The sequence below is a fragment of the Saimiri boliviensis genome, chromosome 21, assembly GCF_048565385.1.
Source record: "Saimiri boliviensis isolate mSaiBol1 chromosome 21, mSaiBol1.pri, whole genome shotgun sequence".
NCBI lineage: Eukaryota > Metazoa > Chordata > Mammalia > Primates > Cebidae > Saimiri > Saimiri boliviensis.
Window position 1 is genome coordinate 23,116,480 of NC_133469.1, and position 245,193 is coordinate 23,361,672.

The window sequence follows — 245,193 nt, forward strand, 5'->3', positions numbered from 1 at the left end:
GACTCCCACCCTCCCCCTTCCTATGGGGCTGCCTCGCTGGCAGTGACCTCCGCCAGGACTTCGATGCCCTCCAGCACCAACGTGATGCATCAGACAGTGCCCTATTCCCTGAAGATGCAGGACTGTGGCTGCCGGTGAAGCAGAATCCTTTCCCTGCTTCCTTGGAGTTCTGCTCTTTGGAAATTGCCCTACATGTGGCTCACCACCTTTCTGCCTTTCCTCCGAGTCTCGGGAACAGGGCCGAATCCACACTGGTTTAAGAGACCTTTGGATGCCAAGCTTGAGGAGCTATTTGTGCCCTGGGTAGCAAATGTTTCTTTCCAAGAAAATCTTTCTAACAGTCCTCGAGGCACTTCGATGGCTCAGCATCCTGAGACCAGCCCCGAGCAAGTTGGAGAGGTGACAGAGGACACCGTGCGCCTATATCCAACGCCACCCAGTTCGCAGGTAACAGGAATCCACAGCACAGAGTCAGAGCACAGAGGTGGCAGCAGAGCCACCAGGCAGCCATGCCCCGTGCCGGCGTGGGGCTGTGGGCAGTCACCGTCATCGGTCTTCACAGCAGCCCTGGGACAGGGACCTGCAGGTGGGAATCTGAGCGGGGGAAGGAGCAGTGTGGGGCTGGAACCCACCTGGGCTAATGAAGGACACCTTGTCCCCACGGGAGAGTCCCACAGGCAAAGCCCCTGCTCTGGAACCACAAACCCATCCAACTCAAAGTCAGGAGGTGCTCCAGGTCTCTGGGGAAGGGATGCCGGGAGCTCCGCGCAGAGGTTTGGATTCCCCCAGGGATGGTGCCTGCCCTGGAGACCCCCCCCCCCCGCCATGGCTCCTGCCCGCCCCAGGCTAGAGCTGGCTCCCTGAGTGACAGCAATTAGGACCACGGCTGGCAGAGCAGCCCACACCCCCAAAGCAGCTGACGTGGCAACAGCTCCCCGGGGGCCGTCGCACTCCGGCTGTGGCTGAGGCGCTTGGAATCGGTTTCTTTCTGCTGTAAAAATGGAAACATCCCCTATGTGAGACACAAGCTGGCAGGGAGAACGCCGCTTCGAAATCACACCCGCGGTGGGGCGGGTGGCGGCCGGGGGCCCCCAGGCCTGCCAGGCAAGAAGGGCTTCGTGCACGGGGGTGGGGAGCCAGGAACCCGGGGGTGCAGGGGCGAGGTGCAGACCCCCCCAGCCAGACAACCCTGCTGGAACATAGGCTGGGCCCTCCCTGCCTTGCGCCTCTCTTTTCCAAAAACAGCAACGGTACCGGCTGCATCCGGCTTCCCGCACTCGCCCAGAGATGCTGGAATAGCTGTGAGGGAGGTGGGCGAGCTGCGCAGTGCAGGGGGGCTATCCGAGTTGGGGAGAATGGCTCCCCTCCCTGGGGCACTTCAGGGGAAAATAGTGAGGTTGGATATGGGGTCTGCGACAGTGTCTGGGCGGCAGAGAGGGTCCCCAAACACACTGCATGTGCCAGGCCTCCCCGGGGACCCTCAGAACCACACGTGCCGGCCAAGCGCGTGCAGGACCTCAGCTGTGGTTCCCCCAGGTGCACTAGGCTGGCACAACCCCGATCATCCCCGCTGGGCACCGCAGCCACCGATGAGAGTGTCTCTACTTTCCTGTCTGGGACCTTCCTCCCCAGCCCTCTCTGGGCACTGCTCAGCTTCAGGCTCTGCACCTTGGGTCTGAAATCCTCACGTAACTGTAAACCAGTCCGCCACACACCCACAGGCGTGAGGACATGTGTCGAATGTGTGAAACGCCCCCACCCACTGAGCTGTTCTCATCTTCAGGTTTTCAAGGACACGGCATAGCACCCACATGCTGTGGCCAATAGTGGACATTGGCGGGCGGAGGCCAGGATCGGCAGGGTAGGGGTAGGGGCTGCGGGTGCAGCACCACCTCTGCACGCCTTTCCCCATGCGGGCTGCAGGTTATCACTGGGTGAGAGGAGGGCCAGGCTCTCCAGGGCTAGGGATGGTAAGGGGTGTCCTCCAGTCCCAGAGCCCATGCCCAGCTCCCAGGCTGGTAATGACGGATCCATCGACACCACATGGCCAATGGAGGGCCCCGGCCTCCTGGGCTGTCACCCCATGTGAGGAGCCAGGGATTCCTGGCCTGAAAACTCTCTCAGGGCCTGGCCGGTCCTTCCAGCCCACTCTGCTATTAAAATGGATTCCTGGGGAGGCAAGGCCATGTGGGTGTAAAATCTGGACTGCTGGCACAGTCACGTGCACATTTCCACACTCATCGTGCGCACATCCATCTGCGCAGTCAGCACATGCTGATACACACACACGTGTGCTCACACATGCTCATCAAACATGCACACACACTCGTGCACACATCCACACATGCATGCACACATGTGTGCTAACACACACGCTCATCACGCATGCATACACATGTATGTGTGCACATACAAACATGTGCACACGTGTGTGCTCAGGCATACATACTCCTCAAACATGCACATATATGCATGCCCACATGTGCATGCTCACACATGCATGCTCATCAAACATGCATACACACTCATGTGTACACTTCCACACACATGCCCACACATGCGTGCCCACACATACATGCTTATCAAACATGCATACATTAATGTGCACACATCCACACACACATGCCCACATGCACATGCTCACACTTACATGCTCATCAAACGCATACACATTCCTGTACGCACACACACACGGATACATACGCATGCTCACAAATACATGGTCATCAAACATGCATACACTTGTGCACACATCCACACACACATGTCCACATGTGTGTGCTCACACGTACATGCTCATCTAACATGCATACACACTCATGTGCACACATCCACGCACCCATGCCCACATGTGCATGCTCACACATACATGCTCATCAAACATGCATGCACACTTGTGTACACATCCACACACACGCATGCCCACACGTGCATGCTCACTCACTTTTGTGCACACACTCTTGCATGCTCACCCACCTGCCCATGCCCACACATGTGCGCTGACTGGCTTGTGCTCACGTATCTCTCCACACTCCCCTGCACGCAGTTCACACAGCCAGCCCCACGTTTTGTCCATGTTGTCTTTTGTTTCTCCCTCAGGCCCTTTACACAGACCCTAGCTGACGTTCGGAGGTGGTGTCCTGCCCATGGCTGCCAAATGCCCCTCTAGTGGGGGTCGTGGGCCCTCCGTGCACCCCAGTGACACAAAGCCTGCCTCACCACCCAGGGAAGCCCGGGGCCGGCCACACGCCAGGAGCAACTTCTGCAGGGCGGGTGCTGGGCTGGCGGCCGGCTGCTTAGTGGCTGCAGAGACTGTGCACTGTAGGGCTGGGCCCTCACTGGGACCCCAGGAGGACATTGGGGGAGCATGGGCCAGGCAGTCACGTGGCAGTGGGAGCCGGGTTGGAGTCCACTGGTGGAAGATAGGACACAGGCTGGAAAGGCAGGGTGCTGGGGGCAGGAGCTTGGGCTGCAAGGGATGGGCACAGAAATAAGGCAGCAGGTTGGGGAGAAGGCCCCTCCCCACATGAAATCATCCCTACGATTCCAAAGACCTGGAACACACCTCGCTGGGAGAAGCTTCATGGAGTAGGCCCAGCACCCAGATGGGTGGCGGCCGAGCAGGGCAGGGCTAGGCCAGCTGGGCCAGTACCACCTGGGAAGCTCCGTCTGCAAAGCCCTTCCCGTGCTCCTCTGGCTCTGGGTTGGCAAGGCTGAGGTGAGCATCTGGGGTCAAGGTTGATTGCTGGGGCCCGGGCACCAGAGGGGCTGTGCTGTGTGGGCCTCCCCAGTGACCGCTGCAGCTCATGGAGTGGGAGCTGCACCCGGAGCCCCCTCCAGGCCACCACGGCAGCCAGCACAGTGGTCCTGGGAGGAGGTTGAGAGCCCTGTGGGGGCGGGGGTGCAGGCTCGGGCCCTGTTCGGAGAGAGGGCTGTTCAGGGAAGGGAACAAGATGGAGCTGCAGGCCATTCCCTCCCGGCGACAATGACAGCTGCAGCCACAGTCCCCTGGGTCCCCTGTGCCACACCTGTAAGGATGATGGCAGCTGAGGGTTCGTCCGGGCCCGGCCCTGTCCCAGGAGGCATGGACTTGCTGAGGCCCAGCCGATCAACTTCCAGGAGGCCCTTACCATGGCCAAGGCCCAGCCATGAAAGTCTCCTCCTCAGCCGGGGGCAGCCGACCCCTTGGGAAAGGCAGGGCTGGGCAGCTCCCACACCCTCCCCACCCCAGGATGAGCCTGCAGAGAAGGGCAGCTGTGTTTTCGGCTAGAACCACTGGCACGAGGGGCCAGGGAAAGGGCTGTGCGGACAGGCCACCTGCAGTGCCCACGGCCCAGCCCCCACGCGGGCTCCAGCCCACTGGCTGCTGGCCAGGCCCGAATGGCAGCTGCTTCAGACTGGACCCCATGCCCTGGGGTGGCCAGGGCTGTATACGGCAGGCGCAGGGTGCAGTGAGAGTGTGGAAGGGCTTCAGTGGGAGACCCGGGTGCTGAGCAGACAGAGCACCGCCTGGTAAACAAGGCCTGTGTGCCAGGCACACCAGTGCATGGGGTCCGGTCTGAAGCAGCTGCTCATGAGGGCTGCCCCATCCCCAGGCTGAAGCCCAGGCCACACCACGCTGAGATGTGCAGGATCTTCCACCAGGAAGCCCCAGCCTTCCAGCGGGAGGACGTGGGGCCCCAGGACCATCGGTGCTCATAGATCAGCAACCGGGAGGAGCCCGCTGGGTTCCCAAGAGCTGCAGGAAGGTAAGGAAGTGACCCAGCTGTGGGGCAGGAGGAGTCTGGCTGGCATGGCCACCTCAGGCCCTGCAGGCTGCCCTCCTCACCTGGGGAACCCAGGATCCTGAGAGTGGGCCAAGGGGCAAGGGGTGACGTCGCCATGATGGCGCTCGCCATAGTGCCCACCACTGTGGGGACAGAGGAAGTGAGCCTGGACAGTGGGACTCAGCCAGCTGGGGTCCCCATGGCAGTGTGGGGACCTGTCTTCGTCTCCTGGTTGTCAGGGGATGTCAGGCCTATCAAGCTGCGGGGAGAGCCTGGCCTGGGGCTGGGGATGGCAGAGCTGAGTGTACCAGCTGCAGCCCGTCCAGCAAGCTGGGCACCACGGACACCAGGCGGAGGTCCCTGCAGGGAGCGTGGCAGGAAGGGGTGTGCAGCCAGGTGCTCCCCTGCTGCTGAGCCCGGACTTCTCGGCTTACTCTGGAGCCTGGCAGGGCTCTGGGGACCAGGGGCCGACACACAGCCCTGGGCCACATCTACTTTGTGTGAGGTAGTGAAGTTTAGTGTTCTCCACGCCAGTCGGTGGCAGTCAGGGCAGGGCGGGGCCCACGTGGCCAACCCTAGCTGCAGACACCTAGAGCTCAGAGCCAGGAGTGGCTGAGGCCTGGGGTCTTGAGTGTGAAAATGTGGCCGGACTGGCAGGGCCTCCGAGGGTGCCTGGCACCGTCCCAGGCCCTGGCCTTGGTGCTGGGTGGACTGCTCCTTCCCGGTGCCGGGTCCTCTTGCAGCTGCTGGGAGCTGACCCGGGAACCCGCCCCTGGGTACCCCTGGCTCTCCCGGCTCGGTGTTGCTCCTACAATCAATCAGGGTCTTTCGAAGAAGAGTCGGGGCTGCCACCTCCCTGGGCCACCCCAGCAGACAGCTGGGAGGGGCTGCCACAGACCACCTGGGTAGGTGGTCTACAGGGGCCCTGTCTCACGCTGGGCCAGGTCTGCAGCCTGTGTTTAGTCTGGGGTGGGGTGGGGGACTTTGCTGTTTCACTGCACCCCTCGTCAGCCCTGCTAGGAGGGCTGCCACACGCAGGAGAAGCGGAGGCTCAGGTCTGCACTGCTCCACCAGCCAGACCCAGAGCTTCCTAGCGGGGACTAGTCTGGGGCTCGAAATCCCAGTCATCACTCAAGGGGTTTCACTTGTGCCAACACGTTTCTTTTAGAGGGGGTGTGTGGGGGGGTCCAGTGACGGCGTTAATTCCCACAGTCCACAAGGCTCCAAAAGGGGTGGTCCCCCTCCAGGCACCCCTGGGCACTGGCCCTGGGTCAGGCTGGACTGGGGCCCATGACCCTGAGGCCGGGTCCGGCGTGGATTCACCTGCTCTTCCTTCAGTGCCTTCTAACGCCATCCAGCCGCCATAGCCAGGCTGAAAGGAGACGACACCCCAGTCACTCAGGAGCCACTTCAGACAGCTCTGTGAGACATGGGGGCTTCAGTCCCGGGGAGCACGCCCATCCAGGCTGCCTCAGCTGCCCGTGGGGCCTCCAACCACAGCCACTGGCTCCAGGCATAGGATGAGGGATGACCACCCTGCCCCACTCCGTCTGCTTGGCCCATCCAGTTGGCCGCAGAGCAGAAGGACCGAGATCAAACCACAGAACAGAGCACGTGGACAGGTGGGCAGCACCACAGAGGGGAGAGCGGGCCTGGAGGGTGTCTGGAAATCCACACACACCAAGACCGGAGCTCACAAGAGGAGGGACGGGCGCTGCTCCATCCAGAAGTCCGATCGTCCCTGGTCTGCCTACGGCTGCTCTCACCTTCCTTTTACTGCAGTGCGTGTCAAATGCGTGAATGAATGAGCAAATGAATGAATGAGTCTCTGCCACCAGCACCCACAGGGTTACATCAAGGCCACCGAGGCTCAACGGGGACAGGACTGACCGGTGTCACACAGTCAGTGGGGGGAGGGCATCACACAGGGCGTCCTTGCCAGAGGCTGGGTGGGGGCTCGACCCCAGGGCCACCTGGCTCACCTCGTCTGTCCCCATAGCCACTTTTCAGTCCCCACCATGGCCACCACTCCCCTGGCCCCCACCTCTGTCCCCATAGCCACCCTGCCCATGGAGTTGATCGCTTGATTAAGAGCAGCATTTAAGTACCCAGGGAGAAAAATCAATCTGCCTGGCTCTACTTTAATCCATCAGTTCCATTTCTGATAAATGTCCCTGTGCTGAAGTCACCATGTAGCTCCAGTGCCCCACAGAGATTAGCTGCCAGGTCAGGCAGCCAGGGTGAGCACCTGGTGGGCTGGGCCAGGCCTGGACCCTCAGCTGGCCATACCTGCCCACCCCGATTCCTGGCACTTTCCTGGACCCCCAGCTCTGGCCCCACCTGCCAGGGCCTTGATGAGCCCAGCTCACGTTCCATGAGCTGGTGACATTGTCGGGCTGGGATTAAACGGGATCTGCGGCTGCCAGGCTGGGCCCCTCAGGAAGGAGCCGACACCAGAGGACGAGCGGATTAGACACGAGGTCAATATTTGTGGAATTGAATTGAATCTGTCACTTGGGGCTGTGTATGTTCCAGGTAATTTTGCAGTTTCTGCTTCTGGCAGGAAAAACCCAACATGATGAGGGCCGCTCACAGGTCAGGTCACAGTCATCCGGCCCAGGAGAGAGGCCCGTGGAGCCCTGTGTCTCAGCAAGCAAGGTTGGGGGATGGGGCAGGGGCAGGGAGGTCCCCGAGTGCTAGGGATGTGTCTGCAGGGGTTGCCGGCTAAGAAGGATCGTCCCTGGCCCCCAGGACATGAAGGCCCCACAGCCAGGCCCTGCCCCCAGCTCCCGGGACCTGCTGGCCCTTTAGGAGCCGGGGGATGCTGGGTCTGAGCTCTCTGCTGCTGGTGTCACTGCAGGGCCATGCGGCACTGTGCTGGTTGTTGTCCAGGGTGGGGGGTGGGCAGATGGACGGATGTGGACAGTGGACGCCAGGGGAAGGGCAGAAGGAGACACTAGACCGCCCCGGGGAAGCCAGATCGGGGCAGGCCCAGCAGGATGGGGGCTGTCCACCTCTGTGGTCAGCATTGCCCGCTGAGTCCCCGCAACTCTGCAGCCAGGAAGCCCTGTAGTGTGAAGAGTGGGGACATCATGACACCATGGCCACGAGCCCACCAGGTGGCCCCAGGGTCCTACCCCTCTTGGCCCTTCCCGCATGGGTCTAGGGTGATGGGGGCTTGTGTGAGGCCCAGTGCTGCCCACCTCAAATCCCCAAACCCCAAATTGGATTAGCTGTGTTTAGAAAGCAGCAAAGCTGCTTATATTTGAGCAAAGGCTCAGCAGATTACCCTGAGCCAAGAGGGTGTCTGCCTGCGTGAGGGGGATTTGAGGAGGGAAGACTGCACTAAGCAAGTGTTAATTGAAAACAAACTCAGGAGCTGATCGGAGCTGACCGGGCCCTCCGCCTGCCGCCTAACGCCTTCTCGAGCAGGGGTTCCTGCTGCCGCTGGGACAACCAGGTGTGGACGGCGTCAGGCCGAAGGCCACTGGGCCCAAGGCCAGGAAAGGGCGCCCAGGACCACCCACGGGAGAAGGGTGTGGTGCCGGCACGAGGTCACAGGGAGTCCCTGAGACTGGGCCTCCACCCTGTGACTCAGTTTCCCCCCAGTGACCCTCTCAGAAGCCCAGGGCGCAGCACGAAGAAAGCTCCGTGAGAGCTCATCGTTCGCTCCAGCGGCTGGGAAAGCCTTGGAGGCCGGGGGCCTACTGGCCAGACCCTGGCCTGGGCCCTGAACACAAGCTGAGCCTGGAAGGGACAGGGAGGTGGGCGGGAGCCCACAACTGCTCAGTGCAGCAAGCCCGGGCACCCGGGGGGTGGGCCCTGCAGCCAGGGAGGCCACAGACCCCAGCCTTCCAGGCCCTGCCCTGGGGACCGTGTTCCACATCACATAGCCCACCCGTGGGACCCTCCTAATCCCAGCCAGGAGGGAGGATGGAGGCGTTTTACTTCAGAGGAGTGCAAATACACAAATCCTTCCCTCCCCCACCGTAAAGAGCCTGGCTGGCTTTAGGAGGGAGGGCAGGATTTTCAGCCTCTCCCTTCCTCGAGGCACTGCAGGCCAAGCGTGTGTCCCTCATGCCCCTTTCACAAGTGAAGAACCCAGCTCTTCGCGGTCAGGTCTGCCCAGTGGAGGGGTTTGCTCTGGGGTGCCAGCTCGCCTACCCGTAGGACCTGGCTCCTAGGGGTCCAGCGGGTCCCGGGCCTCCGGTTGTTACGGAAGGGAAGTGCTGGGAAGGGAACACTGTGGTCCCTTTAAATGATACAGAAGGAGGGAAGAAGAGGGCGTGGTCCCTGGCTAGGACCTAGATGAAGACAGGCATTTCCTGCCCAAATGTTGCATTTCCCAAGGCCACCCTGGCCTGCCATGCCCCCATCCTGTGCCTGTAAAAACCCGAGACCCTCACAAGGCAGAGACAGAAGCCACTGGGCGGCGAGAGGAACACATTGGTGGGAGCAGATAAGCGTCCGGACATCCCAAGGACATCGCCGAGCGGCCCGACTCCAGGGGAAAGCCATCTCCCTCCGGCTCCCCCAACTGCTAAGAGCTGCTTCTACTCAATAAAACCTTGCACTCATGCTCCAAGCCCACGTGATCCCATTTTTCGGTACACCGAGGCAAGAAACCCCGGGATACAGAAATCTCTCTGTCCTTGGGATAAGGCGGGTCTGAGCTGACCCGCACCAGCCGCCTGCTGACAGCTCACCTGAAAGACCACCCTGCAACGCATGTCCGCAGCGGTTCAGGAGCTACAAACCTCCACATCTAGACACTGCCGTGGGGTCCGACCCCCGCAGCCTGCCCCTCTGTGCGCTCCCCTAGAGGTCTGAGGTTTAAGCAGCAGAGCACCGAAGGGAGCCATTCCCCAGCTGCACCCCCTGCCCTACGAGGGAGACAAGGGGGGCTTTTCCTGTTTCCCTGTAGCGGGTAGGTAGGGATCGCCTGGCTGGAAACAGCACATGGGGGAGAGGCCAGAGGCGCCCAGCGGGTGGGGGATTCTCCTGGGGGGAGGCTGAGGCTGTTAGGAAAGGAGGGGCTGAGGGGGCGCCACAGCCCACCCCCCTCCGCCCCCCACCCCCCTCTGCACCCCTCCTGAGGCTCAGGAGACTGAGAGCACAGCTCAGAGGCCCACACCCAGCACACAGGGAGCAGTGGGGGCTGTGGTCAGGGCCAAAGCACACGTAAGGCAGGCGAGTGAGAGGGAAGTGGGGCGAGCCAGCCCAGTGGTCCTCCAGGCCCAGCTTCTGGAGATCCAAGCCCCCTGGAATGGCCCAGGGCAGGAGCCTCCAACACTCGCCCCGAGATGCCTGCGGCCCCACCCCGAGTGGGGTCCTCCCACCGCCAGCCGTGCTAGCTGCTCCACTCCCCGTAGTCGGCACTGTCGGCCCCTCTGCTTTGTGCCCTGTCATTTCAGCGGATCCTGAGCCAGAGAAAGCCATCAATTATTCAGCTCCTGCCTCTCAGCCTCCTCCTTTAGTACCTCGTAAAGCTGGGAGATAAATCTCTCTGCTTGCTCCGTGGCGCCGACAGGGAGCAGGGCGGCACCGGGACCGGGACAGGCCCTGGCTGGGCCCCGGGTCCCCGAGCCAGCACAGGCAGCCTGCAAGGCTTCCCTGCTATTAAACCTATAATTCTGCAGCAGTGCAGCCGGGGCCTGGCATCCAGGGTCCCCAAGAGGAGGAGGGGCTGCCCCTGGCGGAATGCGCGAGAGGGTGCCACCAGGGTGAGTCACAAGGACCACTTTTGTGGATCTGGCAGGTCCCAGGGCCCCCTTTCAATCTGGGCCTGGGGAGTCTCTGATGCTGCTCCGGAGGATGGCGGAGCCCAACACTGCTCACAGGGAGGACCCGAGGAGCTCGCCGGGCAAGCAAGTGACTGGCACGGGGGCTGGGGGGGGCACAGCGAGGTCCTAATGGCTTCAGCCACACCCAGGCTGACTCTGGAGGCCCGCACGGAAGACCCTGGAAGCGACCCTGGCCACCTCTGGTGGAAGAGGCAGCCCCAGCCTCACCTTTCAGGACAGCGCCATCTGCCACCAAGGCAGCTGGGGACAGTGGGACAGCTGTGGGAGGCAGGACCGGCCCAGGCTGCCCTGCTGGGCACTCGCCGCCCCCTTCACCCTCAGCAAGGCTCTTGTCCCTGTGAAAACTGAGCAGTTGGACAGGCTGATGCCTTGGAGGGTCCAGGTGAGCCCCCCACCCGAATGCCCTGCCCTGCATAGGCAGGGAAGTGTTTGTTCTGTGGCTGAGTCCCACGCCTGCTCCAACCTCGGCAGGCCTTGGAGTGTCCCCGGTAGGAGACGGAGGGTGAACATGGGGGTACAAAGTCACAGGACAGCACAGCTGGGTTGGGGCCAGGCTGGGCAAATGGGCCACGAGACCCACTCAGAACCCGCCCTCAGCAGAGCCACGCCCACCCTTGCAAACTCTCTCTGCCCAGGGGTCCACTCTAAACCCACGGGAGCTGTGGCAGGAAGGGTGACTCCAGGCCTGGCCAGGAGGCTCTGGCCGACTCTGCCCCGCTCCTTTTCCCCTCCCCACTTCCCACTCCACAGGCCTCCGCAGGGCAGGGGCTGTGACAGAGGTGACAGAGGTTCGGAGGGGTCACTGAGTCCCTGCAATTAGCAGTAATGAGTTGACACGTGCGGGTGCCGGCCACAGGTCGAGTGCTGCTGGAGGCTGATAATTAACTCCACCGGCTGAGAAGCGTGCAGCCCCTCCTCCCTCTGACCATTAATCCTCAGGACATCAAACAGCCCCGCCCCCGGGCTAATGGGGTCTCATTCTAACCATAATGACAGGGCTGCTGCATAGGAAACGCAGGGCTGGTGCAGGGAACACCCCCATTCCAGGCTGGAGGCCTCCCCCAGCCCCTTCGATGAGGGTCCTGCCCCACCCCTGCTCCTGGGGCCTTCCTGACTTGCCACCTTGCACCCCTCAGGGGCAGTGCGCCTGGCAGCCTGTCCCAGCCTAAGTCAGCATGAGACACCCCTCCAGCCTCCACCTCCCAGCACTGCCTCCGGAACAGGGGCCGTTCAGACTCGCAGCCTGCTATCCTCCCCTGCACCTCACACTGCCCCCCAGCCATGTCCAGTTTTGGGTGCTAGTCACGGTGCTCCACTGACCACCTGGCACCTGCTTCTGCCACAGCTTCAGTGCCCTCCCGGGACCAGCCAGCCCTGGACAAAGCAGCCCCGAGCCCTCCCTCCCTCTGGGCCTTGACCTCTGTTCCTGTGGCCAGCTCTGGTAGCTGAGCCAGCATCCACCCAAATGGGAAAGCAAGATACCCTGTGGCTGCTTCTGTGCCCCTTTCTTCTGGGTGACAAGTCAAGTCTGTGTCTCCATCTCACTCAATCGTCGGGTTTATGCCCCAGGGCGGGGCCATCGTGCTCCACTCATGGGTCAGCCTTGTCTTAGGGGCCGAGGGGCCTGGTCCCCCTCTGTGCCTGGCTTGATGACAGCTCTGTAGTATCCCAGGAATATTCCCTTGCCCATCGCAGCACAGGCGCTCACTCCGAGGGCCTGGCCCTCTTCGAGAACTACCCCGTCTGGCAGCTGGGGGTGAGCACACTGGGTCCTGGTGAGCACATCTCGGGTCCCTGACCCCCGGGCACCCCATAGGCTTCTTGTATTGCTGGGGGGCAGGAATGGGGCCCTCCTGCCTGCTGCCTCCATGTGGCAGGGCCCAGAGCTCCATCTCCCCTGCAGTCCCACAGCCCCTGCCCAGGTCACCTGCTACTGGAAACTCACCACGGTGACCCTGAGCTGCTGGCAGAGATGGGTTACGATGGTACCGCTGCTCAGAGGGCAAGGGGCACCACTCCTGGCCACCACGTCAGGCACCGTCTGCTGGCACAGGAGGCCGGTGAGGGAGGCGAGGAGACGCTGTCGGCAGAACGTCCTCTGCTTGCAGCAGCGAGGTCGCTGCAGCTTCACGGCGAGCAAATGCACATTCCATGGGCTTCATTCTACCGATCTCCAAAGACCGGACGGCCCCTGAGTGGGGACTGTCGTGCCTCAGTGCACATGGAAGGCCTTAAGTGGCAAAGTCCACACAGACCCCTGGCGTGGCCAGGAACCCTCTAGGGTCTGCAGTACTCAGGTCAGAGGCTGGGAGTTCAGAGCCTTACAACCGAACGACTCACGAAGTCCTTGAGAAGACTCACCTCCGACACGTTGCCGGAGCACCTCCCATGCACCCGGCTGGCACTCCATGGGGCACCCACATGCGTTTCCCTGCTCACTGATCATCCCGTTGTACGAGTGACAGAACTGAGGTTCTGAGACGGGCGGAGGCTCAGCCCTCCTCACACGAGTGAGTGCCAGAGCTGGGATTTCCGATTCCCACCCGGGGCCATCCACACCAGAGCCCACCCAGCTGTCTCCAGTGGGTGCAGACGCAGGCGGGGCTGAGAAGCTGGCAGACAGGCGGGGGAACCCGGACCCCTCCCCTGGTGGGGAAGCAATCGCTGGGCGGTGCCCCAGCCCCTGGATCTCAGCAGTTGCTCCCAAACTAGTTCTCACCTTCTCCAGTACTCAGAAGCTGGGACCACAAAGGTCTCGTCCCATGCAGGCCACCGAGCAGGCCACGGCTCTCTGGGCACAGGAGGAGGTCAGCTGCCAGCCAGTCCCATCCAGCTGCTGCCCGGGTGTATGGCCTCCTGCCCTCTTTCTGCTACCTCACCCCTGCTCCTGGTGCTGGAACACGTGACCCAGTGCCAAAATGTGCCTCCCCCGAACAGCCACCCCTGGCACTGCCCACCATCATCAGTCACAGCTGCAAGAGTTTTCCAGGGTCCCCAGCTCACCCTTCCACTCCCTCTCCCAAACCTCCAGCACCCCCCACCCACCCCAGTCCTCAGCCCTGACTCAATTTCTGCTTTCGGTGCTTTGCACATCTGTGCCACCAAATCACTGAGGCCAGGGCCAGGTCTTAGCTGCAGCCTTGAGGCTACTGAGAAAAGTTTATGCAGGCAGGCAGGCAGGAAAGAAGGGAGGGAGGGAGGGAGGGAGGGAGAGAGGGAGGGAGGGAGGGAGGGAAGGAGGGAGGGAGGAGAGAGAGGGAGGGAGGGAGGGAAGGAACGAGGAGGAGGGAGAGGGAAGGAGGGAACGAGGGAGGGAGAGAGGGAGGGAGAGAGGAAGAGAGGGAGGGATGGAGGGAGGGAAGGAGGGAGGGAAGGAGGGAGGGAAGGAGAGAGGAAGAGGGAGGGAAGGAGGGAGGGAGGAAGCGAGGGAGGGAGGAGAGGGAGGGAGGGAGGGAGGGAAGGAGGAGGGAGAGAGGGAGGGAGGGAATGAGGGAGGGAGGGAGGGAGAGAGGAAGAGAGGAAGGGAGGGAGGGAAGGAGGGAGGAAGGGAGGGAGAGAGGAAGAGGGAGGGAAGGAGGGAGGGAGGGAACGAGGGAGAGAGGAAGAGGGAGGGAGGGAGGGAACGAGGGAGGGAGGGAGGGAGAGAGGAAGAGAGGAAGGGAGGGAGGGAAGGAGGGAGAGAGGAAGAGGAGGGAGGGAACGAGGGAGGGAGAGAGAGAGAGGGAGGGAGGGAGGGAGGGAACGAGGGAGGGAGGGAGGGAGGGAGAGAGGAAGAGGGAGGGAGGGAGGGACAGAGGGAGGGAACGAGGGAGGGAATGAGGGCGGGAGGGAGGGAGGAAGAGAGGGAGGGATGGAGGGAGAGGAGGGAGGGAGGGAGGGAGGGAATGAGGGCGGGAGGGAGGGAGGAAGAGAGGGAGGGATGGAGGGAGAGAAGGAGGGAGGGAGGGAGGGAGGGAATGAGGGCGGGAGGGAGGGAGGAAGAGAGGGAGGGAGGGAGGGAGAGAAGGAGGGAGGGAGGGAGGGAGGGAGGGAGAGAGGAAGAGGGAGGGAAGGAGGAAGGAAGGGAGCGAAGGAAGGAGGGAGGGAGGGAGGGAGAGACCCAGGGTATCTTCTTATTGTTTCTTTTTCTTTTTTTTTAGATGGAGCCTCACCCTGTTGCCCAGGCTGGAGAGCAATGGCAAGATCTCAGCTCCCTGCACCCTCCACCTCCGAGGTTCAGTGATTCTCCGGCCTCAGCTTCCAGAGTAGCTGGGATCACAGCTGCACACCACCACGCCTGGCTAATTTTTGTATTTTTAGTAGGGTTTCCCCATGTTGGCCAGACTGGTCTCGAACTCCTGACCTCCAGCGATCCGCCCACCTCGGCCTCCCAGAGTGCTGGGATGACAGGCATGAGCCACCCACACCCGGCCATAGGGCATCCTCTTCATTAGAGTGTGAGAGCTGCGGATGTGGGCTGGGGAATACGTTGATGCCGACAGAAAATAACTTAAACCATTGGAAGGAACCGGAAGTAAACAGAAGCAAATACTTACTGAATCCCTGGTGAGAAGGAACTTGCCAAGAATAAAGGGGAGGATGAGTAGACTTCGTGTGGAAGCTAAACTCTCAGGTGGCTCAAAGGAACACATCAAGCTGAAAGACAAGCAATGAGGCGGGTAAATTTTTGACACTAACATGACAAAAAATTAATAGCATCAACACGGCAGGAACTTATCTGAAGCAGCAACACCGAGGGTGACGTAAGCGGACCGCGGACAAGGCAGCACACGCAGCAACCCGGACGCCAGGGGACGCGCCACAGAGCAGGCTGCCCCACGTGGGAGCCACCAGACACGAAGGAAGCATGCCCCAGCCCCTCCAGCCAGGCACCACAGAAGGCCCTCCCTCCTCCACCGAGGGCAGCGATCACAGGGCCAGGTTTTTATCATTGGACAAGGTGTGTCCCGAGTCATGACCTGCTTAACCCAGGAATGCCCCTCTTTGGAATCTATGCTAATGAAACACTCAGAGGGGCAGATCTCACTCAGCCGGCCAGCTCAGATAATGACCACAGCATATTTATAACTGCAAAAAAGGTGGAAGCAGCTACGCTGTCCAACAGTGGGGCAATGTTTAAGTCGATGCTGGGAGAGTCACGCCACGGGCCGGCCCCTGAAGAGACATCTGTGGTGAGCGACATGCATGCTATACAAGCCCAGGGAGGCTGTGAACTTGGAAGAAAGAATATGTGTACACAATTAAGACTGGGAGGAGGCGAATACACCACCATTTGCCATGAGGGTCTCCTTTGTTACAATAAGCATATGCAGCAGAGGCAGGAGAAAGGGGTTCCCGGGCGTGAGGTGCAGGGCAAGAGGACTCAGGTGTCCTGATCAAGCAATAACGCCAGCACCTTCTGCATCGTGAGATAAGGCATCTCGGCTCTCCCAGGCTCCAGTCATCTCTGTGACTGTAAGGACAGCCCTGGCCCTGGACACGGGGCAGCTTTGAGGGAAAGGAGAGAGGGCCAGGTGGGCAGGGGTGACGGAGGGTAAATGAAGGAGTGAACACACAAGGAGATGGAAAGATAGGTGGGTGAATGCACAGGTGGGTGGACGGATAGTGAGTAGGTAAAAACGGATGGGTGAGCAGATGGGGGAAGAACAGAAGGGAGAGTAGAGAGATGGCTGTGTGGATGAATGATGGGTGGACAGGTGGACAATGGAGGAATGAATGGCGGGAGGGAGGGATGGACGGATAGATGGGTGGATGGACAGATGAGCAGATGGATGGAGAGAGGCATGGATGAGTGGGTGTGTGGACATTATGGGTGGATGGACAGGTGAGTAAACGGATGGATAGGTGGATGGACACATGAATGGATGGGTGAGCAAGTGGATAGGTGGATGGATGGATCAATGAAAGGATGGATGGATGGATGGATGGATCAGTGGCAGGTGGACGAGTGAAACGATAAATGGGTGGAGGGATGGATGGTGAGATAGATGGATGTCTGGGTGAATGGATGGTGAACAGTGGATGAGTGGGCGCTGGGTGAGGGGCTCTGGTGGATAAGGCTTAGCCACTGACCCATGCCCCGGCCTGTGTGTTTGCCCCTCCCTTCCAGGAACTCTGCTGGGCCACCTCTTAGGCAATACACCGTCCTGGGACATCTTGCAGACAAGGAAATAGGCTTCAAGAGGCGACGGTACCTGCACAGGGCACACAGCCACAGGGCCACCTTCTACATAGCTCCCACCTGCAGCCACGTCTCCAGGGCACACAGCCACAGGGCCACCTTCCACATGGCTCCCACCTGCAGCCACGTCTCCAGGGCACACAGCCACAGGGCCACCTTCCACATGGCTCCCACCTACAGCCACGCCTCCACGGAAGCTGGGTTTTGTGGGGTTTTTTTGAGACGGGGTCTCACTCTGTCACCCAGGCTGGAGTGCAGTGGCACAGTCTCAGCTCACTGCAACCTCCGCCTCCTGGGCTCAAGTGATTCTCTTGCCTCAGCCTCCCAAGTAGCTGGGATTACAGGCGCCTGCCACCATGCCTGGCTGATTTTTGTATTTTTAGTAGAGACAGGCTGCACCATGTTGGCCAGGCTGGTCTCGGAACTCCTGACCTTGTGATCTGCCTGCCTCGTCCTCCCAAAGTGCTGGGATTACAGGTGTGAGCCACGACATCGGGCCGAAAGCTGGGTTTTTACAGGGGCAGGTCCTCAAGGTGGATGTCCTTTTGTTAAAGCCTCGGCCCCAGCAACCTGCAAGCAGCCACTCGCCCTGGACTCCAGGCGGCCGCCCTCCCCTTGCTATCCTCTGTACTGTTCAGTATGCAGAAGGACCGGCCCTGCAAGGCCGCCATAAATCCTGGCCCTCTCCTACAGCAGATCAATCGCCAATCGGCTCCAAATCTCCTACATGTCTCGGCTGCTCGGCCCAGCTGTGGGAGCCATGGCCATGGCTGTCTCTAGATGCTGCTGGCTACATATATTGAACCTGAAGCGTCGGATTACATGTTTGTTCAATAGCAATAAACTCCCAAAGTTTTATGGGGTCATAAAACCGCTGCCTGGGCTCCCACTTAGGTGGTATGTGATGTACACAGGCTGGTTTCCCCACTAATGGGGTGGCGCAAGTGATTTGGGGCTATTAGCTGGAAATCCCATCTGCATTTTCCAAATTCTCATAAATAAGGTGGTCCCGCCGGAGCACGCCAGACCCAGCCTTGAAGTTCGAGGAGAGGAAGAAAGGCAGAGTGGGTTGGAGCCGTGAGAAATGATTAGGGAGGAAGGGAGGCCAGGTGAGCTGGGGGGAGGCAGGGGATGTCAGGAGAAAGGAGGGGGCAGGGCTCAGCCCAGACGCCCACCGCCCATGAGCACACCCCTGTCCAGCCTCCAGCTTAGGAGGAGTCAGACAGGTACCTCCTCCCAAGGTCCTGGGCCCCAGCCTCGCCCTCTAAGGAGGGCAGTTCGGGTGCTTGGGGAGCTTGGAGGAAGGGCTACTGTGGATGGTGGACAGAGAGGAGGGAGACGCGTGCACCCAGGCGGGGCCACCGTGGGTGGGTCCCCACAGACCCACGGGCAGTCAGACAGGAAGACAATAGAAATGCGGAGGCCGAGGCAGAGCAGGGAGATGGCCAGGCGACCCTAGGCAGGCTCAGGCTGGTGTGTGCATCTGGGGAGGTGTCCCCTCTGTGGCCCAGGGTCAGGGTGAGGCGCTGCTGGAGGCGGAGGTGGAAGAGGCAGCTTAGGAGTTCCCATCTAGGGGCGGGGGCCACAGGGAGAGCCCGAGGGAGGCGTTGTGCGAGGGCCCTCGGCTCTACCCTGGACCGAAGTCAGGCTCCGGTGCCAAGTGCCCCATAGGAGTGTCTGGGATCCCAGCAGGAAGACGCCTGGACAGGGTGGGGAGACACAGCCGTGCAGCCAGGAGCTGGGCACGGGGCAGGGCCAGGCAGGCGCAGAGGTGGGCGGCCAGACTCTGACGGTCCACCCGGACTCGGCCGTGGCCAGGTGAGAGTGAGGGATCGGCGTCTTCCAAGCCTCCACTCCCCATCCCCTAGGGTGGCCCAGCTGGTGGCACTGGCACCCAGGACATGGCCAGTCGCCTTTCAGCTCTGGCCAGGCTCTTCTCAGCGCTGGAGGTGGGCACGTGGATGACTTTGCCCTGATTTTTGTAACTTTGCTATCGACCTGGGTCCTCGGAAATGCATCGATTTGCCCAAATCAATATTTATTGTGGCTTCAAAGACTAGGGGGTTGGAGAGGGGGGCCTGCGGGCTGATGGATGGAGTCAAGGCAGCCAGACAGCGGTCACCCTACCTCCCTTCCAGCAGTCCTCAGCAGCCTCTGCACCTGCCCTGCCCCCACTCAGCCCCGCCTCTACCCTGAGGGCCCCCAGGAACAGTCCACCCAGGCGTGGACAAAGGATGAGCTGGCAGAGCTCACCAGTGCCCAGGTGACCCCGCCTACTCCTGCGCCTGGGACAACGAGCGTCCTGCCCCGTGGAGCTGTTTCCCGAAGGCTCAAAGGGAGTTCCCAGGAACCAAGCCCATGCAGGGTTCTTTTCCCAGGAAGCCCCTCCCTCAGGGGAGTCTGGAAGTCAGGGGTGTTGGGGAGAGCTCCCCGGCATCTCCACCTTCCAGATCACACAGGGCCTGTAGGTGGGCTCCTGTCTGAGCTCCACAGAGCCCCTCGTGGTGGGCCTGGGGCCAGTAGCAGACACACTGGACAAGGACTCAGGGCATCCACCCAGGGGTCCCTGTGGCCCAGGGCTCAGGGGAAAGACAGGAGATCCCCACACACACCCTAAGGGTCCAAGGCCACAGGACAGAAGGACAGGCAGCTATGGGCCCCGGGGGGCTGGAGGGACGGGTGGCCCCTGGTCCACACAGGACCAGGAAACTCATTTCGGCCTCATGCCAAGGCCTGCAGAAGGCAAAACACGTTCACAGAGAAACACACGTTCACAGGGAGGAATTCTCAAGGCCAAGGACTGACAGCGGCAGCAGACCCCCGAACGCGGCGAGCAAGACCCCGTGGGGAGGCAGCAGCTGGCAGCTGCATTGATGAGCAGACAGAGAGCCTGAGTCGAGGTGAGACGTGGGGCAGACCTGCCCGTCCCCTCGGAAGGCCACTGAGGCCGTGGGCCGCAGCGCTGGCCACAGGCTGCCCTGGGCAAGCCCACCCCTGTGGAGGCTTCTTCCCATCTACTCCTGCCCCATGGCCCCTGCTCTCCCCTGAGGGTCCGCAGGGACCCAGCCACGTGCCCAGAAGTTCACCACTTTCAGAACCTGCCCCTGGAAAATCCCAGCTCCCCTGGAGGCGAGAGGCCGGTGGGAGCCGAGCAGAAGGTGGCCCTTCAAAGACGAGGGAGTTTGGAGAGTTGCTAGCGTACCCTGCGCAAACACCATTGCCTCTCAAAGCCTCGGTTTCCTTCTCTGCAAGATGTCCCGGGGTGTCAGGGAAGTGGTGTGCAGCGGGGTCCCCCCACCCCGAGGCTGGCAGCCCTGCCCCTCAGGCAGAACTCAGGGGCAGAAGACCCCAGGCAGAGTGGGCAGGGGTCTACCACCCAGCGTCCACCTGAAGGCCGGTCACCAGGAAAGCCAGCCTCGACCCACCCAGATCTGTCACCTCCGAAGCATCTGTGGGTCAGTAAACATGGCTGAGCTGAGAGCCCGGGCGGGATTCTCATGCCCAACCCTGCCCCTGGGAAACATGACGGGTCTCTGCCAGCGCTCAGCCCCCCCCCAGAGGACTGCTCAGCGCACAGACACACAGCGAGGCTCCCCAGATACCCCCACAGCCATTGGAAGAGCCCAGCACTTCCAGGATCCCCATTCCCCAACTCCCACCCAGGATACCCGCAGCCTCTTTCACAAATGCCGGGCCCTTGCACACAGTAGGTGTTCAGGAGCTGCGAGGCCTCACACCCCCTAACAGCCCCCTCCAGGACCCAGGAAGGAAGAGGGGGCCCAAGGGTGGAGGGTGGGTCTCCAGGGGCTCTGTGCAGTAAATCCCAGAGCCCAGCATGGCCTCTGGCAGAGCACCGGGGAGGGTCCGGGTCAGGCCTGCCCCCAAGGCTACATGCGGCTGGGCCCTGTGAGGGCGATCAGAGGGAAGGTCGCCGCGGCTTCGTGCCCTGTATGGCAATGCACGCCCTGTTAATCCTTCTGTAGGGCTCACACTAGCACCTGTGTGCCCCACGCTGGCCTTCCCCTCCCCGGCGATGCTGTCCCCCAACCCCACCCGCCCGCCTTCCCACCTCCGCACCTCCAAGGCCTCCAGAGCAGAACTGAGAATGACGGCATCTCGTTGGGCAGCCCTCCCAGCCAGCGCTGGAAGCAGATTAATCCAAGGCAGCATCTATGACCTTCTAGAAAGGTCTCTGCCTGCTGAGGGTGCGCAGGCAGGCAGGCGGGGTCCAAGGCCAGCTCCCTGAGGTCTGCTGCCAGGAACCCACCTGACTTAGCTGGCAGCACCTGCTTGAGCTTGGTGTTTAAGGAGCCGTCCCGGAGTCATCGATGCCATGAAATCCCAGACACACCTGCACGTCCCGCTCCTGGGCTTCATCTGGCAGAGGAAAGAGCAGCCGAGCGAGTGACGGAGTCTCAGGCTCCCGGTACAAGCCGTGGACAGAGCCCAAGCTGTGCTGCCCTCGCAGCTCCTGTGGGCAGGAAAGCTGATGAGGCTGTGAACCGTTCCCCTGAAAGAGGACAAGTTCCTCTGTCCCCTGCAGGGGAGTGGCTCGATTCTTCGGTGCCGTCACTGGACAGCACACGGACAGGCAGGCCGTGGGGCTCCGACCCCACAGCAGCGTCTAGGGGTAGATGTTTACAGCTCCTGAAGCCCCAGCGGGAGTGTTACGGGTGCTTTTGTAGCTTAACCGTCTACAGGCAGCTTGTGTTCCGCTCAGCTAGACTCCTGCCTCATCACAAGGACGGAGGGCTTTCTGTATCCTGGGGTGCTTGCCTTGTGTCCCGGGAGAATCCGATCACACATGGGCTTGGAGAATGAGTGTGAGGTTTTACTGCGTGGAAGCAGCTCTCAGCAGATGGGAGAGCCAAAGGGAGACGGTTTTCCCCTGGGTGGCCTGAGCTCTCCTTGGACTGCGCCGGCCAACTCCACGTCCATCGGCTGCAGCCTGATTCACAAAGCCAGGCCTGCCGGTGCCCGTCCGTGCGTTCCTCCCGACGTCCAGCCACTGGCGCCTTCTTCCACCGACCCACCCCGCTCAGTGTCCACCCGCCTGAGTGTCCGCCTGCTAGGGTGTCGGGTTTTGACAGGCACAGGATGGAGCATGGCCAGCCCGGGTCGTTTTGGGAAATGCAACGTTTGGGCAGGAAATGCCTGTCCTCACCTAGGTCCGTGGGGATGGAGCCCGAGACAGGGACCCTGCCCTCCCCTGCCCAGCGCTTCCCCTCCCCTTTCAAATCGTTCAAAGGGGCCACGCTCTTCCTTTCCCAGCATTACTGTATCACCCCCAGCTTGGGTTCTTGGGGCGTCTGTCTTCCTTAGCGCGTGGGCATTGCACACCTTTTGTGTGAATACCCAGTACTGTCTTTGTCATGGGGTGGCGGGAGGACAGGAAAACACACGCTCTTTTGTGTTTTGGTTTTAGTTCTGTGTTTTTTAGAGAAATGGTCTTGCTCTGTCGCCCACGGTGGAGTGCAGTGGCGTCACCATACCTCACTGTAGCCTCAAACGCCTGGGCTTAGGTAATCCTCCTGCCTCAGCCTCCCAAGTAGCTGGGACTACAGGTGCATGCCACAGTATCCGACTATGATTTTTTGTTTTGTTTGTTTTGGGTAGAGATGGGGGTCTCACTACATCGTCCAGGCTGGTTTTGTGCTGGCCTCAAGCGATCCTCCTGCCTTGGCCTCCCAAGCCCGTGCTGGGATTGTAGGTGTGAGCCACTGTGCCTGGCCCCAGTACGTGCCTTTTCTGTGAGACCATAGCTGGTGGGTGTATTTACGGGGTACATGAGATATGCCCATGCAGGCACACAATGGTTAGTATCACATCAGGGAAATGGGGTGTCCCTTACCTCAAGCATTCATTTCTTTGTGTTACAAACATTCCAGTCATACTGTTTGGTTTTTTTTTTTTTTTTTTTTTTTTGAGACGGAGTTTCGCTCTTGTTACCCAGGCTGGAGTGCAATGGCGCGATCTCGGCTCACCGCAACCTCCGCCTCCTGAGTTCAGGCAATTCTCCTGCCTGCCTCAGCCTCCCGAGTAGCTGGGATTACAGACACACGCCACCATGCCCAGCTAATTTTTTGTATTTTTGGTAGAGACGGGGTTTCACCATGTTGACCAGGATGGTCTCAATCTCTTGACCTCGTGATCCACCCACCTCCCAAAGTGCTGGGATTACAGGCTTGAGCCACCGCGCCCGGCCTCCAGTCATACTCTTTTAGTTATTTTTAAATGCACAGTAAATTATCGTTGACTGCAGTCTCAATACATGATTTTTTTTGAGACAGAGTCTCACTTTGTGGCCCAGGCTGGACTGCAGTGGCACGATCTCGGCTCACTGTGACCTCTGCCTCCCAGGTCCAGGTGATTCTCCTGCCTCAGCCTCCCAAGTAGCTGGGACTTCAGGTGTGAGCCATCACACCCAGCTAATTTTTGTATTTTGAGTAGAGATGGGGTTTTTCCATATTGGCCAGGCTGGTCTTGAACTCCTGACCTCAAATGACCTGCCTGCCTCCGCCTCCCAAAGTGCTGTGATTACAGGCGTGAGCCACCTCACCTAGCCCCAGTACGTGCTTTTCAATGGTCAAGTCCAGCAGGCCACGATGCCTGAAGCAGGCGTGCTGCTGGCACAGCTCAGGCTGGTCCTAGCGTGGAGAGAGGCAGTGGCGGTAGCTTTACTCTCGTCACGGCCCCAGGTGGCAGGAAGAGGGTAGGCGCCTGGGGATCCCTGCATGGGGACAGACAAGCCCAGGGTGGCTCTGGCTGTCACCTGCTCTCTGTGAGGCCCAGGCAGGGGACTTGGGGGGGTCCTCCTCAGTTTCCTCGTCTGCCCGGTGGAGGCAGTGGGCCTGTTCCTGGGCTGAGTGACATCGGGGGCCATGGGCTGTGGGCTCACATCCCACTTTCTGGGAGCATGGCCTGAGCTCTGACAGCCCCTGCCCAGTTGCCGAGGCTGCCCATGCCCCAGGACCAATGCCGCTCCCGTGGAACCCACAGTCTCCCAAGTTCCCACCACTTCCCTCTCACTCTAACCCCCAGCCCTCCGGGGCCTGCTGCCAGCCCCGTGCCAAACCCAGGGTGGAGGTGACAGCTGGGCACACGCTGGACACCAGTGTCCTCGGCCTGTGGCTGTCCTCACCACAGGGTGCCCAGGTCAGGATTCAAACCCAGGCCTGAGCCGCCCCTGTCTGTGCAAGGCTCTGCGCCCCGTCCTTCCAGCCCACGTCGAGTGTCTGACCCCAGAGTGCTCACGCCAGATGCTGGCCACGTAGAAGACACCTCCAGCCACAGACAGGCCCCGCAGCCAGGGCCTGGGGCCCTTACTCACCACAATGCACAGCTCTGTCCAGGAAAGGAAACAAGGCCACCTCCAGATGGCCCCAACACCCGGGCCTCAGGCACAGGGATTGAGATGGAAGGAGGGCCTAGTACCCTGGGGCACCGGCCAGCTCAGCATCCAAACACCTGCCCTGGGTGCCTGAAGAAGCCAAGAGGTCAGAGCCTGTCCCACCCAGCCACGCAGCCTCAGGCAAGAGGCAATGCCCTGGGCCTCGGGTTACCCTCTGGAAAGAGAGCGTTTGTGGGGGGCTGGCTCAATACAGCAGGTCCTTACCGCTGCTCATGTGAGTCTGCGGGGGAAAGACCCCCAGCTGCGCTGGCTTTGGCTGTAGAGTCCTGGGACACAGGCACCAACCAGAGTGGTCTATGACAAGAGTCCCGCTTTCCACCAGCCCCTTACTGCTGAAGGACCCTTCAGACTTCATTCCCTGCCACTTTTGCCACGAATAGGTATGCCGGAAGGTTAACAGGTAAATAAAAACACAGCTGGATGCAGCGTGAGGCCACAGTGGCCATGGACCGGGAGGACGATGGGACCCCAGGGCTGGACAGCATCCGGGCAGCCGATGCCAGCCTTGGCAGATCCCAGGGCACCTGCCCAGAGGCTATGCGCAGGCAGGGCCCTGCATAGCGGGCGGTCACAGCCGCTTCGGGCTCTTTACTGCAATGCATCCCCTCTGTTAATCCGCACCCAGGGCTCAGACAAGCCCCTGTGCGCCCCCACGGGTGGCCTTCCCCCTCCGGTGACGCTGCTCCTCAACCCCTGCTGTGTGCAGACCCCATGGCATCTGGGCAGCCAACACCAGCCTTGGCCACCAGACAGCAGCCCAGGAGGCCCAGCGGGGCCAGGCAGCGACAGAGGCCAGGGCGGGGCTGGGGGTTTCCCAGGGAGGGTCCCCACACCCCTGCTTCGCTTTCCTCCCCACCCATCCCTTCCCGATCCCGAGGCCGCTGCTCCAGCCACCCACCTGTTCCACTATTGTTTACTCCAGCGTTTTCTTCGAATGGGCGTTTTTAACTCAAGTGATTATATTTTGAAAGGAAATCTTACAGAGCTGCTGGAAATGGAAAACAAGCCTCGCAGGTGGCAAAGAGAAGGTGTCCAGGCAAGCGGCATGAAAACAGAGTGCCCGCGAGATCCCGCACAGCTGGGCCTGCCACGAGGCTCCAGCTCCCTCAGTGCCAGGAGGGGATTACTCCGGGCCACACCACGGAGAACGGGGATCTGCCTCCCAGCCCCACTCACCAGGAGAGCGCCCCCACCTGATGGTCAGAAAGTTCACCCTTTCATCAATGCAGCCGTTATTAGGCAACACCTGTCAGCACTGCCTAGTGGGGACATGAAATGACTGAATCTTGGCCCCAGTTCAGAGACAGCATCTGCGGACAGAGACTCCTACTTTCCACGATTTCCCCAGTCCCACCCCCAAGTCCCTCCCTGCACTGGAGTGTGAGCAGAGGACAGAGACAGCAGCCCTAGGCTGGTGGTGTCCACACCCAGGCTACCTGGCCATCTCTTAGACTCCCCTACACCCGCCATGCTAAAGGCACTGAGAAGTCCTGCAGAGGACACGTCAGCCTTGTTTAACTCAGTATTTCCCCAGGACTCCCTCTCCCCAGCTCTACCCTGGATCTGGAGGGTCCTCGGTGAAGGACAGACAATAGGCAGCCTCCTGGGCAGAGCTCATCCATCCACACTGGTGAGCACACTCACAAATCCAGCTTTGCTCAAACAGCAAAATGATTTCCTTACAAATGACATCTGACAGTTCTTGTGCCCAGTAAAGCCATGGGGCATGCAGGACTGCTCAGAACTCCATGTATCCAGGCCAGGAGCTGCAGCCTCACCCAGCACACCCCAACCCCCAGCCTGAGCAGGAGAGGTAGCCCCCACTCCAGGCTCAGCCCCGTACAGGGTGTTCTCTGCAGACTTTGTCAGTGCATTGGCCTATGACTCTCTATGCAGCCATTTCAAGCTCAGCCATAAAAGGAAAACAAACGTGGCCCTCTCCTGCCCGTGGCAAGTGTTCATGCTCCAAAAATCCTCTTGGACAGGATAAAGATGCTCACCCCTACCCTCTGGTCCCTGCAGATGCTGCTGAGAGAGACGCACCCGTCCTCAGGGATTCGTGAGAGGGCACCCTGTGACTGATGCCCAGCACTGGGCATAGGGATCTTAGAAAGGTTTCTGCTGCCTCCCAGTTCAACCTACCCAGGAGGGCCCCGTGACCCATGCAGGCTGAAGCTTCCAGGAAGCTGCCCAGGGAGGCCCAGTCTGTATCTCTGCAGCTGCAGAGCCCACCCAGCTACCTTCTGGGAGGGGCAGCATCTGAAGTGGGGCCTTTAGGATGGGGCAGAGCTTTCGGGAGGGAGACGGCAGGTCGGGGAAGAGCAGGCAGTATTTGGGAACCCCACTGGCCAGGGGACAGGTCCCGTGGTTGTCAAGAAAGTAGGGGGACCTGCTAAGTCTGCAGAAACTGAGGCCAGGGTCAAGTAAGCAGAGGCCAGGATGGTGGCTCACACCCATATTCCCAGGGCTTTGGGAGGCCAAGAAGGGAGGATTGCCTGAGGCCAGGAGTTTGAGACCAGCCTGAAGAACAAAGCGAGACCCCATCTCTACAAAAAAATAATTTTTAAAAAACTGTCTGGGCAGGGTGGCACGCACCTGTGGTCCCAGCTACTCGGAGGCTGAAGCCAAAGGATGACTTGAGCCCAGGAGTTGGAGGCTGCAGTGAGCTATGATTGTGCCACTGCACTCCAGCCTGGGCAACAGAGCGAGACCCCATCTTTTGAAAAGGTGGGGAGGGGGAGGGGCTAAACACAACAGTGGTCGCCGGAGCCTGTGGAGACGGACGGGTGGCCACTCTGACCACTGCCCAGCCTGAGTGGCCCCAGCGGGCCTCTTCCCCTTGGCCTTTAGCCCGCAAGGCGACATCCTCACCTGCCTCACAGAAGGGGGTTGCTCCCCTGGTCACTCAGCCCAGAGGTGGCCCACGGAGGCCCGGGGCGCTGCAAGGAGCTGTGTCCTGGGTGTCAGGCTCCATCTTTGGGCAGGTGCAGTCTGAGCCAACGCCCTAGGCCAGGCCATGGTGGGGACCCTGTGGAGGTGGCTGGGAGGGTACAGGAGTCCCTCAGCCCCAAGTCCAGGGCTGGGGAGACATCCTCGGGAGGGGGCAGCAGCGTCAGCGCTGGCTGTCCAGCCCCCAGCCCTGAGCCCAGAGCTCTGCTGCCTGGGAGCCTCTGCTAATTGGCCCCAGCACCTCCCGGGCTGAGTTCCTCAAACGTGCCAACCTTGCCGCTTGATTGACAGCCTGTCACTGTTTCGTGAGGTTCTGAGGCGCTCCCGGGACTCTGCAACCTTGGAAGTTAGAGGAAGAACTCCAGGAAACTGAGAGGTCAGTCAGGGGCCAGAAGTGAGGCCCTCACATACGGCTGTGGGGGACTGCGGGGCTCCTAAGAGGCCATGGGGCTCATGAGGTGGGTGCCTAGGGGCCTATGGGGCTCATGGGAAACTGTGGGGTGCATGGGATCCTGTGGGGTACATAGGGGACTGTGAGGCACATGGGGGACTATAGGGTTCGTGGGGAACTGTGGGGTTCGTGGGGGACTGTGGGGTGCGTGGGGGACTGCGGGGATCGTGGGGGACTGTGGGGTGCATGGGGGACTGTGGGGATCGTGGGGGACTGTGGGGTGCGTGGGGGACTGTGGGGATCGTGAGGGACTGTGGGGATCGTGGGTGACTGTGGGGTTCGTGGGGGACTGTGGGGATCGTGGGTGACTGTGGGGTTCGTGGGGGACTGTGGGGATCGTGGGGGACTGTGGGGTGCATGGGGGACTGTGGGGATCGTGGGGGACTGTGGGGTTCGTGGGGGACTGTGGGGATCGTGGGGGACTGTGGGGTGCATGGGGGACTGTGGGGATCGTGGGGGACTGTGGGGTTCGTGGGGGACTGTGGGGATCGTGGGGGACTGTGGGGATCGTGGGGGACTGTGGGGTTCGTGGGGGACTGTGGGGATCGTGGGGGACTGTGGGGAGCGTGGGGGACTGTGGGGTGCGTGGGGGACTGTGGGGATCGTGGGGGACTGTGGGGTGCGTGGGGGACTGTGGGGATCGTGGGGGACTGTGGGGTTCGTGGGGGACTGTGGGGATCGTGGGGGACTGTGGGGTTCGTGGGGGACTGTGGGGATCGTGGGGGACTGTGGGGATCGTGGGGGACTGTGGGGATCGTGGGGGACTGCGGGGTGCGTGGGGGACTGCGGGGTGCGTGGGGGACTGTGGGGTGCGTGGGGGACTGTGGGGTGCGTGGGGGACTGTGGGGTGCGTGGGGGGCTGTGGGGTGCGTGGGGGACTGTGGGGATCGTGGGGGACTGTGGGGATCGTGGGGGACTGTGGGGTTCGTGGGGGGCTGTGGGGTGCGTAGGGGACTGTGGGGTGCGTGGGGGACTGTGGGGATCGTGGGGGACTGTGGGGTGCATGGGGGACTGTGGGGATCGTGGGGGACTGTGGGGTGCATGGGGGACTGTGGGGTGCGTGGGGGACTGTGGGGATCGTGGGGGACTGTGGGGATCGTGGGGGACTGTGGGGTGCGTGGGGGACTGCGGGGTGCGTGGGGGACTGTGGGGATCGTGGGGGACTGTGGGGTGCATGGGGGACTGTGGGGATCGTGGGGGACTGTGGGGTGCATGGGGGACTGTGGGGATCGTGGGGGACTGTGGGGATCGTGGGGGACTGTGGGGTGCATGGTGGGGTGCGTGGGGGACTGTGGGGTGCGTGGGGGACTGTGAGGTGTGTGGTGGGGTGTGTGGGGGACTGTGGGGTGTGTGGAGGACTGCAGGGATCATGGGGAACTGCGGGGTGTGTGGGGGACTGTGGGAATCATGGGAGACTGTGGGGTGCATGGTGGGGTGTGTGGGGGACTGTGGGGTGTGTGGGGGACTGTGGGGTGCGTGGGGGACTGTGGGGTGTGTGGAGGACTGCGGGGTGTGTGGGGGACTGTGGGGTGCATGGGGGACTGTGGGGTTCTTTTGAACATGTTTCTTTTGTAATGAGAGGAAACAATGAAAAGTTAAGGCTGGGTCAGGCAGGAGGGGCCCCTAAACCCCTGGGTCCCTGAAGCCATGTGGGGTAAGCGACAGGTCTGGCCATGATAGGGTGGGTAGGCCCAGCCCACTGTGGGCCTGGAGCCCTAACGCAGCGCAGGACACTGCCCGGTCCCCTGGCCCTTCCCACCCTGGTCTCTGAGTCTGCTGGAGGCCTTGCTCCCTGCCCGACCCAAGGCATCGGCCCCGCAGGGTGGGGGCGTGTGTCCTGCTGGGAGCCATCTGTCTCCACTGCGCCCAGCCCCACTGGGGGCTTCACATAGCCACCTGTCCCTGCCTCACTAGCCCTGAGCCATCTTGGGGCCTGGGGATCTCCCAGAGGCCCTGCACAGAGGGTCAAGCTCTGGCTCGGGACCTGGGGCCGTGCCTGGTTGTCAAGGACACACACAGCTGGGCTCTGAGCTGGAGTCACTGCCCTGGGGTATCCTCAGTCTGAGTCTGAGCGGAGCTGGGACCAGCTTGGGAGGTGAGTGGACGTTGCCTGAGACTCTTCAGGCACTGCCAGCCCAGTGGGTGCCCGTCTGCAGACCAGACTTGTGGGAGGGGCTGATGTGCCCAGGGTCACACGGGGCAGATGGGGACACAGCCACGTGCGTCACAGAGTGGCCAGAGCTGAGGGAGCCAAAATGGCTCGGGGGTCACTGGGCCAGCCTCCCCCAACACACAAGGCAGATGGGTAAACTGAGGTACAGCGGGGGCCAAGGTGCACAGGAAGCGTCATGAGCCAGGTCAGCACGGGTGCAGCAGCCACGTGTTCCCATGATCTCACATGGTCCAAAAGCCAGGAAAGGCAGGTCCCACTCTAGGGTGGAGACATGAGGCCAGGGAAGAAAGTGGACATTGTCACACGGGCTGGTAACTCCGTGAGGCAAGGCCCAGGGGAATGAGAGATGGAGATGAGGAGCAGAGAGAAAGAGGCCAGAAGAGGAGGCCAGTGGGAGAGGTGTGGGGCCAGCGGAGGCCGGGAAGAGGACCAGGGCTCGGGGGAGGAGGGCTGGGGAGGAGAGGCCACTCACTGTCCACAGGGCCACACCGAGTGCAAGGCCCGCTCCATCCATCTGGCCCAGGGCCCGCCCACCCCTGCCTCGACTTGCCCTCCAGCCCCGCGTGGCCTGAGGAGCCAACATCCAGCTCCGAGCAGGGGAGCCTCCTTCTGCGGCCACGCTCCTGCTCCCACGGAGCCCTGGGCTCTTCAGAGAGCACGGACAGAGGAGAGCAGCGCGGCCCCTGCGCTGATGCCTGCTGGATTAGCCACTGCTCCTGACGTTAAACGGCACCATGATGAGACCTATTTCAGAGCCTTCCTCATGGAGGGCCAAGGCCTGGGGATGGCGGCTGCGTGGCATCAGGGTCGCAGAGCAGCTAGTAGGGGACCCTCCATGGGGGAGCCCGGAGGAGGCCACAGAGCCCTGAGCTTTACAGCGCGGGCAGGAGGTGCCAGCCAGGGCTGGGCTACAAGGGCTGGTGCTCGCACGGACAGGAAAGACAGACCAGGTTCAGGGCTCAGGCCCCTCCCTCCCACCTGCCTCCCTTCCCTGGGGCCGTAGGTTGGTGTTGCCCCGTGCCCTCTGCTCCATACCCCCCTGCCCTGGGACGTCGTCTCCCGTCTCTCAGGCCTACCTCCCAGCACAGACCCTCCCAGAGGCCTCCTTTGGCTCCCCCAGGGACCCCGCAGCACTATTGCCACAGCCCTCAGTGTGCCCACCTCGGGGCTCCATCCAGGCCCAGCCGGCCGACAGCCAGAGTCCATCCATCATGCTGCCCACCACCCTTCCGGCATGATAGGGTTAGTTCTGGGGAGCATGGTGGTTACTGCCAGCAAGAGGTCCCCAGGGAAATCAGGCGATGCCAATAAACCTCCCTCCGACGCCCCACGGCCCACATGCACCATCACTCTTCCGCATCGACCGGCCCACACCAAGGCCGTGGCTGCAGCAGCGAGAAGGCCCTCGCCCATCAGCCTTGGCTCCTCCGCAGCCCGGGAGCCCCCAGCCAGCTCTCCCTGCTCAGCCGCATCTCCTGGCTCCCGACCTGACTCTGTCACCGGGGCCCCAGCCCGTGTCCAGCATGTTGGGGAGGGAGTGGGGGTGGGGTGCTGGGCAGTGCCGCCACCCTCCAGCCTGACATTTCCGAACAGCCTGGCAGTGCCTCCACCACGGGCAGGACCAGCACTGTCAGCAGCTGCCCAAGCTCCAAATGCCAGCATGCCTACCCGAGCGTGGGAGGGAGAGGCCCAGAGACCCCACTGGGCGTCAGACAGCCTGGCACGGGCACGGGCAGTGGAGGCTGAGGGGCCCTGGGGCTTCTCTGCCAGTCCGAACTGGAGAGAGCAAGCTCAAGGGGCCACCCCCAGCCTCCCTCCCGTATGACAAGTGTCCCACTGCAACTGGGGCAGGGCTGCAAACCGTGCGGCCCTGGGCAGGCCGGGCCATCCGGGCCCTCTCCCTCCCCTGCCCTGGCCCTCCCCACTGCTGTGCGGCTATGGCCCCTCAGCGACCCACGTGCCCTGACAATCCAAGCCATCTTGGCCCCAGAAAGTCTTCCCACAGGCAGCGCTGAGCCCCAGCTGGAAAGTCAGCCCCGTACAGGCACCGGGGACAGACAGTGGTCAGCCCTGCAGGCCCGCTTGTTTCTGTTTAAAGGGTGAACAGGCTGCGTGCAGTGGCTCACACCTGTCATCCCAGCACGTTGGGAGGCCAAGGTGGGAGCACTGCTTGAGCCCAGGAATTTGAGACCAGCCAGGGCAGTATAAAGAAATCCCCTCTCCACGAAAAAAAAAAAAAAAAATTCCCCGCTGTGATGGCACAAGCCTGTAATCCCAGCTATTCAGGAGGCTGAGCAGGACTTCTTGAGTCCAGGAGTCTGAGGTGGCAGTGAGTTATGATCACAGCACCACATTCTAGCCCGGGCAACAGAGCAAGATCCTGTCCAAAAAAAAAAAAAAAAAAGAGTGGTCCCTAGAGCTGGGTGTGAGGAGCTGGGGCCACATACCGCAGGGGACATGCCCAGAGGGTCTTGCCCACCAGTGCTGCATTTGGGGTGAGGCAGCAATGACCAAGTGGCCTCATGGGAATGACTCGTAGGTGTCAGAGCCATGCACGGCCCACTGGGTTCCACTCCATGCCTTGATTTTCAAGCACGGTACCCAGCCAGTTCACCCCAGAAGTGACTGCGCCACAGGGCTGGCCACTGCGTGTCCCTAGAATACGCTTAGGACAGTACCGGTCTATGGTAATAGGGCTCAGAAAACATGGGGCTTTTCCTATTCCGTTTGAAAGATTTCAGTGCTGCTTGTGGGAGGTTCTGCCCACGCCAACGCTGAGGTGGCATGACTTGCCCCGGGTCCCAGAGTACTCAACCTTGGGAGGACCCAACCCTGGGAGGGAGGACCCGACCCTGGCCTAGGAGTCCAGTTTCACTCTGACCCAGGCGGGCAAAGGGCAGGACAAGGCCACCATACCTTCAGGCTCTGTGGTCACCCGACATTCTGGACCCAGTCGCCGCCCTCTATCTGGCTGTCTGACCCTGACGGTCACCCTGGCAGCTCCCAGGCTGGGCTTGGGGGCACTTGGGGCACTGCCGCAGGGCCAGGCGGGGTGGGCCAGGGTCTCTCTAGGGCGGGGTCCCAGAGCCTCGGCAGAGCTGAGGGCCTGAGGACCGTGCCTGGCCCATGAGACCCGGGGCCTTAGGCAGGAGGCCAGGGCCTTTCGGCCCCCAGTCAGCAAGGCCTTGGGGGTCCACACATGACTACACAGCCTTGGGATGAGGGAGTGTGCCCAGGGGTGGCAGGGCAGGCCTGTAGCAGGTCACGGGTGAAGCTGCCAGAGGGAGGGTCCAGAAACGTGGGCTCGCAGCAGGGCAGGAGCAGAGGGAGTCCCAGAGACGGAGGCACACCGTCTGTGCTGGCGGGGGCTGCCCTGCACCAACACACTGGGCACCAGGGTGGGCGTCAGAGCAGCTGGGGCAGCAGGAAGCGGCTGGGCAGTGAGGAGAGTCCTCCACCAGCTCACCCGGACACCAGCCTGACCTGGCACATGCCACAGCCACGAGCAGATCACCCAGGATGAATGCTGGGCAGGGCTGGGACCCGAGTCCCAGAGCAGCTGGGCAGAGGGGCAGAGCAGGGCAGTCTCTGCAGGGAGAGCAGTCAACCCTTGGCCTCGAGGGTCACTGGGGCTGGGAGAGCCCACCTCCCGTCGCTGTCCCATCCAGCCCCCGTCCCCACGAGCAGCCAGCCGGGCATCCAGGAGACCCCTGAGATGGGGAGGCACTCAGGGTTGCTGTGTGCTGGCCTAGCGATGCCCAGGAGGCACAGGCTCTCCCTGGGTGTCGGACCATAGGGCCTGGCTTAGTCACTGACCCGATCGCACCAGGGTCAGGGTGGGACAGGATCCGCTCAGTGGCCCAGGCTCCCCACCCCCACTCCTGAGCTGTTCTGACATCCAGCCTACTCCACCTCCCCTGCCCACCTCCCCTCCCCTGCCCACCTCCCCCCTTCTACCACCTCCCCTGCCCACCTCCCCTCCCCTGCCCACTTCTCCTGCCCTGCCCACCCCCTCTCCCCTGCCCCACCTTGCCCACATCTACAAGACCCGGGTGTCCCCTCTGACAGCCAAGGCTTCCCTCCCAATGAAGTGGGTCACACCTGGTCCCTCCCTCCTGGGGATGGGTGTGCTCAGCAGCCAGGTGACCTTGCCTTTCCCGCTGAGTAACTGTGGCTGGCCATGGCCCCCCAGGCCCCCAGCACATGGGACACACAGCCCTACCCTCTTGATGACACTGTAGCATCTTCCAGCGGGTCACCCTCAGCCCACCTGGCGTCTCACCATCACGTGGGAGGCGGAGGGCTGCAGTTGGGTGTGAATGTGGACCCTGGGTTCCTTTCCTGAGCGGCTGCCTCCCCAGAGAGCTTCGCCCTGCCACGGGCACAGGGCCAACCTGGGGTGAGACCTCCCCAGGCTGCCCTGCCCCGGAAGGCAGTCCTGCACCTCAGGGGTCTTGCTGGGCCGTGGCCGTCCGCTCCCGCTAATGGGGCTGCCAGCCACAGTACGAGCCAGTTGGTGGCTGATTGATGGGTAATTGTTTTACCTCTGAACAGCCCGAGCCCCATAATTTGGAGGCATAAATCCCAGCCTGTCGGGCTTGGCTGACATGGAATGACACCCAGAATTAAATGAAAGCATAACAATTAACAGCCCATAAAAATGTTCTAAGCGAAGCCCCGCACAGGGAAGCGCGTCTCCATCTCTGAGCCGAGCTCCCGAGGGCTCGGAGAGGCCGGCCTTGGGGTGGCGAGATGCCAGGTCTGGCGGGGCCGGCTGCCCTCTCCTAGAGGGACAAAGCTCCTCTCCGGGCCCATGTCACCTCCCCAGGTTCACTATCCACTCACGGGCAAGCACCCCTCACCCCTGGGTCACTTATGAGCAGATGTCGTCACAGGTGGGCACTCAGCTTGGGGCAAACACCCGTCCTCCTGCCCCGCAGTGCCCACAGCAACCACCTCCTGGACCCCATCCTGCTCCGGGCACAATAAGCTGCTACTCCAAGCCCCGTGTCTGGGGCCAGCATGGGGAACCAGCACCAGCGTGGCGCTCAGCAGGCTCTCCCCGGGTGCCTGAGGGCGCCCATGTCCCCAGGCCTGCAAGGGCCCACCCCTCACAGGCAGAGTGCTGTGGCCCCAGGCCCTTGGTGGGGAGCTGGAGGCCTGAGAGCTCTGAGGATCACTGGGAAGTGGCGCGTCTCACCCCAGGGCCTCTCTGGCCCCAGCCTCCTCCCTTGGGGCTGCAGGGATGCTCCACTAGCCTTGGCACTCCGAGTCCTGCACAGATGGGGCAGACGAGTGACATCCTGCCCACGGCTGGACAACAGGACCCCTGAAGGGCTGGGAGGACACCTGAGGATGAGGACACGAGGAACCGGAGGGCCCGAGTCCCCAGACCCAGCTTCCTGCCAGTCCCCATGGACATGACGGTGGCCCGTAAGAGCCACATGCGGACACATGCAGTGGCCTCCAGGCTCCAGCTCCAGCTGGGCAAGGTTCCACCGGCTGTGGAGGGCTGGCACGGGGCCCCAGTGCCTGGCCACAGCCCGAACACTTCCCCCGACTGGTGCACAGCCCACATTAGGGCTCAGTTCCTGAAGAGCCACTGTCCCGGCATTGGGCACCGGTGGGCAGCTGGCTAACTCTGAGCTCTGTTTCACGACTCGGTGACTGTGACTTTGTTTCCTTACCGTCATGGCTTTAAGCCTCCTCTTTGGCGCTCTCTGGGTTCCTCAGGCGGAGTGAGGCCTCGGGGTGCACAGCAGGGCTGGGGTCCCAAAGGCCTTCTTGAAAGAGGCACGTGGACCCAAGGAGAGACTGGCTTGCCGAGAGGGGCCACCCACCCACTACGCTCGCCCACCACACTCGCCGAGGGGGTCCCAGAGGGCAGAGGTGGGGACCTCAGGATCAGCACTGTAGCTGGCAGTGGGGTATGACCTTGACCTTGGAAGTGGCACAGATAATTTGGGGAGTGGCCATTGGTCCCAGGGGAGGACGTCAGCCAAAGAGCGCCAAGGGGCGGTCTGGGGGTAACCTGACAACCAGCACATCCCTGAGAGAGCCAGGCTGCCACATAAAGGTATAAAGGTGGAGGGCTGCCTTGGAGAAAGCAAACTCGGGGCGACCACACGCAGCCCCCGGGCTCCAGGCCCGGCCCCCTCCCCAGACGCTCAGCAGGAGCCGCACCCGCATTGGGAATCCGGGCAGGTCCGGCTGGCACGCTGTGCCGAAGAAATGCAACACAATTAATTAGCCCCTAAAAAAAGCATTTGAAGTGTTTATTGCAGGATGGCGCTCCTGGTTTTATAAGCAGATGGGGAAATAAAGTGGTGGGGATGACAAGCCGGGAACAGCTGCACAGGGACCCGGAACCTAATTCATAATTCAGCAGACTAATCAGAGAACATCTTCTGCAGGCGCCGTCATGAGGGGACGTGCGGCCGCAACTGATGAGCCGCTCCCCGCACCGCCACGCCCCTGCGCCGCCCCACCCTGGGCAGTCCCTGCCTCCAGCCCTGGCCTGACGGAAGCATCCCGGGGCCCCCTCCCTGGTCACAGCGACCTCCTACCAAGCTTTCGGCGGGCGTTTTCTCAGCAGCTCCCTGCGACATTTACAGTCACAAGCCCATTTTTCAGGAGAGGAAACTGAGGTGCAGGGAGGCTGAGCCTGAGGGACCTGCCCTGGTGGGTACGCACCCCCTACAGGCCCTGGATCCCCGATCCACAGCCCAGGGCTGCCACCGAAGAGGTGGGTCTGGCCCTCCTGGACAACCCTGGACCCTCTTGTGCAGGAGGGTCTCCTGGTAGACTACGGAGCTCTCCCTCCCAGCAGGTGAGGTGTGGAGGGAGAAGAAGGGGGGGAATGTTTACCAGCCAGGAGGATGTGGGGTGGGTGTGAGGCTGGACTTTGCTGAGCATGGGCTGGGGGAGGGTTTACATGGGGCAGGACATGGGCCCGAGCAGGGAACCTGAAGTAATTAAACATAAAAATTCACATGCATTTGGCCGGGCGCAGTGGCTCACGCCTTTCATCCCAGCACTTTGGGAGGCCGAGGTGGGAGGATCACTTGAGGTCAAGAGTTTGAGACCAGCCTGGCCAACATGGCGAAACCCCTTCTCTACCAAAAAAAAATAGCCGGCGTGGTGGCGAGCCCCTGTAGTCCCAGCTACTTGGGAGGCTGAGGCAGAACTGCTTGAACCAGAGAGGTAGAGGTTGCAGTGAGCTGAGATGGTGCCACTGCACTCCAGCCTGGGTGACAGAGCAAGAGTCTGTCTCGAAAACAAAATAAAATAAAATAATTCACATGCATTTTATGAATCTTCTAGCTCCGACAGGAGCCCAGCCTTCCCAGCAGTCGTGGACTGTGAAATGCACAAGATGAAATGTTTGTGACAGCCGTAAAGTCCTTGTTTGCTCCCCGACTGTAGTGAAAACAACGAATGGGGGGGGGAGGCGGGCATGGGCGCCAAGCCTCCCCGTCCCCCTGCTGGCCCTGCCCCTCCCCGACATGCTCCTGTGTGTCCTGTGAGTGCCCAGCAAGACATGGGGACCCAGGGAAGAGCCCAGCACACGCCTGCCCTGAGCAGCTGATGGCCTCCTCAGGCAGATATATGGGGTCCATTAAATCCTGCACAAGCCTTTTACTTAAACACATAAAACCACAAATACCATCAGAGTGGTTGATGTCACAGCAGAGGAAGGCGAGGGGGCTGTGGTGCCCTAAGGGGTATTTCAGGGGTCTCGTGGAGTTAGGCTTCAAGGCCTGGGTAGGAGCTTGCCAGCGTGAGTGGCACCCGTCACCCTCCTCTGCGGCACTGGTCCTGGATGGGACTGACACTCGGGTTAGAAAGCCTCGAGTCAGACCCTGACCCCAACCGCCACTGGACCTCACACGCTTCCTCCCACAGGATGTGAGTGACGGCAGGGGAATGCGGGAACACGAGCCCAGCGACCTGCTGCTGCATGACAAAGCCGCCCGGTCTCTCGTGTGCTTGGTCTGTGGGTGTGGAGTCCGGGCGGGGCTCAGCAGGGAGGTGTGGGTGGCTCTTCTGCTGCGTGTGACCTCGAGGGGGCACTCGGGGTACTGCGCTCCACCTGTGCGTCCAGGCCTGGCCGGGCAAGCTGGCTGCAGGGCTGAGCCCCACAGGCCCTCCTGCTCCATGAGCTCTCCCCGCTGCCCAGATCCTTCGAGGCAGCTCAGGGAAGGATCCGGGCCTGGGGAGCAGCGCAGCGCCATGTCCACCCAACACCCACGGTCAAAACCGCCCAGGCTGCCTAGTTCCAGGGAGGGATGAAGACGGACAGACGCAGCCACCTCCAGTGGCCCTGTTGAGCCTCTGCAGGATGGGTTCAGTACAAAGCTGGGTGGGGCAGGGGGCAGAGCCCACCTGGACCTCAGCCAGATGCCCACAGGTGCCAACACCTCCCTGAAACAGGACCAGGGCTCCCAGCTCCTGGGCGGGCAAGGTGTGCAGTAACTTGTGCGAAGCCAAGCTTGGGCCCCCCGCCGAGGCAGGGTCTCGGTGCTGGGCGGCATTTGGACCCACTTCCGCACTCCGACCCCTTTCCCTAAGTCAAGCTCTCCCCAAAACACCCTTGACCAGCACAGCCCTCCTTGGACGCTGCAGGCAGACTCCTTGTTCCGACGCCACCTGCACAAGGTCCCCAGCTCTTGAATGGCAGGGTGAGGACACGAAGCCAGTGTCCGTGACTCCAGGACGGTGTTCTTGGCCCCAGTCAGGTCCTTTGCATGGACCTACATCTGCTGCCTACACATGGTACCTGCCACCCTTCCCCGGCCCCCACTGTCCCACAGTGAGGCAGAAGCCCACTCAGGCGCCCTGCACAGAGGGAAGGGGGGTGCTCCTCCGAACCTCCACCCTCTGCCCACGTGGGGCCCTCCGTAGGCCACTCTGAGCCCCAGGAAGTAGAGTGGAGGGCGGGACGGCACCTGGTGCGGTGGGGGCCCCTGTGCAGGTGGGAGCCGCATGGGACCCGTGGACGCAGCCCCATGGGCTGAGGGCCTAAGCAGGGCAGTCAGAGCCCTCCTCCTGCACCCCCTCCCCACTGGTGTTTGTGCTGTTTGTGCGGGCACAGTGCCCAGTGGACTGTTCCAGCCCTCCAGGCCCGCAGGGCCATCACTTCCAGAGTGGGCCGGCTGTGGACAGAGCCACTCTGGGGGAGGGGGCGTGGTGTTCAATATGCACAGAGCCCCCACCCCCTTGTGCCTGGCCTGTCCCTTGGACCAGGCTCCGGCAGAGGCAATCTCGCTAAACAAACATGCCCGGGATTTGCTCTCTGTGCAAACAGCAGCAACTGCTGTACCACAGACGAGGGGCTCAGAGACCACAGTGAGGGCTTCCGAGCCGTGTCCTGCTAAGCGAGAACACCGGAGGCAGCACCTCGCCCGCCCCCCATACACACCGAGCTGTGGGGCGGCCTTGGGGGATGCAACTGGTGGTGCTGGGACCTGCTGCGATCTGAGATACCCAGCCCCTCACAGGCACCAAGCTGATGTCACAGACATAACAGTGCAGCACGGGGACAAGGTGCATGTGGCCCTGGCCCTAGAGAGGAGGACCCAGACAGCAAACAAGCTTGAGAAAGAGCCGGGGCCAGCAGCCCACGCACCAGAGACCTGCCCTCATCCCGGTGCCCATGCCCACCCCAGTTCCACGACTCCAGGGGAGACCGGCCTCTGCTACCCTGAGCTGGCCTCCAGAGGGAGGCTGCTCCTGCCTCAGACACACCAGGCCCAGCCTGGGACCCCAGTGCAGAGGCTGCCCAGCACCCTCGGAGAGGGGCAGGGAGGCCTGTCCAGGGTGGCCCCCCTCACTGCCTGCTTTGCCACCTTCTCACCCCATTCAAGCCCTATAGGGGATTGAACAAAGAATCTGGGCTGGCCAGGCATGGTGGCCCAGGCCTGTAATCCCAGCATTTTGGGAAGCCAAGGTAGGAGGCTCAAGACCAGCCTAGGCAACACAGTGAAAGCCCATCTCTACAAAAAAAAAAAAAAAAAAAAAAAGTTAGCCAGGTATGGTGGCACGCACCGACAGTCCCAGCTACTTGGGAGGTTGAGGCAGGAGGATCGCTTGAGCCCAGGAGCTCGAGGTTGCAGTGAGCCATGATCACACAACCGCACTCCAGCCTGGGTGACAGAGCAAGACCCTGTCTAAAAACAAACAAAGAAAGAAATCCGTTTTTAAACATTAGCCGGGCGTAGTGGTGCACACCTGGAGTCCCAGTTACTTGGGAGGCTGAGGCAGGAGGATCACTTGAGTCCGGGTGTTCAAGCCCGCAGTGAGCTGTGATGGTGCCACTGCTCTCCAGCCTAGGTGACAGATCAAGACCCTATCTCTAAAAATAAGAATAATTTAATTTAATTTAATTTTAAAAGACTCTGGGGTGACAGAGCAATCAGGAATAACGCCCTTGGCCATTAGCAGAGGGCACCCTGGGGCTGCCCCAGACATAGGACCATCGGGGTGAGAGGCCGGCAGTGGAGACTGGTGGGTGCCAGGTATGGTCCCAGCGTCCCCAGCTGGCCTCGCCCCCGCTGGCTCCCAGCCCTGCCCCATCCTGGAACTTCCGGCTCCTGAGGAACCAATGGCTCGTCACAACGTGGCCTCTGCCCCCCGCCTGCCCAGAACTCCCGCCCCAGTCCCCACCACAGGCCCGGGAGAGCATCATGTGGCCCCTATGGAGCCTGACAGGCAGGCCCATGAAAGGATGGCACGTTTCTGGGGCGGAGGGTCCCTACTTTCCTTTCCCTAATGTTTCTGCATTTTCCAAATGTTGATGTACTGGCGTGAGTTTCTCATGGAGTTGGAACAGCAAACCTCAGCAGGAAGCGACCAGGCTGCCCTCGGGTGTGCAGAGGAGCTGGAGGCCAGGGGCCTGCTCCTCCTGCAGAGGCCGGGAAGGGCCTTGTGGACGTACTGGGTGGGCTGAGGGCTGGCCAGTGCGGGTTCGGTGCCCGGTCAGGCCATGCCGACCTCCAAGATGCGTTCTGCGTCTCTCCCCGGGGGCCGCGCCGGCCTCATTTCATGGCCGCTGCGACAGTTGCATTAACTTGTACCTAATGGGACGCTCAGCTATTGGACATGGAGCAATTCCAGTTTAATTAGGCGTCAGGAAGCTGTGCATTAATTAAAGTAACAAAAGACTCAGCACAATGCAAGCCCAGCCCTGCTGGGAGAGGCTGTGGTCTAGGTGACAAGGGCTGATGAAGCACAGGACCAAGGCCCGGCACTGTCCACATCTCCACCCACCTGGAGGCCACCAAGTCCTCGCACCCCAACCTCCCTGGCCACCACGGCCCAGGCCCAGCCTCTCTGGGCTGGGCTTTGTATGCTGAGCCCCGAGGGGCAGGGGATGGGAACCCTGGAACACCCAGGGCCCTTGTTAAGGCTAAAGACACGCCCCCGGAATGCCCGCAAGGTGGCAGCAGCCGCGGAGACCCGTCACACCCCAGCACCTGGCTTTGGCCAAAGCCCCCTCCAGCCCTCCCTCCACTAGAATTTGGACACCCCTCAATGGACACCGACCCTGGCCACCCTCAGCTTCCTCCTCCCACCCAACCGAGCCAGGAACACACAGGAGGTAGCTGGGGACACACCAAGAACAGAGGTCACAGGAGACGAAACAAGGCCACCAAAGCCAGCAGTGCCACCTGCAGTGGACCCAGGCCACCATGCTGTCCCCTCTGGCCTCTGCCCTTGGCCCTTGCCCACAGCCTGCACCCCTCCCCTCCCTCCTCCTCCCAACCCTGCTGGGCCTTTACCCCTCCAAGGCCGTGAACACAGATCACGTGAGGTCTGCCTCTACTGTATTTATGGAAGACATTTTACGTGACTTTGTGGGGTTTTTTCTGTTTTTGTTTTTGTTTTTGAGATGGGGTCTCACTCTGTCACCCAGGCTGGAGCGCAGTGGTGCGATCTCGGCTCACTGCAGCCTCAAGGATCCTCCCACCTCAGGCCCCCAAGTAGCTGGGGCTACAGGCATGCATCATCATGCCCGGCTAATTTTTGTATTTTTTTGCAGGGAGGGCTTTCCCTCCCTACGTCGCCCAGGCTGGTCTTCAACTCCTGGCTCAAGCGATCCGCTTGCCTCAGCCTCCCAAAGCGTTAGGGTGACAGGCACGGGCCGATGCACCCAGCCTGTGACTTTCTGTTTCAAGGGCAGGTGAATTAGGTGCTTCGTGTTTCTGTTTCCAACGAAAAACAGAAAACTAGATTACGATTGCCAGCCACCGGTCCCCCGCATTAGCTGCCTCCGGTCTCCGCTGCCCGGTGCCTGCACTTAGACCCTCACACCTGCGACGCCTCTTGGCCCCAGACCAGGCTGCAGGCTCCAGGCTGCGAGGCCAGCAGAGAACTCAGGTGCTCTGGTCAAAGGCGCTGCTCCCCAGTCCAGCCCCTGACAGCATCACCTCCTTCCACCTCGATGTTCTGCCTGCTCTCTGTCCTTTCTTCTCTGCAGAGGCTGGACGAAGACGTCCGGCCTCAGCTGCCTCCAAAGAGGTGCTGACATCTGCTGCCCAACAGACCCCCAGGCCTCGACGCCCACGTGAGTGAAGGGCACAGCACCGACCGAAGGGTCCTTCCCTCCTGCACTCACTCACTGGGGGCCAGTGAGACCCAGGGTCCCTGGTGCGACACCAAGAGGACCCCAGCCACATGACGAGGTGGGTGGTCTCCGAGGAGACACGTACCCTCGAGCCTCCCCTTGGCACGGACGGATCCCGGTTCTGAGAGGCCTCTGGGTTCAGCCAGGGGGTGAGAATTCGGGGACACCCAGGCAGCAAGTGGCACACCCTTCCGGAAGGGCCTGGACCAGGGTTCTGGGTGAGGGCGCCGTGGCGCGGCCCAGAGCGGGGGCTCTGTGACTGTGCCGGGTCCAGACCGGCCCTGCGTCCAGGCACTCGGTGCCCTCCTGTCGACGTTTCTCATGGCGGTGATCATATTTTCCCTGTCAGTCGAGACTCAAATCAATGGGCTTTGAGTAAATGGAGATTAATTTTTTTTTTTTTTTTTTTTTTTGAGACGGAGTTTCGCCCTTGTTACCCAGGCTGGAGTGCAATGGCGCAATCTCGGCTCACCGCAACCTCCGCCTCCTGGGCTCAGGCAATTCTCCTGCCTCAGCCTCCCGAGTAGCTGGGATTACAGGCACACGCCACCACGCCCAGCTAATTTTTTTGCACTTTTAGTAGAGACGGGGTTTCACCATGTTGACCAGGATGGTCTCGGTCTCTCGACCTTGTGATCCACCTGCCTCGGCCTCCCAAAGTGCTGGGATGACAGGCGTGAGCCACCGCGCCCGGCCGGATTGATTTTAATTAAGTCTGAGAAGTTTTGTGACTAGGCCTGACGGAGGACTCCTCTCTGCTGGCTACAGAGGGGTCAGGGGACTGGAGCCTGGTCCTCCAGATGAGGCGTGGCCAGGGCTGCCCCCGATGACCTTGGGCCCTGGCCTGGGACTCCCCCTACCTGACCCCAGGACCAACCGTGTCCTCTACCCAGGCTGAGTCTGATGCTCTGCCCATGGGGGAGAAATCCACAGGCAGGGGTGACAGGTGGGGCCCTGAGGAGGGGCAGGGACCAGAGAAAGACCCTGGCTGGCAGGCATGCGGGCAGTGGCTCTTCCAGGCCGCACTCCCCAGCTGGGCCCTCCGACGGTGATTTCCAGGACGTTGCCACATTGCTCTCTTCTGTCACCTCCAGGAGGCATCACCCCACACCTGCCTCCGAGCCCGGTTTTGCACAAACCTTGTCCTGTAACCATCCCTGGGCGCTGCTCCCCAGGTCTGTGGGCCGCTAGCACTGCCCTGCCCTCACTCCCATGCCCACAGCCCAGTGACCACAGGATGAGGAGGGCAGCCCCCGGCCTGGCCCCTGCAGGCTGTTTTCTGCCCTGCCATTCCCCACCCCCGAAGCATCTCATGATGCTGCCCAAAGCCAGAGCCCCTTGTTCCTGTTCCCAGGTGGTGCACAAGCCCTGCCCCTCCTACCCCCAGCCTCCCAGGGTCCCCTCTCTCTTGGGGTCCCAGGCCTCCTCAGCCACTGCCAGCTGCTTCACCACTCAGCAGCAAGAGGATGAGTTTAATGACACACAGCAGAGAAGGTCATTAGTAAGAATGCATTATTAAGGGGGAGGCCCAGTGAGGCAGGTCGCTCAATCATCTGAACCCCTAGGGACCCATGGCGGGCGCTGAGCTCTGAGGAGGGACGGCCAGGTGGCAGGTGCATTGGGAGAGCCTGGGTACTGGGACAGCACCCACCCCAACTCATCCAAGCCCTGCTTTGGCCCTGAGGACCCCAGCTCTACTTCAGACACTGACTGAGCCCAGTGCCCCCAAGAGCATGAACCCCCTCATCCCACAGAGCCTCTGCACTGGCTTTGGGGCGGATGTGGGCAGTGCCCTCTCAGCCCGCAGATCCCTCATGGGGGAGGCATGCAGGGTCTGGGAACAGCCACTCCCCGGGGACCGAAACCAGCCCTCCCACCCTCCCCAGAGGCCTGAACTTCCATCCCTGTCCCAGGTCCCCAGTTGTCTCAGGAGTCCCTCCCAGGCTGATGTCAGGCACCAGGAGCCAGTCGGGGCATAGGAAGGTGGGCTCGGGCAGCAGCTCAGCTGGGCTGATGGGGAGCGATGGTGGGGGCGGGGTAGCAGGGTGGGACACCTACCCCATGGCAGCACCCAGGGGTCAGGGCACAGCACCGACGTTCACATGGGAAGGACGTTTGCAGGCACACAAGGCAGGTGGCAAGGCCCCACTGGAGGATCCTCAGCGCACCCAGGCCCAGAGGACAACCGCCCCAGAGCCCCGACCCCAGAACACAGAGCTGGGCACAGCTAATGTGGAAATGCCCGTCAGGGCACACTCCCAGCACAGTGCCCCGAGGCTGGAGGGCGAGAGGTTCTGGACCTGAGGGCCAGTGGGGGCCGCAGGAGCTTAGCGCTCGGGACCTCCAACACTGGCCTCCAGGACTTCGGACAGCCCTGGCCATCGGGGCCTCAGTTTGCCCATCCAGAACTGACCTTGAAACAGAGGCCACTAGGGAGGCCGAGCTCCCTGAAGGGGGAGACGGGCACCTGAGGCTGGTACCACACCTGCCCAGCCCAGAGCCCACTGGGCTCTCCCCTGGCCCATGGTCACTGCCATCTTTGCCGTCACTGTGGGGCAGGGAGATCTGAACAAGGGAAGCGGTGGCTGCCAACATCCCCCGGGCCTCGGCGTTTCTGCATTTCCTGGTGACTTCGGGAACAGCAGCCACAGCAGGGGCACCACGTGTCCCCCCGCATGGGCTGAGCTCCGAGGGCTCTCCCCCAGGAGGATGCCCGCTTCTCTCTGGAATCAGGACCTTGTGGGGAAGCCGAGCTCAGCCGCAGGCCGTCTGCATCAGCCTCTCGCCCGGCAATTTCTACGCCACCGGTGGTCCTGCCTGAAGCCGTCATTACCCCTGTGGTTAGAACAGAGCTGTGGCCTCCGGAGCCCTCCCGTCCCCGCATGGCCCCAGGGTGATCCGGGAGCCCTTCTTTCTTTTTTCTTTTCTTTTTATTTCTTTTTTTTTTTTTTTTAATTTTGAGACTGGCTCTCGATTTGTCACCTAGACTGGAGTGCAGTGGCACGATCACGACAGTGCAGCCTCCAACTCCTGGGCTCACCTCCTGAGCAGCTGGGACTATGGGCATTTGTCACCATACTCAGCTGCTTGATTTTTCATAGAGACAGGGTCTTCTATGTTGCCCAGGCTGGCCTCCAGCTCCCGGTCGCAAGCAGTCCTCCCATCTCAGCCTCCCAGAGTGCTAGGATTGTAGGGATGGCCACTGTGCCTGGCCCCACCAGGACCGACTTTCTCTTCCCGTTTCCCCTCTAGGGTTTTGTGGGTGAGCACCCAGCATCCCTGGGATGTAAAGTCCCAGGGTCGCTTATCCTTGGTGTCCGGGCCAGCAGGTTCACTCAGGGTCTCATGGCAGGCTATGTCTGGACAGCCTCAGCCTGATAGGGGACCAGGTGGCTTCCAGGGGTCCAGGACCAGCCTGAGGTCCTGTGACAACTCAGGCTGGTCCAGCTCAGAGGATGAGGTGAGGGAACTGAATGGTGGTGTCAGCTGGGAGGCAGGCCAGACAGGGCAGGGAGCCAGGATCAAAGAAACTGGCTTACGGGAGGGGCAGCAGGTGCCCGGGTCCTGCCCCCACCTGGGCTCCTGGCAGCTCCCAGCCACTGCGCAGGGCTACTGAGTCAGTAGACTGAGGGTGGAGGGAGCAGGCCGGCTCTGCCTAGGATCCCACTCTTCATCTCCCTGAAGCTGAAGGTTCACTCGAATAAACACTTGTGGCAGCCAGGATTAGGGGCGCACCAAGCAACCACTCACACTTTAGTGAGAATTGGTGAATGGAGTAGCCCTGGGCTGGATTCCAGGAACTTGGCAGGTCAAGTTGGATGGTGGAGGGGGTTCACCCAAGGCCTGGAGGGGCTGACGCAATAGAAGAACCAGAGCCTAGCCCACGGGGCAGAGGATACCCCCACCCACTAGCCCAGATACCCAGAACTCCTGCAGGCACAAGGTCTAAGCCAACCCCATGACCATCCACAGTCCCAGTGGGACAGCAAAAGACTCAGACTCTACCCACCTGGCCCAGTACTAGGAGAGACCCTTGCATTTGCACATTCGTACAGGGTCCTCACCCCATGTGTGTGTGTGGGGGGGGGTCCTCACACTCCAAGTGTGGGTAATAATGGGGTAATAACACCCCACACGTGGCACCAGGACATGACGGGCCCGGGGGGGGGCCAGTCTCAGCCCAGCTGACGTGGCTACCCCCAGCACCAAGGTGCCCTCGCTGCACAGGGCACAGAGACTTTGATGGGTTTTCATTTAACATTCTCTTTATCACAATTACTTTGAAAACTATTAAGTACAGTTATTAATCATTGGGTCATTATTATCTGCTCTTATCTGGCCATCGGGAATGTCACCAACATTTACAATTTTTAGTTGTTAATATTTTCTGGACATGGGAGCGGTTTCCTGCATCTCCACACATTCTCTCCCTGCTCGGGGTGAGGCTCCTGTAGGGAGCCCCCATCCGTTCATCCTGGGCCCTGAGCGGGGCCCTGGGCAGGCCTGGGTGACTGAACCCTCCCTCTAGCTGCTCCCACTGGGCCCTGGGATGACCACGTTCTCGAGCCCTGTGGCCGGTGCTGGTCCTCAGTGGTCCCCAGGATGGGGCCTACCCTGGCACTGTGGCCTGCTGGGAGGATTGCAGTGGGAGGCTGCAAAGCGCCTGACACGTGAGAGGTGGCACCAGTGGCCTGCTGTGCCAGCTGCAGATCCCAGGCCATGGTGCTCCCACAGGGCCCCCGCCCAGCTGCACAGCCGTCTCCAATGTGCTCATCAGCCCCAGCTTCTGCCCTGTGACCAGCAGCCTCAGGGAGCCACAGGAAACACTCCACTGAGAGGGGCCCGGAGAGGACAGGATGGGCCACACGGATGGCTGGCTGGGGCTGGGGAGCCCAGGGGTGGCACAGCAGGCACGGGAAGGTGGCATTATGTGACCACGGCAACCTGAGACCGTCACTGTGGGCCGAAGCTCATGGCTTGCTTCCCACTATTCTCAGCAAGAGGACAGGGTCAGGCTACCCCTCGAGGCCAGCCCGCAGCTCTCACCAGGCAGCACCTTACGGCCCTTCACTGTGTCCTGTCACTCTGCCCTGTGGCCCGCTGTGCAGCAGGCACTGAGTCTCCCCCTTCACAGATGAGCACACGGAGTCTCGGGGCAGGAGGCCAGTGCACCAGTGCAGCAGGCTCTGACCACCTCATGGGGGCAGGCTCTGCACACTGCATGCTCTCAGGCCCCTGTGGCTGAGTGCCCAGCTCCAACCCCAAGCTGCCCCCTTGGGGCACTGGAGGGGGTCTACAGGAGAGGATGGCTAGGTGCCTCCTCTGGGTGACCCCCGGCCCTAGGGATGCCGGGAGGCTGTGCTCCTACCTGGGTGGAGGGGGCTGCGGCCCCTCTGCCCCTCCTCCCACCCCCGCCTGCTTCCTCTGTTCCAGTTCAGTCAAGCAGAAGCGTGGGTTGCTGCTTAGACAGAGGGGGCCCAAGGAGATGCCCATGACATTAAGTCCCTGAGACTTGCCCTGGCCTTCCCCTGCCCATGCCACAATGCCCACCCCCATAAAGACCCTTGCAACAAGATGGGCCAGGCCCCTCCCTGGAGTCTGCTCAGCAAGGGGCCCATGGGTCCCAGGGCAGGCGCTAGCTGGGTCCCACCCTCAGTCTCCTTCCGGCCTCCTCCCTAGTGTGGCTCAGCTGGGGCTTGTTCATACTCTGGGGGCTCCCTCCTCCCCCTTGCCTAGCCCCCAACTGGGGGAGGGCACATCTCCCAGAACCAGCCCCCCAGGTCTGCTGAGATTAGGTGGCCTGGAGGTAACCCCAGGGACACCTGCCTCTGTGTCCCAGATGGGTGTCCCCCTCCACTGTGGGTGATGAGTGTCGAGGAGCTGCCATTATAATTAGCGTGAAATGTGCCACCTCTGCCAGGGAGGAAAATCCCATCTTGGAAATACACTTCGGATGCAAGTTCAATTTCACCCACGGGGCCATAAAACCCTTTTTCCAATCACCTGGTGCTGTTGGCTGTCGGCAGCATTAATCCTGGAGATGTTATTTAGAGCCAAGACATCACTGGGGGGAAAAATCAGGTCTGCACTCCACAGGGAGCCCCTCTCTATTCCCCAAAGAGGCCTCAGGAGATGGACGAGGCTGCTCAGGCACCAGACAGGGAGAGGCAGGGACATGGCCACCCTCACAGCCCAGGAGCGATGCCTCACTTCACCAGCCGGCAGCCCGGGATGCAGACCCTCCCTGCCACAGATGGGCCGGTCGGCAGTGGGAAGACTGAGGGCTGGAGGAGCTGGGGGGTTGGAGGAGCTGGGGAGGCTGGAGGAGCTGGGAGGCTGGAGGAGCTGAGGGGTTGGAGGAGCTGAGGGGCTGGAGGAGCTGAGGGGGTGGAGGAGCTGGGGGGTTGGAGGAGCTGAGGGGCTGGAGGAGCTGGGGGGTTGGAGGAGCTGAGGGGGTGGAGGAGCTGGGGAGGCTGGAGGAGCTGGGGGGCTGGAGGAGCTGGGGGGTTGGAGGAGCTTAGGGGGTGGAGGAGCTGGGAGGCTGGAGGAGCTGGGGGCCTGGAGGAGCTGGGGGCTGGAGGAACTGAGGGGGTGGAGGAGCTGGGAGGCTGGAGGAGCTGGGGGGCTGGAGGAGCTGGGGGGTTGGAGGAGCTGGGGGGTTGGAGGAGCTGAGGGGGTGGAGGAGCTGGGGGGTTGGAGGAGCTGGGGGGGTGGAGGAGCTGGGGATTGGAGGAGCTGGGGGGTTGGAGGAGCTTAGGGGGTGGAGGAGCTGGGGGGGTGGAGGAGCTGAGGGGGTGGAGGAGCTGAGGGGGTGGAGGAGCTGAGGGGGTGGAGGAGCTGGGGATTGGAGGAGCTGGGGGGCTGGAGGAGCTGGGGGGCTGGAGGAGCTGAGGGGGTGGAGGAGCTGAGGGGGTGGAGGAGCTGGGGGGGTGGAGGAGCTGGGGATTGGAGGAGCTGGGGGACCGGGCAGCTCAGCCCCACTTGCCCTGCCTGTCCCCAGCAGACACTGTCCTCCTCTTCACCCCAAAGCCCCTACCCAGCCCAGATCCTCTCCTGAGATCGATACCATCGCACAGCCTTTTGTGAAAAATCATTTCCTTGATTACTGAGGGTAACAATGAAAACACGTAATTGAATCTCCAAGAAATTACCATTTTTATAACTTTCGCCCAGTTCCCTGGATACATTAAACATCTCCCCTGTATGGGAAACCGCTCACTGCGCATTAGCGAGGGGTTGATACTGCCCTTTATCATCGACTCGGGACTTATTAAGAAGAATGCCTCACACTGCCTCCCGGGAGTCCTGGCACCTCCGGCTCACGGCCCTGAGCGGGCAGAGTTGGCTGGCTGGGGGCGCCGGGTGGGTGGTCGCGGGGGCTCCCTCCTGACCACTCCTGGTCCTGTTGCTGGCTAGCTGGGTGGTGGTGTAGGTTGGCGGTGGGAGGGCCGCTCAGGGTCTCAGCCCAGGCTCCCAAGAAAATCAGGCCTGCACTCCAGTGGGCAGCAACACCTTTCTGAGCAGTGCGACCTGGGGCCAGAGTGGGAAAAAGGCAGGGAAGCTGGGCAGGAGGACGGCAGTGGAAACAGCAGAGAGGGAGGAGGATTTACATCAACTGCCCCCCGCCTGCTGGCCCAAGCTGACCCCACCGACTGCGCCAGCGCCCAGAGGACCCATGACATCACAAGGTCAGGCAGCAGAACGGCTCGAGGGAGGCGAGGCCCCGCTGAGGCAAGGGACTGCCCAGCACAGGGTCCGGGAGCAGGTGGGCAGGGGCGGCCACACCCACCCGAGGAGCTGCCGGCTCGGTCAGCGGAGGGGCGGGGAGGCGGGGCCAGCTGCGGGGCTGGGCTGCCCATCCGTGAGTGGGTTTCCTGCTGGCAGTTGCTAGCAGCTGGGTTCTCGTGGCTGGCTGGCTGGCTGGGGGCCGTTTGGGTTGGGGGGGGAAGCAGAAATTCCCAGCCTACGGATTGAGTTTTCCTAAAAATGTTTGCAGGCTGCGCTCAGCAGGGCCAGCCTCAACCGAAGGACCCAAGAGTGACACCATTCACGTGCAGACCACCCCCCACGCCAGAGTAGCTGCTTGCCTGAGGGCCCAGAGCCGCTCTCTGAGGGACCTCCACCTGTCAGAACCCTGGCAGCGGTGGTGGCTCAGTGAGGAGGGGTCTTTCAGGGAACAGAGGACCTGCTCCCTGGGGACGGGAAAACTGAAGCCCAAAGAGCAGCCTCTCAGTTGATCTAGGCAAACTCAAGGTCAAGGGCAACAGGCTGAGGTCACGCGGAGCCTCAATGGCTGGCTCTGAAGGTGAGACCTTCTTCTAGGGAGGCATTGGCCTGGAGCAGCACCCTGGCAACCGGCCCAGAGGACTGGAGTGGATAGGGGTGGGCTGGGAGGACCACAGTCAGCTCAGGAAGGGGCGGGTGCCCACACCACTCTCCCTTCCCCGCCTGGTCCCCGACTTCCCAGTGTCCCCTCCTCCCCCCACGAGGCCCTGCTGTCCAAGGGCCCACTGGAGGCTGCAGTGGGGCTTGAAACCCCACAGGTGGGCAGCAGAGTGTGACTTCTTGGCTGTGTGCCCTGGGCAGAGGCAAGGGTGGCCTGGGCACCTTTCATCACAGCTCCAACCAACATGAGAACCTGGGGCTGCAGGAGGCTGCCTGCTTGGCAACAGGGCTGGGCTCAGACCCCAAAGCCCAGGGTTGAGAGAGGCCCTCCCCCACCCTCCAGCCATCCCAGGCCCATTCCCCAGAGCCTGAGGCGTCACCCTCCACCTGCTCCCAGCCCCACTCCCGCCCCACACTCCAGATCCCCCATCCCACCAGGATACAGCCCAGCCCCCAGCCTGGCTCCAAGGAGCAGGCTCGTCGGGCCTGAGGGCTTCCAGAACGGCCTGTCTCCAGGCCTGGGGGAAGACAGAGGCCCCAGTCCGGGCCCAGGTCAAAAAGAGGCAGAGAAGACGCAGGGCCCCAGAAGGCCAGCGCTAAGAGCCCTCCCCAGCCCTGGCCCCAGTAACCCTCTCGTGTGTCCCCTTGAGGCCCCCGGGAGAAGAATGAGGCAAGAGGGCAGAAATGTATGGCCACTCCAGAGCAGTGGCCATACCCAGCCTCCTGCCAGCCCTCCACCCCAGACCAAGGCCCAGTGGCATCTCCCAGGGCAGAGCCAGGGCCAGCCCCCCGCCCTTCCCTGATCTGAGGGCCGAGATGGAGCCTCCGTCATCCGCTCTCAGGTGACTCTCCACGCGGTTTGCCTCTTGGAGTCCCTGCAGGGGGCCCTGCTAACCCTGCAGGCTGGGAACCCAGCATCCGTCTGGTTCCTGGTTCTTCCTCCAGATGGACTCTCCTAGCTGAGAGCCATGTCTATACCTGGGTCACTCTCCAGCCGCAGACTCACTGGCCCCGGCCACAGCGGCTGCCACACACTGTTCAGGGGCAGTCGTGACCTTGGACGGGAGATGGGAGCCCTTCCCAGCCCCAGCTGCCCACTGACAGGCGGGTCAACTTGAAGCCGGGCCGTGGCTGCCCGAAGCCTACTATGCCTGGGAAGGCCCCAAAACAGGAGCCCAGTCCCTTGGGAGGGGTAGGCAAGGACCTCAGGACAGTGCCAGGGGAGTCTGGGATAATTCCTCGCCGGTAAAACGTGGGGTAGACACCCTCGACTCAGCAAGGGGACTTCTGGCTACCAGCCAGCCCCTGCCCTAGACCCATAGGAACTCCAGATCCAAGTGGGGAGGGGGTGCCCCCCGCACCGCCCCCGCCCTGCCTGTGCTGCTCCTGGGTGGACGCCCCTGGCTGCAGTGCCAAGAACGCCTGGCCGGCTCTGGGCACTGCGTCTGCAGGGGCATGGCGCCATCTCGTGGTGAGACTGGGAACTGCACCCCTACCTGCACACAAGTCCCGGGAGACCCGGGGTGGGCATGCAGGGATTCTGGAGTGGGGCTGCTGCTCCTCACCCGCCCCTGGTCTCTCCCTCAACCCAGGAGCCGGGTCCTGGGCCACAGAGACAGGTCCCAGGAGCTCACAGCCCAGCACTGTGTTTCCTGCTCCAATGGGCAGCCTAGACCCCAATTGGTGCCGGGCGGGCACAGGGCAGGAGTCCTGGCTCTTGAAAGGATCTGGGAGATGATCTTGGCACTGGCCATCAGGCACGCTGCCACACTGTCTTCCCAGGCTCCACTGTCCGACTAGAAGGGGCAGGGGGACAGGGAGCACCAAAAAGGTGGACTGGCCAAGCTGGTGGGTTCCTCAGGGGCAGGCCGTCACTGGGCCCGGGCAGGGGTGGGCACGTTCAATTCAGCCCTGGCAACCCTGGAGCCAGGGGCCTGGCAGCCCCAGCACGGCCATCTCCCGGGGCCTTGGAGCCCTGGACACCCCGGCGGACAGTCATTTATATGGCTGCATTGTCTGTGAGAGGATTTTCTCTTGACATTCTTATTATCGCTGATTCTTAAATAAAAAATGTGAGAAGCAATGTCCAGAGACTCACTCAGGAGGGAGAGAAAATGGCCTGCCATCCCCCGCACGCTGGGAGTGGCCTGGCCGTGCTGGGGCCTCGCCTCTGACATGGGAAGGTCCCAGGGACAGGGATGTCATTGGCCCGGCATCCCCAGCACTCTGCCCTTCCCCCACACCCCGTTCCCACGACCCAGCCCCCATCTGTACTCTGTCCCCTCGGGGGTGACCCACAGGGTGGGGAGGCAGGGGATGTGTCCACTCACCACCCTGGCCCTGGATAGAGCGGGGCACTCTGCAAGCCACCGCGTCCCTCACACAGCGCCCCTCGGACCCCTCCTCTTAGCTGTGAGTCCAGAGGAACCCAGGAGGCCCTAGACCACCCTTGGAGCCCCCATGGGCCCTGACTGAAGGTCACATGCCCCTCTTACCCTCCTAAAGCAAAGGAGCATCACACCTCAGGCCACAGCCCCGGCTCTGGGTGGACATTAAGGGGCAGTGCCCATGAAGGGCCCACTGCCATTTCTTCCAGGTTTTCTGGGACCCCCCCAACCCTCCATGTAGGATAGCTCTGAGGGCTGGTGAGGGAACAGACCCTGACAGGCAGCCTGGGTGGGTGTGGGCCAGGAGCATAGGGGGCACCAGAGACGGGGTCTTCTGAGGGCTGTGGCTGGTCCAGTGACCCTCAGTTCCATCCACTGAGGGCCTGGGCCTGGCTTTTGAGATATGCTTGGGGGCAGCCTAGCACGGGTGAGGTGGCCCACATCTGTAATACCAGCATTTTGAGAGGCTGAGGCAGGCAAATCACTTGAGCCAGGAGTTCAAGACCAGCCTGGGCAACATAGCGAGACCCAGTCTCTACAAAAATAAATAATAAAGAATTAGCTGGGCAAGGTGGCGCATACCTGTGGTCCCCAGTACATGGGAGGCTGAGGTGGGGGGATCCCCCGTGCCCAGTTGGAAGCTGCAGCGACCCGTGATCACGCCACTGCACTCCAGCCTAGGCAAGGTCTTTATTAAGACCCTGTCTTAATTTTTAAAAAATAGAAAATAATAAACTGGGGGCATGGAACCTCAAGGCCGCAGTGAGGACAGCAGAACACGCCACCTAGCTCCCGCAGGAAGGACTCAGGTCTCCACGCTGGGCGTCCCAGCCTCTGCTCCTGTTTGCCCTCCCAGCCCATTCCTGGGCAGCGGAGGAGGGGCAAGGACACAGGGCAGCCCCTCCGCACCAGGCTCCCCGAGGCCATCTGGATGCTGTGGCAACATGGGCAGGAAGCGGCTTCCATGGCAACTGGCGTACAGGGAGGCGCTGCCTGGCAACGGGGCCACGCCCCCCCCCCCCCCCACCAGCACGCCGCGCTGGCCACACACTTTCCGCCCTCGAGGCCGGGAGTTCCGGCTTTCAGCCAGTGCCCCCGCTGCCGCCACGCCCTGTCCTTCACGACATCCTGGAGCCCGGCCCCGAGGCGAACCCCCATGCACGCTCCAATCCCGGACACTGCTTGGCAGGGCTCTTGGCCTTTGTTAGCGTATCTGACCCCGTGAGTGGGGGACCCCAGGGCTGTGGATCCAGGGCCCCGTCTCTCCAAGAGTCTCCCACCTTCTGGGGCTCCGGTGATTGGCAAGGACCACAGGGAGGGGTGAGGAGGCTGGGGAGGAAAGGCTTCAGGGCTGACTGAGAGAGCAGCAGCCTGCCCGGGCCCAGGCTGGGAGCGGGCGAGGGTGTCAGGGAGCTCGGGTTTCCAGGCTGCGGAGGGTGGTGCCCAGGGTCGAGGGTGACAGGAGGACAAGGGGCCATCGGGCTGTCCCAGGCGCCCCTTCGGGGATGCTGGGGAATCTCAGCCAGGCCTGGGCACCTATGGTGGGACCTAAAGACCCTGCCCTGCTGTCCCCCAGGAAGCCAGTGTCGTCCGGTCATTACAGGAGCCACCTGTCCACACGAAGACCTCTCCCTCCTCAGCATCCTGGGCCCCCTGGGGCACCTAGCAGACTGGGGAAACACAGAGCAGGGGAAAGCTCCCCCTACTCCCTCAGGGACACACAGAGCAGGGGACAGACCCACCCCCCGCCCACTCAGGGACACACAGAGCAGGGGACAGCCCCCCCACTCAGGGACACACAGAGCAGGGGACAGCCCCCCACTCAGGGACACACAGAGCAGGGGACAGCCCCCCAACTCAGGGACACACAGAGCAGGGGACAGCCCCCCCACCCACTCAGGGACACACAGAGCAGGGGACAGCCCCTGCCCCTTCTGGTCACAGCCTCCTCCACCCCACCCCAGGGCCACCTCGCCTCAAGGCTCCTCCAAGAGGCCTTCCTCAGCCCCCATCCCAGGTTGCCCCATGGGGGTCTCTGAGCTCAGCGCATCCTGAGACCCATGACATTGCAGCAAGGAATGAACAGGGCAGAGGCCAGGGAGGGTCCTGGAGCTGCCGCCGCCCTCTGACAGCTAAGCAGACACCTCCGGCAGCCAGGGCCAGGCGTCCGTGCCTCCGCTGTGGAGGCCCACGTGGCACCGGAACAGGAGAGAGGTCATCTGCAGACAAGGTATTTCGAGACACTTCTTGAGGTGGAAGGCGGAGGCTGACGAGGCAGGACAGCCTGGCAGGAGGAAGGCGAGCGGCTGGCAAGCAGTGGCCTCGTCACTGGTGAGGGGACGTGTGCTGTGAACAGACACGGCAGGACAGCAGCGGGAGGCTGGAGGCCTCCCTCCAGGGACCTGGCTGTCCGGCTGTCTCACGTTAACCACGACAGAGGAGCGCCCGGCAGCTCCGCCTGCTTCCCTAGAAACAGGGATCGAAGAGAAGGCAAGTCAGACATTTGAGCCCCGAGTCTCACGGGAAGTTCCAAGACTAAACAAACAGAAAAGAACCACAATCGAGAAAATGCAGAAAGCACAAGATTCACCTCCCCCAAAACCCACTTTGTCCGTAAGAGCAGAACCGAATTCTCTGGAACAAGAAGAGGGGAGCTCAGGAACAATGGGGATGTCTTGGAAATGAAAAGCAGGACTGCTAAAATCCGAACCAACTTCTTCATTTTTATTCATTTATTTATTTCGAGACAGAGTCTGGCTCTGTCGCCCAGGCTGGAGTGCAGTGGCACCATCTCGGCTCACTGTAACCTCCGTCCCTGGGTTCCAGCGATTCTCCTGCCTCAGCCTCTCGAGTAGCTGAAATTACAGGCACACACCCCCATGGCCAGCTAATTTTTGTATTTTTAGTAGAGACAGGTTTCACCACGTTGGCGAGGCTGGTCTGGAACTCCTGACCTCAAGTGATCTGCCCGCCTCAGCCTCCCACTGTGCCGGGATTACAGGAGGGAGCCACCGTGCCTGGCCCCAGAACCAAGTGTTTGAAAAGCAGAGACAGCGTGTGTGTTGGATGCAGGAAAGTCTATCTACAAGCAAAGGTAGAGAAGAAGGGATCACAGCATCAACTCAAAAGGCCCCATATCTGACGGACAGGAGTTCTACGATGAGCAGAAACCGAGAAGCAATCTTATCACAGAAATGTCAGGTATCGAGGCCGAGTGTGCTCACCAAGCACCCGCAGTGGGTGTCACCCCAGAGACACAGGCATCAGAGGGCTTCTTGCAGATAGACAAGGAGTTCAAGACCTGCCTGGGCCACGTAACGAGAGCCCCATCTCTATAAAAAATTTAGAAATTTGCTGGGCATGGTTGCACACACCTGCAGTCCCAGCTACTTGGGAGGCTGAGGGGGGAGGATTGCTTGAGCCCAGGAGTTGGAGGCTGCAATGAGACAGCACTGTGCCACTGCGCTCCAGCCTCGATGACAGAGCAGGACCCTCTCTCACAAGCCCTGCAGGCTTCCAGGAAGAAGACCAGCTCCCAGCACCAAGGACCACGACCGGCCTTCCAGTGCTGGGGGAAACGCCCTCAGCCCTGATTCTTTCCCCGGCCCAGTGTCTAGCAGGTGTGAGGTCAGGGTAAGATGCTTCTAGGCCTGTGAGCCTTCTCAGTATCTCCTCCCACATCACGGCTCACTCCAAAACTCAGTGGCAAAACCACGTGACTGCCTGGGGCTCGGCCGTACGTGGCTGCAACTTGGCTGGCCGTCTGGGCCCGTTCTCTGGGGGTCTCGCTGGGCTTGCCCACCCATCTTCAGGCAGCTGGGGACCAGCTGGGATGACAGAAGCCTCTCCTGTCCCGTGGCCTCTCATCCTGCAGTCCAGCCCAGGCCTCCTGCACAGAGAACAGTCCCCAGAGCCAAGCAAGAGAGGTCCAGGCCCAGCACACGGGGGTCGTGCCAAATAACTGTCCACAGCCGCTTAGGAGCAGCCACTGGCCAAGTGCATCTGAGGCCGGTCCAGAGTCCAGAGGTGGAGAGCGGGCCCCGCCTCTTGATGTAGGAGGTTGAGTCACCTTGCAGCGGGGCCAGGACACTGAGAGAAGAGGGAACTGGGCTGTTCCTCCCACATGAGAACTCCTGGGAGCCAGCTTTCTGAGGGTTCACTGAGGGCTGAGGGGTTCGAGAAGGAGGAAGGCACCGGCACAGGGACTCTGAGGGGCAGTGAGGGGCAGTGAGGGGCAGTGAGGGGCAGTGAGGGGCAGCGGGGCCAGCGGTGTGAGGAGCACCAAGGAGCAGAAGGGAACGGGCCCCTATGTGAATCTGGCCCCCGCCACGCGGTGGCTTGGTTGTAACAGCCGCATGGCCTTCGGCGAGTGACTAAAGGGCTTCCTGCCTCAGTTTCCCCACCTGTAAACCGAGGATAACGATGGCATGTACTGGATCTGGCATAAAGTAAATGTTCAATACGTAGCCAGAAAAGAATGGTTTAAAAACCTCAGAGAGCCGGGCGCGGTGGCTCACGCCTGTAATCCCAGCACTTTGGGGGGCCGAGGTGGGTGGATCACGAGGTCAAGAGATCGAGACCATCCTGGTCAACACGGTGAAACTCCGTCTCTACTAAAAATACAAAACATTAGCTGGGCATGGTGGCGCACGCCTGTAATCCCAGCTACTCAGGAGGCTGAGGCAGGAGAATTGCCTGAACCCAGGAGGCGGAGGTTGCGGTGAACCGAGATCGCGCCATTGCACTCCAGCCTGGGTAACAAGGGCGAAACTCCGTCTCAAAAAAACAAAACAAAACAAAACAAAAAAACCTCAGAGATACATTCGGTGAAAAGAAAGCTGGGCTGCAGGACGACCTCTTCCGTGTGAACAAGGGGCAGGGGACAGCAGCCCATCTCCAGGAAGCGCTTAAAGAGGAGGTTCCTGGCTGCAGGGACAGGAGACGCAGTCGGGAAAGGCTCAGATGGCATTTTTATTGTTCGATATTTTTTGAATACACTCTGTGTGTGTGTGTGTGTGTGTGTGTGTGTGTGTGTGTGTGTGTGTTTCACATTTAAGAAAAATAACTAGGTGGGTGCAGTAGCTCATGTCCATAATCCCAACAATTTCAGAGGCTGAGGCAAGAGGATCACTTGAGGCCAGGAGTTTTAAGACCAGCCCGGGCAACGTATCAAAAACCCAATCTCTATTAAAAAATCTAAAAATTAGCCAGACATGGTTGCACACACCTGTAGTCCCAGCTCCTTAGGAGGCTGAGGTGGGAGGATGGTTTGAGCCCAGGAGTTGGAGAAATGAGATCATCGTGCCACTGCACTCCAGCCTGGATGACACAGCAAGACCCTCTCTCATCAAAAGAAAGAAAAAGAATTCACTGGTGGGTCAGTGGGTCAGAGGCAGTGAGGTCACCAGGCAGAGGAGCTGCAGGACCAGGTGGGAGGGGCCCATTGTGACCTCCCTGGCCTCACCTAGGCCTTTGTGACTGTGGCCTGGGGCTGCTTGGGAGCCACTGGGTCGCCCAGAGTGCCCCTCAATAAGAGGGTGGCAGGTTGGGCCAGGCCAGAGCCTGGACCTGGGGTCAGGAAGGGGTTGCAGGGAGGGATGGAGGGACTGAAGACCCTGGGCCCCTGTGGTCACCCCCACCCCCAGTGTCCCCCAGCCCCAGCCCCAGCCTCCAGCAGCCATGGAGGATGCCTGGGGCATCCCTGCCGGGGGTTTGTAGGGTGGCCCTCCCTGGGCCCCATCTCCTCTGCTCCCTTAATGCAGTCCCAGAGACCTTTCCCAGTCCCAGAGGCAGAGGACAGGGGGCCCAGGGTGGAGGGTGAGACTCCCGGGACCTTTCTGTCTAGCGAGGAGCAGAAAACCAGAGACCCTGAGGGGCCAAGACAAGGAGTCCCAGAGACGGGGCTCCGGTGGGCCTGGCCCCTGCACCCAGGGACAAACCAGGGGGCTTCCAGGCAGGGGGCATCCACTGGCTTGGGGCCCAAACCCCGCCCATGCCCACCCCTGTCGCCGGAGGGAGGGGCCCTGGCCTCGCCCAGGGCAACCCTCTCCCAGCTGCAGTGCGGGCTGCTGGGCTCTGCAGAACAGTCCTTCCTGCAGCTGGAACAGGAGAACCACAGCCTGGTGAGCACCCCACTCACCGCCTGGCACCCCTGCCCCAGCCCCAGGAGTGGCCATGACAGGCAGTTCCATCTCTCGGCACCCCCATTCCCAGAAAAGGCAGAACCAAGACCTTCGGGAGCAGCTGGGGGCCCTCCTGGGGCCAGGGCAGCAGTTCCTGCCCCTGTGTCCCGAACACTCAAGCTGTACCTCCCTGGCCTGGGTAAGTGCAGGGCCTGGGGACCCATGCAGCCAATGCCCCACTAGCCCACGGCCTTGGGGCTGATCTGGGGGCTCTCCCACAGACCCCAGAGCCGGCCAGCACGCAGCCCCTGGGGGACAGGGTGCCTCTACAGCTGTGCCAGCGGCAAGAGGCCTTCGTGCAGCAGTCCCAGGTGGGCCTCGGTTGGGGGGAAGCTGCGGGGGGAGAAACCCGAGCACCGCACTCCAGGTGGGCTGGGGGGGGGTTGGTGGGGAGGGGGTCTTATGCAGCAGGCCAGCGGGCCTGGCAGGGAGGTACCAGCCCCCCGCTGATGCTGCCCAAGCCCACCCTGGGCCCCACCCTCAGAAGGAGCTGCAGCAGATCCGCCTGTGCTTTGAGAGGAAGAAGATGGTCATCACAGAGGTGCCCACCGGGCTGAGGGGGAGGGGTGCTGGGGGTCCACCCGGTGGGTCCTGCTCCTCAGGCGTGACCCCACCTCCCCCCAGGTGTGGGACAGCGTGGCTGAGGTGCACACGGCCCTGAACAACCAGGCCGCCGGGCTCCTGGTAGGTCCCCACAGGGCAGAACCCGGAAGGACGGAGCAGGAGGGTAAGAAGCAGGGAGGGCAGGGCGGGGGGCTGCTGTGCTTACCTCCTCTGGCCCCCAGAACCTCAAGAAGGACATCCGGGGCGTGCTGGACCAGATGGAGGACATCCAGCTGGAGATTCTGGGGTAATGTGGGGGCGGGGGCCGGGCCAGCTGAACAGGGTCTCAGAAGATGTCCTGGTCAGGATGGGGGAGACCCATCCTTGACCCCCCCACCTCCACAGCACCAAGCCAGGGGGTGGTGCCGGGCTGGGGGTGGAGGGCACGGGGTCCTGACAGTAAGGCCCCTGCAGGGAGCGGGCCCAGTGCCGCAGTCAGGCCAGGAAGGAGCAGCAGATGGCAAGCATGGCGGTGAGCCCCCCACACCCCACTCCGGATCTGGAAGCCAGGGCCCTGCCCGCAGGAGTGGGAGAAATGGGCTCCAGCAGGCCAGGCCCAGGGCAGGAGGGCAGCTGAGAAGTGGCTGCAGGAGCCTGTCCGGGAAGGGGCCAGGGCTGTGGTGGGGGACCCCTGTCTAAGAGGGTTTCCCAAAGCCAGGGATTTCCCCCCTCTTCGGTCTGTACCCTTGGGGTGGGCTCTGATCCAGCCCCTCCCCGACAGAAAGGGAGGCCAAAGCTGGAAAGCTCCAAGGGCCTGGCAGGCCAGCTCTGGTAGGTGACTGCGAAGCAGAGCCCAGCCCCCAGGCCCCCTGCGCGCCCCAGCCCCTGACCACCGCCGCCCGCAGGCTGCTGACCCTGAGGCTGCTGCTGGGGGCCCTGCTGGTCTGGACCACCGCCTACGTGTACGTGGTGAACCCCACACCCTTCGAGGGGCTGGTGCCACCCCTGCTGAGCCGCGCCACCGTCTGGAAGCTCCGGGCCCTGCTGGGCCCCTTCCTGCGCCTCGAGGTGGACGGCTTCCTGCCCTTCTAGGCCGGAGGCCAGGTGGCCCCAGTGAGGAGGAGGCCAGGCGGCCAGCACTGTCCCAGATGCCCAGTGGCCGTGCCAGCCCCCTGCCCATGGCACCACTGTGCACCGTCCAAGCCAGGAGCTGCAGAGAAGGATGGAGGCGGGGTCTGTCCTGAGGGCTGGGCCTGCAGCTGGACATAGAGTCATGACATACGTGGCCTGTGAGCATGTCTCTGTGGAAATCTGGGAAGGGACGCCCCGGCGATCCAGCAGCAAGGGTCCCTCGGGGTGGAGACCCCAGCCTCAGGGCTGGCTTCCCACCCACTTCCCACCTGCCCTCCAGAAGGCAGGCCCTCCACATGGGGCTGTGACGCCGCCAGGGCATCTTAAGAGGGTCTCCCCTGAAAGAAAACAGCAGGACTGGGGGGTCCTCAGGTCTCCCCCCCAGGCCAGGCCCTCCTGGAGACCTCGAAGGGCAGGTTTTCAGCGCTGAGCCTGCTGGCCGACTGACCCCATGCCCCTCAGGCCGCTCCCCTCCCCGCCTGGCCTGCACCCGCCCTGCCCAGGCCCTGTTGCCTCCCCGACCCGGGGCCCAGTCCCGTCCCGGGGACCACATCGGTAGACAAAGCTATGGAGATCAACACCAAAAATTTTATTTGGAGAATTGGCAGGGGTACCCTTAAGAACAACAGCTTTGTGGCTTTCTCGTCCCAAAATGGGAGAAATAGAGCCACAGCCCAGGGTGGACCCAGGGACGGGGACCCTGTGCCAGAGCAGGGCTGGCCAGAGTGCCGCCGTGCTGCAGGCCGTGCCAACTGCTGGAGGGCCATGGGCCCTCCCCTCCCAGCAGCATCGTCTCTGGGTGCACACAGCCCCAGTGGGGCCTGGGCAGAGCTGGCCACGACCACAGGACCTCGGTGGCAGGCAGGGGTCAATGGCTCACCAGGCTGGCGGCTCCAGGAAGTTAAGGCATCTGTTCATGTGTCAGGGGAAGGGCAGGAGGAGTGCAGAGACCTTCGGGCACAACCTGAGACCCGCCCCCCCAGCCCAACCCCTGGAGGCCTGGGCTTAGTCTAAAGTGCTTGGTCAGGCAGGGAGGCTGGGCAAAGGTCGTGCTGGTCCCCACAGCGCTGCGGCTGCCCCTTTGGGTGCTGGGCCCCCTGCAGCAGGTGAGGGACTCCCTGAGGTCACATGGACACAGGGTCTCAGGCCCTGGCAGCCTGGGAGTCTGTCAAGCTGTGGCTGGTGGAGAGGAGAGCCCAGCCCACCCCCAGCCCTGCCCCAGGGTCCATGGCAGCCTGACCTCCCGGGTCCCCAGCTAGGCTGTCCCGGGCCCCAGACCCGCCTACTTCTCATCCTGCTAGGGCCCGGAGAGGCTGGGGAAAAGGCTGGAGGCAGCCAAGTGCAGGCGGCACATGGCCCCTCGTGGGGGCGCCCCGGCAGCTGGGCTCCAGGGGGCCCGCAGTGGTGGGCGGTCCTCCGGACGGCCAAGGTGGCACAGGTGCAGCCCAGGGGGCACCCAGGGCTGGCCACGCCGCCCCCATCCACGGGTGCAGGTGCCAATCCGCCCCCTGCGGGCCGCGGCATCCGTGAGAGAGAAGCAGAAAGGTGGAGGTCAGCATGGCGCAGCTTCGGGGCCCTGCAGCCCTCACACCTCCCACGCGGGGACAGCCCCAGCCCAGGCCGCCTCAGCCCCAAACAGCTGTGAATCCCTCACACTCCCTCAGCCCTGCCCCTGGCATTTGGCAGGCAGGAGAGTTCCAGCAGGTTCAGCGGCCCCCACAGGGTCCTGAGCCAGCAGGTGGTCCCTATGCACCCCCATTTCATCTCCCCAAGCTCTTGCGTCCTGGGACCCCCCCTGTAGGGAGCGGCAGACCCAGGTCTTTCCCCCAAACACCTTGTCACTGCCAGAAATGGCACAGATCCAAGGCTAGAGACCCTCACACTTCCCAGCCACGGACCATCGGCCACCCCTTCCTCCCAGGCCCCTGGCTCAGCCCAAGTCGGCAGAAATGTCCCCAAGGACCCCATGACCCCTGCGCACCAGACAGCAGCCACCCTCTTCTGAGGCCCGGCCCCTGCCCTCCCCTGACTCTGGGGGTCCTGCAGCATCAGCCCTGGCCTTGCCCAAGGAAAGAATCAAAGTAACTCTTTTTCTTTTTTTAATAAAATTATAGATATATAGATGTAGATATAAAAACATAAAACAGACACAACGCAAGCGGACGCTGTCGTGTGCTTGCTCTCGGGTCCCTGACGCCAGGGGAAGCGCTGGCCTCCCAGTGTGCTTTCCACAGGGCGCGAGCACCACGGCCAGCCCAGGGCTGGGGACTCCGCATGCCTGGGGGCGGGGATTCTCCAGTTTGGCAGGGAGGGCCTGAGGGCTGGGGAGGGGGCTCTGGGTGTCACCGGCCCCCTGTGGCAGCATCACCCCCATGCCTGCTCCCGCCTGCCCCCCGTCGCCTCCCACAAGAGCATAAAGCAAAGGTTAAGGCTTTGATGAAAGGGACAGCGGCGGCTGAGCACTGACACGTCACACAGCGCGGCCACACGCGCAGCAGCACGGCACACAGACACGGACACGAGCCCGCCTGCCGGGCGACACGGGACACACGGAGCCGGGCCCCGCCACAGCCGGCTGGCTGTCCATCTGTCCCCTATCCACCACCACCCAGAGCAGGCCAGGGCAGAAGCATCGGCCTTGCCAAGCTACAAGCTTCCAGCGGGGTCCGTGAAAGGCAATGCGTTAGGAGTAGCTTGGCGGGGGACCCTTGGTCCGGGAGCCCACAGGGTGTGTCAGAAGGATGGTGGGGGCCCTGGGGGCCTCTGTCCATCTCTGGGACCCGTCTGTAAGGGGATCGTTGGGGGCTGGCCTGGCAATGATCTGGGGTGCATGGGTGATAGGAGTGGGCCCAGTCCTGGCTGAGAGAGGGTGCCTCGAAGAGCCTGACTGGGCCCCCTCAGTGCCCCAGCCATGGGACAGGCCCAGACACAGACCAGCCCAGTGGCCCCTGGCCCAGGGAGCCAACTTCCCCACGGTCAGATGAGTGGATGGACAGGCAGGGCGCTTGGGGCAAGCTGTGGAGGCGTGGCTCTCTCTCCCGCCGAGGGCTCCACCCCCGGCTGGGGTGGCCTCCTGTCCCTGGGGCAGAGAAGTCGGTGGGGAGGGGGCGCGCTGCGGGGTCCTGGTCCCCGTGGCACCACAGCGGATGGGTGGCGGTCAGTCCTCACACCGAGATCTCGTACGTGGTCCCACCCACGCCGGACACCTTCTTAACCAGCGTGTGCCGCGCAGGGCTGGCAGAGGGCCCTGGGGGGCCGGTGGCAGGTCCCAGCCGGGCCGGGCCCGGGGACTGCCCATTAAGCTTACTTGGGGGAGTCTTCAGCTGAGAGTGACCCCTGCATGAAAACAAGCACATACGCGCACACACACGGTGAACACGGGGACACGTGGGGACAGCAGACGGAGGATGCAGCAGGACAGACGACGGATGTGGACTGGTGCAGCAGCGTGGTGGGGCCCCCGGCAGCCCCTGTCCCCTGGGCTCAGAGGGTTCACCCAGAAAGCAGGCAGGGCCCCAGAGGCTGCCGGGGGAGTGGCTGTGCCATCGCAGGACAGACAGATATCGTCACAACTGCCACCACCCTCCCGAGTCCCTGGGTCCCTCTTAACTGGCACTGGCCACAGAGAGCATGGGGCAGCCAGGTGGGCACTAAATGGAGCCCCTGCCCTGTGCTGTGAGCCCGGCCCTTCTGCCAGGCCTTACGCTGGCTCTCTCTCAGGAAAACAAGGGGCTGCCCTCCTGCCCAGCAGCGCTGACTAACAGCATCTCTATCCTTGCTGCTTAAAGCTTCTCCAGGCGAGCGCCCTTTGTCCCCAGCCTGCGGTCCCTGCCTGGCGGCCATGCTGCCCACCTCTAGATCTCAGCTTCTCCATTCCTCACACCCAATGGCAGCCTGCTCCCTGACCCCACAAAAGCTGAGCAGACCCCGAGCCTGTGGAGTAGGGGGCCCTGCTCAGGGCCGACTGCTGGGCCCTCATCCCTCTGTGGCCAGGTGGACGGGGCTGGGCCGGGCTGACGCCCGGGGCCGCGTCTGCCGACGGCAAACCACTGAGCCTGTGCTTGAGGTCTCCAGGCCCGGACAGGGCCACGGGTGCCACGAAGACACTGTGCGTCAGTGGTGTGGGTCCTGGCCCCGGAGGTGTGCAGTTCTCCCAGCTGGGCCTGGGCCTGTGAGGCAGCTGACCCTGCGGTCCCAGTTACCAACCTGCTGGGTGCCTGCAGCCAGCCTGCCTTCCCTAGTCAGTTTCCCCACCTATGAGCAGGGAAGCCCCTGCTTCCTGGAACTATGTGCTATAGGGAGGGCCAGGGCCGGGCCACCCAGGGTCACACGTTCTACTGCTAGGTCATGTCCTCAGCCCCAGCCTCCTAGAGATCCAACAAAGAAGGCCCAGGGAGGGCCCTGGTGGACAGGGACAGTGTGACCCAGGAGGTCAGAGCCACAGCCTAGAGGAGCCCCAGGCTGCCGCATGGCTCCAGCCCCAAGGAGAAAGCCCCACAGCCCTCCCACACGCTGGGTCTGTGCCAGCTCTGGAAGAACGAGTCGTTGGGCTCAGGACACAAATTCTCATACCCTGTCCCCAGGGCGTGCCCAGGACGTCCTCAGAGCTGGGCCACACGGCAGGGTGAGGCGCATCCGCCCTGTCCCGTCCCCAGAGAAAAACACAGGCCCCTGGGATGACCTCTGAGTGCCCAGCCAAGAGGGGCCCTGCAGACGGCTGGACAGCTGCCCTGTAGCAGGAAGCCCACCCGCACCTCCCAGCACCCACCTCTGCATGGCCAGCGAGGGCGGCGGCTCTGGGAGGTCCGTGTGGATGAAGGCGACAGCTTTGGGGCCTGCGTAGGACGGTGAGTGGGGAGTGCCGGGCGGGGAGGGCAGGCCCTGGCGCGCGGGCGACCTGTGTGAGCCACTGCTGGGCCGGGGCCCCGGGGCGCTGCTGCTGGCCTGATCAGCCTGCAGGGAGGACGACGACGTCCGCGGTGCTCGGCTCACGGAGCTGGACAGCGAGGACAGTGACGTCTGCAGGGCAGGGTTGCGGGCACCGCCGAAGCCGGGCCCGGCCACAAGGTCGTCTCTGGAGCCGTAGCGCAGCGCGGGGCCTCGGGGGCCCTCAGACAGCACGCTGGCCTGCTGCAGGCTGTAGGAGCTGGGAGCGTCGTAGACGCCCGAGTCTCCGAAGAGCGAGTCGGCCTGGGAGCGCAGCAGGCGCTCGCGCTCCTCCCTGTCCTTGCGCTCCTGTATGGACGCCATGATGGTCCTGGACAGGTTGTCATACCGCACAGGCGAGGGCTCCCGGGGCCGGGGGCCCAGCACGGGGCTGAAGCTGCGGGGCAGGGGCCGTGGTGGGTCACCTGTTGCCCCGGGGTGCAGGTAGGGTGAGTGGTATGCGGCCACGCCCACGGCTGGGTGGGCGGGGCAGGCGTGGCCACCAGGTGAGCCAGGGTTGAGCAGGCTGTCATAGGACAGGCTGCCATTACGGTTGGGCAGTGCATGGGGGGCAAAGATGCTACGGTGGGGCGTGGGGGGCCCACCCTCGGAGCGCAGGGGCTGCAGGGCCACGTGGTCCCCACCCCGCCGGCTCGAAGCCTTGAGGCTCAGGGAGCGCAAAGCGCCTGAAAAGGCCTCAGAGGCGCTGAGCGGCGGGGACGGCGGGTAGGTGGAGGGCAGGCCCCCAGGCCCGTAGTCGGGGAGGTCCAGGCTCGGCTCGGACACAAAGTCCAGGCTACGGATGCTGTCATCCCCCAGAGTCAGGGAATCAGGGCCTGGAACCTGCATGGAGAGGGCATTCTCACCACTGTGCACCCGCCACCCTGCCTGCAGCTGCCAGTCGGCACCCACAGGGGCCATCCGTGGCACTGTGGCCCCAGGAACTGGGCCTCAAGGAGCCATTAGGAGCCACGCAGTGACCCACAGCCCTGCCCCTGAGTACCCGTGGCTGAGGCGCAAGGGCTCTGCGGTGGGAGGGAGGCCAGAGCTGGCTGTTGCAGACACGCAGGGCTCTGCCCTTGCAGCCCCAGGGGTCCACCACTCAAGGGCAGCCACATGGAGAAAGGGCCTCATCTAGCCTCTGTGACAGGCATGTGGGCATGGGCTTGGGCTGGAAACAAAAGCCTCAGGAACCACAAAGCCAGAAGGGTATCAGGGCAAATGTGGGCTCCATGTGCTTGGCCAACCAGACCCACTCCCCCACTGGACCCAGGAGTCCCAGTAAGTGCCGTCCCGGAGCCCTCATCTCCGAGCAGGGATGACTCCCCCTCGAGGCCAGGCCCTGCATGCCTGCAGACTCCGACCCTTCGCCAAGAAGTCCCAGACTCTGCTCCACCCAGTGACTCTCCAGGAAGGACATCAACCCTGAGGGGAGAGGCCCCAGGGATGGGGCTGGTCTCGCTGCACAGGGCCCAGCCACAGGCCTGCCTCTTGGGTGGCCCAGGAGGAGGGACGGTGCCCTGGGGCTGCTCGGCGTTCCGATCACTGCCCGGACCGCCCGGCGCTGCCCACCACTCCAGTGACCACAGAGCATTCATGCAACTCAGGAAAGAGAAATGTGCTTTCTCAAGCAGGTCTCAAATTCTTCCAGAGTCTTCCCGTGGGCCTTACAGAGCGACTAATGGTGGAATTCCAAGCATCCTGGTACACACTGCTCCTGGGGGTAGCCGCCCACCTGGCCTAGGGCAATGCCAGCCAAGGGACAGATGCCAAGCCTAGACAGCCCACGCCAGCCCCTTCCAGCACACCCTGCTCCCCTCCTTGGGTCCCAGCTCTGGGTGCACACAGGCAGGGTCCTACCAGTCACCCAAGGCCCTTGGTAACCCAGGCAGAGCCCTGAGGGACGTGGCCTCAGGGGATGTGTCCTCCACTGTGTGGGACAGGGCTCTGGGAGTGGGGCCTCCCTTGGATGAAGGCTTGGGGTAGAGCTGCTAGAGGCAGGCCTTGGGGGCAGGGCCTGCAGGAAGGCAGGCCAGGCCTCCTTACCTGCTCGCCTGGTCCACAGAAGGGTGCCTTGGGACCTGTGGGGAAGGCCGGCCTAAACTTGTACATGGCAGGTGTTGGAGGGCTCGTCCTCTGCACCGACAGGGCACTCTCTGGGGGTGCAGACCACCGTCAGACTGAGGTCAGATGAGGGTCAACCCATGTCCCTCCCCAGGTGTGGCTGCCCCCACCTCACCAGCACTGCCTGGGCGAGAGGTCTGCAGGTCACTGCTGAACGTGCCAGCCTCTATCTTGGGGGGCAGCGGCGGCCCCAAGTCCAGCGGCTTCTCATCCAGCCGGTCCAGGCTGCCCTTGGACTGGGAGGGGGTGGGGTCAGTGGTGTGTGGGGCTTGGATGGGGGGCAGGGCTTCCTAGGGATTCAGCCTGGGACCTAGCCCCCTCCCCAGAATCTGCCTGGGGCTCCACCTGCCCCATCCACCTCTTCTAGGCCTCCACCAACCTGCCTGCTTCCCCATCCAAGGGCCTGACTGCCAGCCCGTCCCCCAGTCAGGCCCCCACCTTGCTACGGCCCAGGCCAGCCTTCAGCCCGTTGTCACTAAGCTTGACCTTGAGCGGTGCAGCTCGCTCCAGGAGTTCAGGTCTAAGGAAAGGCGGCTTCAGACTCACCGCAAGCGGCAGCCGGGGTGGCTCCACCACGTACCTGCACCAGGGCACAGGGGTCAGTAGCCAGCTTACCTGCCACGAACACACAAGGGCAGGGCTGGCCACACCTGGCAAGAGCCAAAACGGACCAAGCTGAGGGTGCAAGGCTGCCTGCCCCACGCCCAGCAGAGGCCCCCGCCGCCCTGCCCAGGCCGGGCCTCACCGGGGCGCCAGGGGGCTGCACAGCACATGCTCCACATTCCCACAGCAGCCTCGGGTGAAGGGGTTCACACCCCCGCGGAACTTCCCAGTCACCTGTGGACGAAGAACCCTCAGCCAGCCTGGCCTCCCGAGGTCCAGGCCAGTGTGGGCAGGAGGCTGGGCAGGGAGCCGGGCAGGGGCACTGGGGTTCCTTAGAAGCTGGTACTTATGAGAAGTGGCTTGGGCGGGGTCAGCCCAGGGCTGCCCCTGACATAGGTCACCCAGCCTGTCCCTGCAGAGAGCTGTGGGATTTCTGGGTCACTGGTGGCTGCAGTGCCCACAGGAAGGGTGTGCGCAGGGGACGAGGCAGGCAGGGCCCCACGCAGGGGTCTCAGAGTTGGAACCTCATCTCAACAGAGCCGTACAAGCTACCTCAGGCAGGGTGTCCCGGCCCCCACCCTGTCCCCATGCAGCCCCAACCCTCTCGGCCCTTTGGGGCCACCCATCCCCCATGGGGTCTGCACCTGCTCGTTGGTGGTGCGCCCCCGAGTGACCAGCACCACGTGGAAGCCGGTGAGGCCAATAACAGGAATGAAGAAGAGGCCGGCCACACACATGACAGCCATGCTAGTTCGTTAAGGCCAACGGCGCAGGCCAGGACACTGCGGCAGCACAGAGCAGGCGCCTGCGGACAAACCCCTCCCGACCTAGGGACGGCCACCTGCCCGCCGGGGATCCCTGGGCAGAAACCAAGCCTTCTGAGGCTGCATCTCCCGTGAACGGGCCCCGGGTCCACATCGCCTCTACAGCGAGGCCCGCAGGAACCAAGGATACGTGATGGCGGTGTGCGCGGCTCCCAGCCCCTCGGCGTGGTTCAGCACGTAGACCAGGCCGAAGGCCACGACGCCCACCATGTGTGCGCTGAGCGACAGCAGGAACAGGAAGAAGTAGCGGTAGTTCCGGCGCCCGATGCAGTTGTTCACCCAGGGACAGTGGTGGTCAAAGTCCTGGGCGGGAGCAGCGCGTCAGGGCGTGTGGCAGGCAGGGATGCGGCGCAGGGCTGGGGGAGTGCGGGGCAGCAGGGCGGTCACCTCTACACAGTTGTCACAGACGCTGCAGTGGGAGCAGCGTGGCGGGCGGTAGAAGTGGCACGTGGCGCACCACTTCATGCGGACCTGGATGCCTCGCACATCCACGTTCTTGTACAGGGGGGCCCGGAAGTCGTCCTCCTTGTCCTCATCCTCATCGGCTGCAGACCAGGAGCCAGGCAGGGAGCAGGAAGGTGACTTTCCTGGCAGGCCATTCCCTCCCCCAAGTCCAGCCCACCCACCAGGAACCCCCAAGGCTGTCTCGAGTTAGTCACTGATGCTCTGGTGAAAGTGAGCAGATGGGCCGCCCCCACAGGGCCCTACCTCGGGGGAAAACGCCAGGGTCCATGAAGGTGGCCATGCTGAAGTTGGCCAGGACAAAGAGGAAGATGACGCCATTGTAGACAGGAACAGCTGGGGACACAGCTCGCGTCAACCACGGGCACCTGCAGGAGACAGTGAGGCAGAGAGTGGGGTCCGGGGGTGCAGAGGGGATGCAGGGGCTGGGCTATGTGGCGCAGCAGGCCAGCCTGCGAGGTCACCCTTAAAGCTCAGAGGCAGTGGGGAGGCTGCCACCCACAGGCCTGCCAAGAAACCTCAGCCACATTGCTCCTTCGAGTGACCGCCAGAGGCGGTGCGTGTACAGCATGCGGCCACCTGTGCCCTCACCCAGCGACCTCCCAGGGCAGCCGCCTCAAGAGGCCCACAGGCCTAAGGCCACAACACTGAAGAGGAGTGGTCTAAAGACAGGCCACACACGCCCTCCCACACCACCCAGTGGTCCCTGGGCTCCACTACGTGGGGTAGGGGGGAAGGTGGGGGGGTAGTGCTCAGGCTGGAGGTGGGAGCCCTAGATGGAAAATGTGCCCATGCCGCCTCATCCAGGCCTGTCCCTGGCCCGGATGAGTGGGGCCTCTCACCAAGGAGATTCTGGAGTGCGGGGAGCCCCAGTCCTTGGTCAGTAAATGCATGGGACATGTCTCCCTGGCTCTTCCCAGATGGGCACATCCCCATCCAGACAGCCCCTTCTTTTGAGTTTATCACCTCCCTCCCCAGACAACAGAGTGGAACACTCAGGGACTCTGGAAATGCACAGCAGCCCCCACCACTTCCCGTCTTCCCAGCCCTCAGTGCTTGGCTCCAAGGCCACCCCCTCTTCCGGGAAGCCTTCCAGTACTCCAGGCTGCCCTCCGCAGCTTCCCTGTAAAGTGTGCCCTCAAACATCTTCCTGAAGGACGCCTTCCTCAGCCCTCAAGGGGCCTGGCCCCGGTCCCCTCTGAGGAGACCCGCCTGTCCTCAGACCACACGGCCTGCAGCAGGTCCCTAAATCTACCCAAACAGCTTCCGAGAAGCCCCTCTGGCCTCAGGCTCCTCGTACCTCCCCTGCACACCCTGAGAGGGCTGCTGTGACAAGCAGCAGGGACAGGCACGCAGGGTTTTGCGTCCCTCCCTGCACCTCCGGGCCTTCTGCACAGTCGGGGGGCTGGTGGGGATCCCCAACAGCATTCCTGACCTCCGAGGCCACCAGCAGTGCATAGGGCCCACGCGCTGCCTACCGCCCCAGCGCACGTGGCCACGCTGCTGCACCTACGCCCGCCTGGCCAGGAGCCAGCCCCGCCACCCCAGCAACCACCTCCACGGCAGCAGAGCTTCACTATTTTTAGTGGAAAGCAAGAGGCTATTTAAAGACTCCACTTCCCACGGCAGCCATCCTCGGCGGGGCTGGGAGCCCAAGTTACCCTTCCTCTTGTCCAGGGCCCAGCCGGTGGAGGTAGACACTGGGGTGAGCAACCGCAGCTCCCTCTGCTGGGAGGGCCCTCTCTGTCCCTGCCCAGTGGCCTGGCCCCCCAGCCTTCCTTCGACCCTCCCCAGCCCTGCCTGGCACACAAACAGCACTTAAACATGTGCCTGGCCTCCAGTGCAACACCGTTCAGCAAGGACTGCAGGCCCCTAAGGCGTGGTCAGCCCAGCAGGATGGGCACAGGCAGGTGAGCGATGCCCAGAGAACCAGCCCTCCGGGGAGAGGTGAGGCCTCTGGAGCTCCCCACGGACCTTCTGGGGAGGGCTGGCTACATAATCTGTGCAAAATGAAACCGTTGGCCTCTTATTTTAAAATTATAGAGAATTTCAAGATGTTGACAACAGAGCCTTAAACCCAGCGCAGGCCCTCATGGTGCCTGTGGGGCCAGCGTGCTCTGGGAAGGGATGGGACGACTGCCATTCGTCAACCCCTGGGCAGAGAGGAGGGAGGCAGCCTCTGTCCTCCCAACGCTGAGCTGAGGATGGAGGCCCGGGGCCCCTCTGCACCTGTGCCGGCCGCCAGCCTGCCTCCTGGCCCTAACGGGGCCTCGGGAGTACGTTCGCCCATCAGGCAGGCAGGGCCCGAACCCCAGGCTGACGAGAGCTTCCGACGGCCGGAGCAGGCAGTACTGCCGTGTGCTCCCTGAGCCTGGACTCCCCCCACCAGGCGGCTGGGCAGCAGCTGCACAGCCACGGGGCCACTTGGGAAGCCTGCAGGATGAGCAGGGGCCCCCGCCCAGCACAAGCACTACCGGCCTGCATGCCTGCGAGGGCCCAGCAGTTGCGGAGGCTTGTCGTGGGTTCTCTGACTGGGACCTGAGCTGCCGCCCACCCCTCCAGTCCTGCGGGGTGAGGTTCACTGTTGTCTCTATAGTCCCCAAGGTCGGAGTCTGCCTGACAGGGACCAGCCCACAGGCCAACCCACCAGGGCCCACAGCTCAGGGCTCAGTGCAGGAGGAGATGAGGAGCACGCACAGACACGTGTGAGGACGTGGACACATGCACACACACGCTCCAGGGCACATGGGCACGTGCACACGCACGCCCGTACACAGGCACGCGCAGACACACGTGTGAGGACATGGACACATGCACACACATGCTCCAGGGCACATGGGTACGTGCACACGCACACGGTACACAGGCACATGCAGACACACATGTGAGGACATGGACACACGCACACACATGCTCCAGGGCACATGGGTACGTGCACACGCACGCCCGTACACAGGCACGCGCAGACACACGTGTGAGGACATGGACACATGCACACACATGCTCCAGGGCACATGGGTACGTGCACACGCACACCGGTACACAGGCACGCACAGACACACGTGTGAGGACATGGACACATGCACACACACACAAATACGCTCCAGGGCACATGGGCACGTGCACACACACACGGTACACAGGCACATGCAGACACACGTGTGAGGACATGGACACATGCACACACATGCTCCAGGGCACATGGGCACGTGCACACGCACACGGTACACAGGCACATGCAGACACACGTGTGAGGACATGGACACATGCACACACATGCTCCAGGGCACATGGGTATGTGCACACGCACACGGTACACAGGCACGCGCAAACACACGTGTGAGGACATGGACACATGCGCACACACACAAATACGCTCCAGGGCACATGGGCACGTGCACACACACACGGTACACAGGCACATGCAGACACACGTGTGAGGACATGGACACATGCACACACACGCTCCAGGGCACATGGGCACGTGCACACGCACGCCCGTACACAGGCACGCACAGACACACGTGTGAGGACATGGACACATGTACACACATGCTCCAGGGCACATGGGTACGTGCACACGCACACCGGTACACAGGCACGCGCAGACACACGTGTGAGGACATGGACACACGCACACACATGCTCCAGGGCACATGGGCACGTGCACACGCACACGGTACACAGGCACGCGCAGACACACGTGTGAGGACATGGACACACGCACACACATGCTCCAGGGCACATGGGCACGTGCACACGCACACGGTACACAGGCACGCGCAGACACACGTGTGAGGACATGGACACATGCACACACACGCTCCAGGGCACATGGGTATGTGCACACGCACACGGTACACAGGCACATGCAGACACACGTGTGAGGACATGGACACATGCACACACATGCTCCAGGGCACATGGGCACGTGCACACGCACACCGGTACACAGGTATGTACACACATAAACACAGAGAACCTGCTCTGGTGCACAGAAGCCGCACACGCACCCAGCACTGGCACGAACGCGGGCACGCATGTCTGTGAGGCCACCCTCAGGGCTCAGAGGCAGTGGGGAGGCTGCCGCATCCATGAATGCAGACACGCCCGCACATCATTCACCCACCAAGACCTACGTGTGCGCACGTGAACACAGGCGTGCACACGCACCCTCCTCACACTGTCCCCGGCCCTGCCCAGCTTCAGCTCGGCTGCCCTCACTCTGGGCCTCAGACACGGCCCTCCCGCTCTCTCAGCTTCCCTTTGCACTTCTGCGGGCAGGGCAAAGATGAAGACGCACAGGGCCACACGAGGACGCATGAGGACATGTGGGGACAGGGAGGCCGTGTGTGGATGCTCAGGGACACGCAAGGACACGCAGTCCCACAGGCAGGCCCAGCAGGCGGTGGTCTGGGTCCAGGCTTGGGGAGGCTCCTCCCACCCAGCCTGATGGCACACACCAGCCTCACGTGCCGGAGGGCCAGGCAGAAGCAGGCTCTGGGCCCAGTCGGCAAATGGGGTGTCTGGCCCGGCCTGCAAATGGGGTGTCTGGCCCGGCCTGCAAATGGGGTGTCTGGCCCGGCCTGCAAATGGGGTGTCTGGCCCGGCCTGCAAATGGGGTGTCTGGCCCGGTCTGCAAAAGGGGTGTCTGGCCCGGTCTGCAAATGGGGTGTCTGGCCCGGCCTGCAAATGGGGTGTCTGGCCCAGTCTGCAAATGGGGTGTCTGGCCCTCCGCGTCCAAGTCCCTCCTGGCTGGCTCCACCCAAGCTATGGGGGAGGGCAGGTCCGGGGGGGGCCCAGCGTCGAGATTCCAATCCCTCCTCCAGGGCCACAGGCCACGACCTGCACCACCACCGTGTGCCCCACCCGGGCTGAGGCCCCAAGTCCCGCCAGGGCTGGCAGGGAGACACCGCCCAGCAAGGCGGGGTGGCTTAGGGGCAGAATGTCCGCCACAGCTAAATGTGGAATGGAAAATTTTAACTCAGACGTTTTCATTTAAATCAGGTTCTTCATTAGCACTGTTTGTGCATGAGTGGCACTCGCCCATGGGGCGCCCGGGACCAGAGGGGCAGAAGCCACTGTGCCCTTGTCAGGCCGGACCTTTGTGACTCGAAGTACCTGCACCGACCTGTGCCATCCCTACACACACCTGGGCAGACGGGGAAACTAGACTCAGGGGCCAGGAATACCGCAGGCCACACACAGTGGGTCCCAGCAGGGGCTCACACTGAGTTTTCACCCCCAGGCTCCCCAGACCCATGAGGTCCCATCAGCAGTTCAGTCCCTCTTGGCCACCGAGGCCTGGGCCAGGGCCTGGTCTGACTGCTGTCCTGAGCTGGGCCTCCAGGCAAGGAAAGGGCTCAGGACCATCTGGGGACCAGCCGCACCATCCCAAATGCCCCAGAGATAAGCCAGCCTGGCTCAGCCCCAGGCACTGGCAGCCTGCCAGGCAACCCCAGCCCTCAAACATTCACAGGGTCCCTGTCATTCTGCAGTGTGGCTCTGGAGTGAAGTCTAGGCATCTTCCAACCCTCTGCCAGCCACGGACCCAGCCTAGCATTATACCACAGTGGAAAGGGTTTCTGTACCCCAGGGGGACACAAATCCCATCAGAAGCCTAGGAAGGGGCTGGGAGCAATGACCACACCTGTAATTCCAGTAACTCTGAAAGGCCAAGACTGGCAAATCACCTGAGCTCAGGAGAACAGCCTGGGCCACACAGTGAAACCCCCATCTCTACTACAGAAACAAAAAATCAATAAATTAGCCGGGCGTGAGGGTGCCCACCTGTAATCCCAGCTACTCAGGAGGCTGAGATGGGAGGATCCTTTGAACTCAGGAGGTCAAGGCTGCAGTGAGCCGAAGTGTCACGACTGCACTCCAGCCTGGGGGACAAAGCGAGACCCTGTCTCAAACAACAACAACGACCTCGGAAGCCTCCAGCTTCTCAGAGGCCCTCCTCCTTCAGGAAGCCTTCCTAGTTGTGCCCCATCCTGAGAGGGTGCCCCTCACAATCAGGCATCCTTTTATACCCAGCCCCTCCTGGAGAGATGTGTGAATGTCCTGCTGGTCCCAAGACTCTTGGTGATCTGGCTGAGGGAGGGGTCCCTGGTTGTCAGGCCTCCAGCTCCCCACACACCACATGACACCCAGAACTCCTGCCCTCATGGTGCATGGGTGAAGCTGCGCCCTCCGGCAGCAACGGAGTTCAGGAGCGAAGGGAGGGGCTGGGACCACTCACTGTCTGGTAACCTCCGAGGAGCAAGCAGTGAAGTCGGGAACCCTGGGTAGGCCCTGAGGACAGGGATAGTGGGCACAGGAGGAACCTGCTCCCCTTCCCATGGGCCTAGACCAGATACAGGGCAGGAGGGTGGGCAATGGGTGGACAAGTGGCCTGCCTCAAGAAGGGGGCTGCCTGGAGCCCTGCCTACCCAGAATCAGCACAGCTGCTATGGGTGGCATTGATGGGCCCAGCCTACCCAACAGAACCTTCTCAGGAACTGGGCCACCTTCGAGGAGCCCAGCAGAGTCGGGGCAGGGCGTGGGGAAGAGGCCAGGATCACTGATGGCCATTCAGCCCAGGGGGTGTGGCCTCAGGGTAGGGGTGCAAGGCAGCCCTGCTCTGAGGGGACAAGCGGGGCTTCTTAGCCAGGCTAGGTGGCCAGGGCACATCAAACCCACGTGAGCACCTGGGCCACCATCCTGCTACAGAAACAGACGCCACCTTCTCCGGGTGCAGAGGTCAGCACGCACCAGGCATAGCGTTGGGTGCAGGCATGGCCTGCAGTGCCCCAAGAAGGAACACCATCTCTCAAGAGTGCTGGTGTCACTGAAACCAGAACCCCAGAACAAAGGGAAAAAAAAAAAAAAAAACGTGCTCGGCAGAGTGCTAGCCACCAAGCGCTCCATGCCTAGGCTGGGTCAGGTTCACAGGCATCGTCGTGTAAAGAGCCCTGACATCACGTGCAAGGGAACCAGCAGTCGCAGCCCCCACACAGCCCAAGGCTGCAGATGTGGTTCCAGGAGCAGAAGAGCCTTCCAAGGAGGGCAGGAGACGGGGGGTGTGCGGGGTTGATTTTAATTTCTTAGCTTTTTTCTTTTTCTTTGCATTTCACAAGTTCCTCATAAAGAACACACATTGCATTTTTTTTTTTTTTTTTAAGACACAGTCTTGCTCTGTCTCAGGCTGGAGGGCAGTGGTGCGATTTCAGCTCACTGCAACCTCTGCCTCCCGAGTTCAGGTGATTTTCCTGCCTCAGCCTCCTGCGTAGCTGGGATTACAGGCGCTTGCCACCACAGCCAGCTAGTTCTTGTATTTTCGTAGAGACGGGGCTTCGCCATGTTGGCCAGGCTGGTCCCAAACTCCTGACCTCAGGTGATCTGCCTGCCTCACTCAGCCTCCCAAAGTGCTGGGATTACAGGCATGAGCCATCATCCCCAGCCCACACATTACTTACGAAGTCATGAGAACGGACAACGAATTGCAGGGAGGGAGTAAGGAACTAGGCCAGACCCCCAGACCCACCGAGGCCTTGGGGACCAGCGCTGGGCTGGGCCCACCCCTCCAGAAGCCTTGGTGTGATGTCTCCTTCCCAGCCAGATTCCCCAGGCTGCCCACCACCCACCTCTCTCTGCCCCACACCAGCAACATCTGAATGACAAGAACATGCTGGCTTGCTGGAGCCAGAAATAAGCCCGTCCACACAGGCCTTTTTTAAACACGCTGTTGGCAGCCTCTGGTGCCCACCCAGCCCCAGCCTGCAGGTAACTCTCTCGCCTCCATGGGGACCCGATTCAGCCTCGCCATGCATACGGCAGCCCCCCCATACTCCTGCAAAGGTGACAAGGGCCAGGCAGCCCGTGCCTGCCCCTCTCCAGGCTCACATGCTCAGGGGTGGCCCCACCTTGGAACAGGTGGTCATCATTCGTGCCACCTGGGCTTCGTCTCAATCCCAGATTGGTGGAAGGGGGTGGGTGGTTGAAGATCTGTGCACCCAAAGCCTGGAGCCCCAACACTCCTTGTGCCTGAAGGAGCCCTGGGGTGGCCCCAAGTCCACAGAGGGAGGCCGTGCTGTCCGCATGCCACTCTGGTCCTAAGCCAGCCTGTGTCTTGGCTGAAGAAGTTGAGGCTGGAGGGGCCCAGTGACCTGCAGATGTGGGCTCTCACTCCCAGAAACAGGACCTCAAAGGTGCTGGTGTGCACCATGGTCAGCCCACAGGGGTGCTGTGCTAACATCAGGCCCTGGGTGCGGCCTGGTCTGGGTCCTCCAGCTGTGATGACCACGACCACTGGGTCTTCCTGAGAGGGAGGTCAAGGGCCAGGACCAGGTCACTAGTGGCTGCAGGGTAGGCATGTGGCAACCAGGCCAGGCCACACCTACGTGGGAACAACTTGGCTCTGGCCTGGGGCGGGCAGCCAGAAGAAGACCCGAGAGGCACCCACGGCCACCTGCAGAGAGGGCTCCTGGGTCTGGGTGCCCCACATCCCCTCGGGAGCCCCGTGGAGAGGGAAGAGCTGCAGCCACACCCTGGGCAGCCTGGTCTCCTCCCCTGCCCGGGCCCAGCGCTCCCCGCCAGGGCCTGCCTGGACACTCCTGAGGTGTCCAGCTCGCACTGGTGTCCCCCCCACAAGGGACTCACCCCGGTGCTCGGGACGGCTGCACACGGCTTCAGCCCCCGAGCCCGGGCGGGGGGGAGAGGAACTCCGGTCGCCTGCAGCCGGCGCCCCGCCCGCCCCGTGCCCCGCCAGCCCCCGCGACCGCCGACCCCGGGCCCCGGCTGTGCGGGCCCTGCCCATGGCTGCCCCCGTGCCCCCGGACGCGGCGCCGACTCACGTGAACACGAAGAAGAGGGTGCTGGAGCCGACCAGCAGCGCGGCGGCCGTGGCCACCGGGATGTATTTGGCGGGTTTGAGGCGCGTCCCGGGGCTGCGGGGCATCCTGGGCGCCGCGCCGCCGCATCCCTCCCCGGGGCCGGGCGGGCGGGGCCGGCCGGGGTCGGGCCGGGGTCGGGCGGGCGGGCTGGACGCGGCGCAGGACCCGCGGCGGCGGCGGCGGCGGCGGAGGAAATCCCACCCCACGGGCGGCGGCGGCGGCGCGCTGATGTCAGCGCGCCCCTTAAGGTGGACCGGGCGCCGGGGGCCGCGGTGGGACGGGCCGAGGCGTGGCGAGTCCACGGGGCCCGGGGCCCGCCCACCGGCTCGCGGGACCCTCGGAGGGGGCGGGGCCCCGCAGCCTCGGAGACCCCCGGCCGGCGGGCGTCCGCGGCTCTCGGGGGCCGCGCACCCACGCACCCCTGCGGCCCGGCCGGCCTGTGGGCACCGCGATGAAGGTCAGGCCCCCCTAGTCCCAGGCCGCGGAGGCGCGCAGGTGGCCTCGGGGGCGTCTGTGGGCGCAGTCCTCCGTCTAACGACCCCGCTCGTCTGGAGCCCCCCGGCATTCACGAAGGGGCGCGGGTGTGACGCCGCGGCGCTGCCGTGGCTGCCTGCCCCTGACCGCATCGCAGCCCTCCCGCGGACCACTGGGCTGGAGGAGCCCGGCCAGCGGGCACCCGGCCCTCCGCGTCCTGGCCTGAGCTACAGCCTCGAGAGAGGGTCGCCTGGAGCCCCCATCGTCCCCAAGGCGGGGCCCCTTGGGAAGCCCGGCGCCCCGGCCCTGCCCAATAGGCCCGGCGCGCCCCCTGCTGCAGGAAATCCCACCCGCCCCGCCGCCGCTTAAGGTGGACTGGGCCGGGGCCGTCGGCGCTGTGGGCGGGGCGGGGCGGGGCCTCGGGCGGGTCCCCCTTGGCGGAGCAGGCGACCTCCGCCTGCTCGGTCAAGCTCCGGAGCCTCCCCGGCGAGGGTCATTGTCCTCAGCCACTCCACCATGCCCCCAGCGCCCCCTGTTACGAAACCCAGACCCATTAGACCCCTCCCCAGGTGGAGATCTGTGGGGGTGCCTCACCCATCGCCCCCAGCCCTGTGTCTGCTCCTCTACCACCAGAAGCCCGTGCAGTCCTACACTGCTGCACAAGCACGAGGCTCCTTGGCCTGGAGGCCCCAGCTCCTCAGGGTGGGCAGGCCAGGGCTGTGGGCTGCTTGCTGCTGGAGAAAGGTTCTGGGGCTGGGAGCCAGCGACCCAGCCCTTAATGCAACTAGTGCACAGCAGAAATGGTGATGGGCTTTCTCCCAGGCAGCGCTGGTGGTAAGCGCTGCTCTCAGGGTGCCCTGCTCCACAGGCCCAGCACGAGGCGCTCCCAAGCGCTGCCTAGCTCTGAGGCAGTGGAGGGGTCTCTGCGCACAAGGTGAGCCTGGGTGAGACCCCACAGCAGCAGATGCCTCCTTACCTGGGCTCTGCAGCGGCCACCAGCGAGCCTCTCAGTTGGCAGCACAGCTGCCACCTGGCGCCCATCCCCAGCCTCTCCCTTGCTCCGGCCCTCCTCCAGAAAGTGCCTCCTCTAATGACACACACCATAGAGCCCCTCAGGGTCTCGGTCTGACTCCATGCCCATGCTCTGTGCAGGGTGCCAGGACTATCACCTTCCTCCACCAGCTGAACCCTGGAGACAACTGCCAAATGCTGACCGTGGGAAGCGGAATCAGGCCTACTTGGTGAGATCCCTTTTCTCTTGAATTTTTAACAACAGGGGCTCGCTCTGCTGCTGCCCAGGCTGGAGTGCGGTGGTGCAATCATAGCTCACTGAAATCTCAACCTCCAGGGCTCAAGCAATCCTCCCACCTCAACTTCCTTCCCACCTCAGCTTCCCAAGTAGCTGGGACCACAGATGTGCACCACCATGCCCGGCTTTTTTTTTTTGTAGAGATGGTGTCACATTATATTACCCAAGCTGGTCTTGGACTCCTGACCTGAAGAGATCCTCCCGCCTTCGCCTCCCAAAGCGCTGGAATTACAGGTGTCAACCATTGCATTTAGACTTAGAGTCCCTTTTCCTTAACGCAGAGGTGTCCCGAGTGGTGCAGACCCACTGCTGGAGACAGAACCGAGGGAGGCTGGCACTGGCCTCCCCCACCCACATGGCTGCCAAGCCCATGGCCCAGCTTCCTCCCCAAGAAGAGCTAAGACCCCAGGGAAAAGGAAAATGAAGCAAACAGCAGGAGGCTCCCCAGCCTGCAGCCCAGTGGACAGACCCGGGACGGAAGGCTGAACCGCACTGCATGGCTCACACAATCAATCCCCAGCACCCGCAGGACCCCATTCCGCTCACCACTGCCTGCCAAAGAGGGCCCACTGGAAACACACCGGGCTGGGGGGCTGGCCCAAGCGCCCACATGGACGTCCTTGGGTAGCCTACCCTGTGGTCCCGTGGGGCCGTATGGGGATGCGTTCTCTCCTCCAGCACAGCTCCCTTCCGCAGCACAGCACATCCTGCCGTGTCCACATGCTTCTTCAACCACGCCCTGCAACACAGCCCCAGCACTGGATGGCGCTGTCTCCCAGCCTTTCCAAGGAGCCTTCCCACTGTCGGGGACTCTCCCTTGGAGACATTTCTCCCATCCCCAGAGGAAGGCAGTCAGCATGGGATTTTACTGGAACCCCAAATCAAAGACAGAATACTAACCATCCTTTCTGTGCTGGGGGGGGTCTGTCCCAGCCAAGGGCTTCCCTCCCGGAAGCTCCAGCCCATGCATGGGGCCCTCCCTTTCAGACACCAAAACCCCCAACTGACACAGGGACCTGCCAGCCTGTGGCCCCACGGGTCACCGGGAGTGCAGCACAGCAAGCTGCCACCTGCAGTGGACGGCGCCACCCTCCCAACACAAGCTTGCTCAGCACGGAACAGGCTTCACCTCTTCTTGGGTGCAAAGGGCACCACTGTCCCCCAGCCAACCTGGGGAGGCAAGCAGTCCATGAGCACGATGAGGGCCGGGGCTCACAGGACAGTCAAGATGCCAGTGAGACATCCTCAGTGGGCTTTTTAAACCAAAAGCAAAGACCATACTTTCAGGGATCATTTCCATAGTTCATTACTAAGTTTATCTGAACATATAGGGCACTGGAAAGCACAGGGGCTGGCACAGCCTTCTCTCCTGAGCTGCTCAGAGTTATGTTGCAACCCCCAGGTGCCACTGATGATTGTTCTCTTCCTTCAGGAGGGAGAGACCACAGACCCTCTCTATAAACGGGAACCATTAAGTGGTTCCCATGTATGTAAAAATAAACCAACCTGAGTGCAGTTGTCTCTGGAAGTGCATCCACTGGAGCAGTGGTCCCCCACCTTTTCGGGACCAGGGACCAGGTTGGTGGAAACAATTTCTCCATGAACCAGGGGTCGGGGAGTGGTTTCAGGATGAACTTCCGCCTCAGATCATCAGGCATTAGATTCTCATAAAGAACATGCAACCTGGATTCCTCACATGAGCAGTTCACAATAGGGTTCACACTCCTGTATCTAATCCTCTGCTCATCTGAGGGGGTGCTCAGGCAGTAAAGCTCGCTCACCCACCACTCACCTCCTGCTGTGTGGCCCAGTTCTGAACAGGAAAGACTTGTATCTGTCGGCAGGCCAGGGGTTGGGGACCCCTGCCCAGAGGGACCAAGGACAGGCAGTCACCAGACAGGACACGGCACACAGAGATCAGAGAGAATAGGGCCCAGGCCCAGGTGGAGAGCGGGAAAGAACAGGTGATGGCAGCAGGCAGCCAACCTCACAATGAAGCACCCTGGGCAGGTGTTCATGACAAACAGTGACAGGGCACCTTACGGCAGTTGGGACCACACACTCAAGACATCGTCTGCAGAGACAATCCATGATACATGACGAACCCCAACAGCATCATTGAAGACATCTTATTTGAAGTTACTGCAGATGCCCACAACTGCAACCAATGCCGCCAAGTGTGGACTTCAAGTCCAGGGGGTCAAGAGCCCAGATGTCTTCTCCAAAGCCAGGGTACAAAAGGCTTGCCAACAGAAAGGCTACAGGGCTGGGCCCCACCCAGTACCAGGCTGGCCTTTCTCTCCGCAAGGGCCACTCTGCCACAGGGGCCAACCAAAGTCAGCCTTGGCCGATGCTAGAGACCTACTCAGTTGGCTACAGCCTCCCTGCTCCAAAGCCAAGGTACTCTGGTGGTCTTCCTTTCTCTCTCCAAAACACAGAAAGCCCACCCTTCCTCACCACAGAAAATAGCAGTGGCTGTTCAAACCATAAGGGGCAGTGGAGCCTGCCTCAGCCCTAGCAGCAGCCAGGCCACACCTGGACACGGCAGAGCCCACGCCGCCCAGCCCACAGCCTTGCATCAGCGCCACATCCGGCACCAGACACCCCTGGAAACATTCCCTCCCCAGCACCAGCTCAGACACCTCAGTTTCAAGGCCCACAGCAAGACACATACACAACCTGCCACCAGGGCAGGAACTCCAGGCTGCAGTGAGGCGCAGCACCCACCGTCACCACGCGCAGGCCCGGACACACCCCAGGGGCTCAGGAGAGCAGCGCCCGCGGCGCCCACAGCAGAGGCCCATACACGCGCAGTCCTGCTGTCTGGTCCAGGTTCCAAACGTGTTTTTTATTCACTATTTCTGATGACTATAAATAAGTGTTTCCACTATGGAAAAGAAAGTTAGCACAGTACATTTTCATGACTGGGGAATGGATTTTCTGAAGTCATCTTCAATAGGGCAAAAACTTAGAAAAAAAAAAAAAAACAACCTGAATGTTGAATTCAGTTCTTTATATAACGTCCCTTGTAAAAACGAAACAGAATAAAAACAAACCGAAAAAGAGGGGCAGGGTAAAATGTTTTTAAAAAAAGGAAAGGAAAGAGGAAAAGGAAATAAAATAAGACGATTTATTGCTTCTCCTCCGCATCCTCCTTGGTCTCCTTCACCGAGAGAGTTTCTAGCTTTTCCGCCACTTTTTCAGCATGATCGTTTTTGCCTGATCCTGCGAAACACAAGAAGCACAGTGAGAAAACAGAAGCGCGGTGCATTCCAACGCAGGGCCCTCACCAGGCCAGTCCTGACGCCGCCACCCACCCACAGCAGCTCGCCCGCTCCCAGGACAGACTACTGCCCGGCCAAGCCACCTCCTGGAGTCTGTCTTCCTGAAACCCAGTGACCACAGGAGGTCAAATGGATGCACTGTGAGCACTGCCTAGACCAGGCATCCCCAAACTTTTTACACAGGGGGCCAGTTCACTGTCCCTCAGGCCGTTGGAGGGCTGCCACATACGGTGCTCCTCTCACTGACCACCAATGAAAGAGGTGCCCCTTCCTGAAGTGCAGCGGGGGGGGGGGGGGGGGGCGGCGGATAAATGGCCTCAGGGGGCCGCATGCGGCCCATAGTTTGGGGACGCCTGGCCTAGATCACGGTCAGGCTGCTCAGGGACATCTGGCCACCTGCCACCACAGCCGCAGTCCAGCCTCACGGCAGAGGACCAAGCCCTCTGAGAGACAAACCGAGGACCATCGGAAAGCACCTTCTGCTGAGCTGCAGGCAGTGCCCGGACTCCAGCGCCCGCCCAGGTGGACCTGAGTCCAGGAACACTGATGTGCTCAGGGCTTCCCAGGAAGCACCTGTGTCCCCAGGCAGCTGCATCTCCCTGGATAGGTCAGGTGGCCACTACAGCACCCTGGAATGTTTATCTGGCAGACAGAAAAAGCACCCGCCTGGAAGGGCAGTCAGGTGCAGAGTGGGTCTGCAAGGAAGCCCCCCACCCACGGCACCACAGCACCTTTCTTTTCTCTGTCTTCGATCTCTTTCCTGCATTCTTCAAACTTTGTTTTGAATTTCTGTGCATCTGTGTGGAAGGGAGAGAAAAGACTCTTAAGAGCTGTGAGCAGTGGAAGGGATATGCCCTGGCAGGTCTGAAGAGCCAGGATTCGCAGAAGACCCATTTCATGGTAATTTCTGTCCAAAGAAAGGGCTGGAGCATCTGACACTGGCCCTGGCCTTCTGTCTCCTTCCTCTGACTGTAACCGTTTAGGCAGAGTGGTGGAGCCCGGCCCTCTCTGCCACAGGCTCAGCTCCCCACCATGGGGCGCACTCTGGCTGGTCCTCTTCCTCCTCAACAGCTGCCACTCCTGGAGCAAGGGCAAGGTCACTCAGCACCAGATGGCCAGCTACCAGGTGCCAGGCCACAGCACCCACCGATTCCTCCAGGAGCCACCAGACACAGCTTGGATGATCCGGACATCCACCTTCACACTGTGCGACACCCCCAATCTCACACACACACACACACACACACACCCCCTACCAAACACCACTACACGCACCCAACCACACATCCCAGCCCCTGCTGGCACTCAGGCAACCATGAGGGGCCCCTTGCCCCCGCGAGCAGGAGGATCAGCACTGGGAGGAAGCCCTGGGTCGGGTCTCAGGCTCCACAACACTTGACAGGAACTGGAACTTAAAGAGGAAACCAAAGCATCAGGCACAAGGCGACTGAGCGGACGCCGCTGTTCGGCAGCTACTCGGCAGCTTTGCATTTACGAGGGAAGGCACTGCCTGTGGCTTCAGTAAACAGCAGGGCAGGGCAGCCCACACTGCACACGCCCCAGTTACTACCCCCCTCCCCAAGAGGCAACAGCATTTGTTGCACATAACCGGACGCACTGCCATGCAGGTGATCCCCAAGTCAGGTGGGTCCCCCAGGGTCCCCTGGCTCACTCTCAGCATTCAGGAAGCGGATGGCCAGCAACTCTGGCTTGGGGCACTCATCGGCGAAGTCAGCATGGGTGTTCCAGACCCAGGCACGGTCGCTACCCGCATTGGGCTTCAGCTCCATCATCGGCGTGACTGAGGAGAGAGAAGATGGTGAGGACGGCAGGATGGCTGAAAGGCCAGCACACCCAGCCCTGGCCGCAGAGCACCCTGCGGGGTCTGCTTCAGACAACACTGGGACAGTCCGTCTGGGGTCAGAGAACCAGGCTTCAACAAAGTGCCAGAGGGCCTGAGTTTTATTCAAACCTTTAAAAATGTCCCATAATCACTTAAAACCAGGACCATCCTCATCAGGAACAGGCGGCCCCCTGACCATAAGGCCATCTCCACTCGAGCCATGGGCAGGATCACTTGGCACACAGACCCCCACCTCCAGAAATGCCGAGAAGCAGAGCCGGAAAAGCAGGCCCCAGCTCTAGTTCCAGGGCTGCACTCAAGCCCAACACCGATCCTCTTGGTCCTGATCCCGACCACACAGTCAGAAGTCAGGGCGCAAGGCCCAAGGGGCCCAGCCTTTCCCGAGGGAACCCAACACATGGAGCCAGCCCATCTGAAAGTGGGGGGCAACCGAGGGCTGGAAAGTGGGGCGGTTGCCAGGAAGGAACCCACAGGGGCTGGCTGCAGCCCGCAGCAGTGCACACCCCACCCGCATGACTGGTGCCTGGAGGACACGGGAGACAGAGCCCCGGCCTGCAGCGGACGCCTCCCCGCAACTCCTCAGGCACAGGCAGCCCCAAGGGGAGATGACCCTGCCGGCGACCACTCTTCAGAACGGCTCCCTGAGAACCCAGAGCATCCCAGGTGGTGCCCACACCTAGCCCAGGCCACAAGCACCCCCAGGCTACCCCTACATGTCACCGTCGGAAGTGGGAGCTGGGGGGATCTCGCCTACTGCAGCCCGCCACAGCCAGGCCTCCTGGATGCCCCCTTCACGCCCAGCCCACAGCCTCCCTGACACCCCACCCAGAGGCCAGCCTCTACCCACTGCCACTTTTCCTGTCTACCGAGGGCCCATGATGGGCACAAGACACTACCGAGGGCCCATGATGGCACAAGATGGCTCTGCCCAGATGCCCAGGGGCCCAGGACCAACTCACCATGCACACACAATAACCTGCAACCTGACCGGGCTCTGGGAGCAGCACAGGGCACCAGGGAAGACCCCTGAGGAAACGATTCAAGCTGGGCTTGAGGAGGAAGAGGACCAGCCAGAGTGCAAGCTTCCCCAGGACTAGACATGCTGGGCAGGGAGGGTGGGGAACCCAGGAGCCAGTTCCCAAGGAAGTCTGGCAGGCCAGGCCGTGCACCAAGGTGCCCACAGCACAGGCAGACCCCCGCCCAACCCCCTGCATGGCCCATAAGGGCCGAGCCACTCAGGCTCCTGCCAGCAGTCCTCCTGCACCTGGGATGAGGGCCCTGCCCCACCGGACACGCATGACACTCAACAAACGACACTAGGAAGCTTACCAAAAGACACCCCAAGACAAGTGTACTTCCAGACATGCCACCAAGCCGGGCAGCACAATCTAAGGACAGCTGGCAGCCAGACACACTTGGGACAACCTACTGCCACTTCTTTCCAGGCCACGCTGGGCCCCTCACAGGGTGGCTAGAGCTCTCGGCTGAATCTGCCCAAGGTCGTCTACTTCTGCAGCTGCACAGGTGCTGAAGGCCCGGCCACCTTCTCCCCAGCCCCGTGCCCTCCCCAGGGAAGATCCTGGTGAGGGTGGAACACAGCACAGCTGAGGAGGCTGGCGCCTGGGCACCTCACACATCCACCTTCACACTGCCCGACGTCCCCAATCTCACACACACACACCCCCGGACACCACACCCCTCAAACACCACATGCGTCCAACCACACATCCCAACACCACACATAACCACAATTCCAAACCCCACACACACATCCCAGACACCACACACAGACCCCAACACGACACATCCCCCCAACGCCACACACACAACCACATTTCCAAACACCACACAGACCCCGACACCACACACGTCCAAACACCACACACACCCCAGACGCCACACGCACACCCCGACACCACACACACAACCACACTTCCAAACACCACACGCACACCCCCAGACGCCACACACTTTCAGACACTACATGTACCCCCCAAACACCACCCCTCCAGACACCACACCCAACCACGCACCCCTAGACACGTCCCCAGAGGTATCACACACACCCCCACCACACACACACACACACACACACACACACACACACACACACAGTGCCCCCTCGCCCTGCCCTGCAGCACTCACTCCTCGTCCCGAGCCCAGCCTGGGCGCCGTGTCCTCCCGTCTGGCTGCCTCCACACCCCCGTGTGCTCTAAGCTTCGCTGCGGGCCTGCTCTGAGTTCAGAGGCACGTCTGAAAAACGTATTTCTGGTTTTAAATTCAACAAACACACCACAAACTTGCACGCTCCATGTAATAACACGCTCCCCAGTTCCCAGTCAGCCCTGAAAGAATCTTCCCGAAGGTCCCAGGCCGAGCTGCTGGGACTGCTGGGCCACCTACTATAGTGGTTGGCACAGATCTTCAGGGTCTTGTCCCGCCGCATGAGGAGGCGGATGGTCCCCTTCTCCTTGTGCTTCAGGAGCTTGACATCGCCGGTGCCTCGCTCCTTCCATTCTGGGAGGTCGTTCTCCGAGGCAAACCGGAACAGTTTCGCCCGCCTACAAGAAAAGCCGCCAGGTTAGGAATGCAGGCTGGCAGCCCATAGGCGGCGCCTGCACGAGAGGACACAGGACAACCCCGCGCTCAGGGCCTGACGCCTCCACCAACACCTCTGCCCTTCTTCAGGCTCCGAGAACTGCCCGTCACGACACCATCAGAAAGCACAGCAGCCCAACAAAGTCCAGGTCATCTTGAATTCCAGTTCTACAACCCAGAGAATTAGACGACTGGACACGGAGGCTCACACCTGTAATCCCAGCACTTGGCGAAGCTGAGGCAGGCAGGCCATCTGAGGTTAGGAGTTCAAAATCAGCCTGGCCAACATAGTGAAACCCCGTCTCTACTGAAAACACAAAAATCAGTCAGGTTTAGTGGCGGGTGCCTGTAATCCCAGCTACTCAGGAGGCAGAGGCAGGAGGATCTCTTGAGCCCAGGAGATCAAGGCTGCAGTGAGCCATGATCGCACCACTGCACTCAGCCTGGATGACAGAGAGGGACCGTATTAAAAAAAAGAAAGAAAGAAAGAAAGTAAAAACAGAGGTGTGTGTGTGTGTGTGTGTGTGTGTGTGTGTGTGAGAGAGAGAGAGCGAGAGAGAGACAAAGAGAAAGAGAGAGAGAGAGAGAGAGAGAGAGAGAGAAATGGCCCAATGTAGGAAAAGAAGCCCCCTGGGCTGGGCATCCCACAGTCACTGTGCAAGAGCACCCCAGCCCAGAGATTCGGGGGAACAGTATGGATCAGGTGCAGGACAAGGACCGCCACCCTATACCCAGCATCCCTCAACTATGAGATGGCCTCTGTTCTCCCTGAGACCCCAACCCAGAGAAGAGGCCCAGGCCTCTGCTCAGTCAACAGGCCCTGGCCAACACCCAGCCCTCCTGCCCGGGAGCAGCCCCTCCCACTGGGGACCGGGGTACCCAGAACCCAACAGCCCACTCTCGGGGCTCAGGCTGCGCCCTCCCTCTGCGCCCAGCTCCACTGCCTCTCTCAGACGACTCTGCTCTCTGCCCCCACATGATTCTGGCAAGGGAGACTGTGCCACGAGGCTCCCCAACAGGACACCCCTGGAGCTTTACTGCAGATGCCCAGGCCCACCCTGTGGCCTCATCTCCCTCAGAGAGAGCCCAGGCCCAGGACACCAGGAACACCTCCCACCCAACGTGGGCAGTGAGGGGATAGGGGCAAGCACTTCACCCCAGGAAGGAGCTGCTCCCAAACAGGGGCCACAGCAACACATCAGCAGAGTGAAGACCCAGCCACCCAGGGGCTTCAGGGAGATGTCCATCACCCTCTGTGACCAAAGTGTGAAACAGGTGTCCCTCCCAGTTATCCTTTCCCAGGCCCCCTTCCCTGGAGGAGACTCACAGTAGGAATGACCCTCTCTGCTTCCCTCTCCCACCCCAGAGCAACCCAATCTTAATCTGGACTCTTGAAGCAACTTCAAGGGTGGGGGAGGCTCCATCAACTCGGAACAGGGAAAAACTGCAACCTCATTTTCACTAAGGTATGCAACTAAACACAGTGTTTGGCTGGGCGCGGTCGCTCACGCCTGTAATCCCAGCACTCTGGGAGGTCAAGACGGGTGGATCACAAGATCAAGAGATGGAGACCATCCTGGCCAACACGATGAAACCCTCTCTCTACTAAAAATACAAAAAAAATAGCCGTGGCGCGTATCTGTGGTCCCAGCTACTCAGGAGGCTGAGGCGGAAGAATCGCTTGAACCCAGGAAGCGGAGGTTGCAGTGAGCCGAGACTGCACCACTGCACTCCAGCCTGGCGACAGAGCAAGACTCCGTCTCCAAAAAAAAAAAAGGTGTCTGTTGCAATACTGAGTGTGGGTGACAGGCCACAGTCTCCACAATGCTGTGACGTTGTCACAAGACACAAGGCTGGTACACACCACTGCAGCCAGCTCTTCAGTGAGGGTGTTAAGAAGCACACGTACAGTTTTTTTTTTTAAGTGGCTTTAATAACTAAACCATCACCTTTATTTTTCATGTTATCATTGCAAGCATTATTTTGAGTATTAAAAACACCGGCTGGGGGATTTCTAAGTTTCACAACATCAAAAAAGTCTATGCTGCAAAAAAAAAAAAACCCCTGCTCAACCAAGGGAATCCTTGGATCCTCAGAAGCCAGTGCAAGGAAGGGCAGCAGGGCTGCCATGCCAGTGGACAGAGCAGCAATGATGGACGCCTTCCATGCGACTGGCTGCATGGCAGCAAGGGCACCTGGCAAAGTCATGCAACGAATGGGTTAAATTTCCACATGGATCGGTCACCAAATAACTTTAGGCCCTTCCTTTAAACAGCCTCAGTCTGATGAAAAGTCAGTCCAAGACCTGGATGCCTATAAAAGCTGTAAGTTCGACCTTAACACTTAAGATTCCTATTTCGAGGAGGTCGGCGTACTTACATTTTAAAAAGTTCCTCTTCATCTTCTTCCAGCGTTTTAATTTCTTGCTCGGGAAGAGAAACTATTGGCTCAAACTGAGGATCATGGTTGGACTCGTCTGCATTCTCAGTGGAAGTATCATGGTCCTCATGAGTGTCCTGCGGAGACAGACAGAAGAGGTTACACTGCTGGCCTATGGATCTGGCTTACAGCCAGAGCCCAGCCAGTGCCTGCAGTGGTCAGCCCCACCAGTGAAGGGCCTTCGGATACAAGGATGGACTCCACCCCAAAGCAAGAAGCTAAGCCCACTCTTCCACACTAGGAAAGGTTTTTGCATTTACACCCAGCTCCACAGACTCAGCACGTGAGCCTACAGCAAGACACCAGAGCTTGGGCCCCTCCCCCCGATTCACAGATATCAATCATCTGTGCACAGATTGATGGAGGACCCTACAAGGCAGCCAACACTTGCAGAGAGTGGCCTGGGAGAAACTGCATCTCTTTGAGCATCAGTTTCTTCCTCATCCATAAAATACAGATGATAGCTGCTGTGTGAAGATCAAAGGACACAAAGGTAAGTCGAAATGGATTTTGAAATGTTCCCTTAAAGCAAAATGTAACCCTTTCAGTTTTTACTAATTTGGAAAAAGTTGTGCTCTTGCTTACTAGAATGAAAAAGTTGCTACAGGACTTCCGGGGTTTACAGTGGATTCGCAGCTCTGCCAGCAATTTTTTCACAGTTTAGGAAATTATTAAGTAGAGAAGCTATAACTGGCACAAGTCATGAAATCCTGACCCAATTTAGAGAATAGGAAAGCACCAATAATCATATTTTAGGTTGGAGTCTTCCAGAACACGAGCCGTAGCTACCCAGTAAGAGACCCAAGACTAAAACCCTTAACACAAACTGGAAAAGAAAACATAAGCTTTTCACTGCTCTTCCCTGGTCCCCACAGTACTGCGGCTCCGCAGCGGCCCGCACTCACTCAACCGGACACCGCAGCCAACCAAGCCGCCCCCTAGGTCGGCGCGTCCAGGGCCTGCGCCCCACGCTAGAACGCGACCTTCTGCCAGAGGCCGGTGGCGGTTCGCGACGTGAGAAGCGAATGAATGAAGTGCTGCGTGGGCGGCGGAAGTAATAAATGCACCGTACTAGTGGGAAGCCCCAAGTGGGCCGAGCCGGAGGAAACCTGCCGCCCGCTCCAGTTCCCGGAGGCTAGGGTCGCCTCGCGTGGCAACGGCCACTCCCCAGCCCACCCCAAGGTCACGCGGGCGCCCTGCAGCCCCCAGGCCCAGAGCCTGCACCCCGAGACGCCCCAACTCTACAGGCCTCGAGCCCCCAGGCCCCGCGCGCCCCGACCCCGCGCCACCGAGGCCCTACAGACGGGCGGGGGTTGATGGCTGCGGCGCGGGCCGCCCACGTGGCCGCTGATAGCGGCCCCAGTCCCATCGGCCCCGCACGCCCACCCTGTCCCCGCTTGGGCCCGGCCGCACCTTGGCGGCCGCCATGGGGGCGCGGCGGCGGCGGCGGCTCAGCTGGGTCGGTCGTCGCTGGCTCCGCGGCCTCTCGGCGGCTACTCGTAGCTCTTTCCCTCCGCGTCTGGCGCCGGCGCCTCCTGCCTGCCCGCTCTTCCCTCCGCCCCGCGACCCGAACCTCGACCCCTGACCTCCGCGGCGGGAAACACGCCGCGATTCAAAACCAGTATAGCTTTATTGGCTCATGCGGCGGACATTCTCATTGTCCGACCCGCCCCGCGCTTCCCGCCAAAACGCCCGCGGCGCATGCTCGGCCCGCCCTTCAGCCAGAGGAGGGCGCACTCCCGGCGACCCCCGCGCGCACTTCCGTCCCGGCCACGCGCGCCTCTAGACCTGGCTAAAGTGGTTGGGGGTTGGAGCCGGCGCGTGGCGATGATGTTGCCGGAAGCCAGGATCATAGAGACGCCTGGCCTCCGCGGCACGCTCTGGCGGACTAAGAGTAGCGGGCGAAGCGAGCGGCCAGCGCGGGCCCCTGGCGGGCTGGCGGTACAGCCCCAAGCCTGAGGCCCGGACCCGAGCACCGCAGGTTCGATTCCCGCCCCGCCCAGGGCGAGGCTGGCGGTGGCGGCGACCTCGCGGCGTTGCACGGGCTCTCTGGGCACCCCCTCCTCTGAGCACTTCTCGGGTGACGGGCCTAGGACCAGGTGGCCAGGCGGCCCCCGTGGCGCCCCTGGTCTAGGCGGAGAACGACCTGGGCGATGAGTGAGAACCTCGACAACGAGGTAGAGTGCGGGGAGATGGTGGGTAGAGACGGGGTTGGGGTGGGAGGAGGCAGGGTGAGGCAGGAAATCTGCCAGAGAAGATGCAGGGTAGAGACGGGTGCCTTGGAGTAGGAAAGGATACGGGAATGGGATCAGGAAGGTAGAATGGGGCAGGGGAGGGACAGGGCTGAGTGCAGAGTGCACCGACGGAGGTCTGGGTGTGCCATAGGGGAACCTGGGGGGCCAGAACCCAGGGCCTGGTCCTCCCCCTAGCACCCCATCTGTCCCCACACAGGGCCCAGAGCCCATGGAGAGTTGTGGCCAGGAAAGCAGCAGTGCCCTGATCGGCCCTACAGCCTCGGTGCCCCCTGCAGCCCCAGCAGCCCTGCAGGAGGCAGAGGAAGAGGGGGCTGGGACAGCTACAGGGTCGGGGCCTCAGCCTGGGCTCTACAACTACATCAGGGATGACCTGTTCACCTCTGAGATCTTCAAACTGGAGCTGCAGAATGTACCTCGCCATGCCAGCTTCAGCGATGTCCGTCGCTTCCTGGCCCGGTTTGGCCTGCAGCCCCACAAAACCAAACTCTTTGGACAACCACCCTGCGCCTTCGTGACATTTCGCAGCGCTGCAGAGAGGGACAAGGCCCTGCGCGTTTTGCATGGTGCCCTCTGGAAAGGCCGCCCACTCAGTGTGCGCCTGGCCCGGCCTAAGGCCGACCCCATGGCCAGGAGGAGGCGACAGGAGGGTGAGAGTGAGCCGCTGGCAACACGAGTGGCCGATGTAGTGACCCCTCTCTGGACAGTGCCCTATGCTGAGCAGCTTGAGCGGAAGCGGCTGGAGTGTGAGCAGGTGCTGCAGAAACTCGCCAAGTGAGTGAGGTCGGAGGCACCCCTCCTGGCCGGGGCTCTGGCAGCCCTTTTGGGAGCTAGCCAGTGAGACACCCATGTTACCATGGGCACAATGACATCCCGAAGGAGGGGCAGGAGCCTGGCCATTTGGGGAGTGGCCGGGCATGGGGTGGGGGGGGGGCAGTAGGTGGAGTCCAACCACAGATCTGCTCCTCTAACAGGGAAATCGGGAGCACCAACCGTGCCCTGCTGCCCTGGCTGCTGGAGCAGAGACACAGGCACAACAAAGCCTGCTGCCCACTGGAGGGGGTCAGGCCATCACCCCAGCAGGTCAGGCTCGACTTCAGCGGCCACAGACCCCTCTACTGGGTTTTGAAAAACTTTGCTTTTGCTCACCTTTCCAGTTGCTCTGTGTTTTCTTCTGGTGACTTATCACATACCTTTCGGTTGTCGCTCTTGTGTTTTGACTGCCAGCCCCTGTGGGGAAATGAGGGTTTTCAGGGCACAAGCGCTGGGCAGCCAGGGTAAGGTGCAGCTGTCTCTCCCTGCAGACCGAGTACCGTAATAAGTGTGAGTTTCTGGTTGGCGTCGGGGTGGATGGGGAGGATAACACCGTGGGCTGTCGGCTCGGCAAGTACAAGGGCGGGACGTGTGCCGTGGCAGCCCCGTTTGACACCGTGCACATCCCCGAAGCAACCAAGCAGGTGGTGAAGGCCTTCCAGGAGTACATCCGGTGAGGATCTGTGACAGGGCTCCTGGGAAGTTCTGCGTGGTCCGGAAGCAGAGGGTGGGGATCCCACCCTGGGAATTCTGGGGTACCTGCCATTTCAGCCACATGGAGGAAGGTGTGGCCCAGGGAGAGAGCAGAGGGCTGCTTCCCCAGTCATGGGCACCCAGCCAGCTCGTGATTCCCACAGGTCCACTCCATACTCAGCATATGACCCAGAGACGTACACAGGCCACTGGAAGCAGCTGACTGTGCGTACTAGCCGCCGCCGCCAGGCCATGGCCATTGCCTACTTCCACCCCCAGGTCTCAGGCGGCGGCCCTGTTCGGGGGGGGGGTACATACCTAGCCTGGGTGGGCCTCGCCACAGCCTGATGGGACCTTTTCACCACTTACTCCAGAAACTGAACCCTGAGGAGCTGGCAGAGCTGAAGGCCTCCCTCGCACAGCACTTCATGGCAGGGCCAGGCAGGGCCAGTGGAGTGACCTGCCTCTACTTCGTGGAGGAGGGACAGCGGTGAGGAGCCCGCGTTGCCTGGGACGGGTCCCTGCAGGGGGCTGTGACACTGAAAGACCTGCACTTCTGCCCACAGAAAGACTCCCAGCCAGGAGGGCCTGCCCCTGGAGCACGTGGCAGGGGACCAGTGCATCCACGAGGACCTGCTAGGGCTGACCTTCCGGATCTCTCCACACGCCTTCTTCCAGGTAGCCCCGAGTACCCGGTGTGCATGGGGACATGTGGAGGGAAGCCTGACGGAGCGTTAGGACATGACGGGAGAGAATCGGCAGGGGAGCCACGGGGGAGGGTGAAGTAGGACAGAGGTTGGTCACTTTTTTGATTCGTGACAACCTAGAGGTACACACAGCAGTGGCCCTTCTTGTCATGAGGTGGCTGAGGCGTGGCCCTCAGTGCACTACCAAAGGACACTGCTCTGGGCTTGGCAGGAGGGAGGCCGTGGCGGCCTCTGGGCTGGGGAACACTGTTTCACTGTCCCACTCAACTGCTGCAGGAAGGCTGTGGGGACCAGGAGCAGCGGTTTTTGGAGACAGGCCTGGCAGGAGCTGCTGGAGGGCCAGGTGTGGGGGTGGGAGCTGCAGTTGGGTAACTCCAGGAGCCCTGTTGCGAATTGTGGGAGGCAAAGGCCCCTTGCTGGGCCAGGAAGGGTGCAGCCTGCTGGCCCTCATGAGCCCTCAACCCATCGGGGCAGGGAGGAGGCCATTCTCAGCACAGGCCTGGCTTTTAAAGCTGGGGGCTGCCAGGCAGGGTGGCGCGTGCCTGTAGTCCCAGCTACTCGGGAGGCTGAGGTGGGAGGATCGCTTGAGCCCAGGAGTTCTGGGCTGTAGTGCGCTCTGCTGATCGGGTGTCTGTATTAAATTCAGCATCAATACGATAACCTCCCGGGAGCGGGGTTCCACCAGGTTGCCTAAGGAGGGGTGAACCGGCCCAGGTCAGAAACGGAGCAGGTCAAAACTCCTGTGCTCATCAGTAGTGGGATCGCACCTGTGAATAGCCACTGCACTCCAGCCTGGGCAACATAGCGAGACCCCATCTCTTAATTAAAAAATAAAAATAGGGGCCGGGTGCAGTGGCTCAAGCCTGTAATCCCAGCACTTTGGGAGGCCGAGGCGGGTGGATCACGATGTCGAGAGATCGAGACCATCCTGGTCAACATGGTGAAACCCTGTCTCTACTAAAAATACAAAAAATTAGCTTGGCGTGGTGGCGCGTGCCTGTAATCCCAGCTACTCGGGAGGCTGAGGCAGGAGAATTGCCTGAACCCAGGAGGCGGGGGTTGCGGTGAGCCGAGATCGCGCCATTGCACTCCAGCCTGGGTAACAAGAGCGAAACTCCGTCTCAAAAAAAATAAAAATAAAAATAAAAAAGCTGGGGATAGGGTGAGGGCATTAGCAAGAGTTGGTCAAAGGAGGGGACAGGACAGGGAAGAGGTTGGGCACCAAGGTGGGCAGCAGGATGGAGGAACCCAAGAACGTGGGTCTCAAGGGCACCACAGGAGGGGGGCTGCTGACATCCTGGGCACTGCCTTCCCCCAGGTGAACACACCTGCGGCCGAGGTACTCTACACAGTCATCCGGGACTGGGCCCAGCTGGATACAGAGAGCACAGTGCTGGACGTGTGCTGTGGCACCGGCACCATTGGCCTGGCCCTGGCCCGGGTGAGCCCTCCTGCCCCACGGAGGGCACCTTCTCCCCACCCCGCAAAAGCCCCATGGACCCTAGCTTGAAGGCACCACAGCTGACCCCGTCACCCCATGCACTCCCCTCCGTGAGGTAGCCCGGGGTGGGCTGACATCACGCTTTTCTGTTTCAGAAGGTGAAGAGAGTCATCGGGGTTGAGCTGTGCCCAGAGGCTGTGGAGGACGCCCGGGTGAATGCCCAGGACAATGGTGAGTGGCAAGGCCGTGGACGGGGGCAGGGACAGGCAGCTGTGACCCCTACTGCTAGCCTCGGCAGTGGCTTGGGCTCAGGGGCTGCCTGACAGGTAGAGCAGGCGAGCAGGCTCCTTGGCGAGGGGTTCCCCAGGGCTGGCCCTGTGGGGAAGGTGTGCAGCCCTCTGACAGGCCACGGTGCCGTCTCTTCAGAACTGAGTAACGTGGAGTTCCACTGCGGGAGGGCTGAGGACCTGGTGCCTGCCCTGGTGAGCAGACTGGCCTCCCAGCACCTCGTGGCCATCCTGGACCCACCCCGTGCCGGCCTACGTGAGTGGCTCCTGCTTAAAAAGGTGGCCCGGGAACAAGGACATACGGGGTGGCTCACCACGTTGTGTACACTCTGGCTGTGGGGCCCCAGCTGGTATCTGCCTCCTCAGATTCCAAAGTGATCCTGGCCATCCGCAGAGCCGAGAACCTCAGGCGGCTACTGTACGTCTCCTGCAACCCCCGGGCAGCCATGGGCAACTTTGTGGAGTGAGTGTCAGCAGGGGCCTGGAGGGGGGCAGGCCTGGCACCAAGCTCCCAACTCCCACAAGAGCCCCTGACTAGCCCACTGTTTGACCCTGGCACCCGTTTTTCCCCCACAGCCTCTGCAGAGCCCCATCTAACCGGGTGAAGGGTGCTCCCTTCCGGCCGGTCAAGGCCGTGGCAGTGGACCTGTTCCCGCAGACCCCGCACTGTGAGATGCTCATCCTGTTCGAGAGAGTAGAGCACCCCAATGGCACAGGGGTCTTGGGGCCCCACAGCCCTCCAGCTCAACCCACACCAAGGTCCCCAGATGACAGCCCTCAGAAAACCAGGGCCTTCCCCTCATCTTAGGCCCAGGACCCATCGTGGTAACAGAAGCCAAGGGACTCCCCAGACCCCAGGGGTGGGGAAAGGCACGGCCTGCTGGCAAGGATGTTCCGAAGTGGGCAGCCAAAGGGTGCAGAACCCCGTGCCCCACCAGGACTGGCCTGCTGCTGGGGGTAGGGGCCCTGACCAAGAAGGCAGGGTAGGCTTCGGTGGCCTGTTCCCCACCCACAGGGTCTTTGTAAACTAATCAAGGCTGTGAGGGCCAGAATAAACTGCTCAATGAAGAGTGTTTCTGTGATGAGAGCCAGGGCTCTGAACACAGGGCCTTCCTTTTTGTCCCCATGGGGCCTGGGTGTCAGAGAAAGGGCCTGACTAGGCCTGGGCAGCTCTGTAAGCCCTTCGGCATGGTTGGGAGAGTCAGAGCAAGAGCTTTTTAACAGAATGTTGAATCTGATGCTAAAACTTGAGGAGGTAGAGACTGCATCAGCTAGGTGGATGGGGTGGAGAGCATTGGGCAATGAGCTGGCCCCTCCATGGCCTCAGCCTGGCAGAGAGGGCATCAGCCAAAGAAGGGACCATACTGGGGTGCTGCTCAGCTGTTTCAAAAGTGGGGTCCAGCCTGCAATGGGGCCAGGAGGGTATCTGGCCAGTCAAGGGTCTACAGGGTGCCAGCCTCTCACCCTTGGAATGAAGACACTAGCCATTCCCTTCTGGACAGTTTGCTTTATATGTTCAGACAGACAAGGCTCGCCTTCCAGGCGCAGCCCAGTGCCCTTGATGGCATCAGCACAGGCTCCCCTGCCCCGGCCTTGAAGCACAGCTGTGTGCACATGATTCACACCCACACTTGGCAGACAGGCTGGGGGAACAGGGAGACCATGAGGGTATGGCAGCACCTGCTGTGGCGCTGCCTGGGAACAGCAAGACGCAGTGAGGTTCCCCAGCCTCTAGAGGAACACTTGTGCACAAAGCTCTGGTTCACAGGCGCATCTGGCTGGCTAAGGGCAACAGTCACAGTAAATGACTATTCACAGCTGCAGACAGGAGGCAAGACAGAAGCAGGTATCTAATTACAGCAACTTGAGTTGAGGGTTTCTTTTTGAAAGGTCAACACAGAGGCCAACCTTGGTCACACGGTGGGTGAGGGAGGGGTATGTTGTGGGCGGCCCATGGGCTGACACTGTTCTCTGACAAAAAAGGTGCCATCAGTACCACCTGTGGGGGACTTGGTGGAGCACAGAGGCAGCAGAACACTGGACTCTTGATCTAGATGGTGCACCACAAGCACACACTGCCCTGAACAGTTGCTAGACAGGGCCAATGGCAGCCGCCACCACCAGGCCCTGCCTTTGAGCACACCCTGGTGCCTCAGACTCAGGCAGGAACACATTTCCATCCCACACCCGTCCACAGGGGCCACCAGTAGAGAAGCCAGCTGGGCACTGGGCCTGGCTGCACAGAGCAGCTGCCTTTGACATCCAGAGAAGCCACTGTCACAGGTGACAGCCCTGGATCAAGAATGGGCTACGCTGAAGGCCCCTGCTTCCTGTTTAAACAAGTCCACTTGCTAAAATGCATGATTTCAAATCTACCTTCTACTCTCACTGTTAAAGTCTCTTTCCAAATGCTAAAATATCACAAAAGCTTTAAAAAAAATCAATGGATGGACGTATGGACTCAACTGCAAAAAATCTTTGTAAAAAACTGTTGCCGGAGGCCAGCAAAGGCAGGGCCTCAGTGTATAGGGAGGTGTGTTTAGGGCGTTAAGACTTCATCAGAAAAAGGGGCCCAGGAGGCCAGGGCAACTCTGGGGAGGTGGCAGGACGTTGTCCTCGCTGGCATCATGTCCAGACTGGAGAGAGACCACCTTAATGGTTTGCCTGCAATCCCAGAAAAGTAGTTCTGATGCTAAAATTCTGCTTATTTTAAGCCCAAAAGGTTTAAAATGCTCCTTTCTGTTCTACCTTTACAAAGAAAGGAAAACACAGAAGGCAGGTAGGGGCAGGGCACCATGTGTGCTTCCTGACTGGGTCCCTGCAGCAACCCTGCAGGCGCCCTGGGCACAAGGGCCACCTGGCATCGCGGGCCAGCCACAGGACTCAGCCATCCCCTCATCTGCCATCCAAGCATCATGTGTCATCAGTGCGTATTACGTACTAAAATTCATGAAAGCCTTCATAAAAACAGCCTGCGGCAGGTGCACAGAAGCAGGGCCACCGCTGTCCAGTCACCAGCTGCCACTGGTGCAGTCGCTGAGTCCGTCTATTTAGGCCTGGGGCTTCCCAGGAAGAGCCGCTGCTCCACGTGTGTGCTGTGTGGCCGTGGCTGTCCCCGTACACCAGAGCCTCCACCCTCAGGCTGGGCCCACAAATAGGTTGACCACAGGGGAGGAGCTTGGGTCGGAGGCCTGACACTGTGGTGCACGATGCGTGACTATTGGTCTCCTCAGAAGTGCCGCTGGTGGCCCCCGTGCCCTGGCCCATGCCACCTCCCTCACACATCCACGGTGCACAGGGGCTCGCCGCCGGGTTGGGCGGACGCCACAATGGACATCTTGGGCTTCTTCCGAGTCTCCTCCTGAAAAAACAACAAAGGCCAGGGGTGCCGCTGTAGTGGGCTCGGTAGAGGGTTGGGGGGGCACAGCGGGGAGGGGGAGCCTAGAAGACCCAGGAGGCCCTCCAGCCCCAAGGGCACCAGTGCTTGTGATGCCAGGCTGGGAGGAACAGGGAAGGCCTGGGGCAGGCCATGCTGAGTCTACAACCTGGAGGCCCCTGGATCGCCATCAGAGCATGGCGTGTGCAGCCTCCCTGGTAATCAGGACACGTACCAAGAAGTGAAGAATTTCGGGTGCAGTTACAGTGACAGGCCAGGCCTCCCCACTGGGTGTTTCTCCCTTGCCCAGCCTTTGCTTCCCTCAGGCCCAGCCAGAAGCACTGTGTCCTGTGCCTGCTGCCCTCCAGCCCCACAGCCCCTCTCCCGACTAGGGGCAGACCAGGCAGTCTCACTGGCTCCAGGAGGCCAAGCCCCAGCCCAGGGAGCAGCGAGAGACCTGCTGGACTGGGCGGCGGCAGACACCTCCTAGGGCTCTCACTCAGGTTAGGGGGCTACCACACTTAAGAAAGCTCCCCCCGAGAAGGCCCAGGTGGGCGGGTCATGCTTGTGGCCACACAGATGATACCTAAGGACAGAAGATACCACTACCAGCCTGACAGGCCCCTCTTTGAGTGTAGTTCCCAAAGGTGGCTTTAGGAGGCTTCATTAGGACCAAGCCCTACAGATTCAACCTTGGCAGGCACACTGACCTACCTCCAAAAACCCAGTGTAGACATGGGACCCAGGCAGCCCACCAAGGCTGTGACCTTCATGGTCCACCAGGCTGGCCTGCCAGCTCTCTAACAACAGAACCAAAACTGAAGTGACTTGTGAAACCATCATCCATGTTGAAGCTCAAAACCAAGCCTGTCTGATTTTGGAAAGGGGATTCAAGCATTTCCAAGGTGTCCGCTCAGGCACAGGTCCCAGGGTCTACTCTCCCTCCACAGCTGCCACAGGAATGGCCATGGCCTGGGAGCCCTCCGCTAGGGTGGCACTCACCCTCTCCTCGGCCAGCCTCTTCATCTCCTCCTGGAGCTTGCTGAGGATGTGCAGGTTGGGCTTGTTCTTCTTAGCATACTGCTGCAGCTCAATCACACTCTTGTCTGACGTCTCCTGGGAAGCACAGCACCTCACACTCAGACTGCAGGTCGTAGCTCCATGGCCTGCCCCCGCCCAGCAGCTGTATGCCTGGGACCCTGAAGGCAGGCACTCCAGGGCCTGGCAGACGCGAAACAGCCAGGAGCTGTGGCCACACAACTGCAAGCTGACTGCCCGCCTCAGTGATGCCAGGCCTGCTGACAGCAGCAGAGGACGAGGGGCAGTCCACAGCCACTGGGCTTACTTTCTGCCCACACCACACCACTTATGTGGCCTCCTGCCCTGGGCAGAGCAGGGAGGTGAGGTGCTCATGGTACTCAGAGCCCTCATCAAGGAGGGAAACCAGAGCATGGCCGCAGCCAGTAGGAACAGCACACTGCGGAACAGCCACGGCCCAGCCCGTCAGCCCCAGGCACTGAGCTCGCTCTCTGCACATTCCCCGACTGCAGAGCAGCAGCAGGCTGGCCTCAGCCCCTTCCTGTCTTAGGCCAGCCCCGAGGGTGCTACGGTTCCGAGGGATGCCAGCATTCCCCACAGCTATGGCTGTGCCAGCCTGGGACTTTTCCACTCCTGCTTAGAGAAGTTTCCCACACTGGGACCCGAGTAAAGCTTGCCTTCTCTCCCTCCGTCAGAGCCAAGGACTACGCACAGCAAAGGCAGAAGCAAGCACTACCTACATTTCAACCTGCTTCCCAAAAATGTCTCTCCTCAAGTTGCTTAACATGCCCTGGTGGCCTGCGTAGACCCCCTCACCCTCGGACACAGGGCCCACCCACCACTCAGTCCTAGGGCCACCCCACATGCAGCCCCCACCCCTCCACATCTATTTCCCGTTCCACTGACCAAGATGGCAAGAACCCAGAGAGTTTCTGTAGTCATTTGTGGGAAATGAGGAATGTGAACACTCACCTCCCCATGTTTCCCTCCACCCCTCAGGAGCGAGCGAGCACTGGCCAGAACAGCAGAAACAAAACAGATGGCACACACATGCTCTTAGAGCTGGACCGGCACTGGTACCAGGGACAGCTGCCCTGACACACTCGCTCTCCTTCAAGCAGGAAGGACTGGGCCTGGCTCCCGAGCCTTTGCACACCTCCAGGCTGGGCGTACCTTCATCATCTCCCGCCCAGCCCTGCCTTGCACTTCAGCCATCTCCCTACAACCCACACAGCTGGGCCCAGGCTGCGTTCCCAATCACCTACACTTCATTGACCATTCCCAGCAGGCTGCGGGGGAGATTTAGCTAGGACGACCCCACCCCCTGCCCACAAAACCACACAAGTAGCCCAGGAGAAAGGCAGCTATAAGCAAGAGCAGAACTGCCCAGCCCTGCCCCTCTGAGCGCAGAGCCCCAGTAACACACTCCAGTGTGGCAGCACAGGCTGCCCCGCGACCTGATGAGGGCCAGTTACCTGCTTGACCATCTTGCTGCTCTCACGGCCATACATGCGCAGTAAAGACCCCCAGTTCTTGACATGTGGGTGCAGCAGCTGAAGGATCTTCTGTGAGGCTAACTGCTTTCCAACTCTCTTGTTCTTACCTACACAGAGAAAGAGCAAGCTTGGAGAGAAGGGGTCATGAACACCCAGTGCTCATGGGACACCCTGCTGCCCTTAGCCCTCCTGACCCACCCCCCGATGGCCAGCCAGGGCACATTCTCCAGAAACAGACAGCACTCTGCCACTGCTCTGGGCACCTGAGTCTCACAGCACCCAGCTGCCACCTTGAGAGTAGCCCTCAGGGTCCAGGAGCTGAGAGCACGACCATGCAGAGACACACAGCCAAGAGCTTCACTCCTGCCAAGACCCACACCACTGACACAGGGAGCAGCAGGATTCTGCTGGCTGTTTGAGAAGGGCCTTTCCTCCTGCCGCAGGGACAGGGGCTGGCCAGAGAGAGGGGTGGCAGGAGGGGAAAGGGAGAAGACAGAGAAAGTACAGGCAGGACAGCCGCCAGTACACCTTAGGCTGAATGTGTGGCGGCCAGCACACAGCTGGGCTTAGGGACGATGCCAGAGCAACAGCTGGGAGCAAGCCAGAGAAGCGCTGGGAGCAAGCCAGAGAAGCACAGGGCCACACCAGGGGCAACCCGCCTGGCATCACCCCCGGCAGCCACCAGGCAGCAGGGAAGGAATCCTTACACCACCCTCGCACTGTGTGCTTGCCACACGCCATGACGTATTCACTCTTCTGGTTTTTCCCAGGAACCACTTCAAACTTGATAGATGTGTCACCCATTCCATGGTTTCTTTAAGAAAAAACAGACAACAGGTGGCATCCCCTGAGCAGAGCAGCCAGCAGCCTCTGAGGAGCGCTGCTCTGGGAAGCCCTTAAAGACTGAGGAAAAAAGCAAGCCTCTCCTCAGAATGCTTCTTACCCGAGGAGGGAATTCTCCACACACCCAATTCAGGTCTGCAGGACTGACTGGAGGCCAGGGCCACGGGGCTGCTGTATCCCCACGGAAACCCGGCCATGCCTCCGCCTTGGGACAAACAGCCACGAGGATACAAGATGCCAAAGGGGAGCTCCCCACCCTGACTCGGGAGGGAAGGCACCCCCTACCCTACCTTTTAAGGCACTCATGAAGGATCTGATATGGAGACAACAGCCCGGCCTTGCTGGTCAGCTCGTAGACCCGCGAGTCCTCGATGCTGATGTGGTTAAAATACTACAACACAAAGCAGAGGCTCATGAGTCCCCATCAGCCTTCTCGTGGCTGGGCCTGCAGTTGGCTTCCCCCAGAGGCTTCGTATCTGTTCTTATGAGTTCGCCCAGCACATCAAACCCCCAACTCTGCAAGAAACCTACCAGTTATGGGACACGCTCTGTACCTCACCACCCAGTTGCCCATCTCCAGAGCCCACAGTGCCCCTCTGCCCTCAGCACTGTGAGACAGAGTCTGGCATCCCAAGGGGACCCCAGGTACATGGCTGGCTGGCCAGGCCCACCTCACCTGGATCTGATTCTGATCCACAAGGCAGCCTTCTCAGAACTCTAAAGATAAAACAACTTTGGAGGGAGCCTTTACCATCGCCACAACTGAGACTACAGGAGAGGGAAAGTAAGCCAGACCCAAAAGCTGGCCTTAAAAGGCCCAGCTCCCCAACAGCTGAAGCCCCACACAGCCACACAGAGCCCAGCCCCAGGTGGCCAGCAGGGGCCTGGCCCACTTTAGTTTCCAACAGTGTCATCAGCCTGGCTCTGCAGCAAACCCGAGAACACACACGGGAAGGGCAAGAGAGGTAGACAGGGAAACAAGTCTCCCAAGTTACGCTCGAGGGAACGGGGAGATTCCGCACAACGAGGTGTAGGGAAGCTGCACCAGGCTGAGGTGCAGAGGGAGCGCCCACTGCACGCTCCCCGACAAGGCCTTTGGCTAAAGCTGAGAGCTCCTCCCGGGTGAAAGGCGCTGTCCGGCTCTCCAGAGCGTGGACAACCTCCCTGTTGGAGCTGCTGTGGCAACATGCCACAAATTAAATGGCTTAGGACAAGATGTTTATTCTCTTGCCGTCCTGAAGTCCGAAATCAAGGCCTCAGGAGGGCCATATTTCCTTCAGAAGTCTCCAGGGAGCCTCTGTCAGCTCCTGGTGGCCCTGGCATCCCTTGGCTATGGCAGCATTGCTCCGATTTTCATATGGCCCACTAGCCCTGCCCCTCTTCCCTCTTCTTAGAGAAACACGAGACACACTGGATGAAGGGCCCTACCATGCTGCTTCAGTGTGATCTCATGTTAACCTAACTAATGCTATCTGCAACCATCCTCTTTCCAAAAAAGACCACACTCTGAGGTACCGGAGATTAGGCATCAGCCACACCCACACAGAACTTCCCCCACCAGCCCTATTCTGGAGGGGTCTGCAGGGACCTGGAGCCTGCATGGCCCATAGGCTTCGAGGAAGCCTAGAATTAAATGATTCACACACCTTGCTGTGAGGGCTCCACAGTGTGCCACGTCCACTCCGCAGGGATGCTGGCCCTACAGACAGGGCAGCGGGCGGCTCTTCTGCCCTCACTGCTCCAGCAAGCAGCAAAAAGGCCAACTTGCTTCAAGAGCATGCAAGAGGAAGGCGTTGGCCAGGCACAGTGGCTCACATCTTTAATCACAGCACTTTGCAAGGCTGAGGCAGGTGGATCACCTGAGCTCAGGATTTCGAAAGCAGCCTGGCCAACATGGTGAAACCCCATTTCTACTAAAAACACAAAAATTAGCCAGGCATAGTGGTGCACGCCTGTAGTCCCAGCTACTCAGGAGGCTGAGGCAGGAGAATAACCTGAACTGGAAGGCAGAGGCTAGAGTGAGCCGAGATCGCACCACTGCACTTCAGCCTGGGCAACAGAGCGAGACTACATCTCAAAAAGAAAAAAAAAGAGTAAGACACTAGCCCTGAGGCTGGCAAGCAACAAATCCTCAAAGACGCCGCTCCTCTCAAATGCCCAAATCAACATGGGTCTTTTTCCAGGGAAAGTCACTCACCAAGAAATCAGGCCCTAGAACCTCAAGGTCTGGCCAAGCAGCTGACCAATTAGCAATGTCCAGGGCTCTCGGCCCCCAAGGATCCACATAGCCCACGACTTCGGGACTGGCCCTGGAGAAGCTGAGGCCGTGGCTAGAACACACACAGCTAGAGAGCACGCTCAGAAGTTTCTGGCAAAAGACCTACACCAGGATGCCCTGCGCCAAGCTGCCTTGAGCCACACATGCTACTAAGGGTTAATCCACCAGGGACAGGTGGAGGCTCCAGCTCATAAGAGCAGACGAATGGCAGAAGGGACCTGCAGGCAAATCCCTGCTGCTTCTGACAAACAGCATAGGAGAAACCTGGGCAATCAGTGCCTGGCAGACGCCAAAGGATAGTAACAGACGCCTGACACCTCTACATTCCACTATCTAGATGAAATGGACCAATGCCTGGCAAGACACAAACTATCTCGGTAGTCTCAACAGCCCTATACCCATTCAAGAAACTCAACAGAAGTTCAGAGTAGTCATAGTTATAGTTAGTAGTTCATATAATAGTAGTTTAAAACTTTCACACTAGGAAAACTCCAGGCCCAAATTTTAAGGAAGAAATGATACCAATTCTGTATCTCTCTCTTACCCTTCTGAAAAACTCAGGAGGGCCTCTTCCCACTTCACTAACCACACCATGACATGAACACCAAGTGACAATGGTACAAAAACTACACTCATATCCCTCATGAACACAGACGCAGTAGGGAACTAGCAAATTAAAGCCATTAACACATGAAAAGGAATATACACCATGCCCAAGGAGGACTTATCCCAGGATGGCATTTCTTTAAAAATCGGCATAATTAACTATATTAACAAAGAAAACTGGATAAGAAATATACAGAAAAACTACTAGAATAAATGAACACAAATAAAACAAATTCTAGCTCTAATGCTAGCAATAAACAATCAATCAGAACTAAGGTACTATTCACCACAGTGCCACACATAAAATATTTAAGTCTAAGTCTAGTAGACTATGCACAGGGCCTGTGTGCTGAAAACTGTCGACCACCCATGAAAAGTAGCAAAGACCTGAATAAATAGACAGATGGACTGTGTTTACAATTTGGAAAACTCAATATTGTTAGGATATCCATTCTCCCCAATTTGATCTACAGATTAAATACAATTCCAATCAAAGTGCAGGCAGAATTTTTTTTTCCTGAGACGGAATCTTACTCTGTCGCCCAGGCTGGAGTGCGGTGGTGCCATCTCAGCTCACTGCAACCTCTGCCTCCCAGGTTCAAGCAATTCTCCTGCCTCAGCCTTCCGAGTAGCTGGGCTTACAGGCGTCTGCCACCACACCCAGCTAATTTTTATATTTTAGTAGAGAAAGGGTTTCACCATGTTGGTCAGGCTGGTCTCGAATTCCTGACCGCAGGTGATCCACCCACCTCAGCCTCCCAAAGTGCTGGGATTACAGGCATGAGACACCACACCTGGCCCAGAATTTTTTTATAGAAACTGACAAACTGTTTCTAAAGTCTACATGGAATAGCAAAGGAGCTAGAACAGCCTAAATTTTTTGAGAAAGAATAACAAAGTCAGAGAATTCCCACTCTGATTCCAAGACTTCAAGTTATCAGGAAAGTGTGGCATCAGTGAAAGAACACACAGCTTAAGGGACAGAAGAGAGCCCCGAGGCCAGGCGTGGTGGCTTATGCCTGTAATCCCAGCACTTCCAGAGGCCCAGGCAGGTGGATTACCTGAGGTCAGGAGCTCAAGACCAGTCTGACGAACATGGTGAAACCCCGCCAAAAAAAAAAAAAAGAGAGCCCCGAAACAGACAGTTCCACGGTCACCCAGTGACTGAGAAAAGTGTGAGAGCAATTCAAGGTAAGCATGCACCTGCCACATGGCCCAGAAACCCCATACCAGGGGTTTACCTCAAGGAAATGAATCCACCCATCACACACAGACCTGGAGGCCTTAGAGCAGCCTTACTGCCCATCACCAAAACCCAGAAACTTGCCAGTGTCCCTCAAGGGAGAACGGAGAGACGCCCTGAGGGTCACAGCCACCTGATAGCCAGCACTCAGGAGTACAAATGACCACACTTACGGACCTGTCACACCACGCCACACCAGAGGCTAGGCTCAAAGGCTACCTGCCATGTGACTCCAATGAGAGGACATTCTGGTGCTGGCAAAACTACAGGGGCAGTTCAGTGCCTGCCAGAGGATACAGGTGAGAGAGTTTGGCCAAGAAAGGAGAATGTGGGAGTGTACGGAAATGTTCTGCATCTTGATTGTAGTGTTGGCTACATGACTCTGCATTTGTCAAAACTCAAAGAACTGTACCAAAAAGTGAATTTAACTTTATATAATTTTTTTTTTTTTTTTGAGACGGAGTTTCACTCTTGTTACCCAGGCTGGAGTGCAATGGCGCCATCTCGGCTCACCGCAACCTCCGCCTCCTGGGTTCAAGCAATTCTCCTGCCTCAGCCTCCTGAGTAGCTGGGATTACAGGCACGTGCCACCATGCCCAGCTTATTTTTGTATTTTTAGTAGAGATGGGGTTTCACCATGTTGAACAAGATGGTCTCGATCTCTTGACCTCGTGATCCACCCGCCTCGGCCTCCCAAAGTGCTGGGATTATAGGCATGAGCCACCGCGCCCAGCCAACTTTATATAAATTTTAAAATAAGTTATAAGTTGAAAAAAAAATGAAAACACTTGCTCATTCATACCTAAATTTAATAGCCATGAACCACCAGCCCACAGCTAGCAACAAAATACCAGTAAGAGATCACCACAAATTTTGTGGAAAAAAAAATGATGCCAGTTCTGTTCCTCCTTTTCCCCTTTTTAGTCAAGTAGCACACACGCTTTGCAATGAGCCTCTCCTTCCTGGCAATGGCACAGAGCCCTTGGTGGACTCTGTGGCCACGGCACCTCACAGCCATCAACCCGCTCCTCCTGGATGTATGTCAGCCCCACCTCTGGAGTCCACACAAGGAGGGGATGCTACCCTGTGGCCCAGGCTATCCAGGGGACAATCCAAGGACCTGGTACCTCTGCACAGGGAGCTGGGAGGGGCACGGGGCAGGGACACAACTGGAGAGCCTGCTCAATGGGAGGGGACCAGCAAATAGGAAATTCCCAGAAACAGGAGGCAGCTGCCCTGTCTAAACCCCCACTCTACAACTGAGGGAAAAATCAGCTTTCCCCTCTGACAGATTTTAACATGGGGACATCAGATTGCATATACACAAATCAGAAAGGTCAAAAAGCTTCTCAGAAGGGGCACATAGAAAAGGCACCCTCAACCAAGGCCTAGTATCATAAAAACACTGGGTCCCCAGAACAGACCTAAAACCCTGAGGATTTCCTGAGCTTGTCTTTTGTGATTCAAAACGACCCCACCACAGAGCTTATGCTGAGGAGGTGGCTCAGGGTGGGCTCCCCAGAGAGATCGAGTGTGTGATTAGAAGGAAGAAACTTTCAGCCCTTCATAAAAAATAAGTTTCGTAAGTAAAATGTTTTCCTGAGTTTCCTGAGCCCCAGTAAATTGCCAAGTCCAAGGAGGGGTCCCTTGCTGTCCCTTGGAACTGAGCTCCTTACCTGGGGAGATCTGACACTAGCTCCAGACAGACTGTAGCAAGGGAGGAGCAGAGGGGTGTGGAAAAAGCCCCAGGCAGGGGAATCTACAGCGGAAGCCACCACATGCCCTACCCCCATGTCCTTCTCTACCTGGGGAAACCTCTTCAGGCTACTTGGCAAAGTAGTTTCAAGACAGCCTCTCCATTTCCCTAGAGTGGAAGAGCCCTAGAATGGAGGCTGAGAATCTGACTCCCAGCTGGACCCTCTCTGGCACTAGAACCCAGTGGCTCACAGACATTTCCACCACCCCATAACAAAGGACAGGCAGGGCCTTTACTCAGACAGGAAGGTGGCATAAGACCTATACAACTCAAGCACCATTATCTGCAATAACCCACGCTAAGAGTCGTGGTGAGCTGGGGTCTATGCAAGCGCTTCCCCACAGGGCCTTGGAAGCCCATCTTTTCCACAGTTGGGTGACTCAGAAATAAAGGTCAAATGCGGCCAGGTGTGGTGGCTCACACCTGTAATTCCAGCACTTTGGGAGACCAAGGCAGGCCAATCACAAGGTCAAGAGATCAAGACCATCCTGGCCAACAAGGTGAAACCCCATCTCTACTAAAAATACAAAACGTAGCCAAGCGTGATGGCATGTGCCTATAGTCCCAGCTACTCAGGAAGCTGAGGCAGGAGAATCTCTTGAACCTGGGAGGCAGAGGTTGCAGTGAGCCGAGATTGCACCACTGTACTCCAGCCTGGCGACAGCGCAAGATCCTATCTCAAAAAAAAAAAAAAAAAAAAAAAAAAAAGGCCGGGCGCGGTGGCTCAAGCCTGTAATCCCAGCACTTTGGGAGGCCGAGGTGGGTGGATCACGAGGTCGAGAGATCGAGACCATCCTGGTCAACATGGTGAAACCCCGTCTCTACTAAAAATACAAAAAATTAGCTGGGCATGGTGGCACGTGCCTGTAATCCCAGCTACTCAGGAGGCTGAGGTAGGAGAATTGCCTGAACCCAGGAGGCGGAGGTTGCAGTGAGCCAAGATCGCGCCATTGCACTCCAGCCTGGGTAACAAGAGTGAAACTCTGTCTCAAAAAAAAAAAAAAGGTCAAATGTGACTCTTCCTGGAGCAGCTGGTACTTGGAGACCATGCTTGATCCAACTGCGGTCTGCAATCTGTCTGAAGCCTGTCCACGACGAAGCAGTTACATAAAGCACACAAAACATTCAGAAACTTGAGAGCAAGAGGCCAGGTATGGTGGCTCACACCTGTAATCCCATCACTCTGGGAGGCTGAGGCAGGAAGACTGCTTGAAAGCAGGAGTTTGAGAAACTTAAGAGCAAGTTAGTACTACCATGGACACTTAACCATATTTTATAATGGCACCAGTTCACAAAGATAAGAAAACTTTACAAAACCCATTCTAAAGTAGTTCTGGAATGGCCAAATAAGGACCTACAAAATCTGCTCTCCCCATCAAAGTAACAAGGACACTAAGCAAAAACGGTCAGAACCACTTCTTTCAGAACCCTGGAAACTAAAGAAAGGCTTTCAACAATCTGAGGAGTGCTGACTCAAGAAAGACAAGCAAGTCTTGCTAAGAACAAGGTATTGCCGGCCTCTTAACTCGCCCCATTCCCAGCCCTTCTCCCCAGCTCTGTGGTACCACTCAATGCAGAACGGTCCTCAAGGTGCCAGGCCCAGAGAACTGTCGCTGCTGAGTCTACCCTGGCCACCCTCTGGAAAAGCTTCATGGCAGGACTTGTCTTTATTTGGCCTCACTCACTGAAAACAGCTCAGTTCCTCAGGGCATTTGTCAAAAGCAATCAGTGGCAATTGTTTCTCTCTGCAGCTGCTGGAGGCTGGGGCACTAGTGGGGCAAACAAGAGACTGGCCAAGAACCCAGGAAGTAAAAGCTGGAGAGGTCCATGGGGCTCTGAAAGGCTCTAGCCTACGTCTGGGAATGGCTGGGTGCAGGCCCAGGAAACCTCCCAGCTGACTGGCCTAGGGACTGGGAAAGGCTAAGGCAGCTGGAAGCCACCAGAGCCCCACAGGCCCACAGCTCTCAACATAGGCCGGGACACTTACTGGCTCAGGGAATTTAAGAAAATCCCTGTCCAAGCGTCAGGAGACCACTTAGCTAAAGGGCCGGTGTATTCAGTGGTCATCACAAAGAATAGACACTTCACAAAATTAATCTAGGGAAGTCACTATTATGAGATAAATTTTCACCCCCAAATTTACATGTTGAAGTCCCTCAGAATGCAACAGTATTTGGAGACAAGGTCTTTACAGAGGTCATCAAGTTACAAAGAGGTCATTAGGGTGGGCCCTAATCCCGTGTGACAGGTGTGCTTATCAAATGGGGAATGTGGAGACCAGCATGACCAGCATGCACACAGGAAAAAAGGAATGAAGCCCACCAGCCTCCACCCCGGGGAAAGGCCTTCCCTTAGTCTTCTGACACCTTCGTTTTGGACTTCTGGCTTCCAGAACTTGAAACTCAACATCTCTGTCATGTAAGCTTCCCAGTCTATGATACTTTGTTACAGCATTCCTAGCAGACTGATGCAGTCACAAATAGAGAGCAAGGACATATGACAGAAACTATAAACTTTGGGGAGATGAGGTAATCTAATTTCCAGAACTGCCACATTTTAAATGTCCAATTCTCCACAACAACAAAAAATTCTGGACATGCAAAAAAAAATAGGAAAGTAGTGGCTCATGCCTGTAATCCCAGCACTTTGGGAGGCCGAGGCGGGTGCATCATCTGAGGTCAGCCTGGCCAACATGGCAAAACCCTGTATCTACTAAAAATATAGAAATTATCCAGGTGTGATGGTGCGTGCCTGAAATCCCAGCTACTCGGGAGGCTGAGGCAGAATTGCTTGAACTTGGGAGGCAGAGGTTGCCGTGAACTGAGATTGCGCCACTGCACTCCAGCCTGGGTGACACAGCAAGACTCCTCCTCAAAAAAAAAAAGAAAAGAAAAGAAATAGGAAAGTAGAGACAGCCCATACATGAAGGGAAAGGCAGTTTAATATACACTCTCTCTAAGGACTGGATTTACCAGAAACAGACTTTACATCACCTACAGAAAACATGCTCAAAGGACTAAGTAGTCACGTCTAAAGAAATGAAGTATAATGCCAGCACGGTGGCTCATACCTGTAATCCCAACACTTTGGGAGGCTAAGGTGGACAGATTGCTTGAGCCTGGGAGTTGGAGACCAGCCTCAGCAACATGTCGAAATCTCATCTCCACCCATCCCCAAAAGTACCAAAAAAAAAAAAAAAAATATATATATATATATATATATATATATACACACACACATATATATAATTTAAAAACAGAATTAAAGTATAAAAACAATGCATTGCCCAATCGAGAATTTCAAAAGATATAGAAATTATCAAACATTCACTAGAGGGATTCACCAGCAGAACCTGAGCAGACAGAAGACAGAGGAGCAAACTTGAAGACAGGACAACTGAAATAATCCACTCTGAGAAACAGAAAGAAAAAAGAACAGAGTAAAAAACAGAGCCTCAGAGACCTGTGAGAGATCATCAAGTGTACAATTTACTGACCAAGAAAAAGAAGAAAGCCTCATATTACTGAAATCAGGAATGATAGTAAGGGACCATCACAACCATCCAGAAATAAAAAATGATCATATGGGGATACTAGAAACAAATACATGCTAATCAATTAGATAATCTACATCAAATGGGAAAAAATTCTTAAAAACACACAAATGATCAATACTGGCTCAAGAAAAAATATCTCAATAGACCTGTAACAAGACTGTATTGGCCAGGCGCGGTGGCTCATGCCCGTAATCCCAGCACTTTCGGAGGCCAAGGCGGATGGATCACTTGAGGCCAGGAGTTCGAGACCAGCTTGGCCAACATGGTGAAACCCCATCTCTTTAAAAAAAAAAAAAAAAAAAAGGTAAAAAATGAATACCTGGCGGGGCACGGTGGCTCACACCTGTAATCCCAGCATTCTGGGAGGCCAAGGCGGGTGGATCATGAGGTCAGGAGTTCAAGACCAGCCTGGCCAAGATGGTGAAATCCTGTCTCTACTAAAAATACAAAAATTAGCCAGGTGTGGTGGCAGGTGTCTATAATCCCAGCTACTCAGGAGGCTGAGGCAGGGAACAGCATGAACCTGGAAGGGGAAGGTTGCACTGAGCCAAGATCAAGCCACTGTACTCCAGCCTGGGCGACAAAGCAAGACTCCATCTCCCAAAAAAAAAAAAGGCAGGCCAGGCGTGATGGCTCACGCCTGTTAATCCAAGCACTTTGGAGGCCAAGGCAGGCGGATCACCCGAGGTGAGGAGCTCAAGACCAGCCTGACCAACATGGTGAAATCCCATCTTTAAAATAAAAAAAAATTAAAAATTAAAAAAAAAAAAAAAGACCGGCCGGGCGCGGTGGCTCAGCCTGTAATCCCAGCACTTTGGGAGGCCGAGGCGGGTGGATCACGAGGTCAAGAGATCAAGACCAGCCCGGTCAACATGGTGAAACCCCGTCTCTACTAAAAATACAAAAAATCAGCTGGGTATGGTGGCGTGTGCCTGTAATCCCAGCTACTCAGGAGGCTGAGGCAGGAGAATTGCCTGAACCCAGGAGGCGGAGGTTGCGGTGAGCCGAGATCTCGCCATTGCACTCCAGCCTGGGGTAACAAGAGCGAAACTCCGTCTCAAAAAAAAAAAAAAAGACCAATCCTTCACAACTATTCTGCACAACGGAAGAAAAAAGAACATGTTCCAAACCATTTTATGAGGCCAGTATTATCCTGATACCTGTACCTGTTGTTATACTGGACAAAGATATCACAGGAAAACTACAGATCAATATTGCTTATAACTACAAATATAAAAATCCTTTTTCCGTTTTGTTTTTTTTAGTTCCCAAACCTCAATTCTTGACTTCTGTTCTAAAAATCCTTAACAAAATACCGGCAAAATGAATCCAGCAACATATTAAAGAAATCAATATATGCCATGACCACGTGAGATTTATCCCAGGAATGCAAGGTTGGCTCACCATTCAAAAACCAATATAATACACTGTATTACTAAAATTAAAAAAAAGAAAAAAAGATCATCTGAATAGAAGCAGAAAAACATTTGACAAACTCTAACACCCATTCCTAAGACACTCTCAGCAAACCAGGAATGAAAGGAAATTTCCTTATTCTGATAAAAACCCACAGCTAATATAGCACACTAAGTGAAGGAAGCGAGTCACAAAAGACCACGTATTATATGATTCCACTGATATGAAATGAAATTCCAGAGTTAGCAGATACATAGACAGAAAGCAGATTAGTGGCTTTTGGGGGTTGAAGAGAACTGAGAGTGAATAGTAATGGGTATGGAGCTTCTTTGGGGGTGACAAGACATTCTAAAATTAGGTAGTTAGATTATACAACCCTGAATATACAAAAATCCACTCCGTTTGTATAGTTTAAAAGGTCAAATTTATGGTAACTATCTCAATAAAGTTGCACCCTTCAAAATTTCAGAAGCCCTTGCAACAAATATCCAATTTATCCAAAAAGGTTTACAACTCGTTTTTTTTTTTTTTTTTGAGACGGAGTTTCACTCTTGTTACCCAGGCTGGAGTGCAATGGCGCCATCTCGGCTCACCGCAACCTCCGCCTCCTGGGTTCAGGCAATTCTCCTGCCTCAGCCTCCTCAGTAGCTGGGATTACAGGCACGCACCACCATGCCCAGCTAATTTTTTGTATTTTTAGTAGAGACGGGGTTTCACCATGTTGACCAGGTTGGTCTCGATCTCTCGACCTCGTGATCCACCCGCCTCGGCCTCCCAAAGTGCTGGGATTACAGGCTTGAGCCACCGCGCCCGGCCCTACAACTCGTTTTAAACGGTTCTCCATATGGCTGACCCTTGAACAGCATGGATCTGAACTACATGGGTTGTTCACTTACACAAAGATTTTCTTCTGCCTCTGCCACACCTGAGGCAGCAAGGCCAACTCCTCTTCCCCTTCCTCCTCAGCTATTCAACATGAAGATGAGGAGAATAAAGACCTTTATGATGATGTTTCCATTTCAAAAATAGTAAATAAATTTTCCTTATGATTTTTCTTAATAACATTCTTTTTTTCTGGATTCTAACCAATGGGAAGATAAAAGGAAGAAAAACAATAACATTCTTTTCTGTAACTTAATGTAAGAATACAGTATATATCAGTCCCCAACCCCCAGGCCATGGACTGGTGCCAATCCATGGCCTGTTAGGAACTAGACTGCATAGCAGGACATGATTGGCAGGGGCGCGGGTGAGCAAGCAAAGCTTCATCTGTGTTTACAGCCGCTCCCGATCACCTGCATTACCCCCTGAGCTCCATCTCCTGTCAGATCAGCAATGGCATTAGATTCTCATAGGCGTGTGAACGCTATTGTGAACTGCATTCAAGGGATCTAAGTTGTGCAATCCATACGGGATCTAATGCCCGATGATCTGTCAGTCTCCCATCATCATCAGAGAGAACCATCTAGTTGTAAGAAAACAAGCTCAGGGCACCCTAACATAGAACCCAAATTCTATATTATGGTGAGTTGTGTAATTATTTCATTACGTATTACAATGCAGTAATAATATAAAGTGCACAATAAATGTGATGCGCTTAAATCATCCATTTCTCCGCCCCTCCAACACCATCTGTGGAAAAACCATCTTCCATAAAACTGGTCCCTGATGCCAGAAAGGTTGGGGACCGCTGTAGTAACATGTACATGTAACATACAAAATATGTGTTAACCAAATGTTTATGTTATTGGTACGGCTTCTGGTCAAGAGTAGGCTACCAGTAGCTATGGTTTGGGAGGACTGAAAGTGATGTGTGAATTTTCGACCACTGTGAGAGGCTGGCGCCCCTAACCTCCACGTTGCTCAAGGGTCAGATGTATCTAGAACAATCTAGGGCTAGGCACAGTGGCTCATGCCTGTAATCCCAGCACTTCAGAGGCCAAAGCAGGTGAATCACCTGAGGTCAGGAGTTCAAGACCAGCCTGGCCATCATGGTGAAACTCCATCTCTACTAAAAATACAACAATTAGCCAGACATAGTGGCATACACCTGTAATTCCAGCTACTCAAGAAGCTGACATGGGAGAATCATTTCAACCCGGGAGGTGGAAGTTGCAGTGGGCCAAGATCACACTCCAGCCTGGGTGACAGAGCAAGACTCTGCCTCAAGAAAAAAAAAAAAAAAAAAAAATCTAAATCTTGTAGACTCTGCCTCAACACAAACCTACATGTACCCAACATTTATGGTACACATTCGATGTTGCAAAACAGGACAAAAATCTCTAACAAAAAGGACATTATTTTTCCCTGCCTATACGAAGACAGGCAAGTTTCCTCTTTTATGAAATACAAACAGAAGAACCTGGAGGCTGGATAACTAACCTGCAGGGCATGAAAGGCACAGGCAAAGCCCATGGACAGCCCCAGCTCATACTGACAGGGCAAGGAGCCTCACTGCACCCACGGCTCCCAGCAGAGCAAGACTACAACACTCACCTCGAGTTCTTCACTGTCTTTGGGCTTCTCCTCAGAGGTCTGTTTAACAAAGTCAGGGATGAGGATTTCCAGTGTAGCTCGGGCTGTGAAAAAAAAGAGCCCGAGGATAAGGCTTGGGCACTGCCCTCTTCTCAGGGCTCAGGCAGATGTCCCACCATCCTGCAGAGTGAACTGTGCACTGCTGCCACCCATCCCCACAGCTCAGGGGCTGAGGGAGGGCGCTGAGGAGTGGCAGCACTTCGGAGACAGGGTGAGGAGAAGACAGAAGGAAAAGGCCATCCTAAGGAAAAGAGAGGCGGGGCAGGCTACAGGAAAGCCCCACAGGCCATACTGGGTGTGTGCGCTCTCACCCTAAGGTCCTCGGAGCAGGCAGAAAGGAGCTCGGAGCTGTGTGTTAGGGAACCACTTTGGTGGTACATAAGAAAACGGCTTCGCAGGCCCTGGACCACACAGGGAGGCCTGAGAGCAGGCTGCTGTAGTCACCTAGACCAGGTGGCAGTAGCAGTGGCTGCTATGGGTGGAGAAATACAGCTGGGTCTGAGAGACACTAGAGGGAGCTGCCGGAGCTCTGCCGGCAGAGCAGGGGCATGATCACTGGGGGTTGTGGGTGTCACAGCCAAGGGCTGATGGCTCTGTAGACCCCGCAGAGCTATGAGTGCTGGCAAGACACGGAGCCAAGATGTCTACAGGGCAGCCAGAGTCTGAGCAGGGAAAGTCTGGGCAGGGGAAGTTCCAGCACATGGGGAGGAAAGTGGGTGACCCTGCAGAGGGAAGAGCACACAGTCACATCCAAGACATCTCCACCCCCACACAAGGCTCCACTGCAAGTTATCATCAAAATCTCTACAACACCCACTTTGTTGAGCTGCAAAAGTCTCCTAGGCAGAATCGCTCTAAGATGGGCAGCAGGCCTTCTGGAAAACACACGGCAATGGCAGATACCTCAAGAATTGACCTGTGGGTGCAAGGGCCTGGGGTACACCCAACACCACCCTGCAAGAGGCCAACTAACACTGACACTGGGGCAAATGGCTTTTTGGGAAAGAACCCCAACTACCACGAATGCTAGGCATGAACACAAATGGCAAGGACATGGTCCAAAACCTTCCCAGAACTGTGTTGTTCCAGGTGTTCTGCGTGGCGAGGCCTCAACATGGAGTGGGAGGACTCAGGAAATAGTGCTGGTAAGGGCCAGTGCCACTGGGGGAGGATGCCGAGAGCACGCTGGCCCGCTTCTCCTCTCTCCTGGCATGCCCACATGCTGCTCAGCTTAAAAACAAACTTGCAAAACAGCATGTGCTCAGCACAGCCCAGCTGGCTCTAAGCACACCCCTGAATATGTGCAGGGCCAGGACTAGGGAGGGACACATTGACCCAGCTGTCACTCAGTAGAGAGCCCTTTACTTCTAAGTCTCACATTTTACTCTATTTGAGTCTTTTCCAATGAGCATGTAACTATAAAAATCAAAGTAGATGATTACATAAATAAAATAAACATGCCCCACCACACCCCCACCTGCCACCACTGCTCAGCCCCTCCCTAACCAAATAGCGAGGCCGACACAGCAGGTAGCACGTGTCTTTGACACTCAAGCAAGCACATTACCAGCTTTATTCTTCGCAAGTTTTTTGCTGCTTGCAGTTCCAGATCCATAAGTCACACCATCAATGGTCACCGAGGCACCAAAAGGCTCACTGGGGTTCTCTTAAAATTAAAATTACTTGTTTTAAAACATATTAGTCAAGACATTAAAAGTGTATGCATGATCTGCCCATGCCGACAGACAAGGTGCAGTCAGGGACCGTCCCTGCAGAGAGTGAGCCTATGCTTGACTGCAGAGACCTGGGGCTCCCTGGGACTGGAGATGGGCAGCGGACAGGCAGCAGCAAAGGGCAAGGCTGGGAAAGTGGAGGGAAATGAGCATGTGGGAGATGGTCAGCCAGAGGGGCAGCAGGAGGCTGGGGACAGAGCCGCCCGGGACAGTGACTGAGGTCTATGAAACATGGACACAGGGGTCGGGCGTGGCGGCTCATGCCTGTAACACTAGACTTTGGGAGGCCGAGGCAGGCAGATCACAAGGTCAAGAGATCGAGACCATCCTGGCCAACATGGTGAAACCCTGTCTCTATTAAAAATACAAAAATTAGCTGGGCATGGTGGCGCGCACCTGTAGTCCCAGCTACTCGGGAGACTGAGGGAAATCACTTGAACCCAGGAGGTGGAGGTTGCAGTGAGCCAAGATCGCGCCACTGCTCTCCAGCCTGGCAATAGGGCAAAACTCCATCTCGGAAAAAAAAAAAAAAAAAAAAAAAAAAAGACGGACACCGGACTGTCAGAGTGGGAAAGCACAAGATGTGGCTTGCCAAAAAAACACCGCCCAAAAGGATGAATGATCCCCAGGCTCTGGCTTCCAAGGGGAAAACAGACTGGTCTTCACAAAGGTGTGGTAAAGGTGCCCAAGGAAGACAGAGCTGGTGGGAAATGCATGTCTAACGACCCTTCAGACACCTGTGGGCACCGGGCAATCAGGGAAAGGACACAGGGCACGGCGGGGAGGCCTTGCTCGCAATAAGGCTATCCATTTCCAAGCCACAAGCAAGGCAGATGGGGCAGGAGGAGGAAGGTGGGGAGAGGGGACAGACTGGACGGGGAAAGTAGAGCCACCCACGCAGGTGGGACAACGCTCCAGGAGATAAGCCACCCATCTGCAGCGCACTGCTCTCCACCCTTCCCTTCCCTTCCCTCCTATCCCAGGAGAGTAGGGTTAGCAGTCAGCGCCTGCCTCCCTAGTCCTGACCGAAGTGACACCTTGTGATTCTTCAGGACTGAAATGGAGACGGTCAAACTTACCACATTCAAAGAAATTATAGACAGGGCGGACCTTGAGGACACGCTGCATGTACTCGTGCAGGATGCAGACCTCAGATTTTCCGTTGGGGTTAATTACAAATTCTGTGACAAAAAGGACCATCTCAGCAAGTGTAAAGAAGTGCCACAAGCCAGCACACAGCTTCCTGTTACCATGTTGTTAGGGGCTCACCACCGTGAATGTGGCAGACCCCTGTATTCATGGGACAAACATAAGTTCCGAATGAAATGCAACTCATAAAACATGCCCTCAACACATCACATTAGAAACAACAGCATAACCAATCTGCTGATGTTAAAATACAGAGGCTTATACCTTTCTTTGTAGGTGCGTCTTGCACTGATAAAGTAATGAGCTTCTGATTGGCCGGCAAGATGGGCCTCTCCGACTCTGCCTGCTTCCGCTTCATTTCTCGATTAAATTGCCGCCGCTCGGCCCAAGTCCTGAATTTTTTCACAGTAACTTGCTCAAAGTCAAAACGCTTCTCCAGGTAGCTTCGAAATTCCTCGAGATCTGTCCCAGATTTACCAGAGAACCAAATTACTTAACTTCCAACATAGAAGTCAGGTTCTCAAAAGCCCAGTGCCTGGGGCCCCAGGCCACATGACACTTTCCCTTTCCTGTCCCTTTCAAAGGGAAGCAAAGAACAAAGGCCTCCCTATACCAGCTTAGATGATTCTGGCAGGTCCCTTCTAGATGAATTTCTGAGATGTTCTTTTACTTTATTTGGGGCAAGAACAAGAATATAAAAATGAAAAGGAAAAAAGAAAGCTTAGAAAAGTCAGATGGCGGCCTGGCGCGGTGGCTCACGCCTGTAATCCCAGCACTTTGGGAGGCCGAGGCGGGTGGATCACAAGGTCAAGGGATCGACACCATCCTGGTCAACATGGTGAAACCCCGTCTCTACTAAAAATACAAAAAATTAGCTGGGCATGGTGGCACGTGCCTGTAATCCCAGCTACTCAAGAGGCTGAGGCAAGAGAATCGCCTGAACCCAGGAGGCGGAGGTTGCGGTGAGATTGTGCCATTGCACTCCAGCCTGGGTAACAAGAGCGAAACTCCGTTTCAAAACAAAAAGAAAACCCAGATGGCTGGCCGGGCGTGGTGGCTCAAGCCTGTAATCCCAACATTTTGGGAGGCTGAAGTGGGCAGATCACCTGAGGTCAGGAGTTCAAGACCAGTCTGATCAACATGGAGAAACCCCATCTTTAAAAAAAATTAAAAAATAAAAAATAAAAATAAATTTTAAAAAGGCAGATGGCCTTCAGGACTTCCTCCGTGTATCAAAACAGGTACCTGAATGCCAGCAGCACCCGGGCTCCAGGTACCCGCCACCTCTCTGACAACCTCACTTTTTTCCCTCCGGCCATCCTGGCCACCTCTATACTCAGCAACACAACCCAAGCAGCTCCATGCACAGGGCCTCGCATTTGTCACATTTCCTCCCAGGCCACTGCCCCATCCTCAGCAACAGCCCCCACCACACAGGTCTTCTGGGGCACCCCACATTCCACAGAGTTATGAAGACAGACTGGGTAGTGATGTGCAGACAACCAGAAACCCAGAATATGGAAAGTGCTCTTTGAAAATAATCCAGCAGGCGGGCTCAAAGAGACCTGCCACCACTAAAGACAGAACTAAGACTTGAATGGTGGGACTGGGCTAAAAGACATGAAAGAGAGAATGCAAAACACCAGCACATATTCAGCAAGCAACTGCAGGACTGAAGAGGGAACTGTCCATAGAATGGTGACAGTTTCCCAACACTGAGTCAGGGACTGAAGAGGCTCACTGAGCTCATCTAGATAAATCAAAACAATGCCACATGAGCACATCCTGCTGAAAAAGCAAGACTTCGGGAAAGATCATATAAGCAACCAGTAAGAACAAGGCCCACTGACAATGCCAGCAGCCATCTCCCCAGCAGCCTCAGCCACGTGGGCCCCGCAGAGCACAGGCACAGGAGCCTGGGGTGCTACACCCAAGCAGGTTCATGTAAGGGCAGGAAGACAGGCCTTCACCCACATGAAGAGTGGAGGTGTGCAGCCCCTTGCTCACAAGTACAACTAGGAACTGGCGACAATGATGGACTTCATTAGAAAAATAAGGCTCATGGGTCCCAGAAGGCAAGAAGACAAGAAGACTCCTTAACAAAACTCACCAACAGATTCGTCTTTGCACACCTCGACTTTGGCCTTCACCTGCCCCAGGGCCCCAGGGGCTGCCTCAGCCCCTAGTGGGTCTTTCTCATCCGGGGGCCCCGGGTCAGCACCCATAGAGTCAGGCTCGTCCAGGGGGAACTCCAGCTCTGCAGATCGGCTCAAGGGCTTGACAGGGGACACGTCCCCACTGGGGGTGAGGTCACTGCTTTGCTCCCGTTCCTCGTTGTCCTTCATTTTCTTATAATGCAGACAAGGGATGCTACTCAGAGGAGGGTCGTGTTTCTGTGGATAGTGAAATTGCAACATGGATTACAAGGACAACCCAAGAGTCTAAAACTCTGATGCCTTTCACTGGCCTCTGCTTGGCTGCAGCGCCATGTGTGTGGATGTGCACATTTTGGTCTGAGAACTTACAAGCCTAAAGTCACAACTGATGCCTCCCCTACCCGTATGCTTCCCGTTCCCAAGAAGTATGGCCTGGACCAGGTGACCACCCGAGACTCTCTGTGTAGGTACACCGGGACTCCAGAGTTATGGAATGTCATGATCCACCCGTCCGGCAGCGGCTCTGTAGGTGGGCGGCCACGACCTGCACAGGAAGACGAGAACATCCTATAATCACTTTAAAAACACTTGGAATTATTGCCACAGCAGCTCCTGCAACAAGAAATTGTTGGGTACTGTGTATACGTTTATCTGGGTCTTCACAGAGAATCAAAGTGCCTGTCTGCCTTGCTCACTGCTATGCCTCCAGGCCTAGGACAGAGAGCAAGTGGCCTGAGGTGGGAATTTACACACGTCAAACCAGCACGTGAAGGAGCACAAAACAAGTCTGTGAAAGATACAAGTCCCAACCTCAGCTCCTGCCTCCACATCTGGTAAGCCCTGTGGACACTGGAGACTTCTCTCCTGTCTGCCTGGTTGTGGCCAGAGGCATCCTGGGGCTGGGTGAGCTTTACTAATAAATTGCATGGCTGTGAGCCGCTGCTCCTAGTGACCAGGTGACAAGCCTTTATCGTAACTGCAGTGCACTTTCAGCAGCATACAAAACACTGCTTCAAATTACTCAGTTTCTAAGTCGGTTTTAATACACTACTCCCAACCCCTTCTTCGCTTCATAGGCAGTTGAGAGGAGGAGGTTTATAACTTAGCAACTTGACACTTGCCACCAGGCCTGACTGCTGGGAAGAGTGTAAGGCAAAGATGTAACTAAAACTTAATTTTCTCACAGGTATTAGAAACAAATTAAAACTTTAGAAAGACCAGCCTAGGCAACACAAGACCCTGACTCTACAAAAAAATTGTTTAAATTATCTAGGCATAGTGGCACCTATAGTCCCAGCTACTCAGGAGGCCGAGCTTGGGAGGATCACTTGAGCCTGGGAGGCTGAGGCTGCAATGAGCTATGATCATGCCTCTGCGCTCCAACCTGGATAATAAAGTAAAACCCCACCTCAAAAAAAATTTTTTTTGAAACAAAAGAAAGCAAATGAAATCTTAAAAAATACATGTAAGAGGAAAAAGTGCCAGTGACTCTCAGGGCCAGGTCCCCACCAAGTGGCCCTGACCCTGGACCTGACACCTCCACCCAGGCCACCATCAGGTGATGATACAGAGAGGGAGGGTTAAAGGTCAGGGGTGCATGCACACTGGGGGGCACTCTCCCCACTTGGAATCAGGCCAAGATGGAGCTGCCTCCCACCAATTTTGGGCTAAGTCAGGAGAAGCAGCAAATGGAATACGGAACCAAGCAAGAGACGGGACACGGGTCCGTCGGAGCTGCTCCTTTGTGACAGTGAATGGTCACAAAGCTGACCCAGTCACCTGAGGGGGGGGTCACATGCAGCTGTCCATTTGTAAGCGTTCAGGCATCCAGGCCAGAATGGCTGCTGACCTGTGAGTTGTGCAGGATGAACGTGGGTTTACCTTCTCAATGAGCCTGCTGAAACTGGAAAGCACCAAACCAGCCTCCTAGAGGCCCTGAGGTCAAGACTCCCACCTCCAGCTCCAGAAGGTACAGCCCCAGGCTGACCCTGCCTACGACCCTCCTGCTTAATTGCTACCAATACAACATAGGCAGCAACATGTGGCACCTGGCTGACTTGTCCCCTCAACAGCCCAAGGAGGATGGTCATGTGATACCCCCCTCGCTTTGCTCCCAGTCACACCCTGCCACCTTCTGCACCCTAGCCCTCAGCCTGGGGTCCCACCTATGAGCCTGAGTCCCCGTGTGTCTCTTCAGCCCCTCTAGAGAGCCCCACATCTCCACCAGGACCTTCACAGGTGCCCTCAAGCCACCAACTCCGACTCCTCCAGCACCTGCACCACATCCAGGACAGAGCCTCACAGTGCAACTTTGGCATCTCCCAAGTGCTCTCCCCGCTGCCCTCAACTAAGTTGAGGAAGTGCCACATCTACCAGGGCACTTCCACCCTGCCTACCTGAAATGCATGCACCATGCTGTGGCCCAGGAGCCACATTGTTAAACAAAAATCAGGTTAACACCACTTGCTTCTGGTGGCTTCCTGTGACACTTGGTCCAGAGCCAGAACCTGGACCACAACTATCACCTGCCATCTCACTGTGTACCCACCTCTGGCCTTGGCCTCCACACCCTCCAGCTGATGGTCACGCTGGCTCCTGGCATACACCAACATTCCCTCCTGACCCCCTCAGAAGTCCCCTCCCATTCCTCTACACAGCACCTGCTGCTCTTTGGTTTCCACAGCACACACCAGGATCTGCAGCTGGGTCATGCATCCTGCGTTTATCTCCTCAGACATGACTGTCCTGTCCTCAAACATGCCTCCACCCAGCCTGCTGCCTGGCACCAGAGCTCTCTCAAAGCATTTCTGCTAAGGAAGCAACCGCCCTTCCACTGCCCTGAAACACCTACTGCTTCTGACCCACCCACGTACTTTTGAGTACTGTTTTAATCTTGGTCATCATCGGCTGCACGCTTGTCTCTCCATCGGACGGATGGTCGCTGTCTCCCCCATATTTTTCCTCTGTTCGCCTCTTTTTGGGGGCACAAAGGCCTTCCTCCAGCAGAGCATCCACATCGTTGTCAAAGTCATCCTGCAAAACATGCTGTTGAGACACCAGAGCCCCTCGCGCCCATGCTCCTGCACCAGGAGAACTCAACAGCATTCCTGAGAACAGACACAGAAAGGAGGTGCTCTCAGGGGGCCTAGGTGTGCCCATAGGGTGCAAGATCATCTGAAAAACAAACAGGATGAAGCTACCAGCTGACACCAACACACCTGGTCCAGCGGCACACACCATCAAGGAGCACGTCTCAGCAGCACCTGCCACCTCAGGCACTGGATCAGGGGTGCAAGACCTACCCAGCGGCCAAATTTTTCATTAGGAACCTTTAAAAATCTGGACTTCTTACATCTTTATCTTCTCCACATTAACATTATTCCACGTCAGAGGGGATTTTGGTTTCGTTTTTTTAAATTTCCCAATCAAAAAAATGCCACAATTTCCAAATCTCTTTGGGTTTTGCTAAGAGCCCTCTAGAGAAGGGGCTGCCAACATACCTCATAGGGGAAATTCAAGGCCTCTTCGTCCACTCTGTCTCTCTGAACGATTGCTTTAGCCGTGAACCCGCCTGCTCCTTCTTCATCTAGCTCCAAATTGTCAGTAAAATCTTCTAACTCATCGAGCACTGCATACTCCACTCTCTTTTCCTGATCCAGCTCATTCTCCTCATCCTTCTTATCAGCACTCTCACCCCCTACGCCTACCCCATCACCAACACTCCCGCCAAAGGGACAAGCATGCACGTCCCCACTGACAGGGCTAAGGAGCAGACCGCACTCCGCCCGCACGTCGCGCTCCGCTCCTGTGTACAGCACCTTCCTGTCCTTACTCCTGCAGCTCTCGGTAAAGCTCACGCTAATCTTTACATCCTTAAGCAACTTAAGGTCAGGGGAGAACTTCCGGACCGCAGGTGCGTGCCGAGCGGTGCGCGGGCTGTGGCCACTACAGTTCGGGTCTATGAGGAGGCGGCCCTTAGAGAAGGATCCTTTGGAGAGAAGAGAAGCTCCGTAGAAGTTGAAGGGGTCCTCGGCAGGGAGTTCGGACTGTCCATCACCACCAGAGCCAACGTCCATTACCTCTGCACCACTGGACGTTTGCAGGGGAGGTGGTGGAGACTGCTCACGTGGCAGCGCTTGCAAGGGGCGAGCTCGGCTCTCCATCACCGCTTCTCCTGCGGGCCCACACGGGAGCGGAGAGGGGCTCTCATCTGTCTCCATATTAAAAGCGCTTAAGACTAGTTTACAAGATCAGAGTTTTACAAGCCCTCACATAAATCTACACGGCTAACATGCACAAGTCCGCTGAGACCCGGGCGCATCCTGCCGCGCTGCGCGCTGGCGGCTTAGTCAAGCTGGCCACATTGCTCTTTTCATTAATGTAGACAGCTTTTAGAACCACTGCCTCAATTATTGGAAATCACAATGCACTCAGCTTAAGTGACTGGAGACTAAGCGAGTCTGTCTTCATGCCGGAGTGGCACCTTTCTTCTTCTACCTGCAAAGAAATTTAAAAATGTCGTCACAAAATGACAGAAACCTTCCACTTCCCTGGTACCAAGTTAAAATCCAAGCACTATTAATCGCATAGTAAAGGGCTTAAAAGAATATTCCCTAAGAGGACCTTTTAGGCATCAGAACAAACTAACCTTACTTTTTTTCTTCAGAACCTGAATTATAACTTAAATCCAAAGTTAAATAGTTTGTTTACTGCCCACTTTAATTCCTACTTCAGAAACACAAAAACAATATAATCATTAAGGCTCAAAAAATATTTTTAAAATTTATTCTAAACTCCACCACAGCATTCCTCTAACTCAGATAAGCAAGCATGCGGTGGGAGGCACCCTTTCAGGAACACACAGAAGGCACGTGGCCTCCCTCAGGCCACCAGAGCACAGCAATCCACTCACCTGCAAGGGCTGGGTCAGTCAGAGGGCGAGCGCGAGACCCTCAGCTCAACTCTGCGGCACTAGGGGCCTCAGAGGCATGGCCAGGCGCTCTGCTACCCAGGGACCCCAGGGCTCTCCTGGGCCCACAGGATAGCACGTGGACGGGGACAGTGATGCAGCGTGCTGAGGTCACCAGAGGTGGCAGCATAGTTCTGTTCCAGATGGAGGAGAGGGGTGGGTGGCTGTGGGGATGGGACCTGCCAGGATTTGGGGTAGGGAGCCACAAGAGACAGCTGGAGCCAAGGCACAGAGAGGCCTGGGTGCCATCTGCAGCCCACTCCACCCTGGAGACAATAAGGAGCCACTGAGGGTGAAGCAACTCTCCTGCCACAATTAGGTTCCTACTTGAGAAAGAAGACTGACAGCTGTGCCAGGCAGAAGCACCCAAGGCACAGGGACAGTCCTCCAGGCCAGAGGACAAAGGTGTGAAAGAGGCCCTGGAAATGGGCCAAGAACAGTGTCACAGAACTGACTGCACTTGTTGACCCAATGGAAGTGGACAGCAGAGAAAACAGGGAACTAACGACAAGGAAGGACATCCAAATTCCAGCATGCAGGCAGGAGCCTGGCAAGGAGAACACAGGCAGGCTCCGAAGGTGCTGAGGCTACAGCTCTGGAGCCATGCCTGGCCCAGAAACAGAAGGTCAGGACGAACTGAAGAAGCAGTCACTAAACCCACAGGAGGAAGGCCATCCAGAGATGAGGGTTAAGGGTGCAACTCTAGGAAGCCTCACTACAGAGGAACATGAAGAAAGGGATAACATGAAGCAGGGAAGGTGGGTCTGAGGGGGCAGCCAGAAAACCCAGGGGCCCAGAGGAGTGTCAGCATCAGAGCAGGAGGAGCACATGCAGACACACGCACATGCACACTCCCACAACGTGCACAGGAACACGCATGCATGCACACACGTGCACATCCGTGCAGATGCACACATGCACGCGGCACTGCATGACATACATCCTCCCAAGATTCCCGGAAAGAACAGGAGACGCAGACATCACGCATTTAACAAGGGATAGGGCATGGTGGCTGTACTTCGAAGGGGACACCACATGAAAACGAGAGCCTAGTTTAGGTTTAATCAGTACACTTAACAACTATCCACTGACCATCTACTCCAAGGAACACACTACATGGACAAGAGACAAGGTCGCAGGGCTTGAACACACTGGCAGGGCAATGGCCATCATGCTGTCACTCCATTTCCTGGATTCTAAGATGTCCTAACATTTCTGAATCCAATGGGAATTTCGCACAGTACTTCCCCAAAGATGTGTCCATCAAAGGTGCTGAGGATCAAGGAAACACAGAGCTAATAACCGACCATAAAGTGCCAAAGACGTTCAGGAGGCTGTGGGGAGCAGACAAGCAGGCATGAGAAACATTAAGTTGGGTGAGGCCCATCTCCTGGCAACCAAGAAAGACCATTTCAGAGAACAGACAGAGGGCTCAATGTGCCCAGTGCCACTGACTACAAAGACCAGGACCAGATACCTCAGAATCTGGCAGTCCCACAGAGACCCTGGTGAATCAATCCATGAGTCTGGGACACAAAAAGCCACTTGAAGAAACCACCAGGAGCAGGGAATTAGAGACCAACAATGGGATGAAATGGGGAAGCCTGCTACCACAGAAGGCAAAGAAGCAGCCACAGTAGGCTTTCCAAGCAAGGGTGCTAACAGGGGCTGAGCTGTGGCCCTGAGGGAATGCACACCGGGGAGGCCTGGCGCTGTGCCAACGACTGAGCTCCTTGGGAAAGCAGGAAACCTGCCCAGCCCCAGAGCTCAGCGGTGGGCAGTCCTGGGCAAGTTTCTTAACTCTCCTCTGCAAGTTTTCTCCATTCATGGCGCACACACACCATCCTAGATGCTGCAGACACAGGCAGACAAAACCCTGCTCCACAAAGCTCACATTTTAGCAAGAGAGGTGGACCGCTAACAACTAAAAAGAGCATGTGCCCTGTCACATACCAATAGATGTTCAAGCAAAAACAAAACAAGGAAAGCCCTGAGGAAGGGGAGGCAGTTTTAGAAAAGGGGATCGGAGGTCTCATGGCCTGCATCCACATGAAGGCAGAGGAGTGAGGCAGGTGGGTTAACAGGGCTGGGAGGAGGGGATGTTCCAGGTGACCGCGAGAAGAAAAGCAAAGGGGTGGGGTCAGCAGTGTGGTGTGGCGGAAAGAGGCAGTGTGCTGAGGGGACTTGACAGTGAGCCAGGTTCATGAGGGCAGATGGATCAGGGCTGGTCCTCCAAGGCTGCTGCCAGGACTTTGGCTCTTAGTGAGAGAGATGGACCACTGGACAGGGGGGCCCACACAAGTGGCATCGGCTGATTCCAGTACACTTAACAACTATCCACTGACCATCTACTCCAAGGAACACACTACATGGACAAGAGACAAGGTCGCAGGGCTTGGACACACTGGCAGGGCAATGGGCAATGGCCATCATGCTGTCACTCCATTTCCTGGATTCTAAGATGTCCTAACATTTCTGATAACATGGCTGATAGCAGTGGCGGCGAACCCTCGGCCAGGCCCTGTTCTAAGCACTTTAACCATTTTAAGTCACACAGTTCTCACACAGCACTGTGAAAGAAAGGTTCGCCCATGTGCTGAAGGTCACACAGGTGGGAAGTGGTGGAGCTGCTTTATAAGCAGGCAAGCGGGCTTGCATCTACTGCCTCTGCTTTATACCTGCGTACTGTTTAAAAGAGTCACTCCGTGTCCAGGCACGGTGGATCATGCCTGTAATCCCAGCAGCTTTGGGAGGCTGAGGCAGGCAGATCATCTGAGGTCAGGAGTTCGAGACCAGCCTGGCCAACATGGTGAAACCCCATCTCTACTAAAAATACAAAAATCAGCTGGGTGTGGTGGTGGATGCCTATAGTCCCAGCTACTTGGGAGGCTGAGGCAGGAGAATCGCTTAATCCCAGGAGACAGAGGTTGCAGTGAACCAAGATCATACCACTGCACTCCAATCTGGGCAACAGAGCAAGATTCTGTCTCAAAAAATAAAAAAAATTAAAAAATAAGAATCAGGCCGGGCGCGGTGGCTCAAGCCTGTAATCCCAGCACTTTGGGAGGCCGAGGCGGGTGGATCACAAGGTCGAGAGATCGAGACCAACCTGGTCAACATGGTGAAACCCCGTCTCTACTAAAAATACAAAAAAAAAATTAGCTGGGCATGGTGGCGTGTGCCTATAATCCCAGCTACTCAGGAGGCTGAGGCAGGAGAATTGCCTGAACCCAGGAGGCGGAGGTTGCAGTGAGCCGAGATCGCGCCATTGCACTCCAGCCTGGGTAACAAGAGCGAAACTCCGTCTCAAAAAAAAAAAAAAAATAAGAATCACTCCATGGGCCAGACACAGTGACACACACCCGTAATCCCAGCACTTTGGGAGGCCAAGGGGGGCAGATCACAAAGTCAAGAGATCAAGACCATCCTGGCCAACATGTGAAAGCCCGTCTCTACTAAAAATATTAAAAAAAAAAAAATTAGCCTGGTGTGGTGGCACACACCTGTGGTCCCAGCTACTCAGGAGGCTGAAGCGGAAGAATCGCTTGAACCCAGGAGGCGGAGGTTGCAGTGATCCGAGACTGTGCTACTGCACTCCAGCCTGGCGACAGAGCAAGACTCCGTCCCCAAGAAATAAAAGAATCACTCTGTGTCCAAAAAAATTTTAGGTAGAGGATGGGGAGTGAGGACCAAAGAGAATTAGAGACTCACCAGGCAGCCTAGGCCAGGATATTAACTTGGAGATCGTGAGAAATGGTCTGTGCCTAGAAATAGAAGGTGAGCTAACCGGGCCTCCTTAGGACCACACGACAGTGTAAGAAAGAGGAATCAAAGGGACTTTGGACAGGCACAAAGAATGGTGATTTGAGTTTGGTTTGGATATGGCTACTTGACACCAAAGTAACACATGGAGACGTGGAAGATGTGGCTAGAAACAGCAGATGAGCTCAGAAGGGAGGCCAGGGCTGGAGCTGTGAAGATCTCAAGGAAAGTTGGCATCAAAGCCAGGAGGCTGGATGACATCACAAAGGAGGGGGCTACCACAGGAGAGTCTAAGGCTGGGCAAGGCGGCCAGAGGCCCATTTCCTACCCCAAGGTCACGGTGAAACTACAAAACCACCCCTGGGAGTACTCCACACAGTGCCTGGCCACAAAGGACGCAAAGGGGAGCTCTCCGCCCTCAGGCCTCCCCACGGCTCCGGCTGGCCAAACACCGGATGCAAACCCTGCCTTGCCAACAGGACCACCAGCCAGGAGGGCGCTCAGAGCAAGCTCCCTTCAGCACGGGGAGAAAACCCACACCCTTGGACAGCACCCTTCCTCCTAGTCCACTTGCTGTGCTGGCTCACCGAGGCACTGGCTGTGACCGGCCACCACCCATGCCAGCGCAGTGGATACTGCCTTTTGGTCAAGTCTCTCCCGCTGCAGCCTCCCGCCCAATCCAGCGGCAGGATGACCTCATCCATTCTTTTTGTCACCCTCCAACAGGCCTCACACCCCGCACTCAGGGCAACAGCGGCCCACCCCGGGCTCCCATCCACCCCCTTTTGTGAGGGAAGGCCTGCAGCAGGGTGTGGGGCCAGTCCCACACCTGGGAGTCTAGTCTGGTCCTCGCCTGGTGGTTGGCCTCGAGCAGTCGACAGCCACAGACGGGACTGCCGTGCAGGAACAAGATACATGCAGGCATGCAGAACGGCAAATCAGACTCCTGCCACAAGCAACCCGAGTCCATCGGCCGACACCAGGCAGGCACCACTGTCAACAGGTTGCCCCCTTCCATTTATTTCCGCCATGCTCATTGTTACAACAAAACCGTAGCCCAGTTATCTACGTGACACTCGACCCGTGAGCATTTGGTGGACAAAGATTGAGTCGACTTCTTGGATTTCCCAAACTGTGTTAAAGCTGGCAGGGTCCCAGGCGAGCACCGTCCCTGTCCACACCTTTCCCGCCTGAAAGCGATGCCGGGCTTCGGGCCCGTCGGGCGAGAAGCCGCTGGACCCGGGCGGGCAGCGACGAGCATCGGCGACGCCCGGGCCCGGGGCCGGGGCCCGCTCCCTCCCAGCCCCGTCGGGGTCCCCACCCCGCGCTCTCAGCCGCCCGCGGCCATGTTGCCTCACAAAGGCCGAGCTCCGCGTCCCGTCCCCGCCCCGCGCCGCCCCGCCCCGCGCCCGGACCCGCAGCCTCGGTCCCGGAGGGAGGCGGGAGGGAAAGGCGCGCCCTCGCGCAGGCCGCAGCGCTCGCCCGCCCGCCCGCGGGGCGCCCCTCGCGCCCCGCACCTACCTGAGGCGCCCGCGGCCTGCCCGAGCCGCCCGCAGCCCGACCGCAGCCGGCAGAGCCTCACCGCCGGGCTGCCGCAGCCATCTGGAGAGGCTATCCGGGACCTCCGGTCGCCGGGACCCGCCTGTCGCGCCGGGCGAGCGGAGGGCGGGCCTTCGCCGCGTGTGGCCAATCCCCGCACGCGGCCGCCCCGCATTGGGGGAGCCGCGGAGCGGGCTGCGGAGGCCGCCAATCGTCGGCGCGTAGCGCGCGTGTCCGCGGTGCGCGGCCCAATAGCGCGGCCGCATAGGCGGGACCAGGCGCCCAGGCCGCGGTCGCGCTAACGGTCGCTGCCCGGGCGGGGCTCGCCGGACGGAGGGCGGTGGCCGCGGGGAGCGCCGGGAACGGGTAGCGCGGGGAATGCCGGGAGCGAGGGAGCGCGGGAAACGCGGGGAGCGCCGGGAACAAGGAGCGCAGAGTACGCCGGGATCTGAGCGGCGGACGGGCCGCCTTCCGTAGAGACTGCAGAAGAGGCGTGCACACACGGTCGTTACACAACCCGGTTCAAAGCATCCCTGCGGGCCGGGCGCGGTGGCTCACGCCTGTAATCCGAGCACTCTGGAGGCCAAGGCGGGTGGATCACCTGAGGTCGGGAGTTCAAGACCAACCTGACCAACATGGTGAAACCCCGTCTTTAAAACACACACACACACACACACACACACACACACACACACACACACAAAGAAAAATACATGCATTGCATTATGTATCAATTCTGCCTCGATAGAAACGAAAAAAGCCCCAGTAAGAGGACACACTGTGGTCCTCCTGAGAAGGACACACGTTCACTTGTATTTTTGCCCAAAAGGCAGAATCTGAATGAAGAGCAGACAAACCCCAAATTACGGGCATTCTGCAAAATTACCAGCCAGTGCTTTTCAAGTGTCAGGATCATTCAAGTCATAGACATACTGAGGAGCCATCTTCAATTAAAAGAGGTAACTAAATGCAGTGTGCAATCCAGGCCGTAGATGGGATCCTGGCTCAAAAAAGAGACATTAGTGAGACAATTGATAGAATTCACACAAGACCTGTAGATTCGTTAATAGTATTGTATTGACAAAAGATTATTTGCTTGGCCAAACTTTAGTCAGGCTCCTAAACCTTTGTCTCCTCTCCTAACTGGTTGACTGGGGAATCTGTTAGTGAGTCAAATTCCTGAACCATGGCTGTAGACAAACTTTTATTGTAGCTGGTAAGGACAGATTTCGTTGTTGTTGTTGTTGTTGTTTTGAGACGGAGTTTCGCTCTTGTTACCCAGGCTGGAGTGCAATGGCGCGATCTCGGCTCACCGCAACCTCCGCCTCCTGGGTTCAGGCAATTCTCCTGCCTCAGCCTCCTGAGTAGCTGGGATTACAGGCACGCACCACCACGCCCAGCTAATGTTTTGTATTTTTAGTAGAGACGGGGTTTCACCATGTTGACCAGGTTGGTCTCGATCTCTCGACCTCGTGATCCACCCACCTTGGCCTCCCAAAGTGCTGGGATTACAGGTGTGAGCCACCACGCCCGGCCCTGTTTTTGTTTTTTTTAAAGACGGGGTTTCACCATGTTAGTCAGGCTGGTCTTGAACTCCCGATCTCAGGTGATCCACCTGCCTTGGCTTCCAAAGCGCTTGGATTACAGGTGTGAGCCACCATGCCCTGCCCAGATTTCATTTTTTAAGGTCCCAAGCTTCCTTTGAAAGGTATAATACTTCCTGGGTTGGAAGTTCTTCTTCCTGACTCCTCATTCTGAATGGGGATTCACTCCGTGACTCCTGGGCTAAAAGTCTCTTCTTCCCAGCTCACTGGGAGGCCTCTCTGTTCTCTCTCCTGGATCCTCCTCCCATTGGAATTTCTCAGTCACCTAAATCCCCTCTTCTCAAACCCCTCCAGACTGTATGCTCTGCCAACTTTATGTATTTATTTTTATTTATTTATTTATTTGAGACAGAGACTCGCTGGGTTCTCCAGGCTGGAATGCAGTGGTGTAATCTCAGCTCACTGCAGCCTCCGCCTACTGGGTTCAAGCTATTCTTCTGCCTCAGCCTCCCAGGTAGCTCAAAAAAAAAAAAAGGCCGGGCACGGTGGCTGACACCTATAATCCCAGTACTTTGGGAGCCACGAGCCACTGTGGCCGTCCTAAAGTTTCTATTAAGTTGTCCAGCTTCAGCTTACAGGGCTTCAGGAAATGGGAACCTTTAATTTTTAGTGGTTCCAGGCCAGAAGGGTGGGAAAAAAAACGGAAGTATAAGTTTAGAGAAGTATCAGTTTAGAGAACACCCACCTCAGGTGATCCACCCACCTTAGCCTCCCAAAGTGCTGGGCTTACAGGCATGAGCCACCATACCCAGCCTAGTTTTTGTATTTTTAGTAGAGATGGGGTTTCACCATGTTGGCCAGGATGGTCTCTATCTCCTGACCTCGTGATCTGCCTGCCTCCGCCTCCCAAAGTGCTGGGATTACGGGTGTAAGCCACTGTGCCCGGCCTGAAATCATTTCTAAATGAAAAAGTTTAAAGAAAGTGGGGAGAGGAATGTTGCAGGCAACAAAGTTGGAGGCCTGGACAGGTCTTCCCCACTGCCTCAACACCAGACACCTCACAACGGGCTCCACGCCCTTTAAGGTCTGGGTCTAGAACTCAGCTAGGGGATGCTAGCCTCCCTGTGGCTGGGCCAGTCAGAGCCCAGCACATGGCCATTCAACCATAGCAACCCCTCACACTTGGTTGACTGGTGACTTGGAAGCTCTACTGGCCCCTATCAGATTTGAGACTCCAGACCTGCCCACCACAGCCAGTTTCCCACACAGTCTGGGACCAACTAGGTGACAGACAAGAATCCTTACCATGGAACCTCATCCAGACCCAGCCCCAGGGTTGCACAGGTTGATGACTGGAAGCTGGGACTCCAGCCCAAGCTGGGGAAGGGTCCTTTCCCTCTGGGCTCCTGTGTTTCCACCTAAGCCCAGCTCACCCACGAACCAGTCATATGCTGGCAGATGAGACTAAAAGACATAGTCTCAGAGAGTCTGCAGGCAGACCAGGAGCCCAGGCCTTCCAGGATGAGACCTGAGGCCATGCACATTCCTGGCCTGGCTATGTCTGTTCATAGAACTGCCTCCAGTTGGCCAGCCCTGTCTCCAGACTCATGTCTACACAGCTCAACTCGACCATCTCAGGGCCCGAGGGCAGAAGCAGCTTAAGTTGGGAAGGGGCATCTGAGAAGGAGGTGAGCCCCCCCTCCATCTGCCTGGGAGAAAGGGACCCATGCTGGAGACTCAGGGATCAGGTGCATCTGATGACAAGCACAGAGGACTGGCTGGGCAGTGCCAGGAAGGCCATTGTCCAGGCCCAGGCCTTCCTGGTGTCACATCCAAGGCTCTTCTGGAAGGCACTGGCTTTGGGTCCCTGTACCCTCTCCTAGCACAAGGGCCTTGCATCAAAGGGTTGGCCCAAATAAATGGGAGCTTGGGAAGCACCAGCAGTCATTCTTGGCTCAAATGTCTACCTGACCTGGGCATAGGGTACAGTGGTGGGCAAGAGAAGAAAGGTCCCTGCCTTCCTGAAGCTCCCATTCTGATGGAGAAACAGGCAAGAAACAATCCTAGCACACAGCATGCCAGATGGTGCTCACCGCCATAGAGGAAGAGCCAGACTTCCTTCCTTCCTTCCGTCCGTCCATCCTTCCTTCCTCACTGCCATAAAGAGCCTCCCTCCCTCCCGCTTACCTTCCTTCCCTCCTTCTCTCCCTCCCTCCTTCCTTCCTTTTTTTGAGATGGAGTCTAGCTCTCTTCCTCCCTCCCTCCCTCTCTCTCCTCTCTCTTTCTTTGAGATGGAATCTAGCTCTGTCACCCAGGCTGGAGTGCAGTGGTGCGATCTCAGCTCACTGAAACCTCCTCCTCCCAGGTTCAAGGGATTCTCCTGCCTTAACCTCATGAATAGCTGGGATTACAGGCACCAGGCACCATGCCCAGCTAATTTTTGCATATTTAGTAGAAACAGGGTTTTACCATGTTGGTCAGGCCGGTCTTGAACTCCTGACCTCAAGTGATCCACCCACCTTAGCCTCCCAAATTGCTGGGATTACAGGTGTGAGCCACCGCGGCCAGCCTCCAGATATTTTCTTTCTTTCAAAATGGGGACTTGCTGTGTCACCCAGCTGGAGTGCAGTCGTGCAATCATGGCTCACTGCAGCCTCAAACTCCTGGGCTCAAGCAATCCTCCCACCTCAGCCTCCCAAGTAGCTGGGATTATAGGCGTGTGCCACCATGCTGGGCTAGACTGTTATTTTAAATGAGTTGCCTGCCCGAGACTTTAGTAAAGACCCGAAGGAATCAGGGGAGAGTGTGGTTTGGGTATCTGCAGGGGAGCTGAGTGCAAAGACCCTGGGACAGGAGCTATGCAGAGCGTATAACGCTGAGTTGAGGGTACGCGGGAGGCCTGGGCAAGTAAGGTGAAGTGGGGAGCAGTGCCAGACATTGTGGGGACACCAGCATGGGAGGACCATGGATCTGTAGGGCAGGCACCCCCAGAGATGCCACCTTGTACACATCCTATTCTGTCCTGGCCCATGGTTCTGCCTTTCCACCTGGCTGGGAGCTAGGGGGGCCGTTATGGTGTCTCCCCAAGCCTGTTTCCTCATCTGTAAGGTGAAGATCACAACGGTGTTAGTCTGTTAGGGCCTCCTTAAAAAAGCGCCAAGGGCTGGGCACAGTAGCTCACACCTGTAATCCCAGCACTATGGGAGGCCGAGGTGGATCACTTGAGCCCAGGAGTTTGGGACCAGTTCAGGCAACACAGTAAAACCCATCTCTACAAAAAATACAAAAATTAGCTGGACGTGGTGGTATGCACCTGTAGCCCTATCTACTCAGGAGACTGAGGTGGGAAGATTGCCTGAGCCCAGGAGGCAGAAGCTGCAGTGAGCTGTGATCTTGCCGCTGCACCCTAGGACAGGCAACGGGGTGAGACCTTGTCTCAAAAAAAAAAAAAAAAAAAAAAAGGCATCACAAATGGAACCACTTAAGTAACACATTTATTGTCTCACAGCTCTGGAGGCTGGAAGTCCATGGTCAGAGTGACAGCAGCGCTGCTCCCTCTGAAGCCCCCAGGAGATGCTCTGAAGCAGGCCCCTCTCTCAGCTTCTGGTGAGACCTTGCTCGTGGAGAATTCGTCTTCACACAGTGTTCTCCCTGTGTGCCTACCCATGTCCAAATCTTCCTTTCCTTTTTTCTCCATCATCCAGGCTGAAGTGCAGTGGTACAATCATAGCTCACTGCAGCCTTGACCTCCTGAGCTCAGGTGATCCTCCTACCTCAGCCTCCGGAGTAGCTGGGACGACAGGTGTGCACCACCATGCCTTGATAATTTAATTATTATATTTTTTTCTGAGACAGATTTTCGCTCGTTACCCAGGCTGGAGTGCAATGGCGCGATCTCTGCTCACCGCAACCTCCGCCTCCTGGGTTCAAGCAATTCTCCTGCCTCAGCCTCCCGAGTAGCTGGGATTACAGGCATGTGCCACCATGCCCAGCTAATTTTTGTATTTTTAGTAGAGACGGGGTTTCACCATGTTGACCAGGATGGTCTAGATCTCTTGACCTCGTGATCCACCTGCCTCAGCCCCCCAAAGTGCTGGGATTACAGGCGTGAGCCACTGCAGCTGGCCGAATTTGTTTTTAGAGATGGGGTCTTGCTACATTGCCCAGACTAATCTGGGCTCAAGCAGTCCTCCAGCTTTGGCCTCCCAAAGGGTTGAGATTGCAAGTGTGAGCCACTGCACCCAGCCCAAATCTTCCTTTTTTGTTTTTTTAGATAGAGTCTCCCTCTGCTGCCCCGGCTGGAGTGCATAGTGCGATCTTGGCTCATTGCAACCTCTGCCTCCCGGGTTCAAGCGATTCTTCCACATCAGCCTTGCACTACAGGTGTGAGCCACCACGCCCAGCTAATTTTTTTGTTGTTGTTGTTTTGTTTTGTTTTTTTGGTAGAGACAGGGTTTCGACATGTTGCCCCATGCTGGTCTCGAACTGCTGAGCTCAAGCAATACTTCTGCCTCAGACTCCCAGTGCTGGGATTACAGGCATGAGCCACTGCACCCAGCCTAAATCTTCCTCTTTTTTTTCTTTTAGAGATCGTGTTTCGCTCCTGTTGACCAGGCTTGGAGTGTAATGGCACAATCTTGACTTACCACAACCTCTGTCTCCAAGGTTTAAGTGATTCTCCTGCCTCCCTCCAGAGCAGGGGATTACAAGCATGTGCCACCACACCCAGCTAACTTTGTATTTTTATTTTTAAAATTTAATTAATTCATTTATTATTATTATTTTTTAAAGATGGGGTTTCACCATGATGGCCAGGCTGGTCTTGAATTCCTGACCTCAGGTGATCCACCCACCTTGGCCTCCCAAAGTGCTAGGTTTACAGGCGTGAGCCACCATGCCCGGCCAAATTTTGTATTTTTAGTAGAGATGGGGCTTCACCATGTTGGTTGGGCTTGTCTCAAACTGCCAACCTCAGGTGAACCGCCCACCTCGGCCTCCCAAAGTGCTGGAATTAAAGGCTTAAGCCACTTTGCCCAGCCCAAGTCTTCTTTTATAAGGATAGTGTGATACTGGATTAGAGCCCACACTGATGACCTCACTCTACTTTGGTTTCCCCTGGAAAAACCCTATCCCCAAATACAGTCACAATTTGAGGTACTGTGGGTCAGGACACTGATACACCTTTTTAGGGGGATGCGACTCATAACACCAGTAGAATCACCATTGAGGGCTGTGCTTCCTTAGGGGGCTCAGGCTGCTGGGGAGCCCTGGGCAGGATGCGGGCAGAGGGACTCATGCAAGAGCAGGGACTGCTCTTCCTGGGCAGGCCGGGCCTCTGGGCAGAGGTGAACACCCGGGGGGGCTCTTCATGAGGGCTGGGCACTATCCAGGTTGGGTGCTAGCGAGGGACATGGTGACTGCTGGAGCAGATGAACCTGTTGGCAGCAAGGGCAGTGCCCCCAGCTGGGAGCCTTTTGTCCTGACATAGGGGACTTGGGGCCTTCGTTTCTCCTCGGGCCTGGGGGTACAACCTGGATCACAGCTGGGAACCTCTTCTGAGTTCAAAGTGAGCCATGGAAGGCTCTGAGCCCAGCAGAGTGGTCTGGGCAGGAAGGAGGAGGGACAGGGAGGCCCCTGCTCCTCCCTAGGTGGACCCGCATCAGGTCACACTCAGGCTGGGAAGCCCTGGTGCAGGTCCACACCCACCCTGCACTCACGGATCCGAAAAAGACAAGTTAGGGGTTGGGTGCAGAGGCTTAGAAAGGCTTGGGTCTCAGCATTGGATATCCGGGACCCCCTTATACTCGGCCAGGCCCAGGGATGCAAACTCTTTAGAGCTGGCCCCAAACCAGGAGCTCCCGGGGCTGAGACAGATGCACACCCACCCTCCTGTGCTTCCTAGCATCCCCTGGTCCCCACCCTCCAACGGAAGTCCAGGCCAGCCATGCCTCCCCCTCCAGAGGGGCCCCCACAGGCTCCACAGCGACCTGATGTCCCTGGGTGGGTGGCTGGCCCCATAACCAGCACCTACCATAGCCCACGCACATGGGTTCTCTCACAGCGGCCCCTGCCCAAGGACAGATGGACTGACCCACAGGCATCCATCAGTGGTGCCGAAGAAGCCGTGAGGTGGGAAGGGAGGTGGGAAGGCCCTCGTCCAGGGTGTCTGATCACACGGGAGACGCAACAGCTCCCACTGGCACCCTGCACACAAGGGAAAGGCCTCAAAACGCGCTCACCACAGCCTCAGTTTTATTATCAGCAGCTCAGATTCAGGTACAGATTCCTACGAAGTTTGCCTCACTGGCAAAGGGGAGGGAGAGGGCAGGGCTGGCTGAGATGGGGCCGCCAGAGCCATGGCCTCCAGCTGGGCAAGCGGGGGTCTGAGGGCCCCTGGTACACATGGAGCCTCCCGGCTCACGTAGCATTGTCCCCAACACACAGGACACCTGGTACACTCGAGGCCACTAAGCCTGCACTTCTGTTATCAGAGTGGGTTTCTCTCAGGTCTTCTTTGTGCCCCATTCCAAATGTGGCTGTCTCCTCTGCAGGGCCAGGTGTGCTTGTCAAGAATCCAAGCACACCTGTGCTCTGTGGCCACAGGCGAGGAGGGGCCGCTTTTAAATACCAGTCTATTCCTGTTGTTGGATCAGAACAAAAATCCACTGGCCAAAAGCACATGAGGGGTGACAGTCACCCTGCTGCCTCATCCAACATGGTGTGTGTGTGTGTGTGTGTGTGTGTGTGTGTGCAGCTGTGCACACGTGTAGTACACCTATGCATGTACGTGTGCACACGTCTGTGCATGTGTTGGTGCACGTATGCGCCTTGCGTGTGTGTGCTTGTGCACATGCAGAGGTGTATGGGTAATGCTGTGTGTGTGCCTGTGTACCTGTGCTGGAGTGGGCTCAGATGTATCCACGTGTTCATGGTATATCTGGGCCAGCCCTAGACCTGATGTCAGACTCTGCTGCTCCCCACTGGCATAAAGGCAGACCCTGAGCTGGGCGTGGGGACACAGACGGGTAACACGCAAACCACAGGGCCCTGAGCTTGGATACTGGCCACGCCACAGGCAGTGCAGTGCAGTATGGCCAAGGAAGGTTTCCCGTCCAAACTGTCCCCAAGGCGGGGCCTCCCAGGAGCCCACTGGGCACGCCCAGAAGTGGGGTTAGCTCTGCAGTGTGAACTCGTGAGTGCTGGTCTCCCAGTGGGAGGGGTCCTTGTTCAGCATGCTACGCTCAGTGAAGGTCACATGTCCATCTGCATCTACCAGGATGATGGTGTTGGTTCTGAAAGAGAGCAGGGGTCCTCATTCACCTCGTGTCCCTCAGCCCTGTCCTGCCTGTCACAGCCACGGCTAAGGCAGGAATCCAGGCAGGTAGAGGCAGGACCCCCATGCCTGGAGGCTGTGCCAGGTCACAGAGGAGTAGCAGCCTCAGCTTGGGGATAAGGAGGGACCATCAGGGGCGTGTGGGCTCCCAGCTGGCTCCACAGGCCCACACTTGGTGAGTCCCGCCACCTCCACTGGGAACCAGTCCACCCCGCCCTGCTCTCCCGTGTAGCATGAGCTGCAGCACAGAGCAGCCTGTGGGCTGACCACACACCTCCCCTTCAGAGGCCCAGCTTCCAAGACACTCAGCCACAACTGGCCTTCCAAGAGGCCAAGCTGTTGACCCCCTGGGGCCGAGGCCTCCTCTGGAAGACTCCCTCCGTGCCTTCTCTCCCGTTGCCCAGGCCATGCCGGCCAGTCTGAAGCAAACGCCCAGCACACTGTCCTCTCCTCTAACCCTCTCTGCCGTGGGCTTTGCAGATGGAGGGTGGCCCTGGATCCCCCAGCAGCGCCGGCACAGGCTGGTTCCCAGGGCAGACATACACTCATGTGGCCTGCCAGGGAGCAGACTTGGCACCTGCCTTCCCCTCACACATAGGAAGATGAGCCTATGGCAGAGGAGGGGCTGAAGGAAATGATGCCCTGCACCTGCCAAGGGGCCAGACAGCCCCAGGTGGGAAAGGCTGGTCAGCAGCCACCACCCAGGGGTACAGCTGGCAGGCCTAGTGCCATGGTGCCAAGGCATTTTCCCACAGGGATCCGCCAATGTGCAGGTAGCCCTGAGGCCATCCTGACCCTGCATGGCTGTGTACTGGCTCCGCAAGCCTGGCCTGTGGGGCCCTGGGAGCCTGTGGCATCTGCGTACCCCTGCAGTGATGTCAGTTTACGGCGGAAGCTCTGAAATCCACCAGGCAGGGAAGGAGCCTGGCCCTGACTATGGAACATGGGGGTACTCAGCCTCTGCCGGCCCTCCGCCCTGGTAGGTGGGACGTGGATTGGAGGTGGCACACCCGCAGTGCCGCAGTACCTGGTGCCATAGCCGGGGCAGCGCACACACACAGCCGAGTACTTGCTCAGTATGGGCTGCACGTACTCCCGGCCCTGGTCCTCGATGGCTGGGTCTGGCAGCTGTCTGCAGGATGGAGGGAAGTGGCAGCCATTAGTCCCTCTGTGGCCTGCCCACAGCCGGGTCTAGCCCCATCCCACCTGCTGGCCTAAATGGCTCTGGGGAGTGGCTGGGGGGGACTGCAAGGGTTGTTTTTCTACACTTTTTGTTTTTCTTTTCTTTCTTTTCTTTCAGACAGAGTTTCACTCTTGTCACCCAGGCTAGAATGCAATGGCTCGATCTCAGCTCACTACAACCTCCACCTCCTAGGTTCAAGTGATTCTCCTGCCTCAGCCTCCCAAGTAGCTGGGATTACAGGTGTGCACCACCACGCCCATCTAATTTTGTATTTTTAGTAGAGACAGGGTTTCACCATGTTGGCTAGGCTGGTCTTGACCTCCTGACCTCAGGTGACCCACCCACCTAGGCCTCCCAAAGTGCTGGGATTACAGGCATGACTCACTGTACCTGGCCTGTTTCCTGTTTCTGATCAAGGCGGAAAATCTCCATCTACCCTTAACTTATGACTCAATTGCAGAGCTTCAGCCCTAGGTGGCACACAAGCTCTCTGCCTGCCCTGAGACTGTGACAGAAGTCCACTAAAGCCAGCCATTGCAGCCAGCATCGGGACTCCAGCCGTCAGTGAGGGCAGCCAGGGCAGGTCCTGGGCCTGGCCCATGTGGCACAGTGACAGGGGACCGTGTGCACGTACAGCTGGGAGGGGCTGCTGGGCACGCCCATGGGGCTCTTCCAATGAGGCAGCGATGCTGAGGCTAAAGAATAAGGCCTCGGATCAGCAGTGCAGAGAGGGAGGAAGCAGGGGGCAGAAAGGGGTCCCGGGGGGAGGAGGGGGAGACAGGCCATGGGGGATCCTCTGAGGGGGGTGAGCTGGACACTGTGACAGCAGATGCTGGGTCACCTGGACAGGATGGTGTCCTGACCTGGGTGGGGCGGGAGGGATATGTAGGGCATCTCACCCAGCGGGAGAAAGGCTGGCTCGGGAGGCACTAGGAACCCCAGCTGGGACAACCAAGACCCCAGTGCCCTGCCCCTGAGGGGCCTCGAGGCCTATGGGCAAGGAAGTGGGTGGGGGGGCTCCCTACTCCCAGGCAGTTCCCAGGACTGCAAGTCCCTGCCCAGCATTTAGCCCAGGGTCGCTGTGGACAACACACAGGAAGCCCCATCAGTCCTGAGAGTGCTGATCCTGGCCACTTGTTTCCATGATTTGTCTCTTCCCCCTGGGTTTGTTGAGTGTCTAGAATCTTCTGGAACTTCCCGTTAGCCCTCAGCATGCAGAAGGGAGCATCCATCTGCTCCTGCCCATGTGTGTGCATCAAGCCTCTGGGTGCCCTGAACCTCTCCTGGGCGCACTGAACCTCCCCTGGGCGCACTGAACCTCCCCTGGGCCTGGGCCTGGGCCCATCTCCTGTCATCAAAAGTCCCTGCTGTTGAAAACCTCAGCTGGCCTAAGGGAACAGGTGGGGAGGACAGCACGTCCATCAGCTTCCCTGCAGCTGAGTACCCAGCCTGGGCACGTCCACGGGCCTCCTGGGGCAGCAGGGCCTGCCTTTCCCTGCCCCGGTGGGGGGAGGACACGGGGGCTCACCCCAGTGGAACCCGCCCACTCACGCCTCTTCGTTGTTGAGCACATCCAGGAGGTCAGCAATGAGCACGTCCTTGGGTAGCGCCTGGCTCCGCTCCACAGCCTCCAAGAAGAGCTGTTTCCCAAAGCACAGCTTCCTCCAGGGTGTCTCCAGCAGCGCGTTGCTCAGTCCGTAGGTCCCTGTGGGGAGCAGACAGCTGGCCGTAGAGAGGCCCTGCTGTGCCATGTCAGGGCAAAGTGCCACCTGCCACCTGCCTAACTTGGGGTATGGCTGGGGACCATGAAATCAGGCCAGACTGAGGCCAAGCCGCTCCCACGCCCCAGCACCTTCCCTATGTTCATTCCTGACCTGACGGCAAGGCAAGGAGTGGAGAACCCAATAGCTTGTGGAAGGGGCATCCACAGGAGACCACAAGGAGACCCAGCAGCCTGAATGGATGGATGAATAAGAAATGAGTAACCTGAGATCTCATTGGCAAAGGGGGCAGTCAAGAGGGAAACTCTTCACCTCACGCCCAGTTGGGGGGCCGCCTGAGAAGGTCAAGAGTGGGAGAATTAGCCACCAGAGGCCAGGAAGCACCCACCACAATCGCGCCCCTATGTGGAGAACCCCCAAGAGTGCCACATAGTGGGCACAGATGCGGGTAGGGCCTCAGCCGAGCATGGCCCACCTCTGCATACCAGTCGGGCCCCTGGCTAGGGGAGCCAGGGGTCTCGGTGCATGGAGTCTGACCTGTGGCTTCTCAGAACAAGCTCCTAGAATGGTGGCAGAAGGCATGGCCAACAGGAAGAGGGTTTCTCATGTCACAAAAAGTGAAGGGCAGGGACTTGAGGTGGAGAAGCACCTCATTCACCTCAGAGGCTCTTCTCCAGAGGCCAGGGTAGCAGGCGAGAGCTGATGGGAGCCATGCATCCCAAATGACGTGACAGGGACACTGAGACACCACCCCCTTCCCGTCAGACTTCCAGGGGAAGATCTTGACCAAGGCATTTCCCAGGAAGACAGCCCAGGCTCTGCTGGAGCCCCCAGAGCCAAGCCGCCAGCCTCAGGTGTTCCCAGGAAGATAGCCCGGGCTCTGCTGGAGCCCTCAGAGCCAAGCTACCAGCCTCAGGTGTCACAATGCTTTTTTTTTTTTTTTTTTTTTTGCGATGGAGTCTCATTCTGTCACCCAGGCTGGTATGCAGTGGCACGATCTTGGCTCACTGCAACCTCTGCCTCTTGCGTTCAAGCAATTCTCCTGCCTCAGCCTCCCGAGTAGCTGGGATTACATGCATGCGCCACCATGCATGGCTAATTTTTGTATTTTTAATACAGATGGGGTTTCAAGTGACACGCTGGCCAGGCTGGTCTCGAACTCCTGACTTTGTGATCCATCCACCTCGGCCTCCCAAAGTACTGGGATTACAGGCATGAGCCACCACATCCGGCCTGCTTTTTCCATCATGAACAACATGGAAGACCATTCAACTGCATAGCCATGGACCAAGAATGGAGCTGGACTCTACCTCACACCATACATAAAAGTTGACTCAGGCCAGGAAAGGTGGCTCACTCCTATAATCCCAGCACATTGGGAGGCCGGGGCAGCAGGACCACTGAAGCCCAGGAGTTCAAGACCAACCTAGGCCAAATAGCAAGACCCTATCTCTACAAAACACTAACAATTAGCTGAACATGGTGGCACACATCTGCAGTCACAGCTACTTGGGAGGGAGGATCTCTTAAGTCCGGGAGGCTGAGGCTGCAGTGAGACATGATTGCACCACTGCACTCCAGCCTGGGTGACAGCCAGACCCTGTCTCAAAAAAAAAAAAAGTTAAATCAAACCGAAGACTTAAGTGAAAGACCAAAAACTCTAAAACTCTGAGAAGAAAGTATAGGGTGAAAGCTTCATGACTTTAGATTAGGCAATGGTTTCTTAGACAAGAAGCCAAAGGCATGAGCAACAAAAGAAAAAAAGAAAATCATGTGACTTCAAAATGGAAAGCTTTGTGCTTTAAATAAGAGGCTTTTAGCTAGAATCAACTATGAGGCACTCCTATAACTCAAAAAGACAACCCAAGTTGAATAACCATTTCTCCAAAGAAGATACATAAATGGCTCAACATCCCAGCCATCAGAGAAATGCAAATCAAAACCACAAGGCCATACCACTTTCTACCCACTAGGGCGGCTATCATCAAAACACAGACAACAGCAATTGTTAGTCAGGATTCGGAGAAACTGCAACCCCCATACACTGGTGGGCATGCATAACGCTTCGGCTGCTTTGGGAAACAGTTTGGAAATTCCTCAAAAGGTTAAACAGGAATACCATACAACTTTTTTTTTTTTTTTTTGAGACAGTTTCACTCTTGTTGCCCAGGCTGGAGTGCAATGGCGCCATCTCGGCTCACCACAACCTCCGCCTCCTGGGTTCAGGCAATTCTCCTGCCTCGGCCTCCCGAGTAGCTGGGATTACAGGCACGCGCCACCATGCCCAGCTAATTTTTTGTATTTTTAGTAGAGATGGGGTTTCACCACGTTGACCAGGATGGTCTCGATCTCTTGACCTCGTGATCCACCCGCCTCAGCCTCCCAAAGTGCTGGGATTACAGGCTTGAGCCACCGCACCTGGCCTGATACCATACAACTTAACAACTCCATCCGTAGGTAATTCACACAAGAGTCATAAAAACATATGACCACGCAAACACCTGTGACAGAGGTTCACAGCAGCGCTATTCACAGCAGCCCAAAGGTGAAAACAACTCCAGTGTCCCTTAGTGGATGAAGGGAAGAAACGGAAGGTACCTACTGGCTAAGGGCTCAGGGTAGCCGGTTCGGCAACTCCCTCAATTCCTACGGCTACGAGAAAAACCACTCTTGCCGGGCGCGGTGGCTGATGCCTGTAATCCTAGCACTTTGGGAGGCCGAGGCGGGTGGATCACAAGGTCGAGAGATCGAGACCATCCTGGTCAACATGGTGAAACCCCGTCTCTACTAAAAATACAAAAACTAGCTGGGCGTGGTGGCGCGTGCCTGTAATCCCAGCTACTCAGGAGGCTGAGGCAGGAGAATTGCCTGAACCCAGGAGGTGGAGGTTGCAGTGAGCCGAGATGGCGCCATTGCACTCCAGCCTGGGTAACAAGAGTAAAACTCCGTCTCAAAAAAAAAAAAAGAAAGAAAGAAAAAAGAAAAGCCACACTCTTGATAAATTCCCTCGCAATAGTAGCGATCACACACATTATCAGACCCTCCTAACTCTGACTTACAGCCCAGACCACTACAACACTGACCAGACAGAGGACCAGCCTTTACTCTTTTCTGAAAAGCAACTACAGACCTTAAGCCGGTTTCAGCAGTTCACATTGGCTGCACTCCAACTGTGTCCTAGAGGTCACCTTCGGAGGGAAAGAGCCAGATTCCACCTCATTTTAATGCTAAAACCCCGCCCCAAAGTGAACATGGGATGTATGTTACATGTATGTTTTTGCCTATTGCACAAGTTCTCAGGTCCCGTCAAAAATATGTATGGCTTGGCCGGGCGCGGTGGCTCAAGCCTGTAATCCCAGCACTTTGGGAGGCCGAGGCGGGTGGATCACGAGGTCGAGAGATCGAGACCTTCCTGGTCAACATGGTGAAACCCCGTCTCTACTAAAAATACAAAAAATTAGCTGGGCATGGTGGTGTGTGCCTGTAATCCCAGCTACTCAGGAGGCTGAGGCAGGAGAATTGCCTGAACCCAGGAGGTGGAGGTTGCGGTGAGCCGAGGTCGCGCCATTGCACTCCAGCCTGGGTAACAAGAGTGAAACTCCGTCTCAAAAAAAAAAAAAAAAAAAATATGTATGGCTTTTCCCCAAATCTGCTGAATATGTATGACTCTATTGTGTGATAAAGGCTTTGGGAGGCATAAACTCAAACTACCCTTCCCCTCCTCAGAGAGCACCTCAGTCCATGCCCGAGACTCTCTCTTCCGGGTTTGCAAACTGATATGGTGAATAAAGCTCTCTTTCTATTATCTAGCCATGCTGGTGGGCTTTTGCATGACAACACTAAGTGAAAAAAGGCAGTCCCCTAAACTAGATATTATAGGAGTCCCTTTATACAAAATGTCCAGAATAGGCAAATCCATAGAGAGCGGATTGAAGGTTTCAGGGGCTACAGAGACAGGGAACAGGGAGTGCCTGCTGCTGGGTATGGCTCTCTTTGGGGATCAAGAAAAGGTCCTGGAATTAGGTAGTGATGATGGTTGCTCAACTCTGTGAATGAACCAAAACCTACTGAATGATACGTTTTAAATGGGTGAACTGTGCTGCTAGTCAGTCGTATCTCAATAAAGCTGTTATAAAACAAAAAAAAATAAAGGCAACGTGGACCAGGTGGGACAGGATCAGGGATGAGACAGGATGTAGTCAGAGATAATTTCTCCAAAACCACCGAGCAAAAAATAAGCATCTCCGACCACTGAGATCTCAGCCTCTGAGAACCAAGGGTGTCACGGGGATGGTTACGGCGACTACCCTAGAGGCCGCTGGGCCAATGTTCAGCTTGAGGGGGTGGGAGGGAGTCTCTGATGCTTTTGCACCTTTTAGTTTCCAGTTCTCTCCTGGGCAGTCACAGGCTCAGGGTGGCCCGAGTCTACTGCCACAGACCCACCTCGCCGCAGATTTCAACCCCAGGACCCTGACTCACAGGGAGGCAGGTAGAAGAGCAGGTGCCAGCTGAGACAGCCAGAACAATCCTTTGGAAGCTCAGGACCTTCTGGGGCCATGTCCCTGCCTTGCTGGCAGCATCTGTGTCTGTGCCACTGCCCAGTTCTTAGGAGCTCAGCTGGGCCACCCACTGTTGTATCGAAGGTAGGGAGGGGAAGGCCAGGGTCACAGAGGGTGGCTGAAGGACGAGCTCCAGGTGGAGCGGAGGGCACCAGCTGGTATGCACAGGGGCAGTGGGTAGGACACACTGGGAGCCACCCTCCGGGCCAGGCAGATGCCACCTCTGAGGATCTCAAGTAGCCCAGGTGTCCAGGCCTGGGCACCACCCCAGCAAATGGGGTACAGGGCCCATCTGTGGACCAGACATCACTGGGCAGATGTGAGAAGCTGTGATGATAAGCCCGCCAGCACCATCAGTCCCCCTAGGACACAGGTGGGGTGGGGCCACTCAGCTGTCCCGAGGACTGCTTACCACCTCCCTCAGGCACCTCCAGGGACACTTGGGGCTTCAGACCCACCACATGCACCCAGTGGGAAGGTGTGCACCTGTGACCTGCAACCTCACTTGGTGATTTGTGCCAAATGCAAAAGGAAGTCTATGTGATGCAGGCACAGAGCTGCAGACGAACGCCTCCTCACAGAAGGGTGTGGGTGACACCAAGGGCACTGACACTCTCCCCAGGTGCTGGATACCCTGTGTGGGTCAGCAGCTTGGGCAGAGGGACCAGAGTGGGCATCTAAGGCACACAGTTCCATGATGCCACCAGTGGGGAGTGCCTGCGGGCAGCAGCAGGTATGGGAGTGAGCAAGCCCTGGGCCCTGGAGCCCAGGCTCTGGTCCCTACAGTTTTGTGCACCCAGGGCAAATGCCATTTCCCAGGAGTGCTGCTTTGTTCTGGCACCAGACCTGGGACAAGATGCAGACCTCCCTCCCACAACATGGCTACAGAGCGGGGCAGTGTGACACATTCTGTCCAGGTTGGGGCATTGGCAGAGGAAGCTTCCAGGAAATCACAGCACCCGAGGAGGGGGGAGAGAAAGGGCACGTAGCAGAAGGCACAGCCTGGGCAGTGGCGTAGAGCCAGGGCTGGAGGGCCCAGACATGGAGTATGACCTGGCACAGGGGAGCTCAAGGCCCTGAGGACAGGGACCGGGGAGCAGACCAGGGACCGGGTGCAAGAGATGTGTGTCTGTGCAGGGCTGCAGTGGGGTGTGTATGTGTACGTCAGGGAGCAAGAACCCCGGGTGGTGATGGTCCCAGAGGTGCTGAGAAGGGACGGGCACAGGCACCCTGGGATGGCACAGGGGGTGAGACTGGGGGTGGGCTGCAGGGCTGTGGTGGGAAGCCCAGAACAGGGGCGCATCTCGCTCAGCAGGAAAGCCCCATGGGGGGAGAGTGCAGACTGAGGTCCCTACAGACCACAAGGCCCCTAAGTCATCCTAGGAGAGTAATATGACAAGGGCCTGGTCTCTAAAAAGCACAGGGGTGACCTCTGCATAGAACAACCCCCTACCTCATCAGGCTCCCAGGACAGGCTCACCTGGAGTCAAAACGATGGGATCAGGCTCCCCTCGGTTCCCATAGTAGCAAATGACGTCTCCCTTTGCTGTGCTGCAGACCAAGGGGAGAGAGTGTCAGACGGCAGCCACGGGGCGTCCTGCCCCTGACACCGCCTGGCCATCTCACAGCCCTGCTCCTGGAGGTTGGCGATGCACACAGTAGCCCACTGTGGCCAGGCCAAGGGCTTGCAGGACCCAGCCCCTCGGGCACATGGCAGGCAGGGTCATAGAGGCCCTAGCTCTTGTCCAGCAACACGGGTATGTTCCCGGCTCACTTCAGGGCCCACTATCCAGGGAGGCAAAGCATCTAAAAGGCCCTCCTGTCTTGCCGAATGCCCGATAGCATAGATACACAGAGGCTGCCCATCCCTATGGGCACCTGCGGGGCTGAGCCCCATCCCCACTTCCCCAGCCCCTCCATCAGCACCCCCACCACAGCTCATCTCTGAGTGTTTCCAGACAGGTGGCCCCAGTGTGGCCCCAGGGAGAAGGAGGCTTCCAAAGAAAGCGCCCAAGACCACCTCTTCCTACTCTCATTTGCTAAGTGTACACTTTAAAATAGTTAGGGACAGTTGAGCTGGGCATAGTGGCTCACGCCTATAGTCCCAGCTACTCTGGAGGCTGAGGAGAGAGGACTGCTTGAGGCCAGGAGTTTGAAGCCAGACTGAGCAACATAGCAAGACCTCATCTCTACAAAATAAATTTTTAAAAAAAGAAAATAGTTTAAAATGCTCCCCAGCTGAAAATATTCCAATCCTCAATACCATAAGTCTTCCAGAACTTGGAATGCCTTTTTTGCAAAGTGAAGAGGGTCTCTTTGAGGCCTGCGAGATGCCTTCCCAGGCCGGATGCTGGGCATGAAGCCTTGGGCCTTCAAGATGAACAGATACAGAGAAAGGGCAGGGCGTGGTACCTTCCTCCCAGAACTGCTGTCCACCAGGTGGGACCCGCCTTCCCTCTACCCGCCAGTAGGCTTCAGGGGCCCCCAGTCTACGTTCACGTTCCATTCCCGTATTTTCTCACCATGGCCTTTGGCAACTTTCCCAAGATGCTTGGTTTATAATTTCAGAGACTATTTGCAGGCAGAAAGCTCCTCTGGGCTTTCTCTGTAAGGACCTATAAAACTGGATGCCTGTGTCAGGGCTGCTAGCACAGGCCAGGCGAAGGGCGGGCCTCACCGGGAATAGCTGTGGCCATGATAAGCCTCTCTCTTCCAGGCCTTGGCTTCCTCACTGGCACCCACCTGTGGGGCTACTCACTGGTCTCTGATGCCCCCGGCCCTCCAGCCTCGGCCCTGGCACCAGCTTCTGCCTGACCTATGGTATGCTCTCCTGTCCACTGCCTGCATCCTCAGGCAAGGTGCAGGAGGCTGACCCTCACTCTACAGCCTTTGGAGCCGGCAAGTTGCACAGGCTCCCACCCCCTGACCACAGGAACCCATGCACCTGCTCAGGGCATGGCACCCTTGGCACCCCACTGGCACACAGCTGCAAAGCGCCAAGTCCTGCTGGTGTCACAGCCACAGGTCCACTGTCCTGAGGCTGAGTCAGACCCACATGGAACTGCTGACTGGACAAAGTGGTTCCTGAGCATGGGGGCGTGCAGAGAGCACAGGGGCTCTGCCTCCTGGAGTCACAAAGCCATGGGCGGGAAGAAGGGCTCCGGGCAGCAAGTGGCCCGTGCCAGCCCTCAGCCCTCCACCTAGGGGATGCCGGAAATCTCTCAGCCTCCACAGCAAGTGCACAGACCCATGTGGGGCAGGGCTGGGCACACCACACACAAGGGATGCTCAAGGAACAGCAGGCCCGGAGCTCAGGAGCCAGGAAAGAGGCCCACGGACCTGCCCTTGTGGAAGGAGGTAGTTTCAGGGCCCGCCACGGTGTGCCAACAGCTTCCGGTTTGACTGTCCTGGCAGAAGGCCCCAGACTAACCGCACTTGCCAAGTTTTGGGGTATTGGAGCGGGAGGAGGACAGAAGGGACGAATGCTCGCTTCACGGAAGGGCAAAACACACAAAACCTCTGCAGTTCCCGTGGCCACATCAACGGGAGCGTCCCTGGGAGCACAGCATCCCAGCCACTCCAGGCCAGGTGCCAGGGGCTGCTCTGCACACCCTGCCCATCGGAGGGGGACACCCAGCCAGGGCCACTCTGTGCAGCTGCCCTTCTCAGCCTCGGCTTTCTCCAGGGAGCCAGCAGCCCTCACGCCATCACAGGAAGCCTTGGGCTTCACCCCCAAGTCCCCAAGTCGGTACATCTGTAACAGGCTCTATCCTAAGAATGTCTGCCAAGTCACCAGGAACAATGTCCCTGGAGAGGCTGCCACAGCCCAGTAGAACCCAGCTTCCTGATGAGCCTGAGGTCTGCCCCAGAGGCAGTGCTGGGCAGGGCCGCCAGCCCCCTCCCGCAGACCCACCTCAGGTCGGCGGCTATGAGGTTGAAGCCATTGTACAGATGGCCCTCCACAGAGACCTTCTTCAGGTAGGACAAGCTGTCCACATCAGTGGTCAGAAAGTGGGTGACAAGTTCACCTGTGGGCAGGGGACAGATGCCGTGTCCAAGGCTGCAAGGATGTGCTCTTCTCCTAGGAACACTGATGTGGGGCCCCCTGGGGAGGATGCAGGAAGATGAGGGTCCCACTGGAGCTCTGGCCTGTCATGACTGCCACAAGAGTCAGCCACACCTCATCAGCCTGGCTGCCACTCAGGTCGGCCCTGAAAACTGCTCATTTTATTAAAAATATTTTCCCCACTGTGTCTTCCGGTGGAAATCCAGCATGAAGTAAACACCTTTCAGTGACACAGCAGTCAGTGACACTGAGTGACACACAGTGAGGGTGACAGAGGAGAGTGCTCCCTGAGAGGAGTAACAGTGCTGTGTGGGTCAGGTGGGAGTGGGCTCCCGGCTGTGACGCCAGAGGGCCAGGGCATGGGAAATGGGGACGCTCCCCTCCTCACTCTTCCCGTCTCTGCCATGTAGCCCTGCAGCACACCTCAGTGGCAGCAGTGGTATGCTTGAGGAAGCCCCCCACCTGCCACAGGGCCCAGCTTTCCCCCTTCCTGTCCCTACCCTTACCTGGGCCCTTCCCTGCGTAACCTGGCCCTGCCCCATGGTACCTCAGCCCTGCCCAATCCCACACCCATACACCTTGGCACTTCTTACCCTGGCCCCCCCCGCAACCCCGCCCCACCATATATTGGCCAGTCCTATAGTCCCTTGGCCCCACCCCATCTCACCCTGTCTCACCTCGGCCCCACCCCACCCCGTCTCACCTGGGCCCGCCCCACCCCACCCCGTCTCATCTAGGCCCGCCCCACCCCACCCTGTCTCGCCTCGGCCCCACCCCACCCCACCCTGTCTCACCTAGGCCCACCCCACCCACTGTCTCACCTCAGCCCCACCCCACCCACCGTACCTCGTCCTCGGGCCTGCCGGTCCAGCTGTGGCTGCAGGTAGTTGGTGAGTGCTGCCAGCTTGCCACGTGTGCTGATGCCCAGCCATGTGCCTCCTTCCCTGCCTTCCTCCATGTCCAGTCCTGTGGCAGATGACAGTGTTACCACCACTGATGCCACCCGTTCCAGTCCCCCAGCTGGTCCCCAGCACCAGGAGACACATACTTGGCCCAGCCCCTGCCTCAAACTCCTCAAGGACATTGGACATGCAGCTTGGCCTAGCAGCCCTGGCTGCAGAACGGTGGCTGGAACTCTTCAAAGCCAGGCAGCCCCTGGGGCTCACGGGTCGGGCCAGTGAGATCCCTGCCCTGAAGGACAACAATGGCACCAACCACACCCATCCCAGAGACACCTGCAGAACACACCCTCCTACTTGGGCCAGGGTCGAGGCTGAGGGGCAGCGCTAGGCTCCAACCGCAGGAATGGGGTGCAGGGATGCTGGCTGTCCTCACCCAGCAGGAAGCACCAGGCCCAAAGGGCAGACCCTTCACTAGGAGCCCAGCACACACCCAGGGCCTTCACCCTGACCAACTCGTCTGCAGGGCAAAGGCCACTGCTAGTGCCACATGCTTGGAGAGTCCCTGAAAACCAGAGAAGGACTCCTTCTTACACCAGGGGATCACATTACCCAAAGATTGCGGCAAAAAAGGTTCTTGTTAAGATGTTATTATTTTATTTTATTTTTTATTTTTTTGAGATAAGGTCTCACTCTGTCACTCAGGCTGGAGTTCTGTGGTGATCAAACAGCTCACTGCAACCTTCACCTCCCAGGCTCAAGCAATCCTCCCACCTCAGCTCCCCAAGTAGCTGGGACCACAGGCATGTGCCACCACACCCAGCTAATTTTTGCATTTTTTTGTATAGACAATGTCTCGCTGTGTTGCCAGGGCTGGTCTCAAACTCCTGGAGTCAAGCGATCCTCCCATCTCAGCCTCTCAAAGTGCTGGGATTATAGGGGTGAGCCACTGCACTGGCTAAGATGTTATTTTTGTAATAATAATCAATTATAACAGAAAAAGAAAATAAGTAAAGATCAAAAATAAATGAATTGTATTTGCAGCCAACAGGATCACATATGAAGAAAACCCAAAAGGAAGAGCAAAACCAATGTCTTAGAACTAATAAGTAAATGCTAGCAAGAACTGGAAAATGAAAATTTAAGTATGCCATTTACAACATTTAAAAATCCTTAGCATAGCCGGGCGCGGTGGCTCAAGCCTGTAATCCCAGCACTTTGGGAGGCCAAGGCGGGTGGATCACGAGGTCAAGAGATCAAGACCATCCTGGTCAACATGGTGAAACCCCGTTTCTACTAAAAATACAAAAATTTAGCTGGGCATGGTGGCGTGTGCCTGTAATCCCAGCTACTCAGGAGGCTGAGGCAGGAGAACTGCCTGAACCCAGGAGGCGGAGGTTGCGGTGAGCCGAGATCGCGCCATTGCACTCCAGCCTGGGTACCAAGAGCGAAACTCTGTCTCAAAAAAAAAAAAAAAAGAAAGAAAATGAGGCCGGGCATAGTGGCTCACACCTGTAATCCCAGCACTTTGGGAGGCCGAGGCCGGTGGATCATGAGATCAAGAGATCGAGACCATCCTAGTCAACATGGTGAAACCCCGTCTCTACTAAAAATACAAAATATTAGCTGGGCATGGTGGCGCCTGCCTGTAATCCCAGCTACTGAGGCAGAAGAATTGCTTGAACCCAGGAGGGGGAGGTTGCGGTGAGCTGAGATGGCGCCATTGCACTCCAGCCTGGGTAACAACAGTGAAACTCCGTCTCAAAAAAAAAGAAAAGAAAATGAGTAGGCAATACATTTCTCTAATAAAAGACTCACATCCAGAATGGATAAGTAACTCTTACAAACAAATAATTAAAACATGAACAAAACTTCCAAATTTGCCCAAGCAACAAGGATCAGACTTACCCTCCTGCATAAAACAACCAAGAAAATAAAACACATGAAACAATGGTGTATTAGTCCCTTCTCACGCTCCTATAAGGGCATACCTGAGACTGGGTAATTTATAAAGGAAAGAGGTTTAATTCACTCATTGTTCACTGTGGCTGAGGAGGCCTCAGGAAACTCACAATCATGGTGGAAGGGGAAGCAAACGTGTCCTTCTTTACACGGTAGCAGGAAGGAGAAATGTCAAGCAAAGCAGAAAAAGCCTCTTATAAAACCATCAGATCTCATGAGAACTCACTCGCTATCATGAGAACAGCAGGATGAGAGTAACCGCCCCATGATTCAGTTACCTCCCACGGGGTCTCTCCTCGGCCATGAGGGGACTATGGGAAGTACAATTCAAGATGAGATTTGGGTGGGGACACAGCCAAACCGTATCAAATGAGTTTTACAATAAAGGATCTGAGAGACAGGAAACAAAGTGAGCCCACAATTAGAGAGACTCCAGGGCCTATCCCAGGGAATGGAGGGACCAGGCCAAGCTCAGCAGCCTCCCTGAGCCAAGAAGACGGGCTTAGTGTTTGGGGAAACTGAGGTAGCCAGTGTTCATGGGTGCCATAGTTTGGATGTTTGTCCCCCAGACCTCATGTTAAAATCTTATCCCCAGGCCAGGGGCGGTGGCTCACACTTGTAATCCCAGCATTTAGGAGGCAGAGGCGGGTGGATCATGAGGTCAGGAGTTTGAGACCAGTGATCTGGAGGCACTGAGAAAAGTATACAGCGAGCATCATGGAGGTGGGGAACAAGGGCAAGTGAACTAATACATGTGTGTAACTGGAGGGAGAGAGGGAGAGAGAAGACAGAAAAACTACTTGAAGAAGTAATGGCCAAATTTTTATGAATTTAATGATTTGCTTTTTTTTTTTTTTTTTTTTAAACAGGGTCTGCTCTGTCACCCAGGCTGGAGTATGGTGGCTCAATCTCAGTTCACTGCAGCTTTTATCTCCCAGGCTCAGGTGATTCTCCCACCTCAGCCTCACGAGTAGCTGGGACAACAGGCATGTGCCACCACACCTGGCTAATTTTTTTTTTTTTTTTTGTAGAGACAAGGTCTCACTATGTTACCCAGGCTGGTCTCAAGCTCGTGGCCTCCAGGGATCCTCCTGCCTCGGCCTCCCAAAGTGCTGAGATTATAGGCGTGAGCCACCACACCAGGGTGATTTCATTTCTAACAAGTTCTCAAGTAATGCTGGTGCTACAGGCCCAAGGACCACACGTGGAGAACCACTGTCCTAAACTTTTGCACACAATCTGGTGATGCCAGAGAGTGAGAGGACGTGGGCCTTAGTGATAGGGCCACCCTGACACTTGGCAGGAGCCTGTGCCCATCCGTGCAGCAGCTGCCATCACCAAATCACCACGGGGTGAACAATTCCACAAGACTGGAGCTCCTGGGCTTGGCGCTAATTCAGATGCAGCTGACAGACCTGGGTGCCAGGGAGGGATGGTGGCCAGGAGGGCACAATAATAGTCAAGGAGCCAGAGGAGGGTAACCCTCTGAACCACCATATCTTCATCTACAAAAAACGCTCCAGTTCCCAAGGACACCAGTCCCATGCCTTCACCCACCTGTCCTGATCAGCCCTGCACCCACTGCAGCATCCAATCCTGGCAGACCTAGGACCGCCCTGCCTCAGTCTCCCTGCTCCTGTCCTCCTCCCACATGACGCCACCCAGCCTCAGCAGCATTCTCACAGCACCGCCAGGCCACAGGCTACATAGAAGTACTTCTGTCAAAACCCCACAGCTGAGTTTTTATTTGACTGATTGATGGAATGAGACAGGGTCTTGCTCTGGCACCCAGGCTGGAATGCAGTGGCACAATCTCAGCTCACTGAAACCTCTACTTTTCAAGCTGGCAATTCTCCAGCCTCAGCCTCCTGAGTAGCTGGGGCCACAGGCACACACACCACCATGCCTGGCTAATTTTTGTAACTTTTTGTAGAGACAGAGTTTTGCCATGTTGCACAGACTGGTCTTGAACTCCTGGGCTCAGGCAACCCTCCTGCCTCAGCCTCCCAAAGTGTTGGGCTCATACCTGCAATCCCAACACCTGCCCTCCTAGCCCTGGAGGACAGCACAGGGCACACACAGCCTCCCTGGGCCCACAGAGTCACACATCTGGACCGAGTGGGCACCCTGGAACATGCCAGGCTGCCTTGCGCCCACTTGGCACCTGGCACACAGGCAGAGAAACCCGTGGCCCTGCCAGCTGTCTCTGCACACCTTCTAGGTAGACTCCCGCCACCCCACGGACAGGAAATGCTTCCAGTCCAAAAGGACTTCAGTGAGGCTGGTATCTTTGGAGGGGAGGGCCTGGCTCTCACCCCCACTGCTGCCCTATGAGTACACCTCGTGCAACACAGGCGTGGGGCAGGTGACAGGGCTTCAGCACCAGCTCCCCAGACTCAGCCCAGCCATCCCTGGAGCAAGGGATCACACACACACATAAACACAGGCACGCACACGCATGCATACACATGCATGCACACACTCACATGACTGGGTTGCTTCACAAAGTGACCGAATGTGGATCTGTACATCACACAAATCCACACTCACGCCCTCAGCCAAAAGGAGGAATCCAAATAAAACCAACCGATCCTTTCGCATGATGAGGCCCCCCATGTAGACCCATGGCACGGGAAGCCACTCAGACAGTGTCGGGTGGGCAGCTCTGGCGACACCCAGTACTGGGGCTGGCCACCCCCATGCTGGCCCCGACCCCAAACCCCCTCGGTTCCACCTCTACACCCTGCCATCACACTGGAAAGCAGCACCACTCGGTGAGGGTCACTGGGGCCACGCCGGGGCTGGGGAAGCACAAGGCGCACCACCGAGCACGCAGGAAGACTCACCGCTGAGGATCTCATTGTTGCTCCCCCAGAAATCAGCTAATTTGGAGGGTCGGCTGTAGAATTCGTCCCTGTTGGCTGCCAAGATGAGCCTACAAGAGGAAAGCACCGCTGACGGCCTCAGATGGAAATGAGCGAGCCAGCTCTTTTTCTCTCCCCACACACAAAACTGGCCTCAGTGGCAGTAAGGGCCAGTCTCAGAGAGGACAAGAAGCTGGCAGTCCCGCCACGCCTGCACAGGAGGAAGGAGCACAGTGGCTCCAGGTGAGCTCCCAGGAACCTGCGGCCAGGACTGCATTCGGAGCCTTGCCTGGGAAAACAGGCAGATCCTAGGCAGAGACACACATCCACACCCTCAATGGCGGGGGACGGGTTTACCAGGCCCTAAGGGGCTGGCACCAAGCATGCCTGTGAGCCCAGGCTGGAGGGTGCAGGGCTGTTCCTCCTGTCCATCTGTCCCCAGCCCTGGGAACACCCACAACAAACTCTCGGGATTCTGGAAGTGTGAGCTCGAGGACAGACTGAACAGCACAGCATGTGGGCCTCCAAGGGCTGCTCTGTTCTGCATCTTTCGGAGTTCATTTCTGGGGTTGCGGGGAGGGGATGGGAACTTCTCTGTTTTACAAGTATTTCGCATTATGAATCAAACAAATATTTCTTTTGCAATTAGGAGAGACATCTAAACTTGAAACGCCCTGGCCTTAAGGAAAAAAAACTGAGTTTCAAGTCCCAGTTTGGACACTGGAAGAACACAAATAAGGACATAGTGGTGACTGAGTGGAAGGAGTCAGTTCCTGCAACGTCCATGAGACCTGAGGGTCTAAGAAGTGATGGTTGGGCCAGGCACAGTGGATGACACCTGTAATCCCAGTAGTTTGGGAGACCAAAGTAGGATGATCACTTGAGCCTAGGAATTTGAGACCAGCCTGGGCAACAAAGTGAGACCCCTACCTCTACAAAAAAAAAAAAAAAATTAGACATGGTGGTGCATCCCTGTGGTCGCAGCTATTTAGCAGGCTGAGGCAGCAGGATTGTTTGAGCCCAGGGGTTTGAGGCTATAGTGAGCTATCACTGCACCACGGCACTACAGCCTGGGGAACGGAAAAGCTGTATCTCCTAAAAAAATAAAAAAATAAAACAAACGATGGCTGAAGACCCCCTGAGCATCTGTGCCATGGAGAGGCAGCTCCAAGGAACAGGGCCCAGCTGTCCTGCCACCACACTGTGGGTCTGAAACCAAGGTGCAGTGGTTAGATCCTGACAAGTGTCTAAAAATAATTTCCGTATCAATCACTGCACATCCATTTCACAAAACATTTGCTCCTGATGCAATGGGAAATAACAGACATTCATACCATTGAGAGTGCAACGGGTGCTTGCACCCACCACTCATGCCCTTGGAGGTGTTCATGCCTGGGTGCACACGTGTGCCCCCCACTCAGCACCTGCCCCCGAAGCTTCCTGTCTGCAGAACTGGGGAAAGGCTTTTGGTTGTTGCCAGGGACTATGCCATGCCCTAGAACCCTTGGGGTCTGCCATGGAAGCCTCGCCACCTTCAGGGTGCCCCATTCAGCCTGCTCTGATGCCCAGCTGGCCCCAGGGCTGCACCAGGTCTCGGGGATGTGCTGCCTGGGGTAGCAGGAGGTGGTCTCTGACCCTGATATGAGCCTCAGCCTTTCACAGAACCATCCTTTGTACCCCTAAATGCCATATTTCAACCCAGACCTGGTCCAAGTCTCCATGTCGCTTCTGGGCAGAGGTACCCCCCAACCTCCGCAGCAGCGATGGCAGCCAAGTCCACCTTTCCTGGGCTGGATAGTGCCAGTACAAGGCAGTGTACCTGCCCTAGACCTGCACGAGCCACTCCTGTAGAAGGTGCCCATTGGTTGTGGCCTGGCCAGCAGGCAGAAAGGAGAACACCACAGTCCCTGAGTGCTATGGTGGGGATGCGCCAGGGTCTGGGATGAGAGCTCCTCCACCCCAGGGGTGGGGTCAAGCTCCATGTGGTTCCGCTCAGCATTCTCTCTTAAATACCTTCCTCCCGGCCAGGCACAGTGGCTCACACCTGTAGTCCCAGCACTTTGGGAGGCCAAGGCAGGCGGATCACGATGTCAGGAGATCGAGACCAACCTGGCCAATATGGTGAAACCCCGTCTCTACTAAAAATACGAAAAAATTAGCTGGGTGTGGTGGTGCAAGCCTGTAGTCCCAGCTACTCGGGAGGCTGAGGCAGGAGAATTGCTTGAACCCAGGAGGCGGAGATTGCAGTGAGCCGAGATTGCACCACTGCCCCATAGCCTGGGTGACAGTGCAAGACTCCAGCTCAAAAAAAAAAAAAAAAAAAAAAAAAACCCTTCCTCCCCTGCTCCCACATTCCAGAGCAGTTGAACAGGAGCCCGGGGAGCCAGGGACACCTAAGCCCAGTCCAACCCCAAGCCAGGCTGGTGCTGTTGGCTTTGGGTGCTGATTCTGACATAATGCTCTCACAAGGGGAAAATAAAGGGAGGAAAGTCAGAAGAAAAGCTGAGTGAGCAGGGACTTCTGTCCTAAGATACTCAGCTGTCTGTTTTTAAATAAGGAGCAATCATGTATGTTTGCCTAATAACTCAGGAACATTAATTACCAGGTTATTTTTGTCCCAGCAGTCACTGTTGAGCTGAATTGCTGGTGGTTTGCCAAGGATTTCATCGAATACAAAATTCAGGGATGAGCCAGGGTGCTGAGTACCCAGATTGAGCCCCAAAGGGAGGAGAAGTAGCTCTCTCAGTCATCCCTGGTGAGGTTGCACATGAATAGCAGCCTATCTGCACCCCACGTCCGGAGAGACAGGGATGCTCCTACCATGGCAAGGTCCCCAAGGATGGAAAATCACCCTGGCTTTATTTTGTTCCAATAACTAAAACCACTAATTATTCATCACCACTTGACACTCACGCTGCTGCGGGGTGAGCGTGTGCACCGTCTGGGGGCATGAGTATGTACATCATCTCAGGGGGCGAGTGTGTTCTGCTGCAGGGTGAGTGTGTGCACCATCTAGGGCACAGTTTGGTGACAGGTAGGTAGGAGGTACTCTGGCCTGAGATCCAGTGATCAAACCCTCAGTGGTGACCCCACGGAAGCTGCCCATGTGGTAACAACTTATCCTGTAGCCACTTCAGGCTGGAGCCAGCAATGGGCATCACAAGGGGCTGTCACAGGCAGCTTTTTTTTTTTTTTGAGATGGAGTCTCACTCTATCACCCAGGCTGGAGTGCAGTGGTGCTATCTCCTCAGCTCACTGCAACCTCTGCCTCCCAGGCTCAAGCGATTCTCTTGCCTCAGCCTCCATAGTAGCTGGGATTACAGGCGTGCACCACCACGCCAGGCTAACTTTTATATTTTTAGTAGAGATGGGTTTTCACTATGTTGGTGATGCTGGTCTTGAACTCCTCACCTCAAGTGATCCTCCCACCTCAGCCTCCCAAAGTGCTGGGATTATAGGTGTGAGCCACTGCACCTGGCCGTAAAACAAGTAGTTTTGAAAGAGACAGGGTGACATGATGGAGTGACTGTGTTATCTTGCTGTGGTGTTTTGGTTTTCTGCGATGGGTATCAAATTACCAAACACTGCGGCCTAGGCCGGGCCTGGTGGCTCATGCCTGTAATCCCAGCATTTTGAAAGGCTGAGGTAAGAGTATCGCTAGGGCCCGGGAGTTCGAGATCACCCTGGACAACATAGTGAGACCATGTCTTTACCAAAAAAATAAATAAATAAATTAGCCAGGCACGTATGGTGTAGCCCCAATTACTCAGGCATGCTGAGGGAGGATCGCTTGAACTGGGGAGTTTGAAGCTACGGTAAACTATAATTGTATCACTATACTATCGCCCAGGCAACAGAGAGAGATCCTGTCTCAAAAATAATAATATACTCCATTGGGGGGAAGTTAAAAAAAAAGTAAAAAATAAAAAATAAAATAAAATAAAAGCGCAGTGGCTTAAAGCAGCCCACTTTTTTTTTTTTTTTTTTTTTTTTTGAGACGGAGTTTCGCTCTTGTTACCCAGGCTGGAGTACAATGGCGCGATCTCGGCTCACCGCAACCTCCGCCTCCTGAGCAGCCCACTTTTTACGCAGTCCACAGGTGAGGAGCCCGGCCCAGCCTCACTGAGTACCTGCACAAGGCCTCCTGAAGTGCTGCAGACATGCTGGCAGGGGCTCTGCAGAAGCCCCTGTGCCCCAGCCTGAAGCATGCCCTTCCCCCGGCTGGACACCCCACAGCTAGAGCAGATGCAACCACCAGAGGTGCCTCACACCCTCCCACGAAGTCAGGAAAACACAGTGCACGTTTGCTCAGTCACCCGGAGGTGGCATACTTCATCCCTGGCTTAGGCCTTCGGAAAATAGTCCAGAGAAATGCCGAGACCAACTGGACACACGGGCTCTGGGAGAAAGCACGAGAGGCCACGTCAACCCTCCTCTCTCCACTCAGGGAGTCGGGTGGCACTGACCAGAACCTGCAGGCCGGCTGTCAAACTTCCCCCCCCCAGAGATGTGAGCACCCGGGGCGGGTTGAGTCTCTTTGGCAGCCTGCAGGAAGCCACCCTGAAACCCACACGGAGCCGGCCGGCTCTCCCGAGTGCTAATTTCCTAGAGCTGCTGTAACCAAGCACCACAGAGTAGGCAGTGGCAACAACGGACATCAATGTCTCACAGCATTGGAGACTGGAGGTCCAAGATCAAAGCATCAGTAGGGCTGGCTCCTTCTGAGGGCTTCTCGGTATGCAGAGGACCGTTTCTATTTCTGTACACACACTAGCTTCCCCTGTGTGCATCTGTGTCACCTATCATATTGATTAGGGCCTATCCACCTGACCTCGTTTTGCCTTAATCATTTTTTAATTTTTATTTATTTATTTTTTTGAGACAGAGTTTCGCTCTTGTTACCCAGGCTGGAGTGCAATGGCGCAATCTCAGCTCACCGCAACCTCCGCCTCCTGGGTTCAGGCAATTCTCCTGCCTCAGCCTCCTGAGTAGCTGGGATTACAGGCACGCGCCACCATGCCCAGCTAATTTTTTTGTATTTTTAGTAGAGACGGGGTTTCACCATGTTGACCGGGATGGTCTCGATCTCTCGACCTCGTGATCCACCCGCCTCGGCCTCCCAAAGTGCTGGGATTACAGGCTTGAGCCACTGCGCCCGGCCTCTGCCTTAATCATTTTTTAAAAGAGTCATTGCCTAGCTCTGTCACCCAGGCTGGAGTGCAGTGGCGTGATCATAGCTCAGGCAGCCTTGAACTTCTCTGGCTTCAAGCAATCATCCTGCCTTAGCCTCCCAAGGTGCTAGGATTAAAGGCATGAGCCGCCGCACTCAGCCATCCTTCATCACTTCTTTAAAGGCTCCGCCTCTAAATGCAGTGACATTCTTAGGCACCAGCAGTTAGGACTTCAACATGGGCATTTGCGGAAGACATGGCTTAGCTCACAACGCACTGTGACTGTGGACAGCCCAGGCCGGGGTTCTGGCCTCTCACTGGTTCTGCCTCATGGGAACGGACTCAAAGGGACTGTCCTCCCACCTCCCTGAGCACCAGCTGTGACAGCCACAGTGTACACCCTAGGGACAAGGCCTGGCAGTTTTCACCCTGGGTAAGTTACTTTTGCCTGTTTCCCAGTTAGCCGACTAGGAAATGGCAGGAGGGAAACGGTGAGTGAAGGAGCGTCCCAGGGGCTCGGGCTGACCTGAGGTCAGGGTGACCTGGGAGGTGCTGTGAGGACGTGGAGGCCTGGGGTGTGGCCCTGCTGGCTAGAGTCAGTGGAAGCAGAGCCTCTCCCAGCAACGTCCAGGCAGGCAGAGCTGTTCCGTGGATGAGCCTCTGAGTCCCAGCTCCCAGGCCCGAGGGGACTGGCTGGTGGAAAACTACAGCCACTAAAACCAAGCCTCAGGCCACCCCCAGGTATGCAACCGAGAGCAGCAGAGGTTCTGGCTGAGTGCAGCAGAAGGCAGCCAGGGCCCAGCCACAGCCTGGTGCGTGCCCAGGAGCGAGAACGCTGGTGAGCGGCTCCTTCCTGCTGCCTATGGGCGTGCTGTTTGCTCACTGCTGTCTTCTTCCTTCTCCCCAGTTTTACTCTATGTGCAGGCGGTCAGAGGTAACTTTGGAAACACAGCATCAGGTGAGGCTGTGGCTAAATCTGGAACTAATAGAACGCAGCCAGTGACAGCTTCAGGGGCCACTGGGCTATGTCTCTTTATTTGGGAACTTCTTTGCTGGTCAGATAGAAATACGGTTGCTTGGCTGGCACATGGGAGTTTAAGTGAGCATAGAAGGCTGAGTAGGAAAGCTGAGGAGCCAAAGGCTAGACCGTGACAGTTACGGATATATTGCATCTCAGCTCCAAATTCACCCTGCATCACCTGCTTTGTGATAATGGGGCTGAACATTGGCTGGTTCCACGTTAAGTTTTGTCAGAAGAGGGCGATGGAGAGATACTGGAGGAGGAAGGCTTCTTTCCCAGCTCCTGCATCCTTATCCTTTCTTTCTTTTTTTTTTTTTTTTGAGACTGAGATTCGCTCGTTACCCAGGCTGGAGTGCAATGGCGCGATCTCGGCTCACCGCAACCTCCGCCTCCTGGGTTCAGGCAATTCTCCTGCCTCAGCCTCCTGAGTAGCTGGGATTACAGGCACGTGCCACCATGCCCAGCTAATTTTTTGTATTTTTAGTAGAGACGGGGTTTCACCATGTTGGCCAGGATGGTCTCGATCTCTTGACCTCGTGATCCACACGCCTCAGCCTCCCAAAGTGCTGGGATTACAGGTGTGAGCCACCACGCCCGGCCTCCTGCATCCTTTCTCAGGAGGCTTCTGCAACAAGTGAGGCTCTCCCAGCTCTTGAGTGCACAACAGCCAGCACCCAGAAGTCAGCACCTTCCCCTAGCAGCCACCCTGTGACAGCTACCAGGCACCCTAGAAGGCAAATTTCCAGGAAGCCTTGCCAGCGTGGCACCCCAGGGATTTCTAGGACATCCAGATGGCCATGGTGTGCCCTTTCCAGCAAGGTCTGGATCTTAGCTGCGGGTGGAAGAGGGAGCTCTGCCCTGGGCACTCCAGCTCAGCCCTGGAGACAGTGGCTGGTCCTCACCCTGCTATTCCCACATTCTTTTTTTTTTTTTTTTTTGAGACGGAGTTTTGCTCTTGTTACCCAGACTGGAGTGCAATGGCGCGATCTCGGCTCACTGCAACCTCCGCCTCCTGGGTTTAAGCCATTCTCCTGCCTCAGCCTCCTGAGTAGCTGGGATTACAGGCATGTGCCACCATGCTCAGCTAATTTTTTGTATTTTTTTTAGTAGAGACTGGGTTTCACCATGTTGACCAGGATGGTCTCGATCTCTCGACCTTGTGATCCACCCGCCTCGGCCTCCCAAAGTGCTGGGATTACAGGCTTGAGCCACCGCGCCCGGCTCCCACATTCTTTACAGTTCTGCTCACTCACGAGCCACCCCCACACGACTCCAGCCCCTGTGGCAGTCAGTGGTTCTTAACATTACCTCCACTTACCCTGTAGCATGCTGTCTGCCACCTGGACCCTGGCCTGGCCCTGCCATTGCCAAACTGCAAAAAGGGAAAACCCCAGACACACCTCCTTCCCTATTCTCTGGCCTGAAATGACTTCATTCAGTCTTGAAGTCAGGCAGCATGGTGTCTACGCAACTTTGCAGTGACTCGAATCTGAGACCCTCTTGAAATGGTTCAAATCAAAATATAGATTTTAAAATGATGAAATCTTCCCGAGCAATTCCATTAGAGAGTGGTTTCAAGTTTCCTTTTGGGTGTGGGTTCCATCGCTGCCTCATTCTCCATGTGAATAAATGCTGGGGTGTTCTGGGGAATGGAGGTGTGGCCATCCTGAGTCCAGGGTCAGGGGCGGACCCCAGCCTTGGTTTGCTGTCTCTTCTGGCTGGTCCCCAGCATCCCCTCCTCCCCATGTCTTTCTTCCTCAGCTCAGGACTCATATACAGACCTCAGGCTGGCCACCACCACAACTCAGCAGCACCTGTGACCTGCCAGCCCAAGCTGGCTCTTGCTGACACTGGCCCAGTTCTGCTGCCTGACCCCCACCTAAAGCCCATAGAACTGCAGCCCACCTGAACACGTCATTCTTCTGTCCTACCTGCATAGCTGCCTCCTGCCGGTCACGATGGCCAAGGGGAGACCTATGTTAATTCTAGCTAAATAATTCTAAGTTCGCTTGTCTCAGAGTACACTGACGTTTATACACCAAACTAAACTATACTATTGGTGCAGCTAATGAGAAATCAAGCGGCTACAGGAGGCCTAACGTAAAGACCATCCGAGGGCACAGTAACACCAGGGGACACTTCAGGGTGGTTTCAGAGCGGGCAATACTGCTCTGGGCCCACGAATGCCTTCTCAACATGGAGACTGCATGAGGGCCTCGTAAGGAGGGCTTACGCAAAAAGATCTCGGAGAAGGGAGGCGACCTCTGCTCACAAGATCCGGGAGGGTCTTTGCAGATGGGAGCTGGCAAGGAGGAGAAAAGCCTTGCAGGGCAGAGATCAGGGAACACCCTAGGCTCTGCCTGGGTTCTCAGAATAAGGAGCGATTTTTTTTTTTTTTTTTTTTGAGACGGAGTTTCGCTCTTGTTACCCAGGCTGGAGTGCAATGGCGCGATCTCGGCTCACCGCAACCTCTGCCTCCTGGGTTCAGGCAATTCTCCTGCCTCAGCCTCCTGAGTAGCTGGGATTACAGGCACACGCCACCATGCCCAGCTAATTTTTTGTATTTTTAGTAGAGACGGGGTTTCACCATGTTGACCAGGATGGTCTCGATCTCTCGACCTCGTGATCCACCCGCCTCGGCCTCCCAAAGTGCTGGGATTACAGGCTTGAGCCACCACGCCCGGCATAAGGAGCGATTTTAATTGCTCTACGTCCCTTGACGCATTGGGAGTGGTCAGACTGGGTAATGCAGCCACACCCTGACAACAATTGGTGATAAACTCAGAGTACTAGCTTGGCGTGTCTTAGAAGGATCTCAAGTGTTCTCCCTGAAGGCTATCTTTTTTTTTTTTTTTTTTTTTTGAGACAGAGTTTTCGCTCCTGTTACCCAGGCTGGAGTGCAATGGCACGATCTTGGCTCACCGCAACCTCCGCCTCCTGGGTTCAGGCGATTCTCCTGCCTCAGCCTCCTGAGTAGCTGGGATTACAGACACGCACCACCATGCCCAGCTAATTTTTTGTATTTTTAGTAGAGACGGGGTTTCACCAAGTTGACCAGGATGGTCTCGATCCCTTGACCTCGTGATCCACCCGCCTCGGCCTCCCAAAGTGCTGGGATTACAGGCTTGAGCCACCGCACCCGGCGTCCCTGAAGGCTATCTTACCCAACTCCTTGACCCTCTCCTTCCATGCCCGTAGGATCAATGAGATTATGCACATAATCAAAGTGTTTGGAGCCCAGAGCTAGGGGCCAACAGGGTGAATTCTACTCTTGTGTCTCTGTCTTTATTTCCTTTTCTCAATCTCTCGCCACGCCAGGACGAACAGCACCCATGTACGGGGCTGGGGCTGGTACCCAACACCTTCTGTGGCCGAGTCTTCACATCTTTGTACATCAGTTAGAGTCCCCACCCCGAGAGGCATTCTGACAGCATCCCACACTGAGTGACCCTGTCCGGGAGGGCAGTGCCAGGCCTGTGCAGCCCCAGCCTGACCCACACATCTTCCCACGTACAGCAGCCCAAGTGGCAGGAGACCTGGCTGGGCACCTGGGACCCTGCAAGGCGCAGCAGACGCAGAGTGAAGGGGGTTACCTGTACGCATTTTTTGAAACAGGGCGAGGATCAAACTTAAAGAAGATGATGCACATGGTGGTGCAGGGCAGCTCTGCTCACACGGGTCGCGAGGTCTGTGGGGAGAAGGAAAACGCTGAGTTGAGTGGATGGCAGACAGCAGGGCCACCGTCCAATCCTGCAGCAAGCCGGAACAAAACCACGTCTGTGTTGCCTGCAGCGCTTGCCGGGTGTCGGGGAACTGCATGCTGGACACCACACCGCTGGCCTGTGCCACACAAACACCTCCCAAACCCCCACGCTCATCGGCACTGGCCAGACTCTCTCCACCACCCGCAAGGCTCAGGGGCCCAGGCCAGAACTACCTCCCACATCTGAACACCAGCCCTGAACAGAAGCATCCCCTCAGCACCGTGGCACTCTCGGGGCGTGGATACACCAAGCTGGGGGGTCCTGAGTGGGCCCCAGGGGGCAGCAGCAGAGACGGCAGGAGCCACATTGTGAAAAACAAACTTACCCATCCAAGCCTAAAGAATGGACTGAGAGACCCAGAGAAGAGAAAGTGAGACTTTCAATGACAGTCTTGCAAGATCATGTGTCCTACAGGCAGGCACACCCAGTTTTAATAAGCAATTTCTCCCCTAGTGTGCAGGTCCCTCCCTGGTTCCTCACAGGCTGAGTACCATGGGGTCACAGTCTTCCCGGACGTCGCCTGTTGATTGTTGCGAAGGGGCTTCGGGTGTTTCTTTTTCAGGGTTGTTTTGCCGTATATTGCTGCAGCCCACAGTGCACTGCAATCCTAGTTAGCTCAGAGGCTTTTTAAGTATTTAACTTACCACCTAAGTAGCAGGGTAGGCTGATACGAACAGACAAAACGAGCTATTTTGCACGCTAGTAAACTTTCATCTTAAACTAAACTTTGGTTTGGGTGAAGGCAACTACATGGGGGAAAATGGGGGAAAGAGGAAGGCCGATAAGCACGCATGGGCTGTCCAAGCAGGGGCCTAGTAGATCCTGTTTCTTCTGTAGTTTGCTCACCTAAGCCCATTTAAGACATTTTGTCCAGGCCAGGCCCAGTGGCTCAAGCCTGTAATCCCAGCACTTTGGGAGGCCGAGGCGGGTGGATCACGAGGTCGAGAGATCGAGACCATCCTGGTCAACATGGTGAAACCCCGTCTCTACTAAAAATACAAAACATTAGCTGGGCGTGGTGGCGCGTGCCTGTCATCCCAGCTACTCAGGAGGCTGAGGCAGGAGAATCGCCTGAACCCGGGAGGCGGAGGTTGCGGTGAGCCGAGATCGCGCCATTGCACTCCAGCCTGGGTAACAAGAAACGCCGTCTCAAAAAAAAAAAAAAAAAAAATTAAAAAAGAAAGAACCACATAATGAAAGCAGCACCATGAGCAAGAACCAGCAGAAAGATACCCACACACATATCATCAACCAACCATGCTCTGATGGCAGCAGGAAAACAGCTCAGAAACATCTGCAGGGGAAAGGAAGTGATAAGAGCAAACTGGGTTTACAAAGCAGGAAAAGGAACTCTTTTTTTTTTGAGACCGAGTTTTGTTCTGTTGCCCAGGCTGGAGTGCAATGGCATGATCTTGGCTCATCACAACCTCCGCCTCCCCAGGTTCAGGCAATTCTCCTGCCTCAGTCTCCCCAGTAGCTGGGATTACAGGCATATACCACCACGCACAGCTAATTTTTCTTTTTTTTTTTTTTGAGACGAAGTCACACTGTCACCAGGCTGGAGTGCTGTGGCAATCTTGGCTCACTGCAACCTCTGCCCCGCAGGTTCAAGCAATTCTCCTGCCTCAGCCTCTCAAGCAGCTATGATTGCAGGCATGCACCACCACATCCAGCTAATTTTTGTATTTTCAGTAGAGACAGGGTTTCACCATGTTGGCCAGGATGGTCTCCATCTCCTGACCTCGTGATCTGACTGCCTTGGCCTCCCAAAGTGCTGGGATTACGGGCGTGAGCCACCGTGCCCAGCCAATTTTGTATTTGCAGTAGAGACAGAGTTTCTCCATGTTGTTCAGGCTGATCTCGAACTCTTGATCTTGGGTGATCCGCCTGCCTCAGCCTCCCAAAGAGTGCTGGGATTATAGGCATGAGCCACTGCACCCGGCCAACAGGAACTCTTAGGAAGTTCTTTTAGAAATGAAAGCTTCAGTGACTGCACATTAAAGCTCAGCTATGGGTTTAAGAGCAGATCAGGTGCAGCTGATGAGGCAGAACCATCCTGAATGCAGTGCAGGAAGTTGGGGAGCACGCTGAGCTTTGGAAGTGCTCCCAGGTGTCCACTTGCTAGGTGCCACTGACAGGGTGGGCCCAGCACTCACCACGTGGCCAGAAGACACAAGTCAGCTCACTCTGGAGGAGCTGGTCTTTCCTGCACATGAGAACCCCTGGCTGCAGTCACTAAAGAAGCCCTGCCAGCCGGTCCCTACTGGAATCCCACTGGCCTGGAGCCCGAGGCCTGCTCACCAGGGACATGCTCCTCTGGGGTGTTAAGAGAAGGCCACTGGTCTCAGCTTCAGCTGACCTCAGCCTTCCCTGGGCTGCACGCCAAGTTGCTTGCAAGGCCATGGACGAGGGCAGTTCTGGCCATTGATACCCACAGGCCCAGACGGAAAGGCACCTCCAGTTCAGCTGCAGGACCCTACCATCCTAGCTGGCCAGGGTGCTGGGGCAGCAGACCAGCCCTCCAGGCACCAGTGGTAGGGAGGGCTCCGTGGTCCAAGGAAGGCCATCAACGGATCTCTGGGCAGCTTGGCACTGGAGGTGTGGGCGCAGAGCCCAGGGCTGTGGCCTCGACGAAGACGCGGTCATTGGGAGGGAAGGACCAGAGGAAAGCCAGCCCCTGGGGAGGGGACCATCAGGAACTGCCTTTCTCTCCAATCCCTCGCCCCCTGCTCGAGCCAGGCCCACTGCCCACCAGCCTCCGACCCAGCTCTGGCCAGCAGGTCTCCCCCTTCCCCCACCAGCTTCACCTCCCCTAACCTGTGATCTTGCCTTTGCCTGGGCTCCTCTGTGTTCCCTGAGCCAAGCCCTGCAGGTTCCCTAGGTGCAGCATGGCCCCCACGCAGGCACACGACAGCATTCTAACACCCTCCCATGCCTGCTGACTTGCTGGGCTTTGGGAGGGAGCCGTGGATATAGTCCTTGTCCTTTTGGTCACCACATCTTGACCTGGGCACCGGGCAGGTGGGCACACAGGTGGCCAGGACCATTTCCCACAATTTACACACGTCCCATCACACCAGGTGAGGCTGGGCTCCTCAGGGCATCTCTTGTGCCACACAGAGCTCACCCTCAAGGGTGCCCGAGCTGGCCAACTCTACAGGAGAATGGGTGTCCCAGGGAGAAACGTGCCTGGCTTTCCAGGTGATGCCCCACCCTGCCTGTCCCTACCTGCCCGGGGCTCAGCACTTGGGCCAACCCCATAGACTCTCTGCATGTCCTTGGCGGTCCAAGAAGGCCATGCAGGGTTGGTCCTGAGGCCCAGGTGGCCAGAGCCAGACCACAGAGAACAGCTGGAGGAAAAGGCAGGGAGGAGGGCCTGGGATCCAGCCAGCAGCCTTGCCCCGGGCCTCAGAGACCACAGCCCAGTGGCATCTGACTATCTGTAGGAAGCCACACCCAGTCTCTGAAACCCTGAGGGCAGCCTGCACATAACCAACAGGCTTGCAGAAGTAGTCAGATGGCCACAAGCCCATCCCCTCCAGGCAGAAAGTGCTCACTCCCCGGCATCCCCTCACCTGGCCTCAGGATAGCAGTTGGGGAAGCAGGTTACAGGGCGGGTGGGGCAGAAACTGCAAAACCCAGCTCTCAGGGCAGGTCCAACCCCAACCTGAAGGAGGCTGGGGAGGGCACCACAGGTGGGTGATGATGCTGAGGAGCTCCTCCCTGTGCTGTGCGCTCTGCAGCTGTGATCCCAATCCACCAAGAGTCCCAGGTCACATGGTGGGGATGGGCAAGGTGAGCCTGGAGGAGCTCATGGAGGGGCACCTGCAGGTCGGACTCGGGGTGAAGGAGTGAGGTGGCCACCCCAACCAGGCACATATGGGATGCTGGAGTCAAGTGGGCCTCCTGGACCTTGCACCCATGCCCTGACAGCCCCTCAGAGAGCCAGGATGGCCTCAGCACTAGATTTGCTCATCTGCAACTCTGCTCTGCCCAGCCACGCTGTGGACACTCCTGGAAGCCAGCATGCTGCCTTCTGCTCTCCCACAGCAGTGTCTGCTGTCCCCACCAGGGTGCAAGAGGTCCCTGGGCAAGGTGATGATGGGCAGCCAGCTTCCTCCTGGCCATGGTGGTCACTGTGCTGACGTGCGGTCCTACGGGGGGCATCATCTTGAAAGCAATTGGCACGACACAGGTATATGGCCAGGCCTCGCCAGGCCCACGGGGATGTAAAAGCCCAGATAGTTGGCCCAGACTGAGAACAGGAGGCCGTGTGGGCAACAGTCAAGAGGAGCCACACTCCAGGACTGAAAGCAGAGCCTGTGAGGGGGACAAATGACCTGCCACCAGCCCAGGACACCAGCCCAGCGCAGCAGGACAACAGCGCATGGTGGTGAGGTTCCTGAGCCAGGACAAGAAAAGCAGTGTCCGTCTCACAGCTACTTCAGGAAGCACGTCACTTCCACTCTGCCATCCAGGTACAGTCACGTGATCGTGGCTCACTGCAGCCTCGAACTCCTGGGCTCAAGCCATCCTCCCAATTCAGCCTCCCAAGTAGCTAAGATTACAGGTGCATGCCAGCACACTTGGCTAACTTTTTTCCTTTTTCTTCTTAAAAAAATAATAAAAAATAAATTAATTAATTTAAAAAAAAAAAAAAAGATGGGGTCTCACCAAGATGGCCAGGCTGGTCTTGAACTCCTGACCTCAGGTGATCCACCCACCTCGGCCTCCCAAAGTGCTAGGATTATAGGTATGAGCCACCGCGCCCGGCCAACCCAGGCTGTTCTCAAACCGGTGGGCTAAAGTTCTTCTCCTGCCTCAGGAAGTCTTATGACTGGTTAGTAGAAGTGACATCGTTTTTAAAATTTTTACAGCAAGCGCTGGCCGGGCGCAGTAGCTCACACCTGTAATCCCAGCACTCTGGGAAGCCAAGGTGAGTGGATCACCTGAGGTCAGGAGTTTGAGGCCAGCTGGCCAACATGATGAAACCCCGCCTCCACTAAAAATACAAAAAGTAACAGGGCGTGGTGATGCGCACCTGTAATCCTAGCTATTGGGAAGGCTGGGGAAGGAGAATCGCTTGAACCCAGGAGGTGGAGGTTGCATTCAGCGGAGTTTGTGCCACTGAACTCTAGCCTGGGCAACAAGAACAAAACTGTCTCAAAAAAAAAAAAAAAAAAAAAAAAAAAAAGCCACTGCTTACATGGGAACCCTCTGTTTACAAAAGCCCTGGTGAACACTGAGGGACACACACCGGACTGTGAGGTGCTGGTGCTCTGGTCACGAGAGCAGCTGGCCTGCACCGCTGCCTCCCGGAGCATACGAGGACCCAGTAGACACGTAATGGATGAAAGGATACGTGCCACGGGGCTCGTCCATATCCCAGGAAAGTCCAGCTCCTCTCACACAGACATGATGAAAGAGGTCGCCTTTGTGACAGTCAACACTTACCACTCCCAGTAGAATGCCACCTCTAGTCGGGCCAGGCACCCTGCCTCCCTGCAGCCCAGCAAGCTAGAGTGAGTGCCCAGGGCACATGCACAGCCTCTGTGCAGGGAGGCCTGGGAATAAATCACTTGGAACCTGGTGTGGCCTTTGTTAACACTGCCAGGGAGGTAAGGGGGGGACAGTCACTGTGAGCTCACTGTGTGACTGCAAATGCCGCCAGCCTCCGCAGGGACAGAACACAGGCCTCTCCGGGGGAGTAAATCCCCCCACACTCCTGGAGTCCCTCGGCACCCCTGAGCCTGGCTAGAGGGTCTGTGAGGTATGAATGGAAAGAAAGAGCCCTCTTCACACTGCAGCCAAGGGCTCCCCATCGTCTAAGAATACCAGTGCGGGTGGAATTCTTCCCAGAATCCCAGCATACGTTCCCCTAGTCTAATAACCTGGTAATTCCACAAAACGGGAAGAAAGCCTGGACTTGGCATGGGTTATTCTTAGTACACGGCGCCGTCTGTGAAGGACGGAAGCTTTCCAGGCACTCCGGGCCCATCTGCTGATGATGCTTTCGAGAACTCTCCCGGCATGCACCACCCTCTCTGCCCACCTTCTGCTTCTGAGAACCACTGCCCTCAGGAATCCCCTCTCCAACCTAGGGCTCCTCCTCTGGCTTCTCAGAGGAACCAACAGGGCCTCTGTCCTAAGAGCTAAGTGAAAATGGGCTAAACTCCTTCTCTAAGAAGAGGCAAACCCCAAATCTCACTCCATGTGGTATCTAAAAAAGGCACGACAAGAAAACTACACAGACAGAAGGCCTAGCCAAAGATGGGCCAGAGCCACAGGCAGAGAGCAGCAGCAGCAGCAGTGACCCCAGCCAGGGCCGTGTGGGGACAAGGTCTGGCACGCTGATGGATGTGCACACGGCCTGCCGCCTGGCAGCAGAGATCTGCTTCCCTGGCACTCAGCGCCCACCACACAGGCAGGTGCGTGGGGTGGAGGGCGGGCAGTGACCTTGCAGAGGCTCACGGGGAGAAGCAGCAAGGGGGACGAGGGCCATGCTGACAGGGCCTCAAATGGAGGACCCAGTGGGGAACAGGCAGGCCTCAGTGTCGCAGGGAAAATCTAGGCCACCCTCCTGCATGTCCAGACCCCGCTGCTGCTAGCTCCCCTTCCCAGGAGGCCAACGGGCATCCAGCACCTGACTGTGCCAGTGGCCCACCCCACACCAACCGGCACCACCTCCTCTAGTGTTTGTATCACACCAAGAAACGCTGATCCCTCTTGCATGCTGCCTGCTCATCCACCCATTCTATTCAGCCTCTTTGTGCCCCAGCCCAAGGCTGTCCCCTGCTGCCACAACTGGCAGCTCAGGAGGCTGGTGGGGCCCATAGTTGTTAATCCCATCGCCCAGGTCACCCAGGAGCACACTCTAGTGGGAAACCTTGCCAACGACATTCGACGGGCCAAGGCCCCATCCAGGCAAGACTCACGCCTGTCATCCCAGCACTTTAGAAGGCTGAGGAAGGAGGACTGTTTGAGGCCCGGAGTTTAAGGCCAGCCTGGGACACAGCAAGTCCCTCTCTCTACAAAAAGCAAATAAAAACAATTAGTCGGGGCCGGGAGCGGTCGCTCACGCCTGTAATCCTAACACTTTGGGAGGCCGAGGTGGGTGCATCACCTGAGGTCAGGAGTTCAAGACCAGCCTGGCCATCATGGTGAAACCCCATCTTTTTTAAAAAAAACAAAACAAAAAAAAACAATTAGCCAGGGACAGTGGCATGTGCCTGTGATCCCATCTCCTTCTTGGGAGGCTGAGGTGGGAGGATGGCTTGAGTCTGGAAAGTCAAGGCTGCAGTGAATTATGATCACATCACTGCACTCCAGCTTGGGCAGCAGAGCAAGACCCTGTTTCAATATAATATCAATAATATAATCAAATAAGGCCAGGTGTGGTGGCTTATGGCTGTAATCCCAGCACTTTGGGAGGCTGAGGCGGGTGGATCATTTGAGATCAGGAATTCAAGACCAGCCTGACCAACATGGTGAAACTCTGTCTCTACTAAAAATACAAAAGTTAGCTGGGCGTGGTAGCGCAGGTCTGTAACCCCAGCTACCCTGGAGGCTGAGGGAGGAGGATTGCTTAAACCCAGGAGGTAGAGGGCAGAGATTGTGCCATTGCATTCCAGCCTGGGAGACAGCACAAGACTCTGTTTCAAAAAAGGAAAGTAAAATAAAATAATAATAAAAATTAGCCAAGCATGGTGACATGCATCTGTAGTCCCAGCTACTTGGGAGGCTAAGGCAGGAGGATCGCTCGAGCCCAGGAGTTTGAGGCTGCAGTGAGCTATGACCACTGCACCTCAGCCTGGGTGACAAAGCAAGACTTCCAGTCTCAAGAAACAGAAAAAAAGAGCCTCAGCCAAGGGTTGCCTGTGGTGCCAGAGTGTTCTTAGCCTGCTTGCACAGACATGTGAGCACGCACATGTAAGCTGCTGGGTTAACACATCAGGGTCCTGTGGCTCCGTTCTCCCTGACGGGCCACACAGGTCTGTCTACACCAGAGCCACGTCCTGTGGCTCATCCCTGCCCAGTTTTCCCGCTGCTCTGCCTCTCAGCTCTGGCTGGTGTTTTGGGCCCATCAAGCGACCATCCCTAGCACATGCTCTGCACATGGGCTGATATGGTTTAGATCTGTGTCCCCACCAAATCTCATGTTGAATTGTAATTCCCAGTGTCAGAGGTGCGGCCTGGTGGGAAGTGATTGGATGATGGGGGCAGAATTCTCATGAAGGTTTAGCACCATCCCCCCTTGGTACTGTACAGTGATAGAGTTCTCACGAGATCTGGTTAAGGGTGGGGCCCCTCCCCCATCTCTCTCTTCCTCCTGCTCTGGCCATGTGAAGTGCTGGTTCCTGCTCTGCTTTCTGCCACGACTGTCAGCTGCACAACCGTGGGCCAATTCAACCTTTCTTTATAAATGACCCGGTGTCAGGTATTTCTTTACAGCAGTGGGAGAACAGCTGAGGACCTTCCAAGGAGAGACCCAGGAGGCAGAATTACTGCTCCATCCAAGGATGACACTTTTAGACAAGCAGACTTGGTTAAGTTCCCGCTAACATGTGACACCAGAATGTGATACCACTCACCCACCTCCAGGATGTGTGTGGTGCAGGAAATGCTCCCACTAGGGTTTTATGGGCATCCCCCACTGGTTGTGAATCTTGTGACTGTTGACCGCTTGTACGTTCTTGCCTACAATTCACCAACGTGGGTACCGACTGCTAGGCCTTTGTCTCACTGACCCTTAGGGCGGCTGGTGTGATGCGGGCAGCCATGTGCCTGCCCCTGCCTTTCAGCTCTGCCTTTGATGCTGACTAGCAGAAACAGTCTTATATTACATGGGATTTTCCCATTGTTACTGTACAGTGGTCACGTCCACTGTCTTGCTAAAGAAGGCCCTCCCTGTCCCAAAATGAGAACTCCTTTTTCTTGACTACCTTGTATGGTTGTCAAGAGTGGTGAAGCTCTAGGCCAGACGTGGTGGCTCACGCCTGTAATCCAAGCACTTTGGAGGCCAAGGCAGGCGGATGACCTGAGGTCAGGAGTTCAAGACCAGCCTGACCAACATGGTGAAACCCCGTCTTTAGAAGAAAAAAAAAAAAAGAGTGGTGAAGCTCTTGGACACACTGTCTGCCTGTGGAAACGCACCACCAATCATCCCCAGGCGGCTGCTGGCCATCCAGTCTGGCCCACCTCAGCCACACCCTGGACTCCTAGTCACACGAGCCCCTTGAGGTCCTGCATGTGTCACCAGGCCTCTGATGCTGCAGTAGTCGCTATAGTTTCAATGCATTCTCGGGTGCTAAGGGCAAGTCTCCCTCTTGGCTATTCGAAGAACCGTCTGAACCCTACCTGGATCATGCCATGCCCCAAGCCCTGTTCACTACGCCAGGCACTCTGCAGGTGCCCAAGTGACACGGCAAGAAAAGTCCAGCCTGTGTCCTTCCATGGTGATAAACAGGAACAAACCCCCATTCTCGAGGCAGTGGGGAAGTCCCAGGCAGAAGACGGCACTCTGCTTGGTTTTTCACGCAGAGGACAGAGACGGTAGGGCAGGGCCACCTGGTCTAGGAGGCCACTAGGGAACATGAGGAAGATGTCTGGGGCCTGGTGGTAGTTTCACGTGTGATACGGCTGGTAGCTGTGTGGTTGGGTTCACTTTGTACAATCCGTCATGCCAGACACTGAGTGTGCACACTTAGTAGGCATGCTTCCTGGTGGGGAACAGTAAGGTCCACCCTCACAAGAAAGTTCACTGGCCAGGCATGGTGGCTCACGACAGTAATCCCAACACTTTGGGAGGCCAAGGTGGGCAGATCACTTGAGGCCAGGAGTTCAAGACCAGCCTGGCCAACGTGGCAAAACCTCGTCTCTACTAAAAATACAAAAATTGGAGGGGCGTGGTGGTGCATGCCAGTGATCCCAGCTACTCAAGAGGCTGAGGCAGGAGAATCGCTTGAACCCAGGAGGCAGAGGTTGCAGTGAGCTGGGAACGCACCACTGCACCACAGCCTGGGTAACAAGAGTAAAAGTCCCTCTCAAAAAAAAAAAAAAGAACACAATGAACATTGCAAAACGAAATTAATAAACAACTCCAGGCTGGGCGCGGTGGCTCAAGCCTGTAATCCCAGCACTTTGGGAGGCCGAGGCGGGTGGATCACGAGGTCAAGAGATCGAGACCATCCTGGTCAACATGGTGAAACCCCGTCTCTACTAAAAAAAATACAAAAAAATTAGCTGGGCGTGGTGGCGCGTGCCTGTAATCCCAGCTACTCAGGAGGCTGAGGCAGGAGAATCGCCTGAACCCAGGAGGCGGAGGTTGCGGTGAGCCGAGATCGCGCCACTGCACTCCAGCCTGGGTAACAAGAGCGAAACTCCGTCTCAAAAAAAAGGAAAAATAAAAGAAAGCGCACAGATCCTGCCCTCCTTCCCTACTGGGGCTGGGACATTTCTGTGGGTGGGGAAGTGAGGGAAGGAAAGGAAAGAACCCAAGAGTCACTTGTTTACAGAAAGCGAGATACGACCCAATCAGCCCCAGCGCAAGACAGCTCTTGCTGTCTTGGGTGTCACAGCAACGCCACATCTGGAGTCCCTGGGGGCCACAGGTGATGGGACACACACTCTGGGTGGAAGCACTTCCCTTTGACAACTGAAAAGGCAAAGATAGCACGTGGGCCGAGGGGAGGTGTGAGAAGCGGAAAGCAGTGGTGACAGGCAGGAGGGCGCACGAGGGATCGCAAGGTATTTGTACCACGGGGCCAAGGGGACCTAGACGCGGGAGGGTGGCCGTCAAGTCAATCTCCTATCAGGGCTGCACGTGGTGAGTCTCTGAACACAGGGCGACCGAGCCCTACAGTCTGCTGCCCCCATTTAATGGCCTCAACGGCCACAAGAGCTGATGAGCAGGGCTGAGCAGCTGGAAGCCCAATCCCCATCCCTTGTAATCCCCACCCTATCAGCTGTGGCAGCCCCCGGGGCAGAGCTCAAAAGCTTGAGCTGCTCTTTTCAAAGGACAAGGCAGACACAGACATGTGACGCAGGCTCCCAGTAGCTGCCAGAAGAGGAGGTAAACACACATGGGAACACAGTGTTGCTGTTCCCGGAGTCTTGGCGGAGAAAGCCCTAACGTCGGGAAACCCTCGCAGTGGCCAGTCCACTGCAATGCCCTGCTCTCCTCCCATCTCCGCAGCAAGAGCTCACCAATCTACACCTTCTGTTTGGCTATTAAATGGCATTTTTTTTTTTTTTGAGATGGAGTCTTGCTCTTGTTGCCCAGGCTAGAGTGCAGTAGCACAATCTCAGCTCACTGCAACCTCTACCTCCTGGGTTCAAGCGATTCTCCTGCCTCAATTTCCCAAGTAGCTGAGATTACAGGTGCCTACTACCACGCCCAGCTAATTACCGTATTTTTTTTAGTAGAGACCGGGTTTCACCATGTTGGCCAGGCTGGTCTCGAACCCCTGACCTCAGATGATCCACCCGCCTTGTCCTCCCAAAGTGCTGGGATTACAGGCATGAGCCACTGTGCCCAGCCTAAATGCATTTTATTATGACACATTTTCTACAGTGGTACTCTCTCCTCAGGAGAACTTCACACTGCTTCTGGGGCATTACTTCAGCCTCACACCAGAGGGTCACTGTCTCTTCCCAGTTCCAAGGAGTAGCACAAAAGAGAGGCATTGTGAGCAGACAGAAAGCTCTGGACACAGGGTGGCCCCACCCTCAGGCCCTCCCGGCAGGAACACTCAGCTTCTCCACAAGCCAGGGACAGGCCAGTCTCGCAGCAGTCCCTGCGGCCTCAGTGGTTAGTAAAAAAAGGGGCATTCCTACCATGCCCGCAAAGAGGGTGAAGGCAAGCGCTTCAAGTAAGTGTGGCACTGAAGACTTTGACGGATGCACCCCCAAATGTCAGCAAGTACAACATGGGAGCAGCTGCCAGGAGATGGAGACCAGCCTTTTTTATTTGTAAGCATGCATAAACTATTTTTGCAATGTAAAAACGAAGTTAAGAGAAAAAGGATGCCGGGCGCGGTGGCTCAAGCCTGTAATCCCAGCACTTTGGGAGGCCGAGGCGGGTGGATCACGAGGTCGAGAGATCGAGACCATCCTGGTCAACGTGGTGAAACCCCGTCTCTACTAAAAATACAAAAAATTAGCTGGGCATGGTGGCGCGTGCCTGTAATCCCAGCTACTCAGGAGGCTAAGACAGGAGAATTGCCTGAACCCAGGAGGCGGAGGTTGCGGTGAGCCGAGATCGCGCCATTGCACTCCAGCCTGGGTAACAAGAGCGAAACTCCGTCTCAAAAAAAAAAAAAGAGAAAAAGGGAAAAAAGCTGCCGTGATAACCTCAAAAGGCAGCTCAGTCCTTCTGGGTTGACCTTGTTTTTTCAGGGAGCCTATCCCCATAGAAGGGATAGGCTTGTTTTCACCATAGACCAAACCCTTTGGTAGGGGCCAACAAACGCCAGGCTCTGCTATGCTGCTGCCATGTACTGAGTGCCACATCACCAAAGGATGGGCCCTGTTTCTCAAGCATCTGGAGTGTCAATGATAAGCATGGCCCAACTTCGATAAGTCTTCCCAGCCTCCCTGTCCTGGCCGTTTCTCTCCAGAACCCTTCTGGGGTCCCTGAGAAGCCCCTTATCTCTCCATGGGTGTTTACAGAAGCAGCACTCTTGGGTGGGCACCAGGGTACCCTCCAAGTTCACTGTCTAGTGCAGAAGCCAGGCACAGGATCAACTTCCCAGGACACTGCACATGATTTCATACACTGCAAAACGTAATCAGAATAACAGACTACAAGTGAAGACACCAAGAAAGCACAAGGGGCTGGGCAGCCCAGGCAGAGCTGACAGCTGGTCATCTTAGCTCAGGGAAGGGCTATGGCCACCACACATCACAGCAGGCAGGGGCTTGGTCTGAGGGGCCTGCAGTCTGAGGACACGCATGTAACACAAAGCTGTGTAGGGGTCCGAGGGGTGGGGGCACCAGGGCGCCCCACCTTGCACACCAGAGCACTAGGATCCTGGGGGGAGGAACAGAGACCCTGCCGTGTCCATCTGACAACACAGTCACCCTCTCCAGTTGCCCCCAGCCCACCCAACAGGACACCAATGCAGGAAGACACCTAGGAGAGTGGCCCAGGAGTAGCAGAGGCACTGGGAGCTGGCCCCGACTCTGATTGACCTTGGGAACACCATCTACCCCCTTGGCCTGAGTTTTCCTTGTGTGAGCAGGATTGGATCAACGAATGCTCGCTCCAAAACGCTGCCCAAAGGCAAATACGCTGGCGTGAGAAAGTCTTCCAAAGAGCTACTCAGCTACGCCTTACAGCTGCCGTCACATCTGCCTCATGGAAGGGCTCTGCACCCAGAGTGGCAGCAAAACAGTGCTCAACAGGTCTGGAGCCACACGAGAGGCCTGATCAGTGCAGACAGGCCTGGCCAGTGCAGGGCATGTGACATTCCTGAAGAGGAAGGGGGCCTGAGGCCCAGGGACTTGTCCAAGGGCAGATGGTTTACTTAAGCTTGTGGCCCAGCAGGAAGCCAAGGGAGCAAAGGAGAAGTGCTGGGGGCAGGGAAGGTGGAGGGTCTCAGCAAACAGCCCTCTGTGCCCACTTCCCTAGAGAAAAAACGGGCAAAGCCCAGGCTACTGCAAAGCCCAGCAGTGGGGCAAGGACCGACCTGAGTGCAGCCTTGCCACCCCCTACTGCTGATGCTCTGGAGGTGGGGGTGGGGGGATCCAACTACCCAATCCACCCCAGGAAGGCCGCATCAAGGCACAGGGATGACCCAGCACTTGCTATCTACTTACACCCACATTGGCTGTCACCCTGCTTGTCTCAGGGCGCCAGAGCTGTCCCTGATGCTGGCCAAGGCCGCAGCCCACCCACCCTGCAGGTACCACGCAGCTCCCAGCCCTGCCAGTCTGTCTCCCTGCAGCGAGTCTGGTCCAACCTGCCAGAGTCCCTCGCACCCCATGGCAGCGGAGATTATTAAAAACGCCTTCTAGTAACGCGCGGGGCATTTTCGTCGGCCGGGATCGACGTGGTCACCCCTGACCCAGCCACTTGACTCTATTCCGTACCTCAGAGAGGAGAAACTGAGGCTGGGCGAGGAAGTGCGGCCAACCCACCCACCCTCAAGCAGCCTGGCCCCGTCCGCGCACCCAGAGCCCGAAGCCCGGTGCCCCTGAGCCCAGACTGGCCCGGTCAGGAGCGGAGTCCGCCAGCCCCGACAGCCAGCCACGCACTCACCGCCTCCGCCGCCGCCGACTTCCGGGTGCCGCGCCCGCGCGCCACCGCCGCCAGCCCAGTCCCCGCCCCACCCGCAGCCGGCGCGCTCACCATTGGGCCGTGCGGCGAGGGGCGGGGCGGCGCGCCGCATGCCAGGATCCCGTTGGATGGGCGCACTGTCGCTCGGAGGATGCAGACTCCTGGCACTCCGCCCCCGGGGCTGCGCCAAAGCTTAAGGCTGCGCGGGCGTCTGAGTGCTTTCTGACCTCGCGGCCTTCGGGGACTGCCTGGCTCCCTGCCAGCCGGGACGCTCTTGGAGGTCGCAGGCGCCCCTGAGTCCATGCCCTCGTGGACACCATCTATCACCTGCCCACCCTGCGGGCTCTCTGAAAAGCTACAGGAATGCTCGCTTCTGGACCAGCTCCCACCCCGCCTCTCCTTCAGACTGCGTCCTGGCCTCCCCATCCTGTCCACCCAACGCCGACCTCTGGACCTGGCCATCCTCCTGGCCATCCCTTCCTTCACTTTACGGCCTCTAGGTCGGCTCTTTTCCCCTTGATGCCCCTGCCATTCCCAGTATGGAACCCAGACCCTGGACTAGGCATTTGAGCACTACACCCTGTACACTCATCACCTCCCCACTTCCATCCCGCTTTGAGTTCACATCCACGTCCAGGTCCCAGTGATGAGGGGCTGGCCCAGCTTGACTTGTGCAGGGTAAGCAACTGGGCACCAACTGGGGCTCTCCCAACAGAACAGAGGCATTATTTGGGACCCCTGCTCTAGTGGCCTCTGGGCTGTGGCTGGGCTTATATGGTAGAAAGCTGGAGAGTCAAAGCCCAAAGGCTCAGGCCCTGCCCCAAAGAGAGCACTCAAAAAACTATGACATGGATGACAAGGACATTAAGGATAATGATCATGTGCAAAGCACTCTAAACCCAGTGTCTGGGTCAGCAGTTCTTTAACCCCACTTTATAGATGTAAACACTGAGACTTCGAGCAGTTATGTCATTCAGTTGAAGTCAAGAAAGGTGGCAAGCAGCAGTGGCCAAATTAGCTCCAACCTGAGTTGAAGACCTAGGTGCCCTGATACCCTGCAGAAGACTGGGGCTCAGGGATGGGACGAGCCTGGCTGGTAATCAGCAAAGGCAAGAGTCTAACCTCGACTACACGCAGGCCCATTGTGCTCCACACTTTTGCTGTCTCATCTGTGTTTCTCCTGGAACCCAACAGAACCCTTTCAAGGTGAGGAAACCAAAGACTGCAGAATCCCAGGGACTTACAGCCAGCAGGCTGCAGACCCAGCCAGACACGGTTCTTTCCCCCACCATTCAACAGTGGGATTGTGCGGGGCTGCTACCATTGATTTCCCTCTGAGCAGCCAGACCTATGCAATCTACAGGGCCAAGAACTGGTGGTGGTGGACAAGCAGGATTTGGGGCTTGGGGGTGATGGACTGTGCCTGGGGTTCATGGCAGCAGCTTCAGAGTGGGCTGCCCCAAAACACCAGGCCATGCACCTCAGAGCATGCCATGCTTGCAGACACACAGTACATTCTATGTCCTTATACTTTAACCAAGATATCTGTGCAAGACTTGTTCACAGGCATGTCCCAGCTCTCCAATTGCTGTTACCTGTTTAGAAAAGTTTTAAGTTGCCAGCCAGTGGAGATCAGACACAGCAGTAAGGATGACCCCAAATGCCTAAGGGATATAAATATGTCTGCTTTCCTTTGTTCATTGTTCTCTCATGGCAAGATGGCTAGTCAGAGTACCCTTCCCGCATTCCAGAAAGTAAAAATTGCGTTGCTGAAAAATCCTTTGTCTCAGTGCTAATTTTTATTTGTGGCACCAAGCATCTACTCCCAACAACCAAGGTTTCCCTTCGCCCACAAAGGGGGATGCAGTAACATGTCAGATGGTGGTTCACATCCTGTTCTGTCATAGCTTATGGCCTTGGGCTAGCCCCACCCCCAGGCATACTTTTAACCAGACCAGATACTCTAATGTTCTCTGTCACCACTGACACTCCAGTCTGGATGACATGGGATGCCAGGGAGCAGGTGGTAGCAGATAAGATGGGTCTGGGGTGGGAACCTAAGCCCTGGGATCTTGGGGCTGCAAGGGGCTCACTGGCATCCAAACTCTAATTGCACACAAACTCAGATAGGAAGTTCACTACCTCCTGTGGTCACTCTTTTGGTTTCAACAGCTCCAACTGTTGAAAAGTTCTTCCTGACACCCAGCTGAAAGCATTTTCTCTCTGTGGCTTTCCCCGTGAGTCCCACAACTGTCCCTATGGAGCTGGGTGAGAGGATGAGAGAGGGAGGACCCTGGGCTACTGGTCCCTGTGGTCTCCCTTGCTGTTCTTTTCTTTTTTTAATTAAAAAAAAAAAAATGGCCGGGCGCGGTGGCTCAAGCCTGTAATCCCAGCACTTTGGGAGGCCGAGGCGGGTGGATCACGAGGTCGAGAGATCGAGACCATCCTGGTCAACAAGGTGAAACCCCGTCTCTACTAAAAATACAAAAAGTTAGCTGGGCATGGTGGTGCGTGCCTGTAATCCCAGCTACTTAGGAGGCTGAGGCAGGAGAATTGCCTGAGCCCAGGAGGCGGAGGTTGCGGTGAGCCGAGATCGCGTCATTGCACTCCAGCCTGGGTAACAAGAGCGAAACTCCGTCTCAAAAAAAAAAAAAAAAAAAAAAAATGAGATGGGGTTTCTCCATGTTGGCCAGGCTGGTCCTGAACTCCTGACCTCAGGTGATCTGCGCACCTTGGCCTCCCAAAGTGCTAGGATTACAGGTGTGAGCCACTGCGGCTGGTCTTTTCTTTTCTTTCTTTTTTTTCTTTTTTTTTTTTTTTTTTTTTTTTTTTGAGATGGAGTCTTGCTCTGCCTCCTAGGCTTGGAATGCAGTGGTGCAATCTTGGCTTACTGCAACCTCCGCCTCTCAGGTTTAAGCAATCTCCTGTCTCCCAAGTCGATGGCACTATAGGTGTCTACCACCATGCCAGGCTACCTTTTTTTGTGTGTATTTTTTTTTCTCTTTTTTTTTTTTTTTTTTTGAGACGGAGTTTTGCTCTTGTTACCCAGGCTGGAGTGCAATGGCGCGATCTCGGCTCACCGCAACCTCCGCCTCCTGGGTTCAGGCAATTCTCCTGCCTCAGCCTCTTGAGTAGCTGGGATTACAGGCATGTGCCACCAAGCCCAGCTAATTTTTTTGTATTTTTAGTAGAGACGGGGTTTCACCATGTTGACCAGGATGGTCTCGATCTCTTGACCTCGTGATCCACCCGCCTCCGCCTCCCAAAGTGCTGGGATTACAGGCTTGAGCCACCACGCCCGGCTTTTTTTCTCTTTTTTTAATTAGAGACAGGGTTTTGCTATGTTGTCCAGGCTGGTCTCGAACTCCAACCAGCCTGGACAACATAGCCTGATTTGCCCCCTTCGGCCTCCCAAAGTGCTAGGATTACAGGCATGAGCCACTGAGCCCAGCCTCCCTTGCTGTGTTTCTGAGCCCTGGCTGCAGCCTAATGGGCCAACTGCTGGACAGTGGTCCTGAGTCCTGTTTGAACTGGTGCTGCCCCCACATCCTCTGTCCTGCTGAGAGCAGACAGGTCTCTGCAACTCTATGGGTGGTAGGGAGTGGGGATGAGAAGAGAAGGAGAGAGAGTTTCACTTGCACAGATTTTGGTGTATGGTTCTCTCTTTTGCACTCTGTCCAATCCCTTTTGCAAGAGTGGGGAGGGGGTGGTGCAGGGCTATGAGGTCACTGTGAGAAGAGGGGCTGTAGCAGGACCAGGGTCCAATGCACTTGGAGAGATGGCTGGGGACAGCTGGACTCATTACATCTACTCTTAAATGGAGGAAATAATCCCTCAGCTACACAGCACCTGAGCCAGAATGTCACCACGGTGCTGCTTCACAGGATGACAGCTACTTGGCTTATGAGGGCCACTGTTCTAGGGACGGATAGTTCATTCTGCCCTCCCAGAGCAGCAAGCAACAACCCCATGCCAGGAGGGCAATTGGCACATTAAGTGCCAGCTCCAATTGATTGATAGTAGCTGCCTGGCTCTGAAAGGCAGCTGGGATTGATTCACCATGCTGCCAGACACAGATGGACCCAGAGGTGGTCCCAGCAGTGAGTTCTTGCCTTGGGCAATTTCATTTTCTTAGTTTGGACCAAGAAATGATTGGGTGTACACACTGGACTCCTGATATGGGTGGGTAAGACAGGAGTGTCTCGTCACACCCCTCCACCACCCATGAACATGGTTGTGGGCAGTTTGGTTCCGCAGGAGGCTTTGGGGAATGCAGTGAGCCAAGGACTGGTCATCTCCAGCTGCATCCAGGGCAGGAAAGGCTGACAGCATGCATGAGCCAGGGTCACTGGCTAAGAAGTCATCTCAGGACCTCCATGAGAAAAAGCACTGGGCATGAACATCCCTGCTGGTTCCCCCCACACCACAAGGTTAAGCGGAGCTGGCAGAGGGTCATGGTCCCACGTGTGCCTCACGTCTGGTGCTCTCAACCTGGCAAGGAAATGCAACCTATGCGACTCTCAACAGGCAGTGAAGCCATGTTCCTTTCTGACTCCAGGAAGGATGGAGAAAACGGGACAGCAGTACGGGGCCATAAACGCACAACTCCGCCTCCCCAGACCGAGAGCTTGTGGGGCTGTGAGGATGCCAGGAGGAGGTGAGGAAGGGCGGCCTCATGGGGGACCTGCAGGGTGAGACAGGCCCAGGAGGTCTGTACATCCAGGCCTGGTTGGGGAGCTGAGCCCCTGGTTTGTCGAGGGGGTCCCTTCCTGCCCTCGGAAATAATGCAGCCCCCACCTCCACCCCCGCCCCACTGTGGGGTCCCAGCGGCGGTGAAGGTGGGAGAGTCCCCAGGCTCCAGAGTCAGACGACTGCGTTCAAGCAAGTGAGAACCTCTGTGAGGCTGTTTCACAACTGTAAAATGGGGATAGCAGCAGTCCTCTCCCTCGCGGTTCGCGTGAAGAATACCATTCGATGCCGACAGGAGGGCGCGGCGCCCAGCGCGCAGAGTAGCAGGCGCCGGATAAGGATACCTGTGAACTGGGGGTGGTGATGGAGGCTACGCGGCCGGAGTCCCGGGACTGGGCGCCAGCCATGCCAGTCCCTCCTCGGGGCTGGATGGTCGGCGGAATGTTCTCGTAAGTCGGCTGGGAAGGGGCGGCCCCGCGTACCCCGACACGGCCGCCGCAGAGATTCGGGCAGGTGCCGGGGCCTCTGCCCCTCCGAGAGGGGGCCGGTCATCCGCCGGGACTGACACCCCGGAGGCCCAATGGCAAGCCGTCATCTTTGCACACCCGTCCAATCGGCGCCTATTGCCGTGCCGCGCCGGGTCTCTCGACCAATAGGAAAATTTGCGGTCGGATGGGGCGGGGCGGAGATCCGCGTCGCCGGCCCGGTTCGCTTTGCACACGGGCCGCGTGAGGGCGGGAGGGCTGGCCCGGGGTCTCGGGCTGCGCTCTGGGCCCGGAGGGAGGGGGCGGCCCTGCACCGGCTCCCGCACCTGCCAGAGTTGCGGCCTCGCGGACGGTGACCCGCGCCGTGCCCTGGGAACGCCGCTCCCCGCGCGCCGAGGTACCAGGGGACGCCCGTCTGGGGGCCGGGGCCGCGCTGCGGAGCCGCCCACGCTGCGCTCCAGGTAAGCTCGAGCCAGTGGGCGGGGTGCGGGACTCGGGGCTGGGACCAGAGGTTGGAGCCGGGACTGGGCGCAGGGCCGTAGATCTGGGCCGCGTTCCAGGCAGCGGTCCGGACGGGGTCCTGTCCCCGGAGTCGAGATCCGGGCGAGGATCTGGGCCCGGCGTTGGAGCCCGTCTCCGCCCCACCCGCGTCTTGCCCGCGCGCGCTGCGGCGCCCGAGACCCCGGGCCGGCGGGGGCGGGTCCCTTTGTGCGCGGCCTCGGGGCCCTACGGGACGCGGCCCGGCGCCTGGCACTGCCCGCCTCAGCTGAATGCGGCCCCGACACCGCAGCCGTGTCAGCCCGGCGCCACGCTTGGCACCTAGCTGCCAGGGCCCCGCAGCCACGGAAACTTTCCAACGTCCCGAGGGGCGGCAGGCCGGGAACTTTCCTGGGGCAGCGGGACGCCGGGAAGCGCAGAGGCACCGACGGCCTGGAGGGATGTCCCTGCGCCGCGCTGCTCCTGCCGCCTTGGGGATGAGCTAGGGCAGGCCACCGAGATCCCCGGCCTGGGTCCCCTTCCCCACGTCGCCGTGCGCCCGCTCGGGGCCCGTGCAGAGACAGGTCTTCTCTATTCTGAGGGAACCTCAGTTCAGTTTGCTGGGGAGTCGCCCTGGGCAGGTGGCCTGAGATCTCCAGCGTTCTATTTTAAATTTTAAATAATTAAATATTGTTTGCTTACAATATTTCACTGTTTCTTAGCTGTGTGTAACGTAACATAGTGAAAATGGAACTAAGGCACTACATATTTAGAAATAAGGAAAAGAAAGGTGCCCTGTGGGTATGTTCTAGAGTAGGCTCTTAATGCTGTGTCTAATACCCTCAAGCCGGTACCCACGCTGCTCCGCTATGGTATGGGTAGTGGGAGCCTCCACCTCTCTCGACCCCAGCTTTTCTTGGGTAGCTGCCTTTCCTTCCTCCTACTTCCTTACTGCTGCCTTATTTGTCTTTACTCTGGGATCCAAGCTGTGGTTAGAGGTCCGGTCCAAACAGGACGGGTGCTACCTGTCTTGTACTCACTGTGTTGGAGCTGGGATGGTGCTGAATGCAGGGGGCAGTCAGCGCTCTCTTGCCCAGTGTGCCATGCCAGTAGTTGGTCAGTTCCTGAGCAAGTGATCCTGGCCCTAGGTCAGGCCACAGTGTGAGCCACAGTGTGTCTGGGAAGGCCTACACTTTACTCCCAGTCTTGCTTCATCCTGTCCACAGTGTCTGCTCCTGCTGCCCCCTGACCTCACCCCAATCCCATTCTGGGGTCCACCAGGGCCCATTAGAGGCCTGGGCACAGAACATTCGCTGAGGGACTCAAGTCCCAGCTGAGAGGGTTGTTGAGCACAGCCAAGCCAGCCCCTGCCCAGCTCTTGGCCAAGCTGCCCTGTCAGGCTTTTCTGCATAAACACGAGGAACTCCTGACCAAGGGTCCCTCCTGGGTGAACAAGGTCAGGCCCTCAGCCCTCCTAAATTCGAGCCTCTCACACCACCACATCTGGGCTGCTTGGCTCCCATGTTTGCTCTGGCACCCCATCCAATGGTGGCCCTGCAGTCCCCTCCCAGTCCCAGGGGCCCCTCTGCATCTCTGTGGCTCTGTGAGGGTAGGTAGGGTAGCACCCCTCTTCCTGTTCATGCTGCATAGGGGTTCAGGGTGAGTTCACTGTGCTCCTTCACCCCAGGAGTCTGGCCTGAGGTAGCATGAGGCTGTCCTGAGTGAGGACAGGAGGAGCAGGGGCAGCAGGATCCCCAGTTTCTGGGAGCAGCAGGGAGCTCTGTGCACAGATGCCAGGCACCACCCTCTGTCTAGCCCATCTGTTGTGTTCCCCGCCTGGCCCTGGCAGAGGGAGGGACAGGGTAGAGCTGGGATAGGGAGTCAGGGCCGACTCTGTAGATAGGGCCAGGAGTGGAGGGTGGGGGCCCCGGGACAGTATTGCACTGCAGGGTACCAGATGGGCCTCAGGGGTCTTGGGGACTTCCCTGATGGTGGCTTAGTCATGGGAAAGCATCTGTTATTTTGCCACCAACTTTCAGTCAAGATCAGTGAGGCCGGGTGCAGTGGCTCATGCCTGTAATCCCAGCACTTTGGGAGGCCAAGGCGGGTGGATCACCTGAGGTCCGGAGTTTGATACTACCCTGGCCAACATGGCAAAACCCCGTCTCTACTTAAAATACAAAAATTAGCTGGGTGTGGTGGCGCACACCTGTAACCCTAGCTACTCGGGAGGCTGAGGCAGGAGAATTGCTTGAACTGTGGAGACGGAGGTTGCAGTCAACTGAGATTGCACCACTGCACTCCCATCTGGGCAACAGAGTGAGACTCTGTCTCAATAAAACAAACCAGGATGGGCTCGTTGTAGTGTCTCAACGCCTGTCATCCCAGCACTTTGGGAGGCCTAGGTGGGCAGATCACCTGAGGTTAGTACTTTGAGACCAGCCTGACCAACATGGTGAAACCCTGTTTCTTGGGCCGGGTATGGTGGCTCACGCCTGTAATCCTAGCACTTTGGGAGGCCAAGGTGGGTGGATCACCTGAGGTCAGGAGTTCAAGACCAGCCTGGCCATCATGGTGAAACCCCATCTTTAAATAATTTTTTTTTTTTGAGACGGAGTTTCGCTCTCGTTACCCAGGCTGGAGTACAATGGCGCGATCTTGGCTCACCTCAACCCCCGCCTCCTGGGTTCAGGCAATTCTCCTGCCTCCGCCTCCTGAGTAGGTGGGATTACAGGCATATGCCACCATGCCCAGCTAATGTTTTGTATTTTTAGTAGAGACGGGGTTTCACCATGTTGACCGGGATGGTCTCGATCTCTCGACCTCGTGATCCACCCGCCTCGGCCTCCCAAAGTGCTGGGATTACAGGCTTGAGCCACCGCGCCCGGCCTTTAAATAAATTTAAAATAAATTAAAAATTAAAAAAAGAAACCCCAGGCCTGGTGGCGCGTGCCTGTAATCCCAGCTACTCAGGAGGTGGAGGCAGGAGAATTGCATGAACCCAGGAGGCGGAGGTTGCGGTGAGCCAAGATCGTCCCATTGCACTCCAGCCTGGGTAACGAGAGCGAAACTCTGTCTCAAAAAAAAATAATAAAAAATAAAAAAAATAAAATTAAAAAAAAAAAAAAAAAAAAAAAAGCCCCGTTTCTACTAAAAATACCAAAAAAATTAGCTGGGCCTGGTGGTGCATGCCTGTAATCCCAGCTACTGGGGAGACAGGCAAGAGAATCGCCTGAACCCAGGAAACGGAGTTTCAGTGAGCCGAGATCCCACCACTGCACTGCAGCCTGGGTAACAGTGAGAATCCGTCTCAAAAGCCCAAAACCGGGATGAAGTCTTGGATCACTCTGAGGAGCTCCAGAATCAGAGGACATGGGATCAGGGATCCCTTGGTGGGCTTTCCTGGCTCAGGCGCTTCACATCTTGGCCTATTTCAGGTCAGGAAGATGACCCAGAGCTGGTGGCCATCTGGGGCCACAGAGTTCCCCCCACCCCCTAACCAGTTTGGCACAGGCCCTCCCCACTGCCCCTGTTGATTGAGGGACTGCCACCTCTCGCAAAGCAGCAGTGAGCCGAGCGTGGCCACCAGAGGGCAGCCGGGACCGCCATGGCAGGCAAGACCGGCTGCACCCAGCTTCCTGCTGCAGACCAGGACCCTTCCCCAGACCTGGCCTGGATGACTGGAGCTCAGCCTCTGGGCTGCCCGTTGAGGGCTTGGAGTTGGAGAAGAGCCAAGCAAGGCCCCTCAGTGCCCTTCACACGCTTGGTGCAAGGCAGAGGGAGGCCTGAGGGTCAGATGGTGGCTGACTGGACACAGGCTGAGCAGGGACAGTGAAGGACCAACCCTGTGCCGGTGTAGCCCCAAAAGTGCAGCATCCTTCAGGCGTGTGCCCAGGCGCCCCCCAGGCCTCCCCAGGTGTGGGCTGTGCCTCAGTGTCCACAGCAGAAGTGGGCATGTTCTCAGTATGTGCCCAGAGTGGGAGTGGCCATGAGGCACTCCATGTACCTGCCTGAATTGGCTGTTGCCAGGGCGTATTCTCAGCTACTTGCAGTCAGTGTCACCTCTTGCTCACAGAGCAGGAAGTGAGGAGACTTGGGGAGGGAGTGCAGAGTCACTTGGGCTCCTCACTGCCTGCCCAGCCGGGGCTGTATCCTTATCCCAGTTCTGGGCCCAGTGTGTACTCGTGGGAGCTGCCCCGCGCTATCAACCATCCAAGGGGCTGTAGATTGCCACTCTGGCTATGTGGCCTGGGCTAGGCTCGTGCCCCAGTGTGAGACCTCTCAGCCCTCTGGTTGGACAATGGGTACTGTGCCAGAACCACAGGCCTTCCTAGGGCTTCGGTGGGTTGGTCTGCAGGGTGTAGCCAGGGGCTGGAAGAGCCCCATGGCTAGCCACTGGGGCTGGACAGTTTGGTGGGGAGTCCCAGTTGGGAGAGGCCCATGCCACAAGCAGACCCAGGCCATCCTCACTGGGAGAAAGGGTCCAGTAAGGGGCGTGGTCGTCCCCTGACCTTGAGGTGGCTGGTACTGGGTCTTTGGCCAGGCAGGTGACGCCAGAGCCTGCAGAGCACCCCTGAGGTGGTACTCAGAGGGGCTCTCCAACGTGAGCACCACCACCCACCTTCCTATATGGTCTCATCACTAGCTCTGCCTCCATATCACTGTCCTGTCTGTCGTCCCTCTGTCCTTCCACTGCCCAGAGCTCCCGCAAGTTGGCCACAGCTGCTCTGCCCTGCCCCTGCCTGTACGATACTGCTGTGACTAGTGCGTCCTTAGGAGAGAGACCACAGCTCTTGCTGCTCCCACCACCCAGCCTCCTGTGGTGCTGCTGTTCCCTGCTCCCACCCATCTCCTGGGGCAGGCCCTCTCCGGTGCCCACCAGGGTGTCCTATTGGCTCTCCCATATGGTTGCAGGTTCTTGGCCTCGCTGGAGCCCATGAAGTGGGAGGCCCCTGAGCAAGGTGCCATGTTCCTCTTTGGCCGCACTTCCCCAACTGGGTGGGAGACTTCGGGGGGCCCTGGGGACAGGAAGACCTGAGTTCAAATCCTGGCCCAGCCACTGTCTGGCCTGGGCCCAGTTTCTCCATGTGTCAGATGGGGTATATAGCTGACCCGAGGCACCTGGTAGAGTCAGTGAGGTGGCAGCTTACAGCCAGTGTGTCTCGAGTCTATGGCACATGGTGACTCCTGGGGAGAGGCTGGTGGTTATCAGGGCTGATAAAAAAGTTGCATGGTCCTCTGTGGTACAAAACGTATGTGAACACTTAAGCTAAAAGCAGAGGTTTTCTAGAAATGTCACACTCAGAGCAAAAGCTGGTTCCTGAGCCTCAGACCTTGGGGTAGCAGCAGCATCTCCTCTTCCTGGGGGTGCAGGACTGGTGGGTGGCCTCCCAGCTGGGTCCGCCCCTCTCAGGCAGACACACACATATATTCACATGCACCCACATGCATGCACACGTGCCTGGCTTGGTCCCCGGTTCTTCCCTGCCTCCGGCCCTGGGTCCTAACCCCATGATCCCACCCTGAGGGCTAGCCAGTCGCCCATCCTCACTTGGACCCCTTCCCATGATGAAGAGGCTATTGTGAGACAGGGAGACACACCATTGGGGCACCAGAATGGACCATGACTACAAAGGACGATCGGGCAGAGGGCAGAACAATCTAGAAAACACTGGAGAGCCAGGGGAGAGAGCGCACATTACCCGCGTCCCCCAGAAATGACCTCCCCTCCGAAGCCCAGCCTTTCCCTGTCTGCGGCATCCTGTTTTTCATTTTTACAACATGAACACTCTGGCAACATCCCCAGGCCTAGGTATAACAAGAGGGAATGTGTCCCCCGGGCCACTGGCTGAGACAGGAAGCTGCAGGGTCCTTCTTCCCTGAGGCAGGCTAAAGGCTGTGTGAGCACAGGTACCCCTTGTCTCCTGCTCCAGCTTATAAGCCTGGGCACCCCAGCCTTGAGTGCCAGATCCTCTGGTCCCAGGAACCTGCCTGCGTCCCTGCCCTCCCTGTCCTGGAGACTGTTGGCGACAGCTGCCTGCCCGGGAGCTCAGGATCTGCGTTGGCCTCAGGGAACCTCAGGAGAGGCATGTGGCCTGGTCCACAAGGCGGGAGCGGACTCAGGGGCGGTGGAGAAGGTGCTGCCTTACAGGGCTAAGAGCACCTGCGTGGGCCAGCAGGACTCCAAGCCTGGCCACCCTCGGGTGGGAGTCCTCTGTGCTGTGCTGTCTGTGATGGGGAAGACATCATTATCAGTCCACATCTCTGAAGGATCACGTTCTTGAAGGATGGTCAACAGCATTAGAAATGCTAACAAGGGGCCGGGCGCGGTGGCTCAAGCCTGTAATCCCAGCACTTTGGGAGGCCGAGGCAGGTGGATCACGAGGTTGAGAGATCGAGACCATCCTGGTCAACGTGGTGAAACCCCGTCTCTACTAAAAATACAAAAAATTAGCTGGGCATGGTGGCGCGTGCCTGTAATCCCAGCTACTCAGGAGGCTGAGGCAGGAGAATTGCCTGAACCCAGGAGGCGGAGGTTGCGGTGAGCCGAGATTGCGCCATTGCACTCCAGCCTGGGTCACAAGAGCGAAATTCCGTCTCAAAAAAAAAAAAAAAGAAAAAAAAAAAAAAAGAAATGCTAACAAGGAACCCTGGCAACCCTGGCAGCCCAGTGTCGACTGCAGTCCTGGACACACAGGGACAAGAAGGTGCACGTGAGTGTGTGGCTGAGTCGGGAGCAGCATGGGATGATCTTGATGTCAGGCATGTCAGGGACCTGCTTGGAGGGCGGTCTGGGCTAGTGTACCTTTATCCGGCAGGGCACTGCCCAGCCAGATTGACCTCACCTGTACCCTCTGGTTTCCCTGCAGGAGCCAGAGCCCTCAGGGTGGGTGTCGGGACATGCTGATCTCCCCTCAAGACAGGTGAGTGGCTTGGGTTTAGCCTGGGGACATCGTCTCCCACGTGGGACAGCAGAGTGTTTTGGCAGGCCTGGTGGGTGGGGGCGACAGGAATGGACTGTGGCCCTGTGTGCTCCTGGTCCTCACCTTGGGTGGGCACAGCCCCTGGGCTGGACAGGGTGAATGTGGGGACCTCCTGCCACCCGGCTTGGGTTTGTTACTGGCCTGAATTGAACAGCAGCCACCGGTTTGATGCCTGGCTTCAGGGACAAGCCTGTGTGGGGCTGGCTGACCAGGGTGCTGGTTGGTGTTGGCCTGGACAGTCACTGGGTCTGCTCTTCACCTGGCTGTATCAGCAGAGTCTGCTGGGCCAGGCCATTCACCTGTCCCCGGGAGACTGGAGCCACAGGAACAGAGGATAGTCCCGGAGGCCAGGTACACAAAACTTTGTCTGAAAGGGTCAGATAGTAAGTAATTCCGTTTTGCAGGCCTTGTGGTCTGTCACAGCTGCAGTGCTCTGCCATTGTAGGATGAAAACGGCTGCAGACAGCCCATAACTGAGTCGTCTGAACGCGCTCTGATCACAGCCGTTGCCCACGTATGCCAGCCTGTGGCCTTGGGTATTATCTGTGTTTGGGGGTTCCTCTGCTTATCGTGGCTGCTAGCTCCAGTGGGACTGAGGCATGGTGCCCAGATAGTGTGGCAGGGTTCGAGACTGAGTGGTCCATGTTCGCCAGTGTACCCCAGGACCCTCTGAAGGGTGGTAAGGCATGCCTTGCTCACATCCTAACTGCCAGGGTTTTGCTGCGATGGGTGCTGTTCAGCAGAGGGGGTGATTGCTTAAAAGAATGGCTTCTGGCCACTCTTGTTCCTCCAGTCCCCAGCCTGGCCATCTGCTTGTCCCCCACCACAAGCACTCTCTGTGGGAAGCATGGCTGACAGCCCTGTGGTTTCCCAGTGATACTTAGTGCCCAGTGTGGAGGCGTGGCCCAGCCAGTGCTGTGTTTAAGTGATGGGAGAAGGACATGGCCTCTGGATGCCTGCGTGACCTGGGCTGAGGGCTCTAGGACAGAGGGGAGGGACAGGATGGCTGACTCCTTGCCTGTTCCCAAGTCCTTGAGCGTGGGAAGCTGCCGGTCGGGCCAGCCTGGTGGGAACTGGGTCTGCTGCCGCCTGGCTGTGTGGGAGGATGAGCATTTAGCCAAGAACGTCACTTCTGAGGCCCTTGGCTATGGAGGGTCTTCTGGGTTGGGACAAAGAGGCTCAGGCAAGGTACTTGGCTTGCTTGTGGCACAGGTGACAGGGCATCTTGGGGTGGCAGGAGGGGCTGCCCCACTGCCCTTAAATCCTCATAGGGTCACTGTACTTCAGGGAGGCCAGGTGAGCCAGACACCAGACGACAACCTTGGTAACAGGGTCCGCAGCAGGTTGGCGGACTGGGCAGGTCCGAGGCTGCCCAGGCACACCTGCCCACTCTCCCTCCTGTTCCCTGCTCCTTTCCTGTCCCTCCTTTTCCCTCCCCGATCCAGTTCTTGGTCTTCTCTGTGTTTCTCTGTGACCCTTTCTGTGCCTCTTTCTCTGCCTTTCCCTGTCTCCTGCCCTGCCCGTCTAGAATGTGGTGATTGATTATCCATGTCTGCTGTGGTGATTGATTATTCATGTCTGCCCTGGGCACTGGTGTGATGGGTGATGGCAGTCGTGCCGTATCTGCTCTGGCCTGGGTCCTGTTTAACAGACTGGGAAGCAAAACCTGGGCCCCGGCTTCTGGCTGCCTGCTCTGCTGGGCCCTGGGTTGTGGTCCTCTCCACAGCAGGAGGGAGCTGGGGAGGGAGCCTCAGGGCTCAGGTGGGACAGGGGCTGGTGGAAGCACCCAGATGTCACCACGCTCAGCACCCACTCACCCAGCCTCATCACAGGCCCAGCAGGCGCAGCCCTGCCCCCAGGAGCTCCCAGCCTGGTTGAGGATATCCACAACACAGAGAAACCAGTGGCCAACTTCGAGGTTACAAGATGGTGATGAGTAGCAGGACTCCCTTAGGAGGGGGAGCTGGGAGGGTGTGAGAGGTGGTACACACTGAGACCAGGCCTGGGTGAGAAGGGCTAGCCGGGACATAGATGCCCTGCCCTTTCTCACAGCTAGCCAGCACTGGTGTCCTCTCAGAGACCTGCACCAGCCCAGCCTCCTCCGTCAGCCCCGAGTGCCTGCAGGGGGTTGCAGCCAGCTGCATCTCTTGCTGCCGCCTGGCCCCCATGCCAGGCTTTCTCTTGGGTTTTGATGTGTTTCTCAGCCATTGGTATGAGTCTTTATATATTAAAGATAATTCTTCACTCATCTCTCTGCCTACTGCACATTTTTCTTACTTTTAAAATTTTTGTTTATGATAGTTTTTGATGTCAAAAATGTTTCATATTTTGTGGTGAAGTCTGTTGGATTTTTCCCCATTTTTAGATATTCTGTCACTCTGTGTAGTCAGCCCTCCCTAGCATGCAGCCAGATAAACATGCACCCGTCTTTTCTTCTAGAAGGTATTTTGTTTTGTACACAGGATTTAATCTGTCTGTCTTAGTCCATTTTGTGCTGCTGTATCAGAATACCTGAGACTGGGTATTTCCTAAAAGAACAAAGATTTATTTCTAACAATTCTGGAGGTGAGATAGTCCAGGATTGAGGGGCTGCATCTGGCAAGGGCCTTCTTATTGGGGCATCCCCCTGGGAGGTAGCAGAAGGGCAGGGGACACACGAGAGAGCTCCGAAGGAGGCAGAATCCAGCCTTGTATCAGGAACCTGCTCCCAAGATAACGAATCCACTCCCACAGTAATGGAATTAATTCATTCATGTGGCAGAGCCCTTGTGACCTAAATACCTCTTGGAGGTCTCACGTTCAATATTGTTGCATTGGGAATTAAATTTCCAACACATGAACATTTGGGGACACATTCAGCCTATAGCACCAAATAGTATTTATTCTGATGCAAATGGGTGACAAGGATTTAACTCTGTTTTTATAGCTGCATCTGAACTGTTCCCTTTTGTTTGCTTGTTTTGAGACAGAGTCTTGCTCTGTCACCCAGGCTGGAGTGCAGTGGCACAGTCTCAGCTCACTGCCACCTTCACCTCCCGGATTCAAGCAATTCTTCTGCCTCAGCCTCCTGAGTAGCTGGGATTACAGGCACTTCCCACCATGCTCTGCTAATTTTTGTAATTTTTGTTTTAATAGAGATGGTTTCGCCATGTTGGCCAGGCTGATGTCAAACTCCTGACCTCAGGTGATCCTCCCGCCTCAGCCTCCCAAAGTGCTGGGATTATAGGTGTGAGTCACCGTCCACTGTGCACGGCCCGAACTGTTTCTGGACTAGTGTCTTCGGTCACTAGAAACTGGAAATGTCCTGACGCCCTCATGCCTTTGGGTTTGTGGTTGCTGGTGTTGTGAAGATGCGGTGGGGCGCCTGGCTGTCGGTTTGCTGGCAGGCGTCCCAAGTGTGCAACGTGTGCCTCTGGGGCAGGTTGTTCCTCTGTTTCTCCTCTCTGGGACCTGTATGGGACTCCCTGTGAGCTGGCACTGCTGGAGCAGGCTGGCTCCCCTGCAAGGGTGGTGGTACCCCTGGGACCCGTCTCTTGAGAACAAGGCCTGGGCCCCCACTATGTTGGTACCCTCAGAAGCCCCCACAGCCACTTGGGCCTCTCTGTGGGTGCCTGGCCTTTGGATGCTGTATGCTGACGAAGGTTGGGGATGCTGCTGGGAACTTGGGGCCCACAGCCCCTGAGCCAGCATGCAGTGAGGGGTATGACTCTCCTGACGTCCACTCACATGGCCTTTCATGGGGAAGCGGGGGTGTCCCTTGCCCAGGCTGCTATGTCAGTCTGCCGGGAGGACTGGCCTCATGCTCGAGGGTCACAGGCTCTGGTATTCTCATGACCCGAGGCAGAGGTGTTACAGGAAAGGGTCCCTGATCCAAACCCTAAGAGAGTGTTCTTAGATCTCATTCGAAAAAGAATTCAGGGTGAGTTCACAGTGCAAAGTGAAAGCAAGTTTATTAAGAAACTAAACGAATGAAAGAATGGCGACCCCACAGAGCAGCCCCGAGGACTGCTGGTTGCCCATTTTAATATATTTTTTGATGATACGCTAAACAAGGGGCGGATTATTTATGCCTCCCCTTTTTTGGCCATATAGAGCAGGCATCCCCAAACTACGGCCCGCGGGCCGCATGCGGCCCCCTGAGGCCATTTATCTGGCCCCCCGCCACACTTCAGGAAGGAGCACGTCTTTCATTGGTGGTCAGTGAGAGGAGCACAGTATGTGGTGGCCCTCCAACGGTCTGAGGGACAGTGAACTGGCCCTCTGTGTAAAAAGTTTGGGGGTGCCTGATACGGAGTAACTTCCTGACGTTGCCATGGCATTTGTAAACTGTCATGGTGCTGGTGGGCGTGTAACAGTGAGGATGACCAGAGGTCACTCTCCTGGCCTGTTTTTTTTTTTTTTTTTTTGGAGACGGAGTTTCGCTCTTGTTACCCAGGCTGGAGTGCAATGGCGCGATCTCGGCTCACCGCAACCTCCGCCTCCTGGGTTCAGGCAATTCTCCTGCCTCAGCCTCCTGAGTAGCTGGGATTACAGGCACGAGCCACCATGCCCAGCTAATTTTTTGTATTTTTAGTAGAGACGGGGTTTCGCCATGTTGACCAGGATGGTCTCGATCTCTCGACCTCGTGATCCACCCGCCTCGGCCTCCCAAAGTGCTGGGATTACAGGCTTGAGCCACCGCGCCCGGCACTGCAGCCTGTTTTATCAGCAAGATCTTTATGACCTGTATTTTGCCGACCTCCTGTCTCATCCTGTGACTTAGAATGCCTTAACTGTCTGGGAATGCAGCCTAGTAGGGTTCAGCCTCATTTTACCCAGCTCTTATTCAAGATGGAGTTGTTGTGGTTCACACGCCTCTGACAGAGGTACCACTAGACCAGGGGCTCACGCGTGTCGTCTTTGTGCCCCAGCCTCAGGCGGGTGGGCAGGTGGTGGTTGGCGATCTGGCTGCTGCAGAGGACATTGCATTGTGGTTGGAGAGCCTGGTGTGGGCTGGCTGGCCACCCTGCTATGTGGCTCCTTGTTTGTGACTTGTGGCTGGTGGTGAGGCTGCGCTGTAGGGTCAGCCTGGAGAGGTCTGCGGTGCTCAGGCCACCGGCAAGGGCCCTGGCCGTGCTGTGTTCAGGGGCTCCCCTGAGCTGTCCACAGGCTGCAGTGTGGTGACCGTCTGGTACGTTTCCTCCCCTGCTTCATCCTTGTCCTCCCTGGAGCATCCCAGGCCGCTGGGCTCGCCTCTCTGGCCCCTTCTTGGGCCTCCCCTGTCCCAATGACTGCAGTTGGCTCTGGCTGTTGGAGAAGCCTCCCTGGACTCAGACTGGGTTCCTGACCCTCAGCGTGAGGCATCCCTTGAGTCAGGTGCAATGCAGTGGGGTTGTTCCTGTGGGAGTGCCCCCGCACAGCTCAGTTTTGGGGAGCTTGAGGCTTCTCTCACCTGCCTGGCAGAGGATGTGGGGACAGCTACACCGTGTGAGGCTGGGAAGACGGCAGCTGGGCACCCCACACCCCCTCCCTTGTGGCCCACCTTGCCAGGTTGACCATTTTGCAGTTGATAAGTTCAGTATTTGAAATACGCCTTTAGGCTGGGCGTGGTGGCTCATACCTGTAATCCCAGCACTTTGGGAGGTAGAGGCGGGTGGAACACGAGGTCAGGTGATCGAGACCAGCCTGGCTAACATGATGAAACCCCATCTCTACTAAAAATACAAAAACTTAGCTGGGCGTGGTGGCAAGAGCCTGTAGTCCCAGCTATTCTGGAGGCTGAGGCAGGACAATCGCATGAACCTGGGAGGCGGAGGTTGCAGTGAGCTGAGATCACACCATTGCACTCCAGCCTGGGTGGCCGAGCGAGATTCCATCTCCATTAAAAAAAAAAAAAAAAAAAAAAAAATTATTTTAATGAAATATGTGGCCCGGTGCGGTGGCTCACGCCTGTAATCCCAGTACTTTGGGAGGTCAAGGCGGGCGGATCATGAGGTCGAGAGTTTGAGACCAGCTTGGCCAACATGGTGAAACCCCATTTCTACTAAAATTACGAAAAATTAGCCTGGCATGGTGGTGCGCCCCTGTCATCCCAGCTACCCAGGAGGTCGAGGCAGGAGAATTGCTTGAACCCAGGAAGTGGAGGTTGTAGTGAGCCGAGATCATGCCATTGCACTCCCCCTGGGCGGCAGAGCAAGATTCTGTCTCAAAAAAAAAGGGAATGAAATATGCCTTTAACTTAAACTTTTTCTTCTTCTTTTTTTTTTTTTTTTTTTTTTTTTTTTGAGACGGAGTTTCGCCCTTGTTACCCAGGCTGGAGTGCAATGGCGCGATCTCGGCTCACCGCAACCTCCGCCTCCTGGGCTCAGGCAATTCTCCTGCCTCAGCCTCCTGAGTAGCTGGGATTACAGGCACGTGCCACCATGCCCAGCTAATTTTTTGCACTTTTAGTAGAGACGGGGTTTCACCATGTTGACCAGGATGGTCTCGATCTCTCGACCTCGTGATCCACCCGCCTCGGCCTCCCAAAGTGCTGGGATTACAGGCTTGAGCCACCGCGCCCGGCCCAACTTTTTCTTCTTAAAGTATTTTTACTCTTCCTGAAATTCTGATTAGGCCATTTACACATCTGAATTTACTTGCTGTTCTCTGCATTTTGCAAGATAATGAGGCTGCAGAGATGGCTACCAACCCATTCCTCCCAGTCCTCAGTCCTCCCTGGTGCCTTTGCTGTGTGCCCTGGAGGAAGGTGCTGGGTGTCCCCAGGGCCCACCTAGGAGGTCCATAGTGCCTGGAGGGCCAGTGGAAAAAGTGGGGCCAGGCCACTGAGCAGTCAGGGATGGTGCGGGTGGAGAGGTCTCACCCTGGGCACGGCCCACCCTTCAGGCAGCACCTTGCCCGTCAGAGGCTCTACCACCCACCCCAGGCCTGGAGTTGGGGTCCTTACAGTGCCAAAGACATGCTTCCTTGGTCTGCTGGGCCAGGCTCCCCTGGGTGTTCCTGAGAAGCTAAGAGCCAGGGAAAGGCCAAGACAGTGAACCGCAGAGGCCAGGTGACTGTGGTGCCAGGACCCCTGCCCTTTTTTTTTTTTCTTTGAGACTAAGTCTCACTCCGTCACCCAGGCTGGAGTGCAGTGATACAGTCTTGGCTCTCTGAAACCTCTGCCTCTCGAGTTCAAGTGATTTTCGTGCCTCAGCCACCTGAGTAGCTGGGATTATAGGCATGCACCACCACACGCGGCTAATTTTTTAATTTTTAGTAGAGATGGAGGTTTTGCAATGTTGGCGAGGCTGGTCTCAAACCTCTGGCCCCAAGTGACCTGTCCGCCTTGGCCTCCCAAAGTGCTGGGATTGCAGGTGTGAGCCACCATGCCCAGCCTTTTAAATAATAAAGAAATACGTGCTTGTTTGTAGACAATGCAGAAAACACAGAAAAGGAGGAACAGAAAGTCACGCCTGTCGCAGGCCCACAGCCTGGCACACCTGGCCTCCCCACCCCTCCCGACGTGTGCTTTCTAAATGTGATGTGTGCCATGGTCCTGCGTCCCCGCACCGCCCATCAGTGCCTGCTGTTGTCATACCCATGGTGCCCCACTGCACTGGGCCTGCCTCTCCTCTGGCGCCCTTGACTCCTTCCCCTCGGGCCTTGCTCTTCTCCCAGGCGTGTTCAGGAGACGCCTCCCATCCTGGGTGTTCAGGCTGGTTACCAGCTTGTTTCCACCCTCAGGGCTGTGGCAACAAATGTTTCATTCCCGGACTGACTTTTCTGTATTTGAACAACTTGGGCTTGACCTTGAGGTTCCTGTAAGACAGAAGATGTGTGTGTGCTTTGGGCAGAGGGTTGGTGGGATGATCAACACGAGGGACACCAAGGCCTCAAGGAGCAGCTGAAGGAAGGGGCCACAGCAGCCCCTCTTCAGAGAAAGAGCCACGCCCACCTTCTGCAGACAGTGCCCGCCCAGGGGACACTGAGGACAACCCCCCACTGGGAAGACAGACAGGGCAGGGATTCTCGCCCTTTCCATGAGGTGCCCCTACCCTGTGCATGGCTCCTTATTTGTGAATCAGGAGCCCAGATCCCCCAGTGGTGGTGTGTGACGTGACACAGTTCCTGGTATGCTACGGGATCCAGGCCATCCTGGGCCCAAAGCTGGTCCCCACCGAGCCTGCCTTGGACACCTTGCACACTGGGTGCGGGAGCTTCTCGCTCAGCCTTTGCCCCCTAATCCTGTGCTCTTTCTCACCCCAGCCTGGTCCCTGTCGGGTTTGGTACCTAACGATGCCAGCACCCCTGCAGATGATCACCTCCCAGGCAGGGCTCTGGGACCTGCAGCCAGGGCACTGCTGGATCCTGGCATGAAGATGGCACACAGGGCTGAGCCTCCTGTGCACACAGCTGGTGCACCTCAGCTTCCCCCCACCTGAAGTTACAGGTCCATGCGCAGGTGCAGGCGCCAGGGCTCTGTGGAGGGGATTCGGCTGTGCCCCTTGCAACATGCCATGGACCGCCTGGTCTCCCAGCACAGAGAGGGGTGGGGCTCTGGGGACCTGGCTGAAAAGGCCTGTGACAGCCTGGAAGGGAAGAGGAGGAGGGAGAGGAGGGTTTCAGGAGGAGGTAAGGGAAAGGGAGACTTAGGATGGGATTCAGGGTCAGGTACAGAAGGAGCTGGGGTGCAGGAGGAGGGAGGTAGAAGGGCAGGGGAAGGGAGGTCAGCAGGAGCTGGTCGGGGGCCTGGAGCCAGGGCCCAGGATGGGGGGAAGGAAGGGGCCACCCCTCATGTTCTTTTTGCTTTTTTCTTTGAGACAAAGTCTCACTTTGTCACCCAGGCTGGAGTGCAGTGGTGCGATCTCGGCCCACTGCAGCCTCCGCCTCCCAGGTTCAAGCTATTCTGTCTCAGCCCCTCCCAGCAAGTAGCTGAGACTCTAGGCACATGCCGTCACAGCTGGTTAACTTTTGGTATTTTTAGTAGAGACGGGGTTTCACCATGTTGGCCAGGCTGGTCTTGAACTCCTGGCCTCAGGTGATCCGCTGCCTTGGCCTCCCAAAGTACTGGGATTACAGGTGTGACCCACTGCGCCCAGCCTATGTTCTAAGCACCCTGGCCGTACCTGGCACCTTCTGGCAACTGAAGTTGCTGGGGAGGAGCCTTCAAACACACTGGGGCAGGGAGGCCATGGCCCCAGATCCTCCAATCAGTGAGCAGAGACTATAAGCCTCACCTATGTCCCCCTGCCTGGGGAGAATGGGGTCTTATTGCCTCTCAGGAGGGCTGACAACCTGTCCAGGGCCCTGGAGAGGACAGGGCGTAGTCAGGACCCTACCTGGTTCCACCCTCTCTCAGCTGGAGTCCCCCAGCCCCATTCTTCTACCTGCTGCAGCCCAGACTCGACTGGGGCAGGGACTTGGGTGAGGCCCATCTTTCTCCAAGGCCTCAGAGCATGTGGGAGGGGAGTGGCTTACACTGGGGAAACCCAGGCTCAGCAAGCCGGCCCATCCCCAGGCAAGCATATCTGCCTTTTTGGTGACATTTCTGTGGCATTTGCCCATCCGCAGGGAACTATCGTTTGTGACGAGACTAATTCAGCTATTATTTGTGTTTGAAGAAAGAATTCCAGACGTTTATTTACCAAGCCTGTGAAACAGAGGCATTGGTTAATTTTAAATTAAGGCTTCATGTTCACAGACTTTTGTCTTTGCAGAGCCAGGGTCTTCCAGAGGTTCAGTGTTGCTGGGGGTGGGTGCAGGCAGGCCCCACAGTGTGGTGCAGGGAAGGAGGCTGCCTGTGACCCAGTGATCCAGGCTCACAGCCTTGTGCCCTGGGGAGCTCTGGATCTTGAGGTCCAGTTTTTAGGCTGGCATGGTCCCTTTACTCCTGGTGCTCCCCGACAACCCTAAGCCCACCTGTCCTGCTCTGCTTACTTAGAGCCTCTCTACCCCCACTGTATTAGGCTGTTCTTATGTTGCTGTAAATAAATACCTGAGACTGGGTAATTTATTTATTTTATTTTTATTTCTTTAAGACAAGGTTTCACTATGTTAGTCAGGCTGGTCTTGAACTCCCGACCTCAGGTGATCTGCCCACCTTGGCCTCCAAAGTGCTTGGATTACAGGCGTGAGCCACCACGGCTGAGACTGAGTAATTTATTATTATTTTTTCTTTTTCTTTTTTTTTCTTTTTTTTTGAGGTGGAGTTTCGCTCTTATTACCCAGGCTGGAGTGCAATGGCGCGATCTCGGCTCACCGCAACCTCCGCCTCCTGGGTTCAGGCAATTCTCCTGCCTCAGCCTCCTGCGTAGCTGGGATTACAGACACGCGCCACCATGCCCAGCTAATTTTTTGTATTTTTAGTAGAGACGGGGTTTCACCATGTTGACCAGGATGGTCTCGATCTGTTGACCTCGTGATCCACCCGCCTCGGCCTCCCAAAGTGCTGGGATTACAGGCTTGAGCCACCGCGCCCGGCTATTATTATTTTTTTAAATAGTTTTTTTTTTTAATCATTATTATTATTTTTTTTTTCTTAAATATGGGGTTTCTCCATGATGGCCAGGCTGGTCTTGAACTCCTGACCTCAGGTGATCCACCCACCTCGGCCTCCCAAAGTGCTAGGATTACAGGCATGAGCCACCACGCCTGGCCTCAAGACTGGGTAATGTATAAAGAAAAGTTTAATTGGCTCATGGTTCTGCAGGCCATACAGGGAGCAGAGCTCCAGCATCAGCTCCTGGGGAGGCCTCAGGGAGCTTCCAGTCCTGGTGGAAGGGGAATCGAGAGCAGGCACTTCACATGGTGAAAGCAGGAGCAGGAGAGAAAGAGGAGGAGAGAAGCCACACACTTTTACACAGGCAGATCTCAGGAGAATTGACTCACTGTCGCAAGGACAGCACTAAGGGGATGGCGTGAAATCATTCATGAGAACTCCGCCCCCACGATCCACTCATCTCCCACCAGGCCTCTCCTCCAGAATTGGGGATTACATTTCAACATGAGATTTGGGCGGGGACAACTATCCAAACTATATCACCCAGCAATAGTGACGACCTTGGTAGGGCAGGAGGAGTGTCCCCCAGATCTGAGGACAGCAAGCTTGGGCAGTGAGGAGGGGACTGGGTGGGATTCGAGCAGTGTCCCGTGTCCCTTCCCCTGCAGCTGGTAGGGGCTCCTTCTGCCATGGCCTTGGAAGCTCCTGCACTGAGCCTGGTTTTCTTGCCCACCCTTCAGCAAATGTTTATGACTTCCTCCCATGAGTCTTCCCATCCCCTTCAGGATAAAAGCCATCATCAGTCCCTGGGACACTACCATCCTTGCTCCTTGCCCGTCTCCACTTTGGACTCTACAGATTGCTTGGGTGGCCCACTTCCTGGTCATTCTAGATGCAGAGGTGGCCTCACCAAGTCAGCGCTCCTGAGCCTCTGGAGCCCCAGGGCATTCCTTCTAAGGCTTCTTCAATTTCCTGGACAAATTGCCTTCAGTGTAGGGCCCAGCTCGGATTCTTCAGGCTGGCCTGTGCAGGGGAGCTGCAGTGCTTTGCTGGCCAGTGCACTGTTCTCCGGCTGCTCATCCTTGCTTTCTTTGTGCAGCAGAAACAACTCAAGCACCTGCTATATGTTAGGTGCTGTGCTGGCTGCTGCCCCGCCCTGGCCTGTCACCCAGCAGAAGCCCATGTTGGTCAGGCTGGTCTCGAACTCCTGACCTCAGGTGATCCGCCTGCCTCGGCCTCCCAAAGTGCTGGCATTACAGACGTGAGCCACTGCACCCAGCTGCTGCTTCCTTTTTTTTCCTTTTTTTTTTTTTTGAGATGGAATTTCGCTCTTGTTACCCAGGCTGGAGTGCAATGGCGCGATCTTGGCTCACCGCAACCTCCGCCTCCTGGGTTCAGGCAATTCTCCTGCCTCAGCCTCCTGAGTAGCTGGGATTACAGGCACACGCCACCACGCCCGGCTAATTTTTTGTATTTTTTAGTAGAGGCGGGGTTTCACCATGTTGACCAGGATGGTCTTGATCTCTCGACCTCGTGATCCACCCGCCTCGGCCTCCCAAAGTGCTGGGATTACAAGCTTGAGCCACCGCGCCCGGCCTTGCTTCCTTTTTTTTTTTTGAGATGGAGTCTTGCTGTGTCTCCCATGCTGGAGTGCAATGGTGCGATCTTAGCTCACTGCAACCTCTGCTTCCTGGGCTCAAGTGATTCTCCTACCTCAGCCTCCTGAGTAGCTGGGATTACAGGCGCCCACCACCATGCCAAGCTATTTTTTTGTATTTTTAGTAAAGGCGGGGTTTTGCCATGTTGTCCAGACTGGTCTCGAACTCCTGACCTCAAGTGATCCACCCACCTCAGCCTCCTAAAGTTCTGGGTTTACAAGTGTGAGCCACCTCACCTGGCCCTCTTCTTCTTTTCTAGTTCGGATGTCTTTTCTTTGTTTCTTTTGCCTAATTATTCTGTCTAAAACTTCTAGTACTGTGTTGAACGGAATGGTCGAAATACCCATCTTTGTCTTGTTCTGATCTTAGGAGGAAGGCTTTCAGTTTTTCACCATTGAATATGATGTTACGGGCTTTTCATATATAGCTTTCATCATGCTGAGAAAGTTTCCTCCTTTTCCTGGTTTGAGTGTTTTTATCATGATAGACTATTGAATTTTGTTAAATGTTTTTTCTGCATCAATTGACATGATTGTGATTTTTGTCGTCAATTCTGTTACCGTGGTATATTACACTGATTTTTACACATTGAACCAGTCTTGCATTCCAGGAGTAAAATCCCACTTGGTTAGGGTTTATAAGTCTTGTGAAATGCAGCTGAATTTGGTTTGCTAGTGTTTTTTCGAGAATTTTTGTTTTAGTATTCGTAAGGGCTGTTGGCCTGTGGTTTTCTTTTCTTGTAGCGTCTTTTCCTGGCTTTAGTATTGGTGTAAGGCTGGTGTCATAAATTAGGAAGTGTTCCATCCTCTCTATTTTTTTTTTTTTTTTTGAGGCGGAGTTTCGCTCTTGTTACCCAGGCTGGAGTGCAATGGCGTGATCTCAGCTCACCGCAACCTCCGCCTCCTGGGTTCAGGCAATTCTCCTGCCTCAGCCTCCTGAGTAGCTGGGATTACAGGCACGCGCCACTATGCCTAGCTAATTTCCATCCTCTCTATTTTTGGGAAAAGTTTGAGGAAGATTGGTGTTAAAATTCTTTGAATGGGCCGGGCGTGGTGGCTCATGCCTGTAATCCCAGCACTTTGGGAGGCCGAGGTGGGTGGATCATGAGGTCAAGAGATTGAGACCATCCTGGCCAACATGGTGAAACCCCGTCTCTACTAAAAATACAAAAATTAGCTGGACATGGTGGCGCGTGCCTGTAACCCCAGCTACTCGGGAGGCTGAGGCAGGAGAATCACTTGAACCTGGGTGGCGGAGGTTGCAGTGAGCCGAGATTGCACCACTGCACTCCAGCCTGGGTAACAAGAGCCAAACTCCATCTCAAAAAAGAAAAAAAAAATTATTCGAATGTTTGGTAGAATATACCAGTGAATTCAGCCATCTGGTCCTGGGCTGTACTTTGAGGTTTTTGAATACTGATTCAGTTTTGTTCCTGGTTGTAAATCTAATCAATGTTTTCTATTTCTTCGTGATTCAGTCTTGGTAGGTTGTGTGTTTCTAGGAAATTTTTCCATTTCGTCTAGGTTACCTGATTGGTTGGTGTATAATTGTTTATGGTAGTCTGTTACCATCTTTTTATTTTAATATATTATACAAGGAAAAGGAACCCTAAAACACATGGAGTTTTTTGTTTTGCTTTGTTGTTTGGTGGTTGTTTAGCTTGCTTAGATTTTGTTTCGTGGTTCTTGGATTCATACCTAATCTTGTTGGAGTCATCAGTCCAGAGATCCGTGAATTTCCTGAGCCAGTAAAAATGGTCCCGACGGGCAGCTGACAGAGGATTGCCACAGACAACTGGAGCTGCCTTAATGCATTCAGAATCGCAGGTCCTTGCTGAAAAAATCAATTCCACACATCAGCAGCTGCTATTCCCTTGAGGGAATCTTGGTGTGCAGGCTGAGGGCTTCTCACAAGCTCATGGTGGTGGTAGCCCCCAAATCTGAATCCCAGCAGCACAAGTACAGGATCCCTTGGGTTATCAAGACCTCATGGACTCCTGAGTTGTTCTCTTCTTTTTTTTTTTTGAGACAGAGTCCACTTCCATTGCCCAGGCTGGACTGCAGTGGCACAACCTCAGCTCACTGCAACCTCAGCCTCCCAGATTTAAGCAACTCCCCTATGCTGCCATGCTGGGCTAATTTTTTGTATTTTAGTAGAGATGGGGTTTCACTGTGTTGCACAGGCTGGTCTCGAACTCCCGAGCTCAGGCAATCCGCCTGCCTTGGCCTCCCAAAGTGCTGAGCTTACAGGGGTGAGTCACCGCGCCCAGCCTCTTTTGGTTCTTAAAAGTGCTTCTCTGGGTAGTCCAGAACTCTACATGAGATAAGTTTGCTGCCTCTGAAAATCCAGAAACCTCACCATAATTTTTCTTTCTGGAATTGCAGAGCGAGGCTAACTTTTTAAAAGATCTCATGTAAAGAGGAGAGGCGTTTGTTTGTTTTAACAAAGCTGTCAGCTCTTCCTTATCGTAAAACAGCGTCTGAGCTGTGAGAGGCGGGAGCCAGGCAGCAAGCAGCAGCCTGTCGAGGCTGACATTTGCAGAGGGACTGCACGCGGCCCCTGCAGGCCTGTGGACCGCCTGGTGCGGAATGGCCCAGCCTTCAGTGTAGCCTGCAGGTCAGGGCTGGGCAGGCCTCCTCCCTATACCTCAAAGTGGACACAGCACATTTAGGAGCCAGAGGAAATGAGACTGAATTGTAAAATCCAGAGACAGCTACGTCTTTGATTTCCTGGGCTTCTTTTCTGGACAGAAAGCTCACGCCCTAACTCATATTCGAGCCCCGACGCTGACAGCCCCACTGGGCGCGCCCCTGTCGAGGTGGTCTCTGTGGTTGGAAGAGCACTGTCTGTCGGTTTCCCCTCTGGGAACTCCCGTCATGTGGAAGTTGGGCCCTGGGCTCTGTCTTCTGTGGCTCCCACCATCCTCTTGTCATAGCTCCGGTTTGGGGCTGGGGGGGACCGTCTTCATGTGCTTTCTCCAGCCTCACACTGCATGTTTTCTGCAGTGTCCTGTTTACTGCCTCTGCCAGGTTTTTCTTTAAGATCTCCATGGAGGGCCGGGCACGGTGGCTCACGCCTATAATCCCAGCACTTTGGGAGGCCGAGACAGATGGATCACGAGGTCAAGAGATCAAGACCATCCTGGTCAACATGGTGAAACCCCGTCTCTACTAAAAGTACAAAAAATTAGCTGGGCATGGTGGCACGTGCCTGTAATCCCAGCTACTCAGGAGGCTGAGGCAGGAGAGTCGCCTGAACCCAGGAGGCGGAGGTTGCGGTGAGCCGGGATCGTGCCATTGCACTCCAGCCTGGGTAACAAGAGCGAAACTCCAAAAAAAAAAAATCTCCATGGGATCCTCATTATTTATGGCAGCTCCTTTTCATTATGGTTTGTTTGTTCCCAGTTCAGTTGAACGCTGTCTTTAACCTTCTAGGGCACATACCAGCTGTGTCCTAAGAAATGCACTAAATGTAACTGAGTGGGAAGTGTTTTTCCGAGTCCTCCCATGGTGGAAACATCTTCCCGGGGCACTAGGGTGCTGTAAGGTGTGCTTATCCCTGCAGGTGGGTCTGTGCAAGCTCGGCGTCCACAGGCCCAGCCACTCCCACCTGTCCCAGAGGAACCTCATATGGGATTAGAGGCAGGGGTCCTGCAGATTGTGTGTTAGGGGCAGGCTTGACTTGGCCTAGGGGTCTCGGAGGGGTCTCCCTTGCCTGCTGTCGAAGACAGGAATGGGGTCTACCAAGCATGCTGACCCTCACCACAAGCCAAGATGTCTCCCACCCCGCAAAGGGCCTGTCATGACTTCTAGATGGGATAAGCAGCAGCCACATGGGTGTGGATGAGTGTGCCTGCCGGTGTGTGTGCCTGTGGGGCATCTCTGGGTCCCTGTGTGTGGTGTGCTTGTATGTGTCTTAGTTTTTATTCACAATCTGTCACCAAATACCTTAGACGGAGTCCTTTATAAAAAATAAAAACTGCCTGGCACAGTGGCTCACGCCTGTAATCCCAGCACTTTGGGAGGCCGAGGTGGGTGGATCACCTGAGGTCAGGAGTTCAAGACCAGCCTGACCAACATTGAGAAACCCTGTCTCTACTAAAAATGCAAAAAATTAGCCGGGTGTGGTGGTGCCTGCCTGTAATCCCAGCTACTCGGGAGGCTGAGGCAGGAGAATCTCTCGAACCTGGGGGGCAGAGGTTGCGGTGAGCCGAGATCATGCCATTGCACTCCAGCCTGGGCAACAAGAGTGAAACTCTGTCTCAAAATAATAATAATAATAGAAACTTACTGCTCATGGTGCTGGAGGCTGAGAAGTCTAAGATCAAGGCACCACCAGATTCCACGTCTAGTGAGGGTTGTTCATAGCTGGAGCCTTCAGTGTGTCCTCACATGGCCCCCACGGGCCACTTTTATAAAGGCACTTAAGGACACTAATCACCTCTTTTTTTTTTTTTTTTTTTTTTTTTTGAGACGGAGTTTCGCTTTTGTTACCCAGGCTGGAGTGCAATGGCGCGATCTCAGCTCACTGCAACCTCCGCCTCCTGGGTTCGGGCAATTCTCCTGCCTCAGCCTCCTGAGTAACTGGGATTACAGGCACGTGCCACCATGCCCAGCTAATTTTTTGTATTTTTAGTAGAGACGGGGTTTCACCATGTTGACCAGGATGGTCTCGATCTCTCGACCTCGTGATCCACCCACCTCGGCCTCCCAAACTGCTGGGATTACAGGCGTGAGCCACCCCACCCGGCACTAATCACCTCTTAAAGGCCCTGTCTCTTAGTAGTGTCAGATTGGAGATTAGGTTTTTGTTTTGTTTTGTTTTGTTTTTTGAGACGGAGTTTCGCTCTTGTTACCCAGGCTGGAGTGCAATGGGGCGATCTCGGCTCACCGCAACCTCCGCCTCCTGGGTTCAAGCAATTCTCCTGCCTCAGCCTCCCTAGTAGCTGGGACTACAGGCATGCGCCACCATGCCTAGCTGATTTTTGTATTTTTAGTAGAGACGGGGTTTCACCGTGTTGACCAGGATGGTCTCGATCTCTTGACCTCGTGATCCACCCGCCTCGGCCTCCCAAAGTGCTGGGATTACAGGCTTGAGCCACCGCGCCCGGCCTGGAGATTAGGTTTTTTTTGTTTGTTTGTTTGTTTTTTTGAGGCGGAGTTTCACTCTTGTTACCCAGGCTGGAGTGCAATGGCGCGATCTCGGCTCATCGCAACCTCCGCCTCCTGGGTTCAGGCAATTCTTCTGCCTCAGCCTCCTGAGTAGCTTGGATTACAGGCACGTGCCACCATGCCCAGCTAATTTTTTTTTGTATTTTTAGTAGAGACGGGGTTTCACCATGTTGACCAGGATGGTCTCAATCTCTGGACCTCGTGATCCACCCGCCTCGGCCTCCCAAAGTGCTGGGATTACAGGCTTGAGCCACCGCGCCCGGCGAGATTAGGTTTTAACGTGAATTTGGGCGATACCAGTATTCACACCATAGCAGTGTGGGTGGCTTTGAGGAGGGCCCCAAACCATCAGCGCTTCCTTCTGCAGGGTTCCCACCTCTTTGTGTCAGGGACTGGATACACAGTCCAGTCCTCAGGCTCTCCTGGTATGTGGGGTGGGAGCCAGATGGGAGCCTGCAGGGCCTGGAATCTGCCCTGGACAGGGTGGTACACCCCCTGCTCGGCCCTCTGTGTTTCTTGCATATGAAAGGCGGGACTCTGCGCACTTGCTGGAGGTTGGTGTCTAGGCCTGTTGCCATGGGCACTCCAGAGTGGAGCTGGCTCCCAGCAGGGGAGGGGGGTGGGAGCGGCAAGGCCAGTGTCCAGCTCAGGCTCTGGGAGGGATGGGCTGTGCCTCAGATGCCTTGGGAGCAGCCGGCACTGGCCAGAAGCCACACAGGACCCTGGGGCAAGGGCAGACCAAAGGGGATGTGGAACCTCCCTGCATATGATGGCGTGACCTCTACTTCATGCTGGGTGAAGTTCTCACACCACTGGCTCCTCTGATGTGCTGGTGGGAAAAGGGCAGCACAGTGAGGAGCACCTTTCCCGAGAGTCTTGGGACTTTCAGAGGACAGGCTGTTGTCCCCAAGGGATGGTAGAATTGCCTCCTTCCTGAGGCTCACCTCTCAGAGCTGGGTCCTGGTTCTGCCCCTTCCAGTGCAGGGAAGATGATGGCTGGGAAAGTGACTTTATCCCCTTGTTCCAGAAGGACGGGGGGATCCTTTGGAGGAGGCGCTGGGGTTGGCACCTGTCTTGTTTCTGGGCTTCATAGGTTGAAGCTGCCACTGGTTCTGTCTCCAGCCTGAATCCCTGTCTCCCAGAACCTCATTCATCTAGTGGTCCCTCAGCCTCTTCAGCCTCACAGACCCCCATTGCACTCTCCCACTCATGGTCCCGGCCCTTCCCTCCAGCTGCCCAGGCCTGCCCTTGCGGTCAGCCCAGACTTATTCTTACACCCACACCTTCCTGTGATCCATTCTGGACCACATGGCCTCCGTCCACCACAGCAACCACCCTATGGCTGCTCCCTGCCACAGCAGCTGGAGAGTCCCAACCCCCACTTCTTCTTTTTTTTTTTTTAAGACGGAGTTTCGCTCTTGTTACCCAGGCTGGAGTGCAATGGCGCGATCTCGGCTCACCGCAACCTCCGCCTCCTGGGTTCAGGCAATTCCCCTGCCTCAGCCTCCTGAGTAGCTGGGATTACAGGCACGTGCCACCATGCCCAGCTAATTTTTTGTATTTTTAGTAGAGACAGGGTTTCACCATGTTGACCAGGATGGTCTCGATCTCTCGACCTCATGATCCACCCGCCTTGGCCTCCCAAAGTGCTGGGATTACAAGCTTGAGCCACCGCCCCCGGCCCCAACCCCCACTTCTGTGCCCGACGGTGTCAGCAGAGAGCGGAATACTAATGGGGAAGGCAGGCTGGTAGTGGTGTGGTGGGAACCTCCGTGGGTGGTGCACGGAGTGCCTGCTGACCCAGGCACTGCTGTGTGGGGGCAGCCCCTTGGCCCCACTCCCTGGTACTAGGGTAGATTTGCCTACAAAAGGATGGATCTCTCCCGGGGCTAGCACCGCCTCGTGCTGCCACAGGGGGCCGATGACCCCCCCCTCTGCACCCCAGGGGCTTAGTTAGCAAAGCTGCTGCGGGTCAGACCGAGGTCGCCTGGGGAGGGCCTCTGGGCAGGGCGCCCGCATGCAGGGAGCTGCCAGGTGCCTGGTCAGCAGCAGCCGGCTGGGTGGGCGGGGACCCTCAGGCCAGGACAGGAGGGGCTCTGGGGCTGGGAGTCTGGGGAAATGTGGCCTGGCCTCCTCTGCCTCCCTGGCTGTGGGGCTGGAGCATGGCTGGGACAGCCACGCTGTCACCATGCCAAGGACCCGCATCGTCCTCAGGGTTCAGTTTCCCCAGCCCTGGAACAAGGCAGGCCATGGTGAGGTTCCTTGTTACCCAACTGGCCTGTTCCAGAGTTGTGGCTGCAGCAAGGCCGGCGACATATTCCCCTGGACGGACGCATGAAGACGGAGGCTGAGGCCAGAGAAGTAAGAGGACAGTGAACTGGGTGGGGCCCAGATCCCGGGCCCGGCCTCTCAGCACACCTGGTGCCAGCCCTCCCACCGTCTCATGTGCCATCTCACGGCCCCTGCCTGCCCTCCCACAGAGGGCTTCCTGCCCCCGTCTCCCACCAGGCACTGTTTCTGCAGTCGGCCTGGGTGTTTCCTGACCGGCCTGGGTGTTTCCTGACCGGCAGGAGCTCCCCTGCTGGTGCCATTTTCCATTTATCTAAGCCAGGCGTCCCCAGACTTTCTACACAGGGGGCCAGTTCACCGTCCCTCAGACCGTTGGAAGGCTGCCACATACTGTGCTCCTCTCACTGACCACCAGTGAAAGAGGTACCCCTTCCTGAAGTGCAGCGGGGGGCCGGATAAATGGCCTCAGGGGGCCGCATGCGGCCCGCGGGCCGTAGTTTGGGGACGACTGATCTAAGCAGACCGTGTTCTTTGTCAAAACAACGGGGGAGAAAGTGGGGATCCCTGAGCCCCTGCAGAGAGGCTCCTCAGTGCTGTCTCTGCCCAGCCTGGCCTCCCGGGCTGTCCGGCTCATCCACCCAGAGACCATTCTGGGTGGGCAGCTGGGGCGGGCAGCACCAGGTCCCAGTCCCTAACCACAAGGCTCTCCTATCTCAGCTTCCTTGGCTCCGCAACCTGAGATGGGGGCTGGGCTGGGGGGGCCCTGCTTTACCCCCCAGGGGCCCTTTGGCCATAGGCTCCCAGGGGCTGCACCCCCACCTCCCCTCAAAGGGGCTTTGTGTCGCCACAAAGAGGCTCTGTCCCTCAGGAGAAGCCTGGGCGTCACCATGGCGATAGAGGGGCTGGGAAGAAGGGGTCTACCCACTGTCTTGGGGCGGGGAGGGACGGGCGTTGCAGGCAGAGGGCCCTGTGCGCTCAGGCTGGTGGCCAGCATAGTGACTGCTGCACCTGCCCTCTGAGGCCCCTCGGCCTGCTGGACAGCTGTCCCCTACAGTGCCTCAGAGGGGCCGTAGGGCATGGTAGGGCAGGGCTCCCAGGCACTGCCTGTCTGCCTCTGATCCCAGCCTAGCTGTGAGCCCTGTCAGTTCCTTCCTCAGGGATGCTTTGGTCCCTGTGCCCACCCCAGAGCACAGAGGACCCGGCTCAGCTCCATGTCTGGGGCCTGTAACACCCCCACCTCCACTGCACCTGCTCTCTCTGATGCAGGGGCCTGAGCCACACGGGACCTTGTGGAGTGCCCATTCTGGAGGCCGTGGAGGTGATGGGCCAGCTACAGCCACAGGTGCCCGGCCCACTCAGTGGGGCACCGTACCCCTCCACACCCCTACTTCATGTTCATCATTGGGAGCAGATTGAGTAGGCCGAGGGTGCAGGGGAGACGATGCTGTGCTGGCAGCCCCTGCAGCTCTCTCCCTGGAGCTCCCCAGCCTTTGAGTCTCTGGCGGCTGCAGCAGGGAGCCCAGAGAAGGTGGCCCCTCACTGCCAGTACTCCCTGGCTTGGAGTCTGCCACTGTAGGGGACAGCTGCCACCCACTGCTGCAGCTGTAGCTGGAGTCTGGGTCAGTCACAGGAAGGGTATTGGCGGCTGCTCCGAATTGGGACCTGAAGGACTCCTTTCCACCCCAACCCATGTGTCCTCACAGAGAGGCAGTTCTCAGGAGACCAAGGAGATTTACAGGATGCTGCTGATGGCACAGGGAGCAGGGTCTGTGACCTGCCGGGATGCTGCTGATGGCATGGGGTTCAGGGTCTGTGACCTGCTGGATGGGAATCTTAAGCCCAGACTCTTCATGGAGCTCCAGCAGTGGCTCCCTGTGGTTCATGCCCCCTATAGAGAAGGGACAGTTGCTGGGACACTTGCCTGCCCTGCCTGCTCACCTGTCCTGTCCTGCCTGCAGTCACTGGGCTTGTTCTGCCGCTGACAGTCCCTAGAACCAGCCCTTGCCCAACCTTAGGCTGCCAAACTCCCTGGCCCCCAGCAGTGTCCCTGCCTTGACTGGACCCCCAGCTTCCATATCAGCCCCACACAGCCCCTGGTCCCCCTGGACCTCCCATCCAGCAGGCCCCCTGGGGTTGACCAGCCTTGCTTTGGTCCTGGCCACCCTTGGCCTTGGGCACTGCTTTAGCACGGGGCACAAGCCCCGTGGGAAGAGGCCCTTTCTGAGTGTTGTCCCTGGACCCGGGAGTCATCCGTCACGTGATCAGCGGGTGCTGCTGAGTGACCATGTGGGCAGCTGGGGAGCTGAAGGCGGTCACTGAGAAGCCATCTCTGTCCCTCTACCCAACCCTCTGATGGCGTCTCATCCAGCCTGGCCTGCCGCCTCTGCTGGGGAAATCAGATTTCCAGACCGAATCTGATTATGGCTCTCTGACAATGGGCACCGCCCTCATCCCTGGGGAGATTAGTCCCTGACCTCTGCTCTTACTCGCCTGGCTGGTAGAGAGGGTGTCTGGTTTGTCCATTTTCTTTCTTTCTTTTTTTTTTTTTTTAAAGATGGGGTTTCACCGTGATGGCCAGGCTGGTCTTGAACTCCTGACCTCAGGTGATCCACCCACCTCGGCCTCCCAAAGTGCTAGGATTACAGGTGTGAGGCACTGCGCCTGGCCTAGGTTTGTCCATTTTCTTCTGAGGTTCTGATTATGCCAGCGGCCCGTGCTTTGAGAAGCAGCACACAGGCAGGACTGTGGGGCTCTGGAGCAGCCTATGAGAGCCCCTAATGGGTTGAGGACGTCACTTTGTTGTTGGGTATTACAAATACTTGATTCCAGCATGTCGACTGTCTTTTGATTTTCTTTGTGGCTGCTGCTTCTATTATGGGAAATTACAAATGCACAGAAGTGGGCCTAGTGTGATGAGTTCCACACACCCCACGCCAGGCTCACTGTGCTGGAGTCACAGTCTAGGAGTAACACTGGCACCTGTCAGTTCATCAAAACGCTCACTACATGTGTTGCTGTAAGTCGTATCAATTCTTTAAAAAACATGACTACACTGTGTGACCCTTTTTTTTGGGATATGTAGAAAGTTTCAGTCTCACAAAGTAATGTTTGTACATCTTTCCTGAGGGTTCCTTCTACTGCTTAGAGGCTGAGAACCGTTGTCCCCAGCCCAGGCACCCTGGGCCCAACACAGACTGCAAGGGACTGTGGTCCTGACCTTGGCACAGATGGACGCGGACTCCGCCCTGTGAACCCCACACCCCAGGCCCCCAAGCTCTGGCCTTGTCCCAGCCTGGGAACAGTGCCCGGGCAGTGGGGTTGGCCAGAAACTACCCGCAAGGCTTTGGGCACCATCTGACCACAGTAGGGGCAACAGGGTAAAGATGGGGCCCCCACAAGGCCTGGCCAGCTGGGGTTGGGGGCAAGTCTTTGTGCTGGCAGCTCCCAGGATGTCCTCCCAGGCAGAAGGCGGTTGCTGGGCCTGGGTCCAATTCCTGCCAGGCCACTCTGGCATCATTTCCTCCTCGTTGGGGTGGGGGAGGGGGAAGGGGTTATGGGAGGAGTCTCAGTGGTCACCAGTACCCTCTCTCCCCTCACGGGGGCCAGCGCAGCCCTGGCTGTGCTCTGGCAGACAGCTGGCAAGGGGTCAGGACGGGAGCCAGGCCCTGCCTGCCACCCCTCACTGGCCTGACCCTTCGGAAATTCCTCTAATTCCTCAACCCACGTTGGACTCAGGCCCCATAATTTCGTTTTCCGGAGCAAGGCTCTGGCTGCACTCCTGAGGAGGAATGTCTGGGTCGGCAAGAGGACGTCAAATGTCAGCTTTGGTTTCAGGGAAAGGATTTAGCTTCTGCCCTCAGGTTCCTCACCATGCTTTTGTGTTCCTGACAGTGCCTGTTGACTGTGGTTTGCCCCAGAGGACTTGGGGGCTGGGGCTTTCTCCACTTAATGGAGTTCCAGCACTTCCTTCCTGCCCACCGGCCCCCACACAGCCCACCCACCCTTCCATTCATGCACCCCACTCTTTTCTCCTTCATCCACTCTTCCATCCACCCAGCCTTCAGCGTCCCGTCTGCCCACCCTCCTACGCATTATTCCACCACCGTTTTATCCCTCCAACACCACCCACATGCGTCCAGCCACATTCCCGTCCAACTAGCCACCGTTCACCCGTCCTCCCGTTTCCCCTCATTTTCTTACATAACCACCTACCAGCCTCCTGTCCACACACGTTCACTCACTCAGTTACACCCCCTTCTGTCTGGCCTCTTCCCATTCCGCCAGCTACCCGGCCACAAATCTACTATTCATCCATCCATTCATTCATCTGTAAACCCAGCCAATCATCCATCTAGCCATCCACCCTTCTCTCACTTCACCCACCTGCCCATCCATTCACCCATTTGTCTGTCCATAGCCCACCTTCCCCCATCTGTCCGTCCATCCTCCACCATTTCCCCATGCACCCATCCATCCATTGCTCAGTCCATCCCCCACCATCTCCCATCCATCAGTTCATCTCTCTGTCCATCCCCCACCATCCCCCCACCCACCTACCCATCCATCCATTCATCTGTATGTTATCCTCCACCATCCCCCAAACAGTCCATCCATCCACTCACCTATGTATCCATCCTCCACCATCCCCCCCACACCCATCCATCCATTCATCTATATGTCCCTTCTACCATTCTTCATCCCCCCACCCACTCATCCATCCATTCATCTATATGTCCATCTTCTACCATCCCCCATCCCCCCACCCACTCATCCATCCATTCATCTATATGTCCATCTTCTACCATTCTTCATCCCCCCACCCACTCATCCATCCATTCATCTATATGTCCATCTTCTACCATCCCCTATCCCCCCACCCACTCATCCATCCATTCATCTATATGTCCATCTTCTACCATTCATCCCCCCACCCACTCATCCATCCATTCATCTATATGTCCATCTTCTACCATCCCCCATCCCCCCACCCACCCATCCATCTATATGTTCATCCTCCACCATCTCCCACCCATTCATCTATATATCCATCCTCCACTATCCCCCACCCACTCATTCATCTATTCATCTATATGTTCATCTACCATCCCCCATCACCCCACTCACCCATCCATTCATCTATGTTTGTCCTCCACTATCCCTTCACTCACCCATCCCTCCATGTTTGTCCTCCACTATCCCTTCACTCACCCATCCCTCCATCTATGTTTATCCTCCACTATCCCTTCACTCACCCATCCCTCCATTCATCATCTATGTTTATCCTCCACTGTCTCTTCACTCACCCATCCCTCCATTTATCTGTGTTTATCCTCCACTATCCCTTCACTCACCCATCCCTCCATCTATGTTTGTCCTCCAATATCCCTTCACTCACCCATCCCTCCATTCATCATCTATGTTTATCCTCCACTGTCCCTTCACTCACCCATCCCTCCATTCATCTATGTTTATCCTCCACTATCCCTTCACTTACCTATCTATCCATTCATCTACATGTCCATCTCCCACCATCCCCCACCCACCCATTCATTCATTCATCCATATGTTCATCTTCCACCATCCCCCTGATGGGTCCATTCATTGATCTGTGCATCCCCCACTGTCCACCATTTATCCATTCATCTCTGTCCCTCCCCCACCATCCCCCCACCCATCTAGCCATCTGTCCATCCCTCTGTCCATCCTCCACCACTGCCCCAGCCACCCCTCTATTCATTCATCCATCCCCCATTCATCCCTGAATCCATCTGCCTGGCCATCCTTCCCCATCTCTCCTTCGCCTGTCCTCCCTCTAGTTTCCCATGGGCTGTGTGCCTTGGGCCACCCTCTTCTTCTGCCATGCTTCTCTCCTTGGGCCACCTGCTTGCCCAGTGGTTCATCCTGTGAGAGCACCGGGAGGCTCTTGTTCTGGTCCTGGACCCCCGTGGGTGCGTGGCCGGTGTTCACTGTTGCTGGGACTGGGTCGTCACTTTTGTTTTGCAGTTTACTTTTCGGTTTAGCCCAGACCTTTCCAGCCCCTCCCAGCTCCTGATGTCTTCCGATTGGAACATGGTGTTGTCCACATGGTCCTGAAGTCTGGTCACTTGTGGGCTGCACAGTGTTATTCCTGCCTTGCTTCTAAGTAGGCTCCTGGGGCCGCCATGTTTGACAAGAAGTGGCCTCCTCTGAGTTGAGCATGAAGCTGGTTGCTGTGTTTTGGGTTGGGGGGTCATGAGAGGTCCACCCGACAGGCAATGTTGGGCCCTTCCCAGGTGATGAGAGGCTGAGGTGGCATTGGCTGGAGAGGACAGCCAGGGTTCCTGCAGCCCCCCGCACCCTTCCTGGCCTGCCCTTGCTGCCCTCCTGGGCTCTAGCAAAAGCAAGTCCAGTGCCCACCCTGCCCAGCATCCACTCAGGCCCCATTGATTTTAAGAATCCATGCACATTTTTGCCTTCCTTGACGTCACATATTTCTTGTTTTAATATAAAAATGGCATTTTGAGTTATCATCTGAAAAGCTGCCCTCTATGGTTCTGGGCCAGGAGCCCCTGCATCCATAAGGTTTCCTGTCATAGGCCAGAGGCCACCGTGTCAGGGGAGTGGGCCTGGGCCTTCCGTGCTCTGCCTGGAGCGTATCCTGGGCTGCCCTCAAGGCAACCAAGGTGCCAAGGCCATGACCTGTGAGCTCAGGACACCACCCCAGGGCAAATGCAGGGTGCATCCTACAGCTGGGGCAGATGGCACGGGCCCAGCACCGAGGCCTCTGCTCTCCTGGGTGTGGCTGCTGGACTCTCCCCCAACACTGGCCAGTGTTTCCAGATGTCTCCAGGGAGACACATGGTCATTTTTCCCCAATCGAGCCAAGCTGGGCAATGAGAAGGTCCGTGTGGGGTTTGGCCATCTTCCCACTGTGGCCTTGGAGTTCTGAGTCCCCAGCCAGAGCCAGTGGGCCTCCTTTAGGATGGGTGTCTTTAGACCCCAGAGCCAGGGTGTGTTGGAGGGGCTTAGGTCAGGGAAGCTGTCTGCAGGATCTGCAGCCCAGGCCTGGTCCTGCTAGGTGGGGGATAGGCTGTGTGGTGCACGTGAGGGTCCACGTCTCTGCACAGGGAGGGAAGTGAACCCCCCCAGGGCCAACGACTACCCTGTGGTCCCAGTTGTTGCCATCCAGGGCAGTGTCCCATTCCCTTCTGCCCCTTGATTCCAAGGTTTGGCTGAGATGGGCTGGTGTTGCAGCCAGGACCGGGCTGAGGGCTGAGCGACATGGCCCCTGCCCCCCACCCTAGCTCTCCCAAGAAGAAGGTCCTTCCATTCCCACCTCGGGCCCAGCGTGGTTCAGTCCATACGTGCACAAGGCCCCACTGTGTTGGTGGGTCTGGGGCCCAGGGGTGGACAGCATCAGGTGCGTAGAGGAGAGCTGTGCGACCACACTCTGGGCGTGCGGTGCTGTTTATCCCTTTATGCCATGGTGGCTGGAGTGCCCAGTCTGCACCTCAGTCCTGGGTGGCATCCCCCAGCTCTCCCCGCATTGTTCCATTCTGTGGCTGGCTTAAAACAGCTCCTCCACTCATGCTGGCTACCTTGAAAGGTCGTGTGGGACAGGTGCTGGGGAAATGGAGAGCAGCTTTGGGGACCTGCACTGGTCTCTGACCCTCGCTAGGCCTATTTCCCCAGATTGTTGGTGGCTCTGGGCTCCACAGTGTCTCTTCACCTATGAGGTGCACCCATGTCCCTGCATCGTGTCGCTGGCCCAGCCGGCACTGGCACAGCTGAGCCCAGTGCTGCCCTTCTTGGGGTCTCTGTCCTTGCAGCTGGCTCCATCCAGACCAGTGAGCCAGCGGTGCTGACACTCTGAGGATGTCACCCGCAGTGCGTGTCCTCCCCATGCAGGGCCCTATATTGGTGCAGGGGCAAGGGATGCAGCAGAGCCAGCCTCAGTGGGCTGGCAGGATCTGCTGGTGGGGTGGGTGTGCCTGAGCAGCCCTGGGCACCGGGCCATGCTCACTGCTCCGGGCACTGTGGCCTCGTGGCCATGCCCCGCCCACTGCCTTGAGCCTGGATCTGAGCTCCGCATACTTGTCCTGCTTCTTTTTACCCATGAAAAACAAACATGCTGGGCGGCCAGGGAGCAAGCCGGGAGGGAAAGCGCTGCTTTGTTGCTGCAGCTGCCAAGCCTTTGCAGCCCCCGCCTGCTGCTGGGGCCCTGAGGCCGTGAGGGACAATATTTGGCTGGGCCAGGCAGACCCGATCCCACCCTGTGCCTGGCCTCAGACACCTGGGCTCCTGTCCTCTTCTGCATAAGGCGTCACACACATAGCGACTTCCAGGCTTCGGGTCTCTAACTTCGTGTAGCCCCAGCCAGAACCTCAGCCAGGCTTGCCCTCAGCTTTTACTCTGTCATGTGTAGCAGGTACCACCCTTGTTCCTGGCCGGTGCAGCTGTGAGTGGAGGCTGGACTGGCGGTCTGCAGCCCAGTGTTGCCGGTAGCTCTGAGGCTGTGGTCACCCTGCGCCTGCCTTGGGGTCCTGGGCACCTGCACCTTCTCATGCCCTGCTTCCTGGGCACACTGGCTGTACCATACCAGCTGTGTGGCTGCAAATGGTCCCCCACCCTTTCTGGGCCCTGGCATCTGCCTCTGTGAGACGGGAGTGCTGTGGCCCTGTGAAATAAAGAGTGAGCTGGCATTGCTGTGGGCAGCAGAGGGCCTGGGGGGTAGGGAGCTCTCATCATACCAGCTCTCTCTGCCCTTCCCAGCAGGCTCCAAGCCTCCCACGGCCCATGGTTCTGCTAGGCCTGGCAAGAAGCAGAGGAGCCAGGTCAGAGTCCCATGACCCATGTGGAGTGAGCTGGCTGCTTCCGGCCAGCCTCGGATTAATGGCTTTTAATTTAGAATTTAATCAATGTGCTTCCCTCTAGAGGGCTGGATGCTCTGGTCTGGGAGTGAGTTGTATGGTCTGGGAGTGGGGTGGGCAGGGGCCCATGATGGCCTTGCCAGGCTGCTACCCCACCCCACTGAGCTTGCTCTGCTTTGCCTGCAGCTGGCGGGCGCCCTGGTCATGGAGGACTGCAATGTGCACTCGGCCGCCAGCATCTTGGCCTCGGTGAAGGAGCAGGAGGCCCGCTTCGAGAGGCTGACACGGGCACTGGAGCAGGAACGGCGCCATGTTGCCCTGCAGCTGGAGCGTGCCCAGCAGCCTGGCATGGTCAGTGGTGGCTTGGGCAGTGGGCAGCCCTTGCCAATGGCCTGGCAACAGCTGGTCCTCCAGGTAACAGCCCAGTGACTTGGGAAGGGTGAAAATTGCCAAGTGGGAAAACAAATCAGGGGGTCCTGGTGGACCAAGAACCAGCATGTAGTCTCTTATTGCAAGATTTGCTAGTGCTCTTGGGGAGGAAATGAAAATGGGATCCCATGGTGGGCTGGAAGTCCCACTTGGGTATGCTAAGCATCGTGTGAAGAGTAGGCAGGACACAGCCTGACACTCAGAACAGCACCTTCCACTGAGCTCTCAGGCCCAGGCAGCTGGATTGACGGTGGGGAATCTGTTCTGGGCAGTTCCTTGGTCTGCCTAGAGACACAGGGGGGTTTGCCTGCACCATGCCCAACCCTGCCACGGTGTTCATTGCATGCACTGGTGGGTCAGCCCCAGGAGGAGGCTGGAGCAAGGCCCAGAGCTCTGCCTGAAGCTTGGAGGCTGACCCGGGAGCCCTCTTTTCTCTGCTGGTCATTATCCTCAGACTGGGCTCAGGCCCCTGCTCAGCCCCAGGAGGTATAGAGCCCTCTGTGTTTCACAGCCAGGCCCCAAGAACTCTGAAGTTGGGGTGCTCAGTGAGCAGTTAGACCACCGGGACACCCCACTCTCAGTACGCAGGTGCTCTAACCTGTAGATGGAACAGCAAGAGCCACTCCCTTGGGGTGGGGAGGCCGGAACAAGGACATGCAAGACCTGGGATGTGGTATGATTGTCATGGTTCCTGTCACAGACTGAGGCCTAGTGCAGTGGGGAGTCAGGGTGGAGCTGCCCTAGCAGCCACAGGGAAAGGCGCCCCTCCTCACCACCCAGCTTAGAAGCTGGGGCAGTTGCCTCCTGCTGTGGCCTCTGGGTTCTTCACATAGTGACCCTAGAGGGCTCTCCCAGCAGAGCCTGTCTCCCTGGCTCAGCTCTCTGCCCCACTAAACCCGGCAGCCAGACCTCCCCCCAGCTCACTCCCAGCACCTGTACCCCCATCTGCCCTTCTTTGGTCCTGCTGGGCTCTGACTCTAGGGACCTGTATCTGGCACACACATGCCCGGGCCTTGGGGCAGCCTGGCCCTTCTCGTCTAGAGAGAAAGAGAGCAAATGCTGGTCTCTGCTGAGGCGGCCCCATGGGCTCTTCTCACCTGGCTGGGCACATGGGGCTCAGAACCAGCATCCCTTGTTAGGCCAAGGGACCTGGGGTTGGTGACTACTCCCTGAGTCTACAAGTTTGGGGAAGCAGAACGCTGGGCCCAGCCGGGCCACATGGGGACAGTGAAAGCCAGTGACCCAGAGGCGGCCTCTCAGGCGCCAGTGTGCTCAGTCCAGCCCTCCCAAACCGGAACAGCCCTCAGACAGGCAGTGTGGGAGGACCCGAAGCACCCGGGAGGGTTGATGCCCTGGCGGGAAGATGTTCCCACAGCCTGGAGCTACCCTGACCTCCTCAGGCAAAAGACTTCAAGACCTCATGCTACTGCCCCTCTACCTACCACCCCTGCCCCTGAATGCCCCACCTTCCACCCCTGCCCTTGATTTTCTCAGGCTGGGATTGAAGAGAGCATGTGTTACCAGGGCTGCAGCTCAACTGGCTGGGGTGATGGGGAACACTAGGGGAGGCAGGGCCACATTGGGCTGGCCAGGCTTCCCAGATTGATCTTGGTAGGAAGTGCCTAGCGATTTACCTGCTGAGCCACAGGGTCAGATCCCCTGCTTAAGCCAGGGCAATGGCAAGACAGGTAGCTGGGGGCTGAAGCTGGGAAGCCAGGCCAGGGGGAGTGCTGCTGCCTGGTCCTGGCTACCGCCCTTCATCCTCCAGCAGGAAGAGGCCCCACTTTAGACAGCCCGCTGAAGCAGGGCTAATGCCCACCCAGTGGGGTGGGGTGCCATCAGGGAACTTCCCCTGGGCTCATCGGAGGTAGGTAGGTAGCTGGGTGCAGTTGAGATGGAGCCAGCTTAAAGATAAGATGCAGGCGTGTTTCTGGTGCAGTTTCTGGTCCTCTGGGCTCTGCTACGGGGGCTCCAGGCAGGCCTGCCCTAGATGGAAGATGCAGGGGTTCGAGTTTGGCCAGTGGTAGGGTAGCCTACCCCTCTGCAGGTGGGGGAACTGAAGGGCACATGGTGAGCACCTAGAAACTTGAGCGTGCTAGCCGAGTGGCTTCCTTACAGCACTCAGGGCAGCAGGGATTGGTCCCTGAGGGGGACAACTGAGGGGGCTGCAGAGAAGCCCGTGGGAGACCTGGGTCCAAGCCCCTTCTCTTGCCAGACCCACTGAGCCTCCCTGGGTTGGTACCAGCCCGTTTGATCTCAGAACCTGTTTCCCTATTTGTGATACTGGAGCCATTGGCTTGGCCTTTGTGCAGTTTGAAGAGAAGATAGCCCCAGCCCCACCCCTCTCCTCCCGTGTTTTCACAGCAGCAGGGCCAGATTCCCTAGTGTGTGGCCCACATTGAGGCCCGCCTGGGGGAGGCATGGGGGTGCACTCGGGGCTTCTGTGCCTCGATGGGGAGAACCCAAGACACAAAGTAGGGGTCCCCTGCGGGGCCATTTTCCAGGTCCCCTCTGAGCTCTGTGGGGACAGTTCCTCGCAGGCCCATTCCAAGTGGCGGCTGGGCAGGAGCGTGAGGGGGGATCTGAGAGACCGGGGGGATCTTGCAGCGCTGTGACTACTGTCCCATTGGCCCCCATGTCATGGCAGGTGAAACTGGGTCAGCCAGGTTTGTGCCCGTGAGCGAGGCCCTGCACTCTGTCCATCGCAGCATAGGCACCTTCCCTGCCAGAACTGTTTCCCCCTCTGCGGGCGGAGCAAAGTGTGCTCACAAACCGAGGACTGGGAAGGACTTGGCCAAAGTCATTCGGCGGGAAAATGACACCCCTGCCGCAGGGAGGGGGAGGGATCAGAAGCCCAGGCCCGCGGGCAAGGGGGTCGCGGGGACAGGGGGCGACCGGGGGCTGCAGGCGCCCTGCCCCTCTGGGGGGGCGGGGCCTCACCCCGCCCGCCCGCCACGCCCGCCCCGCCCGCCCCGGCCCTGCCACGCCCCACCTGGGCGCGGCCCCGCCCGATTGGCTGCTCGCCGTGACCGCCGCCGGATCCGCCCCCGCAGGGAGCGAGTCCGCCGAGCCTGAGCCCGAGCGGCCGAGGCGCCGGAGCCGAGCCGAGCCCGGTCCAGGTGCCGCCGCCCCCCGCTGCTGGCCAGCGCCCCCAGAGCCCCGGCCCGATGCCGGCCGAACTCAGACAGGTTGGAGGGAAGTTGGCTTGGGGGGACCCTGACCCGGGGTCAGAGGCGGAGGGCGGGGCGCCGGCCTGCCCGGCAAGACCCGCTTTTGTTCCGCGGAGCCGCCGGCCCGAGGCGGCTATTGTCTGGCGCTCCTGGCTGGGCTGCGTCAGGCTGGGGCCGGGGCCGGGCGGGTGGCGGTGTGAGCGCGGTGTCCCCGGGTGTGCGGGAGGGGCCTCGGAGTCTCTGGAGCCTCTCTCCAGGGCCTGGGGGTCGGGACCCCTGGCAGTTTGACCCTCCGCTTGGAGCTGGCCGGGAGCCGGTGGGCGCTTCTCGGTTAGCGCCCAGCACAGGTGCCTGGGGACCCGGGACCCGGGCCTTCCTGAGCAGCTTCTGTCTGTGCAGGAGGGAGGCTGAGTCTGGAGAAGGAAGCTCGGGTAGGCCTTCTGGTCCCTGAGGGGCTTCCTCCTCTCCCCTCCACACCCCCTATGCGGGCTCTGATTCCCAGGACCTGCAAAGGAGCTTCCGGAGCTTTAATGGAAGTTCTCTCTGCCTCCGAGGCGCACGTGATGGGAGGGGTGGAGACAGGCCCTGCCCACCTATTGATGCCGGAGGGGATCTCCAGGGAGAACTGGGGTCCTCCCCCTCTCAGCATTGAGGTGAGGGGGAGGCATAGGCAATATGCCCCCTGCTCAGAGCAGTGTGGGTTTGGTAACAGGCAGGGAAACTGAGGCTGAGCAGAGAAAAGACCAGCCAGGATCATCTGTGGTAAGAGGCAGGTTTCCCACACGCCTACCTACCTGGGCAGCCAGGCCCCCTGCCTGTCATACAGCCCTCGTGTGGCCCCCAGGGTCTGGCTTTCAGAGATGGAGGGGCCAGTTTTTGGGAAATTTATGGTCACAGTGTGTCTTATGACCCTGAGCTGCGCTTGGGGAAGCTGAGGTGGATGACAGCCTTGCTCTCCAACACCAAGTTTGCTCCTCCAGCTTGGCTTTTTGGCTCCTCTGCCTGGGGCCACGCCCTGGCAGGTGCATTACTGTGTGGAGGGGCCTGGAGACTGGTCAGAGGCTGTGGCACCAAGGGAGAGGGCGTTTTGTGGTGACCAAGGGCTTGCTACCTAGTGGGAGGGCCATGCTGGGGATGGAGAAGCGTCATTCATTCTTCCATCTGGCAGCAGCCACCTCGTGCCCTCTGGGAGCCTGGCCCGCAGGTGTGGGATCCAGGTATGCAATCTCACCTTAACTCATTCCCTGGGTGTGCTAGCCAGGCCTTGGACAGGGGAGGTGCCTGTCCCTGCAGTCTGTTCTTCAGGACACAGACTGTGGTTTTGCATCTGTGAAGTCTAACAGTTCGGGTGGATAAGTGCTATGGGACCTGGACCCAGCCCCCTGACCCCCAGCAGCCCCTCTGTGTTGGTCTGATCTTGCTTTTCTGCTCCCTGCATTCCTTGCATTTTGCCACAAAGGTGTGACTGGTGCTACCCAGCATGTCCCACGGCCCCAGCCCCTTCTGTCCTTCTCACCTCCTTGTGAAGAAGCTAAGCTCCAGGTGTGTGATGGGGCGTAGAGCCCCTATGCTTGGCTCAGCCCTGTGCTCCCAGGACCCTGATGTGAGCAGGGGTAGGAGGTCTACCTTCCTGGTCACTCTGGCCCCTCCCACAAGCCCAAGGGAGCTCATGGAAAACCCCAGGCCGGTTTTGGGCTAGTCCTGGGGGCCCCAGACCTGGTGCACCAGAGATTGAAGAGCCAAGGGAGGGATGAGTGCTGGGAGGCTGGGCAGGGTACAAGAGGGACAAGGATGGGGCCCCAGCTGGTTAAGGGGTATGAGAGATGACTGATAGGATGCAGCCTGTGGCAGCCTGTGGGGTTGGTGTGGGGCATCCAGGATGCAGCTCATATCTAGGGTGCAGATGGGAACAGCCCAGAGTTGGGTCTGAGAGAGAGGCTGTGTGGGGCTGCGGGGCCAGGGCGCCTGAGCATGGGCCAGCCTGGGCAGGTGCATGTCAGACATGGACACCGGGGCCAGACAGGGATCCAGGGACTGCAGCCAGCTCCTCTGTTGAGAGTCAGCCCACCCATTCCACAGCCCCACCCTAAAGATGCTACAGAGACCTGAGCCACCAGATAGCTATGGGCCTAACTACTCCACACCTCAGTTTCCCCATCTGCCAGCCAGCTCCGAGACTCCCAGAGTGGATGCTGGGGAGGTGATCAGCGGAGTTGGTGGCCCCCGTCCCTGTGTGTTGAGCGTTTGTGAGGCCCTGTGTGGATGGAGGTCTGGACACACAGGTGGAGGGTGGGAGGATGTGTGCTCACGAGTGTGCCTCTGGGAACAGTGCGCACCGTGCCCGTGGGGTGCTGTTAGAGCACACAGGTCGATGTGCTCGGCCTCTGTGGGGCTGGGTACTCAACACGTGTGTACATGCATGTGTCTCTGTTGGCGGGGTTGTGTACATGCATGTGTGTGTGCCCAGCCATGTGTCTCGGGGGCCGGGCTTTCCTGTGATCACTGGCTGACTCATGCTCCCGCCACCAGGGTGAAGTCATCACTCGTTTTTAGCTCCCTGAGGTCATTTGCCATCAGGGACTCTTGGGGCCTTGGGATCCTGCTGCCGTGCTGCTAGGCTGGGGCTGGTGGGTGATCCTGCAGGGTTGCCAGGTCTTGCTGGGGGGCCTGGCTCTCCTAGACCGCCCCAGCTCTGCACTGTCAGACCCTTACCACAACCTTGCTGGGAGGGATAAGCTGGGCCACAGAGCGGCATCGAGGTCCTGAGATGTCCTCCCTCCTTCTTCTCCTCCTTCCCCCTGTGCCTAGCTAGGGAGTAGGGGGCTCCTCTCTCAGTCTTTAATGTATGTAAATATATGCACATATGAGGCACCATATCACCCTGGCAGAATGTCCCATGTAACATTCCCTCAGTCTCGCTTCATACCCTCCTCACCCCATCGTCAGAACTGCAGCCCCTCAGTGCCTGGCCCCCTGCGTAAACTCTGACGAGTCCCCACAAGGCCCAGCAGAGAAAGCTCAGAGCCTGGCACACATTTCCCAGACATAGACGGGGCAGCCCAGCCCCAGTAGTGATGGGCCACACAAGCCTTCCGCTCCAGAGCAGTCCCAGCTCCCCAGTGCCTTTGGAAAGAGCCCAGCCTGCCTTGCCTGGCAGTGTGCCAGTTGTCCCCACTCTGGGCCTCAGTCTGTTTCTTTTTCCCAGGGAACAGCGGTCCCTTCTATCCTAGCCAGGTCCCCAGCAGGCATTCCACCTACATCTCAAGACTGAGGGCGAGATGAGGCCCAAAGGCTTCCTTGCCAGATTGCCTTCTCTGGGGGTGCCCAAAATCCCATTTGCACTGTGAAGTTCTAGGTAAATCCTCTCCCCCTGCCAGGCCTCAGTTTCCCCATCTGTAGTTACCTATCATCCTCCAAGGCCCTGCCCCTGGGAGAGGGGCAGGTGCCTTCTGTTGCCACCTCTTTTCCTCTGTCACTGAACCTGAGGGATACACCTGTCCTCATGTGTTGGTGCAGGCCCCTTCCTGGACACCTGCACTGCATACATTCGGGGGTCAAGTATTCCCCCAGGAGAGGACCCTGACCTGGGGAGGCTTTCGAGCCCATGGACCTTTGCAGGCAGGTCCTGAGGACAGCCCTGAGCATGTTGCCTGGTCACCTCCCAGGTCCAAGGATCGGCAGAGTCTGCCTCTGGAGCTTGGCAGAGTTTGGTGTCTGTGCAGGCCCCAGGGGGCCCAGGCAAGGGACCCATTGTGCAGGGCCCAGGGGCCTAGGCCGTAGGGTGGGGCCTGTCCTTCTGCTGACCCTGCCCTGGCTGCCTGGGAATGTGCTCCCCCTCACCCGCCTACCAGGGCTTGGGTTTCACCTCTTGCCCATCCTGGCTGAATGCCAAACCCCGGATGTTGGTGCCGCGTGGCCCTGGGGCCACGCCCCTGTGCAGTCAGAGGCCGAGGCAGGCTGTGGGTCTCAGGTCCTCAGAGCCACTCAGTGCGGCAGGGGTTGGGCCTGGCTCTGATGTGGGCCAGCCTAGTCTCTCTGAGCCTCAGTTTCCCCACTGTCAAGTCCAGCCAGTAGGCATGCAGGTAGAAGAGTCTCAGTTCAGAGCTGTGTTGCCTAGAATTCCAGTGTCATCACCCAGCGCATGATGGTGGCAAGGGGACCCATAGGCTCAAATTGACTGTCTGGTCTCTGATACGATGCCCAAAGTGTCAGTTACTGGGGGCGCCAGCCACTGGCCCGAGGTAGGGCCAGGCCGTGCCTCTGCAACACTCAGGAATGTCTGGGCTGGAAGGAGTAAGGATATATTAGTGCTCCAGGTGCATGGGGTATTCTGGGGGCTGGGTATTTCTGTCCCTTGAGGGCGTCTGGCTGGCCTTGGTGGCAGGAACCTTAGCCTCCACAAGGCTTCTATACTCAAGGTTTCTGGGGCAAGTGAGGGAGGAGGCCCCAGGACACCATGAGGTCCCAGCTAGGAGTGGTAGGTGTAGTCCCACCTACATCAGGACGGCATCCTGCAGGTAGGTCTCACTGGTGCCTTCTGGGGCCTGGAGGAACCTGTGGTAGCTGGGCCTTGCAACTTGTTGGAGCGGGGGTGGCTCTAGACTTCACCCCCAGGGTCTGTGGCCTTATCTGCCAACTCAGCCTGAGGAAGCATAGGATGGGGGCCAGCCCCAGAGTCCCCCCAGAATGGGGTGCCGGGGCAGGCTTAGCACCTCGATGTCCAGAGGGCAAAAACTCGTTGCTGTCCTTGCCAGCTTGGGCCAAGACAGGCCCTGGGATGGGTGGGTTCAGGACCAGGAGGAAGGTACCCTGGTGTGCTGGCCAGCATGAGCCGAGGCATAGCTGCTGTGTGCGGGGGCCTGCATGGCAGGGACAGCTGAGCAGCAGGCCTGCCCACCAGTGCCCCTCCTCACCCCAGGAGCAGAGCCCAGGCAGCCAGGCGTCACTGGCCACGATGCCAGAGGCGCCTGATGTGCTGGAGGAGACCGTGACGGTGGAGGAGGACCCCGGCACACCCACTTCCCATGTGTCTGTTGTCACATCCGAAGATGGCACGACCCGGCGCACCGAGACCAAGGTATGGCCAGGCCCAGGCGGTGGGTGGGAGAGCAGGCCAGGCCACGGCAGCTGTCCCGCCTGCAGAGTGGACATGGAAGCTTGCCACCTGGGGCCTCTCATTGCTCGAGTGGGAAATCGAGGCGAGCCAGGCCCCGGCAGGGCAGTTTCTAGGCCTCTCGGGCTGCCCCAGTCATCTGCCTGTGCATCCACCAGGTCACCAAGACTGTCAAGACGGTGACTACTCGGACCGTACGCCAGGTGCCCCTGGGCCCGGATGGACTCCCCCTGCTGGATGGCGGCCCTCCACTAGGCCCCTTTGCCGATGGTGCCCTGGACCGGCATTTCCTGCTGCGTGGTGGTGGCCCAGTGGCCACACTTTCTCGAGCCTACCTCACCAGCGGGGGCAGCTTCCCCGAAGGCCCCGAGCCCCGGGACGGCCCCAGCTATGGCAGCCTGTCCCGAGGGCTGGGCATGCGGCCCCCACGTGCTGGCCCCCTTGGCCCAGGCCCTGGCGACGGCTGCTTCACACTGCCTGGCCACCGGGAGGCCTTCCCAGTGGGTCCTGAGCCTGGGCCACCGGGTGGCCGCTCCCTGCCCGAGCGCTTCCAGGCAGAGCCGTATGGCTTGGAGGATGACACGCGCAGCCTGGCCGCCGATGACGAGGGCGGCCCTGAGCTAGAGCCTGACTACGGGACAGCCACGAGGAGGAGGCCTGAGTGTGGGCGGGGCCTTCACACCAGGTGAGCTGCACCCTGTCCCTGGTGGCTGCCTCCTTTGGGAAGTCCACCCTCCACCACCCAGCTACAGGGTGCTCCACTTGTCAAGTGGCTGCAGTTGAGTTAGTCGTGCATGTTGGTTTGAGTTGCCCTTGGGTTTTGTCAGGGACAGAAGAAAGGTGGGCCCTGGGGTGGTAGGAGTTTGGCTGGGCACTGTCCTGCAGGCCCAGGGCCCAAGAAAAGCTGGGAAGAGTGCCGGCCACTGGCCCTGCTCCAGCCATACCCTGGATAACCAGAACCCAGACCCCTGGCCCTTCCTGTCACAACCCCTGGTTCTGTCTCCATTGCCCTCAGTTTCTGTTTCTCTGGAGTGGGGACATGACCACAACCCGAGTCTGGATTTTGCTATGTGACCTTGGCCAACTCACCTGGCCACTCTTAGCCTCGGGCCCGTGGGTTTGATGACAGCAACCCACAGGGCTACTGAGAGCTAAGGAGATCTTGTGCCCAAAGGGTCTGGTGGCCTGAACACCCCTCGGTGGTCCTACTGGGCTGGCTTCATGGGGAGAGGGTCATTGACTCCCCCTGCATCCTGGCACAGCAGAGATGGGCTTCGTGGAAGATGGGTGGTTTCCTGGACGGGAGGTGGGCGTCTTCAGCAGCCAGAGCAGATGTTGCACAGAAACATGTTTTGCTTGGGATCGGGGAACACCGCCTGGTGACGGCAGTAAGCGAGCTTGCTGTCCTGGGAGGGGTGCCAGGGGACTGATAGCCGCTGGCTGGGGTTTGGCATTGGGCTCTAACTCAGTTCTCACTGGGCCGGTGCGTGACTCTCCATGCCCCCACCATGCTTCGGGCTGAGATGCTGTGCTCCCAGCCCCGCCCTGCGTGGTGAGTTTGCAGTCCTGAGGAAGGTGTGATGGGGCAGCTCCGAGGCAGGGCTGGTGGCCACTGTGACGACGTCCATGTGCCCCACTCGCCTGTGCAGGGCCTACGAGGACGCTGCAGATGATGGCGGCGAGCTGCTGGATGAGCGGCCTGCGTTCTCAGCAGTGACGGCGCCCCTGGCCCAGCCCGAACGGGGCAGCCTGGGCAGCCTGGATCGCCTGGTGCGGCGCTCGCCCTCAGTGGATAGTGCCCGCAAGGAGCCACGCTGGCGGGACCCTGAGCTGCCCGAGGTGCTGGCCATGCTGCAGCACCCCGTGGACCCCGTGAAGGCCAACGCGGCTGCCTACCTGCAGCACCTGTGCTTTGAGAACGAGGGCGTCAAGCGGCGCGTGCGGCAGCTGCGGGGGCTGCCGCTGCTCGTGGCACTGCTGGACCACCCGCGGGCCGAGGTGCGGCGCCGGGCCTGCGGGGCGCTGCGCAACCTCTCCTATGGCCGCGACGCTGACAACAAAGCCGCCATCCGGGACTGCGGTGGTGTGCCTGCCCTGGTGCGCCTGTTGCGGGCCGCCCGGGACAACGAGGTCCGCGAGCTTGTCACTGGTGAGTGGGCCCTGGCTGTGCCCACATCCCCGGGAAGCGAAGGGTGTGGGGCTCAGCCCGGGAGGAACGAGGCCACTTGGCCTGCGACTGCCTGGGAAAGCGCACGGGTTGGCAGGGGTGCAGCTGCTGAGACGCTTGCCCCGGGAGGCAGGCGTCGGGTCCAGACACTGTGACGGGTCCTCAGTCTCTATCATAGTGGGGAGGCTGACACTGGGCCCCCCAGGCATGCCCCTCACCTCCTGACCCCACAGAAACTCCCCTGGGACCCGCCTCCTTGGTTCCCACCCCAGCAGTACAGTGGTGGAGCTTGTGCCTTGTGGGACCTTAGGGACAGGTGGGGTCACTTGACCATGTCTCCATGAGGCCCTGTGGCCTCGAGACTGTTCGTGCCACCTGCCACGTGGCAGGGAGTGGGTGGGAAGGAACAGCATTGCCATGCCCTCCTCTGCACCTCATCCCCTTTGGGGCTCCTTCCTGGCTGGAAGCCAGTACTGTGTGCCCCCCAGAACCACTCACGGCTTTTGTTACTTCTACTGTTGTGTGAGCTGGGACAGGAGGAGAGCGGGACGGGTCCTGAGCGTGGCCACCTGGGGAAGTGGGAGGCGATGCACGTGGTCAGCAGGACTTGGCCGATCGCGCCCCACAGGCACGCTGTGGAACCTGTCGTCCTATGAGCCCCTGAAGATGGCCATCATTGACCATGGCCTACAGACGCTGACCCACGAGGTCATTGTGCCCCACTCAGGGTGGGAGCGTGAGCCCAACGAGGACTCCAAGCCACGGGATGCCGAGTGGACAACTGTCTTCAAGAACACGTCGGGCTGCCTGAGGTGTGGACCAGACCCAGTGCTAAAGCCCACGTGCACACCAGGCCCCGTCCTCATGGTCCCAGATAGCGTGGAAGATGGGGGCCAGGCGCCCCCATCTTCCTTTGGAACTTCAGAGCTGTGGTGCAAGGCCTGTGGATGGGAAGTGGGGCCTGAGGGGCTGTACTCGCCCCCAAGTGGTGCCCCAGTCTCCCCAGGGGCACCCTCTGGAGGGGTCTCTCTGGTACCCTAGCCCTGCCCAGCTTCCACCCACCTTTCCATCATGTGACAGCCAGAAGGGGGAGATGGGACCTTCCTGTTATCTGCCTGGGAGGCTCATTCCAGCCACCTGTGACCTCTGCCCTTCCCCGAGGCTCTGCCAACCCCACAGTGTCCTGGGTCCCCACAGTCCTGCTTGTCCATCAGGGTGTTTCCCCGTAACCCTTCAGGCTCTTCACCTTGGGGCAAGGTGGGGCCCAGAGCTCTCACTGGGGTGGTGAGGGACCCACAATTGCTCTTGCACAGGCTCAGGTCTGAGTCTGCCTGTCCCTTTCCAGGTCATCTGGGAGGCAGGGAAGCCCTGTCTTCCCCTTCCCAGCTGTCCCCAACCAAAACAGCTGTCTGCCAGGGCTCCTCCTGAGGTCTGGGGGCAGTTAGCTTCTCCCCTTCACTGAGCTCCAGGCTGCAGGGTCCTTTCCCAGTAGACTTGAGAGGGCAGCAGCGGGGCCTATGTTGCAGATGAAGACAAGCCCCTGAGGTCAGGGCGGGGCTGGGGAGTTTCTGGTGGCCAGGGGTCACCTGGCCTGCTCTCGGCCACACAGGAATGTGAGTTCCGACGGTGCCGAGGCCCGGCGGCGACTCCGGGAGTGTGAAGGGCTGGTGGATGCGCTCCTGCATGCTCTGCAGTCAGCAGTGGGCCGGAAGGACACGGACAATAAGGTGGGCGGGGACAGTCACAGCCTCATGCCAAGGGCGGGAGCGGCGATCACGCAGACCCCGGGAGGCCAGAGCTGTGGGACCGCACAAGAGAATGGGCTTGAGGGTCTGGGGCGGCATCCTGGGCGTGGCCTGCTTTGCAGTGGCCACACTGAAGTGGGCACAGTGTTGTAGGTGGAAGGCGGTCCATGAGGCAGGGGTTTCCTCCTGTGGACTCTCCCTGGCAGTTACCACCCTTTTGCCACCCCTTTCCCCCCCCACCTACTGAGGGCTCCCTGTCCCTTTGCTCCTGGTGCTTTAATGCACGCCAGCTGTGGCCAGTCTTTCCTGAGGGCTGGTCCTGTGTCGAGGGTGCCCTGCCCCAGCCACTCACCTCTCCCTGCAGTCGGTGGAGAACTGCGTGTGCATCATGCGGAATCTGTCCTACCACGTGCACAAGGAGGTGCCCGGGGCCGACAGATACCAGGAGGCCGAGCCTGGGCCCCTGGGCAGTGCTGTAGGCTCCCAGCGCCGAAGGCGGGATGATGCCAGCTGCTTTGGTGGCAAGAAGGCCAAAGGTGGGTGGGGTGGACTGGGGTACCACTCTCGACTCCTGCCCTAGCTGAAGGTTCTCTGTACACCCACAGCAGCCCATCATGGAGGCCAGAGGAAACGTGGCCAGCCCCCAGCAGGCAGGCAGGGAGGGAAGCAGGGAGCTGAGGCTGCACAGCCCTGGGTCACATGGTTGATGGGGCCCAGCTCCAGCCTTCTCCATCTGCACTGTGGGATCCCCAGGGAGGACACAGTGGAAACCAGGTGGTCCCATCCGTGCCCAGACTCAATCTTCCACTCCTGGGGAGAATTTATTTCACTGGCCCACAAGTTGGGGAGGAGCCATGGCTGACGCTGCCTGCTGACTTTTGAGAGTAACTACAGACCACCACCAGCCTGTGCGGCAGCCCGTTTGCCTGGGCGAGATGCCCTGCACACCTCCACTGCACTGGCAGGGTGTAGGGTCCCAGGGCCTCCCCAGCAGCTGTGGGGTCCTGTGTACCGCCTGCCCGTTCCGCTGACCTAGGCCTCCTGTCTTACTGGTGGATACCCAGTGCCCAGAAGTGGTGGGATGAAGCTCCACATGCTGTCTGCTTGGTCCAGGGTGTGCAGTGGGAACCTGAGGCCTCTGGGAGGGCATGGGGGGTGACGGGTGCTGCCCGCTCAGGCTCCTCTCCTCTCTCCTCTGCTTCCTCCGGCCGCCCAGAGGAGTGGTTCCATCAAGGTGAGTTCCTTTTCATCCTGCTCTCCAGGCCTGGCATGTGCAGTGGGCGCCTGAAAGAGGGGAGCACACTCCAGACCCAGGGCCCTGCTCCAGCCCTGGCTTTGTCACTTGGGCTGTCATCTTTATGACAGTGGCAGGTGGGGAGGCCAAGGGGCTCACTCTGTAACCTCAGACTTCCATACCTGGGCAGAGCCAAGAGTGGGCAGCGGTGTGCTTGTGTCTAGGGACACCTGGGAGCAGTCTATTTCTCAGATAGAATGGGGCAGCATGTGGCTCAGAGGATACACGTGTCCCGTGAGGGTGAGCAGGCAGGCACCCCAGGTCATTGGCTCTGCTCTGCTGCCTCCTGAAAGGGTAGACGCATCATTTGAGACGGGGAGAATGGCTGAGAGACGGGGCTCACTGTCACGGAGGTGGCTGCACAGAGGTGGGCTGCTGTGGGGTTTCTCCTGGCTCATAGAGCCTGCACGATGTCCTGCGCCCAGACTGGGGGAGTTTCCCCAGCTCTGCCTTACTGTGTGAGCCAAGCGAGTTTTGTCCCGGTCAGCCTTCAGTTTCTCCGCTTGTATCCACCTGCCATCCAGCCAGGGCTCCTGGCTTCCTCGGTCTACACACTTGGCAGTTGCAGTGGAACTGCTGGGAGGGACCGTTCCCAGCACCAGGTGGGAGATGAGTCCTAGCGGCAGGGCTGGCACACCCCCGGCCCCACTGCCACCAACTCCTTCCCCTGGGCTAAACTGTCTGCCCAGACTCACAGCAGTGCTCTACTCCCAGGGCCTCTTAGTGCCCCGGCCTGGACGTGGGGGTGCTTTTTGGGGCCTGGGCAGGAGAGCTCTGTGCCTACCCCTCCTGACACACCCATGCACCTGATGAGGTCCGCCTCACCTCCCGCCACCTTTCCAGGAAAAAAGGATGTCGAGATGGACCGGAACTTTGACACGCTGGACCTGCCCAAGCGAACTGAGGCTGCCAGAGGTGAGTGGGCTGAGACGAAGCCAGCTCCACCGGGGGATGTCTGGGTGCAGGACACCCCTGGTAGTGAAGCTTTGGGCCATCTGGAGGGCCTCAGAAAGCAGATGGGGAAACTGAGGCCCATAGGTGCAGGGATGATTCGCACCAGGACAGCTGCTGAGGGTTTAGAATGGGAGGCAGTGCCATGGGTCATGTCAGGCAAAGTAGGGGGAGACAAGCATAGAGAGGCCAGGTGCTTACCTAGTCTCACGGTGTGTAAGAGGTGGGAAGGTTTGGAAGGACCCCCCCCCAGTAGAGGCAGGGCCTTCTATGTTAGCCCCAAAGCTGAGTTCATTTGGGGGGGCTGGGAGCCAGGAGGGCATGCTCACATCCAGGTTCAGAGGCTGGGCCAGAGAGGCAGGGCCAGAGAATGCCCAACAGTTGCAGGGGCAGGGCCAGTGCCTGTTGGGTTATATGCTGGGATCCGGCCTGAGAGGTCTGTCCTGGTGGGGCCCAGCCAGTTGGAAGAGCCTGCATGTTACCAGGGTAGAGGGCTCTAGCTGCAAGAGGGCTGTGGGGAAGCATTACAGGCAGACAGGGCTAGTGCAGATACCCCAGTGGGGAACGTGCTTGGAGTGTGTAGGAACAGAAAGCCAAGCAGGGCAGGAGTAGAGGGAGCATGGGGCATGAGAACTGGAGAGGGGGTGATGAAACGTCGCTGGGTGGGTACAGGAGAGAGTGAGTAGTATCCCAAGCCAGGCTGAAGCTCCAATTTGGGGACAGGCAAGCTTGGAAGGCATTGACCCCTCATTTCTGGAGCACTGGACAGAGCAGCAGGATGGGGCCTCCACTGCTGGGGAACCTGGAGTGGTTACCAGGGAGAGTGACTCCTGTTGCTAGGGCAGCTGCCCTGGTTGCCCTGCATCCCTTGACTTACAGAGGGTGGGTTCTATTGTCAGTGGGGGAGGGGGTGGGGCCTGTTGCTAGGGGCGTGGCTCTGCCCAGCTTCAGTTTCCTGTGAAAGCAGGTCCTGTTAGGGGCGTGGCCTTGGTTACACAACTCTCGGTTACTGGCTAGTGCTGGTCTTGTTGCCGGGGAGGGTGAGCCGTGTTGCTAGGGGCGTGGCCCAGATTCATAGCTTCATGGACACACCGGAAAATGCGGGTTTTGTTGCTAGGACAGCATTCCTGGTTGAGACCTTCCTTCCCACCCCAGGCCTCCTGGATGCTACTGCTACCAGGCAGGTCCAACCGACAGCCTCAGTTTGCTCCTCTGTGAAATGGGAACACTTTTCCCCTTGAGTGACCATGTTGATAAACGTTACATGACTCCTCCACACATCACTGGCCCCAGCTCACCCCAGCCCTGGGAAGTTCTGAAGTGGGAGGTGGGAGGGGTATGATGGATGAGAGCAGATTCTGGGTGACCATGGGTGGCGGTTGCCCTGCACCCAGGCTTTGAGCTGCTGTACCAGCCCGAGGTGGTACGTCTCTACCTCTCCCTCCTCACGGAGAGCCGGAACTTCAACACCCTGGAGGCTGCCGCCGGTGCCCTGCAGAACCTCAGTGCTGGCAACTGGATGGTGAGGGGCCAGGTTTGGCAGGGAGGGAAGTCCTGAGAAAGGGAATCCCAGACACCTCACTGGTGCAGCTCCTTCCTGGGCTGGCGGGGAGTGGAGGAGCCACACCACCCCCCCGAGATCCAGGAGTTTCAGGGTGCATGGGCTGCAGGCAATGAGTGCAGCCTGGATAGTGGGAAAGCGTCGGTGGAGGTGCCCTGGAGCTGTTGGGGCAGGGCTTTGTCCGTCATGGGAGCAGGAAGGTCCGTCCGGAGGGAGCAGCAGGGTCTGGAGGTGGGAGAGTGCCTGGCATGTGCAGCTGAGCAGCTCTCCCTGCCCCTGCAGTGGGCTACGTACATCCGCGCCACCGTGCGCAAAGAGCGCGGGCTGCCGGTGCTGGTGGAACTGCTGCAGTCTGAGACCGACAAGGTGGTGCGCGCGGTCGCCATCGCCCTGCGCAACCTCTCGCTGGACCGGCGTAACAAAGACCTCATCGGTGAGGACGCCTGCAAAGCCACGCCTGAGCACCGAGCTGTGCCTGCAGCTCTGGGGTCCCATCAGCTGGGGTTGGAGGATGAGTGGTTTGGAAGTCCAGAGCCCACCCCTGTCGCTTGGGCTGCGCCCCAACCTGGGTAGCTCCAGTCCTCGTGGCCCTGGCCCTGAAGCTTAGTGCCCCTCGCCCTCTGGGGATCCCTGCTCCTTCCTGGAAGGGTGGGGTGGGGGTGTGTCCTGACACCTAGCCCTGCTCCTCAGGGAGCTACGCCATGGCCGAGCTGGTGCGGAACGTGCGCAACGCACAGTCTCCGCCGCGACCAGGGGCCCGCCTGGAGGAGGACACCGTGGTGGCCGTGCTCAACACCATCCACGAAATCGTGTCCGACAGCCTAGATAACGCCCGCTCGCTCCTGCAGGCACGCGGGGTGCCCGCGTTGGTGGCTCTCGTCGCCTCCAGGTGTGGGGGGGGGGTCGGTGGCTTGGGGAGCCGGGGAGGTGGGGGAGGGGCCACCACTGACCTCGACCCTGACCCCAACCCCACAGCCAATCGGTACGGGAGGCGAAGGCCGCGTCGCACGTGCTGCAGACAGTGTGGAGCTACAAGGAGCTGCGTGGTACCCTGCAGAAAGATGGCTGGACCAAGGCGCGTTTCCAGGTACCGCCTTTCCCGGCCTTCCCGCTCACTTCCCCGCATTCCCCCTCCACGGGCCTCACCCACTCTGTGTGTTTGTTTTATGTCTCAGTCAGCTGCTACTACTGCCAAGGGGCCTAAGGGTGCACCGAGTCCTGGGGGGTTTGACGACAGCACGCTGCCACTGGTGGATAAGAGCCTCGGTGAGTGGTGGAGGTTAGGGGCCTGGAGCGTGGGGACCAACCCCAGCTCCCCAGCTGCCCCGACTGCCTGAGCCTTGAGTGAGGGTGAAAGGGGAACGAGGCCTCCCACTGAGACGGCTCCAAGTCAGGCCCCTTCCCCTGCCCTCTGCCTCTCGGCTACTCCCTTCCTACAGCATTTGTGCTGGTGTCAAGCATGGCAGGGGAGGGAGCGATTGCCAGCTGGCAGAGGTTGGGCACCTTAGTGACAGCATCTAGGGCTACCTGCGCCAGCCCTGTGTGGGCTTCTCTGCCCCACTCCCCTTTGGCCACTGCATGCAGCCTGCCTCTTGCTCCTGCCTTGCAGAGGGCGAGAAAACTGGCAGCCGGGAAGTTATCCCCATGGACGCACTGGGCCCAGGTGAGTGCAGACGCAGTGTGCTTTGCTTTCTGTGTGGGAGGGGGGAGCAGGGCCTGAGGTGGGCCTGCTGGTTTTTGTTTTTTTGGTTTTTTTTTTTTTGAGACGGAGTTTCGCTCCTGCTACCCAGGCTGGAGTGCAATGGCGCGATCTCGGCTCACCGCAACCTCCGCCTCCTGGGTTCAGGCAATTCTCCTGCCTCAGCCTCCCGAGTAGCTGGGATTACAGGCACGCGCCACCACGCCCAGCTAATTTTTTGTATTTTTAGTAGAGACGGGGTTTCACCATGTTGACCAGGATGGTCTCGATCTCTTGACCTTGTGATCCACCCGCCTCGGCCTCCCAAAGTGCTGGGATTACAGGCTTGAGCCACCGCGCCCGGCTGGGCCTGCTGGTTTTATGGGGTGTAGCTGGTGCCGGGTGGAGAAGAGATACTTGGTTTAGGGGTACTCAGAGAGTGAGATGCAGGGCAGCTAGAGAGGGGGTAGTGCCCAGCCGGGAGCTCTGACCCAAGTGGAGGGGAGTCTGGAGAGCTGGAGCTGCCCTGGGGACAGGCAAGGGTCTTACCACGGTGAGGCAGGGTATTGGTGAGAGCTGGCACCAGCCTGGATCTCCAGGACAGGGTGGGTGGGGACCTCCCAAAGTCCTTGTCCCACGAGTCCCCTGTGTCTGGGCTGAGAGGGAGATCTGCTCCTACAGGGCCCCTCTTAGCGTGCCCCTCACACCCCATCTTACCCCATCTGCAGATGGGTACTCCACAGTGGACCGGAGGGAGCGGAGGCCGCGGGGCACTTGCTCTGCAGGAGAGGCCTCTGAGAAGGAGCCACTGAAAGTAAGTAGCCGTGTGATTGTGTGCAGGTGCCCGCTGGGCTGGGTCTGGTCTGGGCCCTGGGGTATAGCTGGGTTGTGGGGCCAAGCCCAGGAAGCAGCCCCTTCACGCCAGTCAGTGTGGGTACTGAGAGGTTTGCAGCTCCTACCTGCTGGGGATGGCACTGCCCGGCCACACCCTGCATGGGGTGAAGCCTGTGAGCTAGTGTGTGTGCACCCTTCTGTGCATGCCTGTGCAAGGACCCACCGGTGAGGGCAGTACCTGCTGCCTGCTGCGTGCCAGTCCCCCGGCTTCCTGCGCAGGCCTGTGTGTGTGCACGTCCCTCCACCCCCGCCCATGTGAAGCGCACCTGTCCGGCTCCCTTCGCCCTCAGTGCTCCCTGTGCTGCTCTGGCAGGCCCACCCTTACATCGCCAGCCTCGGCCCTGCCCCTACCCTGCCCCCCAGGAGCTCTGACTAACCTGCTCTATTGTGCCTCTAATGCCCACCTGTGCGCTGCAGCTCGACCCCAGCAGGAAGGCCCCTCCCCCAGGGCCCAGCAGGCCCACGGTCAGGCTGGTGGACGCCGTGGGGGACGCTAAGCCTCAGCCCGTTGACTCCTGGGTCTAGCTTGCATGCCTGGTACGTTTCTCTCATCTGGGTTTTCGTCTGACTGTTCCCGCTCTCTGGGCGGGGGCTTCTTGTTGGTCTCTGCTGTCTGCACGCTCTGCTCTTCCCGCACGTTCCCCGCAGGACTTTGGCCTCCAGTGCAGCAGCCCAGTGGCCCATTCCCGGGGAAGACCAGGTGGAGGTCAGAGAGGGAGGGTGCTCCCTGGGCCCACAGCCCTGTCCCAGGTACTGTGGGATCAGGGGCCTGAGGAGATGGGACCAGAGTAGGGATAGGCACCATTCCCTCCAGCGCCCTTCAAGGACCAGCAAGTCGACTTAGGGTCAGTCAGTCCTGGTGCCAAGACCCTTGGGGTCAGCCCACAGCACCCAGGGCAGCTGCTTCTGTCTGCATCTCCATCCATGCAGCGTGTGGAGTTGGCCGCCCTGCCCTGAGGTTGCACGTGGTCCTGAGCCGCTCGGTGGCTGCAGCATCTACCACCCGCTCTCCCTCTGCAGGGCCGTGGCCCAGCCTCTTGTTCTTAGGGCTGGGATCATGGAAGAAGCAGATCCTGCCGTGGAGCTTGGAGCCCCCTGGCGGCAGGGCTTGGCAGCACCTCACCCCAGCCAAGACCGACTTTGGGGACACCCTCCTGCCCTCCGCCGGCCCCCGCCCCACCTAACTCCCTAGGCCCGAGTTAGCTGTTTACTGACATGGTGCTGTGTGTGGGCGAGTGACAGAAGGCCCGAGGAGGCTGACTGGGCTGCGGGGGCAGGGCCCAGGGAGATGGCAGGGAAGGGTACTTGGCTGGGCTTTGGGGCTGGTGGGACAGGAGGGTGCCCCTGGGAACACAGTGCCCCAGAGGAGTGGGCCAGGTCTGGCACCAGGGGCAGGTGGCTAGTCAGGGAGGGGGCTGGGAAAGAACGACTCCATAAGGTGGAGGGGCTTACTGGGCACCCTGCAGGCAGGCAGACCACGGTGTGGGGGGTGCCTCGTGAGGCTCAGTCCAGGGCAAGGAAGCTTTGGAAGCAGCAAGATGGGGGTCAGGCTGCAGGTGCCCCACCTCCCCAGAGTCCAGACAGCACGCGAGACCCCTGTGCTGTGGAGCCCTTCCCCAGCTGATGCCGGCTGGGGCCGGGGCCGCTGCATCTGCCTGGATCCCGGGCGGCACCTCCAGGACTGACCTTCGGCAGCGACACGGGGACAGCTTTCAGTGCCTGCTCGGTCCATGACTCAGAAACAGAAGAAAAACACTGAGAAAAAGCATTAAAAATGATGCCAAAATAAGACTATTGGTAAACATTTAAATTTTTGTAAGAAAATTTAAAAATTAAAGCAGCAAAGGAACGTCTTGCTTTCTGCCACTCGGGTCTGGCACAAGTGGCTGGCTCCTCCCTTGCGTCAGGAGCCTCCGCGCATCTGGGGCAGGGCCCTGGAAGGAGGTGGTCCCAGGTGTCCCTCTGCTGTGTCCTCAGAGGCTCTGCTCCTGGTCCCTGGGTGGCCCCAAGCTTGTCCACATGGGCTCGCTGATCTCTCTATGTATAGGAATGGGCTGGCTGGGACTAGCCAGGCCTTGGGCCCAGGAGTGGTCTTGGCTAGGGGCTGGTCTGGGCACAGGTGGACTAGGCCAGCACAGGGTTGAGTCATCCTGAGTCTGGGAACTGGGGAGCCCCTGAGGTGGCCAGCGGTCTTACCCCTTGGAGGAGCTGGGGCAGCTCTGGGTGTAGGTGGACACAGCCCAGCACTGCATCCCCGTTCGTGGGCCGGGAAGGCAACTGCAGGGATACAGGGGCTGGTCTGCGCCATCGCCTCTTCTGTAAGCGAGGCCCAGGGGGAGTAGGAAAGGACA

At 58.0% G+C, this 245,193-nt stretch overlaps 7 protein-coding genes, 1 long non-coding RNA gene and 1 other non-coding gene across 30 annotated transcripts; 4 read left to right on the forward strand and 5 right to left on the reverse strand.

The window, feature by feature from the left end:
- Positions 1–58,729: 58,729 nt before the first annotated feature.
- Positions 58,730–61,199, forward strand: CCDC188 (coiled-coil domain containing 188). The gene is made up of 9 exons (XM_010330531.3): positions 58,730–59,254; positions 59,346–59,453; positions 59,536–59,625; positions 59,799–59,855; positions 59,939–59,998; positions 60,100–60,164; positions 60,332–60,389; positions 60,639–60,688; positions 60,763–61,199. Exons 1-9 carry the CDS (start codon positions 58,730–58,732, stop codon positions 60,947–60,949), a joined length of 1,200 nt encoding a protein of 399 aa, XP_010328833.2. The 3' UTR covers positions 60,950–61,199.
- Positions 61,200–61,554: 355 nt separating this feature from the next.
- On the reverse strand, positions 61,555–79,010 carry ZDHHC8 (zDHHC palmitoyltransferase 8). 3 transcript variants are annotated; one of them, XM_039462546.2, is made up of 11 exons: positions 78,765–79,010; positions 70,174–70,295; positions 69,853–70,010; positions 69,596–69,768; positions 69,286–69,388; positions 68,784–68,875; positions 68,477–68,618; positions 68,154–68,274; positions 67,961–68,070; positions 65,757–66,757; positions 61,555–62,496 (listed from the first exon to the last, which is right to left on the reverse strand). In XM_039462546.2, the coding sequence occupies exons 1-11, from the start codon at positions 78,866–78,868 to the stop codon at positions 62,286–62,288; spliced, it is 2,337 nt and encodes a 778-aa protein (XP_039318480.1). In that variant the 5' UTR covers positions 78,869–79,010; the 3' UTR covers positions 61,555–62,285. The 3 variants fall into 3 exon arrangements, with proteins under 3 accessions (XP_039318480.1, XP_039318482.1, XP_039318481.1); XM_039462548.2 differs by having other exon boundaries at positions 68,585–68,618; positions 78,765–78,993; XM_039462547.2 differs by lacking the exon at positions 61,555–62,496 and adding an exon at positions 63,075–64,324 and having other exon boundaries at positions 78,765–78,993.
- A 23-nt stretch (positions 79,011–79,033) lies between these two features.
- Positions 79,034–83,576, forward strand: LOC120361066 (uncharacterized). Its single transcript, XR_012515441.1, has 3 exons — positions 79,034–79,647; positions 80,430–80,518; positions 80,728–83,576. It is a non-coding gene; the product is annotated as an uncharacterized LOC120361066 (long non-coding RNA).
- A 2-nt stretch (positions 83,577–83,578) lies between these two features.
- Positions 83,579–92,445, reverse strand: RANBP1 (RAN binding protein 1). Its single transcript, XM_039462549.2, has 6 exons — positions 92,185–92,445; positions 90,712–90,848; positions 88,138–88,295; positions 85,543–85,671; positions 84,602–84,667; positions 83,579–83,811 (listed from the first exon to the last, which is right to left on the reverse strand). Exons 1-6 carry the CDS (start codon positions 92,197–92,199, stop codon positions 83,717–83,719), a joined length of 600 nt encoding a protein of 199 aa, XP_039318483.1. The 5' UTR covers positions 92,200–92,445; the 3' UTR covers positions 83,579–83,716.
- LOC120361097 (small nucleolar RNA SNORA77) lies at positions 84,442–84,569 on the reverse strand. Its single transcript, XR_005577457.1, has one exon. It is a non-coding gene; the product is annotated as a small nucleolar RNA SNORA77 (small nucleolar RNA).
- A 79-nt stretch (positions 92,446–92,524) lies between the features above and the next one.
- Positions 92,525–98,034, forward strand: TRMT2A (tRNA methyltransferase 2 homolog A). Its single transcript, XM_003942682.4, has 12 exons — positions 92,525–92,948; positions 93,223–93,797; positions 93,998–94,106; positions 94,328–94,509; positions 94,694–94,808; positions 94,904–95,019; positions 95,096–95,207; positions 96,555–96,677; positions 96,833–96,908; positions 97,104–97,220; positions 97,331–97,427; positions 97,541–98,034. Exons 1-12 carry the CDS (start codon positions 92,925–92,927, stop codon positions 97,770–97,772), a joined length of 1,878 nt encoding a protein of 625 aa, XP_003942731.1. The 5' UTR covers positions 92,525–92,924; the 3' UTR covers positions 97,773–98,034.
- Positions 98,035–98,456: 422 nt separating this feature from the next.
- On the reverse strand, positions 98,457–132,543 carry DGCR8 (DGCR8 microprocessor complex subunit). 3 transcript variants are annotated; one of them, XM_074390921.1, is made up of 14 exons: positions 132,394–132,543; positions 125,646–126,638; positions 125,019–125,178; positions 122,547–122,689; positions 122,100–122,382; positions 120,254–120,451; positions 119,920–120,021; positions 118,675–118,773; positions 117,069–117,151; positions 104,008–104,108; positions 103,582–103,688; positions 102,854–102,981; positions 101,343–101,456; positions 98,457–100,325 (listed from the first exon to the last, which is right to left on the reverse strand). In XM_074390921.1, exons 2-14 carry the CDS (start codon positions 126,363–126,365, stop codon positions 100,242–100,244), a joined length of 2,322 nt encoding a protein of 773 aa, XP_074247022.1. In that variant the 5' UTR covers positions 126,366–126,638; positions 132,394–132,543; the 3' UTR covers positions 98,457–100,241. The 3 variants fall into 3 exon arrangements, with proteins under 3 accessions (XP_074247022.1, XP_074247023.1, XP_039318479.1); XM_074390922.1 differs by having other exon boundaries at positions 125,646–126,642; positions 132,459–132,528; XM_039462545.2 differs by lacking the exon at positions 132,394–132,543 and having other exon boundaries at positions 125,646–132,174.
- Positions 132,544–140,189: 7,646 nt separating this feature from the next.
- Positions 140,190–182,828, reverse strand: TANGO2 (transport and golgi organization 2 homolog). 6 transcript variants are annotated; one of them, XM_039462497.2, is made up of 9 exons: positions 182,763–182,828; positions 168,332–168,426; positions 158,529–158,617; positions 153,668–153,787; positions 152,669–152,783; positions 150,236–150,306; positions 144,027–144,180; positions 142,320–142,424; positions 140,190–141,251 (listed from the first exon to the last, which is right to left on the reverse strand). In XM_039462497.2, exons 2-9 carry the CDS (start codon positions 168,385–168,387, stop codon positions 141,131–141,133), a joined length of 831 nt encoding a protein of 276 aa, XP_039318431.1. In that variant the 5' UTR covers positions 168,388–168,426; positions 182,763–182,828; the 3' UTR covers positions 140,190–141,130. The 6 variants fall into 6 exon arrangements, with proteins under 6 accessions (XP_039318431.1, XP_074247363.1, XP_074247365.1 ...); XM_074391262.1 differs by lacking the exon at positions 182,763–182,828 and adding an exon at positions 182,594–182,614; XM_074391264.1 differs by lacking the exons at positions 152,669–152,783; positions 158,529–158,617.
- A 5,324-nt stretch (positions 182,829–188,152) lies between these two features.
- ARVCF (ARVCF delta catenin family member) lies at positions 188,153–244,695 on the forward strand. Of its 13 annotated transcripts, XM_003942681.4 has the most exons (20): positions 188,153–188,415; positions 195,301–195,354; positions 224,027–224,254; positions 232,358–232,516; positions 232,711–233,237; positions 234,202–234,701; positions 235,348–235,531; positions 236,329–236,446; positions 236,829–237,000; positions 237,681–237,698; positions 238,602–238,673; positions 240,104–240,231; positions 240,553–240,703; positions 240,961–241,159; positions 241,246–241,357; positions 241,446–241,536; positions 241,880–241,933; positions 242,677–242,762; positions 243,260–243,379; positions 243,863–244,695. In XM_003942681.4, exons 3-19 carry the CDS (start codon positions 224,045–224,047, stop codon positions 243,365–243,367), a joined length of 2,889 nt encoding a protein of 962 aa, XP_003942730.3. In that variant the 5' UTR covers positions 188,153–188,415; positions 195,301–195,354; positions 224,027–224,044; the 3' UTR covers positions 243,368–243,379; positions 243,863–244,695. The 13 variants fall into 13 exon arrangements, with proteins under 13 accessions (XP_003942730.3, XP_039318385.2, XP_074246911.1 ...); XM_039462451.2 differs by lacking the exon at positions 243,260–243,379; XM_074390810.1 differs by lacking the exon at positions 237,681–237,698.
- The last annotated feature ends 498 nt before the right edge of the window (positions 244,696–245,193 follow it).

Excerpts from the sequence above, each read along its gene's own strand:
- CCDC188 (XM_010330531.3), top strand. The coding sequence starts at position 58,730 with ATGGAGGGACTGAAGACCCTGGGCCCCTGTGGTCACCCCCACCCCCAG. Across the intron at positions 59,255-59,345 it reads AACAGGAGAACCACAGCCTG|AAAAGGCAGAACCAAGACCT; the intron begins GTGAGCACCCCA and ends CCCCATTCCCAG. Across the intron at positions 59,999-60,099 it reads ACCAGGCCGCCGGGCTCCTG|AACCTCAAGAAGGACATCCG; the intron begins GTAGGTCCCCAC and ends TCTGGCCCCCAG.
- ZDHHC8 (XM_039462546.2), bottom strand. The coding sequence starts at position 78,868 with ATGCCCCGCAGCCCCGGGACGCGCCTCAAACCCGCCAAATACATCCCG. Across the intron at positions 68,619-68,783 it reads TGCAGCCCCCTGGCGCCCCG|GTACGTGGTGGAGCCACCCC; the intron begins GTGAGGCCCGGC and ends GCCCTGGTGCAG. Across the intron at positions 62,497-65,756 it reads CCCTCGCTGGCCATGCAGAG|GGGGCGGATTGGCACCTGCA; the intron begins GTGGGTGCTGGG and ends CGCGGCCCGCAG.
- DGCR8 (XM_074390921.1), bottom strand. The coding sequence starts at position 126,365 with ATGGAGACAGATGAGAGCCCCTCTCCGCTCCCGTGTGGGCCCGCAGGA. Across the intron at positions 120,452-122,099 it reads GTGCAAAGACGAATCTGTTG|ATCTCGAGGAATTTCGAAGC; the intron begins GTGAGTTTTGTT and ends AATCTGGGACAG. Across the intron at positions 117,152-118,674 it reads ACTTGCGAAGAATAAAGCTG|CCCGAGCTACACTGGAAATC; the intron begins GTAATGTGCTTG and ends TTTTTTTCACAG.
- RANBP1 (XM_039462549.2), bottom strand. Across the intron at positions 88,296-90,711 it reads GAAGAGGAACTTTTTAAAAT|GCGGGCGAAACTGTTCCGGT; the intron begins GTAAGTACGCCG and ends CTTTTCTTGTAG. Across the intron at positions 83,812-84,601 it reads CGAAGACAGAGAAAAGAAAG|GATCAGGCAAAAACGATCAT; the intron begins GTGCTGTGGTGC and ends TGTGTTTCGCAG.
- TANGO2 (XM_039462497.2), bottom strand. The coding sequence starts at position 168,387 with ATGTGCATCATCTTCTTTAAGTTTGATCCTCGCCCTGTTTCAAAAAAT. Across the intron at positions 153,788-158,528 it reads CAACAATGAGATCCTCAGCG|GACTGGACATGGAGGAAGGC; the intron begins GTGAGTCTTCCT and ends CATCTGCCACAG. Across the intron at positions 141,252-142,319 it reads TGCCCCGGCTATGGCACCAG|AACCAACACCATCATCCTGG; the intron begins GTACTGCGGCAC and ends GCTCTCTTTCAG.
- ARVCF (XM_074390806.1), top strand. The coding sequence starts at position 231,896 with ATGAGGTCCCAGCTAGGAGTGGTAGGTGTAGTCCCACCTACATCAGGA. Across the intron at positions 234,702-235,347 it reads GGTCCGCGAGCTTGTCACTG|GCACGCTGTGGAACCTGTCG; the intron begins GTGAGTGGGCCC and ends CGCGCCCCACAG. Across the intron at positions 240,704-240,960 it reads GCGTAACAAAGACCTCATCG|GGAGCTACGCCATGGCCGAG; the intron begins GTGAGGACGCCT and ends CCTGCTCCTCAG.
- TRMT2A (XM_003942682.4), top strand. The coding sequence starts at position 92,925 with ATGAGTGAGAACCTCGACAACGAG. Across the intron at positions 94,107-94,327 it reads TCAGGCCATCACCCCAGCAG|ACCGAGTACCGTAATAAGTG; the intron begins GTCAGGCTCGAC and ends CTCTCCCTGCAG. Across the intron at positions 94,510-94,693 it reads GCCTTCCAGGAGTACATCCG|GTCCACTCCATACTCAGCAT; the intron begins GTGAGGATCTGT and ends TGATTCCCACAG.